The 237,962-nt window shown below is 49.5% G+C and overlaps 1 protein-coding gene across 6 annotated transcripts; it reads right to left on the minus strand.

The window, feature by feature from the left end:
• Positions 1-19,751: 19,751 nt before the first annotated feature.
• Positions 19,752-170,690, minus strand: TACC1 (transforming acidic coiled-coil containing protein 1). Of its 6 annotated transcripts, none has more exons than XM_073324733.1 (13): positions 102,602-102,705; positions 63,317-63,432; positions 49,506-50,655; positions 42,158-42,218; positions 41,226-41,433; positions 35,079-35,134; positions 31,144-31,272; positions 29,960-30,036; positions 29,102-29,145; positions 28,328-28,488; positions 27,187-27,293; positions 26,068-26,188; positions 19,752-25,063 (listed from the first exon to the last, which is right to left on the minus strand). In XM_073324733.1, the coding sequence occupies exons 3-13, from the start codon at positions 50,351-50,353 to the stop codon at positions 24,995-24,997; spliced, it is 1,881 nt and encodes a 626-aa protein (XP_073180834.1). In that variant the 5' UTR covers positions 50,354-50,655; positions 63,317-63,432; positions 102,602-102,705; the 3' UTR covers positions 19,752-24,994. The 6 variants fall into 6 exon arrangements, with proteins under 6 accessions (XP_073180834.1, XP_073180832.1, XP_073180830.1 ...); XM_073324731.1 differs by lacking the exon at positions 102,602-102,705 and adding an exon at positions 89,167-89,291; XM_073324729.1 differs by lacking the exon at positions 102,602-102,705 and adding an exon at positions 64,394-64,963.
• Positions 170,691-237,962: the final 67,272 nt, after the last annotated feature.

The raw sequence follows: 237,962 nt of genomic DNA on the forward strand, positions 1-237,962 counted from the left end.
AAAAATCTCAGGACTGCTAAACCCCATGAACCAGTTTTGTTTGGGGGTGGTTGCGTTTTGTTTTCCAAACCACTTTTCACCAGTTCTTACAGCTGTGTGCGGCTCATGTCATGAAAGATGTCATGGTGATGCACAAACAGAAGGGGGCAGATTTAAAAGTTGCTCTGGGAATCTCATCCGCTTCCTGACTTGTGCATGATTAAAATCTCCACCGTAATGATGCAGTTACATTTTGACACATAATTCAGGCCCCACTCCTTAGAAAACATTAGGGCACATGAGTAGTTCCGTCCAGTGAATGCACATCGAGTTAATCCAGTGCTGACACCTTGCACAATCATGGTCTCAGGTTGCACCTGCCTTTCCTTTAAAATCCACTGGGATATATGCATCAACCCACCGCAGAATTTGCAGGTTGCATCCGCAGCTGAAAAATAATTCTACAACAAATCAGTGAATCATACCAGGGGTTCCTGAATCAGGACCCTCCTACTGTGATACTGGCTGTCTGCTTGAAAGGCAAACAAACAAACAAAAAATACCACCCCAAAAACCTGTCTAGCATATTACATCAGCAAACTGCCTGTGATGTGATGGCCGGTATTTCCCCAGTGTGGAATTGAGGACCATAAAGTTTTACTTGGTGACAAAATGCAACTGAAAGCCAAAAATGACTGGGATTATTTATGAGATTGCTCCATGTTGTTGTTCATGAAAATGGGGCTGGAAGAGTGAACAATGTCAATATAGCTGGTTGGGTAGCAGTGAAATGCTACCTAACGTCACTTTTAATACACGCCTCTACTGTCACTCATGTGTACTTCATTAAAATGTTGCAAAAATGCAGTTTAGAGTGGACATACCTGTGAAAGCAGTTTGAGACGCTATGTTCCTTTATTGATGAAGTAATGAGCCCATTCCTATCTTCCTGAATCTCACTGAACAAAGCATTCTTCCCACCCCACCCCCAGAAGGCTTTCTTTGTTGTTTGTAAAGCGGAAGGCAATACATCATGTATAAGGCTAGAACAGTTATTGAGCCAATGCCTAATTCGCCCTAGACACCTCCTCCGCTACGGCAAATAACCTTTCTTTATGCAATTGAATAGATCTGTTCCTCATGCAGAGGGCTCCTGGTTCTGTAACGGCCAGAGTGAACTTGCACAGAAACTGTGTGATAAGTGTTTTCTTTCTCCGTGGAGCAGTTTTGCAGAGACCCAAGTCAGAAATTCTGATGAGATTTTGAGTATTTTTCCAAGCAACGTAAGTAACAATCTCCAACTCCCCACATCTTACTTTTTTAGAGAATGGACAGTAGTTTTGAAAACCTATTATGCACTATCTGGAGCACATTAGATGAAATCTTGTTATTACTTAAAATATTTGCTTCACCCCTAAGAATTTCCTGTGGTCTGGGTCATTTTTAGAACAAGTTTTTTTCCCTTCCATGCTGAAGACATCACCCAACTGCTCTTACTGCAACCGTGCGTGTTCATTGTTGTCTGACCATATTCGGGGCCTGCACTTCCTGAGAGGCAGATAAGAACCACGTTGGCTGCAATCAAGAGTAGGCACTGACCCATTGCAGAATATTGCAGAGCGAGGCACGGGCCCTGTTCAGCAGAGCATTTAAGCATGTGCATAAGTCCATCCCTACTCAGCACCAAGCACGTGCTTATCTCTGGCTGGGTGAAGTACACCGCCAGGCAGAGGAGCAGAACATGCCTAAGTGCCACTTAAGACTTCCACCTCCGCACAAGGTTGCACCCAGGGAGCCCAGCCGTGGGTGAAGGAGCTATTGTTTTCATAGCCTGCTTTCAAACCACACATTAAATGAGATTATATGGAACATGCAACTCCTTGGCAGTTTCACAGTCCCAGCCACAGATACTGGCTTTTGCCTATTGGCCATGGCAAAGCCTTCAAGCCGTGAGTTCCTCTCGATGCCCCTTCCAGGGGCGTGAGCTTTTCCTTCCTGGTTTATCATCTCAACAGTTCCATCCTCTCACAAATATTTTGCTGTTGAGATACAGCTCTGCAACAGACCCAAACATCTCATGGAAACTGTAACCCAGAATGTGTTATTACTTCTGGAGAGAACCCCTGCGCTCCCTCTCCAGCTCTCCCTCTCAACCACCCCCAAGAGCTGCTTGCAAGAGCGTGGGATCCTAGATACCAGTTCTATGTACTTCAGCGCTGTTACACCAGACCTGGATCTGGGCAGAAGGATCTGTTTGGCTGCGTGCAGTTAGAGTGGGGTGGGTGTCTGAGATGAGGGGCAGTGATCAGGAATTAATCACGCCACAGCAAATCATTCAAAGAACTGTATTTTTTTCTCCTTGCTTCCCCTTCCCCCAGCTGGCTGATTCGTGTCTGCCTCTGGACATCATCTCTGCTGGTGACAGTCAGAACAAACCACCCCTCGCCTACCTCCTCCCTCAGGAAAACTCAGAATCATCATCAGGGTTTGTTATTACAGTACCCACACAGAAGACAGCCCTTGTCCCAAGAAGCAGTGTGAACTCACAGATAAAGAACATGCACCGACTGGATGTACATTGGTGGACAGATTCACTACCTGGGATAGTCTAAATACTCCAGTCAGGTCCCATAGCCTTTTCCTCACTGCAGGTTTCCTTAAATAACAGAAGCCGCAAAAGTCTCCAGGTAAGTAAAACAGCACATTTAGCCTCAGAGACTTACCCCACTTTCTCCAAACTGGGGAGGGCACTTCCCTGCCCAGTAGGAAACCTGTCCCAGCCATTATAGGACACCCCACCTTCCATGTCCTAGCTACATCCCCCACTATTGGGGGTAGACTGCCTCCATTTATAGCAGGCATCACTGCCAACCTGGAGTCACATGACCCCTCTATCATGTGCTCCCTGAACTCAGTCCTCTTGGCCTCAGGACCCCAAGCCTTAGAACAGGAGACCTGTGCACTGTTACCCAGGAGTCAAGGGGGTCTGGGTCTCCATTGCCATGCACCTTGTGAGGTCATTTATAACAAGCGCAAAGTGGGTATAAAAGTCTACCAGGGTGACTGGCTAGCCTTTTACATTCCCAATGTACCGGGGCGCATGACTGTGCAAGGTACAGGGCAGTGGAGAATCAGGCCCAAGGTTTATAGGGGAAACTATTGCGTCACGGGTTGCAAAAGGGGACAAATACCCAAAGCCATGCTGCCTAGTGAAGGGTGCTTATTCAACCCAAGCAGGTGACAGGTTTAGAGGCACTTCATGATATCCTTTAAAATGTCTTTTTAGGTGGGTGCAGCTTCAGTTACCCTCTGCTTAGGTGGCTCCTTTTTAGCTCACAAGGTCATGTTTCCTAGTCAACTAGTCACCCAGGTGTGACTGGATGCATGGTGGTGAACGCAGTTTTTATCATTTCTGTCGCTTAGATGCAATCATAAATACGTGTACATAATGCAGCAGCCGTATGCAAACTTTCTGGGTCGGAAAAGAGTTGGGTGAACTATTCTCAGTAAACAATTTATCTGGTGAATGGAGCCTCTTTTTCTTTAAGTGGATTATCCATGGCTGGATTTGGCTTTTTCACAGCTATTTTTCTTATTTTGAATGATCTAATTGCTAGTTTATGCTAACGTATTTCAGCCTGTGGGCTGCTTGCAAGCTATTTGCCATTCTATATAATTGTTCACCTAAGTTACATGGGGCCAGATTTTCAAGAGCTCAGCTCTCATTAAGACACCAAATTAAGTGGCCAGCTTTTCAAAAGAGTTGGGTCCTGAGGCCTTTTAAAAACCTAATTCTGGGTGCTAAGCACTTGAAAATGTGTCCCATGCTGTTGTTCCTGTTTTTTGACTGGCTCTCTCCCAAGTTCCCTGGGAGATTCCAAGCCAGTTGCCTGAATACATCTGACATGAATACTTGTGATCTTGTGCAAAAGCACATTTGCACGAGTATTTACGATCCTTCCCCTTTCTGCGAACAAAATGGTGCTTTCACAGATTATAGAAAGCAAAAAGTAAACACAAGTAAATACATGTGAACACCCTCAAAATAAATTATTTTATTTTATTCAAATGAGACAAAGAGGATGAGGTTTTTCTTTTATTGGACCAACTTCTGTTGGCGAGAGAGAGACAAGCTTTCGAGCTACACAAAACTCTTCTTCAGGCCTGGGAAAGGTGCTCAGGGTGTCACAGCTAAACACACGATTACACAGATAGTTTAACACAAGGAGTTAGGGCATATTCTAAACGTATGTCTACACAGCAAAGACAAAGTGGCCAGCTTTTCAGAAGGGGTCAGCACGTTGGGTCCTGAGGCCTTTTAAAACGACTCGGGCTCGTGGGGCCCAGGCTAACGGGATGTTTCATTGCTGTGCAGATGTCTGAGCTCAGGCTGGACCCCTAGCTCTGGGACCTTCCCACTCTGCAGGGTCCTAGATCCCGGGCGTCAGCCCAAGCCCAGACGTCTACCCAGCAATGAAACAGCCCTGCAGGCCGAGGTGGCTAGCACAGGCCAGCTGAGGGTGTCTAGTTGCTCTGTAGATACATGCACCCTAAGAGACCAGTCTAACTCCTTGTGCTAAGTTACCCATTTGATCTTGTATTTAGCTGTGAAACTCTGAGCACCTTTCCGAGGCCTGAAGAAGAGCTCTGTGTAGCTCGAAAGCCTGTCCCTCTCACCAACAGAAGTTGGTCCAATAAAAGATATCACCTCCCCCACCTTGTCTCTTTAATATCCTGGGATTGACACAGCTACAACTCCGCTGTTGTTCGTATAAACGTGTGTAACAAAGAGTTAGACCTCCCAATCTGTGCTTTTTCATTAGTCTAGCCAATGAGTTTGTCTCTTCTAATTATTCTCTGCTTTCCACTCCCTTCTCTGCTGGAAAGCGCTGGTTGATGTCTGTTAGTATTTCAGACACTGGGCTGGTCACACTTAACAGGAACGTCTGTGGGTTCTGCTCTCTTAAGCAAGGCTCCGATCAGCGTTCTCACGGAGGTGGCCACTTTCTGCTGGATTTCTCTTTCAATATTTCCACATGCAGCACAGAAATGGCATTTTTCACAGGCGCGCTCAGACTACCCCTGCCAACTCTTTTTTCCTTTTTCTTTCTGGCTACTTTGCAGCGATTAAAACGTTCCATGGCCTATTTTTAGATCAGGCCATCTTTTGCAGACCTTGTGACGGCACGAAGGCCTGGGTCTGAAACAGCCCTGTTTTCTACGAGCAAAGTCACATGGGAGCGGATCATGTGGGCACTCCTGATATAGCTATAGAATCTGGAGCCTTTTCTCTTTTCGCCCATAGCTGATAGGTTTTGTTGCCACTACGGCTTACTATCCCTCTCTCCAAAGGGACAGGTTTCAGAGTAACAGCCGTGTTAGTCTGTATTCGCAAAAAGAAAAGGAGTACTTGTGGCACCTTAGAGACTAACCAATTTATTTGAGCTTAAGCTTTCGTGAGTTACAGCTCACTTCATCGGATGCATGCCGTGGAAACTGTAGCAGACTTTATATATACACAGAGAATATGAAAAAATACCTCCTCCCACCCCACTGTCCAGCTGGTAATAGCTTATCTAAAGTGATCACCATATGGCCCACCTGGTGATCACTTTAGATAAGCTATTACCAGCTGGACAGTGGGGTGGGAGGAGGTATTGTTTCATATTCTCTGTGTATATATAAAGTCTGCTACAGTTTCCACGGCATGCATCCGATGAAGTGAGCTGTAACTCACGAAAGCTCATGCTCAAATAAATTGGTTAGTCTCTAAGGTGCCACAAGTCCTCCTTTTCTTTCTCCAAAGGGAGTTTGTGTATCTACATATAACTGATCAATGATCCCATAGTGGCACCAAGCCTCAGAGCCCCCAGCTCCCCCTTCTCCAGCCACTGGGGGTGAGGGAAGCAGAACAGAAACTCCCTGATGAGGGTGTTGCGCCAGCCCCCTGGAGCAGCAAAAACTTCCTCAGCAACAGCTGGGATCTGCAGCAGGGCAGGGAGAAGCCCAGCCAGAGCCCCCTGCCTCCCTCAGCACTCTCAGAGGTGGCTGCCCCTCTGGAGACATCAGGTCGAAACTCCCCATTTCCCCTTCCTCCCCCCATGGATTGGCAGAAACAGAACTTGGGGGGGAGGGGGAGGCATTGGAACCTTTCTCAGCAATAACCAGGAGGAGCAGCAGGGGCAGGCAGGGCAAATCCCAGCTGGTGTGGCCTACCTTCTCCTTCCACTTTCCCCAGGCCATCCTCGCCCCTGGGGCACCATAGGAATTGCCAGGCTGGATCAGACTCGTGGTCCAGCTAGCTTGGTATCCGGTCTGCGTGTGACAGTGGTCAGCGCCAGATGCTCCAGATGAAGGCACAAGAACCCCACAGTCAGCAGATGTGCAATCCGTCCCCATCCAAACTCCTAATAGACATTAGCTTAAGCCTTAAAGCAAGAGATTTTATATCCCGTCCAAATTTTTTATTAACATTAACTGTTATAACTCTGGATAGTCTTGTTAGCCATAGAAGTGTTCAGTTCCTCTTTGAATCTTGCTCAGTTCTTGGCCTCAATGGCATCATGTGCAGTCAGCTCCACAGTTAAGTATGTGTTGTGTTAAAACATTTTCTTTTCTCACTTTTGCATTTGCCACTTTTCAGTGTCGGTGCATGTCGCCTTGTCTTGAGTTCTGAGGCAGGGAGACTCAGCAGACTTCACTACAGTCTGAGCTCTGGACATGATTTTCTGTTGGCCCCATACTCTATTCCCAGCCTCCCTTCCCCTGCCTTCCAATATTATTATTAATGGCTTCCCGCCATTAGTATTACTGATTATTTGTATGAGTATAGCACCACCAAGCCCCAGTCATGGACCAGAACCCCACTGTGCTGGGCGCTGCACAAACACAGAACAAAAAGACAGTCCCTGCCCCAAAGAACTTACAGTCTAAGACTAAGACGAGACAACAGCTGGATACAGACAAAGTACGAGGAAACAATGCGACACTCTTGGACAGCGGTCCAGCTTACCCTCTCGCCTTTCTCTCTCTCCCCTTCCTTGTTTTTTTCTTTGCTCCTACTCACTTGCCCCTTTACCTTATCCCAGTCCCACCATACAATAATTATGACAATACAATAGATACAATTCACAAAGAAAAGAGAAATGTAGCTAAGCAAACTTACTGCCATTCCAGTAGTGCCGACTCCAAAATGTTCACAAGTCATAAGTCCGCTTTCACTTGAAAATCATGAATCAGTGCTCCCCCACCATGAGATTGGCTTAAATATGATGGGATTTTAAACAATAATAAATGAGTGTGTGTGGGGGGGGTCTGTTTGTTTGTCTGCTTGTGTCTTTAGGGTTCAAGTTTTCAAGCTTTCCCCCACAATCATGATGTCTAGAAATGTCCCCCCTTTTAAACAGCAGCTGAGATTCTAAGATAATAACATGACTCCAGGAGCTAGGGCTTTAATACAATCCCCAAAATCACAAGTGTTGGCACCCCTGCCATTCTCCCCCAGTCACTCTGTTTGCACATTGTGCTGCTTATCTCCACCATGGGTCGGCTGTTTATCTCTTAACACTGTAAGCTTTTCAGGGCAAGGCCTGCACGGGCCTATGGGTTTGTGCATCACCCAGCACAATGGGGCCCCTGATCCCAATAGGGCATTAAGTGTTACCACAATATAATAGATAATAATGGCCACATGCTGCATGCAGAACACACCCTTCATTATGGGTTCAAAGGCACAGTATGGTGGGAAGAGGAAAAGCGAGATCTCCCAGCAGGGCTGATTGTAATAAGCAGAAGCTGAATTAGTCACCATGAAAGTTTAATCTCTTTAGTCTCTGTGGACACACAAAGTGCTACTTGTTCAGGGCTGTGTAGCTCATATGTCCACGTAACATGCGCTTAGAACTGATGCTTCAAGCTCCTTGCGACGAAGAGCGTCAGCTCTATGGAGCCATCTGGCTCTGGCTGGGTGGGGTGCACAGCAGAGTCACATCCTCCAATGCAGCATACGGTGATGGGTGTGCCCAGAGCAGACTCAGGGGCCATGATTAGTTCATACCCAGGTCTGGGTATATTTATAGTCTAGCCCAGGCCCACAGCTATACAATCAGGGAAAGATAAACCCATCCTCAAAATCCTTGAGTAAACCTGAAAGAACATCCAGCTCTGCATAGGGTTGGCAAGTCGGGGGGTTAAGGGGCATAACCCCAGTGAGACTCACCTCCCTGGCAATACCCAAGGCCTTTGCTGTCCATGGCTGACAGTTGTCCTTTTTATTGATTCGTTCTAGAGGCAGGATGTCCAGTGGTTAGGGTACTAGCCTAGGACTTGGGAGACCTGGCTCCAGTTCCCTGCTCTGCCAGAGACTCCCTGTGTGATCTTGGGCAGCTCTATAAACTGTGTCCACGCTGTGGGTACTTTGCTGGCACACTATATGGTCTAGCACTTCTCATATAGACCTGGCCTGAGTGAGCTCCTAGTTGCCAGGGAGGATAGGGAAGCAACTTACTCAGGACCAGTTATATTGGTAGCTTATGGCTTAGCTGTGAAATGAAAAGCAGTATCTTTGAATGTGCTTTTCAACTGCAGAGTTTATTTGACTTACGTCTGGCTTGGTCTCTTGAGATTTAAACAGAAAACAATCTGAGACCCTCTGACTCTAGTGCAAAAAGAAATTAGGGCAAACGTATCAGCTGCTAAACGGTTAGTTTTAACAACATCCAGCATCACAGTATTACAGCTAGCAGGTACGCTGGTTTAACAGCTACTGGTGTATTTCACATTTCCTTTATTGTTGTAACAGCTGAGCTTTCGTAATGAAAAGCATGACACTGCACGGCATCACGTCACAGGGAACTCAACAGCAATTTACCAACAACAGCCACTGCAATGAAAATGGGATAGTGAAACTGTGTTGAATCCCCTGCGTTCCTTGTCCCAGCGCTGGAGCCTCTCTGGGGCCCATTGCAGTCATCACTGAAACAGCATTCCAGGGTGGCCCCGCTCGCACTCCTGTACCAAGCCTGGTCACAGAAGGACTTGTAGGAACAAGACTTAATGACACTATCTGAAAAGAAACACACGCGTATAGGCTGTTACATATTGTCATGGCAGTAGGCTACTGGATTGAACAAACTCTTTTTTCCTGGGTTAAGCTGATATGTCAAGTCCCATCACTGAGTAAGCTAGAGATCTCCTTTATGCTTGAGAAGTGGAGTAAAAATGTCGCCTTCCCTGCTCCCAGAACTGATTCTCTGCCAGGAGATATATCAGCTGAGACAGTTGAACAGCCATGCAGTACTGCACAGTGAGCCTGGGGAATAATCCACAGAACTGATATGGGTTCAAAGCCCTCCAGAATCAACTCTCAGCCAACCCACTATGCAGTAGGTGGCGAAGTATTGTTCACAGCCACACTGCTTGAAAGGCCAAAGCTAGACAGCGAACCAGTGGCAGAGCCCGGGTTAGAATTCCGGCCCATCTGCCTTCCAACTCTGTGCTCTCTGCTCCACACCGCACTGCTGTCCCTCAGCTCCTGGGCTGGAGGGAACTCGGTCTTTCTGGTGTCAGACTGTTGTTTCTGGAGGACCAGAACAGCGCATTGTAAAAAGGACTTTCTCCAGGGCAGAAAATTCTTGCTGTGTATCTCAGACCACATGTGATTCTTTCACAGGATGTCAGTGCCCTGTGCACTCACTGCTGAAAGCAGAGAATGCCACCAATACCCACAGCAGCTGCTACTTCTTAGCCAGAAGTCAGCATCAGAGCTGCGACTGTGGGCAACAATTATGGAAACTGCTGGGAAAAATCCCAGTTGCACAAGAAGCAAAACGTTTTGGAGTTTTGCCTTAATTTTATCTTTACTGTTTCCTACAAACCAACAGGTGATTGCACACAATCAAGACCAGCACATCTCTGCTTGGGATACAATTATGAAAATGCATAGGATATGGAATTCTTCACTGAATGGAGTTTCCCCAGAAGAAAATCTAGGGGAAGATGGTGAGATTTTACTTTTGACCAAATTCCCATGAAAATATCAGTTCCTGCACACAGACATTCTCCAAGTGATCATTTTCCCCAGCTGTCCTCTGGTGACCTTCAGAAATTCCTATGGCTTTTAGGCTGCTTTCATGCCAAAGGATTGGAAACATCACCACTTGAATTAAACTGTACATATTTCTGCATAAGCCAGCAAAAAATAAATACATTCATTTCTTCTGCTCAGACTATTTATGTTTTCATAACTGGAAAGGAATCTCCTTGAGCCTGGACTATTTTACGTATTTTATTTATTCACCTTTATGCTTTCCTGGAGCTCTCATTGCTGTACTCTCTGAGCTCCTCGGATATACTAATGGAGTTTTCTGCACATCTCTCAAGAAATACTTTCTCCATTAAACTGAGCCACAGCAAGGGTAAGGCCCCAATTCTCCAATGTACTGAGGTACTTAAATATCTTTAAGTATCTGGGCCTACGTGACATGCTGAAGGTCCAGCAGTGAATCTGTGACAGAGATTAGAATGGGGCCCAGCTTCTCTGAGTTCCTTACCTGCAAGCCAGCCCATCCTTCCTCTGACTGGTTCGTTGAGCTAACAGTGTTGCTTGATTTGAATGGCTCCTGACAAAGGCAAGTCCCAGTGGAATGGTATCATATTGACAAAAGCACCTTGTTTTTATGCATGGTTCAGTAATGGGAAGTTTTTTAAAGAGCCAGGCTAATTAGCCATTGGTAAGCCTATTTACCGAGGGATGTGGTGGATTTTTTGTCACTTGGAGTCTAAATCAAAATGGACATCTCTCTAAAGGAGGGGCTCTCGCTCAGCCAGAAGGTCTGAGCTGGATGCAGGAGCCACTGGGTACAATTCTCTGGCTCGTGCTATGCAGGAAGTCAGCCAAGATGTTCAGAACTGGTCCCTTGGGGCATTAAAAATCTCTGAATCTGTGAGTTTTGGCTCAGCGTAAATGAACCCGCTGATTCAATGCAGATCAGACCTCATCCTTGTTAAAGCTGAGCTGTGAACTAACCACAACACACTTTTACTACCTATAAGCAGGCTCACCATTCTCCTTACTTACCCTGTGCAGTGAACAGAGTCTAAGGCCCCTGCTGAGCACTCTGCTTACTCCCTCCCGGCCTATGAAGCCATGTTAGCTGTTAGGTCATTAACACTTCACTATATTGCTTCTTAGTGGAAATAAAGTCAAACCAATTCCAGGGATGTTTCTGGCAAGTCTGCTTAGCCCCAGGAGACTGGTTGGCTGTTTGCTGTCGCATTTCAGCAGATTTCTCCAGCCTGAACATTGACAGCAGCTAGACATCTATTTAGATGTCTCACACAGGATCTATGGACTTCCAGGATGGCCCAGGACCCAGGACTGCTGTTTTCCATTTGGCCTTCACTGTGACTTTTACTCAAAAGCTTGGAAGCCTTTGCTGAGTCCTTCCTGCCCGGCTGCCGGCGCTGAACTCCCAGTACCACAGGAGCAGGAGAAACACGTGCAGGCTCTGCCAAGCCTCAGTTCTTTGATCTTGCAATCTGGACGAACCCTCCTGCTAGGACTGCCTCTGACAAGCCCTTTCTGTGCATCAGCTCCCCTCTCAGCAGCAGACTCTGGACATTTGCGGAGAATGCCCTTGGGGAAAGTGCTGCGTCTTTTCCTGGAACCAACTGAAATCTAAAACGGACATTTTAAAAATAAACTCCTTGCTGGGGAAGGTTTCCCCATCTCCGTTTCTGAGCTCTTCCTCCTTGGGTTCTGCCGGGGACCCTTTCTCCTCTATAGCATGTATCCATTATTCTACCTTCTGCTCATTTTTTGGGGACTATTTTTTCTCTGCCCAGAGTCATCCCCATTCTCAGTCACCTTTGCTGGCCTCCTAACCGCATCCCCCCAGTTCTCCCACCTCCATCTACTGCTACCTACTCCCCTCCTTCTCAGCACTGTCTGCCCCTCCCATCTTACTCCAAATCCAATTCAGAATTGCTCTAATGGCTTTGGAAACACTCTCTGCCTCACTCCAACTCACTTCTTCAAGCCTGGATCCATCACCCCGCCTTCCTAGCTCTCCCCAGGTGATGACTGAATGCTCCTTCATGTCCCTAAACCTCGCTCCTCTTCCTCCAAGACACTGTCTTTTCCTCTTAAAGTCTCTTTTCTCTTTAGCTTGCGGCTGACTTTTTAAAAGAAGTAATTGATGCTGCTGCGTGTGAAGTGTTATGTTCCTGGTATACGGACATGGAGAAGTGAGATAAAAACAGAAATGCTCTTGCTGGAAGGTTGCAATGTAACATGACTTTATGTCTTAGAATTCAGAACAATAACACACAAGAAGCCACAAGACAACAACACACAAGAGCACACAAGAGAGAGACAAAGCAAGCTACTCCCTAAAACACAGAGGCACAACTCACTCCACCATACCTTAGGTGGTAAGGCCCAGATCTCACCTGTCCCTGCAGATCCCAAGCCTGTAAACAGGCCCAGAACCCGCCCGACACCTGGCAATTTAAAATGATAGCCTACACTTATAACAGAGTTTTCGATACACCACATAAAGGTCACATTGTAGGGAAACTGTGCGCTGTGGAGCCTTTTGGGCCTGACTGTGGGCTTGCTCCCCTAGACGCTATTCACTAGCGATTGCTTTGTACTTGTCGACAGGGACTTACCTGTTGCAACGATGGTGGAGCAGGCATCTGCATAGTGAGGGCAGCCGTGGGATCCCTGCTGGTTGCAGTCATCCTCATTCGATGCAATGCAGCTGTGGCACTTGAGAGCCTTCCCTTGGCAAAAAGGACAAGAGATGAGCGTGAGTGGAATTGTGTTGCATGTCCTTCAGGCCCAGCCTGCTTTGTGTTGCTTTTCTGATCAAACAGCAAAAGTATGTGTGAGGGTTGTAATGTAATACTATCAGGTGAATGCACCACTGGTTGACAGCCCATACTCAAAGTATAGTTATCCATAGTTCACTGTCCAACTGGGAGTTTCTCTTTCGTGTGGTGCTGAAGGGGTCTGTACTGGGTCCTGCACTATTCAATATTTTCATAAATATCTCAGATAATGGAGTAGAAAGTACACTTATAAAATGTGCTGATGACTCAAAGCTGGGAGGGGTTGCAAGCACTTTGAAGGACAGGGTTAGAATTCAAAACGACCTTGATAAATGGGAGACTCAGTCTGAATTCAGCATGATGAAATTCAATAAAGACGAGTGCAAAGTACTTCACCTAGGAAGAAAAAATCAAATGCACAGCTACAAAATGGGGAGTAACTGGCTAGGTAGTCATACTGCTGAAAAGGATCTGGTGGTTGTAGCGGGTCAGAAATTGAAAATGAGCCAACCATGTGATGCAGCTATGAAAAAAAGCTAATATTCTGGAGTGTATTAGTAGGAATGTTGTATGTAAGACAAGGGAGGGAATCGTCCCGTGCTACTTGGCACTGATGAGGCCTCAGCTGGAGGACTGTATTTAATTCTGGGCAGCACACTTTAGGAAAGATGTGGACAAATTGGAGGGAGTTCAGAGGTTAGCAACAAAAATGATAAAAAGCTCAGAAAACCTGACCAATGAGGAAAGGTTAAAAAACTGGCCATGTTTAGTCTTGAGAAAAGACAACTGAGAGTGGACCTGTTAACAGTCTTCAAATATGTTAAGGGTTGTTCTAAAGAGGACGGGGATCAATTGTTCTCATGTCCACTGAAGGTAGGACAAGAAGTGACGGCCTATTACTGCAGCAAAGGCGGCTGAGGTTAGGAAAGGTTTCAGAGTAACAGCCGTGTTAGTCTGTATTCGCAAAAAGAAAAGGAGTACTTGTGGCACCTTAGAGACTAACCACTTTATTTGAGCACAAGCTTTTGTGAGCTACAGCTCATGATGCATCTGATGAAGTGAGCTGTAGCTCACGAAAGCTTATGCTCAAATAAATTGGTTAGTCTCTAAGGTGCCACTAGTCCTCCTGCTCTTTTTGAGGTTAGGAAAAACTCTCTAACTCTCAGGGGAGTTATGCTCTGGAACAGGTGGTGGAATCCCCAGCACTGGGGTTGGATTTGATGCCCTTGCAAGGGCCCTTCCAGCCCTACATTTCTATAATTTGATTTGAATGTCTCCCACTGCAGTGAATTTATGCGATAACCTCGTTATCACACAGAACTGTGCCCATAGTAAAGACAATTCTCTCTGCTATGTGACATGCTTGATTCTGTCAATCAGTGATTGATTGGGAGGAAACACCTGACTGGTGCTTGAGCTAATTAACTGTAGCTTTTCTTTGCAGAACCCATCAAAGGTGCTGCTCTCAGGAAGCAGTAAAGGGGAGAGAGTATGAAAGATCATTTATAGCACTATAGCAGGCCGTGTGGTCCAGTAGATAAGGGCCTGGCCCAGGAGTCAGGAGATGTGGGTGACCTTGAGCATGTCACTTCACCTCTCTCTGTGCCTCACCTTGTGTGCGCGAGGGGGAGTGCTTTGAGCATTGTGGGTGGACAGCTCTAGATGAGAGCCAAGTCTCTCTCACACATGCAAAATATATTCAAATAAGCTTCCAGAAGTGACTCCAGCTGATGAAAGCAAAGCTAAATCAGACTCCCCGTTCCTTCCCAGTTCTTGTGCTGCAAAGTCTTCCTGACGTTACTCTTTCCCCTATTCCCTTAATCTTACAAATCACCAAAAAGAACATTTTAATTAAAAAATTAAAATACCCATTTATAACTCTCCATGGCCTTTGTGACAAATTCCGCTCTGATGCAACTGTTTATGGTTGCGTTTTCAGATACCACGGCAACAGGCCCGATATACAAACCTGAACAGCACAGACACCCTTGCAACCAGCAGTTTTACCCGGAAAATCACGGCACAGGAATTGCTGTGATGATGCCGTGGCCTCGGCTGCTCTCATAGGAGAGTAATAGCTGTAAGGAACGATTGAGCAGGGGCACTGGTGCAGTTCTGGTTTCCAACGCAAGCGCCATGCTATGGGAAAGGCCCAAACGCTACACAGGAGCCTGAAGATATGGGTTAATCCAGCCTGTTAGTATATAAGCATGTCAACTTGGACTCCAACACTGGGGAGGCCCGTCCATTACTCTAACACATCTCTATGAGCTCCTGGGGCAACCCTCCCATGCATCACTCTCAGGCTTTTACATGGTGCCTTCCAAACAGCAGAGAAGAAAGCCTTGTGCTAGAGTAGGACGTGCCATGGGTTGAGGCTCTCTGCTTGGAGAATAGGAACAAAGTCCCTCCATGCTTCACCCAGCAATCGGTGGTGCTCTGGCTGCAGCTTCTCTGACCTCACACCCCCACAGGGGCTCTAACCACCACCTCCAGAGTATTCTCAGCTCCTGCCAGCTGTGCACACAGCAGCGTGTTTGGAAATTAAATCCATAACCCCAGGGTTGGCCCAACCCCGGCCACGCTGGCATGAGGCTCTACGGCATGCACACTGGACATGGCGTGCGTTTGAATGAATGAAGCTCTGTTGCACGTAGCACCTTGCCTATAAGCTGCATCCCAGTGGGCTGTACAGGACGGGATTAAACACAAGGGTACCAGACAAAGTGAACGGAGGATGTGATGTTAAGAGGCAAGGCACAACGATGGCCTTTCGATTTTGCGATGAAGAGGGCCTGGAGAGTTGATGAGGTGACAGATAAGGAAAATAGCCTTGTTGGCTGGCTGGGGGTTCCATTTATCTGGCGCGATAATGTCAATAGCAGCTATTTGACCCACTCCTTTCCCTGCGGAGCATCACCTGACACAGACCCGCTGAGAAGGTGTTAACATGTTTGTGTCACTTGGGGACGACAATAGACTTTAAAGCACAACACTGGTTTACAACACCTGCAGACCAAAAACCTCAACAAAAACTCGAGAATCCCGTTTGTGTCTAAACCTTGGTATCTACGGGCGTTTGATATTGAACCCTCCCTACCGAGATATCATGTATGTGGTCGGCTGCGCCTCATGTCCGTACCCACGTTCTCAGCAGAACAGAGCCCTCTCGTGGCCAGAAAAAGAGCTCCGGGTACCACTGGGAGAGCAGCTGGGTTTGAATAATCTTGGCTGCCTATTTTGTTGTTGCTGATGATGTATTACAAGGGTCACCTCAAAGGAAGTGAGGGACTGGATTTCAAAAGGGAAACAGGACAGTAAAGGGGCCAAATGACAGTCAACACTTGCCAGATTCCAGTTCATGAAGCCCTGGCCCATTCCCTGTGGTGCCATGCAGGGCGGGCGAGTCCTGAAAACCCAACACTTCTGCGTGGAACCACGTGGAGGATTGGTGGTGCCGCCCTCCTGTGCAATGAGCACCCTCTCTGTCGGGGAGCAATTCCGTAGTCAGTGGGAGCTTGACTTGTGTAAAGACCGAGTCAATATTGAGTATGGACATCAGGATTTGGCCTTATAGGCTTGGATATGCCCCTGACCTGTGCATCTGACTGTATACTGGCCCCTGTATATGCACTGCCTTCCCCTCCCCTGGCATGTGCACCTGGCTGTATCCTGCCTCCTCACCCCCCAGTATATGAACAGCTGGATACTACACCCCCCACCGGTATAGGCATAGTTCTATGCTGGCCCCACATACTGCACAGATCTCAACCTCTCCTGTCAGAGAGAGGAGAACGTTTTAAAATATCAGCCATTGCAAATCACAACATTTCTACAACTTAGTGCACAACACGAACAGCCGTTATGGCAGTAACAAGTTTCCATCTGCAGTCCCAGCCATCCCTCCTGAACACTGCGGTGTGAATCTGGTTGCATTTACAGAGGCTCTTGCCTCATTGCTTTAAGGTGTCACCCACTTGCAAACCAAACAGCTCCTTGGTTTCTGAGTATCTAATTGTATCTCCCCAAGACGTCATTGTAGAGCTTCTCCGAGCCCACCAAGATGACTGCCAGCCCAGGCTAGGGAGGCAGAATGAGGCTTCCAATCTTCCATCGGAGAAGTGGTCAGAAAAGACTCCCCGCCATCACTGCCTGAATGGGAAGGGAGCTGGCAGGAAGAGAGAACTCTTGACAGGGGCCTTTCCTGCTGGGAGGAGAAAACATCCTTGGAAAAGGTTCAGAACAGCCTCTAGTGAATGAATAAAAGACGCCAGCGTCTGTCCTGTGAGGTTGTCTAACAGCTAGACTTACCCTCCAGCCTTGTTGCCTTTGGTTCTGCCGAGAAGCAAGTCATAAGGCTGCACTCGACTATAGGAGCCGTAAGTCTACGTAACACATGGCATGGCACCGTCATCAGCAAAACAACTTCTCTGCCTCCCTGCTTCAAAGTAGCTTTTCAAAGGACTGATACCAAAGAGCTACGTTTTAACTTGCAACCAACATCCTGGCAGTGAAAACGTCACCCTAATCAGGGAACAACTTGGATGATCCAGATCTCCAAAACACAAGGAACCAGCCATCTCTCTTGGGAGAAGCTAGTTCTGGAGTTTCCATATGGTGCAATGTGGATTTTACGCCTGCATTGAAGAGGAAAGTGTGAAGGGAGGTTATTTCCCTTTGAGCCCTCTCCGAAAGAGAAGCCACTTTCCTCTGAATGAAAGTGAATTCTCTGCTGGGGAAGAAACGCACTGTCCGACAGGTGAGGTATTATGCTCTACAGAGATGAAACAACAGGGCATAAGACAGATAGATAAGCTGGCAGCTAATAAGCAGTGCAAAGTTATGCCAAGAGCTGTTTCTTCTACCATCAATTTCCACTACATGGCACTTACTTTCTGCTGCCAGGCACATGAAGATGACCAGTGCCAGGAGGGTCTTCATAGCAGACATTTCCTGGAGTCTCTGGAACGTTCAGGACAGTTTCTGGTTTGTATTAAGGTCTTCCAAGTAATCTGCCAGAGTGATGGGCTCAGCTGTCCAAGGATAACATACTTAGTGCACAATCTGTGGTTAATACCTTCTTAGCCACATAGGACAGGAGGCAGAATCCAAGGGCACTGCCAGACCTGCATACAGGGAAGGGTTGAGTGTAGGCTGTACTCTGGGCATCTCAAGGCATAACTTAGTTTTCAAGGATTTTTTTATCCTGTGAAAGAATGAATCAGGAACAGTCAGTGACTTACTTAATGCACCACGGGTGGCTTTGGAGGGACCTCAGTTTTAGCAAAGCACCTGACCACAATATTCTTCCATCAATTTAGACGTAAGCTCCTTAGGGCAGAAACTTTGTCTTCATGCCTGTCAGTATAGTGTCTAGTACAGGTAGCACTATACAAAAGACAAATGACAATGATATGCCTGGCTTAGAGGAGTACCCCTGTCCCTGTCACTTCTAACCTCTAGAAAGCACAATTCAGATACTTCTCCTTTGAGTGAGTAAGCATTTGGTGAAATCAGGCTCATTTAGATGAGCGAGGTCTATCTCCAAATCACTTCTTATAATCACTATGAAAAACAATCCCACAGGCAGGAACTGAAAGCTAGGTTCCCTACTTTATCGGGGTTACCCCTGGATCAAGGGTCAGAATAACACATGCCGAAAGACGCAGCATTGTTTAATGGTTCATGCAGGCAATTATGAGACAGACTACTCACAAGCGAATCCTGTACCACTGGGACCTTGGCCAAGCTCAAATAATGTGGCTGTGTGTCTCAGTTTTCCCACCTGTTCAAAGAAAAGGGGGAACAGTGACACTGCCCTACCCTTGCCAAAGCATTCTGGGATCCTCACACAGAGAGGAAAAGTATCAATGATCATTTATTTAAATCCCTTTAACATGCACCTCCCCATTGCTCTGGCTGCATGTACGAGATTTACTACCCAGCTCCAGCAAACTACACAGGCTTGTTTCCAATCTGGGGAAGTCTAATGCAAAGGATCCAGTTGTTTCTCAGATGGGGGAGACGGGGGTACAGGACTCAGAATGGCAGGGCTTTGGGCAGTTCAGCAATTGTACACACTACTGAAATGTTCTTCTTCCCTTAGAGAGCTGTGTCCTGGCAAGGTGAACTGAGCTGCTGGAAATACAGCATGGAAGCAACCTGGTGGGGCACGGTACAATGTTCCACTCGTTTTTGCATACAGAATGCTTCTCAGCTTCTGGAAAACACCGACGTTGCAGTGGGTTTTTAAAACGCTGGTAAAGCTCGATCTACGGTGCTAAAAAAGGAACCCACCTCCTCCCATTTGCTGCAGCTCAGGCTGGACACAGGTCTCCCATTCCCAAATCCCCCACCTCCATTTACTTTGAAACTCCCCCAGCCTGAGGGTTATCAGTGATGAATATTAACACTGAGCATTTACATTGTGCAATGCTTCCTTGTCCTTCACGGCCCCGCGGTCAGCCTGGGAAACACCTGCCTTTTTACAGATGGAGAAGCTAAAGAGGAGAGGTTAAGTGATTTATCTAAGTCCATCAAGGGAATCGGCGTCAGAGCTGGGATTACAACTGAATCCTGTCTCCTGATGTACGACAACTCTCTATTCACCCTTCTGCAGCCAGCCCACCCGCCCAAAGTCTATGCCACCATGTGAACCCACAAAATAAGGGGAACATCCCCTCAAATTACTATGAAACTATAAAGCACGTGACCTAAGGGCACTGGAAATTAATCAATTTTTAAATTAATTTTGGGTGCATTTTATAGTCCATAAAAGCCAGTCTCAGGATTTGATTTTGATCACACTTGCACTGGTCTAAATCAGGAGTAACTGCATTGAAATCAATGGAGTGACACCTAACCCTGTGTAAATGAGGTCAGAATCAGGTCCTCAATACACATACAATAAACATGATTTCTGATACAGGAAAAGCATCCTAGAATGGTAAATACAGTTTTTATTCAGGCAATGAAACATGGAAAAAATATATTAGTAATCATTATTATAATCTCATTTGTGTGAGTATAACTCTTACAAATATTTACCTGACATATAAAAGGGAAATTATTGTACATATAAAATTTATGCAGATGGCAGTTACATACACTGTACAAAGCAATCCTGATAGTAGTCAACGCAAAGAGTTCTTCTTCCTGCCTCTGGGAGGGAAGAGACTGCACGAGGGATGCAGTGGAAACAGATTTGCAGTCAGGATGGTCATTAATTGGCACTTTACTGCAGACAAGAGATCTATTGCAAATGTACACTTGTAGATGGCAACATTAATAATTTTACAGGCAGGCAACTTTGACAGTTAAAAGGGATGGTGCAATTCTACTGGAAAAAAGAGAGAGATCATGCTTTGAACTTGGTGCATGGCCATTTGCAAGTTTCCGGGTATTAGCGATACATCTTGGCTTGTTCATCAGGGAAGGAGTTTTGTGTTCACAAGACACTTGTAAAAATTACTCAGCAAAGCTCGAGTATTGCCATTATCTCCCTGTACAGAGAACAGCAGCAACTTTCAGATCTTCCTGCAAATGCTGCTGAACGGCAAAAGATGGAGCGGCATCTTTGCAGACCTGAATAGAAGGGTCTTCAGATGATGAGCCAGTCTAGACCAAAGCTTTGCTTCTGGGTCTGGACACTATAAAGCAGCATACAAGATAAAACAGTCTCACTGATTTAAAGTTCCATACATCTTCCATTATATATAACTATAACCATTATATATGTAACTATAACCATATTATAGTTAATAAATCATTCCTTAGGAATCTCATTTGCCCAAATTCTAAGGGCATGCTGAGAGGCACAGAAATGGAACAACACTCAGATGATAGACACAGTGAAAGTGCAATCACTGGACTCTGGGGAACAGATACAAATGGGAAAATGCTCTCAACTCAGATTACTACTGATGGGGAGGAGGAGCTCTCTGCAGAACTGTCTTGCATTTCAGCTCTCTTACCTTTGGATGAGCAGGAGGTTTGTTAAAGATTTACTTTGTAATTTGCAAGCTACAGTTCTATAGAGATACTGAGACTCATGACTGTATTTTATGGAGTGGTGTTCTCTGGAGTTTAATAAAACCTCTCTGCAAGGACGCATCATCTCAGAGCAACGGAGCAAAACCTCACAGAGAGACAGCTCCCTCCAAACATGCTACAATTTGAGGAATCAGTCTCCCTGAGCCCTAATGTGCTGCATCTCCAGACTTTAGCCCTCAATAAGCAAACCTTTCCTGCTTTTTGCTTCTCTTAACACAGGTGGGAGTGAACATGAGTGGCATAGTATGGGGCATCATATCTGAGGGCAGAGATCACATCAAACGACTATTCATAACAAAGGAAGAGTGCACTAATGGACATAATTTAAATTTTTTTATGTGGATTTTTTTGGGGATGAGGAGAATCTGTGCTGTAACTCAAACATAAAAGGGGTTTTTATTAAACATGCTTTATTAAGAAAGCTCTTCTCAGTTCTGTGGCAATCTCTTGTTTATTCTTAGGCTTTTCTAATTGGGTAGTAGAATAATGTTTTACAAAACCTCAGATTTGGTTCTGGAGCTGCCAGGCAGGTTTTCAATGCCATTTGGTTACTATCTAAACCAGTGGTTCCCAAACTAGGGGCGCCGCTTGTTCAGGGAAAGCCCCTGGAGGGCCGGACCCGTTTGTTTACCTGCCGCGTCGGCAGGTTCGGCCGATCGCAGCTCCCACTGGCTACGGTTTGCTGCTCCAGGCCAATGGGGGCTGCGGGAAGGGCGGCCAGCATGTCCCTCGGCCCACACCGCTTCCTGCAGCTCCCATTGGCTGAGAACAGCAAACTGCGGCCACTGGGAGCTGCGATCGGCTGAACCTGTGGACGCGGCAGGTAAACAAACCGGCCCGGCCCGCCAGAGGCTTTCCGTGAACAAGCAGCGGCCCTAGTTTGGGAACCACTGATCTAAACTCTGCTACAACACGGACACTGTTTGCAGAAAGCAGCTCAGCCCAGGATCCTGGCTACTCTTTTATAACCATGTCTATGAACGGCTTTACTGAAAACTCAACATTTTGAGCACGTTGGGTGAAATTCACACCTGTGCAGAGGACTAGCCCACTCAGTACTACTCAAGTCTCACCACAATCCTAATGTGCGACATGAGTGGAGCATGGATCTTGTGCTGGAATTTTGCCCATTGTTACTAGGGGAGAGTTAAATGGATCCTGATAAAATAAAAAACAACCTGAAATTAGCGCCCAACTCAAAACTAACCCAAATTAACGAATAACTTATTTTGGGACCTGAAAAATACCTGATAACTCTCCTTCCCCACACAACTTTTTTTCCTCTACTTTTTACCCATCCCTGCTGGGGCTGGAAGTGGAGATGCCGAGCTCCTCCCAGAATGGTTGCTCTCAAATCTGCAGACCCCAGAGGTTCAGAGCTGCATCTCAATGTTTGACTTTTTTCCTAAACAGAACCTTTGGGGGCTCACCCTTCATTCATCTATTTGCCATCATCCACTTGTAGTAACATCTAGCTACCACCTGCCAAGAAAGATTTATTATTATTCAAGAATCACAACACGATTTAGGTGCGTTCTGGAAAGGGCTAACCTGGAAACGAGTGAGCTAAAGAGAATGGTCCTACTTCAGTCTGGCCACACCTAAACTATGGTATAACTTAGGGACAATCAATTATTTTTTGTCAAGGTCCAAAATTTCTTGGTTAAGGTATAGTCAAGGTCTAGACTCCAGAGAAAATATTTTTAAAAATAACAATAATAATGATAATAAATAAATTAAAAGATTCTGGCATCCGTTCTAAAGCATCCGGCCATCCGGATTTGGCTACCTCTGGTGTAACCTGATCACTGAGGTTGACAGGAAGAGGAGCGTCATGGCCGCATGCTCTCCTTTGTGGTTGGCTCACGTACTGCCTGGACAGAGGTGACCCATCTCCCTCTGAAGATTATCTGACCCAAGCTTTCCTACCAACATGCTTGAGAGCTGTGTAACTACTGCACATGGGGGAACAGCACAGGAACGGGGGGTTTCCCTTCCTGCCACCACAGAGAGCTCAATATTCGCAAAAAAGCTGGGGGTCCATATCCCACCAAGGGAACTACCCCTGGGCTAATTTCGGAGGGACCTTCTCCAGTGCACAGAAGGACACTACTTTAAAAGGGGGCATGCTAGACTGTTCCCATTAGCTCGTCATGTACTAGGGGCAGGTTGTCACCATCTTGGTCTTGTTAAATGTATAATAATGATCTCTATACAGAATACATTTCATAAAGTATATTTTAGAACTATGGCTCATACAGAAAGACGTGTGCTCTGCATGCTCCATGTTAGGAACCAGAAAATAGAATGGTTTGATTTTGTTATGAAATGGTAGCAGCCAAAAGGATTGCTAAACTTTTATATCTGCCACTAGCGAGGGCTCAGCTCCAAAACAGCAAATCCTTCCCTGGTTTGATACTTCACCACTATCCACCCAGGACTTTAAAATAGGACCCACTGGCCCCACACCTGTTGTCTAGCACAGCCCATGGTTTGTTCTGGAGTGGTGTCTGAAGGTCAGGACTGGTTTGCACAAAACCTCAGACAAATGGTTCCAAAGCATAATTCCCTGACCAAGAGAAATTAGTACGGACAGAGCAGTTCATACAGCTTGTGAGCATCACTGCTGTCAGGCTGGGGGTACTGCACCCCAGTGAATACCACATGGATGAGACCAGCTGCAACTCTGCAGGGTGGGAAAGCACTGCCAATGCGCAAACAGGTAAAACTCATTGCTAATGTTGGCTCATGCAACAGTATTCAAGTAAGGTACAAAAACAATCTACATACAGTTAAATATATGTCACCCTGCAGAACTTCTGGGTCTCTACTGCAGTATGAAAGGTGCTTCAGCAATTCTGCATTGGTGCAAATAAAGGGAAAATGCACACTACAGTTCCACTGAGTGGTTTGCTTGCATAGCTAGTATGATTCGGTTTCCTGCCCATTTGGACCTGCGAGTTTATTTAATAGCTGTTTGCAGCTGACTTTGCTTGTACTAGTTTCTGATTCTTTTAGTATTCGAAAAACTGCAAAGGCATTTCTCAGAGCAAGACACGGTCCAGAGCATTTTGCATCGTTTTAAATGGCATTCTGTATTGACTTGGAGAAAAGGATTTTAGGATATTCACCATATGCATAAATTAGGGCCTGCTCCCTTTCTTCTGCAGTCCCCAAAGGGAGAGGTCACTCCTCTAATCTCACAGCAGCATTTTGAACCAATAGCAAAGAGTTTTGCTTTGCATATTTTGAATTACTATTAAAATACTAATAATAAATATCAGGAAATGATGGTGCTAGAGGGCAGCACGGGGAAGTGGTACAACCCCAAGAGGAGCTGTATGAAGTATGTTACCAAATATGCACGCACACCTGTCTGGACGGAAGATCCAGGTGTGCAGCTGTGAGGAAGGACCTACCAAGGCTGAAGAGAGAGAACAGAAAGCCCTAGTGCAAGGACAATAAAGTGCACTGACCAAGGGTACCTCTGAACTGCAATCTGAGGCGTGACTGCAGCTCAGGCTGACATGGCTAAAGATAACGATGTAGATACGGCAGTACAAGCACACCAGGGTACCTACGTGCATTGCTGAAGCCCATGCTGCTGCATCTACATTGCTATTTTTACCCATGCTAGCGCAGGTATGTCTACCTGAAGGGCAATCACACCTCAGATTGCAGTGTAGACATACCCAGAGAGACACTTGGGCTTCCCTCCCCAGCTGCTGGCAGGTCATGGGATCAGGACTTGCTATGACATGTTACATGAATATACACTTGGACCAGCATATCAGAAATTAATCAAACCACTTTCAGGCAAACCATTTCACCTGTAGGATTAACCAATTAATCAAAACCACATGCTGTGGACGCCAGGGTGTGTGTGTGGGATGAAACTGAGCTGAGCCCTAAAAACCTGGGGCTGCAAACCCTTTGAAACGATCAGACTAGAACCCTTTGGGACACTTTGCCTCTGGGGTGATGGGATCCTGCTGCCAAGTGGGGCAGGAAGCTGTGTGCATGTGCTTTTCTCTGCTCAGGGGAGATTATTCCTGGAGAATAAGGCAAGGTGCTCAACGTTACAAAAAAAACAGCCAAGTGCAGAGTGTTGGACAAAGGGTGGCGAGGCTCAGTCAGTCTTTCCCATCTTTGCAATCAGCTCGTCACAGATCTTGGTCAACTCTTCAATTTCTTGGTTCTGAAAGACAAACGGTCACATGGAGATGAAGAGCTGAAGTTCCCCGATGGCCACGTGTAACCAGTGAGTGATCAATTCCTGCCCCTTTTCCCACCAGTAATACAAATAAATCATCATCATCATAAAAGGGAAGGCACGGCCCCTCGGGGGGAGGGGGGAAAGGGAGGCAGAGCCAATCTGCTTCTACTGCTGACTCTCTGCAGGGCCTGGGATGCTATCGCGTGGCGTGCTGGGGCCAATGAGACTGCTCTGCAGTTGGCATTGTAGATCAGGGCATTCACTTCTGCAAACAGGATTATGGCTACTAATCCCTCTGTAACGCCATCCACTGCATTTCTAAAGCAGCTATCCTTGTAGTATGCAGGCACTCTGGCATGTGCCAGCTGAGTGAACGGCAGAGAAGCATGTAGAAAAAGAGATTCACTATCCGCGCTGATCCCCAGGAGATCTGCTCCCTAGAACGATGCCGGGAATCCGCATTCCAAGATAGTCCTGCAGGATCTGCTGTTTAGGCTGATGCTGGGGGATCCTAATCACAAACTATCGCTCTCCGGCTCTAACTGCCCACAAGCTCAGGTGACCCAGGCCCCTGTCTAGGAGCACAGTCCTGATACAGCTCAAGGCGAGTATCAGCTGGGACACACACTCTATGGTGCATGGGGGTTTAACAGCCGCATGGAGACACCCCGGTTATCATTTATCGTCTGGATTTCATGTCCCCAAGTGGACAGTGCAGCTTGAAATGCAGCTGTTCCCCATAGCCACAGCAATAGTTCAGTGTGATGGTAAGTGGATAACAGGCAGAGATTTAAAGAACAGAATTTATATTCCTCCCCTCCTCACTCTGCCTGGCTCCGGGCTAGATTTTCTAAGACCTTCTCTCTCACGCCACCTGTGATCTGAGGAATGATCCCAAGATCAGCAGGAGACACTTTAATGGCAACTGTTTCCACTGAAATCAATAGCTAAACCAACAACGGGGGCGGTGCCCGAAGGGCCTTTACCTTCTGTTGGAGGGCTCTCTCCAGTGATTCCACCTTCATCTGCTCTTTGCGTAGCCCAGCATGGAGAGCTGCACTCTCAGCTTTTGCTTTTGTGCGTACCTGAGCAATTTCTTCATTGGCTCTGCATTGGGGTTGAGAGAGAGAGAGAGTGCGAATATTTATCGCATTGGCCACAGCCCCACAGAGTAACATGACACAGTACCACAGCGTGCAGTTATCTAAACACCTAACAGAGCAAAGGATAAAGTCACCTATTAAAGCAGCCAGTAACAGCTGCAGTTGCTGGGCTGGCTCCAGTTCTCCTCCATGCTTATGAGCAATAGATTCTGAGGCTGTGTCTACATGGGGAAGTTGCAATGGTTTAACTTAAATTGGCTTTTAAACTGGTTTATTTAAGATGGGGCAAACCCCTGTGTGGACACACTGCTTTCAGTTTCAGATCAACTTTTCTTGGGGTAGCTTAAGTCAACTGCAACAGGTTTAAGATGAACCAAAATAAGCTCCTTATACCAAAATCAGACTGTCGACACAGGGGTTTGACTGGTTTAACTACATCTGTTTAAATTCACACCTTAAGTCAAACCAGTGCTATTTTCTCATGTAGCCAAGCCCTGAGTGATGGGTAGGGGTTCTCTGCCTTCCCGCTTTAAGACCAAGAGGCCCCAGTGTCCCTGATATTCTCTGCCTCTGGACTTTAGGAAAGCCAGTCAGCATGTGCTGCCCCGTGATAACACTTTAAGTAGTAAGGATATCTCATCAAAATAATTGCCAATAATATTGTAAATAACTGGCTGCTTTAGGACCATTCTTAACTCACAATCTCCAATATTATAAGAGTGCAGTATCATCCAGGCCTCCTCACTATAAAAACACAAATGATAAGAAAGGTAGATTTGCAAACTCTGTTATGCAGATTGCTTTAGCCTGCAGGAGTTCAAATTCCTCTAAACAATGAGCAGGACCCTTCTCAAGGTTACAGATCCTTTCAAAGATTCTGGTCTGAATCTAATTTTTTATTTCTAAACCTGGCTGAAAGACTGAAATTAAAACTCATTCTTGTGTCTCCCAAAGTTCCAGACTCAGTCTTCATTCTCCAGAGCCCACATCTGGGATTCTTACTTGTCTAATTTTTCTTCTGCATGGATTTTCAGGGCTTGATACCGCTGCTCTTCCTGTTTGACCCGGGCTAAGTAATCCTGAGCACATTTTTTCAGAGCTTCTTCATTCTGGAAGATAAAAATTGCAAAAACAATGGTGACTAATTTGAAGCGGAGTTGAGCATGTCACAACTACAAAACTGACACCCAGATGGAAATTGAGGTTCACAACTTGGAAGTATTTTTTATTCTTCTGACAGATTGCTCATTTATGCTATGACCTTTTACTCTGATAATGTAAACAGGAGTCAGACCCAGTGTTTTTATAATGCCTTGCCTTTGCTCCAGCCCTTTGCTTGGATCCCTCTGCTACTTCTGATGTCTATTGTTCACAGAGTACAGGGAGAATGTGACTGTAAAATCTATAAAGAGGAACAGGCTCCCTGCTGCGATCAGCTCCAGCAGCTCTTATCACTGGCTTCCTGTGACATTTACAGCCAAGACAGGTACCCTGCTTATTCATCACAATGTTGACATATAAACAGGAGCACCAGAAACATCCTTCAACTGAGGGCAAGGAGTAGAGCTGGGCAATTTTTTGACTTGTTTTTGGTGAAAAATGAAGATTTGGTGACATTAAAACAATTTGCAAATTTGTGTCCATTTTGCCAGATTGTTTCAAATGAAAAAAATTAAAACATTTAGTTTCAACATTTTAAAAATAAACCATCTTGGTGTTTTTATTTGAAATGACTTTTAGCTTAGAAATGTCCTTTAATTTTATTATAAAAAATGCTCCGTATCAAACCAAAACATTCTGGTCAACCCGAAATGAATTTTTGTTACTTTCTGATTTGCTGAAAATTTCAAAAAATTTCATTTTCCATTTGACCCAAAACAATTCCGTCCTCTCCCGCCCCCGCCCCACAAGAAATCTTTGCCTTGCCAGTGTATTGAGAAATCTGTTATTTGCCCAACTCTACCGAGGAGCATTGATTCAAAGAGGCGTTGGGGACATAAGACGACCAGAGCAGTATTGGACAAGAAACAGTAATATCCTGTGTGCTTCTATAACCCCTTAACCAGAAACCATCGGACAGGACATCACACAGGCAGCACAGGAGGTACAACAAGGAAGAGGAAAGACCAAGAGAGTAAAGGACCTTCTTAAATCCTTCCAGAATGCCCTTCAGGTTCTCGTATCTCCGAAACAGATCCGACAGGGACCTTTCTACAGAGTTCAGGTCCGCCAGGGCCTGTTCCTTTTCCATTGTGAGCTGCTGAAGACTCTTCTGGGAGGCCATGTTTGTCCTCTGTTCATCTTCTGTGAATTAGAAGTAAATTATATTTACATCAAAACTCTCCTTTTCTGAAATGGAGACTGTTGCAGCCAAGGCCCCGCGGGGGGTCATTGCTCCAAATTGCCACGTGACAGCCCTGGCTTGGGTTCCAAGTGGGAGGGACTCTCAGGAGCAAGCAGGGATGAAAGCACAGCTGGCATTACTGTAGCGATCCTCACTGGCCAACTTGGGATGTTGCTGATGGCTCTTCCAGGGGAGCGTCTGTCAGCCTACCTTGGCTGGACCATACATCGTCGCGGTGCAAAGCCGGGGCGGGTGGGGGGGGTGTCTAATGGAGAGGAACCTCAGGGCTATGGGAACACGTGGAACCTCCCACTTAGAAAACCTCACGGTCATTTGTCAGGACGGAGTGAAGCTGGTCAGGGCAGGTGGTGGAGTGGGAATAAGGGATTCTGCTGCACGCTCCTTATGGAGGCCAGTCCTGGTTGTAACAGCAGATGGGCACTGAACTAGGGGAAGCTGATGAAACTGGGTACATTTTTCTCTGTGTTGTTACTGTGATCAGCATCCCACAAGCCATCCCGAGGCCACCAACTTCCTTACGCTAGTGACGGCTGCCACCCAGAGAGACCTTACCTATCATCTGGGCAATGGTCTTTTCATATTCAGCCACGATTTTCCTAGAACGAAAGGGGACAGGAGACATTTACATACAGTCTGGGGTTTTGTTTTTATCTGTGAAGCTCTGTTGCTGGCAAACAGAAGCTGGTACGCTGTTGCCAAGCACACTTCTTAAGGCTTTGGGAAACAAAATGACACCAGTCAGTTCCAGAGGCAGCCTGTGTGCACAGTCTGAAACTGTATGTATGTACTTTCCCCAGTATGCATCCGATGAAATGAGCTGTAGCTCACGAAAGCTTATGGTCAAATAAATTGGTTAGTCTCTAAGGTGCCACAAGTACTCCTTTTCTTTTTGCGAATACAGACTAACACAGCTGTTACTCTGAAACCTGTATGTATAGTCACAGTCTAGATTATAGTTCTGATTCCTCTCAATCACCTCCTCTCTTCTCCAGTAATATCTGCCTTCAGCTTCCACCCAGCTGACCTGGCCTTCCCCTGGGCTCTCAGACATGCACAGTTAATAGGATTTTACTCTTGCTGCAAAGAAAATGACAGACTTGTTACAGTCTGAGCATGATGAGCTCATGGCTTGTAACATGTTCCATCCTGAGCATGGCTATCCATGTTATCTTATTACCACCAAAGCTAACTAAACCACAAGAGTTACAAAAGAAGAGAAGCATGAGCAGCATTTCAGTACCAAGCAATTCAGCACCCCAAAATCAACAGCTTTGCTTCAATATACCCCAGTGGCTGCAGGGAAAGTCCCCCAAGAGTCAGGCGTGATTTGATCTGTAGCTCTGTGTGGAAATGCTAGAGGATAACATGGGGGTGAACACCTAATTGCTCAGACCTGCTGCAGATTTTTACCTCATTTCCAAGACTTCTTGTCGGCTCTCTTCATATTTTTTCTTCCATTCATTTGCTTCGATCTCCTTAGTGATTATCTGCATTGTAAAGGAAACAAAATGCAAACTCTAACTCTCTACCCCCAGGCATTCATGGGCTGTCTTCCGGGATGTGGAGCCCTACAACCTAAGCTCAGCTTCAGACTGTGAACTGGGAATGCCATAGAGTCAGAGACATTAAATCCAATCACTAGCAATGCAAACCCCTAACATTTTGATATTAGCTGAAGAAAGCTCTTTAGAAGATTACCAGCAATGGGCAAAGATTTAATCTAGATTCCACTGCTGGCTCAAAACATTCAGAGCCTCTAATTGCAAACGTTTATGAAGCATTTCTGCTGAAAATTACATGCTTATGTCACTTGAAAAATAATTTTAAGTGGCAAACTTGAGGCATGAGGAGATGATTGCCCCAAAGCCTACCACCGCATATCAACACAGGTGCTCAGCCGGGGGTGTTTTATGTAAGGAACCTGTGCAGATCTTAGGTAAATTCATGGCTATAAAACTCTCCCTTTTTGGAGTCTCGCTTTTGCCACAAGACGATGGAAATGTGAGAATGGTGGGGATCTGCTGCTATCTTCTTTGCAGGCACCTTCCGCATGCTAGGAGAATTGCTGGCCAAACAGTGGGAGGGGACCCAAGAGGAACAGAAAGATTACAAACTACAAAGATTCTCCAGCACTTGATGCTTTAAAATCCAGACTGGATGCCTTTCTGGAAGGTGTGCTTTAGCCAGACACAAGATTCTGGGCTCAATACAGGGTAATGGGGTGAAATTGTAATGGCCTGTGCTATACAGGAGGTCAGACTAGATCTACTGTTCCCTTCTAGCCTTAAACTCTAAAAACCTATGAATTATCCATCCCCTGTCGCACCGTGTCCACTGAGAATGTCACCCTGCAGCATCTCTGCCTCTCTGGGAGGCTAGCTCCCACATCCTGGATACACCTGTGATGCGGTGCACGTGGGGCAGCAGAGGTTATATTATTAGTATGTCGCAGTCCCTAGAGGCCCCAGTGGAGATCAGGGCCTCCTGGTGCTGGCTGCTTCACAAACACGGACTGAGATGAATTCCTGCTCCGGGTGTACACATTTTACTGCCCTGAGCAGGCACCAGCCCTGACAGTGCTGAGTCACCATTACCTCCTCTCTTATTAAAGTGAGCACGGCTGTTTTGTCAGATTCACTGAGGCAAACGCTTTCCAGAGGACTTTCACTTCCACTCGCTCTGGTCGTCATGGCTTTGTCCTTTGAGCACTGTCCAGAATCGCCCTGCGGTGACAAGAATTACCGCTCAATGATACATTCGATCTGCAGCTTTTCTGCCCAGCTGCCTGTATTTGGGGTATGTCTCCACATTCTCAAGTCCTTCCTCCAGGCGCCCACCCATCCTGTATTTGTACATTGAAAATTCAGAGGCCCGTCTCCATTGTGGGAAGGAAACAGTGCAGTGTCTGGTCTGGGTACAAGCCCTATCACTCCGGTGACGCCCAGTCCCCTTCAGGTCTCATTGTCTATTGAGCCAGTTCCACCCTCTGTTGAGGCTGGATGTGTGGTTCCCTCCAAAGTCACTTGAAAATGCAGCTTCCATGGGAGAGTGAGGTGGTGTCCTCCTCTGGATGCATGCTCTAGGAGGAGCAGGAGCTCACAGGATGTGTGCACGGTGAAAGGAAAACGGGCCCCAAGGGAAGTCTCTTCCTAATGCACCTGACGGGCAAAGGTTTGAGTCCCTTCCAGGTCAGCCTGGCCTCTGTCTCTAAGCTACCACCCGTTATAAATCCAATAAACTTTGAGTCCTGAATAGGATGCTACATTAAAACCAAACGTAGAAAGGACAGAAAGCCCATTTCCCAGGGCCTATATCAGACAGTTTCTAATGAAGATGCTGCCAGAGTCAGATCCCACAATACCATCACGATCCCTTTGCTACATGCCCTGTGCTGCTACCCATTTAAAACAGCTCCAGGCATGTGAGCTTTGCTAAGTGTTGTTAATTGCAGCAGCCTATGTCAGGGCCTGCAGGGGACAGCGTATCCTGTGCCAGTCACCTCCCATTTAATGCAGGATTCGCTACAGCCGGCAGCAGTTGTATAGACGTTTGCTCAGCCTGGGTTATTTTGCTGGGCTTCACAAGTGGTTCTAGGGTCAGACAGCCTTCATGCAGGGAGCAGTGTCGATTGTCTGTCTCCGCAGAGCAGCCATCTAGCTGACACCCCGTGCAGACAGGGTCCAATCATTGCCTCCCTGATCAGGCACAGATCACCTTCCCCTTCCCTCTGGCCAGCGGGGTATTTAACATGCTTCCTTAGACCAGGAGGTCATTGGGTAGGGCCGTTACAGTCTGTGTTCTCTGGAACGCTTGCTGCATATTCTCTGACCAACTACTCAAAGCAGCCTCATCCGGGACACACGCCATGAAAACCAAAAGTCTCTCTTGCCAGAGAGAACTTCCATCTAGTCTCCTAAAATGTCCTTTTCTTAATTTTCTGCCACTAATCCTAGCTACACTCGCTTCCCAGTTAGCTGCTTGGCCACAGGCCATAAACAGAGAAGCGTTATACTGAGGAGCTAGTCAAGATTTGTGCAGCATTTTGTAAATGAAAAGCACCCTTTCTCTGAGCAGTAAGTTCTAGTGGTTTTCAGTACCAAGCCAGACGCAGAATCTCGCTTGGTTTGTGAGGGTGAAAGTTCTTATCGTGCAGCACAGTGGCAGGTGAGTGAATACAGCACCGGAATGGGAGCGGCGGCTGCTCTCAGCACAAATGCTCTTAGACCGCAAGCCGGTGCAGGTGGAAAATCTCTCTTTAACGCCACCCCTGCCCAGGCCCATGCAGCGCACCAGCAGACGAGCTCCCTGGGAGTAACAGCTCTCGGTGTAGCTTGGAGACTCCCCACGGACACCCAACACTAGGGCACACGCTCCTGAGCACTCAGCAAGTAACAATCCCCCATGTTCTCCCATCCCAGAATCAGCTGCTCCCCTTCCTGCCAACCTCCCAGTTCCAAGGAAGAAACAAGCTGCCCTGGACACGGACCGTGACTTGTCTGGCTGAGCGGAGGGTCTCCCTCTCGTGTGGCCGAACCCCCCCCCCCGAGCCCTGCATGCCCATGTCCACCCCAGAGCCTCCCTGTATCGACTAGTGCGCATTCCACTGAACCCTTAGAACGGCCGCAGGGCTCTGGAGACCTGAGCTGGGAATCCCCACAGAAAGCAAGTACCTTCCCCTTGCTTTGCTTTACTAACGTCCTTGGGAGGCTTAGGGTTGTTAAAGCTGGCGTTAATCTCATTGTCGTCTGCCTGCCACCTTCCTCTCTGAGCTGTCCCAGCTGCGTGGAGCTGAGCTGGCGTAGCACGTCCCCTTGCCCACAGCTCTGCTGCAGTAGGGAAGGGATTTTATCTGCACGCCGGTCACCGCTCCGACACTGCTGCCAGGCTCCCAACAGTGCTGCTGGGCACGAGGCTAAAAGAGCAGGACACAGAGCGACTGACGGGAGGACACGGCGTTTCATCAGCAGCAGCAGTGCTCTCCGTCTCACCAGGGCTGTGTGACAGCCTCCCCATTTCGGCGGACACCATCCTGGCTGTAGGGAGGGAGCAATCGAGCTGGCTTCCAGAAGCAGAGTTTGGGGCCCTTTTCGATAGGGCGAGAGAGCTCACTTCCCCGTCGCTATTCACTGTGACTGGTTCCAGAGAGGCACAGGATTTTTATTCGCTCCACCCGTCTGTGTTTTCTTTTGCTCACTTTTCCTCTCTTCTCCCATCCCCGGCAGCCCCAGGGGCAGACGCTGCTGCGGCACGCTACAGGCCAGTCCAAGGCTCAAGACCACGTCAGCTCCATGCATCGCCCAGCAGAGGGAGCCATGCATGCAGCACAGAGGGGGTCGTGCATGCAAGAGGGGGTCATGCATGCAGCCCATCAGGACAGCAGACTATCTGTGCGTTGAGGGGCATGTCTGGCAGCTTCCCACCAGCTTTTAAAAGAGCCTCTTGCAACATGAATTCAATTCATGTTGCAAGGGGATTACACTGCCGGTCTGAGAGAGTCCACAAGAGCGTGATACCACCTGCCAATCTCCCCGGGCACATGGCAAGGGGAAGGCAGCTGGTAAGGACACAGAGACGGTCCGCAGGCAAACACAGCAGCTGTCACTGCCAGCACCTCACAGCCACCGTCTGTCCCTGCGGAGAGTTACTGCGGCTGTCGGGCTGCATTGCCTGCTCTTCAACACAGGCTTCCACGTGATGGGGACAAGACTCTCCCTTGTCACTGGTCTGGTCCCCCGACTTCCCTTCCACTTCATTCCAGTTGTAAAGCTTCATATCTGGGCATCTTAAAAATGCTCCGACAGCACCTGCATATGTCTCCACTGCTCATCTGACTCCGGGGACCATGAACATCCACTTGTTCATCGCTCAGTCCTGACCATGTGTGGCTCACACTCCCACCTGTCGGGATTCCTGGGTGTACAAAGTACCATCCCCTCTGCCTACTGTTCGCGTGCCCCTGCCTGTCCTCGCCTACCTTCCTATTCCAGCATCATCCCATCCGCCTGCCTGGACAAGGCTTCAGGCCGCAAGCACAGAAGGAAGGCCTCTCTCTAGAGTGCACTTCAGGGGCTGCTGTGAAATCAGGATTGGTTAAATCCCCAGTTCACAATTTTAAATACATTAGCTCCCAAAGCAGCTTCTCCTGAGGTGCTTTCAGAAAGACTTCTCACCACTGTGAGGCTGATCCAGAGGCCACATGGCCATTTCTGCAGTGCCCTGAAGGATTCAGGCCTGTATCAAGGAATGTGGGATATTAGCAGTCAGAGAGCAGGGATTTGGGGTGATCACTTAGTATATTCAGCATAGTCTCCCACTTTTCACTGTGTATGCAAGTGTCTCAATATGCTGGCAGAGGCCCAGCTCATACTCACAAAGAGCACTTCTTACTCATGCAAACAGCCCTGCTCAAGTCAAGGAATGTGAGTAAGGGCTGAAGAATCAGACCCGTAGGGAATCACAGTGTTTCATGGGGGGTCACTGGCACAGGAGAAGCCACGGGAGGTCAGAGTAAAGGTGAAGCTGCACTTACCAGGGTGCTGCTGGGCCCATCCTTCTCCTTCTGTTTGGATGTTTCTTTTTCGAACCCTAAAACACAGGGCACAAGGTGTTACAGCTGCCTTGAGAGCATGACTGTCACCCCAGCCCAGAGATTTGCTGGAATAGAAGAGTTTAAGGCCATCTCTTCCAGTCCCCGAGGCTCAGGATCCCAGGCTCTGCGGGGTTCCTGTCCTTACACGGATGGACAGTTTTATTTTGGGTCAGCATATGGTCTGTCTGTTTTCCTCACACACAGGGAAATGCCTGCCCAGGGGGACCCTGGCAGCAGCAAAGGAGGAGTTACCAGCACCTGCTTTCCAAAAGAGCTGGCAAAGTATGGGGAAGACAAAGCAGCAGCTCTGTGTAGGTACAGGTGCCAAACCATACTGATATTGAATAGGGGCCCCAGGGAGGATCACAGCTCACAGCAGGAATGAGACTCAGGAGACCCAAATCCAGCTCCTCACCTTGGACAAACCAATCTATCCTGTGCCTCAGTTCCCCATTCGTACAATGGGGATGAATGATACCTCCCTACTGCATTCGTGCTGTGGGGATACAAGCCATTAATGACCAGGAGGCACTCAGATACTGTGGTGAGGGGGCCATACAACTCCCTAGATAAGCTGCGCTAGGTGCTGTACAAATACACATGAAGATGAGATCTCGAACTTTTCCTGTTTTCTAACAGGATTTACTTGAGTGTCTACAATCACAGTCATTATCCATGTACTTTGTAAACTTTGGGGTGTTCTTTGGGATCCTTTGGCTTGGGAAGTGTCAGATCAACATAACAGAGAATCACAGAGATGTAGGGCTGGAAGGGAGCTCGATAGGTCATCTAGTCCAGTCCCCTGCACTGAGGCAGGACCAAGTGTTATCTATCCTGGCAGGTGTTTATCCAACCGGTTCTTGTCACGGATTGTTCTAACATATTATTAGAATTAATAGTCCCTACAGGATAAGATGACATGCCGCATTGCTAGCAACTGCCCACCCTGAGAGCTCTGGGTCAGGCACAGAGGTTTTGCTCCAGCCCATGGCACAAGACAGGAGTAATGGACGGGCACAAAGGAGATCAGAGTTAAGGCGAAACCCATCACGTGATGGAGCTTAGAAGGGATGAACTGCTTCACTCATTCAACATCCTTTGCAGGCCAGTCTGGAGAGAGGTCCTTCAGGAGGCAAGGTGGTGCAAATCTCACTCTTTGGGTATGAGACTTACTCCCTAGCGTGCTCACTCACTCTCACACACGATCCTAAGCTTCTCTCACTCGTTTTAAGTAAATATATAGAGATTTAAAATATTTTTACTCAGGCACTGCAAGAGACAACAATAAGCTTGGAAAGACACTTCCCAAGCTTGTGTACTGTGGTAACCATGGAGACTACAGGCCCTTGTGCGATATGTGTGCGAGAAGACAGAGGAGGCTAGGTGGGGGGAAGGGTGCGGGGTTGCGTGTGTGAATAGTGGACGGTCGAAAAAATAGGAGTTTGCCCAAAAAACGAGTAGGAATTGATCAAAAGTTTGTGGGTTCTGCAAAGTACAGTTCCAAATTTAAACTGCATTGAGCAAATTCAGTTTGCTCTCCAACCATCCAGGTTTTTGTTCCACCCAGCAAACAGTTGTTTTGATTAAAATCCACTGGTTTGCACGGCAAATAGAATTCTCACGCACCCTAGCCTTTAGTGTGAATTAGGACAATGAAGCCTTTCCTATGCAATATTAAGCAGTGTACATTTTAAAACAAACTATTAAGTGCTGGTTGGATTAAACACCTGGACTATTGGATGTCACCAAGGACCAAAGACGAGAATCCCTGTCTTAAGCAATGACCTAGCACACGTCCTGGAAAGTGTCACTCTTTGGCCTTGACCCTCACTCTTAAGCACAGCCAGCCCTTGGCATCTCTGTACAGGGCTGGTGTCCATCTGCTCGATGGGGGTGGGGATAAAGAGATCCACATAAGTGCAATCAAGGGAGTGAGGACTCTTCCCCTCCAAACGAAAATCACTGGCCCGCTCCCAACAGGGGCACCCAAGAACAAGAGTGGCAGGAAAGCGGTGGGCTTGCTGATTCAGTGTTACCCACCCTGCAGGGCTTCCCTTCTGTTGCACTCAGAGCAAAGAGGGGAACAACTCCCCCCCCCCACACACACACTTTTGTGGCCATGCCGCAACGTGCCTTTATCCTTGACAGGTGCCATTCACACCACTCTCCTCGGCTGCTGGCTCCTGACCCTGGACAGGGACAAGTCATTTTCAGTGAACCTCCCAAGTTTCGAATTCACCCCCATCTACATCATATTGTTGGTAAATGTAGGGAGACTGTAGGACATTTGAAAAAGAAATAGAGCAGTTGGGAGTCAGGACCAGCCTTGACCAAATTTTTCCTCTGGTGTGTGTTCACAGGTTTCCTCTGGCTTCGCATGCCCCAAGGCACACGTCCCCTCACTGTGCTTTGGCCTCAGAGCCAGCTCTGTCCGAATAAGCATTTAAGGGCCGGGTTTTTCCCCACCTTTGTGCTTGACAAGACGCTGCCCTGATGGCCCCTTTTCTCCATCACCACTTACAGTAGCAATGCTGGGCGGTTTCCTGGAGGAGGGAGGGAGGTGCCCACCATGCCTTCGTCCCCCATATTCTCCCCTGCTGCTATTGCCACTTGGAGGCACCATCACACGCCAAGAGGTGGAAGGGCAATTTCAGTCCCCCAGGGTGCTGCTTCTGAGCAGTTTTGACCACAGCCCCTGACCTTTCCAGAACTACACTCAGTGTGGCGTGTGTACAGGATCCTCTTGCAGCTTTCCCCCGCTCTCCGTCTCCACAATCTGGATTTGCACAACCATCAGCAACAAACGTGAGGCTGAACACTGACTGGGTGCAAGATCCTTCACTCCCTACGTGCTACCAAACAGGTTAATAGATTCTGCAGCCAGAAAAGACCACTGTGCCCCTCCAATCTGAATTCCTGTATAACACAGGCCATAGGATGGCCCTGAATTCATTCCTAACTAAAGCAGATCTTTTAGGAAAACGTCCAATCTTGATTTAGAAATGCCAGTGATAGAGAATCCACCACAACCCTTGGTAAATTCATTCCATTGGGTTAATTACTGGTGCTGTGTTCCACCTCAGAGGTGTCTGCATTTCAGTGATGGTTAAAATGGCTCACATGTATATAGTGTTTGTAAAGTGGAGGGATCATTTGGGATGAAAGGCTGTTGATATTGCAGGTGGTGACAAGCAACAGCTGTTCCCCCCACTCTGAATAACACAAATATAAGCCTCACACCAACTGGGGCTGATGATCTGTCAACAGAGTGGTTCATGTGTCCCTTTCTATTCTCACCAGCAGCAGAGGAGAGTAGACAAAAGCTGTCTCCTCCAGTAACTGATGTCTGAGTATATCCTGCAACTCTAAAGGACTGCAGTATATAAATTACGAGCCCTATGTTCCTAAATTACACTTTGGTGCTCTGTGAATGTGACTGGCTCTTCACTCACTAATAAGGCAAAAGCAAATGTACCATCAGAATACAAGGACGACGGAAAGCAGGAAGTAAAGAGCCCACTCTCCACTGCTACAAATTCTGGTTCATTTTCTCCACTTGGTCTATTGTTATTTTTTATTGTCTAGATTTCCAGTAGGCCTGATTCTGCATTGCCCTGCACCGTGGCCAATCTCTTCCCTCAATGGAAAGTGAGTGCAGAATGCAACGAAATCAGAATGATGGGAAAGGTGTAAGTTTTGCACTGTGACACATGGCTACCCAAGGAGCAAGGCGCTGGGGAATCAGGCCCTGCGAGTCTACAAGAACAAATGTGTGAAATAAAAGCTTTTCTCCTTATCCCACGAAACCTTTATTTCCCTGGAATACTCAATAACTCGTGGCTCAGTTAATTATCAACGGTGACCACCCGTGTAGAGAGAAGTAAGAATTCTCTCTTCCAGGAAATATGCCCACAGAGACTATTACAGCTTTTTCTCACATTTCAGGAGAAATGATTAATGTGTAAGAAACAAAACTGGCCAGGAGATGGCTGTAAATTTTCAGTGTGGCAGTTTTTGCCATTCTCACCTGCAACTTTGACATTGATTTAACATCACCCTTGCTGACTTTTAATGATTTCAGAATGGATTGGCTGGAGCTGCAAATTCAATAGAAGACAAAATACCGCCACGACTGTTTCTACAGACCTTGCTTAGCAAATCCAAATGTCCTTACAGGCACGTATCCAGAACAGTTTTCATTTATATGATTCTTTAATATACAGATCTACATGATCTAGTAGACAGGTCCTGGAACTAAAATCTAGGCACATCCAAGTTCTAGTCTAACCCAAATTAATGTGTGACCTTAGGCAAGTCAGCTTAACCAGTCTGTGTCTCAGTGTCCTCACCCGTAAAATGAAGAGAATACCTTGAGGGACTACCTATCTTATTGGGCTGTGTGAGGACTAGTTAACATTTGAATAATGCTTTGAACACAAAGTTGCTCACGCTTCTTCTAATTACCATTACTAAATATCAGTCCACAAGTTACCGACTCTCAGTCTCCCCACACTCACGCTGGGCAGGTGTCAAAAAGCAGAAAAGCACACATAGGAACTGATTTTTGATTCACATTTGATTGTTCTGAAAGAGCACAAGCCGGTTTGCAGCTTGACAAAAGGCTGGTCCCACTTCACCGCATTGGATTCATGTGACAAAACAGACTCATGGCTTAGACAGGGAATTTGCAGAAGCAGCAAGGCACCAGCAGAACCAGCATCATGGGAGAGGGGACTGTTTGTGATCCTGGATTTATTCTGCACATCCACTGTCTGAGCCAGTTTCAGTCAGTGGCGATGGAGATGAACTTTCTAATGTAATGCCATCAGCTTCTATATAGCACTAAAATAAAAAGGGCCTACATAAAAACAACCTACAATCACTGATTTTTCATAATGTAAATAATACAGATGAGCAATTTGAGCCTTTAACTAGAACATACTGTAGCTTCCTGCCCAATTAATGTAAATAAGATGTGGGATGCTGCTGCTCAAATGGCTCTGTTTGCTGTTAGAGGTTATTTTGAGGTCACTTGGATTTCATAGAATATCAGGGTTGGAAGGGACCTCAGGAGGTCATCTAGTCCAACCCCCTGCTCAAAGCAGGACCAATCCCCAATTAAATCATCCCAGCCAGGGCTTTGTCAAGCCTGACCTTAAAAACTTCTAAGGAAGGAGATTCTACCACCTCCCTAGGTAACGCATTCCAGTATTTCACCACCCTCCTAGTGAAAAAGTTTTTCCTAATAGCCAACCTAAACCTCCCCCACTGCAACTTGAAACCATTACTCCTTGTCCTGTCCTCTTCTACCACTGAGAATAGTCTGGAACCATCCTCTCTGGAACCACCTCTCAGGTAGTTGAAAGCAGCTATCAAATCCCCCCTCATTCTTCTCTTCTGCAGACTAAACAATCCCAGTTCCCTCAGCCTCTCCTCATAAGTCATGTGTTCCAGACCCCGAATCATTTTTGTTGCCCTTCGCTGGACTCTCTCCAATTTATCCACATCCTTCTTGTAGTGTGGGGCCCAAAACTGGACACAGTACTCCAGATGAGGCCTCACCAATGTTGAACAGAGGGGGACAATCACGTCCCTCGATCTGCTCGCTATGCCCCTACTTATACATCCCAAAATGCCATTGGTCTTCTTGGCAACAAGGGCACACTGCTGACTCATATCCAGCTTCTCGTCCACTGTCACCCCTAGGTCCTTTTCCACAGAACTGCTGCCTAGCCATTTGGTCCCTAGTCTGTAGCTGTGCATTGGGTTCTTCCGTCCTAAGTGCAGGACCCTGCACTTATCCTTATTGAACCTCATCAGATTTCTTTTGGCCCAATCCTCCAATTTGTCTAGGTCCCTCTGTATCCTATCCCTGCCCTCCAGCATATTTACCACTCCTCCCAGTTTAGTATCATCCACAAATTTGCTGAGAGTGCAATCCACACCATCCTCCAGATCATTTATGAAGATATTGAACAAAACCGGCCCAAGTACATTGTACAAAACCAGCATGTACATTTCTGAGTGTACATGCTGTATGTCTATAGATTTAGAGAGAGAGAGAGAAATAGAGATATGCTTCCATACCTGCTTCTGAGGATGAAAACGCATGATTTATGGTAGACACGGGAACATTGGAACATTCAAAGTACTCCAGGTCGTCTTCTGGCTCACCTTTCACCTCTGGCCCGGATGGTTTCTGACTGGAGGATGTAGATGCCAGCTTCTCTTCGTCAGTAGCGTGACCATCACAATTTGCAACGTCTGGGATTTTTGAGATCAGTGCTCCTTCATCCTGTGGGATCAAGGCAGGCAATTCAGCAGGGCTAAACTAATCCATAGGGATCAGACAAATACGTCATCAGAACAGCCAACGGAAAACAACAGAAAACTCGTCAAGTGGGCAAGCCGCTCCTATCGGCATCTCAGGAAGGTTTTGGAAGACAGAAACACATGGCAGAGAGGAATGGACAAAATCCATTAAACGGTGTGATCACAAAACCTGGCACCTCACCACTGCCCCAGAAATGGACAAGGGACACTTTCAAGGCATTGCCCCAGTTCCGACACAGAAATGTAGAGTCCATGATTTCATTTATTGGCCGAAAAACTTAGCAGGGCAGGGAGGGGAAGGATTATTGGATAGTTGCACATAAAACATCTCCATCGTGGATTCTTCCAGCTCCTCCTCATGTTGTTCACCTCCTCCCAGAAGCCAGGATTTGGGGATGTTGAGAGAGATTTTCATCGGAGAAGGGGGATGTAGTACAAACTAGTGTTCTCAGGGATGTCTGCTGGCTGGTTCTGGGGTGTTACAGGTAAATAAATATCAGTTTAAAGCTAAGCCCCCCCCCAAGCTCTTCTCATGATTATGTCCCCCCTACATCAGACCAGTAACAGGAAAGACAACCCCAAATCAGGACTGCAAATCCTCCTCCTTCTCAACATGCTCACTTCCCACACACAAGCGCCTGCTGGCCTCTGAAGAACACAGGTGAGTGCCATTTGCTTAAATGTACCTGAGTGCAAACATCCAGGACCAGGGATTGCATCTCATATTTCTTCACCTTGCAGCCACTCCTGCAACAAGAAAGAGAGACAGATTCAGTCCCGGCTTTGCTGTTCTCATCAGGAGGAGGACAGGTGGAAGGAGAAGCATGTGCAGAGATAGGCTGAAGCAAATGAAGGGCAGCATTGCACTCTGCTGATTGGACAGGTCCAAGCACTTATTAGGAAAATATTATGGCAAAGCAAGTTCTAAAAACAAAACAAAAAAACAACCCAAACCAACCAACCGTTGTGTTCTTCAGAATATTTATTCCTCCGCAAAGGTAAAGCCCAGAGGAAGCATCTCCAGTCAGCTCTCGCCTGCTGATGGAGAGGATTACAAACAACAATGAGCTTGGTAAGCAAGGTTTCTCTTACTAGGTCATTGCCCTGAATCTCTAAAGCTTTATCTGGAGATATTATCCAGGGGTTTAACATACACGTTGGCCTTCTGGCAGGATGAACAGTTTCAACAAAGAGACCCTCCACAAGCACCAGAGCACATCTTCTGAAGCCATGTGTTACTCTGTTCTATCTACCTTGCGGCTCCGCATGGCTCTCATCTCCACAGTATCCATGCCTTTTCTAGGCAAGTCAGATCTGCATAGCCAGGCCCGAACAGACTTTATGGGGGTCTTCTGCTCTTCTCCTTTCCCTCGTTGCAGTACACTCTGCTTGGTTTGAAAGGCAGAATCATTTCGTTCCTTTGTATTTTAATTATCTATCCAGCGACGGTGAAAACGATGTCTCAAAGAGGAGGGCGCTGCAGCATGCCCTAAAGGCTAAGCTCAGGGTGACTCTGAGCTCTTCTTGTGGCTCATTCCAGATATGGATCCCCTCAAATGAGAAATGCTTCATCTCCAGCTCTCGGGCATTTAGTTCTGGGTTTTGCAAGCTGCACTATCCATAGTAACTCCTGGATGGAGATGTGGTTATATCCGTATCTGGGTCTTAACACACTGATGGCCAAGGCCTTGAATTAACTCTGGAAGCAGACCAGGAACCAGTGGAGAGACCACACCATGGGGTGGTGCGTGGGGTGGTGCGTGTTCCCAATTGTCAGCCCATTGAGGAGCTGGGTAGCTGCATTCTGCCCAATCTACATTAAAATCCACATTCAGCGAGTGTGGCTTCACTTTCCCACCAGGTTGTATCCTTGCTTTAGGCCCTGCACTGAGCTTTGCTTGGGTTAAGGGTCTGTTTTTCTTTGGACTCCATGCTGATTCATTTCAACCAATGTGTTAAACAAATTTAGCAGACAGCACTGATCCAGAGCCAGATCCAGCAGAAAATACCACGGGCTTTCTGAACTGCACAGTCAAACATGCAGGATCTGAGAGGCACTATCCTCATTCTGGCATTTGGCAAAACAGACTGGCCATGTCCCATGGAACTGGAGCATGCCCCAAGGGAAGTGGAGGCAGGAGTCTCTGGGGCACAAGAGGAAATGGAGGCACCTGCCTTGCAGCAGGATAACATGCACAAGTGCATTCATCTCTCTCACACAGCACAGGAAGTCATGGTTCACCATCCTGGCGGGGAGTAATGGTTCACCACCACCTCACTGCCTCAGTTAGCAACCTGTTGTTCCAGCCCTTGGTTTTTGGTTCTCCAGAGGACAAACAGTTGCTGAGCTTAAAGACAGATCTTGTGAGGGTCCATTACAGACATTTATAGGAAGGCTCACTGCCTCCAGCTTTCTCAATGCTCCTTACCAGCAATTCTGCAATGGTGAAGTATGAAAAGATTTGCACTGAGGCCCTACTCCATAATCATCCCCTTCTCCTCCCCTCAGTTCACTCTCAAATTGCTCTGTTCTGTTTTTGTGCCTCTGCCCACATGCACACGCTCCATGCAGGGGTCGCTCGTGCTCCTACAGCGCACAATGAAATCTGTTATACGCTGTGTCTGTGGCGGAACCTGATCTGGAGGCTACCATTCACACCTGTGTCTGCCTCAAAACCCCACTCAACTTCACTCTTCTCCGTAAGATTCGAACGCAAGCAGTTGAATCTCAGGTCCAGTGGGGCTTGGCAGATTGCTCTCTCCTTAGGTGCAGAAGTGGGCCACCATGCGACCTGCTGGGGAGAGGGTTCTCATACCATCTGGTAGCCAGTCTGATCAGAGTACCCTATCCCCTGGTTCGCTATCCACAAGCTGCAGGGGAAGGAGAAGAACCAGGCTAAGCTGCTCTCAGCCGCAGCTTGCTTACACACATCCCACTAGCCAGCTGAGTTTTGCTTCTCTCTGCTAGACACATTTGTGCTCTTCTGTTGTTCTTCTAATCCTGGAGCATGAATATAAAGTGACCTGCTTCTGTAACCTCCAGGGCTTTAAGTCAGCAAACCCTGAGGCTGCCAGACTCAACGGGGATATGGGACTACACAAACTAGGGAATGCAGGTCATGAAATACCCTCTTTCTACAGTGTATTGAGTGCCAGTACTTAGGACTCAAACTAAAGCAAAGAAGGTTGTATTCAGCTCAGGAAAATGCCTGGTAAATGGATTCCTAAATATGTGTACAATAGGAAGATCCCTAGTTCATAATCCTGATTGAAAAACTAAACAAAACACCAATAGTACAGAACGGCTGGTCAGTTTTCAGTCTGAAGGCAAATGCCAACGCTTGCATTCAGTTTTGTTGAACACTGTCCAGTATTGTACATACTGTAACTGACCCTTTCTGTGCTGGCATCCCCAACTGAGAACTACGCAGACAATAAAGGCATAAAAGGGGTGACATAATGTAAATAAACTAAGTCTCCCGTTCCAGCTAGTTCTGAATTTCCCTAAATCTACTAGCATAATGTACATGAATCCTATCTCCACTGCTGCTCTTCGGAGTGGGTGATGGCGGATGTTAGACAGTCACGAGTAAGATGAGTCCCCCTGTTCCAGGAAAGTAAAAGGACCCTAGAAATCTGGTGTTGTGCGATCTCTGTTGCTCTCTTCCTTACTACAGGAAAGCACAGGGAAAAGTGCCGCACTTCCACAGAGACAACACAAGGGAAAACACAGCAAGGGGGAAAATACTTTCCTACAAGAACACACAATATTTCACTGGTCTGTTGTGGCCGGGGTGCTCATGCAGAGTGCTGCAGCGTACATGACGAGTTTGTTATGGTCAGGCTGATCTCACATGCAGGCTGAGCGCACCGGTTTGTTACAGTAGGGGGCTGATGCTTGCCGGGGTGGCACACGCTGGTTTACTATTGTAAGGGTTTGTGATGGGTCCAGATGAGGCTTAGCCAGGTGAGGGACAATACCCCAGCATATTTAAGTCTAACTGGCTGCCCTAGGCTACCCTAACCAGGCTTTTGGGGCTCAGTTAAAATAGGTAGACAATCAAAAAGGTGTTGCCCCAAGGTGAGAGCTGTAAACTAGGCGTGCAGACAGCTGCCCCCTGACCAGTCACTCAGCAGAATTAACCAGAAGAATGGTTTTGTGCCGTCAATGTTTGAGTCCAACAAAGGCAGGATTCTCTCCCCACTCGCAGCAAGCCCGGGCCCAAATGCCAGCTAGCTAGCTCAGACTTTTCAGGGCACGTCCCGCTGACGGTGTGGGGTGTCATTCATCATGGCCAGGTCCTGAACAGGCTGCCTGATGTTCTAACCTAACCCTAAGATAACGAGACAAGGCACTGGACTGGCAGGCAGAAAACCTGGGTCTTATCCCCGGCTCTGCCACTGACCTGCTGTAAGACTTTACGTTACTTCTGTTTTCTGTTTCTCCTGTTACCCTTTGACTGTCCCGTCTATTTAGATGGTAAAATCTCGGAGGCAGGGATTGTCTCTTACCATGTGTCTGTGCAGCAGATAACAGAACAGAGCCCTGATCTTGGCTGGGCTCTGGGTGGTACTGCAGTTCAAATCATTAACTTTAATCTCTGCACTGAGTGTTCAGTCTCCACACTGCCTAGAGAAAGGCGTTTTACCTTCTCCTTGCCCATCACTGGATAGGGCCAGTAATAGTTAATAAATAATGCTAATACTTCCCTTGTTGAAGGATGCTATTCTTTGCAATTGATTTTTATTTATTTTATTGTGCAGGAGATTTGCACTGAGCCAGGTAAACCCTCCCCAAGCCCTAAAGACATGACCACAGGAAGTTATGAAAAAGAAACGTTTCAGAGTAGCAGCCTGTAGTAGTAGACTAAGTAGTAGACTAGTAGTAGACTAGACAGAGTAGTCTGTATCTGCAAAAAGAACAGGAGTACGTGTGGCACCTTAGAGACTAACCAATTTATTTGAGCATAAGCTTTCGTGAGCTACAGCTCACTTCATCGGATGCATACTGTGGAAAATACAGTGGGGAGATTTATATACATAGAGAACATGAAACAATGAGTGTTACCATACACACTGTAACGAGAATGATCAGGTAAGGTGAGCTGTTACCAGCAGGAGTGTGTGTGTGTGTGTGTGTGTGTGTGTGTGTGTGTGTGTGTGTGTGTGTGTGTGAACCTTTTGTAGTGATAATCAAGGTGAGCCATTTCCAGCAGTTGACAAGAACTTGTTGAAAGAATCTGTTAGTCTCTAAGGTGCCACCAGTACTCCTTTTCTTTTTATGAAAAAGGAAGTTAGGTTTTGAGTCCCTGGGCTCCTGGAGGCCTCTGTGAAGCTATTGTCTCCTGCCCTTGGAGCCACTCCTTCAGTATACGCTGCCTGCCTCACTACTTTACAAAGACTAGTCACATGGGGAGACATCCCCCCAGGGGAAAGATTCACCTGCAGGACAAAAACCACATTTGTCTCTACAATGTATGGATCCAGGAGAAGAGCCCCCTAACCCAGTGGTTCTCAAGCAGGGGTATGCATACCCCTGGGGGTCCATCCACTCAGCTAGATATTTCCCTAGTTTGACAACAGGCTACATAAAAAACCCTAGAAAAGCCAGTACAAACTAAAATTTCATACAGACCATGCCTGGTTTATCCTGCTCTATATACGATACACTGCAATGTAAGGACAATAGTTCTATTCCAATTGATCTATTTCATAATCACATGGTATAATTGCAGTAACAGTGTGCCGTGGAACTTTTGTTTTTTAACGTCTGATTTTGTTTTTAAGTGAGGCGAACCTTGGGATAGGCAAATCCAGCCTCCTGAAAGGGGTACAGTTGTCTGAAAAAACTGAGAGCCTCTGGCCTCACCAACACATTGATTTCATACCCTTTTACGTCATCCAAACACACTGGAAGTTGACATGCCATGGGAGCAAGCACAGACACACACCTGCAGTACCACCGCCGTCTCCCTTTCTCATTCCTTTGCACACAGCCCATCGCAAGGCTAAGCTCTCTGATGAATAAGGTCTGAGAGAGGTGAACACGAGTCAGACAAGGGAACTCAAAAGGTAGGAAGGAGCCTGCATGCCATGGAGAGAAGAGGGATTGGAGAATGCTAACAAACAATAGAAACAAATAAAGAAAACAGAAGAGAGTACTTACAACAGAAAACAGAGAAATTTCACTTGTTCAGTAGTCCTGATGCATCAAATAATAGACAGGAAAGAGACAGACAGATGGAGAAAAAAAAAAGCACATGAAAAGACCTGGATATTATCTCTCATTTGAATAAATGTAAAGAGTTGCACAGTTCTCTTTCTTGGGGAGGAGCATGCAGACAGGAGACAGTCCAATTCAGTGTTTATTATTATTGGAGAAGAAATGAACATTCATGCAAAAATCCAAAACCCCAGGGACCCAGGTGCCTGGAGCAGCCTACTCTGCTCCTAAATAAGGAAGAGATGGAACCTGAAACTTTAAGTGATATTCCATTGTCTGCTAACTCTTAACCACTTCAGAGTCAAACACAGACGAGCACAGGAGTTTAACAGATCCACATAGATTCCTTCCAAGATATTTCTGAAAGATGTCAGAGAGACCAGGTCATTCAGGTTTGCCAGGTTTTCTCCATTCTCTCTCAGTTAAAATCCATCCTCCAGGTTTCCCCCCTCACTAAAAATTTCACCTGGACAACATGTGAGCAGAATGGCAGCTTGTTTCATTTTTAATGTCAATTCAAGCACAAACTGTGTGCTTCCTACACTTCCCCATTTAACCTGTTTCCTGCCTCTCCTTTCGCTGCTGGTTCCACCTGTCCCTTTGGCCATGTGAATGTCAGTTAATAATTACAAGAAAAAGGCCCAAATATTTAGTGGGAAATGACTCTCTTACACAATAATCCTTTCTGCCTTCCTGCCTGTTCACAGGCTACATATTGGGGTTATATCAAAAGATTAAACAGTATTGCGACATTTTGTTTCTGGTGTTTTGTATGTTGCAACTTCAAACTCTGGGGCTCAAGTCACCTGGAGACATCAAGAAGGCCCAGACCCTGCTCGGAAGAAACCTGAGACACAACAGGTGAAAGGCTTACAGTGACATATGCACTCCCAGAGAGTGGATACAATTCAGCCTGCATTCCCAGTTGGCACTGTGAAACCTCAGTACTTACATGACCATTTTAAATAGCATGCTTTAAGAACTAAATATGTATTTAAAGAATCCCACATGTACATGTACCAAAATAGTCCTGCAAGGGAAGGCAAACTGCATATGCTATCTGGGCAGATGTGATACAGCCAACAGAACAAATGGCCTGACTGTTTAACCGTACTTCTCTTCATTAGCTATGAAAGAGGAAGTTCCAGGAAGACCTGAAAACAGTTTTAGCAATACGTGATGAAACAGACATCCATTTGCATTGAGTGGAAGAACTACAGATCCCGCGGTGCACCCGCAGTTGGAAAGCCCCTTTTTGCCCAACCCGCAAAACAAATCCTGAATGTGAATAAACCATTTAACAGCAGGTGATTTTAAACTTCATACACTGGAACCTCAACCACCTGTTCTCTCTACCACGCCAGGATCACAGGTGATTCTTGCGACCAGGTCCCACTAAGAGTTGTTACTTGCTATGCAGCACTAGCTGGTAGCTGAGTCTCTAGGCTACTTGGCTGTTGTGACTAACACATGCACTGCTGAGTGTATTTGGCTTTCTCATCCTGTCAATTCATGAAGAACCACTGGATGAGAAAAAAAAAGAAAAGATACAGCACCTTTGTGCAAATACAACAGGGCAGGAACAAAATGTAGAATCTGGCTGCCTGCCGTAGGTGTCTATCTTGCAGCTCATTCACCAGCAAGACTAGCTTAGATGAGAACAACGTGGCAGGAAACGAACATTGCTGCAATTACTCCCAAGGCATCTGGGAAACAAACAAGCAGGCTGCCATCCCACAAAGCAAACCTCCGGCTGCCTGACCCCACAGAGAGCACAAAAAGCAGCAAACCCAGCACGCGGCATCACTCACGTTATCAAGCGTGACTTGGCCTTCTTTGGAGAGGCTTTGCCTATCGTCAGCTCCTCGCCCTGAACCTCCAGGGTCTGAGACTCCAGGATTTCATTGAGATTGTTATCAGCTGTGGGGCAGGAGTCAGCAGCTGTGCTAGCTAAGCTCTTGGTGGGTTTAAAAGGATCCACTGAGTCAAAGTTGTTGGGGTCAAAATGATAGGAAGCCTTTGGGAGGGGTGGGGAGTTCTGCAAGTTCGAGCTGCTGCCAAAAGGGTTGAAGTTAGGATCATCCCACTGACTGGGATCCACCGGGTACAAGGCTTTGGGGAGAGGCACCTCTGCTGAAGCCTCTTCCGGGCCATCAGCACTCGTAGGTTTGTTACCAGCTTCTCTTTGTCGTCTCGGAGTTAGTTTGCTGGCAGGTTTCCTGCCGATTTTCTTGGGCAGGGCTTTCTTGACCTCTCCGTTCTCCGCCCCATCTGTAAAATCAAATTCCAGCTTCAGAGCATGGCCCCTGGACTCCTCAGCCAACTCCACCCCCGAATCATTGGTATCACTGTTTGAAGCCATGAAGGTTTGCTGAGCTGCAGGAGGAGAGTTTTGTATTTTGGAACCTCCCATCACAAAGGGATTTATTTTCTCATCATACTCAGCTAGATTGAACTGGTAAGATGCTTTGGGGACAGGGATGCCCTCCGTGACGGTTTCCGTTTCTGAGGTCTCTCCAGCTGTTTTCTTCCTAAGGGAAGATGGTTTCACTTTCTTGAGCTTGCTCTTGCTTGGCACTGACTCCAGGGCAAAAGTTTCAGCCTTTGGCTCAGCATCAGCCAACCCTTCGAGAGTGACAACCATGTCTTCTTCTGACATCACCCACGCTTGGGTAGCTGTGGGTACATTGGATGACAAAGTCTGGTCTGGAGCCGACACTACTGAAGATGGAGAATCAGTTTCTTTTGTGAGTGCTGAAGAAATACCCAAAGGCGGCTCTGTTTCTGGTGCAACTCGTGTCACGGATGAATCTTCATCAAGTTTGCAGTCAGTTTCTGCTTTAGAATTCTTGTCACCTTGATGAACTGCAAGAGGCGATTGCACCTCATCCTCGGAGTGCTTCTGGGGTACATATGTCTCAGAAATTTCAGCTACCAGCTGTTCATCATCTTCACGTAATTCTAAAATAGATAAAAGCAGCTATTAAAACCATGCCTGCTCTACAGCATTCTAGCATATTCTGCACCTAGACATCAGCTGAATGGGTTATGGATTGGCTTCCCTACGATCTTCCTCTTCTCAAAGCTGCTCCAAGATTCACAGACACAAAGATCAATGTATGTATTTAGATTTATAATTTATCCCCAGCTGCAGATACGTTCTGTAGAGTTTAAAGTACACAATCCAGAATCTGAAGGTCACCATATGAGAGAGAATGCCCACACACAGACCATAGCTACTCACCTACCAACAAACCTATAACGTCCTCTCCCTATGACCCACTACCACCCTAATGCCCAAGAAGAAAGATTGGCTTTGCAACTTGATTGGAAAGTCAACAAGTCTGAGTTGCAGAGGACCCCTAGCTAGGACTGGTCAGATAGTGTTGATTGCGACTCCCAAGTATAAAATCTAGGTTGTAAATGTAGAATAAAACAACAAAATGCATTATTGCCCACCGAGATGGGAAGTAAAAAAGACAAATCAGTCTAAAGCAACCACAACTTGAGAAAACAACCTAGAAGTTCATTTGAAATAACATAATTTTACTTTATTTCACAGATAGCGGCAAAAGGGGCAGGTCTCTGGGAGGGGCAGGTGATGTTGGGATAAGTGTTAGTACAGATATTGTTATATTTTGTCATTGAGCTAATATGTGACAGGGAATTTTTTCAAGTCCTGCTACAAATGCGCACCTTGTGCCACGCTGTTATTCCACAGCCCTAGCTTGACACCGATGAAGTGGCTTGTTCAAAAGAACGTGAGTAGGAGCAGCTATGTAATTTGCCATTTGGACACAGCCAGTTAACAATGCTACCAGCAGCCGTCTCATAAGCTCCAGGCCTTTTCCCACATCTTTACTTCCCATCCCAATGAAGGGAAGTGTCCTGTCAGCCGAAGAGGAGTATACTGCCTTCAGCCTCAGCACCATTTCACCCAAGTCCGTGGGATTTACACGAAGGCTGGTTACACTGTTCCAGTGTTCAACGATATCTGCTTGAAGGCCCCATTTCATTGCCAAAAAGCTGTCTCGTGGCCTCAGTGTAAGAAAATTAGTCTCGGGGTTTAAAGGACAAATTACAGGCTGCAGCCTGAGTTGCAGGGGCAGCTGTGCAGAGACGGACGGTGCTATGGTGATTTGACTGCGAGTGCACATCTGGGTGTCCATACTTCACCGAAAGGAGGGGGGGTTAACTGCAGGTAGTGTATGTACACAGTTATTTACTTTTGTACAGTTCCACTTTGAGCAGTAAATGAGTTAGGCACCCAATTCCCTATGCCCCTTTGAAAGCCTCAACCTCGTGTCTCTCCTCTAAGGCAGCCTTTGTTGGGTGAATGCAGATTTCAGGCAAAAAAACAAAAACAACAAAACAAACAAAAAACAACCCGAGGAAAGAGAGCACCCTAAAGTCTGTAACATAAACTCAGTTTTTGCAGTGCAGTCTGTGCACACCCAGCCCACAAAAGCACCGTGTAACTTTCGTGCTGGGTTGGTCTCACGATATTCAGCTGAGATATTCTGAGTAAGTTTCCCAGGCCTGAAGAAGAGCTCGGTGTAAGCTCGGAAGCTTGTCTCTCTCGCCAACAGAGATCAGTCCAATAAAAGATCTTACCTCCCCCACCTTGCCTGCATTTCAGCATTCCTGCAGGTGAAGGTGCTGTTCACGGCAGCCAGGTTGAGCCTTGAGATGATGGTCCCAACTTTAACAACTCCCATGGATTCCAGTCCTCTCTCGGCTCTACAGACACTCCTAAAAGTATCCTGCGAACTTACAGGGAAGCTCTGAACATGATGCAGACCAAGGAAAATCCCTTTGTCTGTAGGTCTCTAATCTCCAGCAATGACCAGTGTGTAACCACTACACCCGCCTTCCTGCAGAGTGAACGGTGCTATGCAACTCCCCCGCCCACTCCAGCACACGGAAAAGCCACGAGGCCTGAATTTGTCACAGTGTCGCCAGCAAGGGGGATGCTTGTTTAGGTGAGGCACCACCCGCCCTGAGTAAGGGTGGCTGGATCAGGCACACAGTAAGCACTGAAAGGTTTCCTAAGGACTCGTATGCTGAGCCCCACGGCGAAGGAGCTGGTCTGACAACAGCTCTGCTCACTTCTGACATCCCTGCGTTTGCTCTCCAGAAACTGTCTTATTAATTCTGACAAGCACAGCAACCACTTGGGGGCTCATCAGCCACCAAAGAGCCCTCCTGTTGCGTAACGCTCCTGAGATCAGTGTGGTGATGCTGTGCCCCTTCTGGGGGGGGCTGATCCAAACCAGGAAGCCAAGCTAAGCTGAATTGTCTTAACCTTTCACGTGCTGTCATTTATTTTATGCTCCCATTCCCCTTTGAAGGATTCTCTATCTTCTTGATCGTCATCTTCCTGGGAACTGGCTGTGATCTCAGAAACACGGGGCAGTCCCCTAACAAGTCAGGTACTGGGGAAGGTGATTATCTGAAGACAGTTTTTGCAAATATTAAAATGCTGTGTCTGAATCAGCAAAGGAGACGTGATCAGTCAGTAGGTTCTCCAGTTAGTATTTTAAACGTCTGCTATAGCTGGTTCTCTTTTGTTTACCCAAAATACATGGCTCACGTCACCGAGATGTATAAATGTGAGACGCCACAGTGCAGTGAAAGCAGACAAGCGTATATGCTTGAGGGGAAAAAATACAGAAAGCAGGGTCTGTTAGAAGAACAGAGGGTGTGTTCAAAATGATAGATTTAGCTCACAACCAACCAACCCAGGAATATCTCTGAGTTTTTCTAGAAGATTCTCTCTCCCCATCCCTGGAATGTTGCCTAATCTCATTCTCATGGCAGCTAGCCCCCTCTGCAGAAATCCTGTCTACGTGTTCATATCATGCTCAACACTATGCTATCCGAGACCCTTAATCATGGATCCTGACCCACGATTTAATCACTGCCGGCCACAACTACTGCAGTTCCCTCCCTCCGTTAGTCTTCCTAAATCCTTTACTTTTTAACCTTTTCCTCTCTTTCAGGGGATCCTCAACTGCTCAGACACCTTGAAAACGACAGCCGTCAAGTGTCTAAGCGCAGAAGGGACCATACTGCTGTGAGCTGGGCTGGGAAGGAGGGAGCAGGGAGGGAGAAATGCCCTGGGTAATGAAATAATGTAATGAAAGCCCATCCTCAACTCTTCTGCATGCCTCTTGCATTTTGGCAAGGGGCATTTGGCCAGATTTCCCAGTACTCAGCACCCATAATTGAAGTCAGAGTTTTGAGTGCTCATCTCCCATTGTAACCCCTACCCCAAATGTCCCGGATGCCTCTGAAAAATCTGTCCTTGGCTGTGGTGTGCAGAGCTTGTCTGAAAATCTGTAATAGCACAGGAGACTTCAAGGCACAGCGCTAGTCCTGGGAAGCCCCTTTTCTACAGCCAGTACAATGGCCTATGATTTGGTCTCTGACCAGCCCGTGTAAGTGCATCATGTCTGAAATAATGCAACTGTTAATACACTTTCACAAGGGGGATATGAATTATGGTAGGCAGGGCAGCCCACCTGACCTGCTAAACACCAAAGCACTCATCTTCGTAAGGACTTTATGTCTATCAAAGTGAGTTTGTTACTGTTCCATATTTTCTGGCTACCGAGTGCATTATGGATCAGCAAAAGAAGATAAACATGGAGCAGAGAAATATCCACATTCCTGCACTAATCCAGGATGCTGAACCAAGCCTGACTCAGCTGGTGGCTTCTGATTTGCATAATTGATCCTCAATATGCTAAAAACCATGGAAATGAAGCATGAAGGACGGTCTGCACCCCAGGCTGGGGAGGGAATGTTCTCCGCTAGAAACTACCTTCCTGCCCCTGTGAAATATATTACCAAACACAACCACAATGAGACGACCTTTGTGAAGCCGTGACTGTGTAGCTCTTCAAGCCAGCACTGGGGAGGGTCTTCCTCCCACTTGTTAACAGGATAACCCTTGTTAAAGCCCACAGTACTTTACTATGCCTGTTGTACGATACAGTGTTTCAGGCTACTGCTGTGGTACCTGTTCCTAAGGGATGATCTGATCCTGAAATTAAAGGGACACAGGACAGCCACATTGTATACCCTGGGGCAGTGCATTCTCCTCGTAGCTAGTGTGCTGACAGCCATAAACTTAAATCAGTCTAAATTCATCTACCTTGAGTAACTAAAAGAACATGCTACTCCATTTCCACGGAGGTCGCCTCTCTGACCTCTGCTGTGACCCACCCCCCCGTGTGAGAGTCGCATGCGGGTTTGGGCTCTGCGTATGAAGGACACTTTGGTTACCATTATTTTGAGCTTGGATGTTGAGATTGGCTGGGCTCTCTCATAAGAAATACTGGTGAACTGACTCTTCTGGGAAGGCACCTTGATTTTGTAATTTGCTCCCTACTGATGCCCGCCAGAGTCCAGACTTGCTCACCCTGCAGGCTGTGGCAGAGCCCACCTTTTCCCCACGCACGTGGGGAGCTGGGTTATACTGGAAACAGGAGGTGTGCATTAAGGACATTGACGGGCTTGCGGCAAATTCCAAATGGCAAGAGATGATCACCGCAAGGCACTGATCGTCTGGGTGGAGGACTGTCTTAACTTGATGGGAGGGACAGCGGTCACTAAAACCTAAACAACTGCAGAAACAAACGAATGCAGGGCTGGGGTCAGAGTCCCCAGCAATCGCAGGGCAACAGGGGATGCAGTGCTGGGTCTGGGGAACACCCCATGTAATAGAGAAAAGCCAGTGGGGCAGTAAAGAGCCACCTTATCTATGCAGTCAAAATCCCCTCTTCACAGTCCCCGAATGCGCATGCCACCCTGCCTCTGAGGTAATCCTGGATTCCAGCTGCGTGGTCTGGCTACCTTGTTAATACCCCGCAGGGGACAGCGGGTATTGGCTGTCTACAGTAAGGCGGCAGACGATCCTTGTACACACAGCACGTACCCCCTCAGCTGTGTGAGGCCTGCAAAGGCAGAGTATGGCTCGGGGCCCTTCAGAACTTGCCCACTCTGACAACAGCTTTGACTCTCACCCTGCTCCTCTCCACCGTGTGTCTGAGGGGGTGTGAGGCTCCGTGCTGATTATGTGATAAGATTATTATACACGCCATCGGTTTTCCCACATCATGGCCAGGCTGTACACAGCCCACAGTCCCCTGGTGGATCCTAGGCCCAGCCAAACTGCCTCGGGGTGTGCTGGCTTATCCACAAAGCCCTGTAGCTGGGAGGAGGCTGGGATGGGTAACCATTGCTCACCCAAACAGCGCTGTGTAAGCACAGGGAGCCCGGGAGTTTGCAAATGCCCCTCGCCACAAGTGTCAAACAGCAACATTATCTCAAGCGTGGGGGCAGTTTGCTGCCATGAGCCATCGGGAAGGCCATTCACCATGGCGGGTTCCCCTGCGCAGGATGCATACAGGCGTACTGTTCTGTAGGGTGTTGGCTGCATAGTTCAAATTCCCCTGTGTAGCCAGTTCATGGCCAGAGCTCACCTCCTCCCGCCCAGGGGCCCACCCTCTGCAGAGAATCAGTCAGAGGCCAGGGGAGAGGATTAGCCTAAAGAGTTTTGAAATGAGAAGATGTTCCAACAACAACAAAGCCCAGCAGCCCCGATCCAGGCACTGCTCAGTGCAAGAGACCTCTGCTAAGCTCCCAGCACCAGCCAGTTTCTCTGTTCTGTTTCCATTGATTTGATCTGGGGCAGGGGAGGGAATAAAAAACTAGTCTCCCAACACTTCATACCTGGCTGTGCAAACTGGGCCAAATTCATCCCTCTGGCTTTACTAGCCACTATGCAAACCCACTGCAGCCTAATCTGCCTACCCAGTGGACAGCTCCTCCCCCAACCTGGCAGCTGCTCTTCCTCCTCCCTGCATTTCCTTTGACTCCAACGTGCTGGCTGATCAGTGGCCAGAAGAATGACATGCGTTTTTTACGAACAATTACACAGGATGCAAAATGCAAGTGACCCACAGGGCCTTCCCTGCACTCCGGAGAAGAGTCTCTGCAGCAGCAGACGCACGTTCCTGGCAGTCCGTCTACCCACACCTCTCCCCCCCCACCCCCAGCTAGCCGGGAATGAGCCATCCCAATTGCTGCAGTAAATGCAAGCTATGCCTTTAGGGAATGCTTTCCAGCACTGCCCGTGCATGGAACAGGGATGGCGCGTGCTGCTCTGCTCCTGACTCGGAGGCGCCTCAGAGGCCTGGGTGTGCATTTACATTCCGATGAAGTGAGCTGTAGCTCACGAAAGCTCATGCTCAAATAAATTGGTTAGTCTCTAAGGTGCCACAAGTATTCCTTTTCTTTTTGCGGATACAGACTAACACGGCTGCTACTCTGAAACATTCCAAAGAGAGTCTCTTCTGCTGCACAGCCAGCCCCACGCCGCGGCCGCGTGAGTCATGTTTGGAGAATGTGCGTGTGGGCTGTGCAAAGCCCACCACGCTCCCCGTCCCTCACGTGGGCACAGCAGAAGAGCCCCAGTGCGGCACACTCAGCCGATGCTCCTCTAAGCCCAGCTGCTTCACCAGCCCGACTGCGTCGTGCTGGTTTGTATTTAAACTCTACCAAACGCTCCAAAGTGACTTGGAAGGAAACAATTTTACGATTGACTCCCACGTGAGCCAGGTGGCGGCGAACACTGACCCGCTGAATGCGGCCAGACCATGACTCCTTGGGGCAACTCTTCGTGCTGGCTCCTTTGAACGTGAAAAGGGCACCCTAACTCTTCTGTACAGCACATCAGAGCCACGGCCATTCCCCGCAGCCCCAGAGTGGAAACAGGCCATGCCATTCCCTGTGGCTCTGGAATCCACTGCAGGCCTGGTCACTTTCACATTGCAAGGCAAGATGAATTGTTTTGTTCAGGCTTTTCACCCACTGTAGATGGTGAAGCCTCCTGCGGCAGTCAGACCCACAGCTCGGGAGAAAGGCTAGTTTTGGGATTGAGGCATGGAGCTGAAATCCAGGAGATGTGGGGCCGGACTCTCCACTGCCCTGCACCTTGGAAACTGGTTGCAGAATGCTGCCATTCTGACTTGAGACCATTCCATACCCCCACTGCACTGGTGCAAATCACTGCACAAGGTGCTGGGCAGTGGAGAACTGGGCCCCTGCGGTTTATCTCCAGCTCTGCCATTGACTTCCTCCGTGACCTCCGGCAATTCATTTCCACTCTCGGAGCCTCAGCTTTACCATCTGCAAAACGCAGCCCCGATACTCCCCTAGCTCAGGGGCATAAGGGCTGGAACAGTTTGTATAGTGGGCCATTGAACCAAACTGTAAACCCTGTATATGATGGGAACCACTTCAAGCCAGGGGGTGCTACCACACTCCCAGCACCCCTAGTTCCAGCACCCACGATCACTCAGACGGTGAGGCTTAATGCATTGGGGTTTGGCAAAGCACTCTGAGGCCCCCGCGATGGAAGGTGATATCGAACTGTAAAGCGTTTTGTAAAGCAGGGTTTCCCCACCTTTTTGATACCAGGGACCCGCTTGCTGCCTTCCTAAACGGTGTCAGAGAGACTGGTGCCAGTCCATGGACCGGCCGTTGGGAGACACTGATGTAAAGGATTGGCTGTGGGGGTGATGAATGCTGTGCACATGCCTAGCAAGGCCATGGCAGTGGTCCTGTCAGGGTAATTGGTTTGCAGGAGGGAACTGGTGAGCAGGTTCCCTGTTTTATACTCTCTTGAACAGAATGTACAGAGGGCACTGCAGTGGTGGCCACCTTATACACACATATAATAACACTAGTACCCGCTGGTCTAGGGAATGAAATACACCTACTGACTAACCCAAGCACAGCCCGAACATCCTATCCTCTGCCCTGTCCAAATGAGTCCATAAAAACTGGCAGCAGCAACACGCTGCAAAGACCTTGTTCCCTTTTTATTCTACACATTCCAGCCAAATGAACCAGCAATGATTCCCCACAGCCCTGCATGCCAAGTGCCTAGCAGAACAACCCTTTACTATCTATAGCCTTTACATTTGACTCATTCTTTGTGTGCTCCATGTATCACACATGTCCCTCTTCTTTGGCTGGGCTCAGACACAGAGCGAGCACAGGATATTTGGACTGCAGACTCAGCTCATACTTTTAAAGCTAGACTTTTCTCTGCTGTTTTTTCACTGTTGTTTAACAGACACTGGTCTGTTTTGAGTCTATTTTGCTGTTAAGCATTAGGATACTTGTGAATGGTGCTTTACAAACCAACCAGTGATAATGCTGTTAATATACAGTATAACATGAGCTTGAATCACGGGTAACAGAAGTAAATGCTGGTGAGAGCTGCTACAATCCAGGATCTGTTTTTAGTCCTTCTGCTTAATTCCTTGTGAAAAATAACTCTCTAGCAGAGAGGGAGGAGGTGTCTTTAGAGAGAATAGGGCAGAATTAGGGTCTCTCTAGTCCTGGATGATAAAGAAAAAGAGTTAAGAAAAGATTTTGTGCGGGAAGAGAGAATGAGCGCAGTGGCCTGGCCTGAAAGTGAGTGGGACGTTCTGTATCTCTGACTGTGAACATGCAGGGTGCAATGTATCTATCCTAGTTCGACTGTCTGTGCAACAGGCCTCCCCCGTTCAGTGCTTTTGTCCTTACAGGTTTCATAACCTAATTTTATTTCTACATACTGATGATATCACAATTTTATGTGGATAAATGAGTTTCTATTCCCACTAACGCATCTCAGTACTGGGAACGGCCGTGGCATGTCTGTGCATGCAGCTTTTACGGACAGCAGCCATTTCCCAAACACTCTGGGCACCCTGATCTTGCTATCCCCGATACCTCTGTTGTTTAAACACTGATAAGCAATCATTAAACTGGACTGATTCCTGATTATTGTATCGATGACAACTACCACAGCTCTTGAGCGCCAGGCCACTCGCATGCAGACTGTGCTAAGTACACTTCCCTCCCAGCCTCCCAGGGAACCAAGATGCATTGTTATGAGGAGGGTTTAATGTCTGCATTAGCCAAAGATCCAGTAGTCTTATATCCCAGGAAGTCGTCTGAGCATAGTACATGCATCATGAGAGGCCTCACTCCATCGTTTCAAGAGCCAAGTATGTCACAGAAACTTTGCTGGAGGGCAATGGATGAAGCCTCTTGGAAACACAGGCTATTTTTCAGCGGCAATGTTCAATGTTGCATCCGATGAAGTGAGCCGTAGCTCACGAAAGCTTATGCTCAAATAAATTGGTTAGTCTCTCAGGTGCCACGAGTCCTCCTGTTCTTTTTTGCAAATACAGACTAACACGGCTGCTACGCTGAACAATGTTCAATGTGATACTAAGAGCTTGTCCGGAGAGAGACAGTGACTGCTTCCACTGCCGCATACCTGTGCCTGTCTCACTCCACCAGCAGTTCCGAATTGCTCCCTGGCCAAGAGTTCCAGAGACCCGAGCCCAGGTGGCTGGAGTTGGGTTTGTGCTTTCTAATGGATCTATTTCATCTAGAGCCCGAGGCAGACACAGCGGGCAGCAGCTGAACTCAGCGGAGACTACATTCGTCCTGAATCGGTTCCCCAGCACCCTGCCCCGCTGATGTGATCTGCCAGTGTGAAACTGTCACGGACACTGAAGATAAAGAAAGGGACAAGCTTGCCAGGAGCCTTCCTTGCAAGGTGACCTTCCAACAAGACCTTGGTCTATGTGCCACCCATGAGGAGCTGGCTCTAGCAGCCAGTGTCAAAACCGCTCCTGTTTACCAGCAGCAGCACCGGTATGTCGCTCGCCCCTGACATTCAGCTGTCAGGGAATGAGAGCATAAACGCAACACGTCCTAGACAGTGCAGCTGGTTACCCTGCCTTCTCAGCAGCCCTAGCCCCATGCCCTGCAGTAGGGCCCAGGAACACTGCAGCCTTTGTCTGGGATACCATGAGGAGCCCGTTCATTTGCGCACTGAGTTTTGGCCTAGGCAGTAGTTTTCAGGAATAGTTCTTCCCAGGAAAATCAGGGGCAAAATGCAGTTCTCGGAGATATTTAACATGTTGAAGTGTCTCCCTGGAGACTTGTGCCATGTGCTTCCTTGAGCCAGAGTCTTTGTAGAGATGATCAGAAACCCGGCAAGGAAAATCTCCTGAGAAATCCCACCCTCTACGCCCCAGAACATCAGCCTACAAACGGAGTAACCTTTGGCTTTTCTAAAAAGCAAAGGATTGCCCTGCTAGCCCTTGGCAGTAAGAGTGGCCTCCCTGCCCGAACCTCTCCGCTGAGGCAAACAAACAGCACCTGCTGCCGGTCTAGCTGGACTAGCACTAGGGTCTCTGCCCCAGCAACAACAGGAGACCAGGTTCACTAACGATGGATGGTCCCTCTACTGAAAAGGCCTGGCAGCAGATCCCAGCGCTGACTGCATTCACCTGGTACTGTGGTCCGATGGTGGGCTGGAGTACAGGGCACATCACAGTAAGGAGCAGCTCCAACTCTTGAGCTCTGAAGTGAGTTGTAACTCATGATTAAATTTGTTAGTCTCTAAGGTGTCACAAGTCCTCCTGTTCTTATAGCCAAGAATGTTTCCACCAGTCTCAGCGCCCCACTGGCTGAAACAACAACCTAATGGAACAGAGGTAATCAGCTGCAACTCGAGGGAGGTAAATTACAAACCCAGCATAAACAGACTGAGCAATCAGCAAACGCCTGTGAGCGAAACACCAGGGCAACGAGTCCCTGTTGGGTGAAGAAGGGCAGAGACTAGATCAGGTCACCAAGCCAGCACTATGTGCCCAGTGAGAGTGGCTAGTCCCAATGTACGCTGTGTCCCCAGCTACCCTCTCACCCAGAGACACTGCACTGGGCTTTTCCTACCCTCCTGCATATGGCCTTGGAGGTCTACAAGTCACCATGCTCTGACATGATTCAATCACCTGCCCTGCAGATTGGATGGATGAGTAGGGTGCGGGGGGAGGTCCCACAGAATCCTTTTCATCGATAGCCTTCCACATTCTTTACAAAGCCACCACACTGCAACAAGAAGTAGATGTAGACACAGGAACTGACAACAGCACCCAGTCTGGGCACTAACCCTGGGGGCATTAACTCTGATTTCCACTTAGAAACTCAATCCGGGAGTGTGAAGGGCTAACAGGGCTGGCTAGCACTCAGCATTGTGCAGGGAGGGAGTGTGTGGGAGAGAGCAGATGACTGGAATGAGATATATGGTATCACTAACTGCATCATGGGATCCTGGTTGACTGCAGCCATAGAGACACGAGAACCTGACTGGGCAATGAAGCCCTTGGTTCTCTGCAGCTCTCACTGGCTGTTTCTTTAACAACGAGGATCAGAGATTTTAAGTTTCTAAAATTTTAACAGCGACCATACTGGGAAGAACTATGAAAAACTGTTAGTGCATGCAGGAGAGGTATGCACATTTCAACCCCTTCTAGGGCCAGCATTTTAACAGAGGTAAATTCAGATAGGATTCCTGGCATTCAGAACTAACATGGCTGTTACTCTTTTGCAGTATATTCAACCTACGGTTTTCTGTCAGAGCAGTGGATTCTGACTATTTCTGCACACAGTTTATATGCAGTACCATCCGCACAGCGTGAGGTTCCTTGTAGAGCTCTGCCAATGCCCTTCCATGTGGGCCGGTAGGTGCCCCTTCTGTCTCAGTGCGAATTCCCCAAGCCCCACCCCAGCTCTGCCAGTACACCTCAGCCATCACCTGGTTTTCTAGATCTGGGCTTACAATGCACAGCCTATCATGTCAGATTGTCCAGCTGTGGTTCTGTTACCTGGACACATGCCCAAGAGCAATTAAATTGAGACACCCAAATCCACTTAATCAATCAGTCCCAGATGTCCAGAGGTCAACTCCTGTTCATCTCCGCACTGTGCCACTGACATTATAAAATCCCCTTTACCCAGGCAACAAAATCTCAGCTTCAGACAGTAATGAGGAACGATTGAGGGATGAAACATCGCATCAGCTACTGTGAAAGAGGGCAGAGTTGTGCCATCACAAAGGGCCTGCCTGCTCTACAGCACCCATCAATCAGCTGACTGTCAAGTGACTCCCCGAGCCAACAAGAGACATATTTACCCCGGCAGGGTTTTCAGGAAGAAGTCAGGGAGGGCGCTTCGAAAAAGAAGAGTCTGAAAATACCCTTTGCTCCCTTCCATTAGACCGAGCAGCTTCTGGCTGCATGCTGTGGTCTCCACTGGGCCGCGGGAAAAAGCCTCAGCCCCTCGGGGTAACTCACAAAACCGGCTCTCTAGACATCTTTGCCATATTGCCACATTCCTGCTGGTTCTTTATCGCTGCTCCAGGGGTAGCGGGTGGGTGTGACCAACTATTGCAAAACAGCCTGATTATAACTGCGCACCGCGAGGGCGCAAGCTGGGGAATCGAACTGACTCAGTCACATGTCAGTGCAACCCTTGGCCCCTCAAAACTGTCCAATAAATCAACATTTCACTCAACTTAAAATGGCCCTTTGCAGCAGGTGCATAGCCCTGAGCATCTGCATTTAAACTATCCTGCCCAGGAACTGCAAACGCCCGGCAAGCATTATTCAAGAAAACAACTTCCCCTCCCCAGCCCCACCCTGTTTTCTGCATCCAAAGCAAAATAAAATGAGACCAGAAAAGATGCATGCCATCTCTTTACCTTGGGTCCTGGCCTCGGCCACATCCAATCCCAGCGATGGGTCACAGATCTCCTTTACAGGTGACCGGATTGGGGTTTCTGCTTCAGGGGTCTCAAAATTGCCTTCAGAATCCGAGCTGCCAAGGAGGGGAAAAGAATGAAGAATTACCACTTTCAAGGCTAGCTCTGAAGTGCTTCACAGACGTTCCCTAAATATCCAACCAGACTGGATTCCAGCTCCCAGGCGACCAGCAAATCAACCGATCCGCAGATGACATCCCATGGCTGGGAGTGATTCATTCCCAGCACACCATGCTAACGAATGGAAAAGGTAGAGGAGGTGAAACCATGTTACAGTCAATTCCCCTTGAAACTTCCCTTCCAGCCTCCCTCCCCCAGATGCCCATCTATCAGAGATTAGTCACATAGCACCATTACACTTTGGTCCCTTTTGCACAGATTGTTTTTACGTGAAAACACACACCAGCTATCTCAGCATGGGTCAGTGACCCCTGGGACATGGCACCTCCGACTGGAGTCCCTTCCTCTAAAGCTCCAGCTGGATGTTGGGAAGTTCAGAAAATAAGCCTTTACCTGCGTGTTTCATGTCTGCTAGCATTTGCACTGAGACGAGAGAGCGCCATGTCAGAGCAGCTGCCGGGGCCTGCAGGACTGCTCTGCCACAACTCCCTTCCCCTACCATTGCTGCATCTCCGTGGGACTAAGGGTGCCCGAAATCCACGACGCTGAACGTTTCCGAAAAGGAGCGCAGGTCCCAGGATGCTGGGAATTAATAATGCTAACGCTACACACTGTGTCTAGGGAGCCGAAGGGAAGGGCAGAATTAGCAAAGGCAGATGCAAATGCTGAACATTCAATGCACTGAATAGCCAACAAGCTCTTGAGGGAGAAGCTGACAAGCAGGGCAGATGCAGTACATGGGACTTCACCCAGCCACAGCAGAGCATGTTGTCCCTGGAAGGAGGCATCCTGCTATGAATGCCATTACACGTGCGAGTCAGCGGGGACTGGAGATTAACGGGACTGTGACAAGTTCAAAGGCCGAGTCCTCGCAGGGCAGGGATGCTGCATACTTGCCTGAAACTCAATGATTTGGTCTCTGCCTGCGAGTCGTCCTCCTCTATTTCTTGATCTGCCCCGCCATCCTCACCGTCACCAGCACCCCCCCCTCGCACAGCAGACCACGTCCACTTGGCCCACTGGACTGGGGAGAGGATCTGCCAGGGGCTAAACGCCATGAGAACAGCTTTCCCGGCTCCGGGCTTCTTTTCAAAATGGAGGGAAACGGTGACAAACGCCTGTAAATATTTCTAGCTGAGGCACGGATGTGGTTAAAAGTGAACCATCGGATCCCCGCTCTCGGCAGCTTCCTCCGGGGCAGGCTGCCTGCAGAGACGCTTCCAGATGCTGCGCGCCCCTGTCGCCGAGACTTAAACAGCGGCGCTGACTTGCATTTCCGAACAACGGCAACGGAAAGGAGCGACTTGTCCCAGGTTTCCAAGGCGCGGCACAAACCCGTGTCAGCAGAACCTGCTCCCCCGCCTCAGCCGCCTGCGCTCCATCTGAGCCCCCTGGCTGCTGGAATCAGCTGGCTGCCAGAGAGCAGCCTGCTCCTTCTCCAACGAGCCGCCCCCTCGGGCCGTACTACTCTGGCTGGCAGGGAGGATGCCTGGCTCTGCGCCTCCCACCCTCGCCGCCCGGGAAGCGCATTTCCCCTGCGGCTTGGAGACTGGTTGTGACCCATTTGCGGGGTGAAGCGAGCAGACTTCAGGCTTGCTAAGTTAAAAACACCAAGGGGAGAGGAGAATTCAGAGTAATTTCCCACCCCGCCATGCCATGGCAACAGAGCATCCGCTCTGGGAGTGAGGAACCACTGCCTTTGATTCTGTCACTGTTTATCCTCCCTCCGGCTCGCTCCAGCGCAGATCTCCTTAGGATCCCAGCTCTTCCAGGTACATGGTAGCTGCACTCAGAGCCCCCCCAGGGCACGTCGAGGAATCTCAGGCTCCTCTCACAGTGGCTCTATTTATCTGGGCACCCAGGGGGTCAGACGCAGTTTGAGGAGAGATGCTGCAGCCGATAGAGCTGCCTTGTATTTTTTCATGCTGTTGTTGAGATGAACTTTCATTCCCGCCCCCTGCTCCTCGCTTTCCCTTCTGCTTTTGCTGGGGTTTCTGTCGAGCAGGCGTTTCTGAAGCGAGGTGGCTGACTTGTTAACCATCAGATCCTCTGCATTTCTGACGGGTGGGGGGAGCAGCTGGGCTTCCCGGTTCTCTTTTCACCATGCGGCATGTTTGCAGCTTTGCAGTTCCGCTCTGATAGCATCTGACACCCATGTTGCAATGGTGTAGAATGAGTGCCCAAAGGCAGAGGAGGATTGGTCCCACGGAGCGGGATTCTCCTCTCACTCGCACCAGTCTAACTCCGCTGAAGTACACCTCGTTTACACCAGTGTGGGGCAGGTGACTCAGCCCCGGGCACTGTCTGTGTCCTGCCATGATGCAGCAGGAGCAAACTGATGAGCCCAGAGAGCCCTGCCACTCATCGCCAACACAGAGCACTTGTGGGCAAGGGAGTTTCCTCCTCTACCCAGACCTGTAGACACTGTGGGCAAACAGCACACCTGGCTTTATGGAGGCCACTCTCCCAGACAGGAGTCCCCACCCCCCACCTTCTGCAGGACATAAGGTTTCCCACCCCAGAGGCAGCACAGACCTCTGGGCCTGGTACAGCCACTGTGACTGCATGTCCTGCTCCAATGTGGGACCTCACTGGTTTTTTGAGACGCGATTGGCATTTTAACCACCTCTGGGCAGCATAACAACTACAGAGCCTCAGCAGGCTCTGCGTCTCTCGGACATGGCAAAGAAAACACGGTTCTGCTGCACAGGACTGTTAGGGTGGCCCACTTAAAAGAGGTGAAGGTGTCTGATATCTAAAGAGCACAATTCATCCCCCCACCCTCTTGCCAGCCACCAGACAGATACTGTCTCCCCCTTTGTACATGCCTAGTCATTGGGAATAGCAGTAGGGGCGAGGTCAGCCTGGCAGCTGTCTCTGGGCTTGCAAGATTACACGGGGTGCTGACCCTCAGCCATATGCCTGAGCACAGCCCCAGCCCTGCACTTGTTGGCCAAACAAAGAGAAGAGGGTATATTGGCCACGGGCTATTTCTGGGGTTCTGCACTGTGCCCAGAGGGAAAGAACAGCCTGGTGGTCTCACTATCCAAACCACCAGCATGCACTGTGCCACCTCTTCAGAAAGCAGACACTCCCCCCTCCACCCTAAAGGGTCACCAGCATGTGGGTAGAGCAGGGAGCTGGGCAGTGGTATCTGAACAGTAACTGGGGCAAACCCCTGCTCGAGACACTTTCCCGGGAAATTCTGGCTCCATTAGCTTGGGTTGATATTTGAGGCTTCTAAACCCTCCCTGGAGGAGCCTTCCCAGGGCAAACCATTTATTTATTAAAGAAAGGTGTTTTTAAAGAGCTCTCAGCCTCACCTTGTGATGTGACCAAATTCCCTGCAAAAATAAGCTCAGTCAGTAAACACTAGTCAGGTGATAACTCTCCATAAACAAATGCCTCCAAAGCAGTCCCTTGGGAATCTTCCCATAAAGCGGGATCAGGCTCTAAGAGTCATCAGAGCTTGGACAGACTGTCCTGAGTTCATTACTTCCCACGCATCAGCGAGAGGAGGACCAGGTTTCCGACACCTCCCGGATGCACAAAGTGCCTGGGTGGAATGCATAGGAATTTGGCAGCAGGTTTGTTACAAACGCTGGCGTTATCAGCTTTGAGCCAATTGCTGCTCAGACAATCTCAGCCTTCCAGAGCAGAATGTTTGCAGATGAAGATCCAAGCTCCGGGCTGAAATCTTTGCATTACCTTGGAGGGAAAAGGTTTGTGTTTCAGAGTTGACTTATCCACCTTCTTCCCCTGCCACTTCCAGAAACATTCTGGGCAAAAAGAAAAGGAGGACTTGTGGCACCTTAGAGACTAACCAATTTATTTGAGCATAAGCTTTCGTGAGCTACAGCTCACTTCATTGGATGCATACTATGGAAAGTGTAATCCGACGAAGTGAGCTTTAGCTCACGAAAGCTTATGCTCAAATAAATTGGTTAGTCTCTAAGGTGCCACAAGTCCTCCTTTTCTTTTTGCGAATACAGACTAACACAGCTGTTACTCTGAATTCTGGGCAAAGGGATGACAATTGGAACAAAAGCTGCGAAACTCAGCTCAGTGCAATGCACAGAAGTAATACTGGCCTTGAACAATTCTGCACAGTGTGCATGTGACAGGCCACAATCACAGACAGTGTGCAACTATTCTGTAAATTAGCAACTAATTGCAATCGTTAGGAATGCTTTCACATGAGCATAGGAATCGCGATACCAGATCAGACCAGTGGTGTGTCCAGTAGTGACTGTTTCTAACATTGGCCAGCATCAGATGTTCAAAGGAAGGTGCTGGAAACCCCACTGTGGAGAACTGTCAAATAACATCCCCAAAGCGGCCCCATTGTGCTAGGCACTCTGTGAGCATAGAGTAAAAGACAGTCCCTGCCCTGAAGAGTTTACACTCTAAATATACAAGACAAGCAAAGGATGGGAGGGGGAACAGAGGTGAAGGAACTTGTTCAAAGGCATGCAGCAAGGCCAGAAATAGAACCAGGTCTCCTGACTCGCAGTCCTGTGCCCTGTTCACTGGGCTACACTGCTTGAGCCTGAATAAATTTACCCTCCCAACACTCCTGTGATGTAGGACAGTGTAATTATCTGGCTACGGGCCACAGTGAAAGCTGAGGCAGGAGGACATTGCACTGCTAATAACTGCAGTGCCGATGTGGGAGGTGCTGCTTGGATGTGTAGAGAGCCGTGCAGGGTATATACCCTGTGGGGTCAGGTGTGCAGGGTGCTCGGCTCGCCTAAGCTGTGGCTCACCATCTACACAGCTATTTATAGCCTTGCTAGCTGAGCGTGCAGCTTCTGTTCTCTGCATGCTCCCTCGAGTGTTGACATACCAGAGGAGTTAAGTGACTTGTTCAAGGTCACACAGGAAATCAGTGGCAGATTCAAGAATAGAACCTAAGCACCCTGACTCTCAGCACCAGGCTTTAATGCCACTATCATCCTCCCTGCTGGCTGGTTGTGATCGGAATAGAAATCAGTTGGTTTCCCCTGTGGTGTGTGCACTTCTGGGCTGCAGAGTACATGCTGAGTTTTGGGGAAGATCTTTACAGAAGCTGATTTTGAGAGATGTGATGATGTTGCATTAATAGCCTTGTAGTGCTGCACACTATAATCTGAACACTGCCTCCCCTGCATCACTGTTTACCCAAGGACCTAGCTAGCGCGACTGCATTGCTGCATTTACAAATAGCACATGGCAACTCGGATTTTGCCAGTGGCTCTGATGAGAAAGATGACAATGCGAACAATGAAGAAGTAAAGATGGCCGGGCTGTCGGCAGTAGGAACACAAGTCCATCTCTGCTGCAAAGAGGAAGTATGTGGCTCAGCAAATTTCTATAAACCTCCACTTGTTGGACGGGGATCAGAGACATGTGAGCCAATCAGGAGGAGGAAATTAACAGCATCCTTCTATTGTGAAGGCTGCACAATCAGTACTGCCAAGAAAGGAGCCTCCTGTCACCACAGGAGAGGAAGCCGGCAGGGATGAGGGTGGTGAAACCAAACTGTAACACTTCAGAGGCACTGTAAGAGACATCAGGCAGGGGGACAAGCTTTGTACATGCAGTGCCTGAGGGCGTGAAGATACCAGGGATGGTTTACAAGCAGAGTCAGCATCCACTTGCCATTTATTTATGATAGACAATTAAGAAAACAACCCGAACCAACCCCAGCCTGTCAATAATGCTGGTGTACACAGAGCAACACCCAAGTGAAGGAGCACACAGCTAGAAGGAAACTGGATTTTGACATGCACCTTCAGCATCACCAACTGCCGAATGTTGCTCAGCACCATCAGCAGGTGTGATCCACCGGAGCAAAGAGAAGAGAGAATCTGCCGGTTTCAAAGGTGTCTTCCACAAGCCACTGAGCCCACGACGAGATCCGAGGGGACACAGGCAGTTTGCAGCCTGTGCCTGGCCTACCCATCGAGCAGCACCAGTGATTTTTATTCACTGTAATGCAGTATGCTACTGGACTAGGGCCTTAGGGTGCTAGGGGCTGTACAAATACATGGCAGCATTAGAAAGAGTGTGGTGATGCATAGCCTAGGATTACGCAGCACAAGTCTGCACCCGGGCTCACTCAGTGCCTCCATCTGGAGCTCCCCACTTCATAGGTGCATACCGAGCCGTCCTTACCTCCCGCATCACACCATCCAAGGTCTTATGGTGCCCTACCCTCCAGAGTTTGTCCCTGGCTATTTTCTGAAGGGAAGATCTTCAGGACTGTTGTGTCATAGCTACTATGCATGGCGAGATCAACGTCAGACTCCTCTTGCCTTTGGAGTTGAAGGAATAACTCCACTGCCACTCGTGATGCGTTGGTCAGAGCGAGCAGCATCCTGGTCAGCAGTGCGGGATCCATTCCTGCAGCCCGAGGAGGCAGGGCGCCCCGTACGCAAACCGTTGAAAAATGGTGCCAAACACGGACGGAAGCACCGGGATTGCTGGGATGAGAAGCAACGCACCACGGGGCTTTGGGACTGGACCCAGGATGCCCCGCAACCCCCTCCACCTTCCCACAAGTCTTCGCGGCGAAAGAGGTGCTCTGTGGGATAGCTGCCCAGAGTGCACCGCTCCAAATAGCACTGCACATGCCTCAAGCGTGAACACTCTGCTGTGCAAGGAGCTGTCAGTGTGCGCACACAACCGCAGTTTTCCTTTGGCGCGCTCTGAGCGGCGCTGTCCTGTCGGTGCTGTCACTCTGCCAGCGTAGGCAGGCCCTGAGAGCAGAGGTCAGCCCTGTCCTCACACTGTACCTGAGCCTTCTGCCGTGAAGTTTCCTGTGGGCTTCGGTGATGTGCCGAGCCCCAGGCAAGGCAGGGCAGAAGATTCGGATCACAGTCACTCTGATTCAGCCGTTCCTGCGCCCTGCTGGGTCCTGCAAACCAATGACTCTCCTGGCTAGCTTGGTTATTACTTTTAAATGAAGGTATAAAAACCAGAGGCTGTTTCCACCCAGCAGCAAAGCTCTGCGGAGGTTTAATATCCACCTATTTAAAGCTCAGCTCCCTGGCTCTCTCTGTTCACAGCCTCCTCACTTGGCACTTTGCTTCGCCAACTACTGTTAGAACAACTCTCTTATTTGTTCCTTCCACATTACAAACACTGAGCTCCATTCCCCCCAAGGTGCCCTGTCAATCGGGTCACTGCAAATGTAATTCCAGTGTCACTATTACTACATCGCTGTCTGCAAGGCTATCCTTTGGTGTCCGCTTTGAGGGAGGCAGAAAAGCATAAATATTTCACGGACCGACCTGTTCGGTTTTAAAGGTCAGTCTAAACTGACCCTCAATGCATGCAGCTTGCAGACTGTTATTGCGTACTTTAACCAGACTTTGCTGGCTCTGCCTTATCCCTTCCTGAGACCTTTCTTTAAAGTGCTCAACACCAGTTAACACCAGTCTCCAAAGGGGCAGCCGTGACTCCCGTCAGCACATGGTGAGCTCCAGAAGCAGCGTTCCTGAATCGCAAATGAATCCCTACATTTGGAGCATGTTCCAAGAGGCCTGTGCAGATCAGTGGCTCCAGAGGGAGGGTATTTTAGAGTGTGTCCTGCATTTTGTGCTCCTGCCTGGCTTTCAAGTGCTTTTGAGTTTCTACTTCTGGACAGACGGCAGTACTTGCAGGAGGAAGCCCCTCTCAGCCCTCTTCCCAGCCTCAGCTTGCTCCCCTCGTTCTACAGTGGGTTCTATTTAAAAACCCAACACAACATCACTGCTCCAACTAAATGAACAAAATGCATTTTTCCCTTTTGTATTTTGCAAGTGAGAAAGGCGACAGCCCGAATGCCTTGGAGAGCAAATCTGTCTTGAGGGCTTGGCACAGGTGCCACATGGGCATCAGCAAAGCAGCTTCATTCACACTGCTCCACCCTAAACTAGAAGGATCCTGTCTCTGAAGGCAAGAGGGAAATGGTCTCCATGGCCCATTCAGCCACCAGCCCCTCTGCTAAGGCTGCCAACAGCCGGATTACTTAGTTCCAGTTCTTCATGCACAGATTTGCAGGCATGAACAGATGATGGTCCAGTCTGATCTCTCCAGTGGTTACGATGGTAGCTGGGTGATGGAGCAGGAGTGCATCCACCGACTGGCTGCTGAACAGCATTCAGACTGTGATGAATTTGGATTGGGACCAGTAATTCGGAGGTGAAAAGGCTCAATGTCTCCTCACCAGCCAGTCAGTCTCCCCTGAAATGTCACTAGTTGCCTTATTAACCTGCTCAGGGACACAAGCCTGTCTTTCGCCTCTCAACACATCTGCCAACCTTTTGCTTGAAGGATCATCCAGCCTCTTACTGCTCCAGCAAATCTCATGTCCCTGTTGATGACTGGGGTTGCAGCGTTTGTGCAGACTCCATTCTAGCTGCTTTTGGGAAGGAAGTGGAGACTGTACAATGCAGAGCATGAATCCCTTGTTCTGTGACAGCAGCTGCACGTACCAAAAGGCTCGGAAATCATCTCTAAATTCGTACCTTGCCCTGGCTTTTCTAACAGGAAAAGTCTCTCTGTTGTCATAGAATCATAGAAACGAAGGGACCTCCAGAGGCCATCCCGGCACTGAGGCAGGACCCAGTAACCCTAGACCATCTCTGACAGGTGTCTCTCCAACCTGTTCCTAAAAACCTCCAGTGACGGGGATTCCACCGCCTCCCTCGGTAACCTGTTCCAGCGCTTAATTATCCTTAGCCTTAGAAAGATATTCCTAATATCTGACCTAAATCTCCTTTGCTGCAAACCGGGCCAGTTATTTCTTGTCCTACCCGCAATGAACATGGAGTGAACACCATCCTCTTGATAACTTTTTCATACCCCTTCCCCTCCCCCAACTTTCTCTGCTCTGGACTACACATGGTCAGTTCTTTCAACCCTTCTTCACGGGTCACGTTTTCTAAACTTCTTATTTTTGTTGCTGTCCTCTGGACTCTCTCCAGTTTGTCCACCTCTTTTAAACTGAGGTGAGCGTGAACAAGGTATTTTACACACAGCACCACCTAGTGGCTGAACAGTACAGTACAGTTCAACATTGCACGACACAGAGAAGCAGGAACGGAGCATGGAGAATGGGGTCTTTTCTCTCCCCTGGTGGCTGCTCAAAGACTCCTAGACCCTAAGATCAGAAGGGACCATTCATGATCATCTAGTCTGACCTCGAGCACATAGCAGGCCACACAACCTTGTCCACCCACTCCTGTAGTAGACCCATAACCTCTGGCTGAGTAACTGAATACCTCAAATTATTATTTAAAGATGTCAAGTTACAGAGAATCCACCATTTACACTAGTTTAAACCTGCAAGTGCCTCACGTTCCATGCTGCAGAGGAAGGCGAAAAACTCCCAGGGTCTCTGCCAATCTGACCTGGAGGAAAATTCCTTCCTGACCCCAAATATGACCCTCAGTTGGACCCTGGGCTGTGGGCAAGGCTCCAGGTTAAGGCTCATGGATTGCTGGGGGAGCAAATCCATCACTGAATTTTACAAACACGAAATAAAGCCTGTTACAAACAGGGGCCAAAGCCCCAGCTGCTGCCAAGGAGCACACAGCACAGACAATGGGTACTGGGGGACTGCATGTAAAGGTGGCATAACACTCATACTTACATTGCTCCCACCCCAGATGGGTCCCCTGGCACGTGTTAAAGTGGTCTCAGGGTTATTATGCAGGCTGACAGTCGCCAAAAATGACATAAAGAATGGCTATACTGGGTCAGACCAATGGTCCATCTAGCCCAGTGTCCTGTCTTCCGGCAGTGGCAGGTGCCAGATGCTTCAGAGGGAATGAACAGAACAGGGCAATTATCAGGTGAGCTATCCTCTGTTGTCCAGTCCCAGCTTCTCACAGTCAGAGTTTTAGGGACACCCAGAGCATGAGGTTGTGTTCCTGACCTTCTTGGCTTATTGCCATTGATGGACCTATCCTCCAGGAATGTATCTAATTCTTTTTTGAACCAAGTTATACTTTTGACCTTCACAGCATCCCCTGGCAACAACTTCCACAGGTTGACTGTGTGCTGGGTGAAGAAATATTTCCTTGTGTTTGGTTTAAACCTGCTGCCTAATCATTTCATTGGGTGACCCCTGGTTCTTGTGTTAGGTGAAAGGGTAAACAACACTTCCTTCTTCTCTTTCTCCAAACCATCTCTGATTTTATGGACCTCTACCATATCCCGCCTGAGTTGCCTCTTTTCTAAGCTGAAAAGTCCCAGTCTTTTTAATCTCTCCTCATACGGAAGCTGTTCCATCCCCTAAACACTTTTGTTGCCCTTCTCTGTACCTTTTCCAGCTCTAATATGTTTTTTTCTGAGATGGGTCTGCAGACCAGAACTGCAGGCAGTATTCCAGGGGAGGGCGTACCATGGACTGATATAGTGGCATGATGATATTTTCTGGCATCTGAGGAAAGCCGTGCTCACACTCCCTTTGTTCACGGATAGTGATGGCGTAAGAGCTTCTCCAGAGACTCAACATACCCAGGGGAACCCCCTTCCTTATGCTGGGGTGATCCTCCCAGACACACCAGCCCAATGGCCAGTTCCCTCCAGCAGCACCACACTCAAGAATCAGGCCCCAGAGCTTTGCATTCCTCAAATCCTTCTGCAGCTGGCAGCCTATGAACACTCTGTGCAGGACAGTAAAATAATCATCATCATGATATCATTTCTTCAGCGGCCCCTGCTCCCTAGCCAGGAGCAGGTATCTCACCGTGCAGTCTGTAATGCACCCACCACTTTGCTACATTTGCAGCCTATGGACCCAGCTCTGCAAACCTGTACGGCCAAGAGTAGCCCTCATTGAAGCAGCGACTCTGCTGTGCTCAGTGGGGCTATGTGAATGAATAAGGCTACTCATGGATAAGGGTCAGGCCACAGGACATTATTTCCTTCAGCAACTGATTGCTGCAGTCTTCTTCCTCCGGGAAGGCAGCTGGAAATGCAAGTCTAAAACCTGACCCAGCATGACCAGTGTTTGTCATAGTTTAACCTGAGATGCCCTGGGTTGGAGAAAGCAGCGTGTCTGGAATATGTATTTTGGTCCCAGTGTGCCATCTCTAGGAAGGTGTACCTCTTGTTTTGATCTTTTTCAGGAGATGCACTGTAAGTCGTCAGTGGATTAGTTTCTGGTGAACGCATGGCCAGTGGTCCATGGCCATCATTTGTACTTGTCATCAGATTTTCCTTTTTCTCCTTCAGCTGTTCAGCTGACTGAGAAAGATTTCATTTTAACAGTTCTGTTACTTTGCAGCCTTCAGTTAATTGGTTCCATTGTACTGAATTTTCTCCAGCTGTGATTAATGCCAAACTGGCAATTGCAGAAACTCCACTTTATAGAATACACTTCATTACCAATAAACAACTGTATAAACCTCCTGGTTTTCTGCACGAAGGCTGAACAACCCCAGAGCCCATGGTTTGGGTCAGTGAACTTCAGGAACTTCTCCTGCACAAGAAGTTATGCGATCAAAGTTAACTCTTAGGAGTCCGGTTCAGAAAATTACCAGTTTAGACAACTGAAAAGGCTCTGCTCTGCCCTGGAAAATGTGCCAAAGCAGAGCAGGGAGATTGGGGTGGGTACATCTCCACAGCCCACGGCAATGAGTCCCAGAACCTGGGATGACAGACTCAGGTTTGTGGGGCGCACTAAAAGCAGCTGTGTAGATGTGGTGGCTGGGGCACTGAAGCTCACCCCGTCTCCAGGATTCAGAGTCCAAACATTCCCACATTTACGTTTCGTGCCGCAGCGCAAGCCCTGAGATTTGCTGCCGCAGGCTTCCGTTCACTGTGTCGGCGTAACCAGGGTGTGCACAGAGCTGGGGTGAACTCCAGAACATCCTGGGGGCAGTTCACTACGGGTGAAGCTCGTTCCTGTATAGAAGGGCCATGCGCCACTTAAACCCTATGCTGAGGACCTAAGTAGGATTTCGATGGTGCAAAGAGCTTGTCTCGCTGTGCTACACGAGCATCAGCTCCATCTTCACCCCCCGACAGCCTGGCTCTCCAGGAAGATGTTTTGCCTCAAGAGTAGTAGCGCACCCCAGAGACAGAGCCTTGCTAATGAAATCCCTGTTCCTGGGCTCAGATGTTTCCTCCTCTCTGGGCAGCCAGGCTCTGCACGGAGGCTGCCCACACAGACAGCGGCTTTATCCTCAGTGAATGGCCCCATTTCCACAATGTGTCCAGTCTCCGATCAGAGGCCGATGCCAGCGTGTGAGCGTATTGCCTAAGGCCTCTCCGTGCCAAGGATGAACAGACACAGTTCACATGGCAGCCCTACGCTCACGGCTCTTCAGCCAGAGGCTGTTCACCTAGGCCAGGTTTCCCTGGATTCGCTCTGCACTTTTCGCAGAAGTTCAGCTCTAGTGAGGACAAAACAAAAACATCAGCGGCTCATGAAATGCTGCTGGCAGCATTGCACGGCCCTTTTGCGGGTGGTCTGGGTGCAGAGGCCAAGGCTGGAGGGAATTCCTCTCTCACACCAGAGCTGGCCCCTCCAGATGAGGGCAGACACCGTGGGGTGGCTGGCCTCTTCCCTCGCTTGCCCGTCAGGAGCCCAGCGTGTTCCTGGGCAAATGGTTGGGCTCAGAGATTGCTTTTACCACAGCACTCTCGGTCAGGAACTGGAAGGGGCTACTCCAGTGCACCGAACTGGCCCAGTAACCTGGGCAGGAGGTCAGGTACATTGACATTTCCCTGGCCCTAAAATGATGAGTTTCCCCTTACCCTGGAGAGCTCCAAGCACACAACGTGAAGCTCTCTGTAGATGGGAGCATGGCCAAGAGGCCGTAACACGTGTGCTGTTGTTCCACAAAATCCTGAGAAGGTCCTTTCCCCACTTCCTTATCTGAGATGTCAGTGTTGCCAGCTCTCAGGAGCCTCCTGAGAGTAGGAGTTTTCCTAACAGCCCCAGTGCCTGAATTCACAGGGAGAACAAGAGAATGTCAACCTTCCTTTAAAAAATAAAGTAAGTTTCTAGCCTTCCTGGTTGCAGAGAGAAACCTGAAAACATGACTCCTGATGGCTCCAACAGCAGGAGGTAACCAAACAAACCCCATGATTTTATTAATTATTATTATTCTCTAAATCTCAGGATTGTGGGGGCCTGACTCAGGATTTCTGAGCTCCGGAGGGATACTGAACACTGCATCCGATCCTCTGCCCAACCCCACCCACATGCAGGTGCCGGTGCAACCCAGATGCCAGCCCAGCTGTTGCTACGGTGATGCTGTTATCTGTGGGTAACGGGGAACAAAAGTCTCCGATTTTCCCGGTAGGTGCCGGGGACTGGGGTACCCTGCAGTTTACACGAGGTCACAGCTGAGCGACTGTCATTTAAATGCTGATGAAAGGAGTCCTTCATCTTAGCAGCAGGGCTGAATGGGGAGAGCACATGAGAAATCAGCGACGGGTCGCTTTGGTCTGGGAGGATTGTTGGCGTGGGAGCTGCCAGCACTGGCCGCACATTCACCAGGCAGGCTTCCTCCAACTGCTCTGCCATTCAGATCAGTGGTGACCTGAAAGGACCCATTAGCTGAGCCCCGATCACCCCACCGCTGAGACTGTCAAGTGTAAGTGTGGTGCCAATGTACTAATTAATGGCGTTCAGTAGATTTACGGCAGCTGCAGAGGTGAGACCTAGGTTCCCTCTACGCTGCACGGAGCTGCCTATTGAGCCCCGCGCAGGGGCTCAGGGCTGCGGCGGGGAGAGGCGCCTCTCCCTGCCGATCCCAGCACGGACCTGCTGCACCTCTCCCTGCCAGCCACAGCCAGGGAGAGACACCCCTCCCCCGGCCCCAACCCAGCCCCGGGCATCTTTCCCCCCCAGCCCAGGTGCTGCTGTGGGGAGAGAGAGCCAGGGGGAGTCCTCTCTCCCTGCCATAGCCCCTGGGCACCCCAGAGATCTCACCCCCAGCCAGAGCCCGCACCCCAACCCTCTGCCCCAGCCCTGAGCCCCTCATCCCTGGCCCCACCCCGGAGCCCTCCCCACATCCCCCGCACCCCAGTCCTCTGCCCCAAACCTGAGCCCCCCTTGGCCCCATCCCCACCACATGAATTTTGTTATGTGCACCAATAGGAAGATGATGTGTCATATATCACTTCCCTATTGGTGCACGTAACAAAATTCATTCTGCACATGGGTGGGAAAAATTAGAGGGAACACCAGGTGAGACTCCTAAACTCAGTTCTCAGACAGCTGCAGATCAGATCTGGACTCTGTTCCCTGGCCTGCGCTTGACTCCGATAATGGCTTTTGTTAGTACTGACTTGCCAGTTTCAGACTGAGAACTGAAAGAACAGAGAACCAACATATGGCCAAAGGTGAAACTCAGGACACAGCAAGTTATAGCACTGAGGGGATCAGAGACACTTTCGATCAAAGATTTGTCCATAACTGGTTCTTACATAAATCACCCAAGGTGCACAATACATTCCAAACATTCCATTTAAACAGTTGTGTGAGGATATATTTACTTTACAGTGTGCGAGGGGTTTCACAGGACAAACAGGAAAAGGCTGGATTTTGTGCCATGTTGCTGTATTTATCGTCAGGTGGGTTTTTTTCTGTTTTAAAATGGGTACCTTTATCATAGTAGAATCATTTATTAAAAGCATGTAAATAAACATGGTCTTTATCACTCCATTGCAAAAAAGCAAACCTTTGGGAATGGTCTTAGAAGAGAATTATTCACGGGAGGAAAAAGCTATTCCAGTGACAGGTGCTATAGAAAGCACTGGATAGACAGATACATAGAAGGTTTTATAACAAAATTTCCTGACTTCTGTTGCGACACCAAAGAGATGAATGTTGGATAACTCCTGTCTGCCACTCACCTACAGATAGTAGAGAGAAAATTTAAGGAAAGGCTTAATATAGTCCTTTTACTGACAATCTGCCTAGTCTAGATAAGCAGCACGGACCTAGGAAAGAGTGAGTAATGGAAATATTCAGAAGGCTACTAGGAAACAAGAATAAAGATGGAAAAAAAGACCAAATGTATCTCATGAAAAACATTCTGCAAGCAGGAAGGGGAGAAGGAATAAGACAAAGAAAATCAGGGAAATAAAGAGAAATGACTTAGGGGAGGGAAAGGTTAAAAAGTCAGGAAAGGAGAGATGGCCATCGGTTCATAGTCTGCAGTGAAATCACCATGTGTTCTGATAATCTTACATGGTAGATGTGGTTGGGCTGGGTCATTGCTTGGATGGGAGACCTCAAAAGAACTCCTAAGAGCTGCAAGAAGAACAATGTTTTGGTGATTCAGCAAGGAGCCCTCTGCCCTGTGAGGCTGTGCCCTGCCTTGGTGCTTTCAGAGATGTAAAACTAAGGTCCTGCCCACCTGCAGTCATGAAGATCATTTTATATTGTGTAAGAGCAGGGATATCAGTCCCAATGGTGTGGAAAAATTTCAGCTCAGACGCATTGCTAATTTTCCCCCAGCACTCTTCACTTCCTGCCCTGAGCTGCTGTGTGATGTTGACACTGAACAACTGCTGTGACCCACCCCAGATGTGGGTGAAATGACCCCTCTGTATCTCTCCTCTACCACTCAGCAGGGATGTGAGATGTCTTTCAGTAATGTATGGACGCATTCTGCCACTGCTTCCTGGGCAGAAGGCAGGAAGGCGCTAGCAGGAGAATGAGGTCTTTGCCATGTTTTGGTTCATCTTGGAAAGGGAATAATTCTTGAACAGCTTCATCAGTCCTGTTGTTCTTACCAGTATCCTGCAAATCCAGTCCACACTGGATAAGTGTACTGGTAACATGGGCTTTGTCGTGAAGGATGGAGGAATCATAGAAATGGAGGATGGCAAGAGACCTCGAGAGGTCATCTAATCCAGTCCCCTGCACTGAGGCAGGACTAAGTATTATCTAGACCATCCCTGACAGGTGTTTGTCCAACCGGCTCTTAAAAATCTACAATGTGGAGATTCCACAACCTCCCTAGGCAATTTATTCCAGTGCTTAACCACCCTGAAAGGAAGATTTCCTAATGTCCAACCTAATCCTCCCTTGCTGCAATTTAAGCCCATTGCTTCTTGTCCTGTCCTCAGTGGATAAGGAGAACAATTTATCACCCTCCTCTTTACAACAACTTTTTATGTACTTGAAGATTATGATCATGTCCCCCTCCCCCTCAATCTTCTCTTTCCAGACTAAATAAACCCATTTCTTTCCATCATTCCTCAGAGATCATGTTTTCTAGAGCTCTAATCACTTTTGTTGCTCTACTCTGGACTTTCTTCAATTTGTCCACTTCTTTCCTGAACTGGACACAATACTCCACTTGAGGCCTTATCAGTGCTCAGAAGAGTGGAAGAATTACCGGTACTTCTTGTGTCTTGCTTACAATGTTCTTGCTAATACATCCCAGAATGATGTTTGCTTTTTTTGCAACTGTATTATATTGTTGACCCACGTTTAATTTGTGATCTACTATAACCCCTGGATCCTTTTCTACAATAGTCCTTTCTAAGCAGTCATTTTCCATTTTGTTTTTGTGCAATTGATTATTACTTCCTAAGCATAGTACTTTGCATTTGTCCTTACTGAATTTCATACTGTTTGTTTCAGACCAGTTCTCCAGTTTGTCAAGATCATTTTTAATTCTATCCTGTCCTACAAAGTGCTTGCAACCCCTCCCATCTTGGTATCATCCACAAACATTATGAGTGTACTCTATGCAATTAACCAAACATTTATGAAGATATGGAATAGAACCAGACCAAGGACAGGTCCCTGTGGGGCCCCACTCGACGTGTCTTTCCAGCTTGATTTTGAACCTCTGAACTATTTTCTCAATGTGCTTTTCAAGCCAGTTGTGTATCAACCTTATAGTAGGTTCGTCTAGGCTATATTTCTCCAGTTTGTTTATGAGAGGGTCATGAGAGGCAGTATCAAAAGCTTTACTAAAGTTAAGATATATCACATCTACTGCCCTCCCACACCCCTCCATCCACAAGGCTTGTTACCTGTCAAAGAAGGATATTAGGTTGGCTTGACGAGATTTATTCTTAACAAATCCATGTTGGCTTTTATGTATCACCTTAGACTTGCTTCCCATGGACTCTTACCTACCAGTACTACGAGTTTCCTAAAGTCTGCCTTCTTCAAGTCCATTGTCTTTATTTTGCTGTTTTCCCTCCTGCCATTCCTTAGAATCATGAACTCTTCTCATTTCATGATCATTTCACCCATGCTGCCTTCTGCCTTCAAATTCTCAACCAGTTCCTCCCTGTTTGTCAGAACCTAATCTAGAAAGCCTCTCCCTTAATTGTTTTCTCCACTTTCTGTAATGAAAAGTTGTCTCCAATACATTCCACAAACTTGTTGGATAATCTGGGCCCTGCTGTATTATTTTCCCATCAGAGGTCTGAGCAGTTGAATTCCCTCATCACCACCAAATCCTGTGTTTTGGATTATTTTTGACAGTTGTTTTAAAAAAAAGCCCCAACCACCTTTGCTGCCTGGTCAGATGGTCTATAGAAGACATCTACCATGATATCAGCCTTGTCTTTTACCTTTACCCAGAGACTTTCAGCAGGTCTGCATCCCACTCCTATCTCAACCTCAGTGCAAGAGTTTATATCTTTGATATACAAGACAATATCTCCTCCTGAACAAGCTCTATCCCCACAGGTGCTGACTTTTCAAAGTGCCAGGGAATGGGGGTGCTCGACCCCCCCCCAGCTCCGCCCCCACTCCACCTGTTCCCCCAAGGCCCCACCCCTGCCCCGCCTCTTCCTGCCCAGTTCTGCCCCCTCCTCCGAGTGCGCCACGCCCTTGCTCCTCACTGCTCGCAGCGGGCGGGAGGCGGAGGTGCTGATCTGCAGGGCCTGCTAGCGGGCAGGAGGTGCTGGGGGTGGGGAGCTGATGGGGGGTTGCCGGTGGGTGCTCAGCACCCAACATTTTTCCCCCATGGGTGCTCCAGCCCCGGAGCACCCATGGAGTCGGCGCCTGTGCCCTTCTATACCAATATACCAGATATATGAATTATCCCACCAAGTTTCTGTAATGCCAATTATGTTGTAATTGTTATTATTCACTAGTATTTCTAGTTCTTCCTATTTGTTCCCCACACGTAATCTCTTAAATTACTTTTCAGTGTATCTATTGGGAACGTCAGAAGCAATAACCACTAGAGGGCTCCCGAGGATGGCTTTTTCAAATGAAGATGACTGAGTGTAACACTTTGGCCCTCTCTTTCCATCACCCACTATAACGATCACTACAGGCATGTCTGGGATGCAGAGTACACGAGAGAAACAAGTTATTCCTCTTACGGTATAGCCAGCACTAGCCAATGGGTGTGAGGGAAAAGGCTTCAACACCCGTGTATGATTTCCTGCTTTGAGCACATTTCTCTAACTGGATAACTTTCACCCGTCAGAAAGCTCAAAGCAACTGCAATCACCGCAGAACTCCCTTCTCAGAGTGAGTTTAATTTAAAGTGAAAAGCGCTGGTTTGGCAACCCTGGAGAGTGAATTCCTCCATTTATCCAGGCAAGAACGGTGCCAGCTTGTCCACTGCACTGCCTGTGTCTGACCTTGAGGGACCACCTTGGGGAGTGAGACGGAAGCTCAGGCTGCAGGGCAGGCCCTTTCCACCGAGACTGCCAGCCGGGGGCGTTTGGGGGTGGACACCTGCCTAAGATGTCTAAGAGCAGCCAATCGCCACACCGAGGGCACCCAGCCGCTTCCAGGCTGGAATGCCTTTCATTCATTTCCTCCCTGCGCCAGCCTGGCGCCCTGAACTACACGCAAATCCCATCACTGAAACTCTCAGCCAGCCTACGTTCTAAGCACAAGAGTCTAAACATCTGCACTGTCCATTCCTGCGTTTTAGCTCCTTACCCAAAACTTTCTACCCTGGTCCTTTCAGCCTATAATTAGGCCTATTACTAAGCACCTCCTCAAGAGCGGAGTTGTGTTGTAACCATAGTTACATAACATTTTGCCGGGGCGAGAAGCCCTGACGAAGCCCTGAGGAATTCTGTAAAGGCGTGCAGGATGGGAGTGCGCGGACAGCTGTGTTCAGGGGCATTCCTATCTAGCCCTCGCCCCGTCCCAATAGGATGGTCACGCAGCTGGGAAACTGCTTTCTCAGATACTTAACGTTTGCCAGCCAAGATCTCGAAAAGGGAATGAATATTCTGCAGGTGACCTCTGCGTCTATTTCTTTGATGAGAATTTCTGGCTGCAGAGAAAATGGCAAATAGAAGCCACAGCTGTTTTCTAGGTATAACGCCGTGGTGCATTTCAGCTATCACAGCAGTTCTCAAACTTTAGCAACCGATGACCCCCATTTTGATTTTAAAAAATTTTGCAGACCCCCATGCCCCGCGCTCAGCCCCAGGCCCTGCCCTCACTCCACCCCTTCCCCCAAGACCCCACCCCCACCTCTTCCCGCCTCTGCCCCACCTTGCCCTACCTCTTTCCTCCCCTCCCCCGAGTGTGCCCCATCCCCACGCCTCCCTCTTCCTCCCAGCTGTTCCACAGCGTGCAGGAGGCGCTGGGAGGGAGAGGGAGGAGTTGATCAGCCAGTCCGGTGGCCCTGGACATGACTTGCGGACCCAGTGAGAAACCCTGAGTGATCACAAACAGCAGCATGGTATGCACGGCTCCCCTCTCACTACTACCTGCCTCCACATGGAGGGAATGCCCAAGAGAGGCAGAGATTATTTTCCATGGGCCATGCAGCCCTTGAGATTGCCAACATGAGACATCAGAAGGTAACGAGGACTCTTTATCACAACTGATCTGGACATATTAATGGAGGCAGAAGGTTCCGTGTCTCATCCTTAGTCCCTTGGACTATCTGCTTCCCTTACTCTTAGCTTCATACGAGTTCAGTAATTGCTAAATCCTGACAAGGCATACCAACACAGCTAGTTCATCGTTTGGCAGTCTCTCAGGCAGAGTCTGGCAGCAACGCAGTATTAAGCTTCAAACCAAGTGCTTTCCAACTTGTAGGGTGTGAAACCTGGACCTGCTACAGGCATCACATTCCGCTCCTAGAGAAGTTCCACATACACTGCCTCACACAGCACGATGAAGTTACCAATAATGAGGTTCTGAAACGTAGTCACTCTGCTGAGACTCAAGTCATGCTCGTCACATCACAGTTACGCTGGGCTGGGCGTGTGCTGAACAACAAATTCAGTATTTGCCTTCTTCTCGCAATCAGCTGGTTGATAATGAAAATGTCAAGAGCAGAGAGAGATTCGGAGGAGAAGCAAAATCTTGGCTGGAGGTTTAAAGAGGCACAAGTGAGGCTTCAGGTTCAGTGAAAACGGATGTGTGTCAACTTTTCTGGCTGCTCCACAGATTATGATAACAGAAGGTCACTGGCTTAAATTAATGGCAGGTAAATTTAGACCAGACATGAGGAAATACTCTTTTATGCCGCATGTAGCCATCCTGTAGTGCTCCCTGCCACAGGAGTGAAGCACTGTACTACAGTGGAAATGCTAAAAAGGGACTCGGGATAATGTTATGACCAATAACAACCTGTGTCATTTGGATGGGTAAGATAAGGGTAATCAAATCACATGCTCCAGGATAGAAGCCACCAGACAGCAGGAAGGAATCCTACAACTGATATACAACATTACATAATTGTTCTAGTATATTATGGCAGTTCGCCACTTTCCTCTGAGTTGTCAGGGTTAGGTCATTGCCAAGGGAGGATGAAGAACCTGTAGGACAGGTCTGCTCTTCTATGGGAAAGTTTGTGTGTTTCCGCAATGCGTATGAAAGACGCATTCTAAACATAGAGCATTTGACTCTGAGAAATCTAATGAATACTGCCCTGGAATTCGAGGCAGACAGAATGCAATTTCCTCCCTTCTAAACTCATTATTGCTACCCCCTCGTTGCCAGGAGACAGCAGGAATCTTAACTCAATGGGGCATACATGATGCCCAGGAGAACCCAGAAAGGAGGTACGAATTAAATGCTTCAGCCCATTGTTACTGTTCACTGTTCCCAGAGGTGACATTTGCCATTTATTGAGGTCCCATTGAGAGATCATTTTGAACAAAATGAATAGGTTGTCACTGCCAAGTTTTGTGAGCCCCAAAGGCCATCAACCAAGAAACAAACCAAGGGTACATTCTAAATATCTTCTCCCACCATTCTGTTACCAAGACATTTAAAAAATAATCACTAATGTTTATGTAGGACCTACACAACAAATGAATGTGCCTGCTGCTTCTGTTGATAAAGTTAACACACACAACTCACGCTGTGTCAAGGGATGTGATCGTTCTCCTCTATTCGACGTTGGTGAGGCCTCATCTGGAGTACTGTGTCCAGTTTTGGGCCCCACACTATAAGAAGGATGTGGAAAAATTGGAAAGAGTCCAGTGGAGGGCAACACTTAGTGGGCTGGAGCGCATGATTTATGAAGAGAGGCTGAGGGAACTGGGATTATTTAGTCTGCAGAAGAGAAAAATGAGGTGGGATTTGATAGCTGCTTTCAACTACCTGAAAGGGGGTTCCAAAGAGGATGGATCTAGACTGTTCTCAGTGGTACCAGATGACAGAACAAGGAGTAATGGTCTCAAGTTGCAGTGGGGGAGGTCTAGGTTGGATATAAGGAAACACTATTTCACAAGGAGGGTGGTGAAGCACTGGAATGGGTTACCTAGGGAGGTGGTGGAATCTCCTTCCTCAGAGGGTTTTAAGGTCAGGCTTGACAAAGCGCTGGCTGGGGTGATTTAGCTGGGGGTTGGTCCTGCTTTGAGCAGGGGGTTGGACTAGATGACCTCCTGAGGTCCCTTCCAACCCTGATCTTCTAGGATTCTGTGCTGACATTACTAGTGGAGGGATTAGAAGATGCAGTGTGGTCCAATGGTGAGGCTACAGCACTAGAATTCAGGAGAGCTGGGTTCAAATCCTGGTTTTACCACTGGTCTGCTGTATGAACCTGGGCAACTCTCTTTGTCTCTCTATATCTGTTTTTCCGCCCATGCTTTGTCGGCTAAGAATTAAGCTTTTCGTGGCAGGGACTGTACCTTCCTCTATATCTGTACAGTCCCTAGCACAATGTGGTCGTGATCCACTTAGGGTCTCTAGGCAGTTACTGAAACACAAACTGTACATTGACCTCATCCTAACAGCAGAGGGGAACAAAGTCAGGCTAATGTAAGGATTTTGGTTAGAATCACTGGTTCACAAATGGACAAAAGACAACAGCAGCAGTGACGGGGAACATGGCTACAAAAATTAGGTTACATTTGGAATTTTACAGACCGGGGGAGGGCCGGGGGGGCAGTTTGCCTAAGGTGATAGTGTCTCTCCCATGGACACCAGAGGCAGGAAGGTGCTGACAAGTCGTGATGATACAGTCACTACTCTCTGGCCCTCCCGGTCTTTTGTTTGCTCTCATTGCAGGATGGTTTGGGAACTGGGTAAATGCTCTAAAACTAGTTTTGCTGGCTGGCTCCAGACTCATCACAGAACTAGAATAAGAGGGCAGGTGTCTGAGTTACAGCATCAGGAGAACTCCATTTCAAGGATGATGAACTCCTCAGAGCACGCACCTTTGTCAAGCAAGATGCAGAGTTTGGGCGATCCATACATTTTTGTTATTAATACAGAATAATCATCAATAAGTCAATCTTGCCAAGATGGTGAAGACCCAGCACACAATCCTTAGAAAGCACAGAGAAGACCATCAGACTACCTAGAGACAGTCAGGCTACATCAGGTAAAATAAGCCAATAACTTTTCTTCCTAGGTCAGTACGATGTACCTTCCCATCATGTCTGCACCTTCCCTCATACACGGCTCCATCCTGATCAGTTTGCCAACCCAGCTCCTCTCCCTCCTGTAACAGTCACATGCATTTCATCTCATGCCAGGCCACTGTTATTTCTTTCTTCCGGTTACCAGCCTCTGGCTCTCAGCCCCCCAGACATTCTGTCTTGGATACTAGCAGTCATACTAATGGATTTGTTTTTATAATAAACTGTTGTGTCAGGCTTTACTCAGTTTGGCTGGCTTTTGTCACACCCATGGCTGTTTATTAAGCATCTTTTGCATCTTCCTAAGGGCTACAAAGCGATCAGCTGCCTTTCCATTGCTGTGGCATGTGCTTTCCTCTCAGGATTTTCTCACACACAGTGCTCGCTAATTTGTCTTCTAACACTGTCTCTAGCATTTATAGCAAACAATGGTGTGTTCTTCTGTTTGGGATCTCCCTCAATTCACATCCGAGAAAGCATTGTTTATGAGATACAGCAAAGACTTTAAAAGCTAGGACTTTGCTAACCCCCTCTCTGAATCCAGTGTTTGCTATGCAAAAAAGGACTGGCTTGTTAAATATTTACTACAGGTGAACACCTGCTTCGGGTGTGTCTCCCCTTCTCCAAAACCTGGCAGAGACATTAACACACTACAGTACACATATTGCATAAAATGAGCACTGGTTATCTAACTGCATAAGTAGGGCCCTACCAAATTCACAGCCCATTTTGGTCAATTTCATGGTCATAGGATTTTTAAGATCGTTAATTTCATGATTTCAGCTATTTAAATCTGAAATTTCAAGGTGCTGTAATTGTAGGGGTCCTGACCCAAAAAGAAGTGTGGGGGGGTGTCAAAAGTTTATTGCAGAGGGGGTTGTGGTACTGCTACCCTTCCTTCTGCCCTGCTGCTGGCGGGGTGCTGCCTTCAGAGCTGGGTGCCCAGCTAACAGCTGCCCCTCTCCAGCTGCCCGGCTCTGAAGGCAACGCAGAAGTAAGGGTGGCAATACCGCGACCCCCCTAAAATAATCTTGTGACCCTCCTGCAACTCCCTTTTGAGTCAGGACCACAACTTGAGAAACGCTGGTCTCCCCATGAAATCTGTATAGCATTGGTAAAAGCACACAAAAGATCAGTTTTCATGGAGGAGACCAGATTTCATGGTCCGTGATGGTTTTTCATGGTCATGAATTTGGTAGGGCCATATGCATAACCAAAGCCTTGACTTAATGCCTGGTGTATTCCACATGCCTCATGACTTAGCCCATGGGTATATTCTCATTTTAAATCTTTTTATAAAAGCAACAACATACTTTATAACATGCAGATATTCCAGGGGTGGGGAATGTAGCAGACAACTGGCTTATTCTTTTTAAAGTTTCTCTGAAAGTTGGATTTTATGATTGGCAGTATCTGTTCTTTCTTGCAGATCATTTACTAATGTGGTTTTGCCTCTGTTTATAGATTTCAAACTCTGCTGGCTGAGAACAGCGTTTTCTGGTCTTACAATGTACAAAACCAAGTCTTGGTAAAACTTCTGTGCTACCTTTTCTAGCCACAACTGACGGACAGCAGTGCTATATGGCAGGATCCTTTGGCTTAAAAGATAACGTTTTATTCTATAAAAGCCTGGGATCTCTTTGTGGGACTGTGATTTTATCTAGCTGAAAAGTTTCTGGATTATACTGAGAGGTGCTGAGTTGAACAGGCTTCTGTTCTGTTCCCATCGGTGAAACAAACAAACAAAAAGTCCCAGCAAGGCAGGGCTGTTTCTTGTGCCAAATCAGATTATTTCTTAAAGGCAAAGGCATTTTGAGGTCACACGTTTGAAAAATGGACCAGACTTCGTAGCTACTTTGAGAAAAAATGTATCAACCTCTCCCTCTCTATCCTAACTGGTCTAGCCTGCTCTGGTAACACCAATTTCCACTTGTTATAACCTGCTTTATACCCATGGGGTCACTTTATACCATTTCACTTTAATTATAAAGTTCACTCCTTGTGGTTTTCATTATGACTGGGAAATATAAACAAAATGGCAACTGTTGATTTTGACTTTAAACTTCAGATAAAATGGGAGCAGGACAGCATAACATAAGGATCTGGAAGCTGCAGTTTCATGGTTAGTAGCAGTATGAAACAAACACAGCACTCTATCAGGAAAGAGAAGGTGTCTCACCAATAACCACTCTAATAACTTCTTTCTAGCTTATACACACACTTGCAAACCATTTTTTTCCTGCACAAAACAGGTTTCGGAGCTTTGAATGTCAGCGTGTGAGTTCTTTCCCACATGAAAAGAATGAGCAGACACCAGAAGCATCTTATTTATGTGACTGTGTCATACTAAATAACTTCTTTTTTTTAAACAAACCACTAGAAAACTCTCTAGTTCCAAGAAGCCCCAACATAGAATATCAGGGTTGGAAGGGACCTCAGGAGATCATCTAGTCCAACCCCCTGCTCAAAGCAGGCACAATCCCCAATTTTTTTTTTTTTTTTTTTGCCCCAGATCCCTAAAGGGCCCCCTCAAGGATTGAACTCACAAGCGTGGGTTTAGCAGGCCAATGCTCAAACCACTGAGCTATCCCCTCTCAGACTTTGAGTCACTTTCTGCGGTCAGGGGAACCCAGACCCGCTCCCCTTCTGCCTGGCAGCGGCAGATCACACGCAGCTGGGTGGTTCCTGGGGAACATGGACAGGGGGCGAGTCACAACCCCCCCCCCCCATATGCCCAGCCAGAGCCACGCGGCACAAGCTCGCCCTGTCCTGCGCCCCGAGCCTCAGCCAGAGAGGGCAGGGAAGAGGAAAGGTCACGCAGGGCAGGTGCTGAGAGTTGGGGTTATTGGGGTCCCGCGCCCCTGCGAGTGGAACCCCGAGTGTTGCGCCTTCGCCCCCCCGGGACTTGCCTGGTCTCCTCGCGCCCCGGGGGTCTCTGCCCAGCCGCCGGCTCCTTCTGCTTGTGGCTCTGCGCCCCTCCCATGGTGCCTGCTCCCCGCCGGGCTGGCGGCTGCAGTCCCCAGCCCCGGGGCGGCCGGGAAGCGCCCGAGCGGCGCGGCGCGGCGCGGGGGCAGAGACCCGGCCCGGGCTCGGCTGGGGGCGCCCCGGGAGCGCGGTGCCCGGTGCTCCCGGTGCAGGGCGCGGCTCCTCCGGCAGCGCTCGGACTCTCCAGCCCGCCCGGGAGAGAGCAGCTGCTGCCGCGGGGAGGGGCGGGGGTGAGGATGTGAGTGGGGGGGGGGGTTGCATGGAGGGGATGCCCTGCAGAGGGGGCAGCCGGGGGGGGGTGAGGATGTGAGTGGGGGGGGTTGCATGGAGGGGGTGCCCTGCAGAGGGGGCAGCCGGGGGGGCTGAGGATGTGAGTGTGGGGGGGTTGCATGGAGGGGGTGCCCTGCAGAGGGGGCAGCCGGGGGGGCTGAGGATGTGAGTGGGGGGGGGGGTTGCATGGAGGGGGTGCCCTGCAGAGGGGGCAGCCGGGGGGGCTGAGGATGTGAGTGTGGGGGGGTTGCATGGAGGGGGTGCCCTGCAGAGGGGGCAGCCGGGGGGGCTGAGGATGTGAGTTTGGGGGGGTTGCATGGAGGGGGTGCCCTGCAGAGGGGGCAGCCGGGGAGGGGTGAGGATGTGAATGTGGGGGGGGTTGCATGGAGGGGGTGCCTTGCAGAGGGGGCAGTGCGTGTGGGGGGGCATGGAGGGGGGTGAGGATGCCCTGCAGAGGGGGCAGTGTGTGGAGGGGTGGATGAAGGGCAGGGAGAGGATGCTCTGCAGCAGAGGGCAGTAAATTTGCATGGGTGGAGAGGAGTGCCTGCAGCAGGGAGCTGGGGGGACGGGTGCCCTCCCTGCAATCCCTGAATCTTCTATTTCAGTGTGAGATTAGGACATTTCACCCTCCGTTCAGATTTCACTGCGGAGAAGTGTGTGTCTGACACTGCGCAGAATGGGAGTCGGACATCTTGGGGGCTCAGCAAAAGAGACCTCGCTCAGCCAGGAGGGGAAAGCCTGCAGGCCCGAGGGCTTACAGCATTTTGTGGGTGTGCCCCTTCTGCATTGTTTAAAGGAGCTGGCTGCAGTATACTGCCCATGCACAGACACCTGCCCCTGTTACTGACACACAGAATTCCTCCAGACAGGTCCCAAGCTCCCTGGGTGTTGAGTCCGGGCCGAAGCTGATGTTTTACATTCACATTCCTTGCCCCAGTAAAAAAAGAATGAGAACTAAACCCCAGCAAGCTGGTGACATACCATTTTTCCTTGCTCACTATCTCTGAATTATCACAATGTCAAACATCCCAAACAAACTCAACTAGCCGGTGTCCGGGATGGGGGGTTGTCATTTTCAGTCAGCTCTGAGGGGCAGATTTTCAAAAGTGCTGAGGTCCGTTCTTCCTTTCCTAGGTGCAGCTGCACCTACAGTTGAAGGGTGGGTGCAAATCTGGGTGCTTGCAGCTCTCGCTCCCTGACTGTGGGTGCAACTCAAGCAGCTGGAGCTGCAGGTGCTCTGATTTCAATTCATTCTGTAGGTACAAAGTGCGAGGGAAGGGCAGGCCTGAGCCCTGTTGCCTATTTACTCACACCCGTCTAGCGGTGGGGGGATAGAATCAGAGTGCACCTGCACCCTCGCAACAGTCCTGTAACAAAGCCCTGGTTCCACGGGGCGCACAATACTTTTGTCCAAGGTGGAGAGAAACAAACCTTTTACAAAGATGCCAATTGCACCCTCAGAACAGCAAACAGCCCAACAGAAAATACCAGCACATGGTTTAAAATGCTCCAATTGTAACAAAACCAGCTGAGTTTTCAAAAAAGCCTTCCTACAATCTGGACAGCATCTCTCACACTCAGGCATGGGAGACTTTCATCCATATAAACCTGGCCTATAACGAATTCTTGTACTAACAAACGACTGAAACAAATTGTAGTGAGTGCTTGGGACCCAACTATGTACTTCCAATGCCAGAAACTCTCCCAGAGAAGCCTGTGGCTGTTTTTATGCATAAAAGACATGGCATGGGACCCGTGGTGATGGTCTTACACCAGGAAGAGATGGCAGCTATTGTAATATGAGGCGTACACCTACAGCTATATTTTAAAATTATGTTGGTAAATGCATCATTATAAGAAACGAACATGGTACAGGAAGCGGGGGAGGGATAGCTCAGTGGTTTGAGCATTGGCCTGCTAAACCCAGGGTTGTGAGTTCAATCCTTGAGGGGGCCATTTAGGGATCTGGGGCAACAATTGGGGATTGGTCCTGCTTTGAGCAGGGGGTTGGACTAGATGACCTCCTGAGCTCCCTTCCAACCCTGATATTCTATGATTCTAAGGGGATGCTGACAAGATCCCGTTTTCTGGCAGATTTGCGAATGAGCCTTCAGCTCTCCCTGTTTGTGTACAGAGTGCATGACTTGTTGCAGTTGGTATGTAGTGGTTACTGGGCAATCGTCAACCATTCTTCAGCACTAGTGATTTTCATTTTTATTAACGATGACAAGCTGTAATCTGGATGTGCCTCTGTGGTTAAAATAACAGCCACGTATCGGTGTAATAATATGGAGTTATATCCTATTTTATTGAACTAAACATTACCATGCAAAGCTGTAATTGGAGATGGAGTATTTTACCTTTTGCATAGAAATCACAATCATTTGCACTTTTCTAGAGCCTTTTATCTGAGGATATCATTGACCTTCACAGTCATTAAGCCAGATCTTCTGCTGGTATAAATCACCATAGCTCCACCGAACTCAATGGAGCTACAGATTCACCCACGTGGAGGATCTAGCCCATCGTGTCTAGTCCATCTATCTGTCAGGTGCCCATCACTGTGTTATCTGGTCACATTAATTAATCAACCCTCTCAGATCCTCTGTAAGCAGCTGTTAGCCCCATTCCACAGTAAGAAGCTGAGGCACAGACTTGCCCAAGATCATGCTGCAAGACAGTAGCAGACCCACAGACAATATCCAGGAGTCACGATTCCCAGAGGTTCGGACTCCAAGCTCCGAACTAGACACACTTCCCTGCTCTCACCACTAAATCCATGTGCTGCCATTGCACTGTAGTGGTGCAGAAGATCCAACACTGTCTGCATTTAACTATATTACTCTCGTCCATAACATTAATGATACCGCAGCGATAGTCTGATATCAAAGTACCAGTATCCAGAGACATGAATCAAGTCCCATCATGTTTATGTTGGAATTGGCTATTTTCCAGGGTTGTTGGGTTTTTTTGTGAATTTGAGGGCTGTACCCTTCTTATATGTAATATGCTAAAGTGTACACTGGCAAAATGGCAAAGGCCATCGAAATCCCATCTACGCAGCAGGACATGTCCCAAGACCAGGGTTCTTAATGTTGCATTTTAGGAACAGACAAACATTTTTGTATGTAACAATTGCCAAATCTGATTCACAGCTGCTGAAAAATAATCTCCTCTTGAGTTTGTGTCAAGAGCAATCACAGGCTCAGTGGCTCTTATCTGGGGCAATCAGGAACCCAATCAAGGAATCCCTGATGAGGCAAATATTTCCATCAGCGCTGTGTTTCCCTGAAAATAGCCTCTACTCCTGGAGAAAACCATTCCACAGGAATGCTGCAAAGGATCTGGGGGTTACTGTGGATAACAAATTGAATATGAGCCAATAATGTGACGCATTTGTGAAAAAGACGAATATAATTCTGGGCTGCATTTAGCAGGAGTGTTTTATGTAAGACACGGGAGGTAACTGTCCTGCTCTATTCAGTACTGGTGAGGCCTCAGCTGGAGGACTCTGTCCAGGTCTGGGTGCCCCACTTAAGGAAAGATGTGGATAAACTGGAGGGAGTTCAGAGGAGAGCAACAAAAATGATAAAAGGTTTAGAAAACCTGACCTATGAGGAAAGGTTAAAAAACTGGCCATGTTTAGTCTTGAGAAAAGACGACGAGTGGGGGTGGGGAACCAGAGGGCTGGTATACAGAGGATGGAGATCGATTGTTCTCCATGTCCGCTGAAGGTCATACAGGAAGTAATGGGCTTAACCTGCAGCAAGGAAGATTGAGGTTAGATTTTAGGAAAAACTGCCTAACTCTAAGGGTAGCTAAGCTCTGGATCAGGCTTTCAAGGGAGGTTGTGGAATCCCTACCATTGGGGGTTTTTAAGAACAGGTTGGACAAACACCTGTCAGGGGTGGTCTAGGGTTACTTGGTCCTGCCTTGGCCCTTGGCCTGGTCTTGATGATCAGCATTTGAAACACATAGATGACAACATCGCGGCTTGAAGTTTTTCATTTGAACATTCCTTTTTTTTTTTGGGTGACAAAAAGTGGCCTTTTTGACAACAAGAAAACGTCTGTGGCCAATTCTGGGCATTTTTATAAAAAAAAATGAAAACTCAAAGACTGAAAACTTTTCAGTTTGGGGATTTTACTTTTTTGTTTGACAAAAACCCAAACATTTTCAAAGAAAAATGTCAACACAAAGGAAAACTCTTTTCTGTTTTCTTTTAAATTTCTTCCCACAGGAACAAAAAATCATCTCACCACAGCTCTATTGCTGGGTTGTTTCCTTGGGGGTTCGTCTGATGCGGTAAAATACTCCTTACTCATTTGGATGAGCCCTGCACTGCACGTACTCTCGTATCCACACAACACTGAAAGATGCCAGATGTTGTCCACATAAATAAAGACCCAGAATTTCTCCCTTCTGCATGCAAAGGGATCACAGACTACAGCATTTAGGATGGTTCTAATCACAGGAGCACGAAAACCATCCCAAATTCCCCAGAGTCTAAAGAAATTATTTTAGACAAGGGAAAATTACCTTCTGTGGTTCAGCTCTTTTCAGGGAAAAGTCTAATGGTCTGGAGGCTCCTGCTGCCCTGAGTATCACCCAGAAGAAAGCCAAGTCAGGTGAAAGCCACTGCAGTAGGTCTCCCACCCGAGTGCACGTTTAGGATGTGGCTAAAGCCAGCTGACATGTGCAGTGTCCCCTGCCAATGGCTGAGCAGTGCAAGCGGTTCCCAAGGCCTCCTTGACATGCAGGGGCATTGTCTGGGTTACTTATCAGTGGTAACTCCCAAAGAGTGGCCTCCAGCCATCCGAGGCACTTATTGTTCATCTCATTCAAGGATTTGATGGGTGGGGTGGGCTAATAACCCAAACAGCCATTTGTCCCTGAACAATCAAGAGCAGGGCTCAGAGAATAGCCTGGAAAAAGCTCCCTTAAGAGCCTAGTGGACAGCACAGCGACTGCTAAAGGGACATGGCAGGATAGTGTGTGAAGGACTGATCGCACTGGTGCAGCTGTTAGGCCACCCCTTGCTGTCTGCACTGGCAGTGAGATGATGCTGAATAGCGTGGCTCTTAGCCAAGCTCAGAGCAAGTGCAGGCATTTTGGTGGAGTGAAAGCCAAGGTGCTGCTGGACGAAGCTGTCCCTGGGGACACGGGGTGCTTTGTAGACTGGCTAGATGGTAGCCCGTGGAATGTTCTAATGTAGGCAAGGTTGAAGAGAGGACCTGACGGGCTCTTTACGGGCGAACACCTGCCTTCCGGTTACCCTGCAGGAGGGAAACCCTCGCAGTAAAACAGAGCTGAGAGCAGCCTTCCTTCAAGTGTGCCAGAGGTCTGGGTGTGCCCAGCTGCAGCAGGGGAAGCGCAGAGCCCTGATCTCAGGTCTCGGCAGGCAAGTGAAGAGGCAATGATTTTTGATGCCGTTGTTTTTACCTGCCACTTTTAAGCCTACACTTATTGTACATTATGCTTCTCAGCTGGGATCTTAAAGAACTGTTTTGTCTTGTCAGTTCCTGTAGTGTGTAGGTTTCAGAGGAGCAGCCGTGTTAGTCTGTATTCACAAAAAGAAAAGGAGGACTTGTGGCACCTTAGAGACTAACCAATTTATTTGAGCATAAGCTTTCGTGAGCGACAGTTCAATCCCCCAACTAACTAAACTTTGCATCCGATGAAGTGAGCTGTAGCTCACGAAAGCTCATGCTCAAATAAATTGGTTAGTCTCTAAGGTGCCACAAGTCCTCCTTTTCTTTTTGTAGTGTGTAGGATAGGCACTTTAATAGCTTGTAAGCCCTCTGGTGGTGGTACCTGTATTCTTTGTGTTAGAAGAAAAGGAGGACTTGTGGCACCTTAGAGACTAACCAATTTATTAGAGCATAAGCTTTCGTGAGCTACAGCTCACTTCTTCAGATGCATATCGTGGAAACTGCAGCAGGCTTTATATATACACAGAGAATATGAAACAATACCTATTCCCACCCCACTGTCCTGCTGGTAATAGCTTATCTAAAGTGATTTCCAGCACAAATCCAGGTTTTCTCACCCTCCACCCCCCCACACAAATTCACTCTCCTGCTGGTGATAGCCCATCCAAAGTGATAACTCTTTACACAATGTGCATGACAATTAAGCTGGGCTATTTCCTGCATAAATCCAGGTTCTCACATCCCCCCCACCCCCATACACACACAAACTCACTCTCCTGCTGGTAATAGCTCATCCAAACTGACCACTCTTCAAGTTAAAATCCAAGTTAAACCAGAACATCTGGGGGGGGGGGGGTAGGAAAAAACAAGAGGAAACAGGCTACCTTGCATAATGACTTAGCCACTCCAAGTCTCTATTTAAGCCTAAATTAATAGTATCCAATTTGCAAATGAATTCCAATTCAGCAGTTTCTCGCTGGAGTCTGGATTTGAAGTTTTTTTGTTTTAAGATAGCGACCTTCATGTCTGTGATCGCGTGACCAGAGAGATTGAAGTGTTCTCCGACTGGTTTATGAATGTTATAATTCTTGACATCTGATTTGTGTCCATTTATTCTTTTACGTAGAGACTGTCCAGTTTGACCAATGTACATGGCAGAGGGGCATTGCTGGCACATGATGGCATATATCACATTGGTGGATGTGCAGGTGAACGAGCCTCTGATAGTGTGGCTGATGTTATTAGGCCCTGTGATGGTGTCCCCTGAATAGATATGTGGGCACAGTTGGCAACGGGCTTTGTTGCAAGGATAAGTTCCTGGGTTAGTGGTTCTGTTGTGTGGTATGTGGTTGTTGGTGAGTATTTGCTTCAGGTTGCGGGGCTGTCTGTAGGCAAGGACTGGCCTGTCTCCCAAGATTTGTGAGAGTGTTGGGTCATCCTTTAGGATAGGTTGTAGATCCTTAATAATGCGTTGGAGGGGTTTTAGTTGGGGGCTGAAGGTGACGGCTAGTGGCGTTCTGTTATTTTCTTTGTTAGGCCTGTCCTGTAGTAGGTAACTTCTGGGAACTCTTCTGGCTCTATCAATCTGTTTCTTTACTTCTGCAGGTGGGTACTGTAGTTCTAAGAAAGCTTGACAGAGATCTTGTAGGTGTTTGTCTCTGTCTGAGGGGTTGGAGCAAATGCGGTTGTATAGGCAGTCTCGATGTAGCTAAACTGCATGTTTGTATTTACTTAGTAAACACAGTTACTGCATATATATTTGGTTGTGCAAACAGTAAAAGAAACAACAACTCCCCTGGGCTGAGATCAGAAAAGATGCTCCCCCTGACACTGACCCTCCCTAGATATGAGCTGGGGAGGGGAGGGGGGGAATGCAAGCAGAGTGTTTTCCAGTGGGTCTTTAGCCCAGGAGGTCTGTGCTGCTCATTGTGGGCACCTTAATCCAGCACCTTCAGGGCCAGATTTCCAAGTGCTCCTCACCCACTACCGGAGCCAGATTTTCTAAAGGGCTCAGCAGCCAACGTGCAGCCAATGTGCTGAGCTCTACTGAAAGTCTGGCCCCGATGTTGGTGCTGAACCTTACTGAAAAGTCCAGCCTTCCAATGTCATGTGCCCAGATGCCACATTTCTGGGAGCATCACACTAATCAAATAAGTAGTAACATGTTTTTAAGCCCTGAGATTTTGGATAGACTCCATAGAACACAGTGACCCCGGAGCCAGGCTTTGCCAGAGGGTAGCGTTGCTGGGCTCGGGAATCATGAACACCAGGATGGGCATTCACTGCTCCCTGCATTATTTCTGTCTCTTTCACTTTGCAGTTGTGGGGTAAGTATTGTCTCTGCCTCACCCACGGGTCTGACTAATACGGAAACAGCTGGAAACAGTTTGACATTCACAAGGAGCTGGTCTTTGCTCATAGTCATAACAGATCCTTGCACTGACGTGGTGGGAAGGAAAGTTACAAGGGCAGTGCCCTGAGACAGGCAGGACTCCTGTGGGCCAACAGAGCTCTTTAATTTTGCTGCCTCTGATTTTAAAATAACTCCCAGCAGCTATTTTCGTTTAAAATAGCTTTTAAAATGCTGCTGTTTTCTGCCTCTGTAAAGCCCAACATGCCTGCAGATGCAAAACACTACCATAACTGGCTGCATTTCAACTCAACCCTGCCACCTTGCCTCCCCAAGCAGACTGAAGATGGCTTTTTGGCTCCTGACCTCACTGCAGGGCTGTGGTGTTCTCTCCAGGCTTCAGTGATTTATCTCACAGATGTGCCTTCACCAGGCATCATGAGACAGGGAGTGCTGCCAAGCTGCAAGAATTCAATATTTCCTAAGAAATCGGTCCTGTCAAAACAGCCACCTGACCTTAAAGGGTGAATCCTCCCATAACACATAGGGGCCATCAGTGGCTCGCTCCTTCGCTAGATGGGCTGCCATGCAGCCACTGTCAAATGGAGCCAACACTCATGCAGCATGTGTGCATTGGCAAATGAACCTCGGTGGTGTGGGAAGGGGCCAGGCTGTTCTGTACCGGACGCTGAACGAGCGAAGGGGACATGCATGCTGTGTCAGCCTGCATGTGGGCAGAGCTCTTCCGGGGGTCTAATTACGGGGCTCAGGGCTATTTCAGTCACATCTGCAGACACAGTGCGCCGCTGGCAAAGGGGCCTCTCCATGCTACTGATAAACAAGTTCCCCCGTCACTGTGCTACTGTCAGATATTGAAGTGAGCTGTAGCTCACGAAAGCTCATGCTCAAATAAATTCGTTAGTCTCTAAGGTGCCACAAGTCCTCCTGTTCTTTTTGCGAATACAGACTAACACGGCTGTTACTCTGAAACCTGTCAGATATCGTCACACACACACACACACGTGCATTCACACACTCACACGCTTCCTAGGCTGACAATTATTGAGCCGTTCGTGAGAGAAAAGAGGGCTCTCGACCCCAAGAATCTAAATACTACGCTCTCTCATATCCCCTCACCCGTCGCTAGCTCTCAAAGCACTTGACAAACGTTAATTAAGCCTCCCAGCCCCCAGTGAAGTGGGCCAGGATTATTGTCCCGTTTTTCAGATGGGGAAGGTGCAGACACAGTGAGGTGAGATGACTTGTCCACTCGATAACACTCCTCCCAGAGTCTGGAAATGAGCACAGGTCTGAGAGTCAGGACACCTGGCTTCATTTCCAAGCTGTGGAAGGTATCACAGGACCTGTAATGGCCATGCACAGCAAACAAGCCCTTGGCTATTCAGGCCCAGCTGAAAGCATTGAAGACTGGCTCCCGATGCTGTGTATTGCATGCCAGTAAACCAGTTTCCCAGAGGGAAGCGACTGGCTGTCCTCGGGATCATCCAGAGGCAGAAACACAGCAGGCCTGTCCTGCAGAGAAACTTAGACAACCGCCGACCTTGCTTACGCAGCAGCCAGACGCGGTGCCTGAGCACAGAGAGCACTGGGAATCTACTTACTCAAAAGGCTGCAGAGAAATCCACCGCGGAGTCCCTGCTCCTTCCCGTGAAGTTCAGAACAGCTTCCTGCCGTCGGCCGCAGCCCCACAGCCCTCGGGCACCCTCAGGACCGACGTGCGTGAGCCGGCCTGTGTAGCGGCTGCTGCCAGCAAAGAAACAGCTGGTAATAATTAGTCAGAATCTAATTCCATGAAAAGTTCTATGTGCCTGGAAAAAGAGCGCACCAAGCCCTTGCCTGCTGCCCTGGGGCTCAGGTTTTATGTTTTGTTTCTGGGGAACATGACTAAGGCTGTGTCTGGCTGTCACAGGGAGTCTGGCTTAAATGCCTCCTTGGAGCCTCCGGATTCCTCGTTGAATGCTACACAGGCTCCAAACCTGCTCCAAGCACAGCACTTGTGGGGGCTGACGGGGACAGCAGACAGTGCTGCTGCAGAGGCTTTACTGCCGTTAGGAGGCTCTGCCTCCCAGCTGTCTCACACCCTACCTTGCCTACGTGAGAACATACAAACGGCCAGACTGGGTCTGGCCAAAGGTCCATCTAGCCCAGTAGCCTGTCTGCTGACAGTGGCCAGTGCCAGGTGCCCCAGAGGGAATGAACAGAACAGGGAATCACCAAGTGATCCATCCCATCACCCATTCCCAGCTTCTGGCAAACAGAGGCTAGGGACACCATCCCTGCCCATCCTGGCTAATAGCCATTGGTGGACTTATCCTCCATGAACTTATCTAGTTCTTTTTTGAACCCTGTTATAGTCTTGGCCTTCACGCCATCCTCCGGCAAGGAGTTCCACAGGTTGACTGTGCTTTGTGTGAAGAAATACTTCCTTTTGTTTGTTTTAAATGGGCTGCCTATTAATTTCATTTGGTGACCCCTAGTTCTTGTGTTATGAGAAGGTTTAAATAACACTTCTTTATTTACTTTCTCCACACCAGTCATGATTTTATAGACCTCAATCATATCCCCCCTTAGTCGTCTCTTTTCCTAGCTGAAAAGTCCCAGTTTTATTAATCTCTCCTCATATGGCTGCAGTTCCCATACCCCTAATAATTTTTGTTGCCCTGTTCTGAACATTTTCCAATATATCTTTTTTGAGATGGGGCAACCACATCTGCACGCAATATTCAAGATGTGGGCGTACCATGAATTTATATAAAGCCAACATGGGAACATGCAGCATTCTTGGCTACCTGAAGCAGCCTCTGAGAGAAGGGATGCTGAGCCGGGACCCCTGAGGGTTAGGTGCTGAGGGTTACTAGGCAGAAGCTAAAAACATCACTAACTTTAAGGGAGACCTTTGTGTCTGGAGAAAGGTTATTGTCCCCTGACTTCCATGGGCAGAGAGGCCCCTGCACATTGCCCTGCTTCTTGATTATCGGAAGCATCTGTGTGGTGTGAACACGAGTTGTCTCCCTTGCACGGACCAGCTGCTCCCCCTTAGCAATGCCAACAGTGTCATGATGAAGACCTTGGAGGGGGGCTCCAGGTAACTGCACAGACCCCAAGCAGTGAGGGTGGCTGAAAGTCCGTGGCTGTATCTCATGGCTAGGTTCCTGTTGAGCCAGAAGGCCACAGGGAGGTTGTTGGTTGCCACAGGTGTCTTAGGGCTGTTGGGCCCAGTGCTATAAGAGGAGAGCGTCGAAGCGCTCTGTCAGAGACACTGACCTTTCGGAGAGATGTCCCGTCTTCCTATCTCTGATGGGTACCCAATGGTGACCCCATGGGCTGGGGAGAAGGCTGCACTGTTCCAGGTGTTGCCTTTCAGAGGCGGAAGGTCCTTCCTGTTCATCCCCAGTGCTGGCAGGGCCGGCAGATGTTAAAATTCTCAGGGTACTTTGGGAAAAGAGAGCGGGATAGCTCCAGTGTCCCACCCCATTCCCGCCCTTCCTCAGGATCTATGCGCAGGGCTGGGGGTGAGCGCAGGATGTCTGCTACATTGGCTTGCATTGTTGGATCATATTAAAGAAGGTCTGTATTAAAATCACAAATGAGTTTGGTTCCCCATAGTTTAAATTCCAGGGTATTACTAATTAAGAGGTCTCTTGGTTTTTGGTACTTTCTCTCCCTCTCTGTGTGAAACTTGCAAGCTGCTAATTGTGTTAGTACATTCTAAGACAGAGTCTGTTCTCAAAGCAATTCACACAGAGAGAGACTCAAAGCAATACTCTGTAACAACAGAAACAGCACCCAGAGACTCCCCGCCCTTTTGTTGTATTAACAATTGTGATTAAAATAGAGATAGAGGATGTATATGGATGGATGCTTGGTGTGGATAACAACTGAATGATCAGGGAGGTGCCAGCCTAAGAATCCAGTGTCCATCGGCTGAAGGTGTCAAATGGAAATAACCAGAGGACCCCCGGGGGGCAGACTGGAATCCACCCAACAGCCTCAAGAATGGGAGAACCAAAGAACAAGATAACATCTGGCAGTACGGAGCCGTCAGGAATGTGCCATCTGCCGATTGATTCGGCAACAGCATGATGAAGCAATTCCCATAGACTGGCATAGGAAGAAATTCCTATAAAAATGGATTCTAGAAAGTGAGAACTTTGGGGTCTGATTCTGCAAACCAACTTCCAGGAGCATCAGATGTGCATCTGACGAGGCCCTGCTCCCTCCTCGTATCCAGGCCACCTGGCCAGCGGCTTGGCATGAGCAACTCTAAGGCTGGTAACTATGATAACAACCTTGCAGAACCTGTGTGTGTGTGTATGAATGAATGTGTGAATAAATATGAGATAGAATGGAATGTTATAGCTATAATTAGCTGCTTACTATGATTCTTTCTGTATTCACAATAAATGTGGTATTTTGCCTTTTTCCCTTTAATAAGATCCTGCTGGTTTTTAATTTATTGGTACAACAGCATGGCCCCTGCACTGCCAGCACCAGCTCACCCCTGCACAGGGCTCCCTGGGGGTCAGGAACATGATAGGTGCTGGAGAAAACCCAACCAGCTCTGCTCTCCTTCTGGGAGAAAGGGAAGGGGTCTGGGATCAGGGGGCGTTGGCTCGTGGGGATGTTACTGGATGCCCCAATCTCTGCCTGGCTAAGAATGGAAACTTTAGTTCTCTAACACTTGAAAGCAGCCTTCACTCACAGCCCTGGCTGCAGCTGCCTCATGACAGCCCTGCGCAGCGTCTCTTCCCCGCAGCGCCTTGCTACAGCACCCTTCCAGCGGCTCTCCCCCGCATCAGCCCACCCACAATCCATGCACCCAAGTTCCCAAGGCACTTCAAAGGAGCACCCAGGCAATCGGAGTCTGCGGTGCAGGAGGGTCTGAGCAACTCTCTTCCACCAGGAGCCGGCGGTTCTAGGAGCCCGTTCCCCATTCCGAGGAGGAAAATACCCATTTCCAAGGGCAAGGGGACAATCCCACTGCTGTGAGCAACATGACCTCATGAATAAATAAAGCAATTCTCCATCACAGCAGCTACCTCTCAGCCCTGTGATGGGGCCACAACCACCTCCCCTCCCAGTCAGGCCAGGCCCCATCCTGCTCATGCCAGAGTCAATAGGATCCGTGCCACTGGTTTCCCCAGGAGCAGGACTATGCCCCAACTCTTCTCCTAGGAGTAGGCAAAGGTGCAGGGAAAGTAACCCCGGCTGAAGCTTGAATTGCTGCCAGCCCCTTTCCCCCACAGTCTGATGAGAAAGCTCCAAGAGCTCCCTTTCCTTCCCTACCTTTCCAGCTGCTGGCTTCTCCCGGGTTTCTTTGGTGCTTCGACTCTCACTGCACTACCTGCCTCTTGCTTCTTGGAAAGCAGCGAGCAAGCCCTGCACCGGGAAGGGACTGTGGGGAAGGAAGGGGATGGCCAGCAGCAGAGCGGGACAGACGGGGGGGGGGGGGGGGGGATATCTTTCCGAAGGCTACGAGCTAAAAGGAAAAGGATGTTTTGTAATATTTGGCCAGCACTTTGCAGGCAGAGAGAGGAAATCAGCCATGCCCTAGGGAGCGCAGAGGCAGACCGCTCTGGCCGAGGCTTACAGATCAGCAGCTCCCGAGCTTGCCTGCAGTTTAAAGCCCTGTTCAGACCTTGTATCTTACTCTCGTCCCCCCGCCCCCATTAATTATTTTTTTTAGCAGAGGCCCCATTGGCGTCATGCCATAAAAATGTGCTTGTGGGATACTTGGCAGGCAGGGCCTCTCCCCAGGGGAGAATTTCTCCTCTTACAGAAAAGACGGGTCACATGTTCACCAGCCTCTGGCCGGTGAGGGGAAATAGGAGGGTTTTCTGCGTAGGCTTTCCTGATGAGTTTCTACAACTCACACAAAGCTGGGAGAGGAGAATCTGGTCCTGGTGAAAGGTGCATGATTTGATGGGCAGCCTGGGAGGCGGAGGTGCCTCGGTCCAGCCCGGGTATCAACGCTGCAGACCTGGCCTCTGCTGCCCCACCAATGGGCCTCAGGGAGCGAGGGGGAGTGGGGTCTGCTCAGCCTTTGGTCTCTTGGCTGAGCCTACCAGCAAACGGGGTAGCAGATCTCTAACTGGGGGAAGGGGTTCCTGAGGCGATGAATCCCCAGGGTGGGCTGTTTGTGGTTGCTGACCCCTGCCAAGTGTGTGCAGTTGTGTCTAGCTTGCTGCCAGGCTCCTTGTGCCAGGAGGGCAAGGGGCTCCATGGTGCAGAGGAGTCACCCAAGAACGGGGGAACTGGAGAGCTGGCATAGTTTGTCTGCTCCCGGCTCCTCTCCGCCAGCACATGACACCGTCTGGCCCACCCCCACCTCCCCTCACTCAGTCCAGGGGCTCCAGATGCTGCCCCACCCACCCATTGGCTGGGCTCCCCATCAATGGTGCAGGCCCCTGGACTCCCGCCAGCCTGTAGGCCAGCATCAGGGCAAGTTACTCCAGAGAGACGGAGCCAAGCTCCGGGCTGGTGTCAGTGGTGGAGCTGATGGAGCGGCACTGGCTCCTAGCAGGTCCGAACTTGGCCCGTTACTGATAACCATGGTAGGGCTTGAAAGGGGTCTGAGACAGACAGAGGCAGGCATGCTCCCAAGGGAGTCAGGATGACACTGTCACTGCTTCTCTGCCTTAGGGCATGAGCTGGGAAGCTCAGGGAAGGACTCCCCACCAGGGGAACATGTCCCACGCTGGCCCGCTGAGTTATGGGTTGCTCTGATTACTACCTGGGGTAGCAGCAGCCAGTGTCTGCCAGGCACTTTCCAAACACGTCAGGACAGTCCCTGCCCCCAGGGGCCCACGACGGGTGGCGGCCAGTAAACGGCAGCACAGCAAAGAACAGCCGAGTGGGACCTGCTGCCTTCGCCAGCCCTGCCTCTCAGCTGCGAGACAAGCAGGGAGCTAAGGGATCGGTTCTCAGTGTTATGGCAGCACCCAGGGCCCCCTGCCAGGTTAGGACCCCACTGGGCTGGGCTCTGCCCAGACTGACAGCAAGAGACCCTGCACTCGACCTTGGAAAAAAGCGCACTCTGGGGGTGTGCGTTTCTGAAGGGGAGGAGTCAGGGTTCCCCAAACAGGGCTCAGGGCCCGCCCTTTCGGGGCACGTCTGCACTAGGAGCAAGGTGTGTGCTCACCTCATATTAAACTGACATTAGGTCAAATCCTAGTGAACACAAGGCAGTTTGTGGTTCTCCCAAGAGTTCGCAGGTTGAGGTAAAGTCTACAGGGGAGCCTAGGGCTTATCTGGAGCTGCGAACTCATGGGAAAATCCACAACCTGGATTTTACCTGGTGTCAGTTACACGTTCACTACCAGGAGGTTAGAGCCTTGTACCCTAGTGAAGACAAGGCCTGGGTAGATGCTCCCCCAGCGGGTGGGTGGGGGGTTTGAGGGAGGGGGGGTTACTTGTTCTGCTTGCTCTTCTGAGGTTTCCCCACAAGGTGGCAGCATTATTATTCCAAAAGGTATCCCTGACCGAAGACTGGCCCGTTTCCCGCAGGGGAGGGCTGAGTTCTGAACAGCCCCTGAAGATCCCCAGTTCAACAGGGCTGGGCTGGCTCCGCAGCGCCCAGTCACTCATGGAATGAACTCCCGCTCTCCCATAGTTCCAGGGCCCTGTGCAGGGATCTCCGGCTGGTGGAACGGGCATTTCCTGGACCGAGACCAACACTACAGGATCTCTTAGCAGTAATAGAAAATCCCCAAGCCAGAGCTGGAGCCACATAAGCATCGATTAAGAATGAGTGCCCTGGGCCGTCGGCTCTTTCTGTGAGGGTGCTGCAGGATGGCTTGGCTTCCACACTCATTGTCCCCTTTGCAACGTTAGCCTATTGTTGTTATTTGTCTTGTGGCAGTACCTGGGAACCTCAGTCAAGGACCAGGGCCCCCTTCTGCTGAGCACAGAACAACAGAATGTAACAAAATAAACAGCCCCAGACACACTATTGCCAGCCCCAAATGTGAAAAAATTCATGGGTCAGGTCCTTACTTTTTGAATGAAAGTGGAGAGTCTCATGTAGTCACAGACTCCCGCAGGTGCAGCTCGAAAAAAGACCCCACATACTGTGACACTCAGTCAGGCCACACCTACCTTTCCTCTCTCATTTGCTGCTGAGAAGTCAGCTGTGTCTCCCCTGGGCCCCCGACATCAGCCACTTGTTAAACTTTCAAATGAGCACCTTCGCGCTCTCTCCCACATTGTAAATATCTGCAAAGCTACCTCACGAGCCACCTTCAAACGCTCCTCTACTGTGCTGACTACATAAAACGTGACAATCATGAGGTCATTCTTTCCTAACCTTCCCAGTCTGTGTATCCAGCGCGTCTCGTGTCTTCTGCTTACTTTTGTACTCTCGTTGGGGCAGGGACCGTCTTTTTGTTCTGTCTTTGTATAGCACCAGAGGGGCCCGGACTAGCGCCTAGGAGCCTTCTCATAAGATAAATAATCAACCATCATCACAGGCAACACTGAAGACAGGAGTCAACAGGTGAACAAAAGAGACAAACAAGATGGGAGGCTGGGGGGATAAGACAAGTCGACCAAAGTTTCAGCCCCCGAAGTGAGTATTTCCGAGATCTGCGAGCACGTGAAACAAAGCGTTTTGCCACTTCGGCTCTTTTAGTCTATTGTGAACGGATATGCTACAGGCCACTCAGCACAATCTGGCAGGCGGAGAGTGCCCAAGGACCAGGCTGGGGGGGTGCGGGGAGAGCAAGGGATCAAAGGCGATTTCACACTTCTTAATGCTCACAGCGTTTCCCTTCAGAACTGCCCCTCTGAGCTGTGCGCAAAGCAGGGTGATTAATAGGGCTCGGTTCCCATCTGGGCAGTGCAGGCTCCCAAAGCCCTGCAGAGGCAGAGAGTGCCAGGAGCCTGCAGAGGGAGCGCAAGGAAAGGAAATGAAGGAAGATGGGTCCGCAGAGCAGCCATTTCAGCTTGGCAAGGAAAGCTGCTGTGGGTGGAGAAGGGGAAGAACCGCCCATGGGGGCGTGGGGTTATTGCTTTGGAAGGAGTGAGAGGAGGGGGTGGGGGAGAGAGGCTGCTTGGAATGGGCCACACACACTGGGGGGCATATTTTTTTCAATCAGGTTCCATAAACATGAGATGAACTGAGCTCCCCTGGAAGTTGCTCTTTCCAGATTCATATTCTCTCTCTCTCTCTCTCTCTCGTGGAATGGGGGCAAGAAGGCTGCACTTGGCGGGGGGTGGGGGTGGTTCAAAGCTGCTCTTCTCACTACAGCTGCTAGGAAAAAGGGGAGGGGGACAGTGCATGGGAGAGGAGTCTGCATCCTCTGGCATAGCCTTCCAGTCACACCACGCCACCCCCCAGGAGACATAACCTGCTCTGCCATCCTATGGCCTCGCTCTGCTTCCAGCACTATCTGCAGAACCTTTCACAGGTGGGCTCTGTCGGCGGAGGGGCGCTCGGTCACCCCACCTCACGCTCCGCCACACAGGCTTTCACAGCAGCTGGAATAAAACACACCACTCTGCCTCGGTTGGAAGAGGCTCTCGTTCATCCATGCCCTGGTGGCCACATCCTGACAACAGCTCTGTCTACCGTAGAGTGCCCGTCACAACGGCATCGAAGCGCCTGCCACATCAGAAAAGTAACCCAGGCTCCTTAGTCAGTGGCGCCCGCAGACGTAGACACGTTACACACAGCACATACCATGGGGGGACGGGACAAAAGAGGAAGTTTGCCCTGGGCCCCCAGGTGCGAAAGTCCCCAGACTGAGTGGCATTACACCTTGCATCTTGGGCTGCAGTGCTGCTCCCAGAGGCCCCTCCGTCACAGGGAAGGAGCAGCTGGCCCAAACCTGAGTGGTGCCAGGCTAAGTTACAGTGAGAGTGGTTCTGCGAAGAATGCCCGAGGGTGCCCTACCTAAGTTAAGGAGAGGGTACTTTGGCATGTGTGTAACAAAACAGGTGAGCACTCCCCCTGAATTCATTGGAACGACCCGGCGGCTGAAAGTCACAGATAGGCTTAAGTATCCTCTTGAACTGCACGCTAATTCTTCCCACTTTACCCAGATAAAAGCTCTTCCTGCAAGTCAAAGGAGGAGCACCAGCCCACACCAGCTGAGGATCGGGGCCACGGAGCGCGTGCATTGCCAGTGAGGGGAGCAGAGCTGGGCTCAAGAGTGTGGATTGTTAGCCAGAAACTGCATGTTAAACACAAAACTGGTTTGGACGACCCAGGGTGTAGGTTAGCAGCCCTGTGTGTGGAGCGTCTGTATGGACGGCCAGCACTAGCCTCACCCAGGTGCTGCCCCGGCCTGCCCCTACAGCACCGGCATTTAGCTGCTAAGCTAGCTCGAGCCAGGAGAGGGAGGGGGCGTATCTTCCAGCAAGTCTCCCCGTATGGTCCCTTCAGCAGAGGGCAGTGGTGTGTGCACGTGTTTGCTTAATTACTGGCTGGCCTCCAGCACCTAGAACGTCATCCCCAATCTTGCTCTTTCTTTTCATCTGAAACTTCCTGTTATTTATCATTTTCATTCTTTACCTCTTCAGCAGTGCAGAAAATTGGCACTTAATTTGCCCTGGGAGCCAATGCTTGGTAGATTAATTGACCCTTGTTGAATCCCCCATGTAACGTCTCGGTTAGTAAGCTCAGACTTGTGCCACATTCATTTCCTGTTCACTCATTGTCTTATCTGCCCATTCAAGAGACCTTATTTGAGTTCAGCTCAGAGCCAAGAGTCCCGGAGAAAAAACCCAGCTGCTGGGGATGACGGGCTGAGAGAGGCCTGAAATACACAGCTTTGCAGGCTTCAGTGGAGCTGGCTTTCCAAACAGGCTTTCCTGCAACCTCAGGTCATTCACTGTCTCCAGGGAGCAACAGTTTGCGCATCACCCAAGCACTTGTGAAGCCCTGACTCCCTGCAGGGGAGAGCTGAGCTGCTCAGAATGCCCCCTCCCTGCGAGCTGCACTCAGACCAGTCTGAGCGTCTTTCTCTTCTGTTCCTCTGTGAACTGCCCAGCAGACAAATCTAATAACTGCCACATTTCAGTGAACTGCCTTTGGAATAACAGATCCCAGAGTAATGTAATTACCAGGGCCGCCCACGCGTTCAGCAGGAATCGCTCCAAACTCAGAGCATCCTGCCACAATCCTGACTTTCCCAGTCATTTCCAAGGGCTGGTCCCAGTTGTTTGCCTTTGTGCGTGCTGCAAAGACCTTACAGCGAGCGTGCTGTTTTAGGCTGGGGGAGTGCAGACTGTGTGGAGCAGTGAGCACAAAACTTGCACTAAAAGCAAATGCATAGCCATCACCCAAACACACTCTCGGCTTAGCTCCATTTTCCTCTTTGCATCATTTGGGACAATTCAGAGCCTAATACAACTCCATGTGTGGCTCATGACTCAGGCAGAGCTGTATTAGGACCAGGGGCTAGCAGCAGACTACGATTTTCCAGGAGAATTGGGGCATTGTAGTATGTCGTGGAAAGACCGAATTCTTAGTTCTTGGGATTTCTGGAAAAGGCCCCTTAAATGACAAGTGCATCTCTCTGAAAGCTCCGGAGACTTTTCATACTGTTTATTTGTTAGAGGTGCACTTACTAAATCAGTGATTGTATTGCTAAATATACACCATACTGCACACAGGATAGGTCGCAGAGCTGCAGGAACATTGCTCTGGTGCCATCAATTCTATACTGTGCATCCTGAATGTTGCATGAAGAGAGCGTTTTTTGGACTGAATATGTTACTACTCACTGTGCATAGGACCCTGGAGTCCTTCCAACAGTGGGAGTACAATGAGTTTTTATCTGCTGCTTTGGAGTTTGTATCCATGCCTAAAGCGTGCCAGCTGGGAGCATGTTGGGACCAGATTCATATGCCTGGAGTAATGGAAGAGACACTTCAAGGAGTGACTGGAAAGCTAGAACCCAAAGCTCAGTGACAGAGCTGCATCTGTAGCTGCTCGAATCTCTCTTGCCAAATGATCACAACTTCCAGATCCTCCTTTTAACTTTCACTTGTCCCATGAATTTGCTTCACTGAGTTTTCATGACTTGGGTTCTGCACGCCAAATGGAATCCTGCAGCATGTGTGCCTTGCTGGATGGGCTCCAGCTGCAAGCAGCTAATCCATTTTTATAGCTGAGAGCAGGTGTCTCCGGCGCCACAAGGAGCTTCTTTAAACATCAGCCTTTTCCTTTGGCTATACAAGCTGGGCATGCATGGAGGCCTCCGTGACTACTCCATGTCTGAGAACACCAAAAATGCCCTTCTGGTGTTCAACACAGCCCCGCGCCATCATCTCTTACACAGCCCAGTCTGGGCAGAGTGGCTTTCCCAGGTGGTACTGATGAGCGGGTGAGAAATTTGACAATCTATGGAACTAAACTCTGGCGTTCAGATGGCTCCAGAGTGGCTGGACTGTATGCACCAAGTCAGAGAGACAGAGGTCTCTGTTACATACCATGACTTAAGATCTTTTTAGGCTCTGGGTTACGCTGCACATAAAAAATTAAGTGCTGGATCAGAGCAGTGAGTGGCCCCGGGGAATTCATGCAGCAGTCCCAGGGCCTTTGGGCGAACAGAACGTCCGGGCAGCGGCCACGGGGTCTGCCTGGCGATAGAAGATGTGGTGAGGAGGGTGTGCAGGTTGTGTGTAGTTAGATGCCTTTTTGTTCCTAGCATAAGTCTGTTGAGAGGTGGGTGTGCGCTGGCAACCCGCTGTGAGCATGGCCACTGCTGCTGGGTGAAAGGCTGACTGGTTTGGGGGAGCTCTCTCTTCCATTTCAATCTCTCTGTCCCAGACTGTGGAGCTGGGACTACAGACGCCATCCTGACTCGCTCGCTCCCTAGAACAACCAGAGCCTGAGACGGAGCCAGAATTTACCAATGTACATTGCCAAAGAGCCACAGTAATAGGTCAGCAGCCCCCCTTCACTTCCCCCCACTCCAACCTGCAGCGCCTCCTGTCCGCCGGCAGCCCCACCTATCAGTGCCTCCCCTCCCTCCCCACGCCTCCCGCTATCGGCCCTTACACGGTGCGCAGGAGGCTCTGGTGGGGAGGGGGAGGAGTGAGGGCTTGGCAGGCTTGAGGGAGTGGGGGGTGGGGAAGAGGTGGAGGGGGGGCAGGGTCTGGGGCAGAGCCGGGGGCTGAGCAGTGAGCACCCCCCGGCACATTGGGAAGTTGGCGCCTGTGGCTCCAGCCCCGGAGTCGGTGCCTATGCAAGGAGCTGCATATTGACCTCTGAAGAGCTGCACGGGGCTCCGGAGCCCCAGGTTGGCCACCCCGGCCCTAGAAGGAAACAAGCGCTTAGAGGAAGCGTTCCAGCTCACGCCGGGGCAACCTGCTGCTTGCTTGCTTTTCCTCTGGCTGGAAAACACACTGGGATGAGGTTTGGCTCTTAGAAACCAACGTCGCCAGAGAAATACATGGGATACAGAATTAGAGTGGGCAGGCCAGTGGAGAAAAGCCCCCAAGAGGGGGAGGGGAGCGGGCCGCTTTGCAGGACAAATAGGAATCACTGCAAATATCAGCAAAGAAAAATAACCCAGGGGGTCCAGGGCAGCGTTCTTAGGGGGGTGACCTGGGGCTGCCCTGAGCATTGTGGTTAGTGGTAAGAACTGCAGAAGCAACCTGTCCTGAAGGTGAACGGCAGGATGGAAGGGGACTAGCTGGCTACACAGAGTTCCTCCAGAAGGATTAGAGCCCTTCCTCTCACCTCCCCTGGCCCTGCGATCGCACTCAAAGAACAAACTTCTGTCAAAGTCTACGGGCAGAACCATGGGTACTTCCTCATCCATCTCTACTAGTTCAAGGTCCTTCTGCTCTTAACCGTACCCCACTGCAACAATCTGGCTTCATATACCTACTTTTTTCATGCATTGTGAGCACAAAACCTGTTGAGGAACAATGTGATTTTGGGACGTGCACCCATTATTCCCTACGGCTCTTAGTCTGCTCTCACACTGCACCACCCCAGCTTCATCCTCACCCACAGCAACACAAATCTGGTTGTATAAAAAACTGGAAAGCTGCCTATTTTGCAGGAGAACGTGCCTGTCCCTTAGCATGGGAAAGAGGAAGGAGTCATCTGCCAAAGCAGACCTCAAAGGAGAGGAGATGGAGAGCCAGTGCTACCCAAAGGAGATCAACTTGAAGGGACAAAATGAGCAGCATGGAGAGCTCATTTTAAAACAACGAGTAAAACGCATCCCGGTTGTGACTCCACTGACAGCCCTGGCCCAAGGGCTGTGTGATTTTAACTAGAAAGGTTTACGTGTTGTGTTCACTTGCAGGAGTTGCCCAGGGTATCCCGGCGTGTTGCCAGTAAGAAGCTTCGCTGCCCTAGGATTTGGAAGGGGATACGATGTTTCATGGAACGAGGCTGGAGAACTCCGGCCGGGGGGCTGGAGCCAGGAGGAACACTAATGGAGCTGACATGCCATGGAGATTCTCGCCACGAACAGGAACAGGAAAACTCCATGCTGGATGGCACTGTCAGGGCCCAGAAGTAGGAAGGGAAACAAGACTCTGGGAAGGGTTTCTCCTCGAGCTTGAGGTCTGCTCGGCAGAGGAGAAAAGGGGTTTGAAACTCTTCCTGGAACGGACTCATCACACTAATAAATCCATCTGGGGACCATGAGAAATTGGATGAAACTGTGGAGAAGAGAGCCAAGTCTGGGACTCTCTTTTCGAAACAACACCCGAAAGGGCAAATTCATGGGTCGATCCATGGTGCTTCGACCAAACCCAGCAAGGGGGGCAATGGCAGAGCAAGGCCAGTGGGCAGAAGCAGGACTGGGTATTGGGGATGGAGTGGGGCAGTACTGGCTGCTATCTGAGCCCTCTGCTTGGACTAGTTCTTCTCACCTGTGCCAACCTGTCCCCATTCCAAAGATCACCTCCCCTTGTCACTTAGCTGAAGGCACCAGTCCCCTCCTGCCCCATCTAGCTCTGCTCGGTCACCCTCAGACTAACAGGTTTCAGAGTAGCAGCCGTGTTAGTCTGTATTCGCAAAAAGAAAAAGGAGGACTTGTGGCACCTTAGCGACTAACCAATTTATTTGAGCATGAGCTTTCGTGAGCTACAGCTCACTTCATCGGATGGCAATAGAGCAGGCATGGTATAGCCGTCTGGGCACAGGGTAGGGCCAGTAACTCTTACGAGAACTCCCTCTCTGACCTTGGACATTTCATGTGCCTGTAGATGAACGAGCTCCTCAGAACAGAGAACGTCTCCCTCTTTCTGTGTCTAAAGCACAGACTAAATTTATAGCACCATATACATGTTCGTTATTAATATTTGCGGTCTTTACATATACTATAACAGTAGCCAATAAGCCCTGGACTGTGACTCAGGAATCCTGCCATTGGCCTGCTGGGTGACCTGGGCCCAGTCATAGCACTGCTCTGTGCCTCAGTTTCCCCATCTGTAAAAGAAAGATAATGATACTGGCCTGCTCTGTAAAGTGCCTTGAGATCTACAGATGACAAGTGCTGTAGAAGAGCTCAGTTTTATTATTATAACTGTGACCCAGCTCAGGCACGGCCAGAAAGAGAATCGTCACCTGGGCAAAATGCCTTTCTGTCTGTGAGAGCTGCTGAGTAAAAGGCCAAAAGGTGTGTGCTTGGCATTTTAAAACCACAGCAGTGTGGGCAAGGACCCTTGGGTCAGTCCCACAGGAGCCATTGGTTCTCTGTGAATAATCCAACAGAGGGGACTTTGTCTCCATGGATCCTGCGGGGCACCTCTTCCTAGTGAATCAAATAAGAATGTGATTTTTAGCAGTTTATTAGTCGCCTAGAAGCCACCAGTCTCTCCTGTGACTAGGCCTTCACCTAGTCATTGGGACACTCGGCAGGGCAAACTCATAAACGCTAAATAAAATAAAGAAATACCAACCGCCCTCTAAATTCACGTGGGGGGGGGGGCGGGGCGCAGAAATCAACTCTATCCTGACGCCAGCTGTAAGTGCCTGGCTTTCTGGAAGAGCTATAACCACAGGCCTTTCCTGTTGTGCTGAGCGCAGCGGTTTATGGGAGGACTTGGAGAGAGGCTTCCGTGGAGATGGGCCTCAATACAGCAGGAGCAGCCTTTAGCCAAGGAGTAGCTGTGTAAGAGGCCACCAGGCTAACATGGATGAGACAAAGAACTAAAGCTTGCTTTTGCCACCCTGAATTTTTCTCTTCCACAAATCACAGTTTAAAATACTGTTCTCCAAAATGAGTGGCTGGCCAGATCCTGCACTTGTGTTGCAGTGAAAATATTTCTTTTACTCAGACCCTGCCTGGGTTTGAATAGAAGTCAGTTTCTGCTTTGTGTGCCATGCTGTATATTCAAATTACAACTTTTTCTGGCACGCAATGTAAATTTCAAATGCCTCTTTTAAGACCGAAGCGTTGTGCTGCCAAGGAAGTGCTGTTTCAGCTGCGTTTTTTCCCAAGGCACCAGTTTTATCCCAGTGGATGGTTAATTTCACCACAGGTGCGCGTCTGTCCCCCAGGCCCATTCCAATAGCTCGCTGGCACCATCTGTTATTGAAGGTTGAACCTTTCACCTTCATGGCACAAACTGCAAGGCATAAATCGTGTCTGTGTGCGCTAGGCTCGGTGTGTGCCTGGCCTGGCTTGTATAAATGCTCTCGAGAAGAGCATTACCTGCTCTGGGATTCCACAGTCCCAATGTTTCTCCAGAGGGGTGTTCGAGACCTGTGGTATTAAACAGCATGTGGCTTCAGATCCCACCTGTAAAGCGTTTTTAGTTCTGTGTGTAATGTTCTGTCCTTCAATATGGCATCGTGGTAATGGGGGTCATCGAAATATCTAAGATTAGATCATTGGTTCCATGGGGCCGGTTCTCCTCTCACTTATGCTGGTGTAAATCAGGAGTAAGGTCAGTTGTGTCAACAGAGTTCCTCTGAGTAAGGAAGAGGAGCCAGGCCCTGTGCATGCAGCCTCTGGGGCGTTACGTTTTGCCATGCTTTAAGGTAGCTGGTTTTTCTCTAAATTTCCACGTAAATCTCAGGATGCGGTTGGCCTTGTCCCTGTGCCAGGACTGCCTTCAACAGCAATCTCTTGAGAGGCTAATTTGAATTTAGGAAAGGAAACTGAAGAATTTCCTTTTCTTGCTTCAGGGCAGAGCAAATAATGGGGCCTTTATTCCCTGATAATTAACTTGCTTTTTACATGGCTTTAACTTTGCTCCAGCTCCAGCCTTCGATGTGAAAAGAAGCCTGTTACAGGAATCCTGGCACGGAATGACTTCCCCCATGAATTCTAGAAGAGCGTGATAACTGCAGAGACGCAGCGATACGTTTCCAGAGTGAGAGGACTGGCTCCAGGGAGCGCTTTCCAAACAGGCAGCGGAGCGTGTTCCACTGGTGGGCCCGGAGAAAGGGGTTCGGACGTTATAAAAGGCACACCCAGTAATACCACTATTGTTACGCTGGATAAACAGTCGGCAATAGAGGGCAAGCATTCCGAGTCTTCATTCCGGCATAAAACACAAACCTTACGCCAAATACCACTCCCAGCCGCAGCAGCCCAGCCCCCTTGATTTCAATGGGGTTGCACCAGTGTAACTGGACCTGTCTGCACCAAGGGCATTGAGGTCTGACACCGGCTCAGTGACCTTCTCTGGTGTCTAGGGGGCAGGTACCAGTCTGATAAAAACTGCTATATTTATAGGGCCCTATGCGGGCAGCATCAGCAGAGAGGCCAAATGTGAACGTGATGCATCCGATGACGTGAGCTGTAGCTCGTGAAAGCTTATGCTCAAATAAACTGATTAGTCTCTAAGGTGCCACAAGTCCTCCTGTTCTTTTTGCAAATGTGAATAAACTCCCTTCGTGCCCTTCCAGGGAAGAGGCAAGGCTCTGGCAGGGGACAGCTTGCGTGGCAGGGAAGTCTGTAGCTAGTCAGTCGTCACCACTCCCACCCCGGCACAGGCCAAGGAGCGGGACAGAGAGTGACCATCTTTGCCTCTCCCAGGTTTCTCCCATTCTTATGGGGATTCCTGCAGGATGGTTGGGCTGGGGGTAGGGGGACTGGTTTTGCCCCCCTTTAAAACTGTATGAAAGCTAAAAAGGCTGGATCAACCAGCATTTTCAAAATGCACAGTGTGAGTGCGCGCGCGTGCCGGGGTGGCCTATCCTGGCTGGCTTTACCACCACGTGGCGGAGCAGAGCAGAGGGGACGGGGCGCGGGGGAGGAGAGACGCTTGTTGATTTTTAATAACTGCCAAAGAGGTGGAGCAGCAGCAGCAGAGAGCGTATCAAGGGGGAACTACGTGCCAGGGAAAATGGAGCTTTTGTGCACCCACCGTCCTCGAGGGCTGGAGCCCAGAGTGGAGGGAGACGGTGGCCCAGCTGCCTACAGCTGGGATTCTCTTAGAGGTATTCAGTCATCAGCTCAGACACTTACCTTCCCCTCCCCACCAAAGTCATATTTATCCTGCCACAGCACCTAGGAGCTCTGAGACCTGCTGGCACTCACCCTCCGAGCCTCCTCACACCTACTCCCATGCCCCCGCCCCTGAACACAGCTGCTGCGGGGCCCGTTTGGCCGTCACAGGTCAGAGCCCCGAGACAAAGTTTTGCAAAACGCCATTGAAATTGGCATGCTGCTTCAGTGAGAAAAGGACCCAGCAAAGCCCAGCGAACCTCCAGCACAACACTTTGGGGGAGAGCTTCAGAGGCTTATTTGTCACGCGAAGGCAGGAAATGATGTATCCCTCTTTAAAACATCTCCGTTCAGCTGCCTTGCCATCAGATGCCGAGATGAAGTTCCTTCCCACTCCTGCCGTATGAACAATAACCCTCCCCCACATCTTCTGCGAAGAGCAGGGCCCTATGAACAACGCGAGAGGCGATTACATGAAGTCCAAGAAGAGCCATCTGTTACTGGAGTGTTTTATGTGGTGTCAGAAGCTACAGAAACTTTCCACAGATACAAGTAGCACATCTGCGTCACCCTGCAACCTGCCTGACAAACCTGTCCTGAATCAGCTAGACGGAGCCGCCAGGCATGGGTCGTGCCTCAGGCTTAGGGAACGTGGACGCTGGCCCCTCCAGAGCCCAGAATCGCAGCGCCAGACCCTCTGCTCTGCTAACCTGAGTTCGCTCTTGCGAGCAGTGCCAAGACGTGCAGGGCGCCAGACCGCCAGCTGGTCGGAATGGACACAGCGCTCCAGCCATGTCCGTGGAGTCACTTGGAAAAACAATTGGCATTTTTCAAACCAGCTCACAGAAAATTGTGAAAAATCTATTTTTCCTTCAAAATCGTCTGCAAATTATTATTTTTTTTTGGCGCAAAAGGACAAAATTAAAAAGTGATTAAAAACAAAACAAACCCCCAAAGAGCTTTTGATTTCTGGGTTTTTGATGAAACACCCCCCCCCCCAAATTTCAGCCAAAACTGGAATATTTTGGTTTGGTCAAAAAATTTTCACTGGAAAAGTGTTTGAGATAAAATTTCAGCCGGTTCTAGAGTCATGCTGATCTACACCAGCAGAGGAGCTGCCCAGAGTTAGCTTCAGTCGCCAGCTGGAGCTTTCATTTTTATAGGGAAGCCCATCAGAGATGTCAAAATCATCTTTACCCACCCCCCTTCACCCCGCAAAAACCTAGCATAGGAGGCATTTGGGGAGGGGCTGCAAATTAGAGAAGCCCTGAGACTGCTCTAACTTTCACCAGGGGCCAAACTACCTCAGGATTGGGGGAAGGGAATAAAGGTGAGCAGCTGCCCACCAATGATCTAGCCCCTTTTATCTTCAGGGGTAAAAAAGTCCTATTACATCATCTAGTTTATTGCCCAGATGGGACAGGATTGTTCCCTATTGTACAAACACGAGTGTTTTGTCCAGTCTAGGTTTAAAATCCAAAGTGATGTGGCTTGCACCACTGCTTCCTTGGGGAGACTGTTCTGCAGACCAACAGATCATGCTCTCAGCAAGTTTCTGTCCTGGGTTGAAGTCTCTTTGGCGTGGGAGAACCTGGATCCTATTACAGATCACTTAAGTAACTTTGGCTAACTTCATTTAATTAAATCAGTTTCCCTCCTATTCCAAAGCCATCAAACCACCACTGAACTCCCAGGCTCACTGTGAAAATTAATTAAAAGAAATGCTATCTTGGAAAGGACAGAAGAAGCAGCGTCTCAGTTGTAAGGAACAAATCCAAGATGCAAGAATGTGTTCTCTAAGGCTTCCATTCAGCAAAGCACTTAAATGTTAAGCACGTGCTTAAATACTTTGCTAAATCAGGGCCTCAAAATACACATGGAAGGCAAGTGTAAAAGTAATGTATGGCAGGGAGTTGCTGATTTTCATATAGAATAATAATATTAATGGCTGGCTAGGAAAGAGGATGGTCTCTCCTTGTTGAGGTTAGAATTTCCTCCTCCAGGAAAAAATAAAATGGAGTAGAAAAAGATTCCTATAGATCCTCCGAGACTGGCAGCGAGATCACAAAACAACAGTTCTGCCTACGATTTGCAAAGGGAACCTTCACTAAATGGGTAAATTCAACTACAAGAGCAATCAGGACAACTGCAGCCTGGTTGCTGAGGAACTCCAGAGCAGGATACTGACAATGCACCGAAACACACAGAGATTCTGCCCATTTTAGCATCAGGACGCCAAAGAATGTTACTGTAATGGACACACATAGTGAAAGAGGGACTCTTCCCCCTAAGTGGAAATGGCAAATCTGAGGAACATAAGAACTACCATGCTGGGTCAGCCCAGTGGTCCATCTTGCCCAGTATCATGTCTCTAGCAGAGGCCAGTACCAGAGCTTCAGGGCAGGTGTACAGAACAGGGCAATTGTCTTCCCCTCCTGGCAGTCAGAGGTTTAGGTTCATCCTGAGTGAGGTGTTATATCCCTGACCGTCTTGGCTCATAGTCATTGATGGACCTATTCTCCATGAACTCATATAATTCTGTTTTGAACCCAGTTTTACTTTTGGCCTTCACAATATCCCCTGGCAACAAGTTTGACAGGTTTGTTGGGCATTGTGTGAAAAAGTATTTCCTTTTGTTTGCAATTCCACCAGCAGCCTATTAATTTCATTGGGTCACCTCTGCTTTTTGTATTGTGGGAAAGGATAAACAACACTTCTCTATTCACTTTCTCCACACCAGTCACTATTTTATAGACCTCTATCATATCCTCACTTAGTCGTCTCTTTTCCAAGATAAGCAGCCCTAATCTCTCCAACACCACTTTCTACAAGCCATTACCCTCTGATCCCACTGAGAGTTACCAAAAGAAACTACAGCATTTGCTCAAGAACAAATCCGCACAGACACACCCCTGGAATCCCGACCTGGGATATTCTATCTACTACCCAAGATCCATAAACCTGGAAATCCTGGACGCCCCATCATCTCAGGCATTGGCACCCTGACAGCAGGATTGTCTGGCTATGTAGACTCCCTCCTCAGGCCCTACGCTACCAGCACTCCCAGATACCTTCGAGACACCACTGACTTCCTGAGGAAACTACAATCCATCGGTGATCTTCCTGATAACACCATCCTGGCCACTATGGATGTAGAAGCCCTCTACACCAACATTCCACACAAAGATGGACTACAAGCCGTCAAGAACACTATCCCCGATAATGTCACGGCTAACCTGGTGGCTGAACTTTGTGACTTTGTCCTTACCCATAACTACTTCACATTTGGAGACAATGTATACCTTCAGATCAGCGGCACTGCTATGGGTACCCGCATGGCCCCACAGTATGCCAACATTTTTATGGCTGACTTAGAACAACGCTTCCTCAGCTCTCGTCCCCTAACGCCCCTACTCTACTTGCGCTATATTGATGACATCTTCATCATCTGGACCCATGGAAAAGAAGCCCTTGAGGAATTCCACCATGATTTCAACAATTTCCATCCCACCATCAACCTCCCTGGTCCAGTCCACACAAGAGATCTGCTTCCTGGACACTACAGTGCTAATAAACGATGGTCACATAAACACCACCCTATACCGGAAACCTACTGACCGCTATTCCTACCTACATGCCTCCAGCTTTCACCCTGACCACACCACACGATCCATCGTCTACAGCCAAGCTCTGCGATACAACCGCATTTGCTCCAACCCCTCAGACAGAGACAAACACCTACAAGATCTCTATCAAGCATTCTTACAACTACAATACCACCTGCGGAAGTGAAGAAACAGATTGATAGAGCCAGAAGAGTACCCAGAAGTCACCTACTACAGGACAGGCCTAACAAAGAAAATAACAGAACGCCACTAGCCGTCATGTTCAGCCCCCAACTAAAACCCCTCCAACGCATTATTAAGGATTTACAACCGATCCTGAAGGATGACCCAACACTCTCACAAATCTTGGGAGACAGGCCAGTCCTTGCCTACAGACAGCCCCCCAACCTGAAGCAAATACTCACCAACAACCACATACCACACAACAGAACCACTAACCCAGGAACCTATCCTTGCAACAAAGCCCGTTGCCAACTGTGTCCACATATCTATTCAGGGGACACCATCACAGGGCCTAATAACATCAGCCACACTATCAGAGGCTCGTTCACCTGCACATCCACCAATGTGATATATGCATCATGTGCCAGCAATGCCCCTCCGCCATGTACATTGGTCAAACTGGACAGTATCTATGTAAAAGAATAAATGGACACAAATCAGATATCAAGAATGATAACATTCATAAACCAGTCGGAGAACACTTCAATCTCTCTGGTCACACGATTACAGACATGAAAGTTGTGATATTACAACAAAAAAACTTCAAATCCAGACTCCAGGGAGAAACTGTTGAATTGGAATTCATTTGCAAATTTGATACTATTAACTTAGGTTTGAATAGAGACTGGGAGTGGCTAAGTCATTATGCAACGTAACCTATTTCCCCTTGTTTTTTCCTACACCCCCCCCAGACGTTCTTGTTAAACCCTGGATTTGTGCTGGAAATGGCCCACTTTGATTATCATACACATTGTAAGGAGAGTGATCACTTTAGATAAGCTATTACCAGCAGGAGACTGGGGTGGGAGGAGGTATTTTTTCATGCTTTGTGTGTGTATATAAAAAGATCTTCTACACTTTCCACAGTATGCATCCGATGAAGTGAGCTGTAGCTCACGAAAGCTTATGCTCAAATAAATTGGTTAGTCTCTAAGGTGCCACAAGTCCTCCTTTTCTTTTTCCTAATCTCTTTGTATAGAAGCTGTTCCATACCCTTGATCATCTTTGCTATCCTTCTCTGAATCTTTTCCAGTTCCACTATGTGCTTTATGGGATGGAGAGAACAGAAACACACACAGTATTCAAGGTGCAGGCATACCATGGAGTTATATAGTGGCATTATGATTTTTCCTGTCTCTCTTAGCAGTTCCTAACAGTCTCTCAGCCTTTTTGACTGCTGGTGCACACGGAGCTGAAGTTTTCAGAGAACTATCCTCGATGACTCCAAGGAAATATGGGCTTTGGAGATAAATGAAGAAGATGCAAATAGGCCTATGGACCCTAGAAATTAACTCCAGATCCGTTTTGTCTGACCCTACAGCAGCAACAGGCTGCCTGATAAACCCAAAGCAGAGCCTTCTCCTCCAATGCCTGCCATTCACAACAGGCTAGTCTGAAAAATATGTGGGCTGGTGCTTTGCCAAAGAGGGGTTGATTAGACTGTGAAATTCAGGGTTTCACAGCTGACCAAACTACTCAAAAAGCTCAACAGTCATTTCTTCCCATTCAGAGAGAGAGTTACCATCTCCTGGTTCCAAAGCCATGGCAAATGCAAAGCAATTCCAAGTATTCACCCCTCCGTTTACTGCTGGGAATGCAGAGAGCAGTGGCAACCAGCAGATCTCAACTAAGGACTTGGCTTTTGAGGGGAAGGAGACAAAACGGCTTGCTGGGCTCTGCAGAGCCTTCTTGTACAAGAGCACTCTACTTGTAGCTCATAGAAAACGTTCCCGTAGCTGGTGCTCAAGACTATGTAGCATAGATTCTGGGTTTGGAAGTGCCCATAAAGTTTGCAGTTGTTGTGATCTGTAAGTGGCTTCCTTTGAGTTGTTCTATCACCTTCCAACAAAAAGGTCCTGGGCTCAAAAGTATTCCAGGTGCCAGTGAGGAAAGACATCGCCACCTGCTGGCAGCTTCTTGGCCTGTGTAAAATGAGTTCCATTCCCAGTGCTTCTTCTGTGAAATGGGTGCACTCTCACCTTTGGCACGAATTGTTCCTTGAACTGGCAGTCTCAACAGAGAGGCCAATGACTGAATGGGCCAATGGAGGCAGAGCTCCCTGGTCTGGCCCACTGGGATCCCTACAAGGTAAGGTTAAGGGACATTAGCAAAGATTCGGGGGAGGGGACAAGTGAGCATTTCCGCTCCTTGTATTGCGTCCTATTCTGTTAATAAGTCATTAGAGCAGGAGACTGCAGCCCCAGGAGAAGCAATAAGACACTTTTCACTAACACCAGCTACAAAGGATATTCACCAAAACAGCTCTAACATATGCCTGCTGTCATTATCATGAATAATCATTTGTATTACAGGAGCACAGAGACCCTAACTCAGATCAGGATCCCATCATGCTCGGTGCTCTACAGACACGTCAGATGGCCCTCCTCCTGAAGGCCTTACAATCTACATAGAGGAGACTGAAAAGGGGTGGGAGAAAGGAAGGATTAGCTCTGCTTTATAGGTGGGGAGCTGGGACATAGAGTGAGGTGGGGCCAGATTTCCAAGTGCTCACCACCCCATTAGGCACCCAATCAGTGGCTCACCCAAGGTGACACAGGGACAGCTACAGCAGAGTTGGGAACTGAGCCCAGAACTCCTGAGTCCTGGCCCAGTGCCTGAGCCACAAACCTAGCTTCCCTCTCCCTTTATGTGATTGGATGATGAATGGACCCACGTGGGAGCAGCTGGAGTTCTCTCCTATTGACCGGGAGTTCCCTTTGCTCATGCTCTCCCTTGACACAGGAATAGAGACTGGGTCAGTGGGGTCTGGGGGTGGGAAGCAAAGTGCTACTGGCAACCTGCAAAGAGAAGCAGGAAAGTGGAAATGTGCCAGGCAAGAGACTTGTGGGTAATATCTCTCGCAGGGTCACCAGAGGGAGAGGAACAGGAGCCAACCCCTGCTGAAGAGAGAAATGTATTGTGCACTCAGCAGGAAAACCGGCAACTGCTCGACCTGCCGCAAGATTCCAGCCTGTTTCAAGGGACTCTCTCTCGTACTGACGTTTCTCTGCTCCTGCGGTCGTGGGCTCAGGGCCGTAAGCTTTGGAATGAGCATTATGAAGAGGGAGATGCTCCTAGGTTAGCTGGGGTTCGGGATGTTGAGCTCACTTCAGTTTCCTGTTTGTAGACAATACTAAGTGGAGTTATTTGGCCGGTGGAGTTCCCTTAAAATATCTTCTCTTAGGGATGAAATGATTCAATGTGCATGTGCCTTTTATTAAGCAAAAGCCCTGGCAGCAGAGCTCAGCTGATAGGACAATGACTTCACACAACCTCTACCCCTCCCCCAGCATTACTTAACATTGTAACTTCTATTGGCTGCAGTGTGCATCCATCTGCAAAAACACATTAAGGAGAGAGAGCAAGAGAGAGAGGTTGGCAGCTGACTGCAAAGTTATTCCCTTGAGTGTTACTTACCTGACTTTAACCAGATGCTGTTTATCAGCCTGAGTGTATGCTACATGCCCAGCGTGACAACGACAGGAGAAATACAAGAAATACTTGTTATGCTCTGGGCTTATTCCCCCACCCCACCCCCAATATCATCCTAGGACCGGATATACAAGTTCCAGGAGAGGAATGTGTGTCCCTGGAGTCCCAAGTCAAATCTGGAATTCATGTATTCTGTAGATGTACTTTATTACATACAGGCATCAAGAAAGGTTTTGGAATTATCGTACTGGAGAGCTGGATTGTGTAGTTAAGGCTTGAACGTAAGGGATCATTTTAGACCTGTAATGCAACCTGTGAGCCCCATGGAGAATGAGGAGGAATACTTTGGCTTCAGGTTTTTTTTTCCCCTTTATACACCCAGGCAGTTGGTTCTGCTCCAAAGCCCTTTGAAGTCAAAGGAAGGACTCCAGTGGGATCTGGACGAACCCTATGAGGCTTGATCGGGCTCCCATTAAAATCAATGGCAAAACTCTCTGTCTTCAATAGGAGGGATCGGAGTTCTGGAATGCAGCAAGCCTGGCTCGCCAGGAGGTAACTAAGGGGTGGTGTGCGCGCCCGTGAACTTCACCAATGGGGGGACAAACATCCAACAAGAGCATTTGTGCCAGAGCAAAACTGGGGCTGTGACATTAGCTTCCTGAAACCAGGAAGACTAACAATACCCTCTAGCGAGGACATTGTAGAGGAGAGCGCATGGGGCTGTTGTGAATAGTCCAGACTGGAGCCCTCCGAAGCTAGTGCCGCAGGGGCTCGGTAGCAAAGAGCGTGTACCAACAGATAGGATATCCATGGCCAGGCCTGGGTTTGTCTGGGTGTGACCATGTGCATCTCCTTTATAGTTCCTGCACTCGTCTTACTGCCCCTGTCATTAGCTGCTCTACCATGCCACAGTCTGGACTCTCCTGCGAGAATTCACTCCAGACACCACGCTCTTCACTGCTCAGCAAGCAAACATTTTCCATGCCTGGGAAGCAGAGACTGACCAAGTAATATTCTGACCCATTGAGGCTAGACAGTGGTAAGCGAGAGCAGGCAGAATTCATCCCTTCCTATCAGGCAGCTGTACAGAGTGAAGAGGACGCTGAATTCCAGGCAGCTTTGCATTAGGCAAAGAGGTAAGAGCAACTCGTGATCTGATAGATCAAAGAAGGGGCTGAGACAGGCAGGTTCCAGCGGCTGGAGTGAACTTGTGTGTGTATATGTAGGGCAGAGAGAGAATGGTCGATGGGTATGAAGGATGAAAGCTGGAAGACCAGAGTCTATTCTCCTTCCAGGCCCTCTGTGGCCCATGTCCCTGTGCCTTGGTCCCATCCTGCAGAAGCAGTTTTGCACTTCACACATTGTTCTGTAACTCTCTCTTCACTGTGGACATGTGGTAAGCTACTGCGGAGTGCTGCACAGATGAGCCCTCTGGCTCTGGATCCTGGCTGACTCACTAAGCTTTCTGGATTATTGTCTCAATTATGTGGGGCATAAAGAACGGTTTGTAATGGCCCCTCGAGAGGCCACCAGAGGAAAGCAAGGGGATGGTTTTCATGTTTTCCAAGCTCTGTGAAAGCACGAAGTGGAGGCTAGGTCTCCAGTACCAGTTGCAGGCTGTAGCCTCACCATGCAGAGCTCTGCTGAGGGCGGGGCTGCTCAAGTGGGCCACTCAGCACAAAATTCACCCTTTTACCCACCAGATTATTAAAGGTCTGGAGACCCAGCAGCTTATTCTCGTCTATAAATTGTTCTGAGAAGTTCAGGCCATAGAATCTCTGTAAATAAGGATACTTAGCACTGACCTACACCTCCCGCCTCCCAGCTTTTCATCCATGGACCTCACAGGGCTTTGCACAGGCCGGTGAGCATTATTAGCCCCATTGTAGCGATGGGGAAATGGAGGCACAGAAAGACGGTGACAGAGCAGGGAACAGAACTCACAAGCTCTTGGCTTCCCATCTGGTGACCCACTGCTTCCTACAGCAACTCATACAAGTGCGAAAGAACTATCAGAAGACGACAACTAAATTTTTTTGACTCAGCAACTTCCTCTGGATTATTACCCTGGGAGTTGTGGGTGGTGTTTCTTGTCTGAGCTTGAAACTGGAGTTTAATTTTGCAAAACTCTTAGGGCCTGATTCTCATTCACACTAACCACTCCGGCAGCATACAGGGGCCTTAAAGTGAGAGTTACATTTACACTCACTTTTACACTTCTGCTTTACACCACTACTGCTGTGTGCTAGCAGTTGAAGCATAAGTGAGAATAGGCTCTTCGCTGCTTTCTAAGTTCGGTAAAGCTGATGCACACAGGGGCCTGAGTACCTGGTGGGCTGGGCCAAAGCCGCATGGAGAATTTTAAAAACGAGAGAAATTTTGACCTGCATCACTAACTGAACGGGGACCAAGTGGAGGGAGGGGGAAGGAGGGAGCAGAACAGGCGCTTTGGAACTATTTTTATGGTGGGGGGGTGCTGAAAGCAGAAGCCATGCATTTGGTTGTTATTACCACTTCCAGCCAGGGGGTGCTACCGCACCCCCAGTACCCCTAGTTCCAGCACCCCAGGAGCAGAACGTTGCTGTGTTCAGCACGTGTGAGAGGGCGGGAAGCGGCATTCTGAACATAGACACCGAGATCAGAGATACCGAGTCAGTGGGACCTGGGTGAAAGCCAGGCCTGTGCTGATGTCTGTAGAGCTGGGGCCTGCAGAGACGGAGAGGAGGGAGTTACAGAAGTCGGGGCAAGAGGGGTTCAGCGCATGGTGATGATCCAGCCTGAGTGAGGTTCTGCCGTCACTGCCAGAAGAGGTGGTTTTAGAATGAGGTAACTGTAGCTATCCCTCGGTGAAATGCTAGGAGACACGGTGACCCGGCTAGTTTTCACCACAGTACAGCAAGGTGAGATCAGTCATGGGCCCTGCTGTAGAGAGCCCCCGCCTCTTTTAGCGCAGAAGATGTAGCCCAAGCATTGGGGACTTGTGGAGGTGAGAGAGAGAGAAAAATGGGGTGTGTTTGAATTAAATCCTGATACCTCTAGAGGGAATCTCAGAGGAACCAGATCACAGCCCACTAGACTCACAAGCACACTGTCTGCACACTTAACCTGGCCTCTGACCTGGGTTTAGGCCCAGCCTCCCCTACCATCCACACAGAGAAACCTCTGATCTGGGTATGGAGATGCCTTCACCCTGGGCTACTTTACCCAACCAGGGGGTAGGGGAGAGGGGATGCTCCCACAGGGTAGGCTAAGCCAGACCCGGGTGCCAATCACCCGGGTTAGCTGCAGTGAAGATGGATTCTAAGCCTCTTTCGGCACGCTGGGCTCTGGCATCCAAGGCCATGTTTCCTTGGGTTGCACTCAGCCCCTCACCCTTGCTCATTATGCAGTGGTTAACCTCACTGCAGCTTGAAGCTGGCTGCCCAGGCTCCTGCTAGTCAACACAGAGCTGAAGAAGGGGTTTGTCTCCGGTGCAGTGTTTTTATTCAGCAGGCTATGCACCGTCGGCGAAGGAGGCCACCACTCCCGCTGACCTGACTTCCAGGAATCCGACACATCCCCTGGGCGGAAAACACTGTCCACATGTTTACAAGGTCTCAACCCAGGAGATGAGCTAAAACCACCGGAAAGGCTGTCCACTCCCTCACGTCAGACACCACAGTCCTCCACTTCCTCTCCGATCCGGGAGCCAGGCATTTTTCACTCCCACTTGCTCCGTTTTCCACCCAGTTTCTGGCTGGGGCCATATGGCAAAAAGCAAAGGCAGCAGCTGGGTTCCGGTGCCTGGAAGCTGGGCATGGCCACCACATTCTGCGGGGCACAGCTGCGGCTGGCTGAGGCCGTTTGTTTTGGCAGCAGGGACAAGGCTAATGTGGTCAGAGCAGTGCAGGGGCTGCTCCTCCTGTGCATTCCTGGGGTGCAAAGTCACCCCAGAGAGGGTGAGGAAGGCCATGACCCACCCCCCATACACACAGACCCCAGAGGGTTTGTGCCTCAGGGGATCCACCTCCATTCCCTTTGGTTTGGGATTATAGGTTCCTCCTCCCCCCATCTGAGGCACAGTTCCTTCTGCAGCTCTGGCCCACTACAAGCTGCTGCCCAAAAATCTCATTGATCCCCACAGCTGCACTCACTGCTGGAAGGAGGGCCACACTCAGAGGAAGTCTAGACGATGCCCTAGTTAGGGACAAGCCAGTCTGTCAGTGCTAGGGATGTCAGCATGGAAACAGGGACCTTGCTTTCCTAAGAGGTCCAACTGCTCCTGCTGCATCCCCACAGGGCATTGGATTCCTGCCCGTGAGGTCATACGTGTCTCAGGCATGTGGGGGGGAGGGGGTTCAGTCCCCAAATTCATATGGAGGGTCAGTGCTGGGCCTTCCCACCATGCATAAGGATGCTAAAGCAGAGGCAAAATTAGGGGCAGTTTTTTGCCAGGTACGCTAGTTACGACTGTAATAATTTCCAAAGACTGAGCATTACGTGAAGGCACAAGGACCCACCAGGATCTGAGATGCAGTCTTTGTGACTGGACACAAAAGCTATGTCTACACTACACTAGAACACCCGCAGCAGAGGGAGGGGTCCCAGAATCTGGGCTGCAGCCCAAACCTAGATGTCCACACTGAAATTGTATAGCCCCGCAGCCTGAACCGGCTGACATGGGCCAGCTGCAGGTGTTTCATTGCACCGTGGACATAACCAAAGAAACCCCAGCAAGAGAAAGGCTACTCAGTAATGCAGCAACGAGAGCCTGTGATGTACCCTGCGTGCCCACAGCCCAGCCACTGCGCCCCCACCTTGAGAAGGGCAGGGGCGTGTGCTACTTTTCTTTACGTTCCTTTAGCAGCGTCATTTATTTTTAATGTTCATAACTGCACTGTGCTCCCCCAGGCCGCAGGGCAAAGCTGGGGAGCTAACAGGAGCACTGGGTATTTCCTCGTCCCGCTGCCCGCAGAAAACTCAGTTGGTTTTGAGAAAAATAGAATTGATTTCGCCAGCCACAGCTAGGCAGCGGCCACTGGGGAAAGTTACGTGGGCTCTGCACACATGTGCCACCTGGGGCTGCTTTAACAGTGCCAGCGAACACGTGAGCACAAGGAAGGCTGTGGGCAGTGGCCTTCTGAGTGGTGAGGCGAGCCCTGGGCGCTGGGCCAGCGGAGGAGTCACCCTCAGTTTCTCACAGGAAGGATGGGTGAGGGACTTGCTGAGGGACTCCTGGCCTCCCAGCACTTGGACACTACCTGCCTTCCGTGCGTTTTCTTCCTTGATTGGGGATTTGGTCTTTTGCCTTTTTATGGCACACAAACAGCTTCCCACCTGTCTCCCCAAGCCTAATATTTGAGCATTTGACATGCTGCTCCTTTGCTTGCTCAGTGTCCAAATTTTCCAGAAGCTGGGAATGGGCGACGGGATGGATCACTTGATGATTCCCTGTTCTGTTCTTTCCCTCTGGGGCACCTGGCATTGGCCACTGTTGGAAGACAGGATCCTGGATGGACCTTGGGTCTGACCCAGTATGGCTATTCTTATGTTCTTACTGGCTCCCTTTTACTGCCACGATGCCTTTACCCAGTATCTCTCTAGGGACCACTGCTCAGTGCAGGGACTCTCCTGCCTGGCCGTTCCAGGTCAGTGTTCTTCCTTTCCCAATCTGCCCCCCTCCAGAGGCCCCTACTCTCAGGGTGGACAAGAAGGGTAGAGCCTTATACACTGGGGCTCAGAACCCAAACAACAGAGCGCCCTGCCGTGGAAGGGAAGCATCTGCAGCTAGGGAGTCTCCTGCCCAGCAGTCCAGACTGGAAAATGCATCTTTTGCTAGGGAGACAGAAGCATTCTTCCATCAACCAATCTGCATCTACACCAGGGGTTAGCTGGGCATTGCTACCGTGCTCAGCCCAGGGTGTGGACTTTGCACCCCACCCCCCCAAGCACCAGAGCTATGTCAACCTAAGTTTTAAGGGTAGAGCAGGCCTAAGTGACTGCAAAGGGGGTCTAAGCCCTGGTCTACACTAGGACTTTAGGTCGAATTTAGCAACGTTAAATCGATTTAAACCTGCACCCGTCCACACAGTGAAGCCCTTTATTTCGACTTAAAGGGCTCTTAAAATCGATTTCCTTACTCCACCCCTGACAAGTGGATTAGCGCTTAAATCGACGTTCCCAGCTCGAATTTGGGGTACTGTGGACACAATTCGATGGTATTGGCCTCCGGGAGCTATCCCAGAGTGCTCCATTCTGACCGCTCTGGACAGCACTCTCAACTCAGATGCACTGGCCAGGTAGACAGGAAAAGAACCGCGAACTTTTGAATCTCATTTCCTGTTTGGCCAGCGTGGCAAGCTGCAGGTGACCATGCAGAGCTCATCAGCACAGGTGACCATGATGGAGTCCCAGAATCGCAAAAGAGCTCCAGCATGGACTGATCGGGAGGTACGGGATCTGATCGCTGTTTGGGGAGAGGAATCCGTGCTATCAGAACTCCGTTCCAGTTTTCGAAATGCCAAAACCTTTGTGAAAATCTCCCAGGGCATGAAGGACAGAGGCCATAACAGGGACCCGAAGCAGTGCCGCGTGAAACTGAAGGAGCTGAGGCAAGCCTACCAGAAAACCAGAGAGGCGAACAGCTGCTCTGGGTCAGAGCCCCAAACATGCCGCTTCTATGATGAGCTGCATGCCATTTTAGGGGGTTCAGCCACCACTACCCCAGCCGTGTTGTTTGACTCCTTCAATGGAGATGGAGGCAATACGGAAGCAGGTTTTGGGGACGAAGAAGATGATGATGAGGAGGAGGTTGTAGATAGCTCACAGCAAGCAAGCGGAGAAACCGGTTTTCCCGACAGCCAGGAACTGTTTCTCACCCTAGACCTGGAGCCAGTACCCCCCGAACCCACCCAAGGCTGCCTCCTGGACCCAGCAGGCGGAGAAGGGACCTCTGGTGAGTGTACCTTTTAAAATGCTATACATGGTTTAAAAGCAAGCATGTGAAAGGATTACTTTGCCCTGGCATTTGCGGTTCTCCTAGATGTAGTCCTAAAGCCTTTGCAAAAGGTTTCTGGGGAGGGCAGCCTTATTTCGTCCTTCATGGTAGGACACTTTTATCACTCCAGGCCAGTAACACATACTCGGGAATCACTGTAGAACAAAGCATTGCAGTGTATGTTTGCTGGCATTCAACCAAAATCCGTTCTTTCTCTCTCTGTGTTATCCTCAGGAGAGTGAGATATAATTCATGGTCACCTGGTTGAAATAGGGTGCTTTTCTTCAGGGACACTCAGTATAGCCCATTCCTGCTGGGCTGTTTGCCTGTGGCTGAACAGAAATGTTCCCCGCTGTTAGCCACAGGGAGGGGGGAAGGTTGAGGGGGTAGTCACGCGGTGGGAGGAGGCAAAATGCGACCTTGTAACGAAAGCACATGTGCTATGTATGTAATGTTAACAGCAAGGTTTACCCTGAAAGACTGTAGCGACTGTTTTATAAAATGTGTCTTTTTAAATACCGCTGTCCCTTTTTTTTTCTCCACCAGCTGCATGTGTTTCAATGATCACAGGATCTTCTCCTTCCCAGAGGCTAGTGAAGCTTAGAAAGAAAAAAAAACGCACTCGCGATGAAATGTTCTCCGAGCTCATGCTGTCCTCCCACACTGACAGAGCACAGACGAATGCGTGGAGGCAAATAATGTCAGAGTGCAGGAAAGCACAAAATGACCGGGAGGAGAGGTGGAGGGCTGAAGAGAGTAAGTGGCGGGCTGAAGAGAGTAAGTGGCGGGCTGAAGACAGGGCTGAAGCTCAAATGCGGCGGCAGCGTGATGAGAGGAGGCAGGATTCAATGCTGAGGCTGCTGCAGGACCAAACCAGAATGCTCCAGTGTATGGTTGAGCTGCAGCAAAGGCAGCTGGAGCACAGACTGCCACTGCTGCCCCTCTGTAACCAACCGCCCTCCTCCCCAAGTTCCATAGCCTCCACACCCAGACGCCCAAGAACGCGGTGGGGGGGCCTCCGGCCAACCAGCCACTCCACAACAGAGGATTGCCCAAAAAAAAGAAGGCTGTCATTCAATAAATTTTAAAGTTGTAAACTTTTAAAGTGCTGTGCTTAAAGTGCTGTGTGGCATTTTCCTTCCCTCCTCCACCACCCCTCCTGGGATACCTTGGTAGTCATCTCCCTATTTGTGTGATGAATGAATAACGAATGCATGACTGTGAAGCAGCAATGACTTTATTGCCTCTGCAAGCGGTGATTAAAGGGAGGAGGGGAGGGTGGTTAGCTTACAGGGAAGTAGAGTGAACCAAGGGGCGGGGGGTTTCATCAAGGAGAAACAAACAGAACTTTCACACTGTAGCCTGGCCAGTCATGAAACTGGTTTTCAAAGCTTCTCTGATGCGTACCGCGCCCTCCTGAGCTCTTCTAACCGCCCTGGTGTCTGGCTGCGCGTAACCAGCAGCCAGGCGATTTGCCTCAATCTCCCACCCCGCCATAAACGTCTCCCCCTTACTCTCACAGATATTGTGGAGCACACAGCAAGCAGTAATAACAGTGGGAATATTGGTTTCGCTGAGGTCTAAGTGAGTCAGTAAACTGCGCCAGCGCGCCTTTAAACGTCCAAATGCACATTCTACCACCGTTCTGCACTTGCTCAGCCTGTAGTTGAACAGCTCCTGACCACTGTCCAGGCTGCCTGTGTATGGCTTCATGAGCCATGGCATTAAGGGGTAGGCTGGGTCCCCAAGGATACATATAGGCATTTCAACATCCCCAACAGTTATTTTCTGGTCTGGGAATAAAGTCCCTTCCTGCAGCTTTTGAAACAGACCAGAGTTTCTGAAGATGCGAGTGTCATGCACCTTTCCCGGCCATCCCACGTTGATGTTGGTGAAACGTCCCTTGTGATCCACCAGAGCTTGCAGCACTATCGAAAAGTACCCCTTGCGGTTTATGTACTCGCCGGCTTGGTGCTCTGGTGCCAAGATAGGGATATGGGTTCCGTCTATAGCCCCACCACAGTTAGGGAATCCCATTGCAGCAAAGCCATCCACTATGACCTGCACATTTCCCAGGGTCACTACCCTTGATATCAGCAGATCTTTGATTGCGTGAGCTACTTGCATCACAGCAGCCCCCACAGTAGATTTGCCCACTCCAAATTGATTCCCAACTGACCGGTAGCTGTCTGGCGTTGCAAGCTTCCACAGGGCTATCGCCACTCGCTTCTCAACTGTGAGGGCTGCTCTCATCCTGGTATTCATGCGCTTCAGGGCAGGGGAAAGCAAGTCACAAAGTTCCATGAAAGTGCCCTTACGCATGCAAAAGTTTCGCAGCCACTGGGAATCGTCCCAGACCTGCAACACTATGCGGTCCCACCAGTCTGTGCTTGTTTCCCGAGCCCAGAATCGGCGTTCCTCAGCATGAACCTGCCCCATTAGCACCATGATGCATGCATTGGCAGGGCCCATGCTTTCAGAGAAATCTGTGTCCATGTCCTGATCACTCATGAGACCGCGCTGACGTCGCCTCCTCGCCCGGTATCGCGTTGCCATGTTCTGGTGCTGCATATACTGCTGGATAATGCGTGTGGTGGTTGATGTGCTCCTAATTGCCAAAATGAGCTCAGCGGCCTCCATGCTTGCCTTGGTATGGCGTCCGCACAGAAAAAAGGCGCGGAACGATTGTCTGCCGTTGCTCTGACGGAGGGAGGGGCGACTGACGACACGGCTTACAGGGTTGGCTTCAGGGAGCTAAAATCAACAAAGGGTGTGCCTGTACATCAAGGAGTATTTCAGGCAGGACTGCACGGAGGGTTCCAATAAGAAATGGTGCACCAAAGTTATCGTTGTTATTGGAACAAGGAGGTTAGCCTGGCCTCTGATTGATACATGGCTAGATTAACCTCGCTGCGCCTTCTCTGTGACTGACTGCTGTGTGATCTAGACAGGGGAGGAGGAAAATGAGTACAAAACAAATCTGGTCTATTTCTTGTTCTGACCCACTCCATCTATCCTTTACATCTTTGGCTGGCAGCAGACAAAAAAGGCGCGAAATGATTGTCTGCCCTTGCTTTCACGGGGGGAGGGAGGGTGGGAATGGGGTCCTGACGATATGTACCCAGAACCACCCGCGACAATGTTTTAGCCCCATCAGGCATTGGGATATCAACCCAGAATTCCAATGGGCAGCGGAGACTGCGGGAACTGTGGGATAGCTACCCACAGTGCAACGCTCCAGAAGTCGACGCTTGCCTCGGTACTGTGGAAGCGCTCCGCCGAGTTAATGCACTTAATGCACTTAGAGCATTTTCTGTGGGGACACACACACTCGAATATATAAAACTGATTTCAAAAAAACCGACTTCTATAAATTCGACCTAATTTCGTAGTGTAGACATACCCTAAGTTAGCACGGGGCCAGAGCGTGATAGACTCACCCCAGCGATTCAGCCTTGTGAGCAAGGGTGGGCTATGAAAGCGGGCTATGGGCTTTTAGTCACACAGTAGGGTTCCATTTATAAACTGTGTATGAAGATTTAATAAATTATCAGCAGATGTTATAAGCATGTTACAGACATGAGTTGTGCATGCTATGAATGCTTAAAAGTAATGGTTACTACAATGGGGGTGATTTAGACCATTACGGATCAGAGGGTGTTTGGCTTGATGTCTCTGATGCCCCAGCCAGGTGCAGTTTGCTTGGATAGATTGACCCAGAACTCAGTGAATTTGGTTCTAAAGGGGTGGAAAGACACTCAGGTAGATACCCCAGTTTCTTCAGGCCTCACTAGGGCACGGCCAGTGCATGATATAAACCACTGGGAAGGATGGAACAATGAACGATGGCTTTGCCTGCTAAAATGCTCCAGGCACGTTTCTGGCATGCTTTCGTTTCTCACGGCAATTCATAGCAACTCGGGGAGGAACATCCCCAGAAGCTGGAGAGGGTGACAGATCACAAACAGTGCAGAGGCCTGCTACTGACTCACTCAGTAACATTGATCTGCCTCTCGCAGGTCATCAGCAGCGTGTATCGTACTAACACATGCCCGTGAATCAATTTGCTGGTGACAGGATGCTCCGTTCACAGCATCCAAGGAGATAAAATTTTGTTCCAGGGACTAGACAGCCCAACCTCCCCCTCAGTGCCCTGGGGGCTGCTTGGATAAGGAGCGTCTCGTTCATACTCATCTAGCCCACCCCTGCCCCTCGCTATATGCGGAGGATTCCACTCACTCCAGTTTCTCACCCATTCTGAGACCTATTGACTCAACATCTATCCTTCCGCCCACTCACTCCCAGCATGGCTGCTGTCCAGAGCCTTCTCCTCTGCTGCTCCCATCATCCCTGCGAAACCCCTCTGCCTGCACTCTCCAACTCATGCCAAATCTCATCTGACAACAGACAGAGTTCTGCTCTTGCAAAGATCTGCCTATGTTGGTATGTGCCCCTTTGCATGTCTTTCTACACGTATGTGTGGGGATACGTATGGGTGTGCCTGCACGGGTAGGCGTGTCAGGGTGCATACCCAAGCGAGTTGCCCCCTGGCAGGTTTCAGATCACAGCACTCACCAAGAGCCTCTCTCCACGATGGGGGCACGTTTCCGGAAACAGCTGCTTGCTTTCAAAGTCTGCTGGCTCCAGCGATGCTGGGGTCACATCCACTTGGCTCTGGAGGCTCCCATCACTCACTGGCTGCGTCTTTGCCCTGTTGGGTTTCTCTCAGCTGGAGGATGGTGGAGGGGCCAGCTCTGTAGCAGAGACCCACACTCTATCTTTTGCTTTTCCAGCAGTGTTCACAATAGCCCTCATTTCCCTGCTTTTCCCTGTGCTTGCTGCAGCCTCAGACCCAGCTCCGACTCTACCCCTGGGAGATGGTTTTATCCCTCAAGAAGCCATTTTCTTCCTTCCCTGTTTTGGGCTCTTCATTCACTATCCAACTTCCACAGGCCCAGCTTGGCTGTGTGCCTGTCACCCACACACCTCTTCTGCCTGCTTCCCACAGCTGGGGCACATCAAGGCAGGGTCCTAATATAATCAGGGGTCAGAGCTGTGCTTCCTTTAGACTCATCTCTCCAGTTCCTGTAACCTCCCTACAGGGAAAACCAGACAGGAGGCGGTGGTATAACATACAATAACCTGAGCTAGGCCCTGCCTCCCTCATTCTGCAGAGCTCTCAGGCTGCTAGATTGGCCCTGGGGGAAAGGTCCTGTCTTCACCAGAGTGTTTTACCTGGAGTTAATTGATTGCCAGTTAACTCAAGGTGGGTAACACCTTTGCAAAGGCTAGTCTGGACACACCCAGGCTACAAACACTGGTGGTTAACCTGCATTGATCTCTAGGAAAAAACAGAAACCTGTATGTACTAGAGCAAACCTTTGGGGAATGTCCAGATTATGTTGTGGTTGGTCCTGCTTTGAGCAGGGGGTTGGACTAGATGACCTCCTGAGGTCCCTTCCAACCCTGATCTTCTAGGATTCTATGTGTTAACTAGCTTGAGTTAACTGACAATCACTAACTCCAGGTAAAACTCACCATTGTAGCCATACCTTAGGGCACCTCAGTGGTGCAGTATCATCACTTCCCCGGAACAGAGATGGTGTGGTCCAGTGAATAGGGTCTTTGACCTGTTGTGCACCTTATGGTAACCTACATCACCTGTATTTTCCCTTATATTCTCTCCCCCCGTCTCTGGGGATGGGGCTGTCTCTTGCTAGGTGTTTGTACAGTGCCCAGCACAAGGTCTACTATAACACAACTGATAGTACCAAAGAGAACACTAGGCTAAGCAGGCTGGCTGAAGGACACCCCAATGGACTCCCCTCTTTACCTTCGCTTTCCTTCTCACTACTTCTCAGTGCTGCTGTATCCATAGGCTGCTTTACTGTTGGGAATCAGTGCATGTTTCCCTCACTGGCTTTCCTTGGCAATCATGAGTAAATTGCACATTTGGGGTTGGGGAGGGCTGTGAAATTGCAGGTACAATGGAATCCTTGTGCATTTACCCGCCTGTGTCCCATGAAACGCCCTTATGCGCTTTGCTGGGTCTCAGCTAACAGGTGGAGCAAAGTAATCAAGGGGGTAGCGAGAGAGCTTGTGAAAAATGCTCTGTTCTATCTCCTTGCCTCCCAGCTCCAACGGGCGGCTGTGTAAACTACGTTACTATTAAAGTCTGCTGGCACAAGGTAAAGCAGTCTCTGTGCACCAGCTAGCACACGGGTATTAATTAGCGGGAAAACATAAAGATGAAATTAAACACAATCTACGGTATGTGCAGTCTATCCGATGCTCCCTCTGGGAGCTGGGCCAAGCACTCAGAGCTTTACTCTTTCATAAATACATTGCTAGGAAAATGCATTATCTTCTGAACGCTTTGAGTGCATTTAGATTTCACAGCACAATAATACCAAACTCCTGCTGCATTTTAAAGATCCATCCCAGTCACTGACAGGCCCAATGAGACTTAAATAGCTGCCCTGAAAGGAAAGAGGGAGATGTTCTCGTCATAACTCTAGGGAAACCTTAAATCAAATACAGCCAGGATCTGATGGGTTCTTTTAGCAGGAAGAGAGGTGCAGCATCTAACAAATGCAGCCAGACCCCTAGCAATGAAGAAGACAACACCTCCCCTGCCAGAAAAGAGCCAACAAGCTCTTCTCATTTATAGAGCTGGTTTCTTCATGCTCAGGATTCTCCAAAGAGAACAGTGAGGAAGGAGGATCATTACACCAGGAAACAATACTGTCTTAGGAGAGTGATGGAGTCATTTAGTTTGCTGGAGGGATGATCATCTCTGATCAAAATCTGATAAAAGGGTCCTCAGCACCCTCCCATCTTGGTGCCTTGCATGGAAACCCTCTCCTAGACTAGACCTGAACTAGATGACCCGGGCAAGTCATGTCATTGTTCTGTGCCTCAGTTTCCGCACTGATAAAATGGGAATAAAGATACTGACCTCATTTGCAAAGAGCTTTGAGATCAGCTGGTGAAACATGCTAGATAAGAACTAGAGATTAATATGATTAGATACTTGGGCTGCTTTTGAACCTTCAGTTTCTTCTGAAGAAACCTATTGGTTTTTGGTGACTTCCACAGACTTGAAGGGAGACTGACTCGCCAGTGAGGGACATACCCATCTTGTCATTCTGGTTTACTATCTGTGTTCTAATAGTGCTAAGGGGTCCCCAGATGAGATCGGGCCCCTATGTGCTAGACATTCCTGTAGTAAGAGACAGTCCCTGCCCCAAAGAGCTTACAATTGAAACAGAGAAAGGCAGTCTCCTTTTACTCCTGGGGATTTGAGGCACAGAAAGATTATGGGCTAGATGTTCAAGAGATCTCAGAATGCGGGCGCCTCATTTCCTTTGAAAATCTTGCCACACGCGTCAGAACAGGAGCAGAGGATGTTTGAAAAGCCTATGACTTGCTCATGTGAGAGAGAGCCAGGGATTTAACCTGTGTCTCCTGAGTACTCGGAGAATGTTTTAACCACAAGGTCGTCTCTCTTGTCTATGCCATCCTCCCTCCACACCAATGTCTGTACAGCTCTGAGTACGCCATTTGCATTACAACTTGCAAAGTGCTTTGGGATAAAAGGCTCTGTGTAAATAATGACCTTTATCTGAGAAAGGCACACCCATGGCAGGACAGAGAGAGCAGTGCAACTGTCCAATAGCCAGGATCTCTGTGTCTTTTCCAAGCATACTGGTCACCATGTCAATGACTGGTGTAGCGAGGCAGTGCACGGTAGCATGGCTTGACCTGGCTAACGCCTTTGGATCCATGCCCCACCACCACATCTCTGCCATGCTCCAGGAGTTTGGGATGCCAGAGAACTTCCTCCGTGTGATCGGAGAGGTGTATGAGGGATGCAGCACCACCATTCGCTCGGTCGAAGGGGAGACCGCCAAGATCCCGATTCGGAGCGGAGTTAAGCAGGGCTGTCCCCTCAGCCACATCATCTTTAACCTTGCCATGGAGCCGTTGCTGCGAGTGATCTCCAATGGCGCCGACGGCTTCAACCTCCACAGTGAGAGGGTGAGCGTCCTGGCTTATGCGGATGACCTGGTCCTGACCACGGACGACCCAGAGAACCTCCAACGTATGCTAGATGCCACCAGTTGAGCTGCCGATTGGATGGGGCTCCGCTTCAATGCAAAGAAGTGCGCATCTGTCCACATCGACGACAGCAAAAGGGATTCGGTGCAGACAACAGGGTTCGAGATCCAGGGCGAGCCCATCATCCCCCCGGCAGAGGGGCAGATGTACCAGCACCTCGGCACGCCGATGGGTTTCTGTGTCCGGCAGACACCCGAGGACACCATCCAGGAGATCTTGCAGGATGCCACCAAGATCGATGCCTCCCTGCTAGCACCATGGCAGAAGATAAACGCCCTGAACACCTTCTTGATCCCCTGCATCTCGTGCGTCCTAAGGGGATCTGCCGTCGTGAAGGTACCCCTCAACAAGGCAGACAAGATCTTCCGGCAGTTGGTGAAGAAGTGGCTGTTCCTTCCCCAGAGAGCCAGCAACGAGCTGGTGTATATCGCCCACAGGCATGGCGGTGCCAATGTCCCCCGCATGGGTGACCTGTGTGACATCGCAGTGATCACCCACGCCTTCCGCCTGCTGACGTGTCCTGACGCCATGGTAAGGAACATTGCAGCAAACGTCCTCCATGACACAACAAAGAAGCGGATCGGCAGAGCCCCCTCCACCCAAGACACCGCCAGCTTCCTGAGCGGTTCCCTGCATGGCGAATTCGGACGGGACGGGTGCGACATCGCTTCACTGTGGTCCCGTGCTCGCAATGCCACGCGTCGCCTGGGGAAGCGCATCGGCTGTCGCTGGGAGTGGTGCGAGGAGTGCCAGGAGCTGGGAGTCCTGGGGCCGTAGATCAGGTCTGAGGACAACACCATCGTCACCCCGAGTGCCAGGGGCCTGCTGGAGAGGACCCTGAAGGCGGCCATCCACTCGCTGTACATGGAAGCCCTGAAGCGTAAACCGGACCAGGGTAAAGCCTTCGAACTGACCAGCAAGTGGGACGCCAGCAACCACTTCCTCGCTGGGGGGCGGCTTCACCCGTTTCGCTGACTGGTGGTTCATCCACCGCGCCCGGCTCAACTGCGTCCCGCTCAACGGAGCCGTCCGTCACGGGAACCGAGACAAGCGTCGCAGGAAGTGCGGCTACTCCAACGAGACCCTGCCTGGCAGCTGTGCCCCAACGCCATCCAGAACCGCCTGGCGAAAGCCATCGCACTGCGCCTGGGGGAGGTCACCGTGAACTGAGCCATCCCCGGGACTGACAGCCAGTTGCAACCTGATGTGGTAGCCACCCACGAGGCCCAGAAAAAGATCATCCTCGTCGACGTCACGGTCTCCTTTGAGAACAGGACCCCGGCCTTCCGCGAAGCCCGGGCTTGTAAGCTGGAAAAATACGCCTCCCGGCCCACAGCCTGAGAGCGAAGGGCTGCGAGGTGCAGATGGATGCCCTGATCGTCGGAGCCCTGGGCGCCTGGGACCCCTGCAACGAGCGTGTGCTGCAGACCTGTGGGATCGGTCGACGCTACGCACGGCTCATGCGGCGCCTCATGGTCTTGGACACCATCCGATGGTCCCGGGACATCTACATCGAACACATCACCGGCCACTGACAGCACCAGGAGGTGTGAGCCAGTACGACATCGTGCATCCGCTATGGGAAGGGACTGAGAGACTTTTTCCATTGGACCATATGAACTGGAACCATAAACTCACTGAACATTAAATCCCACCAAATGAGGGTAGATCCATCCCTATCATCGTATCCGCTCATTATACTCCACACCTGAACATAGCCATTGTACGGACAACATACCCCCATATCTCAATGTCTGTACTTTGACCCGTTAAATTTTTACCCCCAATCGGGGAGATTGCAGATTATGTATTCCTTATGCCACCCGTTCCTAAACCGAATTTCGCACCCCTTGATAATCTGTACCTTATTTCCTGATAACCAGAAACTTCTATGCTTAAACTCTGTACCATTTTCTTTTTCCTTCAACATTATCTTAATAAAATTATTAATTCTGGGGAGTATGGTATTTGAGCGTAGACTGAGCTGCACTGGGGTAGCTTTCAAATATACACTGGTAAAAGGTACAAAGACTCTTTTGGGCCGGAGTCCAGAGAGCAGACTTGATGAAGGAAATAAAGACCTTTACACTGAGATTCCCATCTCATGAAGCTGTACACTTCTCAAAGAATGCTGCTTCTCCACTAACTTTTGGATGTCAGTAAGCGCCAAACGTCTCCACTCCCATTCCAACACAGCAAACCCCATCGGAAGAACTTCTCGTCTTCAAAGTGCTTTACCAAGATGAACTGATCCTCTCAAGCCCCCAGTGCAGGAGGTACATGGGTATAATTATTATTGTTAGCAATGGCTCAAGGCACAAAGCATAGAACCAACTTCCCTGAAGTTCAGGGACATTCTGATGGGGCCCGGGGCTTTGTTTTCATCCACTGTAGAAACTGGGCCAGCTTCAAAACTCTGAATCCAGAATCAAATGTCCATGGTGTTTTGATCCACGATGTTGGTTGGAGCCCATCTCTAATTATTACTACCACAGTGTATAAGGGAGAAATTGAGGCTCAGAGAGGCAAAGTAACATGCCTAAAGGCACAGTGTGAGAGCAGGATTAGAACCCAGGAATTCCTGGCTCCCAGTCCTACATACAAAAAGAACAGGAGGACTTGTGGCACCTTAGAGACTAACCAATTTATTTGAGCATAAGCTTTCGTGAGCTACAGCTCACTTCATCGGATGAATTCATCATTGCATCCGATGAAGTGAGCTGTAGCTCACGAAAGCTCATGCTCAAATAAATTGGTTAGTCTCTAAGGTGCCACAAGTCCTCCTGTTCTTTTTGCGGATAAAGACTAACACGGCTGTTACTCTGAAACCAGTCCTACATACAGACCATCATGTGACACTTTTCTCTAAAGGACATTGGCCACACTCCTATTTGGCTGACAATCCACTGCTGTTCCTTTTCAATCACTGCTGTTTGCTGGGGGATACACGTACAGAGAGAGGCTCTTCCCTGATTTATCCAGTGATGTCACAGATCACAATTCTTCCTGACATCACACTGTCCTCTTGGAAACAAACATCATGGTATCACAAGTACAGGGCTGTGGCCCATCCAAACAAGGCAGGGACTGATTCGGGAACAAATTGCTTCCCCTTTGCTTACCTCAAAGTTCAGCGATGCTGCCTCAGCAGCTGCAGGGGAAGTTCAGGACGACAGGATGGGGTTGCATACTATATTCCATCACTGCGAGGGGGCTGAGCTTCTTCGCTGACAAATCCCACCAGCACCAGCCTTAACTTTGAATTTCTTGCTTTGGCTCACTTTAAAGAGTGTCTAACCAATCATTCACTCTTCCTGCCTAGAGCCAGGCCCATAGGCAGCTGGGACTGAGTCAGCAACACAGTTAGCCAGTGACCTGAGGTACGCATCCTTAACAATGTTCCCAGGAATTGCCACCAAGGACCTCACCCCGGCCACACCATGCCACAGTTTGGCTAGTGAGTCCTGCAGGTCACTGTTATCTGTCAGACATAGCAGGCTCACAGCGTTGGCTGCTAGGGTCCCTGGCAGGAAGTGACGATGGTCTAGGCTTTACCGTTTTCCCTTTAAACATTAAAACACTGACAAGTTCAGGACAGAAGAACTAACAGCCATTTGTTCTGGTTATTGCTGCGAGCCTTGGAGCCAGATGTGACATTGACATGGCACATCTGGCCTGGTTTTTGGTTTCCATTGCGGAGTTTACCACATCCACCCCAGCCTGCTGGCAACGAAGAGGCTCACATCTGGAAGTAATTGCAGTTGTCACACTTCAAGGAGATACTGTACCACAGAGAAGAAAATTCGATACCAGCGGAGTGGACTCCTCTAGCTTGTCTCCAGATTTCAGACATACACAGGCAGGGACAATGTCCCTGGCTGGGCTCCGAATTCACCAGGGTGCTGGGCCTCACCTGAGCGAGGCAGCATGCTCTCAGCCTTACTCATCTCAGGAAGAATTGAGTAGAGCTGGGCAAAAAAATTCTACCAAAGCTTTTTTGGGGTGAAATATGCAGATCTGGTGACACCAAAACACTTTGTGAACTTGTGTTGATTTTGCTGAATTGTTTCAGCTGAAAAAAAATCGGATAAAATTGAAATGTATTGTTTCAACATTTCCTGGGTGATGGGACTTCTGCTGAGAAATTTACTTAAATTTTATAGTTAGAAAATGTAAAAGGTAAAAAAATGCTCGATATCTAAACTAAACTCATTTTGTTTGACTTTCTGCTCTGCCGAAAAGTTTGAAAAACGTTGTTTTCGATTTGACCCAAAACATTTTTTCCCCCTCAGTCTTTTGGAATTGCCAACACCCAGAAAAATCCTTTATTCACCCAGCTCTACAACTGAGTTGAGCACCTCTCTGGATGGGGCTCTTCATAACAAAGGATTGGGCTCGGGCCTTGTCCACACTGGGAATTTAGCCAGTGGGGCGTAGCTGCACCAGTGCAAACACCTGGAGTTGACACAATTTATACCAGTGCAGGGCAATGAGCAAATAGAGCCACTGGTGTAACTACTGGTAGCTGAAATCCCAGCATCAAGAGAAAGGTACTGAGAACATGGCTTGTACATAGCAGCTTCCTGGCCAGCATCCATTCCCTGCCAGTGAGTCACTTTGGCTTCTAACCTAGTTATAATTAGGCCTGGGCAAACCGGTTCCGGCCAAAGGAGAAGAGACTCATCTGGCCATGTGGTCATAGCTGAGACTCATCCCCACTGGATGGCTGTTGGGTGGTTACTGGTCTCAGTCCATTTCCTGGTGGGCAGATGCTGGGACTCCATGCTGTCATCTCTAAGCCCCTGCCTTCCTATCCAGCACAGGCCGAGAGCAGCTGAAACTCATTCCTCTCTGACAGCCATGCCATGATCTAGGTGAGACAAATTGCTATTCTTCGTGCTGTTAGGACTGGACGAGTGTCCATCACTACACCTGACACCAATCTCTCCTTGCTGCTGGCAGCCAGACACCGCTACGGGTTTTTGTCCTTGCACTGTGTTACATAGGACATAGGAATTGTCAGACTGGATCAGACCAGAGCTTATCTACCCCAATGTTCTGTCACTTGCTAGTGTCAGCTGCTCCAGAGGAAGGTGCAAGAACCCTGCTGTAGGGCAGTGATGAGTTAATCTGCCCCAGGGGAAATTTCCTCCTGACCCCCAGTAGTTAGAAGGTGCTGCCTACCCTGCAGCAGGAGGGTTTATAACTTCCAAAAATCTCATCTATTTTTTAATACTGACTATAATAACTCTGGATGTTCTTTCTGTCCCCATAAATGTCTTATCCCTTTTTAAATCCTGCTAAGAACTTGGCTTCAATATCTTGTGGCAGTGAGTTCCACAGGATCATGGCACATTATAAAAATAATTATTTCCTTTTATCAGTTTTGAATTTTCCACCTTTTAGTTTCAGTGATTGTTTCCTGCTCTAAACAGGATCCCAGGGGCACATTCACCCACCACAGCATTGCTAGAGGGGGAGCTGCACTCAGCCCTTTACAGTAAGGAATAGTTTTAGCATTAGTTATTTCTAATTCATTCACGTTTATGAGCAACCTGACAATTTGGCAACTGCAGCAGGCCTGAGACTGTATCAAACTCTAATAAAAACCTCATAAAGATCTATTAAACTCTGCCATCAGTCTGCTGTTAGAGAAGATTACATAGCTGGCCCATTAGTGGCAAGCTCTTCACTCAGCCATGCTGGCTGGAACATCTCAGTGACTTTAACATATATCTGTCTATCTATCTAATCGGATGCATGAAGTGAGCTGTAGCTCACGAAAGCTTATGCTCTAATACCTTTGTTAGTCTCTAAGGTGCCACAAGTCCTCCTGTTCTTTTTGTGGATACAGACTAACACAGCTGCTACTCTGAAACCTGTTTTTACAAAGTAATTGGATCAAAAACAATGGGCATCATGTAAAAATGAGGGCTCTAGGAAGACATGGGGAAGTGGGGTAGACGTTCTGTTTCAGACAAAAGGGGACAGACACATGGAATGAATTGTGGGAGGGCAAGTGAAAGAGGTGAGTGTAAATGAGTTCAAGAGAGCCTTATCCTAAGGCTGGATGCGGCTTAACTATCCACCATCCATTACAGCCAGGGCTGTCTCCTGCCTACCACATTGAAAATGTCGGGGCTAGATTATTGCCTTCCTGAGGCATCGGAGGTTCTGGGGGGAAGCACAAGAAGGGGAGATAAGAGATGGCCTTTCCCACTGCTGCCCCTCCAGTTTTTGTGATTTATTTGGGAGGGAATGAAGCAACAGACTGAAATAGGAGAAATGAAACAGCATCTGAAGGGAAATAAATATTGCCATTGTTAGTCTCGCCAATATACTCTCAATGGAGCAGAAAATTATTGGCCAGAAGTCCCAGGGTTTTGCAGCTTTCACATGGGAGGAGCAGGGGCTGTGTGTGTGTGTGTAGGGGGGATATAAAGAACTACAGGTGGCTGATATGATCTCAGACCTGCTGCATTTGTTGAGAATCCAGCTGCTCCTCTCCTGCTGGACAATTTGTTTCACTGAGTTAATTTGCATCCATTCTGCTCATGAGCCTCCTTCCCCCAGATGATGGGATTTCCCACGAGGTTAGCGGCAGATTTGACACAGTTTTAGAAGTTAGGGAGACATTTTGTGCTAAGAACCAGGTTTGTATTATGAGGCAAATGAAAGGAGGAAAGAATATTCTGGCTAATAGCAGAAGAGGGCCCTGAGGTGAGATCCTGATAGTAGCAATGGGTCTGTACCTATCTGAAAGAATGAACAAACCTTGTGGACGGAGGTCTTAGGTCAAGTCCAGGACCTTATTGCAAGTCCAGGGGAAATTACCTCGCTCATTGAATGCCAGCTGAGTGGTCAGACCAGTGATGGCTTTTTTCCCTTTGATCCTCTGTAGCAATTGTCCAGCTGCTCTGACAACACTCGTGAGAGTGGTGTACGGCGTAAAGGCACGGGCTACCTCATTGGGCCTTGGTGCACAGCGCACTAGTCCTAAAGTAGCTTGTTCCTTTAGAATTGAGACAAACCTCTAATCTACACACTCACCAACAACTGCAGTGACACTCATTGCACCGCAGAGCAGAGGTTAAAGGCCCCAAGATCATGAATTCTGCCTGCACTGAACTCATCAAACCATGTTCCAAATGCAAGAGAGCGCTAGAGAATATTTCCACGTTCCAACCTCCATCTTCCTGTAGGGACAGAAAGTGCAAATAATGAAACCTGGTGATTCTGGGATCTGGTTGCATTATGAGGAGGAAGGTCTGGGACCGCTATAGCCTTGGGATGCTCCTCCGTGATTATATCACAACTGGCATTTTCCACCAGAAGAGTCAGTTTGTCTTCCTTCAGGACAGTCCCCTGTGCACTCCTTACGAACAGGGCCCCGTGTGCTCTGCAGTCACAGAATTCACCTTTTGCTGCAGCATGACAATCCAGAACCTCACCTTTCATTTAAAAAAAAATGTTTCCAGCCCTTACGGTTGTGGAGATAACATTGAAAACATGAACCAAATGTCACTGATACAGTGACCTCTGAATCTGCAGATAACCTGAAATGATGGTCATAAGAGATGTGAACTGTCCCATTCATTCACACCGGTGTTAACTCTGAAACTTACAGATGACATTATAAGCATTGCTAATACAAAAATGCAGCATATCAAAAACTGAAAGTGGGGGATCAGCATAAAATAAATGGAATATATCAAAATACTGTATTGTACTGAGTGTTATTCATTTTCATATTAAGTGAAAATCTCCATTTAAAATTTATCTGAAGCTGCTGAAAAATTTCCACCAGATGCCACAGAATCCAGGGACCTTTCGGCAAAATATAGCTCCAGCACACAATGAAGTGCATGGGCATTAGCTTATTACAGCACCCCATTATTCTGAACAGTTACTGCTCTCCTGCAGGTGCTCTGCATTTGGCAGTCTGAGATGTTGCACTTAGAGCAGCTTTTAGTTTGGTGTCAAATCAAATGTACGTTGTTTTAAATCTCCAGCTTTTAACAGCTTTTCTCCCAGCCTTGGAGGTGACCACATCATTGATTTCTTTTTTTAGCTGTTTCCTCCTTTCTATGTACAGCCGAGTCCGGCCCCAACTCTCTGGCTGTACTAATGCTGTGGTGCTGGCTGGGGAATATTTGGAAGGGGAAATTAATAGACACACATACGTACAAATAAAAAGCACTTTGCAGAACTCATGAGGAAATAATGAAAGGATTCAAATAGAGGCTCTATTCTGGGAATAAGTCTCCTTAAAGCCTGGTTCAGAACATGACCCCAAAACAGGCCAGAGCAGCTCTCCTGAGCTTGGCCCCTGCTGTGGTGGGCTGAATAGCTGGGGATGGAGGTGGTAAATACTCATTTCCCCAGCTATTTTGGGCCAGAGTGTTCAGAAGATATCGGGAACTCTCCTGTCCTACGGTCCATTCGTCCCTTAGAAAGACAGTGTGAGTGGATCTCTTCTTTCCAAGCCCACTGCCTGAGGGAGCCCCCCAACTGCTCTGTGGGACAAGAGGGCCAGGGGAGTGTGTGGAAAAGCACTGCAAGGCTCGGGGTGTGTGACTGAGGTGGGAACAGACCCTCTACCATTCGCACACTGGATCCGGTTACAGGTCAGCTCAATAAAAGAACCCATTTTCGATTTTTACAACTGAAATAATTGCCACGCGAGTGCCAAGGGCTCGTTAGCTGGTGGAGGCAGGTGATATAGTGCAGTGTAGCTGGAGATCACCCACAGCTTGCAGGAGGTGAATGGAGCCCCAGAAATCAAACAGGCAGAGCACCATACCTCTCTGCCTGCTGGAGAGTGGCACCACCCAAGCCTGCTGCCCGGTCAGGAGACATTACTGGGAGGAAAATGTTGTCCATTCGTGCTACATTTGAAAGGACTCCAGCTTTCACACTCTCCACTTCCAGCTCCCCACTGGAAAATTGTGGAATCATAGAAATGAGGACGGACAAGATTATGTCATCTAGCCTCTCTCCCTGGCCCATGCAAGTCTGAGCTGTGTGTGAATTAATGAGCTGAGGTTCTCTGAGCAAACAGCACAGCTTGTAAGCACTGCACCAAGCAAATCCATGTGAGGCTGAAGTTAACCACGTTCCTACCACTTCCTCTGAAGTTTCCCTGGTTTCAGTGCCAGGAAGAGAGAGCCTTCCTCCGGCTTGCTATTGCTTTTTCTCCTCCTCAGTGAAGAGGCTTTGCTCTTGAAAAATGCTTCTTGTCATGCAAAGCTCTGCAGCTGGAAAATGGCTGAGTTTGGGTCCAGGAACTGAGGCAGCCAGGTCTCCTTGGGCTGGCCCCTTCTCCTGATGTTTGTTTTTTGTTTTTCTTCAGCAGCCTCTCTGTCCAGAAGGGAGCAGTATGCGCTCTGCTGAAATCCTGCCGACAGCTGTCTGCAATTTCTCAGTGGTGCCCAGGCCAGGCCAAGCTCCGCTCTCGGTCACTGAGTGGGTTTTCAGCTGGTCACACTGGAACGGGTTCTGTTTTCATAACCATTCTTATGCAATCCTTTTATTTTTTTCCCCTCCAGATATTATCCGATATTATTTCATCCTCGCCCTGAGTTCTTCCAAGCCTGTGTCTCCAGGAGCCCACGCAAAAACTTCCAAATGCCATTCTCAGCTGTCCCCTTCTAGTCGAGAGGCCAAATCCATCCCTCTACCGCCAGCAGGCTGGGCATTGTCTCACTTTGATTGGTGTAAATCAGTTCCATCAAGAACTCTGAATCAGGGAGCTGAAAACAGAAGGAAAGGAGGTTGCTTGGGCTACAGAAACCGACGCCCCCATTGTGTCCAATGCCCGCATCATTGCTTTACAGGTTTCTCTTATTTCACACGTGCCTGAGACTTGGCTCTCTGCACCATAAGGGACTGCTGTATCGTCATTGTCTGGTTTTAATTTAATGTCTGATCAACTGCCCTGAACTCAGAACCTCCATTATCCATCGAATGGTCACAGGACAGGAAATAGCCGGGTCAGCTTCCAGCACAAAGCCCACCAGTGCTCGAGGTGCGCACCGATTATAAAGCTGGACGGAACCATTGTGACGGTCTAATCTGATCTGCTGCAGAGCACAGCTCAGAGAATCTCACCCAGCCATTGTCATTCCCTACCCTGACCTGGAGGGGCCGGCTCTCTAGGGGAAACACAGCATTGTTGGTCATTTTATGGTGAGTCTCTCAATTGTCAGGTTTTCCTTGAAGCCCCAGCTCCTGGACTTGTGTGATTGCTTGACAATCTCAGCTATCAATTTGAAAGAAAATTAATATTCTAGCCCTTGTGTATGCTGAAAAATGCCTGAAAATGTAATCCAGGGCAAACTAATGCTTGAAAATCAGAAGGCAAATAAAAACAAAGCAAAAATAAACATCAAATAAATAAATTATAAAACAAAAATAATTAAAAATTAAAAATTAAAAACAAATGAAATAAACAAATAAAAAATGCTTGTAAACATGACCCGAGGTAACCTAATGCTCGAAAATCAGAAGGCAAATAAAAACAACTCAACATTTATTATCACATTTAGAATCTCGTGGTTTTTTGGAGGCCTGACTTCTGGTTTTTGAGCATTCAGATCTGATAAGGCAGAGTTACTTTCCAGCACCTGTTCATTCTCTGTCTTCTCTGCTGAGCCTACTGGCAGCGGAGTGGATTCTGAGATTCATAGATTCAAAGGCCAGGAGGAACTATTGGGATCAGTTAGTCTGACCTCCTGTACAACACAGGCCATTGGGCTTCCCTGAGTTCATTCCTGTTTGAACAGGAGCAGAGCTTTAAAAAACAACCGATCTCGGTCTGAAAATTGCCAGTGATGGAGAATCTATCACGGAGCCCTTCGTAAATTTTTCAAGTGGTTAATTCTTTCACTTTTAAAACTGAGCGCCTTCTTTCTAATCTGAACTGTGATAGGAGTGTCTTGGCTTCGGGGGCTTGGCATGCGGCCATTACACTTATTTCACACAGGAAATGAACAGCCATCAACCACCGGTACGTGTCAGTCATTATCAGCTTATTATTACAAGAATTATGGCAGCACCAAGAGGCTTCCATTCAGATCAAGGCCCCATTGTGCTGCGGGGCTATATATGCCATGGGTGGGAGGAAGGAAGCTGCATTAGACTAGGAGGGTCAGTGGTCCAGGGGATAGGACATTAGAGTGTGAGTCAGAATACCTACATTCTATTCCCAGCTCTGCCATTGACCTGCTGTATAACCTAGGGCACGGTCCCTCTCTGTGCCTCAGTTTCCCCTCCCCAACTCTTTGTCTGTCTTGTCTATTTAAATGTCAAAGTTTTTGGCTAGAGATGGTTTCTCACTAAGTGTCTGTACAACACCAAGCACAATTTGGTCCCCAAAATGGTTGGCTTTACTGAAATACTACCAATATTTAGGGCCTGTCTGTACAAATGTTAGTTTGTAGCAACCTGGGTGATGGATGTGGATCTACCTCATACTAGCCTGCTGTGGATTAACTCTTAGTTTGTTAGTGAGCTTTGATCTGCTGTGCTTTGAAATAGCAGTAGATTGGAGGTATCCTATGAACTCCTTTTCACTTTGAGCAGATCCAATTTTTCTCTCACGCTAAGAATTCTCTATTAGCTCATGAAGCTTTAAAGATGGTTGTGCCAAATGGCTGTTGTTTGAGGCTAGTTGGTCACAATTAGAAAGATCATCAGTGAGTCTGAGGCATCAGCAGCTGCAGCTTCAAATTAAATTAAATGAATCTGGGTTCTTCTTTTCTCCAAAAACACAAAGTCTCTGCTTCTCCAGGCAACTGCTTCTCTGGCACAACAGAATCACCCCTGGTCCCACTTTTAAATCTTTGCAACGAGTGGACAATTTTCTGGTTTTTGCAAAGAGCTTCTGGAGCCAAACAGTTTAAGGCCAGCAGCAGATCTTGAATTCATGAAACCCTAGCTCTCCTGGGCTGCCCTGCTCAGCGGTGCCAACCCTTCTTTCCGATGGTTCTGGCTTGTGACGCTGCACAAGCTTTTATCACCCATGCAGGTGCCCTGAGCGTGTAAGAACTTCCAAACATTTGCTTTTGAGGCTGGCTCAAATGAGAGGCATCAGAAAGGTAGCGGGACTGCGCTGGTCCCCAGGGGAAATGCAACACACATTATCCCTCGTTGCACCTAGCAACTGGTCTAGGAGGCAGTTCCAGTCTCAGCCTTAGAGAAGGCTAAAAGTCCTGGCTCACTGCGACAGCGTGGGTGCCACCTACGAACTCTCCAGGACTGGTTGCCTAGTAATTGCATTTGCAAGGGATGCGAAATAGAAGTGGGGCAATCAATCAATAAGACATGTAGACAGTGATTCATTGCTCTGTGACCCCCTTCTGCCAACAACAATTACTACACCACCCCAGGAGCTGGGACTGAAACCTGAGCCTGCCCAACCCGGCTGCCCTGAGCGGGGGTGGGGTGGGGGCCAAAGCCCTGGCCGGGGCGGAAGGGGGGACAAGGTCAAAACCCAATGGCTTCAGAGCCAGGCGGGGGGCCTGTAACCTGAGCCCCGCCGACCAGGGCTGAAGCCCTCGGACTTCGGCCCTATGCAATGGGGCTTGGCTTTGGCCCCGGGCCCCAGCAAGTCTAACACCAGCCCCGAGACCCCATTAAAATGGGGTCACGACGCACAAATTGAGAACTGCTGATGTAGTGGGTAGAGCACCAGCTTGGATAATCCCCTTGTTCTGGATGGAACCATTTGGAAAATGTTTTTGGTTCCCATGACAAAGGTTGATGAAAATGATAGTTTTACTTTTTGCAGAAAATTTTCTTCACAAGATTTGAGTTTTTGAGCAAGAAACCAGTTTTCTTGTGGCTGAAACTGAAAAATATCCAAACCCCAATTTTTTTTGTTTTTTTACAAACCCCCTCTCTGCCCCCTAAAAATCACAGAGACATTTCCCATAGGAATTTCTATTCTGACAACAACACAAAAAAGCACCATTTTCACCACAAACATTTTTTGAACCAGAAATGTCGACGAGCTCTAATCCTATAGCATGAACTTCATCCACACACAATATTAAAGGGAGCTGTCAAAAGCTTTTTATAATAGGTGGGTTTTTTCTTCTGCCTTCTATTTTGTTTTGACTCCCCTTTAAAAGCTTTTTTAGTCCCATCTAATTGTTGGCCTCCTCGAGGTGGGGGGAGCTGATGTAAATGATGCCATAAGCAGTGTGTCTGGATCTGGGCTGATTTAGCCAAATTCAGACCTGGTCTGAGCGGATGCAACCCCACTGGCATCAGCAAATCTGGACCCAAGTTTCCTAGGGTGGGAGAATCTGAATTTGGCCCATGGGTGGGAGATCAGGGTGACAGCCGGAAAAGCAAACAACAGGAGAGTGTGGGAAGGTGCCAGGTAAAGCAATGCTCCCTCCCTGCACTGTTAGGTGAAATCAGCGTGTGTGGGGGTCTTATTGCAGTAACTAGCGCACATCACAAAAACCGTCCCAGCTGGGCCCCTTGCTGAGCCCCACTGGAGAGCACAAGGAGTGAATGGGCCACGGAAACCTCGCCCCTGGGTTCTGCTGCAGCAGAGCTGCGGCTCACTGGGTGGGCCATTTGTCACAGAGTTTAAGGCCAGCAGGGACCAGCAGATCACCTGGTCTGACCTGTTCACCATGGGCCACCAGCACTACCCAGCACCCGCACAATAACCGATGAAGTGAGCTGTAGCTCACGAAAGCTTATGGTCAAATAAATGGGTTAGTCTCTAAGGTGCCACAAGTCCTCCTTTTCTTTTTGCGAATACAGACTAACACGGCTGCTCCTCTGAAACCTGTCAAAATGAGACTGAGGTGTTACAGCCCACAGGGGACGAGACTGGATGCCACAGACAGAGAGCAGGAAGGACAGCGGTGCACCATACCAGTGCCTGGTGTACCCACTCCGCAATGGTAGGGGACTGATTAAATGTGATACAGCCCAATAACCCTGGCAAGTGACCCCAACCCCACATAGTGCAGAGGCTGGCAAAATAAACTCAAGCTCCCTGCCAAACTACTTTGGGGGGAAATTCCTCCCAGACCCTGTTTACGGCGATCAGTGAAACCCTGAGCATGTGAGCAAGAACCAGCCAAGCACCTGAGAGAGACAATGCTGGGTGCCCCCTTAGAGCCCTGCCCACCCTGTCCAGTGTCCCATCTCCAGCCACGACCATCACTGGGGCTTCAGAGGAAGGAGAGTAAAAAACCCACCCAGAGTTCGTTGGTGGGGGGAAAATGTCTTCCTGACCCCTGCGGGTGGCTGGTGTCAACACTTCCACTGCCATTAACTTGCCCTTATCTGTAGTTACAGCTGTCCCCATCACTAAAGAAGTTTGTGTGTGAGGACTTCACCTCCTCTTGTGGGTGTTTGCAGTCAGAGAGCATTTGCTTTTAAGCTGAATATGCATCATCTGTGCATTTATTCCTATTACTGTTCTTATTTATATTTTGCGGTAAATAATTTTCATTTCAAGTGAAATGAAAGCAAGTGGCCCTGTTACTGATCAGATGCCACAAATATCTGGGAGTGCAGCGAGGCTGTCCTCATGTGGGCTGACGTCAGAAAATGGGACTCTCATTAGGAAAGTCAGACAAGCTCTCACGCAATGCTCAGAGGTGCCTCAGAAGCCCTGGAGTGCGATATATTTCAATTAGGGGTCTCTGCACTTGGGCCGATGAGCTGGAAGTATTATTGCAAAGGGACTTGAATCTTGCATTAAATATATTCGCAACATCACAGCACATATGTTCAGGGTGGGAATCTCTGTTGAGATCTGGTCCCTTTGGACTGCAAAGGGGGAACCGCGGCCAATGGGAGCTTGGGGGGGGGCGTGTGTGGTGCCTGTGGGTGACAGCAGCATGCGGAGCCTCCTGGCCCCCCTGTCTAGGACCCAAACCTACTGGCTGCTTCCAGAGCACAGCACAGAGCTAGGACAGGTAGGAAACCTGCCTTAGCCCCATTGCGCTGCTGACCAGGAGCCGCCCGAAGTAAGCCCGTGCCCCAACTCTGAACCCCAACCCCCTGCCCCATCCCTGAGCCCCCCAAACCCGGAGCCCCCTTCTGCACCCCAAACCCCTCATCCCCAGCCCCACCCCAGAGCCCGCACCCCAAGCCAGAGCCCATACCTCCTCTTGCACCCCAACTCCCTGCCCCAGCCCAGTAAAAGTGAGTGAGGGTGGGGAAAAGAAGGCTGAGGGGAGATACGATTGCTGTCTATAAATATATCAGAGGGATAAATACCACGGAGGGAGAGGAATTATTTAAGCTCGGTACCAATGTGGATACAAGAACAAATGGATATAAACTGGCCATCAGAAAGTTTAGACTTGAAATTAGACGAAGGTTTCTAACCATCAGAGGAGTGAAGTTCTGGAACAGCCTTCCAAGGGGAGCAGTTAAGGCAAAAGACCTATCTGGCTTCAAGACTAAGCTTGATAAGTTTATGGAGGGGATGGTATGATGGGATCGCCTAATTTTTGGCAATTAATTGATCTTTGACTATTAGCGGTAAATATGCGCGATGGGATGTTAGATGGGATAGGATTTGAGTTACTACAGAGAATTCTTTCCTGGGTGTCTGGTTGGTGAGTCTTGCCCACATGCTCAAGGTTTAGCTGATCGCCATATTTGGGATCAGGAAGGAATTTTCTCCCAGGGCAGATTGGCAGAGGCCCTGGGAGTTTTTTGCCTTCCTCTGCAGAATGGGGCACAGGTTACTTTCTGGAGGATTCTCTGCACCTTGAAGTCTTTAAACCATGATTTGAGGACTTCAGTAACTCAGACATAGGTCAGGGGTTTGTTACAGGAGTGGGTGGGTGAGATTCTGTGGCCTGCCTTGTGCAGGAGGTCAGATTAGACGATCATAATGGTCCCTTCTGACCTTAAAGTCTATGAGTCTATGAGAGTGAGCCACAGAGGGAGGGGGAATGTAGTGAGCATGGGGTGGGGCCTCAGGGAAGGGGCGGGGCCAGGGTCTTCCATTTTGTGTGATTAGAAAGTTGGCAACCCTACGCCTGAGGCCCTGGGGCTCAGGCTTCAGCCCTGGGTTCCAGCAAGTCTAACGTCAGACCTGGTGACCCCATTAAAATGGGGTTGTGACCCACTTTGGGGTCCTGACCAGAGTTTAAGAAATCGCTGTACTAGTGGCACAGGGTCCATACAGACCCGCTGGCAGTGGGGTAAATGAGAGCCACCCCTTGGTTGCTCTGTCACCAGGGGCGGCGCGCAGACAAACTCTCAGCATCAGGAGCTGTGCCCAGTTCCTGCTCTGGTCAGTGCTGAGCAGAGCCCGGCTGCAGGGAATCCCTGTATCACGTGGCTGTGTTTTGCCTTTGCTGGCTGAGCTGCTGGGAAATCAGGTTCTTTTTGCTCTGAAGGTCCCCTGCCCCTGAGGGTGTAACAGCCTTGCACCAGCCACCTGCACAGGGAGGAATTTCATCTGCTGTTCCTGCTCAGCCCCACAGGAGTTCAGGGAGCAACCACCACGGGGGGCCTATAAATGATCAGATCCGGCTGCATTTATTATTTAGTGCCTGTGCATCTCATTTGCTATTCATCCCGCACAAGAGCCATTTGGCCACACGTAGCAGGAATGCATGTCAGGTGGTTTACGGTAATTCATATGTGGAAGTGGCTGGGGGATACGAGGCACTGGGTAAATGATCTTCATTAAACTCTGGGTGATTATTTCCTTCTTTAAAATGTATGTCTTGATGATCAGTGGAGCTAGAATGACAGCCCAGGGGACGGGTTAGCCACACAGTAACAGGGAAGGAGCATCTTCCTTACAAGCTTCTGCTCTGTTGCCCTGGCATGGCTCTCAGTGCTGACCTGGGGTGGCTGCTAGGGAAGTTATATCACATCAACCCTGAACTCCGCCCTTGGCTTCTCTAGCTCTTTGTATCCCCAGATATCAAAACACTGTGCAATGGAAAGTCAGCATCACTACCCACCTTTCACAAAATGGGAAGCAGGCCCAGGGCGGGAAAGGGACTTCTCCAAGTTCTCACAGCAGCTCAGTAGCCAAAGCTGGGAACAGAACCAAGGTTTTCTGACTATCCATTAGTCTGTGCTGCCTCTGATACAGTCAACGGGGCAGCTGCCCCATTAGGAACTCTACTGATACCCCTGCACTCATATCCCATTGGCCATCAAAGCACCACCCATGTGACACAGGGAGGGTAAAGGAAGATCATTGCTTTTTATTTCAAATACATTAGATGTTTAATTAAAATGTAATTCTGCTGCTCAGAAGAAGGGGACAATGGGGCTCAGGTGGCGATTGAAACATGCTGCAAATTCACCTGGAGCATTTCCCAGCAGCTTGATTCGGATTTCAGGAGTTGAGAGGTAGGGAGGTGCTAGCATTTAGGATTTCCATGATGTGGCATGCCATACCTCAAAATAGTGCCCTGCAACCCCCATATTCATCACTGGCATATGGTTGTGATGTTTCATACAAAGCGTGCCTGGCAAGGTACCATAGGAAACGTCATGATCTGCAGAAACTCATTGTTCTGTCAAAACATGGATATCATTAGCATGTATGAAGGGATGAGATTTTGCTAGATGGTTGTTATTGAAATATGTTGTGAGTCTGGAAGACACCCACTGCTAGCTCTCCAGTGACAACAAAGGAGGTGACCCACACCCAAATGGGCATTAATAGGCCATCACAAGCAATTGACCAGCAGGGGAATGTTAAACAAGAGATTTACAATTCTGTACGAAAGCTACGCAAGCATCACACAATGAAGATTGCTCTATTCTGTGACTCAGCAAGGCCCACCAGGACATGACTGGGCCAGTATCTTCCCTAGGACATGAATAGAGAGTATAAAATAAGGGATAGTGGCACCAGGAGACCATGTCTCTCCTCCCCCACCTACGCTGAAGGCTGGGAAGACAAAGACTTTGAACTAAGGAGACTGGTCCCAGGCTGAGAAGGAAGTTCAGCCTTGTATAAGAACTGTAACCTACCTGCAACATCCAGTGGGGTGAGCAGTGTAAAATGGAATGTTTCTGGGGTGCACAGCTGGGGACTGGGGGGATTTGCTGGTGTTTCCCTCTGTACAGTTCATGAGTGGCTTAGAGAGCATTCATGCAGCTCAGTCGGGTGTGTCTCTGCCTGCTGGTGGCTGAGTGATAATAGCACCTGGAGGAGTTTGATGCTTGTCTCTAGGAAAGCTTTGTGAGAGACAACCCAGGGTGGAGAGTTAAGGGGCACAGTGGTCCCACAGTCTCAGGTTGTACCCTGGGGATCCCATCACATGTTACCAAGAAAAAGTGTTTGATTTGTGACATGCACTACTCTGGTACCTGCTCTTCCTTTGGACTGCCTCCTAGTACACATCATTCTGGAATGATGGACAAGTCAATTGTTTGAGTCTTCTCTGGGGACATAAATATCCTACGATATGCTTTCTCCCTAACCGAACAGCGGGGCTTGAGCCAGAATAACTGTTATCTTGTCAACGAAAGGCTGATTCAACCTTATGGGTGGCATCTTTTCCCAGCTATGCATCCCCGTAACAGGCAAACCGGCGGAAAGTCCCCCCTCTCATTCTGAAGCACTGTATAATACGAAGTAGCAACTTCCACTGGAACAACAATGAGTCTCTAACACAACAGTCCTCAACCTTTTTCATACTAGGTCTTCATTTTCCATATTGGGAACTCCCCACCTGGGTCTCCTCTCTCATTCAGCTGGGATCGAGCCAGGGCCCACCTGCCATACAGCAGTCACAACTCTTGAGCTGCGAGATTCCACTCTAAAAGAACAGTCCATAATACCTAAACACTGATACGCCATCCTGGGTGAGGGAGCCTTTGTCAGGGCTATGTAGTCACATCTCATGTCGTAGATGTGCCTACATTTTTGAAAGTGCCCTGGCATTTTTGTGTGAGCACAATTTCTTGTTGCAAAATGCCCATTGTGCATGTGGGCTTGTGTACGTGAACATTTACTTCACACAACTCATTCACTCACACTTTGGTGCTGGCATTTTTTAAAATGCAGACCTTCAGTTAATGAAGCGGGGCCACCATGCCGTCTAATCTCCTGTGCTGGTGAGAACACTAGTGGCTGGTCTACACTATACTTATCATCACTCATGTTACGACAGCTCCTAGAAATCAACCTGGTTGGAGCCCAACTGTGCTAGGTGCTGTACAAACATATGATAAATGACAGTGTCTGCCCCAAGGTGCTTACAGTGCCAAAGACAAGACTTAGCAAGCGTACGAGTCCAGGGAGTGGGAGACAGAGTAGAACGAATGCACCAGTACTTGCCCGTTGCTATGACTGGCGAAGCAGCAATGGTGCTAGGCCAACAGGGGTGCTAAGATTTTCATTGTAGGCTCAGCCTGATGCTGCCGATTAATGATACAGGGAGCTAAGAAGCAGTTTGTGGACTGGCTGCACCTCCTGCTGTAGCAGCTAAATCTGCAATTTGCTCATGTTCTGGCTGCAAGCTTTGCTGGAAACGTGAATATCTATATTAGAATTAGAGACTGGAACGTCTCCAGGGAGGTCATTTCATTGCCCCTCCCACACACAAGGCCCGATTTTCCCTGTGCATCTGTGCAGATGTTAACAAGCGTTAAAGGGCTTGATTTTCAATACAAAAGGCGAAGGGCTGGAGCTGAGCTCTTGAGTAAGTGACACCGAGAAAGTCAAAGTTTCGTCTGGAATTCCTGCCTGAGATGAAAGCATTGGGCTCCCTGTACCAGGCTGATGCTAAGATGGGTGCATTGGTCATGGGCTATAAAGGCCACACACAAGATGCATCTATGGTGGGTCTCTCCTTGCTAGCATTCAGCTTGGAATTCATCATCAGGCTTGTCGGAAATGCTCAGTTCTCAGTGGCCTGATCAAAGGTCTTTTCTCTCTGAGTGGCACATGTGCAGAGACACCTGATGCCCAGGCCATGTTGTTTGAAAACTATCTTTTCCCTGGCAGTCTGGCAGCCCCACACCCACACAGTCATATGGTCACCTACCCTCTCGCGAGCATGCCCCCTCCTTCCTCCGTCTTTGATCCCAGCATATGAAAGAGTTCAAAGTGGCTTATGTTGCAAAAGGCTGTCTGGATAGCACAGGGCTAATCAAACCCGTCTTGCCGTGGTGGTTTTTAGTTGGAGAAGATTTATATCAAACAGCATTTAAAAACTGTGAAATTTGCAATAAAGGCCCCTTATAGACTTTTATGGATGAGCTTCGGACTCGAACATTTTTTTATGGCTTGCAGTGAACGCTGTCTAATAACTATTGCCAATGATTCAAACCCTAATGCCGTAGGAAATTGAATAACAGTTGCCGAGGGGAGGGAAGCACATAGCCCAGGGTTAGCAAATGTTTCCTTGGGGTTTAGAATTTGTCCAGGAAACATACAGTGGTTGAGTGGTCTTCAAGGATGAGTCAAAACTTTTGGCCAGGAAGAATAAGGTGGTACTGCTTTGATTTCCTGGACAAGGATGTCTGGAAGAATAAATAGGCCACATAGCTAAAGGCCCTCTTCAGTGCAGATATCACAGATCCCATTCTCCCTGATTTCACATACAGTCTGCCTGGGACTTAACTATCTTTAGAAATTTTGTAATATCTGCAAATCTTGCCACCTCACTGTTTACCCCTTTTTCCAGATCATTTATGAATATGTTGAATAGGACTAGTCCCAGTACAAACCCCTGGGGGACCCACTATTTACCTCTCTCCATTATAAAACTGACCATTTATTCCTACCTTTTGTTTCCTGTCTTTTAATCAGTTACCAAACCACGAGAGAACCTTTCCTCTTAGCCCATGTCTGCTTACTTTGCTTAAGAGCCTTTGGTGAGGGACCTTGTCAAAGGCTTTCTGAAAATCTAAGTCTTTTTTTTCTTCTTTGGCTATCCCTCGATGCGAGGATGATGTCTGCCAAGGGGGTTCACTGGTGAGTTTTTAAGTGGCTGAGGAGCCCAATTCTTGCCCTGCAGATTTTTCCACAGAAGTGACATGTGTAATCTTGGAGAAGACATAGTTGTTGGCTGGAGTATTGTGCCCTTTCTTTTCTCCTTTGTTGCATCTCTGTCTCATGAGTACGTCTGTTCTCCTCAAAGTGAGGTGTGGCTTGGTGTATGGTGTGGTGCCACCGTGTTCTGTTCCGCGCCGAGTCCTCCCCGTCTGTTGGATTGATGCCTCCCTTTTTAAGATGTACTTTCAATATGTCTTTGAAACACTTCCACTGCCCTCCGCGAGCCCTTCTTCCCTTACTTAATGGAGAGAAGAGTACTTGCTTTGGGAGGCGAGTGTCAGGCATATGTACACAGTGGCCAGCCCAGCAGAGTTGGTGTTTCATGACCTGTGCTTCTGTACTGCTGATGTTGGCTGCAGAGAGAACGCTGGTGTTAGTGTGTCTGGCTTCCCAGCTGATCCTGAGAATCCTCCTGAGGCAGCTCTGCTGGAACCACTCCAGCCACTTGAGATGACATCTGTAGGTTACCCAGGTCTCACACCCATAGAGAAGGGTGGGGATGACAACTGCCTTGTAAACCAAGATCTTGGTACTTGTTTGTAGATCCCTATCACTGAAGGCTTGTTTGAGTAGTCTTCCAAAAGATATGCTGGTGCAGCGGATATGGTATTCAATTTCTGTGTCAGGGCTGGCTGTTTGGGAGAGGTGGCTGCTAAGGTATGGGAAATGGTCCACATTTTCCAGGGGTTCTCCGCTGATGGTGATTTGTGGAGTATGAAGAGTAGTTTGTGCAGTTGAGGGCTGGTAGAGTACCTTGGTTTTCCCGATGTTGAGAGAGAGACCCAGGTTGTGATAGGTATCTGCAAAAAGATTTAGGGTGCTTTGCAGGTCGGCCTGTTTGTGTGCAAGAATGATACCGTCATCTGCATATGGACGGTCAGTGATGCCAAGCCTCGTGATCTTAGATTTTGTTTGGAGACATCGAAGATTGAAGAGTTGGCCATGCATATGATACTCAGTCCCGATTCCATCAGGAAGATGGTAGCGAATGAGAATCAGAGAATCTCTGAGAGATTCTCATGCTGCTATGGAGGTCCTGGACTTCAATCTCCTACCTAGTAGGCTAAATTGGGCCTCCAGGACCTCTCTCCTATCCTTCCCTACGTCATTGGTACCTACACGTACCACGACCCCTGGCTCCTCCCCACCACTACACATAAGTCTATCTAGATGTCTCGAGAGATCCGCAACCTCTGCACCAGGCAGGCTAGTCACCAGGTGGTTCTCCCCATCAAGCCTGACAATCTATGTTTCTAATGATTGAATCCCCTATAATTATTACCTGTCTTTTCCTAATAACTGGAGTTCCCTCCCCCAGAGAGGTATCTTCAGTGCAAGAGGATACCACGAGATAATCTGGAAGGAGGGTCCCAACTATGGGATCATTTCCCTCTACTCCAGTTGGATGTTCTCCTTCCCTGAGGCTTTCATCCTCCTCAACAGCACAGAGACTGTCAGACTGGGGGTGGGACCATTCTACTGCGTCCCGGAAAGTCTCATCTAGGTACCTCTCTGTCTCCCTCAGCTCCTCCAGCTCAGCTACGCTGGTCTCCAAAGCCCGTACCCGGTCTCTGAGGGCCAGGAGCTCCTTGCACCGAATGCACACATACACCACCTGTGCATAGGACAGGTAATCAGACATGCTGCCTTGGGTGCAATAAACTGGGTAGTCCCCACTCTGTTGCTGGACTTCTGCCTGCATTCTTTTTATACTCCTGAAGCTCGTTCCTTTGTTGTTGTTTTATTTTTATCAGGGGGTGTTTTGGGCTTTAACATTTAAAGAATGTTAAGTGTATCTCCCCCCCCACACACACACACACTCCCCGTCAAAACTCCCTCGCAAAACTCCCATTAGCCACTCCTGTTCGCCAGCCATGGTGCAAGTGAGTGGTGGACCAGGGCCAGCACGTGAGTGGAACAGATTCTCCATCTGCGGGGGAAGTGCACTGTGATAGGGAGAAATTAATGAGCTCTCTTGGCCTCAGAAAAGGAATCAAGGCTGCGAGGGAAGGGAGGAGGGGCTGATTTTCAAAGGCACAAATGGCACTTGAAAGTCAACAACAGTTAGAGCCATTTGTGCCTTTGAAAATCTACGCTGGAAAGTAGCCCGGACAGACGGCAATGTGCCTGGGTCCCACTGCAAGTCAGGGGGACTCAGTCACATGAGTCACTTAGGCCCTTTTGGAAGTTACCTGAGAGCCTTATGCTGCAGTCCCCCGGGGCTCCTTTGCACACGGCTCTGGAGCCAATGGGCCTGATTCTCCACTGCCCTGCACAAAACACTCCCCTTGTGACACATCACCTTTCCACCCTCTGCACAAGTGCAAACGATGAGACGGGATCTGAGGCCGTGGGGATCATCCCCTAACCCTTCCCCGTCCCGGCCTCACTGCAGTTTCCTGGCCGAATCTCTCCAGAGAAGGGGTCTGGTTGACAGAGGGTGAGGATGGGCCATTGACACTGGGCTCCCCTTGTACCCCTTGTGGTGGTCCCTTCATGTTGGTGTAGTGGAGCAGTGCAAGGGGGGCTTGCACTGTTGCTGCCCTGGCTGTCCTTATTCAGAGGATAAAGGGCTTCAGGACTGACAAGCTGCCCCAAGCATGGCTTCATATGTCATTTCCTATCGTCTGTGCTGCGGCCATGTCCTCCTCATCATAGCCTGGCTCTCGCCTTCACCCCAAGGCAGCCACATGCAGACGTTCCAGGCCTGTTGACAGCATGGCTTTGCCTTGATAAGCGCAGGCTTGCTGTGACTCTCCGGCTCTAGCCGGTTTGAATGTTGCTGCTGCCAAACGAAAGCTGAAGTGCGTTTTCCTCAGGACCAGCCAGGGTGCGGACTTCCCACCATTTCCTGCCATCTGGAATCAGGAACTAACACTTGAAAGCAGCGTCTGTGCGAGCTCGGCCCACAGTCAACTACTGCAGGCTTCAACCGCCATCCACGCAAGCCACGTCGCCCGCACGTCTACACAACAAACACCAACCCAGATGCACAATCTTATCTCTGGTATTGGCAGGTGCCAGTGCTCACAATGGGAATTGTGAACTCTTATTCCCAGGCCGGCTCTGACCCATTTGTGTCTACTGTTTGCTTGCTGATGTGGAATCTTCTTATCCTAATGGCAGGGGGGGCATTTGGTCTAGAAAAGGGAAACAGCTAACATTTGCCCCTGTGCAGAGGGGCTATCCCAAGGCCTGTACACTACTTGTGTCCCATCTAATCCCAATTTGGAGAGTTTAAATGGGACTTACATGGCGGAGACACCTCATTCTGCCCCTCAGAGGACTAACTGTTAAGGGGATGCAGAGGATTTCAAATATATCAAAGCAAGAATAGTCATGGAAGGTTTTATCTAACCCCCCCCTTTAACAACAACAGAAACAGTCCAGGTTCCTACTCACCAGTGCAGGTTATTGTTGCACCAAATCATCTGCCAGGACTGATTTTGTCTTAATTCCGCTGGAGGAAATTGAAAGGGGAAATGGTGAAGTTTGGCTGACTGGAGCAGTGTTTATGGAGACTCTGCCGCTCTAGTCCAATAGCTCATCCATCAGCCTCCACCTCCGAACTTCGCTTGGTTTCTCTTCAGACCAGTGTGCTGGGGTTCCTGGCAGGGAGGCCTTCAGGTTGCTTTCTGCAGACTTGTTGATAGTGTTTATTCTCTTCTGACCATTTGAAGATGACCTTGAAGGATTTTTTGGGGTGTTGCTTGCCTGGGCTTCATCCTACTTCAAGGGTTAGAGGATACTTATGGCGACTTTAGTGCTATTGTTCTGTGGCTGATCCACTTCCCAGCAGGAACCACCAGACTGGATCAGACTAGGGCTCCATCTTGTCCAGTAGCCTGGCTGTCACTGTGGCCAGTGCCAGCTGTTTCAGAGGCAGGTGCAAGAAATGCCACCGTAGTGATGATGGGATAACCTGCCCTCAGGGGACATTTCAGTGTAACCCCTAACGCAGGCTGATCAGACTGGATGCAATGCTGTCCTGGGATATCGTTACCACCCATCCTGCTCTCATATCTTGCAAAGCAACTTCCAGGCATTAACGTTATGGGGAGCTGGGTTAATATCCGGTTTGACGGGGCCCTGGCTTGGGCACTGCAAAGCAATTGGTCCTGATCTCATAAAATACTATTTAATAGCACTCTGGTGACAATCGTGGCGTTCCCTTTAGGCTCCCTTGACGAGGAGGTGGGGCTAACTCAGGGAGAACAGGGGTTTGAAAAGCCAGCTCCTAAGCAACCAGAGGAGCTAGCAAACAGGAGCAGCTAACAGGGGAGTTTGTGAGGGAGTTCAGAGAGGAAGCGTGACAGCCAGATACACCTAATAAACATTCTGTAAACTTAGGCCAAAAACAACCCCAAACCTAGCAAGAGTAAGAAGAATGCAGGCAGAGTCCAGCAGCAGTTTATTGCACTGAATGCAGCCTCTGTGATTACCTGCCTTGTGGGCAGGTGGCATATGTGTGCATTCGGTGCAAGCAGCTTATGGTCCTCATAGGCTCTTAGGCAAAGTAAGCAGTCCTGGGGCAAGAGGGAAGAACCTCTCATGGATCAGTAACTGGTTAAAAGGAAACAAAAGCTAGGAATAAATAGTCAGTTTTCAGAGAGGTAAATAGTGCAGTTCCCCAAGGATCTGTACTGGGACCAGTGCTGTTCAACATGTTCATAAATGATCTAAAAAAAGGGGTGGCAAAGTTTGCAGATGATACAAAATTATTCAAGATAGTTAAGTCCAAAGTTGTGAAGAGTTCCAAAGGGATTTTACAAAACTGGGTGACTGGGCAAGAAAATGGCAGAAGATATTCAATGTTGATAAATGCAAAGTAATGCACATTGGCAAACATAATCCCAACTATACATACAAAATGATGGGATCTAAATTAGCGGTTACCACTCAAGAAAGAGATCTGGGAGGCCATGTGGATAGTTCTCTGAAAACATCCACTCAATGTGCAGCATCAAAAAAGCGAACAGAATGTTGAGAACCATTTGGAAAAGGATAGACAATAAGACAGAAAATATCATGCCACTATATAAATACATGGTACGCTCACACCTTGAATACTGCACGTGGTTCTGGTTGCTCTGTCCCAAAAAAGATATATTAGAATTGGAAAAAGTACACAGAAGGGCAACAAAAATGATTAAGGGTATGGAACCGCTTCCCTATGAGGAGAGATGAAAAAGACTGGAACTCTTCAGCTTGGAAGAGAGATGACTGAAGGGGGCTATGATAGAGGTCTATAAAATCATAGATGATGTAGAGAAAGTAAGCGTTATTTACCCCTTCCCATAAGACAAGAACCAGGGGTCACTCAATGAAATTAATAGGCAGCAGGTTTAAAACAAACAGAAGGAAGTACTTCTTCACACACTGCACAGTCAAACCTGTGGAACTCATTGCCAGGGGATGTTGAGATGGCCAAAAGTATAACTGGGTTCAAAAAAGGATTAGATAAGTTAATGTAGAATAGCTCCATTAATGGCTATTAGCCAAGAAGGTCAGGGTTACAACCCCATGCTCTGAGTGTCCCTAAACTTTTGACTGCCAGAATCTGGAACTGGCTGACTCGGAATAGGATCACCCTACAAATTGCCTTATTCTGTTCATTCTCCCATCTGAAGACAAGATACTGGGCTAGATGGATCACTGGTCTGACCCAGTTTGGCCATTCTAATGCTCTTATGTTCCTTCACACAGTTGTCCTGTGATCTGGCAGAAGCAAATAAGTGTGCGTGAGTGTGTATGAGTGTGAGTGTGTGGTTTTTTGTTTTGATTCTTCTGATTTGAATGTCTGGGTCAGCGAGAACTCACACCCCATGTCCCCAGAGCACAAAGCATTTTCCCCAGGGCACGATTTAAATGGAAAGGGGAATAACTGTAGAGTCCCAGCCCACTTTCCAGGCCAGATTCTGATCTCAGATACAGCTACGTGCATCTGGACACGCTCCGTTGACTGCAGTGGAGTTACTGGGGAGTTACGCTGTTGGAACTGATGCCTGGCCTAGACTTAAAAGTTAGGTCGGCATAGCGAGGATGCACCCTTGAGTGCTGTAGTTAAGCCAGCCTAACCCTGGTGTCGACGTGCCTAGGTCGACAGCAGAATTCTTCTGTTGACCCTGCTCTGGGAGGCGGATTGTTTCATTCCACCTAAAGCCCCCTTCTGTCACTGTAGGAAGCTCTGCGCCAGGCGCTACAGCAGCATCGCTGCCCTGCTGTCACTGTGCCGCAGCGTAGACATGGCCGGGAGCAGACTGACCCGGTCTCGAAACAAACAGGGTTTAATGTCCGAGGCTGCGGGGCTGGTGCGGAGCGCAGAACGGCTGCTCCATTTGCTGCACAGTCACGGTGCTAAAGCACCTGAGGCCCGACCTACACTACAAAGTTATGCTGGCACAGCAATGTCAGAGGCGAGTGTGAAAAAATCCCCCCACCTAGGGCTGACAAAAACCTGTGTCCATGCAGGGATGCTGATTCTGGCAACTTAGCTAACCTTGGTATTACTACATCAACAGAAGAATTTCTGTTGCCACACACTGTGTCTCCCTCCACCAGGGAGCTATGCCTGCATAGCCCCTGTGGCCTGATTCTCCTCCTACCTTGTGTTGTCGTTTACACCCTGCAAAGTGGGTGTGAAATAAAATTAGTTAGTCCTTCCCACCCACTTTGCACAGCCGGAAATGACTGCACAAGGTGGAGGGCGATGCGGAATCAGAGGTCAAGTAGCTAACTGGCTGCTGGATACTGAACTTTGGTAGACTGAGTCTGAGAGTGCTGTACCCAGCCCCTTCCATGGTGTTCCATTCTCCCCTTCCCACACTGTGTTTTTTCACTCATTTGTGGGAACTTCATTGTCTCTCTCAGATGTCAAGGTTCTCAGAACAGACAATCTCTCGCTTTGACTAAAACAATTCCTTCCCAAGTATGCAGTGCTTTTCAGTTGTATTGAAGGAAAACAAGAGCCTGGGAGCTGTGTGTGTGTTGTATTTAATTAGACTGTCTCTGAAACTGTCTCTTTGGGGCCTTGGTGTAGCATGATTGTGGGGAACTTTATTAATGTTTCTCATTAGTTCCAGAGCCCCTTGATTTGCAGTGGAATCTTTCCCACTTTAAATGCTTCACTGAGAAAACAGAGTGACTGTAAATTTCAATAAGACTTGAATTTCTTTTAACTCCTGCTTCACAGGGGAACTTTGGGCCTGAAGGGAGCTGCTGTGACTTGTCTTGTGCTTTCAGGACTCCTCAGAGAAAATCCAAGTAAGTAAACTTTTTATTAAAACAATAAAGGTTCCCAGGGCTCTTCGAGGAGGATGAGGGACTGCACTCAGATCTGCTTTGACTTACATGTTCAGTTTGCCCAATTCTCCTGAAAACCATCAAGAAGGCTCAGCATTTGGGACAGCACATCATAGTTCTACTGCACATTGGTGTGTCAGAGGTGGATATTTCATGCCCTAAAACTACCCCCATTCCGTCTCCCAAGCAGGAATTTCCTGCCTATGAAACCCCAGTAGCTTATAGTCTCAAGGATTTTCCTAAGCAGCTGTGCTGGGGAGAGGGAAGTGAACTGGAGCTAACCCCCTGTTGACTAGTGACCAGGTTAGGGCCTCCATCCATACCATGATACGGAGACCAAGAGCCAAGCCAGACTGAAAATATGGCTTATAGAAATTTTACATAGGACTTTCCAATTAGGAACTTCACCCAGCCAGCGGGTGGATTATGGATATATCAGAGCATTAGAGGAACTCAGATACTATGTTAGTAGGGGTCATATAAGTACCTCAATGACAGATAGACAGACAGACAGACAGATATGACTGACCCCAGGACTGTCAATTTGGCACCTTTCAACAGCACAAAATTTATTTGTAAATAATGTAAGTTAAAAACCATTGCTAGTCTTTGTATGTTCCATCTCTTTTTGGTGCAATCTTTCTAACTAGTAAGTTACCGGGCTTGCATAGCAGACGCTTTCCTGCCAGTGCTTCAGTTTTCATTCTGTTAAGAATCAGCAAAGCATTTAGTCCTCATTACAGATGCCTGCCTGCCAAATTCTTTCCTTTACTATAAATCTTTTCCAGAATCGTGAGAGCCACAAATAAATACTGGTTGCAGGGAGATTTCTGCTTTTCCTTTTTACAGCCCTCGCACCGAACAATGGCTGGAATGGGAGTGAATGAAAAGACAAGTTAAAGATCCTGGAAGAGAAGAGGATAGACGGACCTGCGCTATGGGGAGCCCTAGCTCAGAACGGCCAAAGTGCAGACTGCAGGCATGGTTCTTCACTGCTTTGCACCCTGGCGCATTCAAAGGGAGTGCAGAGAAGATAAATGCCACCCTTCTGGTCTGGTAGTGCTTTCTGCTGGCTTTGCACTGGCATAAATGATTCCATGGGGTGCAGTGGAGAATCAGAGGCACTTTATATACCCCTAAATGACTATCTGAGGCCTTGTCTACACTTAATACTTAAATCTACCCCCTCCCCCCAGCACTGTGGCTATGCTGAACTCACCCCCAGTGTAGACGCAGCTAGGTGGATGGAAGACTGCTCCTGTCACCCAGCTACCGTCACCTGGGGAGGTGGTGTCCCTAGAGCGATGGAAAAACCCTTCCGTCACTGAAGGCCGCATCGACACTACGGGGTTATGCCGGTGCAGCTATACCCCCGTAGCTGTGCCGCCATCATCCCCGTACAGTAGACACGGCCTGAGGAGAAGAATCAAGCTCTCCGTGTCACAGCCTATGATGCTGCAGCTGAGTTGAGTGGCCAGGCCCCATCGCATGCTCCATGAGCTCTGCCTGCAACCTGCTCTATTTATTGCATTTTACACGCACCCCTTAGGCACCTGGCAAGATGCCACTGCAGCACCGCAGTCATGCAAAGCCTGGGGACCCTCTCCTAGCTGCTGACCCTGATGCAATAATCCTGCAGTCAGGAGGCCTGGCAAATATCCGTCCAAAAGCTCCAGCCTCCTCAGCAATACATGAGCTCAGAAGAGGTCTGTAAGAAGGAGAGCTGGGGGGGTGGGTTTTAGTCAGGTGGTTGTTATTATCAGTAGTTTTCATCATAATTCAAAACTGCTGCCACTTGCCAAAGTGCTTTCTGCAGCAGCCCATTATTAATAGCACATTGAAATGCAGCCGGGCTTTGCTTTTCCTGTCAGACCAGTACTTTTGCTGTCAATTTCTCCTCGCGGCCTGACAAAACTTTGGATTTCTCCTGTAGATTAGTCATGCTCTGACATTCCAGGACCTTAGCTGAGAAAGAAGAGTGGGGGTTTTGGTTTGCTTTGGTTTTAGCAGTTGTCCTAAGCTATGGCAAATCTGTGTTGTTGGCTGGAGAGACTGGGAGGCCAAACTTCCTGAAGCTGACCCTACAAAGTTCCACCCATGGCCAACCCCAGCTGAAGGCAGCCCACAGTTACACACCACGTGGCAGTAGCCGCTACTCCATGGTGATGGCTGTTACATGGAAGCAGCATCTGTGAGGACAGCTTTGAGGGAAGGCAAGTAGTTGATGGAACATAGGAATTGTCATAATGGGTCAGACATGAGGTCCATCTAAAGCAGTAAAAGGCTCTGACAGTGACTGCGGAGAAAGGGCAAGACACCCTGGAATTATGAGACAACCTGGCTCCAGGGGAAATTCCTTCCTGTGGATGGTGCATGGCCTCAAGCCGGAGGGTTGGTGCCCCCTCCCCTCTCTTTGTTATTTAATTATAATCCTTTGGATATTCCCATACCCATAGAAATGTCCAATCCTTTTCTGAGGCCACCAAGAAAGGTGAATGCATCTGAACAGAGGACAGGCAGCAACGCAGACTGACTGCCAATGGGTTGTGTGCAATACCCTGACAACAACAAGAAGTTGTGTTCTGGGTGGTTCCTACCACCACACCCTATTGGCTGCACTGAGTCGCAGACCGTTCGTCAGATGCTGGGCTGGGGGTGTCAGAAACACCTGCCTGTGCACATAGCTGGTGTAAACTGGCTTTGGGCAGCACCACTTCATTAACGTCAATGGAGCTATGACCATTTACACGAAACGCGGATCTGCCCCCGACTCTGCTAATGTGATGAGACGGCAAATATAGGGAAAGAACATTTTGGGTGCAAAGTGTAGTCTGGAGAGTCTGGCAAAGGCCTTTCAGTGGGGATCCGCCCACGCAATACACAGCTAAGTACAATCATAGATATTAGGGAAAACTTTCTAACTCCAAGGATAATTAAGCCCTGGAACATGTTACCCAGGGGGCATGTGCAATCCACCTCATTGGAGGTTTTAAGAACAGGTTAGACAGACACCTGTCAGGATGGTCTAGGGTTACAGGAGGTGCTGGACTAGATGACCTTCCAGCCCTACATTTTGAATCTTATTACACAAATACAGGGTCCCAAAGGACTTTACACACTGAAATTGATGCACGAAGGACCAGTGTAGTCAAAGAGCACTTCCCCCCTCCAATGAAACACAGCTCCCCTTGGGTAGAACAGCATATGGAAACACTGCACAAGGATAGCTTACTATGGGCTCAGCAGTGAGCCTGCCCCTGCAACCTCACGGGGAAATAACAAGGTGTAAAGATCCTCTTACTCCCTCAGGCAGGCTACCCGCTTTGGGCTGCCACTCCCCCAACCCATGCAAGTGGATGAGGAGCAAGTGCTCCCTTGGCCCTGCCCCCACAGCCGTGCTCGGCAGTGCTGCTGGCTGGTACAGTGGGCTTACTTCCCACACAGCCCAGAGGGAGGCAGAGACCAAACTGTGCAGCCTTTGCCAGGACCCTGGGGCAGTGCAGCTTTGCAATACTCCCTGCTCAGACTGGAGCACAGGGCACCTGGGTAGTCCTCTGGGATGGCTGTTTGGTAGCCGTGATTCACAGCACTGATTCATTTGTTTAATTCCTGAATTAACACAAGGTTTTTATATCAGACGCTCATCTCTCAAGCACCTGGGTGCCTGAAATCCATAAAAACAGGTGGTTACAAAACAAAAACTTTCAGGGGAAAGACTCAGTGTTAGAACCCTCCGTTCTATGTACCATGCTGAGCACTATTGTCTCACCATCTCCCCTGTCTGCTGTATCTGGCTGTTGTCTCTTGACTGAGACTGGAAGCTCTTTGGAGCAGGGGCTGTCGTTTTGTCCTGTGGATGGAGTCTGGGTCCATGAGTAGGACTCATGCTACGGGAGTAGAAATAATATCTATGTATCCTTCCCGTATTGATCTCTCCCTGCCTGGTGCTTTGCATTGGTGCTATTCCCTGCAGTACTCAGTAACAAACTCCTCCTGATCCTTAGGATTTCTAAAGGGCAGTTGCAGCTTCACCAAACAGACTGTACCTGGTTCCTGCAGCCTGCCTGTTGTACGTAAAGTCGACTGCTGGGCTCAGAAGGCAGCGATTCCCCACTGCCAGGAGAAGCAGGGAGTTGGGCTGATTTTGATGGCGAGGAGGTGGCACAGCTCTCCTCCTCTCCCCCTCCTTTAGTGAGCGTCTTTTCTCTGCAATGTGTAGCACTTTAAAACCCCTGTCCCGTTTTATTAAAAGCGCCACCTCCCCAGGCATGGAGGCCCAGTGCTGTCCAGCCAGCCAGCCAGCCCTCACTGATCTGCCATTTCCCTTTCCCTTATAAACAGCCGGTCAGATGAACAGGTTTGGATTTACGCAGAAGCAGGCAACTTCCTCACAGCATCCCGGCCTGGCAAAGCACACAGGACCATAGCAACGGGCTATGATGTCACACGTACCTCAAACGGTGATTTAATTACAGGGTCAGGTGGAAGGAACAGATGGACTGTGAACTGGAAAGTTCCTGTTTGAGCAGAAATGTATCTAATTATTTACACTAATGATGACAAAGGCTAAACGGATAAAGGAGCCTGCTGCAGGGGGCGGTGGATTTGCAGTGAATAACAGCCCCCACTCTCAGGTCTGCGAAGAAAAGGAAGGATTGTACCTTCAGACGTACTGAATGGACATTCCCTTTCCTCAGGTAGCAAGGTCCACAGATCCTACAGTGGGTCTTGCAGCCTGGGGACAGAACTTAGACCTGGCAACCACAGCTCAGCAGTCTCCCCCATTGATGAAAAGCTGCGATACCATCCATAGCTATGATGAAAACTGCATCCATCTAACTGAGTAAATCATGAATGGCCCGAATCCCCATTGCCTTACACACATTCGTTTACACCAGTGCAAAGTGAACATGTAAAATGCTACCAAAAACTTCCTAACTGTCAGGGGGGTTAAGCACTGGAATAAATTGCCTAGGGAGGCTGTGGAATCTCCATCATTGGAGGTTTTTAAGAACAAGTTAGACAAACACCTGTCAGGCATGATCTAGTTATTACATAGTCCTGCCTCGAATGCTGGGGACTGGACTAGATGACCTCTTGAGGTCCCTTCCACTCCTACAATTCCCCCAAATTTAACTATTTTAATCTCCAAAAATCTAGTTAGTGACTCTCTTCCTGTATTTACCTTTCTTCCTCTCTACAGTTGTGTCCCGATCATTCTAGGGCTGGTCCGACTCATATGGCCGTCTATAACAAACCTCTCATTGGCTGCAGTAGGAGCAAGGTTTCAGAACTGGTTGCTATCTCAAAGAACTTGCTGGCATAGAGAAACTAGTGAATCCGTGCAGAAACTTTCAGACTGTTACTACCATTCTGATTTGCACTCAGTTTGCACTGGTCTCTGGGGCTGCTGAGAAGTCAGCGACAAGGAAAGACTGTTCGTACTCAGTGTTCACGGTGCTCAGCTCCCTTGCAGCCCAGCACCAGGCAGAGAACAAAAGATTTAGCCCTCTCAACCCCTCTCTCAGCTGATGATGTTCTGGGCTTCCAGCTCTCTTCCAATGGCCCAATAGCTGGGCAGCACTGGGCCCGTGCAGGGAAGGGTGGATCTGCTGGAATTAAGGTAGAAACAGCCCCTCAGCTTTCAACTGTTGTTTCTCTAATGGTTTTAGTAGGAAGAAAATTACTGTACAAAAGGTTCCCCTTAAAGCACGTTCTATAACAGCTGCTGGCAGAATGGGGGCCATGGCTCAGCACTGCCAGTGAGATCTGGAGACAGCACACTCCATCTCTGCTTTCCCACTTAGTTCACTGCTGGCAGTTTCAAAAGGACTGCACTGGGAGCGAGGGCTGACTCCAGGGTTTCATAGAGTCCGGAGTTATGCAGGGGAAACACACTCCGGATGGTGAAGATGACACTCACTGGCCATTCCTATCTCTTTATGAAGGGTTTCATTTCAGGACTGTGCTTTAAACTTGGACAACAGTAAAGTACCACGGTATTCTCCCTGCTGCAGCCCCGCTTTATGGCCCACTTGATCAAAATCTTCTGAGATGCTACAACAGCAAGAATAACCCCCTGCTCAGCACTGAAATTAACACACTGCTAGTGCAAAGAGATGTGCAACAGTCTGGCTCAGGGAGGCAGATGGACCTGGATACTCAGCAAGAGTCCCCTCTGCTCAGCTGTCCTGGGAAGGAAATAACCAAGGATATTGAACCGACAGTCAGAGCTACGTCTTCAGCTAAACTTAACATTGAAAAGTTGTGTTTGAAGGGAAAAGATCAATTTGTGTAGGTCCCCAAATGCACCTTCTTTGAGGTCACCTGGTCCCACTTACCCAGTCCAACACTCCAGCTGTTCTCAGGGGAAGACACATTCAAACCCAGAAATTAACGGTGAAACCTGTCTTTTGCAGAACAAGTTTAATTGGACGTAGCAGCTCTCCGCCAGCTCCTGGGGTGGCCATCTTGCTTGGAAATAAAAGCCACATGCCCTCACAATTTTATTTTGCAGAATTCTGGATGAGAATTTTCACCCTCTTGTTCCTCCAATTTCAAGGAAATGGCAGTTTGCACACTCAAAACCAAACTTCTGGGATATTTTTGAGGCAAAAGCCTTTATTTTCTTGGAAAACAGGCCAATAGTCACCATGTTCACTTGGAAAGAGGCCCTGCTTTGCTTGAAAAGCAGCCCAATTTCAATGGAAAATTGGAAAATGAGCCCAGATTTGCTTTTTTGAAAAAACAAACCAAAACCCTGTACACCGGAACAAAATTTTCCATGAAAATGGCAGGGCTTTGGAGTTTATAACGAACAGCTAAAAGCCCTTGAAACTGGAGTCGTTTTTCATTTCTTACAAATATTCCATGCGCTACCAGAACCAGCTCAGTGTCATATATTTCTGTTTCTAATAATTATTTCTAATAATTGTTTCTAATAATGGCGCAAGAGTCAGGAAAAGAACCATGACACCCATAAGACACTGGGGTGGCTTATGGCAATATCTGGGTGCTGTTTAACGAGAACTAACATTAACTGTCCTCCATTGGCAATCACATACCATGATGATAGGTGCCTAAGGAATCTTTAGGAGAACCACTGTGTGGTATAAATTTTTATCCTTACTTTTTGTAAAGCATCAGCAGTTTGTTCAGCATTTTGCTGACAGATACAGAAACAAACTCCCTGTCCCAAAGATCTTACAGTCTAGCTAGACAACATATAGACTAGGGAGACAGGAGACATTGGTCAGGGATAGATTCAGAAGATCTCAGCTTCCAGAACTCACACAGAGTTCTTTTGAAAATCGGGTCCCAGTTGTGGGTGCTGAGCCATTCTGAAGAGTCTAACCTCGAGGACTGTGTGACAAGGTGGGTGGCTTCCTGGAGGGAGCTGGGCTCATCCCCACCTACGTGTAGTTATTCGCCTCCTAGCTGATGGGTGGCCAGTGATGGTCTGTGGGTCACCTGGTTCTCAGACAACAGGCAGGCATGCAACTGTTTGAGTCAGGGGGAGACTGCCAGCCAGTCCTGCTGGAGGCTCAGGGCTAAAGGGAAGGACCTGGAGCCCAGAAAAGGGAGTGGTAGGAAAAGGCAGGACAGTGAAGGAATCTGGGAGGTGACAGCAAGAAGGAAAAGTTATAAGCAGTGCAGTGGTGTGGGCTGGAGGCCCAGTGTATGTCTACACTGCAATTAAAAATCCTTGGCTGGCCTGCACCAGCTGACGTGGGCTCACAAAGCTCAGGCTAAGGGGCTGGTTAATTGCAGGGTAGACATTCGGGCTTGGGCTGGATCCTGGGCTCTAGAGTCCTGCAAGGTGGGTGCACAGGCTGCAGGTGGGTGCCTAACTGCAGTGTAGACATAGCCTAGGGGTCCTGGGATGGGAACTTCCAGCGAGGGAGGAAGGGCCTCCTTCAACCGGGCATCCCCAGGGTAAAGAAATGGTTACCCCGCCTGAGGGGAGAATGGGCACAGCTTGAGCTCAGGGAGGACAAAGAAGCAGTGAGCCCAGAAAGGGTAAATGGGTTATTGGGGGCTGGAAAAAAGGCCTGAAATGTACAATTTGGGATTTAGTTGGGTCTCAGGTTAACCAGTGAAATAGCAGGCCCTAGATTACCGTGTTTAGGGAAGTGTTATGTTAACATAATTTTAGCATGACCTTGAACCTAATAAATTTCTATTAAAATTTGAGTTCTTCCACATTAATTTCCTTCTCCTTTAGAAACCCTATTGTCTAGGTAGCACATGTACAGGCTAGGCAGATTAGAGGGAACATACTTTTTAAATACACACTTGCAGATACCCCTGAAATCATCAAAGCTGGATTCTACAGCCATCATTTACTGACTCCCGCCATGGTGTAATACTTCATCTCAGGGCTATTGCCATATAAAACATCTTTCATAACCCTCATCTTTTCTGAATAAAGTACCCCTCATTCCATTCATCTTGGCGGAGGAACCCGTCACCCAGAATTCATTGCCGAGGCAGGCAGGCAGCAGTGGTGCAAGGCTGATTTATATCACACTTCCTGGGATTGAGCAGAACGTGTATTTCTCTTTAATTTATAAGTGAAAAATGTGTTTCATGTACTTTTGAAACTTTTTGAATTTACAAGCAAGAAAACAAAACAAAACACCAGCCCCAGTCATAAACCATCCATCTCACACTGCGAGCTCTGCAGATACATAGCCAGCCTGCGCACTGATCATGGGCCTTATCTGACTGCTTTTATGTCCATATTAAACCAGGACAAACCCTAGTGTAAACACTCTGGTTTCCATGTGGGAGCAGCTTGCTCTGGTTTTGCTTAAACCCATTCCAAGCTGACCTCAGCTCAACTAAAACAAGTGGCTTTCATACCAGACTCAGCGTCCACACACACGGGGCTTTCCACCAGTTTAATGACGGCTGTGACTGAGCTGCAATGGCATGTGGGCGTGCACGTGTGTTCAATCTGCAGTTTGTGTAGATGCACCTGCATTAGCTTCAGTAGAGCTAGCTCACTCACACGAGCAGTGAGGACAGTGTGTACTCAGGGGACTTGCGCCTTGCTGCTTTGAAGGAGCTAGTTTAAAGTTAGGGTGGATACGTCTACCCAAGCTGCAGGTTACATGCCTGGCTGCCTTGTAGGTGTCCTGTAAATTGGTTTAAATTCATGCCTCAGGGTAAACAGTGCCCTTTCTTATGTAGAAACTGAGTGAGGAGAAGCCGTTTCAGATTATTGCAGTCACTCTGCTGTGGCCTCATGCTGCGGTCCAAGAGAGCCGAGTCCTGGGAATTTTCAATCCGACCTGGGCAGCGATCTTGTTTATGTGCCTGGGCTGGAACAGGTATGGGGAAAAAGAAAAGGGCCCGGCCAACAAGGTGGCTGGAGCAGAGGGGCAGGTAGCCCACTTGTGTTCGTCTGATTGACCTTTGCTGCATCCCAAAGGATCTCTGCCACACTGCCACTTGGCTTTCTCTAAACCAACAGCCCTTTGTTCCACACCACCTCGCTGCAGAGGCAAGGCACACTTAGGGGCTTTCCACAGCTCATCTGGGTAATAATGATGGAGAATTCTTATCAAGTCCTCCTTTTCTTTTTGCAAATACAGACTAACGTGGCTGCTACTCTGAAACCTCTCTACCATGAGAAGTGTGTCAGAAGCCAGGGTGGCTGTAAAGTACAGTGGAAATGCCAAGGGGGAAATGGCACTTGCTTCTTGCTCCGGGCAGGAACAGGGCCTGAGCTAAGGCAGCCTTTGTGCTATGGATTTTTTAGCCCAATAGATCAGCATGAAGGTAGAGGCTGGGGGAGAAAGTTGAAAAATGACCTCTCTGATTGCACCTGCATGTCTATACAAAGTGCAAGGAACAACGACCCTCAGCTCTACCCAGCAGATCCCCGTGAATCATTTTCATTTGGCAAACCCAGCACTTAAAAGCTGTCACTCACATTAGCTGCCAGAGGGGCAGCGCTTTGAACAATTGCTAGCATGGCCTTTTCTAAGTGCAGACCTGTAAGCCCCCTCCTGCTGTGAGATGGACACCCATTGATCACAGGTGTTGATCACCCATTGATCACAGGGCCTTGCTTGCCCTGCATTCCCTCATGGCTCCTTCACTGTTCTTTGCAAATAAAAGCCATTTTGTTACCCTTGACTGGTATGATACTAAGGCATAACAACAATCGTGATGCTTTGCACTTCTACAGCACCCGAAGGAGCCCAATGTGCTTTCAACATCATGAGCCCCCAGGTGAGCTGGGTAAGAATCGGTGCAATCCCCACTTCACAGGGCACTGGAGGCCTAGATGGTAAGGTCAGATTTGGGGTGCCTGAGTTTGTGGGCATCTAACTTGAGATGCTGTGGCCTGATTTCTAGAAGTTTTGCACACTCTGAATTCTGGCTGATGGCCCTGGGGAGGGAGTTGCCCAGCAGCTCTGCAAATCCAGCTCCATATGTTTCAGGTTGGACACCTATAAGCTAAGGCGCCCAGAAGGAGTGGGCACTTCGGAAAATTTGGCTCCAAACAACTACACAGTGAGCAGAGTTGAGCACAGGCCTGGACTCCCGGTCCCCTCTACCCACTCACTAGACTGCATTTACCCACTGGCAGGGAGACAAAGCCTGGTACCATTTTTTCAGCTTTCAGTGCCCTTTGTTTGATGAGGTCCCCTCACGTATCTACCCACCTCTAAAAAATATTGTTATAAGCTTCATCACCACCTTCATTTAAGGTAAATTAACCACAAGCTTTCACCTAAGAATGAGTACACAAACCCACTCAGAAAATAGTGTCCTGTGGCAGAAGGTTCCACTGGGTATTGTTTGACTAGAGGGCTGAGAGAGAGACACAAGCAGAGAAATGCAGGGACAGAAGCGCAGAACGGAAAGCCAAGCAGATGCAGCCTGGAAGCAAATGATGTGATCCTGAGATAAAGCTAAGGGAAAAAATCTTTTTGGGTACAAGTGTTGGCTGGAGAGGCAGGCTTGAACAGCCAACAAAGGAATTGCTTTCTGCTGTTTGATTCCTACTGTGCTCAGAGTAACAGGACTTCATAAATTCCTTGTAAATAAACAAGATTACATCAAAGAAAACCCCAGACTCCATTGTCAATTTCTTCTCCCAGGTGGAACGCCCACAGGGCCCCAAACTGTGAGGGGCTGCTCTGGTCCAAAAGGGTAACACCATATTGGTGTCTGAGTGGAGTCGGCATTGTGAAAGCGAGCTTCCAATTACCCAGGACCCAAGCAGGCCCCTCCTACATGTGGGATGATGGAGCTCCTCCGATGAGCCATTGTGTGTAGCACCCTGCATGCCTCTTAACTAGATTGGCCACTGGAATCTGGACTGAGTCTCCTCTGATGATGATAACAGACTAAGCCCTGAAACCCCTTCTCAGCAGGGAAGCGGGGCCTGGGTTTTAATTTACCTTGCGTTTCAAAGTGATTGCAAGTGATGGTGAACCAGCCTTTTGTGCAGCCCACCTGAAGGCTTCCGGTTCCCTCACTCAGAAGATCACTTACATCTTCCAGGGGTTGCCTTAGAGCAGCCAGCCATGGTCTGCATTTCTCTTGTTGATAGTCATCCCTTGGGCCCTGGGATACAGAGGGGATATCAGGTGGGGTGCAGTGGCATGACTTTGTGTATTGTTTAAGTTACTCCAAGTTAACCAAAGTCAGGCCTTTTGCATAGAGTCTAATGGCTTCCAAATGATTGAATACACCAGACAAAAATAAGGATTATTGTAAAGAAAGAGGACCAACTGGGGGGTACAGTCCTGGGGAGTCCTGGAAGCAGATGCTGTAGGGGCAGCTCTGTCACCCTGGGGAAAGGTGTAACACTCTGTCTCCCATGTCCAGCAAGCTGCTATGCCTCCCCTGGTGCGAGCCATAGTCAGGCACTGACCTCCCCAGTCACACTATGCCCTCTCTACCCCTTTTTCATCTGCATAGGGCTAACCCCATTGGTCCCCAGTGTTATTTACAGAAGAATTGCCCAACCAGATCAGACCCATAGCCCATGAAAACTAAAATCCTACTTCCAGAACGATGCTGATGCTTCAGGGGAAAGCAAATCGCACCTGCTTTTAACACACTTCTTTGCCAGTTATGAAATTCAGTTTCTTCCTGATTCTTGAGGTGTGCCATCAGCTTATGTCTAGAGCATGAGACTGGACTACCCTTGTTATTTCACTCTAACATATGGCATCAGCATGCTGCAGGCAGTGAGCCAAGAGACTGATCCAAAGCTCAAAGCCATCAAGATGTGACCATGAAGAAAAAAAAAAAAAATCATTTTCAGAAGGATTTACGATGTTCTCATGGCTTCCCCAACAGGAAACTCAGAGTTCAGCCCTCTGTTAAACAGTGTGTTTATGGGCTGGCTTGGTACATGGTGGTTAAAAACAAACAAACGATCCAGAGGAAAGATGGCAGATCATGAAGGGCTGAGGACCATCAAAAGCACATTCCTGCGTTTTGGGATTCTGCTTCATCAGATGAGCCAGAGGAACGGTGACGGCCAGGAGGCTGGGATCTTTGTTTGTCTTCCTCGGCCTCAGCATGATGATACAGTTTGCGTGTTCTGTATCCGGTCACAATGGCTGGGTTACAGTGTGCATGGAATGTAAGGCCCAGCCACATCTCAGCACTCAGCTGATTGCTGCTCCGTGACTCTGCAGGTTGGACCACCACTCACATAGGGCTTGGCTGTTCCATGGACATCCTAAAAGGTCTGGAAAGGGAAGGGATCCAAATGCATCCCGGTTGGAAAAGCTTTCCTCCCAGAATAAGCAGCCAGGTTGTGACTGGGATTGCTCTTGTCATGAGGCTTTGGAAGGGAGAGTGAGAGGGCCCATTTAATGGTCCAGCAGAGACAGTCATAGAATACAACTTCTATATGTTAAATGGTCACTTGGCTGCACGCGGAGTCCAGGAGCGATCCGGATGCACTGTCAGCAGCAGAGGTAGTGAAAGGCTCCCCAAGGGGGAGAAGGGCAGAAAGAATAGCCACGGCAGGTTAACCACCTAGTTCTTTGTGCTCTTCCGGGAGATGCTTCCCATGAGGTGGGAGAGGGAGGTGGAGCAGCTGGAGCGCACGGATCACCCCGGGATAAGCCTGGGGTGCATTCTGCATTCCATCTCTGCGTGAGACAGGGACAAAGGAAACAAGAAGCATGTCTATAAATATGGGTGCACTCAAGCCACAGGGAGCTCTGAACACACAAGGTGCTCTAGAGATAAATTTATAAATGGAATTAAATGATGGGGTTGTCTGTGGTAGCAGGGAACTGGACTCCGAGACCCAGGATGTCCCTATGAGACACAGGCTACCCTACTCCAGAAATACAGGGTGCTCGGGAGCCACAAGGAGCTCCAAACACAGGATGACGTGCTCTGGAGAACGGGTTCCTCAGTACATGTTGACAGACACTCAGTGATTCAGGACACCATCATGCCCTAAGAATAGGGAAGGGATTTTTAGTGCATGGTTCTGTCTAGAGAAACCCAGATTAATGATCTACGGTTCATAAAATTGTACCGTCTATAGACAGAAAAGGGGATTACTGTCAGCTTGTTCACATAACACAAGAACCAGGGGGTCACGCAATGAAATTAATAGGCACCAGGTTTAAAACCAACAAAAGGAAGTACTTCTTCACACAACACAGAGTCAATCTGCGGAACTCATTGCCAGGGGATGTTGTGAAGGCCAAAAATATAACTGGGTTCAAAAAAGAATTAGATAAGTTCATAAAGCATAGGTTCATCAATGGCTATGAGTCCAGATGGTTGGGGATGCAACCCCATGCTCTGAATGCCCCTAGCCTCTCACTACCAGAAGCTGGAAGTGGATGACAGGAGACAGATCACTTGATGATGCCCTGTTCTGTTCATTCCCTCTGAAGCACCCAGCATTGGCCACTGTCGGAAGACAGGATACTGGGCTAGATGGACCATTGGTCAGACCCAGTATGGCCGTTCTGATGCCCTGACAATGTAAGGTGATGCCCTGCAGAATAATTTTAAGAGTGCTTTGGCAGTGGAGTTTGACATTGTTTTGACGGGGCTCTTTCATGCTTGTCTGGCTCACGTTTCCTGTCGCAATTCAAATGCTTCACAGTAGTTAAGGAAGATTTTTATTTATTTATTTATTTTTAATATGAATGAAATGAAGCCAAATTTACTCCAGATGCCTTCTTATCCCCTTCCACCGCCCTCTGAATAATATGGAGGGGAGGATGCGGGACCGTGGATGCCCCATTCAGAAGGTCACGTCCCTAAGGAAGCCTCCGAACCATGACTACTGTTGTTTGACGTTGATGCTGCGGTAGTGCCTGGAGGCACCAGCCAGGATCAGGGCCCCATTATGCTGGCTGCAGCACAGGGGCATACGAAGACCCAGTCTCTGTCCCCAGGAGCTTACAGTCCAGGAAAAGTAGAAGAAGAAGCCCCTTTTTTGGGTCAAGAAGGTGGCTTTAGTTGAGTGATTCAGACTTTTTCTCCTCGGCGCTGCTCTCTGGGAGCATGGAACAGTGTACCATATGGGGTGATTGTTATGGTAATTCTTGATTTATGAGCAGCCAAACCTGCTAACCCCGTCACTTCACTAGTTAGGGGAGATGTGTTTTTTCTGGTGTGTTGGAAGAACAGGCCATACTTTGAGCTCCAAGTTTTCCTGAGCTCCCAGCCCCTCTGGGTGTGAGAGATGGCGAGGTGATAACTTATGCAAACACTCCTTAACACCCAGCCTGCAGAATTCCATACAAATCAATCAAGGGCACAAGTTCTAAGGACTCCAGCCCCACAAAAAAAAAAAAACACCTGGGGCGGGGGGAATGAGTCAGGGCAAAAGAAAGGAGAGCCTGTTCCAAGATTGAGACATTAGAACTCATCTTCTTTGGCATTTAAACACAATAAACCATCACTAGACTCAAACCCAGGCAGCCTGTGGTCTGGGTTAGCCAAGCTATTCCAGGGCAGACACCACCTGGAACGTCCTCCAGGGTGCAGAGGACACACCAAGAAGAAGCAACCCCAACCTCCTTTTTCCCTCCCCATCTCTGTTGCCTGTGCTCTCATTACTCCACAAGCTCTCAGCCTATTGAGTATTCCCTTCCATTATGGAAGACATTTTTATTTTGATCTTGCAATGCTCTCAGGGTTTGTTCCTGGATTGACTCCTTCTCCTCTCTCCTTGCAGGCTGTTATCTTCCCTGGCTATCCCCTCTCATCCCTTGCTAACATCCCTTCCTGTCCTTCTCCACTTTGGTTTTATCCGTACATAGACTGTTACAGCTTTCAGTGTTCTCAGAGTTCCTTAGCCAATATTCTCTCCCCCCATCTGGGCTGTCAGTGCATCCTCTTGGGTTAATCCCTGTGTTCTCCCGGGTGCTCGTCTTCTGCAAATGTTTGTGCCACAGGGTTTTACTGGAACAAGCATGTGTGGAAAGTGGATGACAAAGAGCTGACAGAGTATAAGGCAAGGTACCTCTGCCCAGGGGCCAGATCCTCAGCTGGTGCAAACTGTCATCGCTCTAGTGACTTCAACTGAGATATGTCAGTTTGCACCCACTGAGGGTCTGCCCCAGGAGCTGAAGTCTAAATTGACGGATGACACTAGTCAGACACAAAGTGCACCCAGAGACTCAGACCCAGGTAGCAAACAAAGCTGCACTGGTTTAACCAACAGTGTGATTTTAAATCAACTTTGTTACAGTGGCACAATTGTGTGTGGACATTCTGGCATCAGTATAAACCTATTTACATTTATAGCAGTTTAGCAGGACAAGCTAAACCCCTATAAACTGTTGCATCCGATGAAGTGAGCTGTAGCTCACAAAAGCTTATGCTCCAATAAATTGGTTAGTCTCTAAGGTGCCACAAGTCCTCCTGTTCTTTTTGCGGATAAAGACTAACACGCTGCTACTCTGAAACCTACTTTTAAATGGATATAAATAGGACCACACCGGAGTTTTCACCAGTTTAACTAAAGTCTGTGTGCAGCCAAGCCCTCAGAGAAGGGTCTGTCATAGAGCACCTTCCATGGAAGAGCTGACCCATCCTGTGCTGCGGCAGGATTGGTCTCAAAGGGTTAACTCCCTTCCCATCTAATGGCCAGGCATGCGGATTGCTTGGTCTCCTATGGTTAAATGTTTCTGGGCTAATGTATTTGGTGATTCATATTTTAATATTGTTGAAAGCCAAGAAGAAAAGAATAGGTTGCTGATTCCCAGCAGGGCCCCCTCCTCCCTCCGTGGGGGCTATTTACTTACCTTTCCTCTGGGGGCTCTGCGAGCTGCACGGCCCCCGCCCTCCTGCTCACTGCATCTCGGCAAATTAAATCAAGCGTCTGGCTAATTCACTGAATGCAGCCACTCAGACTCTCAACAAGTAAATCTGGGGAATCGCTGTGTTACTTTAATGGCAGCTCTGGGGGACATGAGCCCTCAGGGTGCTTTGTGCCTCAGGGAGAGAGGAGGATGCTCAAAGCCCCACAGGGGGAGGAGCTGGGTTAGGCGTTTGTGTTCCTCTTCCCCAGAGGTTTACACGCCAGTCTTGGCGCAACGCGGGCTGTTTTCTTTTGCAGTTCCCAGACTACGTCGAAGGCAAACCGGCCTCATGTTCGCTGTGTTAACCTGTGTTGAGTCACGTTTACACTGAAAATACGATTGTAGTCCCAGAGCATGTTTGATTCGATAGCAGTATGGAGTTACTCGCCAAGGGATAATCTGCCTGCCCTTTTTGGGTTTGGAGTGGAGAAACTCATTCTGGGCTAATGCGAGTTGCCATGGAGAGTGGTGGGAGAAGGCTGAAATGCAGATGTCCCTTGCTGAGCAGCCTGAGTCACGAACGTTTCCGGTTCAGCACGTCTCGCAGAACCCAAACTCTACATGTTGCTGGGTATTTTGCTCACTTGAGCCAAATGCCCACATTAGAGTCCATTTCCTGCACAGCAGCAGGCAGGAAACCTGGCCAAGGACCACCATAGTGGGGAAGATAGGAACATAGGACTTGTCAGACAGCATCAGACCCAAGGTCCATCTAGCCCAGTGATCATGGTCTGACAGTGGTTGGCACCAGATGCTCCAGGGGAAAGTGGAAACCCCCCACGAGTAGACAGATTTGAGATAATTCTTCCTCCTTGATGGTCTCAACTTGACCCCCTAGTAGTTAGAGATTGGCTCAAACCCTGAAGCAGGGGATTTTCTCTCTTTTTAGCATTAACTCAGATAACTTTGGCTATTCTTGTTATCCACGTAAGTGTACACTCCTTCTTTGAATTTTACTAAGTTTTTGGCTTCAACTACATCATGTGGCACTGAGTTCCACAGTTTAATTATGAGCTGAGTGAAATGGCTTTCCCTCTACAGTCAGCAGGGAGCTGAAGGAGGGGAGGAAGATTCTGTGTAAATCTCATCTCCCCTCATGTTCAGTTTGAATTTGCAGGGGAGTGGAGGTGGACAAAGCCTTAGTAGGACAGTCAACAGTATCTATAACAGAGGACATTAAGAAGGTACATGCTGTATATTGCATGCCAAAGGGAGGATGGTATTTCTTGAGGCACCTTTATGAGTCTGGAGCCAGGGGAAAGGGCTCTCTCAGGGGCTGTGAAAGCTCTCCTTACACTTCCAGCTTGGACTCCTGTTCAACTCTCTGCTTGATTCATCAGAGCCTGAAAGGAAATTCTATGTAACTGAAGAATGGGTTTCAAGTCAGAGCATACATCAGGTGCTGAGTGCTGGCACCCCCAGAGCTGAACCTGGTGATGGATCTAGGTGTATTTGTTTGGCTAGAAGCAGAGATGGCCCATGTGAGTCACGTAATCTTTCCAGCCAGCAGAAATTACTCTGAGAGCAAAATGTGCCACTTTTGGGGAGAATGATCATTTCAAGCTGGAGAGCAGGGAGACGTGCTCTGGCTGGTGCCTTGAAAGAGAGAGAGAGAGAGCTGGAAGGAAATGACGTCAGATTTCAGTCTTTCATGCACTCTGTGGATTTCAGGCTTAAACAGTCCCAGAGCTCATTCTGGAGCCAGAAACGGCCTAGCTTTGAGAAATCTGTTCTTTAAACACAGAAAAGCATAATGGCCCAAATCACTGGCTCGTCCATCATTTGCCCTCCGTACACAGAGTCAGCAGGCATTGGCCTGGCTTTTAGTCTAAATCTCCCGGGGGGTGCTGTGGTTTCTGAAAGCTTCAATACACATGTATGACGTCATTGTCTCCATGTTGGGTACTGGCAACGGACAGAGAATGATCTGCTCCCTGCCTGACTCAAATAACAATCTGAGAAATTAAATGCAAAAGCCAACTCTCAAATAGTGACGCGAGCCAGCAAAATGAAGAGATTCACACCTTAAAGAGGAAACATTCACTTTACTTGTACACAGGGGAAAGGGCAATTAACAGGGTTTAAAACCCAACCAGAGACAGGGCAAGATGTGGTTTTAACACGTTAGCTGGTCAAAGTGAACCCTGGAGAGGAGCCTAGAGATCACCTTGCTCAGCTAACACATTAGTAGGAATTCAAAACATGTTAGCTACTGGGTTTTTAAAACACACCTTTTCTCCTATGCAGAAAGGGCCCTTTCTCCCTGCAGAATAAGCACAGCTGTGAAGGAGCAAGCCATGCCCTGAAACACAGATTGACTCCTGACTGTAGGTGCTTCAGTTTTGGGGCACCCTGAGACACCTTAAAGAGGGCTGATTTGTACAAAGTGCAGAGCTCCTGCCCTAGTGATAACCAGGGCACTTTAAGGTACCTCAGGCGAGGCCCCTAAAATCACTGGTCACTTTTGAAAATGTGGCCCAAAGTATTTTGGAGTTTAACAAACATGAAAAGAAAAATTATGAGAAACTCTGAGAGCAGTGAATGTAAACGGAATTATAATTCAGTCAGGTATGGGTGCAGCCTCCCCTCAATTGAAAGTCCTTCCTGAACGCTAAGATTCCCTTCTGAAATTGGTCAGATACCTTCCTCTTTGCCATACCCTTCCGATGTCAGGACGCCCCTCTATGGGACATTAACTCCATTCAAAGCTAGTCAGTCATTTCCTATTCAGGATACTAAACAAACCCATGTATGTCCCACCTGCCACAACCCCTCAAAAATCCCCCAACGCTTGGGCAATGCACACAAAGTGTGGGCTGGTGTGAAAGAGATGGGACTGGAGACAGCAGACAGCTCTGTGACTGAGTCCTTATGTAAATGCCAGGGCTCTAGTGGACCTAAATGTTCCAGTTCAAAGGAAGATGCTGGGAGTGTAACTGCAGTAGAGTATTCCATTATTGCTGATAACGTTGTCTGAGATTTACAAGGTAGTTCCAAGATGCTACAAGACATTGTTCACCTGCATTTGTGCGGTCTGGTGGTTAGAGTGGGGGTCTGGGAATCATGGCTCCTGGGTTCTTTTCCCAACCCTGACACCAGCTTACTGTGCGACCTTGGGCAAGTTCCTTCATCTCTCAGTGCCTCTGGTTACCCGTCTATCAGAAAGAGAGTCTTTTGAGGCTTAATTATAGTTGCCAAGATGCTTTGTGATCCTTGGGTGGAGGGAATTACATAAGTGAAAAATTGTTATTGATCAGCTCCATGAAATTTAGGAAACCACACCTTGCATTCCACTAAGTGTTTAACTATTAACAATAATAGCAGAGACCACAAACTGTGTATGATGATGCTTGCAAAGAAAACATTCAAGTTGTTCATGGAGTAAAGGCTCTCAACACCCAGTAATTCATTCATGTCTGTTTCATGCACCATTTATGAATTACTTGCCATCAGTGTGATGAGCTGGGCATCTGTGTATAAAAACCTGAATAGATTAGAACTGGGTTGTGCTCGACCCTCAGAGGTTGCTGTATTTCAGTAGACAAGTGACAAGACTTTCATACAAACCATCTTTGTTGTGTTTAAGTTCCTAAAGTGTCCTCTGGGGTGGAAGGCACTTCAGAAATGAAAGGTATAATATACACGATGGGGTTGACTCTGAATGCAGAGTCCTGTGTGGGGGTGACAGAATGTTTGGGAAAAGGTGGAACATAGTAGAAATTACAGAAAATAAATCAAGATAATAGTGATAATCCAGTCCCTGAGAGATGGAGCAGGTTTTGTCTATGAGGTAGTGACTGGCTAATGGAAAACAGTGCACAATAATTAACAAAACAATAACACCTTCCCCTCCCCTCCGTGGTGCCTTTCCACCTGACGATGAAAGGCGCTGATTAACTACATCGATTCATTACAGGCATTGAGCCTCACAGCGTCCCCTTTTATACCCATTTCACAGCTAGGACAGTAGAGTTTCAGAGAGCTCACACAGGCAGAGCAAGGAGCAGAAACTACTAGGGGTCTTGACTCCCAGTTCCCCATCCTCGCCAGCAGGAAACAAACTGCATTCAGCAGTTTACTGCCCCATGAGAAATCTGGAGCTCGGAGATTGCAGGAGGCAAAAGGAGCTGGCCTCTTTCCCTGACAGATTCCCATAAGGCCAGGCTGGGACGCCATTAGTCACGTTGAATAACACCTTACATGAGTAGTCCCGCTGCAATCAATAGGACTTACAGTCCGAGTAAGGGTATCAGAAGCCGGTCCACTGCGTGGAGGTGCTTAGGTGGCGTTGGACTCACAAGAATCGATGAGATGAGTGAAACTCCAGTTCCCATTACACACCAAAATGTAAATCCAGAGATGCCTCTGAACACCAAGGGATTGTACATCCTCTGACTGTAAATAAGCATTCCTATTCTCTGAAGGCCAACTTTCTGGCTGGCTGAGACAACAGCTGCACTGCAGTGATGAGCCCCCAGGAGGGCAAGGCATATGCTGCTGCTGAATTTGTAGCCTTTACAGATGGAATGTAGCCACCTTTTGTTAAGTTTTCATCCTGCTGAATATGTATCAGCTGGATTTGCATGACTCCTTTGCATAAGCCATTGTGCTTGTCTCTGCAAAGGGTCTCTTTTTAAGACAATCAGCAGTAATCATGTAAATAATTCTGCAGGCATTTTCCTTCTAGGACATGGCCTGTGTTTTATACTGCTGCAAATTCCTAGTAATGCGGGGCAAGATTTTCAGTAAGAGATCAGCACGCAGCAGTACTCACTGAGAGCAATGGAGAATTCCCCCATTCTCTGGCCATTGAGAACAATAGGAGCTGAGCAATTTGGGAAATCAGCCTTTATTTAGGTGCCTAAATGGAGCCAAGCTGGAAATCTGGCCCTACTTTATGTCTACCAGGGTCCCTCCCAGTGAGAGCTTTGCATTAAAGTTTCTGTTGACATTTTTACTTGCTGTACTTACTGGGGCAGTTTAACTATAGGACTCCCTGAATCCAAGTCCCCTCTTGCTTCTCAGCTTGGTTTGTGAGAGCAAATAGGGCGGCTATGCTTTTGATTTCAAACTCTAATTAAGCCTGGGGAAAGGAAATAGTGCTACTTAGGTTCTGCACTCACTGAAGGGTCCCAGCCATAGCTCCGAGACTCGACCGCTTTTAGCCATGTAGAGTCCCTGTTCAGTCCCATTAAGCTCTGTGGTTAGAAAAGAGTAGGAAAAATTGGCCCTAATGACAATAGACCTATTGAGAACTTTCAGCAGTGCCACGGGAAAAGAACATTTCATTACAATCTGGAACACGGATAGAATATAAATTGCAATAATGACTTTTAAATATAAAACACTTAAGTCAAGCCATCTGGCTTCACATCCAGCCTGAGATGAACGGACTGGAAATCACTCCAGTCTGAAGGCTGCAGATAAATCTGGGATGGCCGAATTAGTGCTCTGAGCACACTGATGAATCAGCACTGTGGATACTGGGAGCACAGGCTCAAAGCTGGGGGAGTTTTAGAGCCATTAATCAAAAGATATACAAGCAGCCTTCTTTCCCCCTAAAGGGCTTGTCAAGCCTAGACCATACAGGCTGACTGCAGTGGTATGAGGTCCATTTTTCACAAGCATGAAAGGAGGACAGAGGAACTTCATCTAATAGGCCCCTGCCTGTGAAAGCATTGGCCTGACAGGACCTGTTCTTGAATCTCTGGGAGGAGGGAGACAGTGCTTGGAAAGACTATTTGCAGACAGGACTAGACAGAAGGAAATGTGCTATAGGGAACAATCCCATGCTAGAGAAGAAGGATGGTTGTGAAAGCATCTACTCACCCCAGCCATGCCCTTTCAGTGCTGGGTGTGACACAGTGGCTGGCCTCTTCTCCTTTAGCATCCCCTGCCAATGGTGCTCTGGGCTTGTGGTGGTCTGCCTCTTCCTCTGCCCTCCAGCCAGGTCACTTTTAGTCCTACCCCTTCCACAGCAAACTGAGCCCAACATGGCAAGAGTCACACCAGAGTTTTGGCCCAACTTCAGGCTTTGTGGGCCAGCCAGTCCTTGGCTCCAACATCTTCTCTCTCTCTCTCTCTCTCTCTCACACACACACGCCCCCGCAGGTGGGCCAGTAGGGGAACCCTGGCTCTCCCTCTGTCCTAGCTTCCATCACAGGCCCCTGCATGAAGCAGGCCAGATGTGTTTGTTCAGACGCGGCTGCAGCCAGGCCTCCCTCACAGTCTCCCCAGGCTGACCCCCAAAAAGGGAACTAACCTAGTTTGGGGTGGGGGGAAGGTTCCCCTCTGACATCTATAAGTCTCCGGTTAGGCCCCCAGCCAAGCCTGCCTTCACAGAACTGGCTCCCTCTCCCCCATCCACCACTACTGAGAAGGACTCTTCCTCTTGTAACTCCTCCCTACAGGCTTGGCACCTTGCACAGGTGCAGCAGGGTGGGGCTGATTGGGCCCACAGGCTCCAATTAAGTCTTTCATAACAAGGCACCTGTCTGTAGCACAGTGGTCTTAGGGGCCAGACACAGGCCAAGAGTGCTAGGTTCAAATCCCAGTTTTACCACCAATTTCCTCTGTGACCTGGGGCAAATCATAGTCGCTCTTTGCCTCAGTTTCCCCTGCTGTACAATGGGGAAATAACACTTCCTTTCTTTGTCCTGTCTCTCTACATTCTTCGGGGCAGGGAGTCTCTCTCCCTGTTTCTGTGCAGCACCTGCACAATCGGGCATCAGTGTTAATATAAATAATAACTGGCTGGCCCGGGTTCTCTCCATGCTTAAGTTCTATCGTTATGGGAACTGCACAGTAGCTCCCTGTCAGCACAGAACAGTTCTGTACAGAGCCTGCCGTAGGGCCCATTGGAATTCCCATCACATAACTCAGTCATCCTTTCAGAATGACTGAATCCGAGATCAATGCTTTTCCAGCGACTGCAGAGCCCTGGCCAAGTCTCGGGCTGCCTCGCAGAGCTGATAAGCAGCGAATAGGCAGTGTTCTCTCCTCTCTCGCAGAATTTGTAATCATAGAATATCAGGGTTGGAAGGGATCTCAGGAGATCATCTAGTCCAACCCCCTGCTCAAAGCAGGACCAATCCCCAATTTTTGCCCCAGATCCCTAAATGGCCCCCTCAAGGATTGAACTCACAACCCTGGGTTTAGCAGGCCAATGCTCAAACCACTGAGCTATCCCTCATGTTCACGTGGAAGGTGCTGTAATCAGCAAAGGTTTTATTGCCCCAGGTGCAGGCGGAAATGCCCTCCAAACCCACCAGCCTTTCAGCAGGAATCTCTGAAGGAGGGTGAGCCTGAAAATCAAGTGTCTGAATCAGCTCGTGTGTTGAAAGTGCACCCACCTCTCAGAAGCCAATGTGACAGGGTCAGGGTTTGTTCGAAGTAAGAAAACATGGCAGTGTCAGGTCAAAAGTGCGCAGAGGACTTGAGCTAAAATGTCCTTCCTTCACCACTGGCTTACCTCCCTGCCCTTTGTCCCCCTGGGGTTGTGCACTGCTGCTGTATGTATGTCCTTTGTCAAGGACTTTGGCTTCCTTAGCAGGGATCCTTCCATAGGAAGGTAAAACATGATTATCAGTTACTGAGTGGAGGACAACAGGAATGGCTCTTCTCTCTGACTGGCGTAAGTCTTGCCGGTTCCCTTTTCCCACCCACAGAGAGAGATCGCTCCTCTAGCAGGTACATTGTGCCTCTGTCGCCTTCCCTGACTCAGTACTCCCTCCCTCCCACCCCCGCACCAGAGCTGCGTCCTTAAACTAAAACAATAAGGGAAAGAAACCAAATGAGAACACAGCTCATTCTGCACTGGGAAGGCAATAGTTTCTTCTCAATAGTGAAACTCCAGATTATTCATTTTCCAGAAGGATGTGCATCCATCTGCTTGAATTTGAGAAAAGATTAACAAGCCAATGAAAATGAAACCTGCTATCCCAGTGCTGCCATTCCTCCTGCAGCAGATTCGCTCTCCTTTACACACACACACACACACACCCCGGCCCTTGTCCCAGGAGCATTGGGAGGTGTTAAAGATATTTCCTCGGAGATAGACACCAAAAAGAAATTCACCAGGGCCCCATGCAAAGGGCTATTCAGCAGACTTGGCAAAATGTTAGGCAGTCCTGTGTAATTGGCAGTGTGCCCCCCAACCAGCCAGGAGTGGGACACTGGGACTGGATGGAGTTTCAGATAGAATAGAACTCAGTGAGAGACTTGCCAAAATCACTCATGTATCTGCTGGAGCCAAACAACAAAAGAGCAGGAATGCAGGCCTCGGAGGGGCTGCAGGACCTGCAGATGCTGTGGATTCTAATTGGCTAGAGCATCCACAACCACATCCTCTGAACAACAACATAAGCCTGACTCTCTCGCTGTGTCTGTGTGTTTGTCTAAGAGCTGAAGTGCATCATGGAAATAGTTGGTTCACCTCATGCTGGAGTACCATCCATAATATATCACATTTCACTTCTGAATAGCTGCCAGAAATAGCACCATCTGTCCCCTGGTTCTTCCATATCATTCTCCGTCAAACTGAAAAAGGCTCTACAGAAAGAGCCCAATTTTATGTAGATTGAACCCAAACTTCACTGCTGGCAGCAGATGAGTCCGTGCCCAAGCTTGTATTTTGTCCTGTGTTTGCCTGTTCCACGGTTGCAGTACAGGGTCCAGGCACACGTAGCTCTCGTATTCTGTTAAGGACACTGACAAAAAGGTTTCACGTTTTCTATATAAATTAAAGGGGCCAGATCCTCAGCTGCTGAGAATTGGGATGGCGCCAAGGTCTTGACCAGTGTCAGACTCCAGGGAGAAGCTCTGCTGTGTGTGAACGGCCTTTCCTTGCCTCCTGAGAGATGGCTGCCTCCCGGCTGAGATCAGGAACGGAAGAGGCATCACTGCACACTTGTTTTCCTACAAGCAGCAGGATTCCTGGGCTCAGATGGATGGGGGCTAGTATATTTCTTCGTGCTCTGGAAAAGGGGATGACTGAGACTGATGGACTCTGAGAGATTGATCCAGCTCTCATTGGACTCAACAGAAAGCCTCCGACTGATCTCTCTGAGCACTGTAGCAAACCATGTATGCCATGGCTCTGTTCATTGGGCTGTAGAGCAGACATGTGTCTTACACCTCCTGGAAGAACCTCTCAGCTTCCTGTGGAAAGAATGGAGCTCCCAGCAAAGCCAGTTCCCACTGGAGTGTATAAAAACCCTCTGGGGAACAGTCTCCCCCGTCAAGCTGGCTGTTTCCCAGGGCAAAAAGTGGGGAAGGCCGTGCCTCTTGCAGCTGATAATGCTGAAGTCTCAAGTAATTAGGGGGAAAATGCAAACAATAGCCCAGGGTCACCTGATTTTGAGAAATATACCCTTTATTCTCTATTCCCCAGTCACCCCAGAATGCATTCCTGGGCTACACGGGTCCCAGTGCTTGATAAGGGGAGGCAAGAAATCTGCATTGTCCCTCCCAACACCTGCTGCAAGAGCCCAGGGTCGGGACCGGTGGGAAGGACAGCTAAGAGTGCCACACACCTACCATTCACCTCTCGAGGGTGGACCCAGGAATGACTGCAAAAGGTGGCGCCCACGAATGGCTGCTTGGTAAACAGTGGGCAAGAATCCACCGCCATTCAGCAAGGGAGCCATGCAATGTCTTGGAAGGATAACAACAGGGCAGCTGCCAAGGCAAAGTATCAGGGTACAGATTGCTGTTACCCAGCTGATGGCTGTATGGGCAGCAGCCCCGGAGCTAGGGCCCCCAGAGTTTGCTCTGAAATGGAATGAAGGTTGAACAAGGCCAATTGATTTAATGATTCTTGGGGTCAGGAGAGGAGACACAACAACAATCTAATAAGATGCTTCTGCAAATATATCACAGTCCATTAGGAGAGCACGAGGGCTCTTTGGCTCGTCAATAGGCCAGCTGTACAGCACACTATCTCTGCGCTCAGGCCCAGATCAATGTGGGCCCTACTTTATAAACCCACTAATCACTTTGATTTATAGACAACATGTCCCTGAGGCACCTGGAAGCCTCCTCCATTTGTTCCAAGAGGAGGGTTTAAAACCTGACTGCGTTTTAGTAATTCTGGTTTGGAGATGCTGGTGGATTTAAGTTGCCTTCAGCCCCCTTTCATGTGGCTTGCAAGATTTACAACACAGAGATTGAATTTCTTAGCTTGGCTGAGGACGCATGAGAGCTGAGCATCCCATTCCTGCAGTAGGGCTTCTGGCTGCATCATTTATTCATAGGGTTGGTGCAGGCCTGCCAATGGGGGGGATGCAGGGGGAGGGCAAAGGAGGCAATTGCCCAGGGGCCAGGGCAATTTAAAAGGGTCTGGGGGCCCCCAGCTGCTTAATGCCCGCCCCCACTGGTTGCTCCGTGCCACTCCTGGAAATGGCCGGCACCCTCCCTGTGGCCCCTGGCAGGGGGCAGTGGAGGGATCTCTGCACACTGCCCCGGCCCTGAGCGCCGACTCCACAGCTCCCATTGGCTGGGAACTGCGGCCGGTGGGAGCTGCGGGGGGGGGGTGCCTGTGGGCAGCAGTGCACGGAGACCCCCCTGGGCCCCCTGCCTAGAAGCCACTCCCAGAGGGGTGTGCCGGTTGCTTTGGAATTTGGGAGCCGCCCAAGGTAAGTGCCAACTCCCTAACCTCCTCCTGCATCCAAACTCCCTCCCAGAGCCTGCATCCTCCACCCCCTCCTGCACCCAAACTCCTTCTCAGAGCTTGCCCCCTGCACCACCTCCTGCCCCAAACTCCCTCCCAGAGCCCGCACCCCACACCCCCTCCCACACCCCAACCCCTGCCCCGGCCAGGTGACAATGAGTGAGGGTGGGGGAGAGTGAGTGATGGAGTGATGGGGGTTGGAGTGAGCAGGGGCGGGGCTTCGGAAAAGGGGTGGGACGGGGCATGGCCTTGGGAAGAGGCGGGGAAGGGGGCGGGGCAAGGGTCTTTGGGTTTGCGCAATTAGACAGTTGGCAACCCTACTGGGCGGGCACGTGGAAGCCCTGGCCGAGCTGGAAGAACGCGTCCAGCCGGCAGCTCGTTGGGCACCAGCCAGCGCAGGTGCAGGACCGCCCAAATGTCAGGCGGACCGCACCAGCATCCGCGCAGCTTGTGCGTGTGTGGGGGCCCGTTGCCAGTTCTGCCCTGGGGCCCGGAATTGCTGTCAGCGGGCCTGGGTTGGTGATCTGGCATTTCAGCCATTGACTGCAAAGTGGAGTCCTTGTATTACTGAGACCCCACTCCCAACCTCCTGAGACCGGTCATGTGTCCAGATAACAAGCTCACCTAAAACCCTCACGCTTTGGGGGAACGCAGCAAACTGAAACTGGACCCTTCTACCACCTCCCTTCAGCATGCTAGTTACTCCTGCTCCAGCTCTGCCTGGAATAGTGTTCAAATACCAATGGAGAACATGATACTGTCTCTGGTTTTATATGGACAATATCCATTACACTATTACAGAGTCTAGATGTGAGGCAGTATTGCGAGCTGAAGCGTCTGACTAGATGTAGATGAGTGTCCCCAGCTGACCAACTCAACTTCTGTTGGGATCGCAGCTAAATCTAAACCCAAAGCTGCAGCAGGATCCCAGTATAATCATATTTACCTTTAACAAGACCATCTTTGCTTGGCAACTGATTTCTGTTGGTTCCTTGGGTAGTTGCTTAAACCAGTACCTATAGTTCCTCTAGTCTAAACAGTCATAGTGCAAGAGGCAGGATCAAAGGCCTAATCTCAGCTCTGTCGATAGGTAGGGAAATCCTTTCCGATGCCGCACAGGTGTTTGCTTGTAATGTAGGTTCCTGACCATGGAATTTACAGTTCTGCTGAAGTGCCTTCTCAACCCTTCCAAGTTTGTTTGCAAAGGCGAATGATTTCTCGCTCTTTGGAATCCACCAACCAACACATTCTGATGTGATTTACAACCCTCTCTCCCATATTATGTAGCGCCATCTGTTAAAGAGGGCACTGCTTTTAAAGGGCTGTATTTATTGTCTTGTAACTCTACCTGCAAGAAATGCAGCTTTGATGACCCAGCAGATCAAAGATGAAACATATTGTTTATAGCATTTGCTTTCATGTTGAAAATGGAATTGTATATCTCTCAGGCCATAAAACTGAAATATTGCTCTTTGAAAGAGTTTCATTGTGCTTCACTTTGTCTTGGGATTCCAGTCACTGACCTTGTAAAGCGCAGGAGGAAAGATGAAGGCCGGTTTTGTATGTCATTAGAGAAAATGAATGAAGTCATAAATCATCCCTCCAGAGCTGTGTTCGGGTGGCAGGGACAGTATTCCAACCTGCTCCTACAATCTTCTGAAGGCGCCTCTTCAGATACGCATGGGGGCCCCAGACTTAAACGTAGTCAGATATCCCTGATCCTGGTTGATGTCTAGGCTTGCTCAGGGCTGGGAGAGATGCAGAAGGGTTTGAATTCCTCCTGGATAGAAGGGGTGGGGCAGAAAACAAGAGAGAGTGAGGGAGAGCGAGCATGTAGAGACTTAACAAGACATGAATTAGGCATGGTGAGGTCTATGAAGCTAGAAGACCACCTTGCCTGGGGATGGAGCGCTCACTAGGATCCAGCCACGGGCCTCAGAACAAATCCTAGCCGTGTAGCTGCCCTGAGCTGGAAACTCCCTCTCTAGTATACTACTTTGTAGCCCTTTCTCTCTCTCTCTCTGGGGTAGGTACCTACTGCTGCCCTTGACCTGAGCGCCTTCCACCGAGTAGACTGGGAATGATGAAGCCCCCAGTGGATTCATGGAGCTCTTCTCCCTTTCTGGGCTATAGAAAGTTCTGTTTGGGGTAGGTGTGTTTTTTCTTAAGGAGGCACAGGGGGCTGCTTGCTGCGGTGAATGCCATTCTATCTGTGGGTGGAACTGCTTTACCAAACCGGATGGTTGACAGCATTTCCTGAAGGTGCACAGCCTCTGGCTTCCTCTGGAAGATTATTGTGCAGCTAGAATCCTTCGATGGAGAACGCTCTGTCACCAGCTCTCTTGCATGTCATGCTCAGGCTTTGTGATCTGGTTAGATCTACTCCCGTCTAGACTAATCCCAGCCTCTCGCGCGGTGGATTTTTTATTTTTTTGGAATGCTCAATTTCCTTTTCGTTTTTACAAAGACAAACTGCATCCCAATAACTGCTGGAGTGTGCCGTGTAAGTGATTTCAGCTCCCCCCTCAGACTGGCCACTTAGCAACACACTATATATTTGTGGTTTCAGAGTAACAGCCGTGTTAGTCTGTATTCGCAAAAAGAAAAGGAGGACTTGTGGCACCTTAGAGACTAACCAATTTATTTGAGCATGAGCTTTTGTGAGCTACAGCTATGCTCAAATAAATTGGTTAGTCTCTAAGGTGCCACAAGTACTCCTTTTCTTTTTGCGAATACAGACTAACACGGCTGTTATTCTGAAACCTGTCATTTTCACACAGTTAGTGGCTTAGATTCTTTCCATTGTATTTGGCTGCCAAACCTTTCACTGGTGTTCCTCATCAAATGCAGAACAGTTAGTGGGAGCCGTCTATCCCATCTCCTTATGCATGAAGAATAGACACCTGGATTAGTAGCAGCCTTTGTTTGACGCCATGATTATGCTTGGGACTGTGCACCACAAAACAGAAAGACACTCCCTGGCCCAAGGGGCACTGGGCCCAATTTTCCAAAGTGCTGCTGAGTATTTACAGCTCAAGGCAGGGGGAGTGGCAGGTGCTCAGCACCTTGCAAACCAGGACTTGTCTAAAGAGGGTGTCACGGAGTCCCTGGGCGATGTTCTGGAACTGCTCCCCATGAAGCCAGGCAGGACTCTGGGGAAGTCTCCTTTCTGGGAGCAGCCTGTCTTCAGGACACAAAGCTCACACAGCTTCCACCTTCCTGGGTCTGACCTCGGAGCATTCAGCATCCTCTGCCCCTCTGTGTGCTTCCCATAGCGAGTCCACCCAGGCGGGGTCTTGGGGAAGCCAGAGGGTCCTGCCCCCCCACTCCGCAGTCAGACAGGACTCTCAGCCAGCCAGTAAAACAGAGGTTTCTTAGACGACAGGAACATGGTCTAAAACAGAGCTTGCAGGTGCAGAGAACAGGACCCCTCAGCTGGGTCCATTTTGTGGGGTAGTGAGCCAGACAACCACGTCTGCACTTCACTCCATGTCCCAGCCGGCCCCAAACTGAAACTCTCTCCAGCCCCTCCTCCTCTGGGCTTTCCCCTTTCCCAGGCCAGGAGGTCACCTGATTCCTTTGTTCTCCAACCCTTTAGCTCTCACCTTGCAGGGGGGAAGGGCCCAGGCCATCAATTGCCAGGAAACAGGGTGTCGGCCGTTCTCTGTGTCCAGACCCCTGCACACACCTGCCCTCTGGGCTCTGCAATGATCATACACCCTTACCCCACCACCTAGATACTTAAGAACTGCATAGGGGAAACTGAGGCACGCCCACACTATTCAGAGGAAACATTAAGAACAGTCCCACTTCATCATAGAGGGGCAAAGAGAAGACGGGACACACTGGGAGATCCAGCGGTGAGGAAATTTTCAGGAATCACTTCATTACGAGTGGGTGTTTTATGTTTTTTTCTGTTTAACTAGCCCCAAATATCTCTTCTTGTGAGCCGGGCAGGAGAAGGGAGTCTTTGAGAGGGATCTGAATAGTCATGGGCAGCACGGAAAGATGCACAAAGGCAGGAGTGGGCATCCAGACTGGCACTGCTGGCAGAGTGGAGGGGATGCATGGGCAATACGGACTCTGCTGCTTTTTATAAACCAGGAGGAGCCTAGACAATGACAGCCTGGTATAGATAAAGTTAAAGAAAACAGAAAGACTTCAACATTATCCTGGGTAACCGGTCCTCTGCATGCTGTCCTTGCTGGGCCTTTTCAGGGGGAGGCCTGCTTCACCCTGCAGGCTGCCTCGCATTCTGGCTCTGATTAGCAAAGCACTTAAGCATGACCTTAACTCAGAGAAACTTAAAGAGCTCAATCTGTTTAGTTTATCAAGAAGACTGAGGTGGCTTGATTACGGTGTGTAAGTACCTTCTCGGGGAGAAAATACCAGGCAGTAAAGGGCTCTTCACTCTAGTGGAGAAAGACACAACAAGGAGCAACACCTGGAAATTCAAGCCAGACAAACTCAAATTAGATAGAAGGAGCACATTTTTAACAACAAGGGTGATTAACCATTAGAACAAGTACCAAGGGGAGTGGTGGATTCTCCAGCTCTTGAAGGCATCAGACCAAAACTGGATGCCTTTCTGGAATATATGCTTTAGCCAAATACAGGCATAGGGGTGACTGGGTAAAATTCTATGGTCAGGACACCAGACTAAATAATCTAATGGTTCCTTCGGGCCTGCAGAGCAGTGAACTTTAAGTACATGAAATTCTATGCAAATACTTAAAAGTAAGCAGGGGCTGATGTGTTTTTCTGGATCGAGGCCAAAGTACTCAGTGTGATGCTGGCAGACCAGCTCACGCCAAGGGCCTCATGTCTCCACCGCACACTGACAAATACATGGCTGGAATCAGTCTGGCTCACCGGCGTGTGAGTATTGTTCAAATGGGTGTTAGGACTATAAGAATGTGTTGAGACTTTATGGAATGCTGGCGAGTGGCTGCCTGCACTGATCTCATACATTTGTTTTGTAAGCATCTCTGACACTGCAAAGCACCAGCCAGAAGAGAGAGAGACATTAACTAGTGTAAAGTGGTGATCTACACTATGTCCTGGCCCCCAAGGAAGGCTCATTGATACCAGACGGACTAAACTGGGACATTAAAGAGGACAAGAGAGTTTGCAGCTCTGAACTTCCTCACCATGAAGATGAGTCACATAAGTGGATTCCTCCCAGCAGCTCAGTGCACAGGGGGGAAAACGGAATAAAAACACGTAACAAAAAGAAACTGTAGCTCCATGCTGCTTGGACTTTGGAGGACAAGGTTTCAAGGCATAAGCAAGAGATCCCCAGACCTTAGCCTCAGTTGGCCCTAAAGGATGTCTAAAGTTTGCATATTTTAGAGGTTTCTAATACTTTTTGAAACTTAAGATTGTAACTCATTTGTGTGTGTATGTTTTTCTGCTTTAAGCTTGTAAATACCTCATTTCCATTTAATAAATCTTTAGATAGTTTATTATAGGATTGGCTACAAGTGCTGTCTTTGGTGTGAGATCTAATGTGCAAGCGACCTAGGGTAAGTCACTGCCCCTTTGGGACTGGGAGTGACCTGCATTGCTGTGTTCCTGGGTGTAAGGGATCACCTGTCACAAAGGCAGGCTCACCGGGGTGGCGAGACAGATTGGAGGACTCAAGCGACTGTTTGTGACTCCCATGTTTAGGGTGTTACAGTGCCTGAGGAGAGAACACTTGATAACTGGTTGGTGAAATCTTAGAACTCACAGACAACGTGGGGTTTGTGCCCAGGTTCCTAAAGGTCAGCCTGCGGGGGGGGGGGGTGTCCTTATACTCTTGAGCCACTGCAGACAGCTTTAGTTGCAGCCCCTGCAAGACTGAGCCCAGGACAGGGACCGAAAAGCATGACAATCTCGCTCTGCTGAGAGAAATCATCATGGTGTTTTTCTGACAGCTGCAGGGGTGCGTTTTCACCTGCACAAAATGCTTTTCACTGGAGAAAGGAGTGAGACAGAAATGCCATTTTTCCGCACCTCACAAATCCTGCCCAATATGATTTTAGCTTAAACGGATTATTAGATGATAATGCAGTTTTCATACTTAGCCTGGAAAACCATTTAATTGTTTAGGAGGTTTGATTTGTGTGGATTCTAGCTTATCTGTAGAAAGCCTGGAAAGCCCTGGCTTGTATTCATTTGCTAAGTTATTAGCACTTAACGAGCATATAGGGAGCAATACCTTTCCTGAGCATGTCATCTAAAGATGAGCTCAGGGTGCCCATCACACAGAATTCCTGGAGCCTGTTCCAGCTCTGCCACTGATCTCTTGTGTGACCTTGGCCAAGCCACTTTACCCCTTTGTGCCTCAGTTTCCCCATCTGTAGCGTGGGGGCAGTTAGGCTTACTTATGGAATGGTTAAGTGCGGAGATCTGTGGATGAAAGGTGCCACCAGCAGGCAAGGTGTTAATATCACTGGTCAGTGCCATAGACTCAGCCTCAGAGAATTAGGATGCCACTCAGCTCTGCCTGCATCTGTCTCTTCAGCACTGACAGCTGCAGCATGTTCCCTTTGAGGCTGACAGCTGCATATTCTCCAGTATGAAAGGTTCATGCTTTTCCCCCTCACCCTTCTGCTCCCGAGTCAGTTCCAGCTCACTGACGAACATGAGGCGAGCCAGGTCCCTGACCCGGCCCAGGGATGGCTCTGGAATGATCATAACAAGTGGCAGTGATTTGCATATCATCCGTTGTAGTCTTCTTAGTGCTCTCTGGGGAGGAGTCTTGGTCCCGGGGAAGAGTGAGCCGCAGGGATAGTGCGGAGTGTTTGCTTGCACCATGATAACCACTGGCTTGCAGTATTTTCTGGTGGTATCCAAAAAGAAAACCTGTAAATAGCTAGGGCCAGATTATGCCCAGCCCCAGAGCAGGTGCATGAGAGCAGGCCAGGCTGCAAGTGTGGCCCTGGTCTACGCCAGTCACTATAGGAACCTTCCTGCTCAGGGAGCTCAAAAACTCTGCAGGGTTAGAGGTGCTATTGGCATCAACCTCTGCAAAGGGGAAGGGGACAGGGTATAGGGTGGAGGAGGCTGAGCTACCATCCTGACTCCAGCAGAGTTGTCTGGCTTCAGGGGAAGGAACAGGCTGCCCCTCTTTCTTGAGAGCAAGGCTTCCCTGAGGCTCTTGGAGGAGGTAGGTTGGTTTTTCCTGACCCCTAAGCACATCACAAAGCCGAGAATATGACAGCACCTATTGGACCGGCAGGTACCTTACCTAGAGTGATGGGCCTGAGCCATAAGTCTGGTCTTGGGCCGTGGATCAGAGCCCTCCCATCCCATAAAGTCAAAGGGTGCCTGGTTTGGGTTCCTTCTTGAGTTACCCATGCCAAGCAGTTTGAAGTCCTTACACCAAGGTTCTTCCCAGCAATAAACGGCTGTCAAAATTCTCCTCCATCTTGGTGATACAGCCTGGTTTTGACTGGAACTGTGGTAGTTCATTTCAGCAAGATGTACTCATCAGGCATCATAGGAATCGGCTGTCACACAAAGCCTCTTAAAACTGTAACAGTTCAGATTAACAGTTGCCTCATTAACACTTGTTAGGGGCAATTAAACGCCAGAAGAGACTCACACACCCATTTTTAAATGGGGATGTATTTAAAAATGGTTCTTTTCCATGGGAAAAGCTAGTTTCCAGTGTAGCATTTGGAAAGCGTGTTTACAGATAAAGTGGAATTTCAACCTCTGGTTCCTGCCAAAACCAGGAAGAGCAAAAAAAAGTGGGAATTCAAATAGCTCCCCAAACCCCAAAAGTTGACCAAAAACTTCCCAAAGTGCTGGGGTTTGGGGTTGGGCCAGTTCTTGTTGGATTCCTGGCCCCCATTTGTGACATGAAGCCACACATGCTGGGAAGCAAAGCCACAAGAGCCCAGCTGCCTTCACAGCAATATTATTCTGGTTGGGGGGGTGGGAGAGGCAGTCTCATCATTCAGCCTCCAGATTGGACCGTCCGCCCTGCCAGGGGATCACGCAGCTCCTAGTGCTAAAGACTTGCTGTGTTAAATCATAGGTTTCAGAGTAGCAGCCGTGTTAGTCTGTATCCGCAAAAAGAACAGGAGTACTTGTGGCACCTTAGAGACTAACCAATTTATTAGAGCATAAGCTTTTGTGAGCTACAGCTCACGTCATCGGATGCGTGCTGTCATGTCTGTGATGCTGGGCAGAGCCAAGTATTGGCATTCACGACTCATTGCTGTCAGTTAGGAAGATCCTCCTTTGCACTCATCAGCATTTCACTAGAAAGCAGGGCAGCAGCAGCAGATACCTTGTCCCCTCACTCCAAATGAGAGCTGAGAGAGTTACTGCCTTGATGACCGGTCTTTATCCTTCATTTTTTTTGTCTGCAAGCTGGAGACCTTGGTCAGGATTCCAGCACCACAGATTTTACGAGCATTTTGGTTTACATTGTTCTGAGACCAGTAACAAGGAAAACTGAAGTTTCTACCTAAATATCCCAAGTCACAGATTTTTCTCCTCTTTTCCTGACTCTGTATGGAACCAAAACCAAAACCACCCTGTGCTTAATATTATAATTGCCAAAGTGCCAGGAAGTGAACTTCACATGCTCACGGCCTTCTGAGTCACAAAATAAATTCCCACTACCTGTAATTTATACATGAATTTAAGAACGGCCATACTGGATCACCCATGGTCCATCTAATTCAGTGTCCTGTCTTCCAACAGTGGCCAATGCGAGATGCTTCAGAGGGAATGAATAGAACAGGCAACTGAGGGATCCATCCCTTGTCATCCACTCCCAGCTTCTGGCAGTCAGAGGCTTAGGGACACCCAGAGCATGGGGTTGCATCCCTGACCATCTTGGCTACCAGCCATTGATGGACGGGTCCTCCAGGAAATTATCTAATTCTTTTTTAAACCCAGTTATATGTTTTGCGTTCACAACATCCCCAGGCAAGGAGTTCTACAGGTTGACTGTGTCCTGTGTGAAAAAAGTAATTCCTTTTGTTTGTTTTAAAGCTGCTGTTTATTAATTTTAATGGGAGTATATTATGGACTGGGCAACACCTTATTTTTAAGAAAGCCAAAGCCATGGTTGTATTTGTGAGATCACTGGAATTATCACTGTTTGGGTCTTTGGGGGCGAGGGAGGGGGAGATTCTGTCTCATTAATATTTGGCAATACAGTGGCAGCATTTTGCATTTCCACTCATTGTAGCTTTCTTGGGAAAGTGGATTCTGTTGGTCATTTGCTTCCAAAATCACCACCCCAAGGCTCGCAAACACATTCTTCCTCCAGTCCGGCTTGCTGACAACTGCCCATTACCACAGTGTAGTATCTCTTACAAAAACATGGGAAGAAACAACAGAATCAAAGCAGTTGCCTTGGCAACAAAGTGGTGGAGAGGATGGGGAGGGGGGAGTTACTTGCCTCTTGTAAATAATGCATTAGTTTGTGCTCATAAGAGTCTGAAAATACTGCAAACTAGTTCATGTTACTAACAGGTTCACTGAACCTGCTGCTGCTCTATTAGCAACTATTCCCAGGAGATAGAATTGCAACATCCCCCTCTTGCCCTGGAATTATCTTTCCTTTTCATGATGTTTAGGCTTAATTCCCTCCACCCTAGCTGTTTTGTTTTGTTTTTAAATGCACGACTAGGCTTTGGGGACTGTTCCTGTCACAGCATGCACTTGTAGCTCCCATTCATGCCAAGGAGACAGAGCTTTTGATTTAGCTGGGGGTTGGTCCCGCTTTGAGCAGGGGGTGGGACTAGATGACCTCCTGAGGTCCCTGCCAACCCTGATAGTCTAGGATTTGAAGGTGGGTGAGGTCATATCTTTTGTTGCACCAACTTCTGTTTGTGAGAGAGAGACAAACTCTGGAGCTTAGTTTTTGAGCTTACACAGAGCTCTTCTGCAGGGCTGGCATCCTTAGCTGCCAGAGCAATGGGCAGCATTTTGGGACCTCCTAAGGGAGCTGGATGGACCATCATCACTGCAGAGGGTCAAGGGCCAAGCGGCGATGGTGCAGAGGGCAGGCAAACCACAGGTTCTCCCCACTGGGCTTTGTCGTCTATGGGCCAGACTCCAATAATGGGTGTACAAAGGTGCAGCTCCACCCACTTCATTTCAGGGGAGTCCTGCTCCAGCACCCGGCAGGAACAGGGCACCAACTAGCCCCTGAGCATGCTCGGCCTGAAAAGGGAAAAGCCCAGTGCTGAGCATTAATGAGGGATTATTGCATTAGAGCAAAGAGCAGAGAACAGTGTTCCTAGCATGTGCTCTCTGCTCAGCTGGGCTGTCACTTGCCATATTGGATACACAGACATTAGTCCTGGGACGATGCTGTCAGCACCACTTAGCTGGGAGCCTCGGACTGTCCCTGGGGGTGGCTGTTGAGCAGGGAGCCATCCCGCCAGGAACCTCCCTCTGCAGCTGGGAGCTTGCCTGAGGGTGTTCTTGCTAGTGGGGATTTAGTGCTGTCCCTGAAAAACCCCACCCCAGGCATTCTGCTGAAGAATCAGTGGGCAACAATGGCAGTGGTGAGCTGTGTGGGGCAGGTACCCACGCGTGAGAAACTGGGCCTAGACCACCCCACTCATTTCACATCGGCCGACAGCTTGCCAGCAGATGGCAACAACTTCCAGCCCAAGTCAACAACAGCTTGATTGGCACTTGTGGTGAGGTATTAAATGCTCTGGCTCCCAGTCCAGGGCCCCTTGCCCTGTCTTCTGAGTGATATGTCTGGAGTCCGTCCCCCGTGCCAGGGAGCACCAAGGAATGAGTAACATTCACCTGGACACCAAGCAGCACCTACCCCAGGACATGCTCGCCTAATGCACATTTCAAACAGCAAGAGCAGGTTTAGTCACTGATGAACACGGTTGCAAAAATTAGCAACATTTCACCTGGGGAGACGTAAAAATTCCCAGAACCAGCCGCTGGAGTTAAGAAAACCCCCACGATTACCCAGCAAAGCCATTGTGTTATTAAACAAACCACAAAGAAAAGGAGGACGTATGGCACCTTAGAGACTAACCAATTGATTTGAGCATAAGCTTTCGTGAGCTACAGCTCACTTCATCGGATGCATACTGTGGAAAATACAGAAGATGTTTTTATACACACAAACCATGAAATAAAGGATAAACACCCATTTTTTCATGGTTTGTGTGTATAAAAACATCTTCTGTATTTTCCACTGAATGCATCCGATGAAGTGAGCTGTAGCTCACAAAAGCTTATACTCAAATAAATTGGTTAGTCTCTAAGGTGCCACAAGTCCTCCTTTTCTTTTTGCGGATACAGACTAACACGGCTGCTACTCTGAAACCACAAAGAGTAAACATAACTTGTTCTTTTTAATCTTGACCTTCTCAGCCAAGGGGACAATGTCATACCGTCCTGTCACCCACCCATCTGCCAGTGGTGCGGCTCGTACCGGAGGTGTCAGCACAACAGATACGATAATCGCGAAATAATTCATCAAGAGAGTCCACACAAAAGCAAATAGAAAGGGCAAGTCAACAAAGCAAAGACGCAGGGCTGACTTTCATTTGCAATAAACACATCTGCTGCTTTCCCCCTCCAACCTTCCAGCTTCTCTTGTGACATCACTTTCCATTATCACCCTCCTCCTGGTTTTTGTTTTGGACTCGAGTGAGAGATCAGAATGCTGGGGAAGGAAAACCATGATCCAAGCTGCAATCCACAGGCCAGAGCACGCTTCCTCTGTGGGCATACATTCCACCCCGCTCCCCCACCGGGCTCCTCAAGCCTGCTTTGGAGGGGGTATCTCCGAGGTAAGAAGTAAACTGCCCCCTGAGTCTGCACCAAAGCAAATGGCAGTCAATGGGCATCTATTGTTTTCAATGGACTTTGGATCAGGTCCCTAATCTGTGCTGATGCTTCCGGAAAGGGCATCATGACCATCAGCTGGAGTGGTTTGTTTTCTAAAGGTGACTCCTAACCATTAGTGCTAGATGGAGACTCGGCAGGCCTTCTGTGTAGCCCACCCAGCCATCCTCAGCCAGTAACCATGTTCGGTCAGTAACGACCTTGACTAGATGCAGATTGGTGACCTTGGCCCGCAAGGCTCCATGCCTACATCATCCAGCCCCCTTCCCCACACCCTGACCACGATGAGTCATAACCCTTCCGGGAGCAGCTCCAGCTTTTGAATCCAGTATCAGGAAGGTGCTGCGGGTCACCGAGTGGGGCAGGTGGCTATTTCCAGAAGGGCTTTGGCCATTCCAATGCGCTGGTAGTCGTGACCCTAAGTGCCATCGGCCAACACTTTACGAGACCCCTCTGACCTGCTCTCCTGGCCAACTGGCAGGCAGAAGCCACGTGTCCAGCCTGCTAGGGGGCTCAGCAGGAGCGCTTTTCCTCCTGCCTCTGAAATCCTTGGCAGTCACATTTCTTCTGCTGCTGGGCTTCTCCTTTCCCGTGTCACTCTCTGCACCGGCTTGCCCTGCCTTCCAGAGACAGACTGTCACTGCTGGAAAAGCTCAGTCACCTCAGGGCTTGCTGTGAGCCCCGGGGGGTGCACAAGGGGAAGGTGGCCGAATGCCCTCGCCACCAGAAAGCAAGCTGCTTCCCCTCCCATCTGCAAGATTGCTCACTAGCAAATTATTCCCCGAGTGCCTGGAGCCTGGCACCCCTTCCTCTGGCTGACTAGCTCCAACAGATATGCTGTTCACCTGGGCTGGTCCCAGGGAAATCCAGCCTCAGAGAGCCCTCATTCTGTCGGACACCAGTTCAGGCTGTTAGTGATTGCTGTCCACCTGGGACAGCTACGACCTGGGGGGTCCTGTCCCTTGCCTTTCTTTAGGTTCATCCCAGGGAAGCTGAAGTCCCAAGGCTGTGGTTGTATTTACTCTGTTGTGGAGTAGTAGATAGGAGGCTGGTTCGGGATGACCGCTTGGTATCAGATGGCACACAAGCCTCTGCCCCAGGTGCAGAAGGCCCAGTGCCTCCTCTCAGCAGAAGGGAATTCATTCTAGCTAATCCCGCTCCTTTCCTCCTCCAGGTCCTAAAACGATGCATGGCCAAGACCTGTCAACTACATAAATGAGCAAAGCCCAGGGCACAATGGAGAATATGGTTAATAAGGCACCAATGCCTCTTGCTAGTGACTGGGAGAGAATGGAGCAGGGCTGGGAGGAGCTTTGCAGAAGCAAAACAAAGAGGAAAATATGCTGCCCAGTAACCATGGCGTTTCAGTTATTTATTGACCACAGCTTCACCCCCTGCCCCCAGTGTCTCCCCCCTCCCCAATTTCTCAGTTCATAAACCTCACTGCCAAAGCAACTAACCTAACTCCTCAGCAGCCAGACAGCTGCAGACACCTACACTTCAAGGGAGAGCGCTTCACCAGATTCACCGGGACGGTGGTTTCCAAAGAGCAGCCTGTGTTTGCGAGAGGCCTGGAACAGATGGTAGGTCTTTAGATGGTAGGTCACAGGGACTTGGTCAGGCCAGACAACACGGGCTGGGTTTTTTCATGACACGTGGGGTGACTAACAGCCTGTTATCTGTGGAGTGTTTGCTTACTGTCAATTTGTTCCATGTGGGAAAAATGCAGAAGTGAGCAGCTGAAAGTTATTGCTCTGTGCCCACGACAGCAGGTTCAGTTGGATATCGGATTCTAGACCCGGCCGTTAGAATCTCAGCCTTCCCATGCTTGGAAGTTAGCCTCTGCCAATGCACATCGGATGCCAGTTTTCAATACCAGCCAGTTGGGCTGCCTGTACATCCTCTGTCACACTGTCACCATTAATGGCTCTTGGTTTATATAGCTCCCTCTCCCACCGTCTGCATACACCAGCCTGTAGAATTCTGCAAGCGACTCATCTCTGCACCCAAATGAACTTGATTCTGGTCATGACACGAGGGACTTGGCTAGCAGGTTCTTGATGCTCTCACGTCAGGTTAAATCGGTCTTAGACCACAAATTAAATGTGTCTGGTGAGTTCATCTTAAATTATAGTGCAGAATAGTCCATATAATTAGGTGCCTCGTTCTGAAAGCATACCCTCAAGAAAAAGAAAAAGTGCCTCACAGCACACACTTCTTCTTTCTCTTTGGAATAGATCAAGCTGTGTGTGTCCTCCCCCTCAATGCCCTGCCCAGGAAACCACTCGGAGGAGTGATCATAAGCCCTAGTGCATCTGCAGATAGCAGAGACCTGAGCTGGAGGAGGCTGGAGATGAATGTAATAGCTTAGCAGAAGAGCATATGACTGCAGCATCTGCACCACCTCGGCTGTTGCCCTGCACCTTGTGTCTTGGCTTTCACCAACGCAGGGTGGATGCGAAACACCCCCGCCAGCGTACACAAGGGTAGAAGGCTGATTTAGTAGCATTTTACACCCACTTTGCACTGGAGGAGCAGAGCAACAGCAAGCCTGGAACAGAGCTGTGGCCCATCTAGCGCGCGGTCCTCTCGCCAAGGGTGGCCAGCAGCAGCTGCTTCAGAGGAAGGTGAAGAACGCTCCCCTTAGGCAGATGTGGGAGTCAGGACAACCAGCCCTGCATGTTAAGTTTCCTCCTAATCCCTTGTCGTCTGATTGGCTAAAAGTCTGAAGCATGAGCTTTAATATCTCTTCCAAAGAGCCTGTGGGCGTTGACCATTACAACTCTGGGTAGTCCTGTGTCGGGGGGTAGCCGTGTTAGTCTGTATCCACAAACTCTGGGTATTCCTGTTGTCCAGAGGCAATGCCCAACCCCTCTTTGAGGCTTGCTAAGTTCCTGGCCTCAATGACGTCACAGAAGTGGTGGCACGAGGCCATGTAGCACATGGCCCTGGGTGTCCCTGCTAGAACTAGTTTAGCAGTGGTGCGATCCCCCTGTGCAGAAGCCATCACACGGCCTAGGCACCACTGCCGCTACGATCCCAGACCCTGAGAAATACTGGTGTAGGAACACCCAAGAAAACGTTACCAAAGCCACCACTCGCACAGGGTCACACAGCAGCAGAGCAGATCTCTGCTCCTGTCGCTAAACCACCCCACCTCCAGGAGCTGGAACAGAAAGCTTCATTTCCAGCTGCATTTTGTAGCAAAGTGGGGGCGGCTCCCTCCGTCCTGCTCGCTCAGTGGGGCAAGTAAAATGCCATTTGCCAGCTTCAGCCCCCTCCCTTTTCGGGATTGCATTTGGCTGTGACAGGCACTACTTCCGTCTTCCCCTTCCTGCTCTTTTATCAATCTCCTCCGCAACGTTAGCCCTGTCTGCGAATTGTTTCCCTGGTGCTGAGAACACAGGGGTCTACCTGCAAGAAACCCCTGCCAGCCCTCAAAGGGAAAGCTCCAGGGAACAGCAGGATTCTTTCGCTGGTGGGTAGGTGGCTATGAAGCAGAGCAGCAAAACGAAGTGCGGCAGCATAGCTAGGCCTTTGCTAGCCATTCAGGGCTAAGGAGCTGTTCCCCATCTCTGCAAGCCAGGCCAGCTGGTTCTGAGCTCAGAGCAACCCATCCCTTCACCCGGGACGATTCCGATCCAAAAGAGTCTCGGTCACAATTGTTTTGTATATTTTCAGCTGCGTTGCACCAGCACACTTCCTGGTTTGGAAGCAGAAGGATGGGAATATCAGGAGAGAGGGAGTTCTGGGGGGAATTCTGACCCCGCTGGAAGCAGCGAATGGCTGGAATAGCTCCGCGGGTCTGCCTTCTAAGCAGGGCTAAGACTGAGGGGTGGGAAGTGATGGTGCCCTCCTGATCTTCACAAGCCGAGCCCCACCCACTTGAGGGGCTACTGTCATCATCCTCAGGACTGGCTCCCTCCCCACACCCTGCAGTTCAGATTCACCGGGGGAGGGTTGGATTAAGGCATAGCCACATTATTAGGTGTGTTCCTAGGTGCCCTGGATCCCAGACTCTCATGACGTCCGACATCAGACTCTCAGCTTTCATTTTAAACAAGATAGGTTTCTAGCCCTCGTGGGCGTGACAGAAAGCTTGGAAACTGAACTGAGCCTCACGGATGCACTAATGCCTGCCTGAGTCTGCAGACAGCATGGGAGGAGCAGCAGCCACTGGCGCTGGGAGGAAACTGCTTGGCCCTCTGTTGTTCTAGGGTGAGCATGTGTGTGTGGGGAGGGAGACGGACTTTCTGGTTGTGGGGCTCTGCTCCCTCCTTTGGCCTTTCAGATACTTGGGATGGATTTGGGAGTGGAAGGAAGCAACTGTTCCCTCCCAAACACCATCCACTCACACCACCCCCTCTAGACTGTGCAAATGTGGGACCCTCTCTCTCCTTCCTCTTGCGCTCTGATAGAGGTGAAATAGTTAACAATGTTGACATCATCATTGGACATCTGAGTTGCCCATCACCAGGCATTGACATGAACAGTGCAGTTTACACCTCTCAGAGCTACCGTTTCAGGCTCTCTCCACACTCAGGCAGACATTTGTGTTTCATATTTTTAAGGTGTTTTCTGTAACCAAAAGTGCTTGAGGCCTAGTCTTTTGTAAATTGAAAGCAGAGATTCTGGTGGCACCACCCCCAAAGGAAAAAAAAAAAAAAAAGGAGAGAGAGAGAGAGGTCCCAGGTTGCTGACCTGACTCAGTTTGAGCTCAGTTATTACTCACCAGGCCCAGTCTTACTCATCAGTTCTGAATAGATCTCAGACCAAAATAATACAGCCATAAAAGGTTTAATGCCTTCTGTTGATATAGCCCACTAATCTGCTGCATCTCTCTGCTCTCCCGGCGTAAGCAGGGATTCGGTCTTGCATTTACCACGTGTTACCGAAACTATGACACTACTGCAGCGAAGGGCTGGCAGGAGTGAATCAGACAATCAAAGCAAGTGCCAGCCGATACCTCCATGGACCTGCTGCTCCACTTCAAAGGGAGACAGGAGCAGGCCCTGTCTGGATGGTTCCGTCATCCCGAACTGTAGGGGTCTCCCATAGAAACCATGGGAACTAGTGAGCTCAGCAGCTTTATCACCAGCTTCCCTTATTGGAAGAGAGGGAGAACCGCTGCTCTGGGGCTGCGATGAGTCCACAGGTGGCTCTGGGCTTGGCCAGCCTGTGGCACAGCACACTCGGGGTTGTAGATTTCAATCTGTAATGGATTTAGCACTAGTGGGAGGTGCTGGACTGGCAGGCCTAGACACGGAAACCCATTTGTTTATCCACAGATCAGGAGCAGACTGGGCAGCGCCAGCTTCCTGCACACACGCTGGTTCGCCAGTGTGCCATCCCTTGTTCTCTGTCCCCAGGCCGTCCAATCCTGGTGCCCCTGCTGAGACAGCCACTTCTGGATACGGACACCTCCCAGCTGGGAGCCGGGATCACCAAACTCAGTTATTCCACCTTAATCACTGACTAGCTCTTGGGCCGTTCTGATCGGGCTGGGTTTGAACTGGTATCTGAGATACAAACCCCCCAAGCCACCTGGTGCTCTCGCCACCCCACACACTGCTAAAAGATTTCAAATTCTTTGTAAACCCTGTTGCAACCAAAAGCATTTCCTTTGTACCCCACGGATGCTCACCTCTCTAGCCCAGCCTGGTGAGGTCATGTGCAGAGCCCCTCTGTGCGGATGGAGAGTCCCCTCTGGGCAGGATTGCACCGGATGTCCAGCTACCTAATGCAATTCTTGCATGAGTCGAGTTTCCTGCTGCTTCCGTTAGCTGGTTTGGAGAAGCCCAAATTTGGCTTCTGATCACAGCATTTTCCAAACCTGAATGGAAACTCCTCCCCTGCAGCACTGCAGGGAGTGTGCCTGGGACCATTTTGGGATACCTGCCAGACTCCCTGGCGTGGGGGCTTGGGTCGGCACAGCTGGTTGGGCTATGCTGGCCTGTTCAGCTCAGGAGAGGTATATTTATTGCTGTGAAGAGCATTCACAGCCGGTAATTCCTTCGTTCATGCCACACTGCACCCTAGATACCCTCGGCCGGCCGGCCCAGCTCGGCAGGGCTCTGGGCACATCCAGCAACCCCCAGGTTTTTTCTGTCCCTCTCTGTGCGCTGCGGAGATTAGCCTGGCAATGGCTTAGCACTTTGCAGTCACACCAGGCATGGATTTGGCCGTTTGTTTCCTGCTCCTGTAACTGTGACGGTCTAAAGCCAGGTGGTAGCTTCCTAGGTGCCTATCTGCAGCGCAAGGGACTCCATGTAGAGCTTGGGGCTTGCTTTGGAGAGGTGCATGCCAACTCACTCCTTTCTGCTGCTTGAGTGCCAAGGCAAAGCACGCATATGTCAACAACTTGCTCTTTAAGGGAGCGGGCCGGGGCCTTGTACACCTGTACTCTAGCCAAGAGGGGCGAGGCTATAGGGCCGCAGGTTAGCCTCATCTGGGAAAGTGAAGTCAGCAGCTGGTGACCTAGCAGGATAACTTTAAAGCTTCTTAAATTTCATCTTCATCCAATCAATCATCCTCTCCTCTGCCTGCAATCTCCAGAGCTGGGCCTTGGCTCCATGGCCGGAGGCAGCGGCCTCCATCTCAGAGCACTGAGACCCTCACTAGAATGTCAGTGGCTTGTATGTGACCTTCTATAAATCCCGCTATTGGATCTCCTGTGAAATCCATTTCCAGCCTTGAGCTCAGAAGAGCAGAGCTCCAGAAAGAGAAGCAAGTATCCTTGCGGCCTGCTTTCAACCACTGCTCATGGAAGGCCACAGATCTCGACACCACCATCCTGGGTGGGCGTGGAGTGAGTGCACTGTGGGCCTGCCCCTCATGGAAGGCCTCATTCCCAGCAGTCAGGCTTCAGGGACCCTGCTCGTTAGGTTCTTGTCTTGGGATTTGGCAGTGGGACCAAATCCCTGAGGGCTGTTGCTTTGGTCTTACAGCTGCTCTCATTTTTCTTGGCCTTCCTGTGGGGAAATGGACATCCCTGGATGTTGACGGGCTCGTGTCCACAAGTGGCAGATGGATCCCTGACAGCAGCTCTGCTCCCTCTGAGCACCATGCAACAGTGAGCGTGACCGGGATTATAGGAGACTAGAGAAGGCAGAGCAGGCTGGTCATGGCTATGGCGAGCAAGGAAACAGGGACTGATGGAGAAGGTGGAGCTGGGTGTTCATGCGATGGGGTCTCAGAGAGAGATTAGACTATACACTGTGCACTGTCCCTGGGGCAGGGGGGTGATGGCACCCAGGATGAGATGGGCAGGGGCTTACCCAAGCTCTGCCCTCTTTACTGAGGGGAGATTCTGTGCTAGCGTGGCAGGGGGCCCATGCAGGTTAGCATCAGCTGGGGAAGGAGTTTCAGCTTGGATGGGACTATAAATCAGGCTCATCTCTGTGGGAAGAGAGGGGCAGGTTCCTGGCCAGGGGAACAGTCACCTCCCCTCAATGTATCAAGCCTAAGGGATGGCCCTGCTAGTGACAGGGAGCTGCCACAGCTCTTTGTGCAGAGGGGAAATGCCCTGATGTCACACCACAGCCGCTCCAACGGGACAGGAGCAACAAGCCCCCTGCCCTCCAGAAAACAAACAGAGCTGGGCTCTGGCCCTCAGCAGCTCCACTCACCAGCAGCAAAGAGCCGCCATTGTTCCCGAATTGCACTCTGCACACAGGGCTCCTTTCTTTGAAACTCCAGACGCAGTGGAAAGTTGCCAGTTCCCCCTCCCTGAATAACAGACCCACTTCACTTCTGAGAGTCTGACGCAGTCTCCCCAGCCTCACTGCGCTGGCCTGGGGGGTTATTTTAGCCAGCATAGCTGTCTGTGGCCACTTCAGAGTCATTATTCCTTTCAGTGCAACTGTTTGTTCAAAGCCACAGTAACCAAAAGATAATGGTTTGCTATGCCAAGGGAATAATGGCCCAGGCTAAGAGATTCAGCCAGCGCCCTCTGCGTGCAGAAGCAACAAGCCACAAGGGCGACAGTGAAGCAAGAGAGACCCTTCCCTTCCATCTGCCCATGGCATGGCAGAATCTCCAGGTTTTGTCCACTCCCACGGGGTCGAGCCCAGACTGATCTGCCAGGTTTTATTGGCCTCTGAACGTCCAGAGCAGCTTGGAAAAGGGTTGTTGTTGTTGTTTTTTTTAACTATGGAAAATTTTGATGAAAATAAAAATTTTCATTTAAAAGTTTCCAAGAAACCCATGTTGGGCTTTTTCTGAAGATGCCAACATTATTTTTTTCCCCAATGAATCAAAAAAATTATTTTTCACAAAAATCCAAAGTGATCAGGAAAACCTGAAACATTTTTGCAGAAAACAAGTCATTTTTAACAAAAGGCCATTTTCCCACAAATAAATAAATAAATAGTTAAACAAAACCTAGTACAGCTCTAGGTTCCAGGCAAGCAGCTCCATCATTCAGTACTCCGGGGCTGCGTTTTCTTTCTCAGAACCACACCTACCCACCCTTCTCTTCCCCGAACAGATGCTGAAGGCATTGTTGGCTGCATAGACAACTCAGGGCTTTTATCTCCCCCTAGTGAAGACACCACCTAAACCAACGGAAGATCTTTCCACGGGCATAAGGACTCCACCTTCCTGAAATGCCCTCCTGTCAACAGAGCGCTGTCTACACCGGGGCTAGGTCAGTTTAAGGGGTGTGGATTTACATCCCTGAGCTACATGGTTATACGGAGATAAGTGTGTAGTATAGACCAGGCCGCAGGCTGTATTTACATGCTGTAGAGCCATTAGTCCCAGTGTCCCAGCCAAATCCCTGTTCAGGTGATTGCACCCTGCCTCCCCGACTTCTCCACATGCATCTTCACTCCCTGCCTGAATTGCTGTGTGCAGTACTGATGGGCAGCCTTTCAGCCCGGGGCCTGTGTGTGTGTGGTGTATGTCACGTGCACACACTGGCAGGGAAAATCATCGCTGTAGACCTGGCATTAGTTTCCCACCTCAGGAGAGCATTATGAGGCACAATTAACTCACGCTTGTCAAGCCCTTTGGTATCCCTGGATGAATGGACTGTGTGACCGTCTAGCTCTCTCAGCATATCCTCAAGTGCGCCCCGCAGGTCCCAGCGGGCACCTCATCCCCTGTTCTTTCAGCTCAAATACCACCCAGCCAGGGCTGACAGAGTTCTCTCCTCAGCCTGCAGTCCAACGGACAACCCACACGGAATAACATGAAACAGCCTCACCTGCGTCTTTTCAGCCCTGGTTCCTCCCCGTCTTGCCACAGATTTGGGCTTGTCTGACCCTGAGGAGAGGGAGACCCCCAGCTCCTTCACTCCTTGGTGTCTGCTTAGCTAATTACATCATTAAACAGCCCTTACCAGCTGAGGCTTAACACCTAAAGCCCAACCCAAGTCCCTTACTCCAGACACTTCTGGCTCCCTACTTCCAAAGAGAACTCACTAAGCTTCCCCTCCCTGGCAGCCCTGCTTGTTTTATATTACCAACTCCACCTCTGCCCCAGCTGAAAGAGACAACTCATTAATCAGCCACAGGTGCACCCCCTCTCAGGTTAAACTGGCTGCCCTGAGGAGCCACTCACCACGGTCTGGTCCTGCTCCCTGTGATGGGGCACAAAGGAGTATTGTTTTATTGGTGCCCTGTCTTACGCATGTGTAATACCGACAGACCCTGGTTGTCAGCAAGCGGGATCAAACTGGGGATCTCTGAAGCTTAATGCATGAGCCTCTACCGCATGAGCTAAAAGCCACATGGCTCTTAACTAAGGCTGTAGCAGACTCATTAATCTCTAAGTGGTCTCGGTGCCAGTAGAGGGGACAGAACATCACACCAAGGAGGTGTGTGAGTTACAGGTGCAGTTGGGCAAGGACTTGGAATCAGATCACACCTGCCATATCCAGCCCAATGGCCTAACGGGCTGTTTTCCTGGTTTGCTCAAAACCCTTTCTGAGTCCTTCATCGTCTGGCCTCCTTGTGAAAGCTGGCCACGCCACAGCAGGACAAGGCAGCCAGTGCGGGGAGCTCACCGCAGGATTTACTGATCTGCTTGGAAGTCGGGTGGAATCAGCTGATGTCAGGCCCCAGGCTCTCTCGCAACGAGCCGTGCCAATGGGCTCCTCATGACCTCTTCTGTGGCTTTATAAAGTCTTCTTGCACCTGTGTCCTGGCCAAGAGGGAGAAGGACGAGGCCTTGAAAACAGGCTGGGTGGGAACAAGGAACTGCAATACTCAAATTCCTGGGCAAATCACATCCCCTCTGTGGGTTGCCTCCCTCCCTCTGTCTGCATTGACTTTTAGAGTGCAGGCTCTGTGGGGCAGAGACTGGCTCTTGCTCTGTGTGAGTGCAGTGCCTGGCACAGGGGGGCCCCTGAGAGCTGCTGTAATCATAGTACCCATTAGGCTTATTGTTTTCGTGATGACACCCTCTCTGCCTGGGCCTCCAAAGTCATTTCGCACAGGCCACTGCAAAGCCATCTCCAGTGCCTGGGGCAGGTTCCAGTGAGTGACCTAGGCTTAACATCCCATCACTGGTGCCCTGAGATCACCAGCCCCCCATGCTGCAACCTCATCTTTGCTTCAGTTTTGGGGAGGGGCGGCTAAAGCAACGACGAGCCCCTCTAATTTCCCTCCAGTGACTTTACAACGTCAAACACGCAGGCTACCAGTCCTCTGCTACTCCTCTTCTTGCCACCGCCAAGAGTGACTCTCCTCCCCCAAGCCCTCATGACCCAGGGCAGCACTGACTAAAAGAGATGCTGGGGCTGAATGGAAAACAGGAACCTCAGGTCTCTGCTGGCAGCGCCATGTCCCCAGCAAAACATGCAACCTTCAGAGACGGGGCTGACTGCACTGCTCTTGGGTGCGGGGCGAGCCTGGAACTTCACCCACGGTGGGCAGGGGATTAGATACATTCAAGCTCCTTTTTAAGGCCCTTCTCCTTGTTTACTGTTCATTTCACAATCTGCTGCTGGTGTAACACCGACAGACCCCGGCTGTCAGCGGGCGGGATCAAACCTGGGGCCCCTGAGCTTAGTGCATGAGCCTGAACTACACGAGCTAAAAGCCAGCTGGCTGTTAGCTAAGGCTGTAGAGCAGACTCATTTAACTCTCTAAGTGGTCTCCGTGCCACTAGATGGGACAGAACACCACACCCAGGAGGTGTGTGCGTTACATACTTCCCCTAGCTGAGGGGGCGCCTCCTGAGTTTCAGAGACTTCCCTGTTGAAATCCCAGACAAGTCCCCACTTGTAACACTGACAGACCCCAGTTGTCAGTGGACGGAATCGAACCGGAGGCTTCTGGAGCTTAGTGCATGAGCCTCTACTGCATGAGCTAAAAGCCACATGGCTGTTAGCTAAAGCTGGAGCGCAGACTCATTAATCCCTCTGTCTCGAAAGTGGTCTCCGTGCCACTAGATAGTACAGAACACCACACCCAGCAGATGTTTGGGTCACACTGGCATGGCCACTCGTGCCCCCTGTGGCCTGCCAAGAGTGCTCTGGGCTCCCGGAGCAGACCCCGCACAATGTGCTATTCCCGGTCTAATTGCTAGTTCCCAAAGTCAGCAAACCACGGGAGCTAGAGCCGGGTAATAGCTTTGCTCCCTGTGAATGTCATTTGTAATCACATTAAAGCCAGGCAGGATGCTTGATAAATCTCCAGGAGATGAGATGGCATTTTTGTGTGTGTGTGGGTGGTTTGTTTCTTTATGCAAAAGCCAATAGCTCGAGCCAGAGACCATGCCCTGCTGAACTGACCCACCCGAATGAACCCGGGGACCTGCTACCGCAAGAGCTGCCAGCCGGAAAATTGCAGTTCCTTTAACTCGCACAGTGTAATTAGGCCGAGATCTCGGCTCCTCTTGCTGCTTTTGGTAGATGTATTGTGTGAAAGAGGGGGAGTCCTTCTCACCCAGCCCTCGATGCACATTTAACATACTCTCCGAGTGGCCTTCCCTGGGGCTTAACCCATTTCTTAGGGCACTGACAAGCTGGGAATCACCAGGGCTGGATTTTCCAGACGTGCCAGGGCCCAGCAGCCCTCACAGTGTCCCTGAGGGCCAGATTTTCAACAGAGCTCAGCAACCAGCGTGTACCCAATATGCTGAGTTCTTCTGAAAATCTTGGCTTGTTTGCCTCTAGGATCTCCTGGTGACTGGGCTCCAGGTGCTACTGTAACACAGAGAGTAACAAGCCTCAGCTCCCTTTGACTCAGGAGGCACTAAGTGTCCGTAGTGCTGAGAACTGCCGACTGCCCTCCCGTACGGCCTTATAAATCTACTGGACCGAAGGCATAATGCCAGCTTGCCAGCTGAAATCAGTGTCGTTACACCAGGCATACATTTGGCCCATTATTCCCTTTGGTCTCTTTAGTCACCTAAAAATACTCCCTGTGTTTTCTTGTGTGCTGAAGTGGTTTGTAATTGAGGTGCGTGTATTTATGGCAGCAGAGCGCAGCTATATAAACCCCACGCAGCGGGGGGCACTGGGCTTGGTCTTTAGCAAAAAGTACAGTGCATGGAAAGGTGCAACCCAAGGGTACATCCCAGTGTCTGGGCTGGAGGGTCACGGGGCTGGTAAAAATAGGACCATAAATAAGGGCTGGAGGAAGTTTAAATAAACCTCGGAGGTGGTGCAGCGCACGGCAGGCCAGCTAAATACCACCAGGGTGCCCGTGTGCAGCTGAGGAATGAGGGCCTCTCCCAGCCAACGCGGCTCTCCTGTGTCGGGCAAGAGCCACCACAAAAGCAAGGGGCCTGGAAAGCTCAGGAGAGTGGCAGATCCCCAGCCTGAGTGTTAGCTGCCTCTAGCCGGCACACCCAAGCTGCCTCCTCCATGAGCACCACGGCCTGATCCAAAACCCACTGAAGGGGGAGGGAGTGTTTCCATGGACTCCAATGGGCTTTGGATCAGGCCCAAACTCACACAAAATGGAAGCAAAGTGGATCTGGCAACAGTTTCTGCTTTGCTTTCGCCATCCAACATGCATGGGCAGGCAGGAGTTTGGGGCTGCAGGAAGGCTGTGGGTCCGCTAAGATTTGTCCCCTTGGAGTTGACTTTCTGGGCACAGAATGACTGAGCCAGACCTGGTGGCCGGGTGTGTGTTCTATGCAGGGGGTGGGGATTTCCTGATCGGTGGCAATCCCCAGCAATAGTACGCCAATCGCAGTTAGCTCCCAGAGACGTTTCTAGGCATGGACAGCTGTGGGCTCCACCTTCTCCGCACAGTGGCTTGAAGCTCAGTCGGCAGTTTCCCATCACAATGACAGGCAGGTAGCTAATGGGATTCCACAGTGGAATTGTTTTATCAGTGTTCAGCTGGGTGGGAACAGCCATGTCAGAGTCTCCTCTGCTATTGCTGCCCGTGGGATGGACCGGCAGAGCAGGGAGGTCGATATTAACTGGAGCCTATTCTTGGGGAAATTACCATCCTTCACAAGCTCTCCCTGCAGCCAGGCTTGCAGGAGTACAAGTTTCTCCTGCCCCAACCTCCTCGATTAAATTCTACAGGATTCCCCATAGGGGACACTGCAGATTCCCGGGCTCTCAGGTTGCAATCTCAGGTGCGCCAACACAAAGCTGCATGCTGTGTAATTTTAAAAAGCTGCACCAGCCCAGTACTAACCATAGGAACCCAGGAGCATGTTACTGTTAACCATGGAGGAGGAGCAGCTGCATGCGTGGGCAGGAACACCGTTACCTGGAATGGAAAGATTTCAATGAGCCCTGTGCCATAGGAGAACAGCAAGGCCAGTCGAGACTGATGCATTCATCTAGAGTAGGACCCAGAACACTGAAATTAAGAGAATCCATACGGGCCTGGACCCAAACCACCTTCTGCCAGCTAAGTTGCAGCGGCTTTGATGGTTTTTGCCTCTTCTCTCAAATCTTCTGAGTCAGCCCTTTCTGACAGTGCAAAACTGAAGTCTCTGGGAGTCCCACAGCACGAAATCCTGGCTTCTCCCCCTTTTACTCTCACAAACCCTGGCAAGGACTTCAGTGACCCCAAGGGGTTCGCATTAATCTTGGCACTGCCTGAATGGCAGAACCCCATTCAGCTGAGACCTGCTGCCTCTGGAGGACTTGGTGCATCTGTGCTCCTAGGCCATTGCCCTGGCTTCAGGAGAGCAGTGTATAAACCAAGCTGCAGTTCCAGGAGTGCACCCACGGTACCACGGTCTAGGAGGCAGTGTGGTGACCCCATCGCCTCCCGCCCCTCGTCACCCCCTCTAGGGTGGCTGGTGTCCCAGCAGCACCAGCTGGGAGCTGACCCTGGGCTCTTGAGAGTGCAGGGGCTTAGATTAGGTTTTGCATCCGCATAGGGGAATGAAGAGAAAAGCCCGTCTGTCTCAGAGGTGCCATCTAGCACCATGTGGATCATGATCAGGGCCTCATTGATTACTTCCAAGCAGAAATGGCTGTTCACACTCACGGAAGGTGGAGATCTGGATTGAAATGCTCTGGGCATGGCTGGGCTCTCCCTACTCAGGAGCCAGACAGACAGCTTCAAAAATTGCAGAGCCTAAGTGAAGCTGCCTTTGCCCCTCTGAATGCCTAGCAGGGTCACAGCCAGGAAGCTCCCAGTGACTTTAGCCTCGCCAGTGGAGGGGACTCCCTCTGAGCTGGGTCAGTACCATCATCCCACCGCTGAGGAAACTGAGGCATAGAGACTTGCCCAGCAGCACATAGGGAGCCTGGGGCAGAGGCAGGACTAGAACTCCGGTCTCCCGACGTCCAGTCCTATGTCATCAGCACAACCCCATCCTGCCTCCCCCAAAGCTCTCCCTGTGAGTGGTTTACAGCCCAGCACAGCATGGCCATACTGCCCCTCCCTGGGCGGGGCTGAGCACCAGCCATGATGTGGGCAGGAGATGCAGAGAGGTTTGTGGCAGCAGGGGGGTACCATCTGGGCGGGTGGCCCCTGGCTCTGAGGCAGCCCGCTGCCTGCTCACAGATGAGGTTTAGCATGATGGTCCAGGACCCCGCTCGCAGTGCTGATGTGTGGTCAGCAGACTAGCCAGCACTTGTCTCCTCTCTAATAGCAGGGGAAGCATTAAGCACAGAGCTGCGGGATCCGGCCAGCAAAACAACTGGCCAAATTAGGAGCAGTAATAACAAGCAGCTGAGCCTGGATCCAGACCCTCAGCCAGCAGCATTAGGGTCTCAGACAGTCCAGGGTCAGAAGACTTTTGCTTTCTGCTGTCAGTGCTTACCCCTGGCCGGCAGGGCGGGGCGCCCAACAGAGGGAGGGAGACAATGCCAGGTGCCTGGCACACAGGCGGAGGGGCTTGCCTCTTTCCTCCTGCCTTCACGTGTTTTCCTGCTGCCCCAGATGGCCTGCAGCCCAGCAGCACCCCTTCTCCCACCGCACCTTCTTCTGGGCCCTGGGTCAGCCCAGATAGGGAGCTCCCTGGCTCTTCTTCCCGCTGTACCCTGAGCTCACCTCTCCCCAGCAAACAGCCCCCCCCAGGCTCGGCCTGCCAGAGTGAGACACCAGAGCACCAGCTCCCATCTGCTGGCTGGGCTTGCTGCACCCCACTCCCACACAGGAAAATGCACCGTGGTGGCGGCTGTAGACTGGGGAGCTAGAAGAGGTCCTCCCCATGGCAGAGCCAGCAGACACAGTGCACCTGCCTCTCCTTTCACTTGCCCTGGTGTAAATAAGCAGTAGACACCACCTTCAAATCTGGAGTGAGAGGAGAATCTGGCTCCCCACGTGTTACCTGAGACACCAACTCCCCTGTTCGCTGCACGGATTCCCTATGGGGCGTGCAGGCAGCGGACGGGACAGGGGCTGGCTGTGGAGCAGGCTTTAATCAGTCCGTAGGACGGGATCAGCCCGCACGGGCAGTCAGATTGCGCTAAGGCAGGGCGTGATGGGGCAGTATCTCTCAGCTCTCCAGGGGGAATCAGGGCTCGTGGCACGACAGCCAAGCTGGAAGTGGCTGGCTCCTGGCTGCGTGCCCCTTACAGTTACTGCCCCTGGATGGCTCAGATGGCTCTGGCTCCGGCCCAGCCCCCTGACTGTGTGGAGGGCCCTCAGGCCCTGGTTGCGGGTGATGACGCTGAGGCTTTGTCCCTAGTCTGTGATGTTGCCCGTGATTTATGGGTGATTTTACAACAGCTGTAAAGAGGCTGTAAATTATAGGCGGGCATAAATTAGCCACGGACCCCTTTACTGGCCATAAAGATCTAAGGCCCCCCTAGGGCGGCTGTGGCAGCCTGCGGGTTGGAAGCATTGGCAGGGAAGCAGTGGGTGTCTGTAGTGAGGCCCCTGGGGCCACTCAGACTTATTTAGCAAGCTTTAAATAAATGGGCCCTTTTGTTCAAATGAGGCTAAAGATTGAATGGGTGATGGGGGGAAGGGGGTCAATGTGCAGTGGGGCAGAGCAGCCTAGGGGCAGCACAGGTGGCTGGCTGGCGGTATCAGGATTCAGTTCTATTCACAGAGTCACTTTGTGAGATTTGGGGTGTCACTTTCTCTCTCTGCGCCTCTGTTTCCCTCTCTGTACAATGGGGGTAACATGCTGCCCCCACTCCCCGGGGTTGCGGAGGGCTTTCACTGTCATTTGCAATGACCTGAAAAGCCGCAGCTGGCGAGGCCGCCCTCAGTTCCCAGCCTGCAACAGAGTGAGCGACAGCACCCGGCATTACATTGTCAGAACAACCCTCCTTGACTGATCATATCCTGAGGGTGGGAACCCTTTCCAAAGCTACCACTTGCCTCCACTGTCCGGTCCCTGGCACCGGGCTGGCTCAGCAGTCATGCAAAGGGACCTGTCAAACATACCAGAGCATCAGAAATGCTTGTTGTTACCAGCTTTACACATCCAGCTTGCAAGGGTGATGTCTGTTAGGTCAGTGGTTCTCACCCGGGGGTACAAGTACCCCTGGGGGGACGCAGAGCTCTTCCAGGGGGTCCATCAACTCAGCTAGGTATTTGCCTAGTTTTGCAACAGGAGACATAGAAAGCACTGGGAAAAAGGACAAGCTAAAATTTCACACAGACAGTGACTGGTTTATACAGCTCTGTATACAATACACTGCAATGTAAGGACAATAGTTATATTCCAATCTATTTATTTTATAATTATATGGTAAACAGGAGAGTGGCAGCAATCGTTCAGTAATAGTGTGGCTGGGACACCTTTGTCGTTTTATGTCTGATTTTGTAAGCAAGTCGTTTTTAAGTGAGGTGAAACTCGGGCGTACGCAAGACAAATCAGACTCCTGAAAGGGGTGCAGTAGGCAGGAAAGGTTGAGAGCCGCTGTCTTAGGGCAAAGAGCCCTAATGTGAACTCAAGGCTTTTCCCCGGCCTGCTCCACAGAATCACTGCTTCATTGGGTGGTTGTTCCTTCTCCTCCTCATGCAGACTCTGAAAATCTGTAGTTTGCTGAGTGATTATCTCTGAGCCATGTTCTCCCACCTCCAGTGGATTGAGTCCAAATGTGTTTTCAGGAGAGCCATATGCCCACACGCAAGCTCTCACAGGCCCACAGCCCAACTTCCATCCTGGCAGTGCCAGGGGACACCTTGGCAGCTCACGCAGCCAGTGTTTGCACAGCCAATATGCGGTGCCTGCGCTATCTCGAAAGGCCCATCTATTCCCCAACGATAGGGCAAGGAAGGAAGGAAGGCAAAAGAGATTTCCTCAGGACAGGAAGGACTGCAGCGTTCCTCGGCTCTTTAACTATAAATACATCACGCGAGGACCAAATATCTTGGCCCGCATCCAGCAGCACATTTATATACAAATTGATACCGATGATGCAGCCTTCTGTCTTCTAGTAAAAGCCATTTGAGTTGATTGTTTGAAGCACAATAGTGCATCAGGGCATCATTCTGGGCCACAAAGCTGTGCACTCCACTCCATTACGGCTGGTGTTGACTTAGCCAGCATCCTGGGAGCAGCCACCACTCCAGCCCTTGCTAACCTCTCACAAGCTAGAGGCTGAGGGAACCAATTCTGCACCCAGTCACACCTGGTGTAAAGGGGATGTCGGTGGCATTATTCTGGATTTAGGCCTGGTGTAGCAGAGATCAGAGTCTGGCTGCCTGCGCACTACTGTAACACCATTCTGCCCCGGACACACATGCCCCACTCTTAAGCACATGCTGGGAACTGGGGGGGCACCACTTGACCATGCAGGGGATGCCCTGGAGTTCTCCACATGCCCTGAGATCTGCCCAGCAGCCGAAGGAGCAATTGATGAGCCACTTCAGTCATCTCTTTGCTGCTTTTCCTTGCACGAGATGCTGGGAAGCCCGGCTTGGCTTGGCCCCACACATCCTTCTGAATTACACCGGCGTCCGCTATTGGTTTAGCTCCTGGCACTAGCTGCTGATACTGCCCTCAGAGGAGCATTCCCTGTGCGTGTAGGGACTCCTCTGCGCTTAAAATCCCCCCTAAATTCCTTTGCGGGTTGGCCTGCTTCGTGTCAGTCGGTGCCCTGTTGTTCTTGTATGTGACTGTGGAGCACAGACAGCTTTGCAGCTCCTCTCCGTCCCGTTAATTACATTATGTCTAATGAGAAGGATCAGGCGGAAGGGATTAAAGTTTGAAGCTGCTTCTGTCCCAGAGCACGGCAGAGACAATCAGCTTTATCTGTTCAAAACGTGTGTCATTTTTCCCACCCACTTCAATCCCAGTGTTAATCTCCTTAGTTTACACAGCTCCTTGCCAGCCCCGCATAGCTCTGCAGAGCAGAGTGTGCCCTGGGCCACAGCTGCACCTCCGGAGCTGCCAGCGGGGTGAGCTGGACTGCTTTGCATTCAGTCAAGAACCAGCCCAAAGCTTGAACCCAGCCATATTTGGAGAGGGGTCATTAACGGAGATGGTTGGCATGTCTCCCCTACTTCCCTTGTTTATAGCTCTGCACCTCCTAGCTAGCCTCTGAGATGGGCTGTCCTGGGAACTCCCAGATGGCTTGGGAGAAGCATGAAAACTTTCCCAGCTTTCTCCGCACTGACTCCTGAACCTGCCAGATAAGCCTGGCCTGCCACTAAGCGGAGAAGGCCATGCCTGTGCCCGGCTGAGGGTGGGAAAAGCCAGCAGCCTCTTCCCAAACCCTTCGCAGCCCAGAGACTTGGCCCGAGGGCTTTGAATCCAAGCTCCTCTCAGCAGTAAGAGTCACTGTTGCAATGGCTTCCTCTTTCCCTCGGAGCCAGCTCTGCGGGGTCAGCTCCATGCACTCACTCCCAGCATAACCTTTCCCTGGAGAAGGGAGCATAGCTGGGGGCTTTGCAGCTTGCGAATGAGCAGAGGCTCAGCCTTTCCTGCTGCCATGGGCCGCAGCTGCTTGTGGCCCGGCTGAAGAGGAGTTTGGGAAGGTGCATAACCAGGCAGTTCAGGCAAGAGCTTCAGACGAGTTGGGATCCATTTAAAAGCAATACAAAGAACTCAGGACCCCCCTGAAACCTTGCACAATTCATCCGCTGTGCCCAGCACATTGTGTGAGCCAACTGCACCCTAAGCTTTGTTAGCCAGTGCCTGGGGCAGCTGCAGGCGCCCGTAGACTTCAAGGGGCAAGTGCCTGGGCACACCTGGCTTGTATCCCTGCGATGGTAACATACAGGACACAGATACACAGCTAGTTGGTGACCTCTGCTCTGGCCTTTCCATGCATCCCAGCAACTGCCAGGTCTTGGCGAGAACCATCATCACATGGCGAAGCAACTCCAGAAACAAGGGCAAGGGCAAAGTCAGGCAGGTCCAGCCAGGAGGACAGGTTTGTGGGGTGGTTCGAGGCAGCCCTGGGAGAATTTGGAAAGCTGGGTTCACCCCCAGGCTCCCAGTGCAGGGCAAGGAGGGGCCACGGGCCCCTGCAGCTTCCTCACTGCAGCAAGCGTTTGCATTTCGTCATGGGAGGAACAATCCCCCCAAGGTGCCGCTTCGCCCCGCTCACAGAGAGCGTCATGCTGCACTGGCCGGACCGACTGCTCTGGTAGTGTGGGGTAGAGCAATCTGTGGGCTGGCATGCAGATGAGGACATCCTGTGCCCTGCTTGGCTGCTAGGCTCCCCGTGTTCGGTGCAACCAGACTGGCAGGTGGGAGTGAGGGGGACACTTCCTAGCCTGGGGGCCAGCTGAGCAAACAGGGGCCCGTTCCTCACCCAGTGAGGCACAGAGCCCTGTACCTGCTGCAGGCCAAGCTGGGCGTAGGGTCAAGCCCCCCCAGTATAAGTAGCACCATGATTACGAATGGCACAAGTTCCCTCCCACACCCCATTCTCTCTTAGCAGTGCTGCGGTGGCAGATTCAAACAAGCCAAGCTGCCCCACTGGAGACGTGTTTCTTCACCAGTGACTAAAAATAAATGGAGCAAATTCCAGCCCTGAAGCTGTTGCTTTCTATCAACACCGCACCTTAAATTGCCATGTGACCACAGAGGCTCAGGGATGGGGATTCTGCTGCTGCTGCTCTGAGCATCTGTTCCACGTTTCGGTTCCTTTGAAGCCCTGCCAGGAGGACTTGGTGCATCAACAGCTGTGGAAGCCACGCGACTCCGCAGTGGAAGTTAAGCCTGCTGGGTGGAGGGGAGAAGTTAGGAATAAAATAGATAAACGTAGGGAAGCGGAGCTCCCTGCAAATAACTGCAGAGGGGGCAAGGAGCAACTGGAGGGTTGGACTAGGAGCTTCTGCAGCTGTTGTCCTTGTATGCCCTTCACCTTTAGATCAATGTGTGCCCTGTAGACCAACTGCTCTTTGTCTCAGGAGGGCTAGCTAACAAGGGGGGCTTGTCTATCCCCCTCAGCAGTTGGTAGGTTATTATCTTGTAGGTACAGATAACATTCTTAGGCTGGGAATTTCAAAGGAGCCGAACACCTTGTTTATACCCGGGGAATTGAGTGGCACCGCTCCTCAGAAAGAATGATTCTGGTATAATTTAGCTCTTCTGGAATAACTCCCCTGGGTGGATACTCTGTTCTGGAATAAATGGGATTGAATTCCAGCCTAATTACTGGGCGTTGTGAGTGGAACAACCATTCTGGAATAAAGTCACTTTTATTCTGGACTCGAGCATCCCCGTGGGGAGCTGTTACGGAACAGCTACTGTGGACTAGCTTAGTTTGCAGTAGCTATGCCAGTCAGTTTCCCAGTGGAGACACAGCCTTGAGAAAGTGCAGTGCTCTGCTCCCACTGGAATTCAGTGAAAAGAAAAATAAATCCCCCTTAGTTCAATCAGCACCACGTTGGGTGGCAAACTGCAATGTCACAACTTTGCACCCCCGGCAACCTCATAAAGTTTAGAAAGCAAGTGAGCAGCTCAGCAGGACTTTCTCTTTCTTGCAAGCCCGGTATAGAAATCACATCTAATTATTTCCCCCAGCATATCCCCAGACTGCAAAGAAAGAGGCCTCCACCAGCAATGCGTCAGCCAACCCACGGTAGCCAAGAGCGCTAGCTACGGATCAGGAGCACGACTGTCCCTCCTCTGGCTGCATGGAGCTCTCTGGCTGCTGTTGAAGTGCTGCAGGTCATCTGTGTCTCTGGTTTCAGCTGGAGGGCGGACAAAGTGTTTCACAGCTGGGTCAGCCAGGATACTGACTTGTCTTCACAATGCCATCTCCCCAGGCCTGCACTGCACACGAGTGCCCTCAGAAACACGTTCCCCAACCCCCTGAGAATTCAGGCAGGTGTTTACATGAAGGGCCACTTGCCTCATCACACCAGGCCATGTAATTAACGCTGCTAAATGACAGGTTTTTACAATCACTCCAGCTCATTTCCTGAAAGCTGGGGCTGGCTGAATAAGTGACAATTGTCTTCTCCTGACACTGAGTGGACAAATGGGCTTTCCTGGGAGCAGTGGAGATGAGCCCTCCAGCCCTGCACCGCCCAGGGGCCTGAAGGAAGCTGAGTTCAGGGAAACACAACAGGTCCCAGGCCACCCTACTTTACGACTGGGCAGGCAATTTCTCTGTTGTAGTAGTCCAGCAGGATCAGAGCACCTCAGAGTCGTTCATGTATTTATGCTCATGCAGCCCTGTGTGGCAGGGCAATGGTGTATCACTGTTGCACAGATGGGAGCAAAGGCACAGAGAGGCTAAGTGACTTGCCCAAGGCCATTAGGAAGTCTGTTGCAGAGCAGTTAATTAAACCTGGGTCTCCCAAGTCCCAGATGAGCACCCTAGTCACTGGACCAAACTTTTCACCCCCAATGTTGTTTATTCATAGTATAGTGGACTGAGCACTGGACTAGGCAACAAGAACTCCTGGTTTCCCATCCCCACTCTGTTATTGTCTCCTTGAATGTCCTTGGGCAGGTCATGTCATCAGTCTGTGCCTCAGTTTCCCCACCTGCCATGGGGAAATAAAACTAACTTAGCTCTCAGGTCTATTATGGCAATTCATATCTTAATGCAGGAGTAGGCAACCTATGGCACACGAGCCAAAGGCAGCACGCGAGCTGATTTTCAGAGGCACTCACACTGCCCAGGTCCTGGCCACCGCTCCGGGGGGCTCTGCATTTTAATTTAATTTTAAATGAAGCTTCTTAAACATTTTTAAAACCTTATTTACTTTACACACAACAATAGTTTAGTTCTACATTATGGACTTACAGGAAAAGACCTTCTAAAAACGTTAAAATGTATTACTGACACGCGAAAGTCGTGAAACCTTAAATTAGAGTGAATAAATGAAGACTCGGCCCACCGCTTCTGAAAGGCCGACCCCTGTCTTATGTGCAGTGTGCCCAGCCATCTGACAGCGTTGTCACCAGCCCGGTGAAGAGCCGGTAGCCTGCCGTCGAAGTCAGGCAGCGGGCATGCGCCCCGGAGAGGCGACATAGTCTGAAATTGACTGCATCTACATCGCAGGTCGTTAGAGAAACCCCCTTGGAGAGACTGGCCGCACAACTGCCCTGTCCTAAAATGCTGACAGTTCTGCTCCTCGGGGGCTCAGTTCTGTAGCCTGTCCAGCGAGCAGCTCCTCACCCCACAAACAGGGTTTCAGTGCGAGCAGCGGGGCAGCCCTGTGTCACACAGAACCCCGGAAATGTATGGCTGGAAGGGACCTCCAGAGGTCATCACGCCCACCCCCTGCACGGTGCCTGAGCACAGCGAGCAGAACTAGAAAGGGGAGCTCTGTTACGGGTGGGCCCGATTTTCCAGAGAGCTCCGCATCCAGCAGCCCCCTGGAGGCCGGAGCGGCTGACGGGAGCGCTCGGGAGCTGTCAGCCTCACGCTGGTTTCCCGCAGAGCTGGCTTTCCAAAGGACGGGGGTTGGTTTATTGCAGGTGCTCTAGGAGCAGAGGCTGGCTATGCCCTGTGCCAGTGAGTAACGGGCAATCCCACTCCCTTGCCACGAACATAGGGAATGAAGGGGCATCACTGCTGTGCCTGAGATCTGCTCAGTGGCACCACCCCAGGTTTCTAAAGGGCAGAAAAAACTTCTCTAAGCTGGGATCGGCCCTCAGCATCAACACACCTGCCAGCCGAGATCTCGAGCCAGTTTTTCTCCAGCCACCCACCCTTGGGGGTGACAGGAAAGTTCTCTGCCCTGGGACGTGGGAACAGGGCCGTGCTTTGCACAAAGACCATATTATGCTGCCTGCCAGGGACAGGAAGAAGGGGGCGTTTGGAGACGGTAACATTTCAGCCCCATCAGTTCACTGTAACTATCCAACACCTTCTTGCACTGCTAATAAGCAGGGTGGGCGGATTCCCCCCTCACTTACCTGGGAGTCAGCCCCGCAGGTCCATTCTGCTAGAGTTCAGTGGGGTTGCAACATGTGTGCGGCTGGGGGGTTGGCCCAGGAACTTGTTTCCAGTTACGTAGCTCCAGAGTAATGGGAAAATGTGCCCCGAGCTGTCCACCTCCTGCCCTGCGAGTGCAGCTGCCGTACGGGGTTCATTATTCCTGCACTAGACAGCGGCAGTAAATCTGGGCTCATTGCAGGAGACCCTGAGAAGAGCATCTGCGGATCGTTTTCAGCGTGAACTCCTGTGAAAAGGCCATCATTCCTATAAATCTGTCGGGGGAACTTCCTGGAAGCCCAGTTTGGCTTCTGCTCCTCTAACTTCTCTTGCACAGAGCCCCTGCCACTGCAGAAGCCAACGGCTCCCTCGTTCTCAGTCTCTGAAGCTCCCCTCTCTGACCTCAATCAGCCAAAAGATTCCCCCCAGCCAATGATTCAGATCAGACTCCCTTGCTCAGTTCATCAGCATGGGCAGTAGCTTTTGTCCCATGATTCCCAAACTGCTGATCTGCAGGGAGCTGGCAGGTCACAGTGGACCGGTTCTACCGTTTGGCTCCCATTGCTCCTTCTCGCAAACTGGAGGCCTGGAAAAGCAGCTGGAGTGAGAACGGTGTGGCAGCCTAGGTGCCTCTCTGACTAGCCACTGCTGGGAAGGTGGAGGAGATGGGTGTGTGGCATGCCAAGGAGCTGGCACCAGGCTGGATGCCACAGGAGAGGGCTGTGCTGCTGGGCTGGGCAGATGCCACTTTTTGCTGAGGACAAGAGGATCCATTACAGTAAGATCATTCTATTAGCTCCCTAAGTCCCCATGAGATTAGTGAACCGTAAAGATCTCAGTCAGCACTGACTGCCTTCTCATTATCTCTTTCCCATATGCTCCACCCAGGCCCGTATTGAAAAACCCTGTCACCGTTCGCCACATAGGCTGTCGTTCCCCGGGAATTCTGTATGAAGCGGGGGCAGCTGGCCTGCCTCCTGCTGCTCCTGAGAGGTGTCCCTCCTGGTCCACAGACCGCAGGTGCCTTTTGTGCAGCCTCAAGTGACATTTCACTGCTATCAGCAGTGCTCCAGCTCCTTCTAGCAAACATCTCTGCATTTGGGATCTTGAACGGAGGAAACAGGAAACCTTCTGTGGGGCCCATTTTCTAAACCTTTGCTGGGAGGAAGTGGACAAGTGCAGTTGAGTGTATATTGCATTTCACCCGCTGGACCAAGCTGCTCTGTCTGTCTGCACCAAACAGTTAAAATCAGCTTTACAAAGACTCTTGGAAACCATATACCAGCAGCAAATGGAATTTCGAAATATTCGAAAGACAGATATTGAAGAGGGAGTCCAGCACTAGTATCTCCTGGCTTTAATCAACAGGAGTCAATGCAAGTAGCACTAATCTATCTGCCTTGATGTTCCTACAGTGCCAAGCTCGTTATGGGTGCTACTGTAAAAAAACCTATTAATTTAGATCATAAACCCAGAGCACTAGTCACTGTAACATCTCTGGGCCCCTAGATACAGTCTGGGTGACACTCTAGTCCAGTTGTCGATGTTGCAGAACACAGACACCATCTCCTGGGTTAGTTTCTTCAATCCCGTCCCCTTTGTTGACCTTCCAGGTATCCCTTGGCACTCAGTGTCACACAGCTTTGAGACGTGGCCTCCTCTCAGCAGAAGGGGCTCACTGATGGACTGAGCTTCCTGCAAATCCCCAGCTGCCTCACTCCAGTTCCCTGACTTGGAGATCCGGGGACTGCATGGGTAGCTTGGCAAGCAGCCGGAACATCACACCTGGTTTGCGTACAGGGCAGCAGATCACAGGCATCCTGAAGCAGTTGATGGGAATCCTCCTCCTAGAGCTGAACAGAATGAGCAGCTTGCATGCTGGGATCTGCAATGCCTCCATGTCACAAATGAGGGCAGCTGCTGGCTGCATTGCAGGGTACATCGACACTGGGAGCTGGCAGGGTGATTGCCAGACAAGGAGATATACCAGTGCTAGCTCTGAGAGTGGAGCTGGGCTGGCAGGGGTGGCTAGCCACCCCGATAACGTGCCTAGCATCTCGCAAGGGTAGGTGCTTGGGATGGCTACCCCCTGCTGCCACTCGCACTGCCGCAGCGACATGGTTTGTAGAAAGCTAGCGTCAGTATGTCTCAGCTCAGCTCAAAGCATAGACACAACTTCAGCGGCTCTCCCAGGGCTCCCCTGCACATCCAGCTCCCTGTCTTCTTCACACACCTTTCTCTTGCTTTCATTACGGACATTCTCTCTCCAAGCCGTGCCCACTCTGCTCCCTCCCAGAGGGATGCAGCTGCTTGCTATTGATGGGGAGGACAATGACTCTGGTTCCAGCCTCATGCAGCCGCCTTGACATGCCTGATTCTAATTTCCCTGTGTGGATAACTAGCTACTTTCCACCATGGGAGATGAGCGCGTGTTGGGCAGGAGACAGGGGAACCAGAGCACTGGAAAGGGGCCCCGGCCAGAGTAGGACACAGCCAGTCTCGGTCTCCCAAACTTCTCTGCATGGTGACGGTTAAGATGCACAGGTTGTGAAACCCAATGCCTAGTGCAGTGTATCTGGCCTTGCTGTCTCCCTCTGATCAAAGAGGCTGAACAGGGCAGTGTCCCTGGTACATGCTCCCTCGCAAATAAAAAGAAATTAGCAGTAAATAATTCACAGATGAGAACTTGGGCTTCTGAAGCCTGTGGTAAGCGCTGTCTCCAGTGCAAGACTGGGCTGGCAGACAGATGCAGCAGCCTCCCACTGAGCTGCTTTCCACAGAGAGCAAGAGAGAGCTCCTGTAAGGCCTCATCCCCATCCCCCAGCCTGGCTCCGTGTCCTGGTGTGGGACCAGGGAGAACCTGTCTGTTAGTGCTGAGAGCCAGGCCAGCTGAGCTGCGGAGCAGGGCAGGGATGAATCCTGCCCAACACATCCATGAGCTCTGGCTGAACCTGCTCTGCAGGAGCAATTGGGCTAAAAGGGAAGCTGGGGCTTGGAAAGTGGAGGCCCCTGGACTGAGGGGATGGGGCACTCCACCCTATCTCCAGTGACATTATGGGAGCGCCCAGGGCCCAGGCAAGATCAGGGCCCCATTGTGTGGGGCACTATCGAAACAGTCTCTGCCCCAGAGAGCTCACAATGCAGGGTCAGGCAGGCGACTCTCTTGGCTCGGATTCCATTCCCTCCTCAGACGGCGACTCCTCGGGGTGCTCTGAAGGCCAGAGGCAGCAGGAACTATCCCTTGCCCCTCTCAGAGCAAGTCCGAACAGACTCCACCACCTTTCAGGATGCGGAACGTTTCCAGAGCAGCCAGCTCTGCTCCCTGCGTTACCATCACCACGGGCGGGTTACGTCTGCTCCCCTGAGTTTACATTCCTGTGTCAATGGGAAATGTGATCCCTGGAACACTGGCCTCATTTCGCTGGGCCTGCCAGCCTCTCAGGAAAGGCAGCCCCGATGACAAGTCGAGGCTACGGTCACCAAAAGAAACGTTCAGCATTCCTGGGCTGGCTGGCCTGGCTATCGAGTGACAGACAGCAGCTCGTCTGTCATTCCCAGGTGCAGCCGGTCCTGGGCACTTGCTGCAGGGCCTGTTCCTGGGCTGCAGCTTGGGTTACGTTGGACAAGGGAACGCACGGTCCCTGGAGCATGGCACCTGAAATGCTCTGACTCCAGCCGATGGAAGGAAGCCAGGTGGCAGCAGGGCACCCAGCGGCAGGCTGCGAGCCAGGAAAGAGAGCATCCAGTAGCACAGTGGGTCCCGCTATGGGGAAGGCAGCTCCGGAGTCCAGGCATGGCCGGGAGAGTCTCCCCAGCAATGGGCCCAGGATGCAGACTCATGTGCGTGGCTGGTGGAGGGGCGTGGGAGCCTGTGAGGGAGACATTCTTCCCCAGCGTGTTGGAAATAAATCACCGAGCTCCCTGGCAGCATCTGCCATGGCTGAGCCCCTCAGCTGTTGGCTGTGAGATGCCACGTATCACAGCAGTGTCTGCCATCTGGTCAGAAAGGGACCCCTTGTCTCTAGAGCGGCTGGGAAGGAGGGGCCATCCCCAGTGATGGGCAGACCTCCAGGGGCTCAGCTGGTGTAAGGGGCAGGCTAAACTGCGAAGCAAGGGGAGGGAAAAGAAGAAAAGCAAAGAGAGACTTGCCAAGAGGGCGGAGGAAGAGAGAAAGAAACACACTAATAGCAAAATCAACAGCTCCTCCACAGCTATAACCTGGGCACACTCTGCCAGCCTGGCTTTCAGGATGACAGGCTGAACGACCCCCCCAGCCCTGAGCCCCCCCTTTGCAGCTGGGCACCCTAATGCCAGTGTTGCCACTGCCCCTCTTGGCCCCTGAGGACTCCACAATGGGCTCTCTGGCCTCAGACACAACCCTCCTTGGGGCTGGTTTATTACAAAACAAAACAAAAACTAGTGCCAAGATTCCATAAGGAAATTCCCAGGCATTGTCCATTTCTCACCCTCTGCACCTAGTCCTTAACGTCGCACGGCATCTGGTCCATGGCATAGCACGGACCACACTCCAGCAGCTCTCCCCCAGGCTCAGCTTCAGTCAGAGAGCAGCCAACCCAGCCCATCCCAACAGGAACAGCACCAGCCTCACCTCTGGCAGTTCATCCTCCCCAGGGGAGCATCCCTCATGCCCCCTGTTCCATCTCAGACGGGACCCCAGGTGGGCCCTGCCACTGTTCCCCTGGCTTTCAGCCCTCTCTGGGCCTCTGGCTCCAGCTCAGAGACATCAGCGGATAAGCCTCTCTGCTGCTCGCCTGCCTTCAGCCCTGTCCCGGGGAGGTCAACTAGCAAAACCCTGTACTGCTCTCAGACTTGCACTACATACCTCCTTCCGCTTTCTTCCCAGACCTCACCTCCTCCTCTCTGACTCGTCCTGATCCTTTATAGCTACAGGTGCTGCCCATCCTCTTAACTGGCCAAACTGGCAGCACCTGTTCTGGCATGGGGGAGCCGGACCTGCTTCATTTAAATGGGTCAGCCACCCTGTAACAGGGACCTTCCTATCCCCCCGCGCAGCCCTAGACCCGTTCATCCCCACATGCAGGGCAGGCTGCCCCCAGAGCTGGTGGAGTGTTCGTTTCCCTGGCATTCTCCTTCGGGAGAAAAATCAGCTAAAATTTCACTCACCCTTGTTTTGCAAACCCCCAAACTAGTGAGATCAATTTGCAAAACCCCATCTTCATGCACCCTGGCCTGGCTCCTTTTCCAGCTCTGGCTCCACCTCATCGATTCGCCATTGTGGTCCAAATGCCTCCTGGAAACCCGACTTGCTTCCCTTGGTCTCTGCATTTCTCTGTCCCTCAGATCAAGCCATAAAATCCAGAACCAGAATGGGCTGCATGGGTTGCCCAGAGCCAGCGGATTTAGTTCAGACCCATATTAACTGTGCACTCGTCTAGGGCTCAATCCCGCTTCCATTGAAACCGGTGGCAAAGCTCCCATTGACTCCCAGGGTGCAGGACAGAGGCTGCAAACCTCAGACTCTGTAAAGCACATTGTAGGAAAGGCTTTATGCAGCAGCAGCTGTCGGGGATCCTGCGGAGTGGGGCGACTGGCCTGGCATTCAGCAGTAGAGGAGGCAAATGGCCATGCCATACTTGGAAAAAAAGAGGGCAGCTAATTCCCAGGCCCAGTCCAGGGTGGTGCTGAGCACCCAGAGTTCTGAGATTTGGGAGCTGATCTGCAGCATTAGCGATGATCCCCTGCCTTCCCATCACCCACTGTGCTGGCAGGAGCATGCATTCGGAGAGGGCTCAGCACAGCACTGGCCAAGATCTGGCCCCTAAGTGACAAGAATGGGGCAGGGGCTGGGTGGGGGACACAGGAGGCTGAGGGGGGCAGCAGGCGCAGTTGACATATCAAAGCAGATTCCAGTCGGGAGGTGGCAGGTTTAGTCATCAGCTGCAGTTTGCTTCACATTCCTCCTCCTCCCATTTCCAGCATGTGGGAGGCATCTTCGTTCCGGCCTCACCAGGGTCATGTGGGTTTGGCAAAACAAACGGGCAAACTCTCTGCTCTCCTCTCTAAATACAGCGGGCTCTTTGGTGCTGTCTAGACAGGAAGGGAGGCTGTGACCGGGAGAAAACTCTCATTGTCAAATGGGCCAGGCAGCCAGTGCTGGGAACCCAGAGAAAATCAGCTACCAAAATATTTACAGATGTGCCTGATAAGTTCCCTTTTAAAGGGGACATAGACAGCGAGAGAGGCTGATCAGAGTGCCACACGGCCGGGTGCAGCAGAGCATGGGGCAGGGAGAGCCGGCGAACCTTGGGGAAGTGGAATGGAACAGAGCTCAGCCTGTGAGGACGGAAAGCAGTGAGGGACAAGGCAGGGCTGGGCCCCCGGGGACAAGGCAGGGCTGAGGGGGGAGCAGGGGAGCTCCTGTAATGCGGGACAGGGCTGAGCCAGAGCTTCAGCGTGAGTGTGAGCACTGGGGACGTCACAGTGCAGCAGTAGGTCCTGCCCCCCCTTCCCTTAAGTGCCCTGCTCCTGGTCTTAATTTTTCATGAAAGAGGGGCCAGGGCTAAAGCAATTTTTTTTACTTTCACAACTGATGTGGCAAGCCCAGAGGTGCGGGGCTCTGAACTGCCAGGCCCAGAGGTGCTGGGGCTCTGAACTGCCGGGCTCAGAGGTCAGGGGCTCAGCCCTGGCAAGCCCTGGCACAAATTAAGCCCTGGCTGCTTCCATTGTTTTCTCTCTCTCTCTCCCACTTTCCCCTCTGTCTTTCAATTCCATCTTCCCTCCTGTGCCTCGGTTTTCAGGACTTGTCTGTGACTGGAGGCCGGCTCTGAATTCTGACACTGGGGGCTGGGCAGTTGGTCTCATACCATGGCCTTGTCCACCAGGGACACACGAGGGCTCTGGGGCTCCTGGTCACACCCCCACACTTTCCCTTTAACTTCATTTGAGAACTGCCGAAGAGTCCAGCATTAAGCTCCTGGCTTCCAAACCCAAATGTCCCCTTACTTATTAGTTACCAGCAGGGCTCTACAATCAATGGAGAGGAGGCTCAAAGCCGGAGCCACCCGGTGACCTCCATGCCCTTGGGATCAGCTCCTCTTTTGCCAGTTGCTAATGTGCATTGAAATCTACATTTGCCGTGGGGGAGAGGTCAGGTCGATTGGCCTCTGCTTGAGAACATCAGGGGCCTGTTGAATCCCCAGCGGGCCAGGAGCCTTTGTAGCAAACACAAGTGGCTCAGTAACGAAGCAGCAGAAGGAAAACCAGAAGGTGCCAGCGAGCGGCAGGTCCCCCGGCTGCTGCTGCCCCGCCTGAGTCAGCTCTTTTCACTGCAGTCATTTTCATTTCTGATCCTCTTTGCAGCAGAATGCATCTGGTGACCCTTCCTGATCTGAGACAGGACCGTGTTCCCCACTCCCCTGCCTGAGCTCTGCTGCCCTAGGATCAGCTCTCCTGTATAGCCACAGCATGGCCAGGAGCACTGGCCTGGCTCTCCGCAGCACGCTGCCAGGTTTGAGACATGCTACAGGGAGCCATGGACACGGGGCACGTCCCTGGGGTGATGCCCGGCCTTCACTGCTCCTGTGTATCCCGCCCTGGGAGCCAGGCTGCTGACAGCGGGGTCACTTCCCGTTTCATCCCCAGTGGGACGCTTTCAGTTCAAGACCTGAGAACAGGCAAAGCCCATTGCTGCCAGCTTCCTGGTCAATAGGAGCTAGCATTACCTGCTGCCCTCCTGCCATCTGGGCTGTCCAGGTGTGCAGCCAGGTCAATCTTCTAATCTGTAACCTCGCCCAGGCCCTGTACCTCGCTCCCTGCGGAGAGCAAAGCCCCATCTCTCATGTTTTCGGAATGGTTGAGTGTACTGTGCATGCAGCCACTGGCCAGAGTATTTCTGGGCAGCGTTCTCAGCAGTTAGGTGTGGGAACAGGATGCCTTTCCGATTAGGTCACTGCATAGGCTCTGGTCCTCCAGATTGGTTTGGGTCAAATGCTCGAACAGACTGCGTTGTTCTCGAGGCTTGAATACAGCCTCATCACTCTGGGGCCGGAGAATAATGATTTTTCACAGGTTTCCCAGCATCTGAGAGGATATAAACTGGCCATCGGGAAGTTTAGACAAAGGTTTCTAACCATCAGAGGAGTGAAGTTCTGGAATAGCCTTCCAAGGGAAGCAGTGGGGGCAAAAGACCTATCTGGCTTCAAGATTAAGCTCGATAAGTTTATGGAGGAGATGGTATGATGGGATAACATGATTTTGGCAATTAATTGATCTTTAAATATTCATGGTAAATAGGCCCAATAGCCTGTGATGGGATGTTAGATGGGGTGGGATCTGAGTTACTACAGAGAATTCTTTCCTGGATATCTGGCTGGTGAATCTTGCCCACATGCTCAGGGTTCACCTGATCACCATATTTGGGGTCGGGAAGGAATTTTCCTCCAGGGCAGATTGGAAGAGGCCCTGGGGGTTTTTCGCCTTCCTCTGTAGCATGGGGCACGGGTCACTTGCTGGAGGATTCTCTGCACCTTGAAGTCTTAAAACCATGATTTGAGGACTTCAATAGCTCAGACATAGGTGAGAGGATTATCGCAGGAGTGGGTGGGTGAGATTCTGTGGCCTGCGTTGTGCAGGAGGTCAGACTAGATGATCATAATGGTCCCTTCTGACCTTGATATCTATGACTATGACTCTATGACCCTGTGTGCTGTACTGCCCACTGGGCAACGAGGATGGATGGTACATGAGACCTGCCCAGACTCCTCCATCCCTGCCAGGTGGTGAAAGCCATTGGGAGGAGGGGTCCATGCAGCTTCCTTCTCCCCCTTGTCAGCTGCCTCCTTCTGCAGTGCAAGGTTCCCCAGCTCACCTGGCGGCTCCTGTAACGCTGCAGGGGTGCAGCTGAGCCAGGAGAGAGGGCGCAGCAGGGGAGAATGGCTCATCCAAGCCCGGCATGCCCCACCTGAGTTCCCATCCGTGCGGTACCAGGGAGCTGTGACTGTTTTCCAGCCACAGCAGGAGACTCACATTATGGGGATGCTATGGCTCCACTCGTCGTCCCCGTCCCCCCCGACATGC

Source organism: Lepidochelys kempii, chromosome 26 (genome assembly GCF_965140265.1).
Source record: "Lepidochelys kempii isolate rLepKem1 chromosome 26, rLepKem1.hap2, whole genome shotgun sequence".
NCBI lineage: Eukaryota > Metazoa > Chordata > Testudines > Cheloniidae > Lepidochelys > Lepidochelys kempii.

Bases quoted from the DNA above. Each gene is read 5' to 3' on its own strand.
- TACC1 (XM_073324729.1), bottom strand. From the start codon at position 64,554: ATGGCGTTTAGCCCCTGGCAGATCCTCTCCCCAGTCCAGTGGGCCAAG. The intron at 42,219-49,505 runs GTGAGTGATGCC...TTCTTGTTGCAG, and splicing joins GCCAAGTCACGCTTGATAAC to GAGTGGCTGCAAGGTGAAGA. The intron at 30,037-31,143 runs GTAATGGTGACT...TTTACAATGCAG, and splicing joins TCACTTTAATAAGAGAGGAG to ATAATCACTAAGGAGATCGA.